General features: G+C 39.8%; 2 protein-coding genes across 2 annotated transcripts; both read left to right on the top strand.

Annotated features, from left to right (window-relative positions):
• Window positions 1-80,829: 80,829 nt before the first annotated feature.
• On the top strand, window positions 80,830-86,465 carry LOC126284725 (60S acidic ribosomal protein P2). The gene is made up of 5 exons (XM_049983860.1): window positions 80,830-80,938; window positions 81,230-81,402; window positions 85,813-85,899; window positions 86,065-86,161; window positions 86,342-86,465. Exons 2-4 carry the CDS (start codon window positions 81,231-81,233, stop codon window positions 86,136-86,138), a joined length of 333 nt encoding a protein of 110 aa, XP_049839817.1. The 5' UTR covers window positions 80,830-80,938; window position 81,230; the 3' UTR covers window positions 86,139-86,161; window positions 86,342-86,465.
• Window positions 86,466-97,168: 10,703 nt separating this feature from the next.
• On the top strand, window positions 97,169-234,704 carry LOC126284984 (clathrin heavy chain). The gene is made up of 32 exons (XM_049984274.1): window positions 97,169-97,581; window positions 172,763-172,988; window positions 182,874-183,023; window positions 183,140-183,258; window positions 183,334-183,495; window positions 183,613-183,726; window positions 183,804-183,977; window positions 184,171-184,347; window positions 184,459-184,584; window positions 184,901-185,089; window positions 185,735-185,917; window positions 186,526-186,663; window positions 186,755-186,866; window positions 194,744-194,901; window positions 202,433-202,579; window positions 209,212-209,430; window positions 209,637-209,902; window positions 211,893-212,042; window positions 213,727-213,811; window positions 213,904-214,049; window positions 214,144-214,327; window positions 214,401-214,593; window positions 214,813-214,970; window positions 221,931-222,076; window positions 222,190-222,316; window positions 222,406-222,573; window positions 222,672-222,821; window positions 223,187-223,318; window positions 224,708-224,989; window positions 228,650-228,871; window positions 229,038-229,113; window positions 233,432-234,704. The coding sequence occupies exons 1-32, from the start codon at window positions 97,540-97,542 to the stop codon at window positions 233,542-233,544; spliced, it is 5,034 nt and encodes a 1,677-aa protein (XP_049840231.1). The 5' UTR covers window positions 97,169-97,539; the 3' UTR covers window positions 233,545-234,704.
• Window positions 234,705-288,358: the final 53,654 nt, after the last annotated feature.

The raw sequence follows: 288,358 nt of genomic DNA, 5'->3' as shown, positions 1-288,358 counted from the left end.
GTTGACTTTACAGCCTTTAGATTTGACTGATTTATCAGAAAACCAAAGTTTAACAGATTCCTTTCAGCACTTATGTGGATGACCTCACACTTTTCGTTATTTAGGGTCACAATTCAGACATCTTTTCTAAATCATTTTGTAGTTTGTTTTGATCTTCTGATGACTTAATTAGTCAATAAATGACAGTGTCATCTGCAAACAACCTAAGACGACTGCTCAGATTGTCTCCAAGTCATTTATATGGATAAGGAACAGCAAAGGGCCTATAACACTACCTTGTGGAATGCCAAAAATCACTTCTGTTTTACTCTATGATTTTCCATCAATTACTATGATCTGCGACCTGTATTAAATCGATGGTACTATCAGCACATGTTGCGACACCTGCAAGACAATGTGAGTAGAAAACAGCCTGAAATGTGGCGAGACAATTCATCACTCTTGCATAACAATAATGCACCTGCACATTCATACCTGTTGGTGCATGACTATTACACAAAAAACAAAATCACTGTGCTGCCTCATCCTCTGTACTCTCCAGATCTGGACACTATGTACTTTTTTTTATTTTCAAAGATGAAAACCCTATTGAAAGAATGAAGATTTGCAATGATAAAAGAAATTTTTTAGTCAATATTTTATGAAACTCAAATTGAGAGTAGTAAATAAGTCTTCAAGAAGGGTAGTTGGTGTGGTCCACAATATTACTGACCAATATCATTGATGTCCATCTACTGTAGAATCATAGACTATATTCTGCACTGAAACATAATGAGGTATCTGAAACAGAGTGACCTCCTTGCTGATCACTAAGGATTCTGAAAAACAGCTTACACAAAATTCAACTCATGCTCTTATCACAAGACATCCTCAAAGCAATAGATAAAGGCAATCAGGTGGATCCAGTATTTCTTGACTTCCAAAAAGTTTTTGACTGATTTCCATACCAATCCTTATCAACAAATATGTGATTATGTCATGTATGATAACAAACAAAATTTGTAACCAGATGGAGAACTTTTTGATAAGGAGGATGCAGGATGTTATCTTGGATGGTGAGTCATTTACAAACATAGAAGTAGCTTCTGATGTGTCTCACGGAAGTTCATGGGACCTTTGCTGTTCCTTTTACATGTTAATGGCCCGCAGACAATATGAATAGTTTGTAAATGAAGCAGTTATCTATATTGAAATACTCTTTGAGGTAAAGCTGCAGTATATATTCAGCCAGATCTTGATAATATGTCAAAGTGGAACAAAAATTTGTACCTTTTTGTTTACAGTGAAGAACAAAATAATGCAAATAGGCCTCCCAATTCTCATTTGCCTTGTCAAAACAAGCAAAGGGAAGAGAGGGAGGTGAGCCCATTGCAGCCACCAACTGATGTTGGTTTTGCTGAAGGTGTAACTGATGTGTGTGCAGCAGGCCAAGTTCTCAATGCCTGTCTCGCTGTTGCCGCAGGTGCTGTTGCCATTTTTGTAGCAGTTGCAACTGCTAGTGCCACAACTTGAGAAACTTGGGATCCATGCCACACCGAAATAGATGCTCGGTGAGAAAGTTCTCACTGCCAATTTTCCATCTTACTCTGCATAGGTACAAACACAATTTATGATTATTCACACTGGAGCTAATGAGGAGGTTGGTGGGACAAAACAAGTGGTTCCAGTGATGATTGACAGTAGAAATAACAAGTTGAATTAACAAGCAATATAAGACCAGAGCATAACTGAGTCATCTAAGTACACTCCTGGAAATGGAAAAAAGAACACATTGACACCGGTGTGTCAGACCCAGCATACTTGCTCCGGACACTGCGAGAGGGCTGTACAAGCAATGATCACACGCACGGCACAGCGGACACACCAGGAACCGTGGTGTTGGCCGTCAAATGGCGCTAGCTGCGCAGCATTTGTGCACCGCCGCCGTCAGTCTCAGCCAGTTTGCCGTGGCATACGGAGCTCCATCGCAGTCTTTAACACTGGTAACATGCCGCGACAGAGTGGACGTGAACCGTATGTGCAGTTGACGGACTTTGAGCGAGGGCGTATAGTGGGCATGCGGGAGGCCGGGTGGACGTACCGCCGAATTGCTCAACACATGGGGTGTGAGGTCTCCACAGTACATCGATGTTGTCGCCAGTGGTGGGCGGAAGGTGCACTTGCCCGTCGACCTGGGACCGGACCGCAGCGACGCACGGATGCACGCCAAGACCGTAGGATCCTACGCAGTGCCGTAGGGGACCGCACCGCCACTTCCCAGCAAATTAGGGACACTGTTGCTCCTGGGGTATCGGCGAGAACAATTCGCAACCATCTCCATGAAGCTGGGCTATGGTCCCGCACACCGTTAGGCCGTCTTCCGCTCACGCCAAAAAATCGTGCAGCCCGCCTCCAGTGGTGTCGCGACAGGCATGAATGGAGGCACGAATGGAGACGTGTCGTCTTCAGCGATGAGAGTCACTTCTGCCTTGGTGCCAATGATGGTCGTATGCGTGTTTGTCACCATGCAGGTGAGCGCCACAATCAGGACTGCATACGACCGAGGCACACAGTGCCAACACCCGGCATCATGGTGTGGGGAGCGATCTCCTACACTGGCCGTACACCTCTGGTGATCGTCGAGGGAACACTGAATAGTGCACGGTACATCCAAACCATCATTGAACCCATCATTCTACCATTCCTAGACCGGCAAGGGAACTAGCTGTTCCAACAGGACAATGCACGTCCGCATGTATCCCGTGCCACCCAACGTGCTCTAGAAGGTGTAAGTCAACTACCCTGGCCAGCAAGATCTCCGGATCTGTCCCCCATTGAGCGTGTTTGGGACTGGATGAAGCGTCGTCTCACGCGGTCTGCACGTCCAGCACGAACGCTGGTCCAACTGAGGCGCCAGGTGGAAATGGCATGGCAAGCCGTTCCACAGGACTACATCCAGCATCTCTACGATCATCTCCATGGGAGAATAGCAGCCTGCATTGCTGCGAAAGGTGGATATACACTGTACTAGTGTCGACATTGTGCATGCTCTGTTGCCTGTGTCTATGTGCCTGTGGTTCTGTCAGTGTGATCATGTGATGTATCTGACCCCAGGAATGTGTCCATAAAGTTTCCCCTTCCTGGGACAATGAATTCACGGTGTTCTTATTTCAATTTCCAGTAGTGTATTTACCACAATCCAGGGAAAAGTCCAAATCACAAAACATTAATCAGGCAAGATCAGTGTAATCTGCTATCCAGTGACTAGCGAGAATCTGGCTGCAATTACTGGGCTGCAGTATATTGGTAAATACTCATCAAAGGGTAGCGCCACCTCACGTGCTCATCACAGTGGCTGCATCCCATGTGGATGTGAGCTGTGGCTGTTGCCTGGAGCCCAAGTATCTCTGACTTTTTCTCTCTATCAACACTCCAGCTAAGTGGTGAATCCGAATCACCATCAGATACTAGATTTTCCACCCATGTGCATATACAAAACAATACTTTCATTAATCAGTGGCAGTACATCACTAGAAAAAAATCCAGATATTCATTTATATGCCACAAGAAATACAGCCAGCTGAGAAGTACACCTCCCAGACTAAAAGCTGCTGCAGAAGGTCCTTGATACTCAGATGTACGATTTCTGAAGGTCTACAGGACAGTATGAGTGAAAGAACACATCAGAAACTCCTAAAGAATTACTTGATAAAAAAAGAATGTTATAGTGTATAGAAGTACAGGATATATATAAAGAATGAGAAATGCTGCTATTACATTTTTGTGCATATAGTAGTATGATGTATGTAAATAATTTGTAGCACAGTATGTTGTTTTATACCGTAATATGTAGACTAAATACTTTAAAGTATTAGGTTAAGTTGGTCTATCCTGTATTACAAGTACATAGTCTGTGCACAGTGTAATCAAATAGGACCAAATAACAATCAATTAACTAATCATTCAATAGGTGGTATGTGAAGGTTCATCTGATTTCTGTTATGCTACATTCAATTTGTACTGTTGAATGGTCACAATAAGGGTCTAGTATCCATGCTCACTAAGGAATAAACTTACTCAATGCCACATAAATCTATGTCAATGCACAATTCAAAACATCAGTAGTACCTTTTAATGAATGGTAATAAAGAATGTTTTACATGAAATCTGCAACATTACCCACTCCCAAACTTCCATTTTACTTATATGATAACAACACAAATTTTGAAGCTGTTTGTCACTGGTAATGAGGACTCTAATCTTTGTCTTCTTTTATGTCTTTTTCATATGTTTCTAATTCTGAAAAGTGACAAGAAAGACAGGAATGATATTCATTTGAGCTGCCACTTACTGATGTACATTTAGAGAGAACTTACAGATCTGAATGAAAATATGTTACAAAGAGTGAATTTCCAAAGTACAGTATTTCCTCCTGAAATCATTATCATTAGTTGAAACTTGGACATTATCCTTTAATATGCTTCATAAATGTTAAAGCAAAATGCAAAAAAAAGATGATGGGTAAGCAACTTGTAAGCTTTTAGCTTATCTCTGTAGATCATTCACTTTGTTGTGTTAAGCACTTTTTTTTGCATGAATGAACAACGATGACACTTTTAGGCATCTAGTGCACTATCTGGTTTTCTTTATCCCTTCAAGGTTTGTGTACATGGGCCTCTCATGTCAAAATGTATAATTTTGATGCATTAATTAACACTTAAAATAGTGCATTGCCTTGAGATTGGAGTCCAAACTTAGTACATAATCATATTTCAGTGGATGCAGATGACAGCAATTAGAATAATTTTTCCTGCCAAATAGGCCTAAAAGAGTTTAATGGTTGAGACATGATGATAAAAATAATGAAATAATAATAATAATAATAATAACAGTAGTAGTAATATTAATATTATTCAACATTGAGTGATACAATGTCTTTTTTTTATCCTTCATTCATAACAAGTGAATATACATAATGGTATTTTTTCTTTAAGGAAAAATCAGTAAACAGTGATATGACAAGACCTGTTTCTAACTAATTTAATTATACAAGGTGTAACAAAATTACAGCACAATTCGCAGAACACATTCCTCACATGGAGATGAAGAAATATTTTACATGAACAAGGGTCAGATTAAGGGATCTGACATTCCACACTCTAATCCATAGAATGCCAGTTTTCTTTCTCCTGATAATGACATCCTCTTGAGTAGTCCCCACCCGAAGATCAGAATGGGGAACTATTTTACCTCCGGAATATTGTACCCAAGAGGATGCCATCATCATTTAGTCATACAGTAAAGCTGCATGCCCTCAGGAAAAATTATGGCTGTAGTTTCCCCTTGCTTTCAGCTGTTCACAGTACCAGCACAGCAAGGCCGTTTTGGTTACTGTTACAAGATTAGATTAGATTAATACTTGTTCCATAGATCATGAATACGACACTTTGTAATGATATGGGATGTGTCAGGCTAATAAAAGATGTCTGTACAAGATATTACATTACACAAAATATTGCATGACACTAATGTTTAAGTTTTTTTTTCTCCCTTAATTTATATTTACAAATTCAGCCAATGAGTAGAAGGAGTTGTCATTTAGAAATTATTTTAATTTATTTTTAAATGTTGGTTGGCTATCTGTCAGGCTTTTGATGCTGTTTGATAGGTGACCAAAGACTTTTGTGGCAGCATAATTTACCCCTTTCTGTGCCAAAGTCAGATTTAACCCTGCATAGTGAAGATAATCCTTTCTCCTGGTGTTATAGCTATGCACACTGCTACTGCTTTTGAACTGGGTTGGATTATTAACTACAAATTTCATAAATGAATATATATACTGTGAGGTTACTGTGAGGATCCCTAGATCCTCAAATAGATGTCTGCAGCATGACCGTGGGTGGGATCCAGCAATTATTCTGATTACACGTTTTTGAGCAATGAATACTTTTCTACTCAACAATGTCCGCCCCGTTAGCTGAGTGGTCAGCGCAACAGACTCTCAATCCAAAGGGCCCGGTTTCGATTCCCGGCTGGGTCAGAGATTTTCTCCACTCAGGGACTGGGTGTTGTGTTGTCCTAATCATCATCATTTCATCCCCATCGACGCGCAAGTCGCCGAAGTGGCGTCAAATGGAAAGACTTGCACCAGGCGAACGGTCTGCCCGACGGGAGGCCCTCGTCACACGACATTTCATTTCATTTACTCAACAATGAATTACCCCAGAATATGATGCCATACGAAAACAGTGAATGAAAGTAAGCATAGTAAGCTAATTTACTGAGATTCGTATCACCAAAATTTGCAATAACCCTAATAGCATACATAGCTAAACTCAGACGTTTCAGCAGACCATCAATGTGTTGCTTCCAGTTTAACCTCTCATCAATGGACACACCTAAAAATTCTGAAAATTCTACCTTAGCTACATCCTTCTGTTCAAAGTCTATATCTATTACTGGAGTTGTGCCATTTACTGTACGGAACTGTATATACTGTGTTTTATCAAAATTTAAAGAGAGTCCGTTTGCTGAGAACCACTTAATAATTTTGTGAAAAACATCATTTACAATTACATCACTTAGTTCTTGGTTTTTGGATGTTATTACTATACTTGTATCATCAGCAAAAAGAACTAACTTTGCATCTTCATCAATGTGGAATGGTAAGTCATTAATGTATATCAAGAACAGTAAAGGACCTAACACCAAACCCTGTGGGACCCCATACTTGATAGCCCCCCCCCCCCCCCCCAGTTTGAAGAATCAGCTGTTGTTTTAACATTACATGAACCACTTATTTCAACTTTCTGCATTCTGCCAGTTAAGTATGAATTAAACCATTTGTGCACTGCCCCCTCAAACCATAATGATGTAGCTTATCTAAAAGAATTCCATGATTTACACAATCAAAGGCCTTTGAGAGATCACAAAAAATACCAATGGGTGATGTCCGGTAATTCAGAGCATTTAATATTTGATCACTGAAAGTGTATATAGCATTTTCTGTTGAAAAGCCTTTCTGAAAACCAAACTGACATTTTGTTAGTACTTTATTCTTACAAATATGGGAGGCTACTCTTCAATACATTACTTTCTCAAAAATTTTTGATAGAGCTGTCAGAAGAGAGAGTGGGTGGTAGTTGTTGACATCCAACATATCCCCCTTTTTATGCCATGGTTTTACAGTGGCATATTTCAGTCTATTGGGGAAAACACCCTGCTCCAAATAGCTCTTACATACATGGCTAAGAATGCTACTTATCTGTGGGGAACAAGCTTTAAGTACCTTGCTGGAAATGCCATCAATTCCGTAAGAGCTTTTACTTTTCAGTGAGTTTATTATTTTACTGATTTCAGAAGGAGAGGTTGGCGGAAATACAGTTGTTTCAAACTGCACAGGTATGGCCTCTTCTATTAGTAGCCTTGCCTCTTCTAGTGAAGATCTAGATCCTATTTTCTCCATAACATTTAAAAAATGATTATTGGAAATATTTTCAATTTCTGATTGTTTGTTAGTACACTTGTCATTCAGTTTTATGGCACTTAAGTCTTCCTGTGCTCTTGGTTGCCCTGTTTCCCTTTCAATAATATTCCAAATTGCTTTAATTTTATTATCAGAGTTACTGATCTCAGACATGATACACATGCTTCTGGACTTTTTAATAACTTTTCTTAGTACCGCACAATAGTTTTTATAATATTGAACAATTTCGGGGTCAGTACTCCCTCTTGCTGTTAGATACAGTTTTCTTTTACGGTTGCAAGATATTCTTATTCCTTTAGTTATCCAAGGTTTTTTATATGTTTTCTTGGAATTAGGTTTAACTTTTTTCTTGGGAAAACAATTTTCAAATAACCTTAAAAATGTATCATGAAATAAGTTATATTTCAAGTTTGGACCGGGTTCCTTATACATTTTACCCCAGTCTAGCTGCTGTAGGCTTTCCCTAAAGTTTGCAATATTTATATTGTTAATTGAATGCACTGCTTTGAAATTCTGATTTGATTACTGCATGGAGCTATGTCATGTACTGTAACTAGCTGTGCACCATGATCTGAAAGACCATTCTCAACGGGATATGCATTTATGTCCTTAAACTTATCTTGGTCTATAAAAAAGTTATCTATCAATGTCCTCCTGTTCTTTGTTATCTGAGTAGGAAAATCAATGACGGAGCTCAAATTGAAAGAACTGAGTAATACTACTAGGTCATTCTTCCTATTACACTCTTTCAGGGAATCGACATTGAAATCCCCACAAATGATAATTTGCTTCCCCCTGTCTGACAGATAGCATAACAAAGCATCCAAGTTTTCTAGAAATAGCTGGAAATTCCCTGAGGGGGACCTATACATTGTTACAATTATGAAAGTGCCATCATTTAGTTTTAGTTCAGTGGCACATGCTTCCATATGTTGCTCCACACACAATTTTTTACTTTCTAAATTTTTTACACTGTGGTAGCTTTAAACATATATGGCAACTCCTCCTCTCATCATATTATCTCTACTTACATGTGCAGCTAATTCGTACCCATAGATCCATTGATGCTAACCTTTTGCATATCAGTGACAATGTGATGCTCAGACAGCCATAGTACATCTATTACATTCTCAGTTTCTATATCTTCTAAACAAAGCAAAAGCTCATCAATTTTATTCTTCAATCCCCCAATATTTTGATGAAATATACTAACATTATTTTTCGCTTTACTTTTGTGAGTATCATGAACTTTTTTAACATCTTTAGTACTTGCCTGGCTGAGTTTCCCACTGACCACTGATTTTACACTAAAAAAGAGTTTCCACCATGAGATGTAGTTCCTACCCCCTTTAAATTTCCTGCTATCAGCCCAGCCATTTTACCCTTCCCTTTCTTGTTGAGGTGTAGGCCAGATCAGTCAATCATCCAGACTGTTGCCCCTGCAACTACTGAAAAGGCTGCTGCCCCTCTTCAGGAACCACACATTTGTCTGGCCTCTCAACAGATACCCCTCTGTTGTGGTGGCACCTACGGTACGGCCATCTGTATCACTGAGGCACGCAAGCCTCCCCAACAACAGCAAGGTCCGTGGTTCAAGGGAGGGGGTAGAGTTTTGTCAGGAGAGCCAGTCCTGACAGAACTCTGCCATCTGGTGAGCAAGATGCATGAGACAGGCGAAATACCCTCAGAACTTGAAGAAGAATATAATGATTCCAATCCCAAAGAAAGCAGGTGTTGACAGGTGTTACAATTACTGAACTATCAGTTTAATAAGTCACAGCTGCAGAATACTAGCACGAAATCTTCACAGGTGAATGGAAAAACTGGTAGAAGCTAATCTCAGAGAAGATCAGTTTGGATTCCATAGAAATGTTGGAACACGTGAGGCAGTTCTGACCTTACAACCTATTTTAGAAGAAAGATTGAGGAAAGGCAAACCTACATTTCTGGCATTTGTAGACTAAGAGAAAGCTTTTGACAATGTTGACTGGAATACTCTCTTTCAAATTCTAAAGGTGGCAGGGGTAAAATACAGGGAGCGAAAGGCTATTTACAATTTGTACAGAAACCAGATGGCAGTTATAAGAGTTGAGGGGCATGAAAGGGAAGCAGTGGTTGGGAAGGGAGTGAGACAAGGTTGTAGCCTCTCCCCGGTATTATTCAACCTGTATATTGAGCAAGCAGTAAAGGAAACAAAAGAAAAATTCGGAGTAGGTATTAAAATCCATGGAGAAGAAATAAAAACTTTGCGGTTCACCGATGACATTGTAATTCTGTCAAAGACAGCAAAGGACTTAGAAGAGCAGTTGAATGGAATGGACAGTGTCTTGAAAGGAGGATATAAGGTGAACATGAACAAAAGCAAAACGAGGATAATGGAATATAGTCAAATTAAGTCAGGTGATGCTGAGGGAATTAGATTCAGAAATCGGACACTTAAAGTAGTAAAGGAGTTTTGCTATTTGGTGAGCAAAATAACTGATGGTGGTGGAAGTAGAGAGGATATAAAATGTAGACTGGCAATGGCAAGGAAAGCGCTTCTGAAGAAGAGAAATTTGTTAACATCGAGTATAGATTTAAGTGTCAGGAAGTCATTTCTGAAAGTATTTGTATGGAGTGTAGCCATGTAAGGAAGTGAAACATGGATGACAAATAGTTTGGACAACAAGAGAATAGAAGCTTTTGAAATGTGGTGCTACAGAAGAATGCTGAAGATTAGATGGGTAGATCACATAACTAATGAGGAGGTATTGAATAGAATTGAGGAGAAGAGGAGTTTGTGGCATAATTGACAAGAAGAAGGGACCGGCTGGTAGGACATGTTCTGAGGCATCAAGGGATCACAAATTTAGCATTGGAGAGCAGCATGGAGGGTAAAAATCATAGAGGGAGACCAACAGGTGAATACACTAAGCAAAATTCAGAAGGATGTAGGTTGCATTAAGAAGAAAGGATTGTCACCTCCTGTTGTGTGTCCTTTTTCTTCTAGGGCTTCCCCAGTTGTGAGTATCAGGTGTAAATGTCCCATGTTCTCTAAGAGATGATCAATTATATCAAATGTTTTCTTCGGGGCACCTTCATCCTGGAAATCTCGCCCGGTACAAACGGGTTCAAGAAATTGTCAATTACCCTATTATTAGTTAAGACATGTAGCTGAAATGTTGACCACATGACTGTCGGATGAGTGTTACACGAGGACCAGTTGTATCCATACTATTTATGGTGTGTGCAGGCACTATTAGCAGCTGATATTCCTGCATAGATGCTCTTCTGCAAATAGTTATTCAGTAAAGTGTCAACCCTAATTTTAGTGCAACAGTGTCATTTCAGAGTGACCAGACTGTAAATTTTCACAATTGGCATGTATGGGCAGATGTCAATCTCACACAACTGTTGAAACGAGTCATCAACAAAGATATTCTGTCAATAGTCCATGTTTGAGCTGCCATTGTGAGTGGTAGGGCATCACTTTCTTCCACAGAGGCTCAGTGGACTAAGTTATCATAATTTCATAAGAATGTTCTACCTGATCTGTTAACAGATGTGCCTTTTTGTGACAAAACATGTACTTCTTGCACAATGAGCACCTCCTCATTTTAGTATTAATGCCTGTTGGCTTCTAAATAACAGATTCGGTGTCAGATTGGCCTCTATGCTTTCCAGACCTAAACCCACTGGTCTTCTGTTTATGAGTCATTTGAAAGTTCTTGTGTATGGAACCCCAGCCCAAGGTTACGCCAAGATACTTGGTGGATCTGCACCAGGAGAGCTGGGACCCATGTAGGTGCAGGTGAAGAGGGAGGGAGGGAGGGGGGAGAGGGGGCGTTGATGGGGTCCGTGTCTCCCGAGTCTCCAGGTGATCAGCATAGCCAGTGTCTTTTCAGGATTGATGGTGATGTGCCAGCAACAGGCCCAAGTTTCTATGTTATCTAAAACTCTTTGTAGCCTACGAATGAACAGGTCCTTCTTCGCATTACGAGTGTAAAACGAGTGTCGTCAGCGTACTGTGCGGTGTGCACCAGGGGGGCCACGGGAGTGTCCACAGTGTTCAGACTGTACAAAATGAGCCCCAGGACTTATCTCTGTGGCACCTCAGCACGAATACACCTTTAGGTGTAGATGGCTGCTTCTACCATGACAAAGAAGGTTCTATTCATGAGACAGCTTTGGATTAACCTGAGTGTTCTCCCTGGGAACCCTTGTGTGTGTAACTTGCACAGTAGCCCTTTATGCCATACTGAGTCGAAGGCTTTGGCTGCATCAAGTAGCACTATGCCTCAGTAGCCTCTGGGATTGAAGCCCTCTGTGGCTGCTTCCACCAGTCTCATGATCTGTTGTGGGGAGGAGTGCTTCTGTCGGAATCCGAATGGGAAATCCAGCAAAAGTCGCCCATTTGTGATGTAGTCTCGTATGGGAATAAGCAGGTGCTCATAGATCTTGCTGAGAGTTGGCAAGAGGCTAATCAGCCTGTAGTGCTGCGGGAATAAAGAACCTTTCCCTGGTTTGTGTGTCGCGACCACTTCCACATGTTTCCAGTATGCTGGGAACTCGGGGGTACGAGTAATCTCGTTGAAGACGTTCACGAGGTGTTCGATAGCCGAGAGTGGAAGGTTTTTAACTAGCTGGTTCGTGAGATTGTCGTGCCCTCGCGCCTTTTTTATAGGGAGGGATTTGGGCTAGTAAATGTTCCGGTAGTTGTACTTGCGGCGGCAGGCCTTCCCTTTGTGGGGGAGTGGCATCTTCCGCTGCCTGCAAGATAGTTCCTGTTAGGCCTTGTAACGCTTGTTCTACTGTTTCGGCAGTAGGCGGCAGAGCGTGAGAGATATCGGAGGCGACAGTTTCTTGGTATTGCTCTCAGTCTGTACGTTTGTAGGACATCCGGTACCGTGGGAGTGCTACCCATTCCCTCACATTGACCTATTATGAGTTTGCCTTCAATTTGCCCTAGAGCAGCTATGTCTCTCTCGTCTATTTCGTCTTGTGGGGGTCGGTACATTGCAACGATGGACCAGTGGCAGTGGCTACTTCCACGGCCACTGCTTTGATTTTATTGGTAGCTGGTGTGAATATTTGGTGGTGCGGGAGCCCTCTTTTTATGTATACGGCCACTCCTCCACCTTGAATTGGCCTATCTTGACGGTAGCTGTCATAGCTGGGAACTATTGCTTTTATTCCCAGTTTTAGATGGGTTTCCCCCATCATGCATATGTCGATAGAGAAATCCTTCATGAGTTCTCTGATCTTTTGATTAACAGTGTCGTCTGCATTAAAGACGCACATTGTCAGGCCTTGGATATTTGGTCGTCTATCCATGGTGGGGTTTTGTAACTGCTGAGGAAGTCGCAGAGGGAAACGACTGCTGGACTGCTGTGTGAAGGGCAACGATGATCTGAGTGTTCTGCTTCTGGGCCTCCCTGAAATCCTTCATCATTTGCATGACGAGATTCATGGTATGGACCATAATGCCTAACAAGTGATCCGAGGGGGTGGAGTGAGTGTGGGGTTCCCTAGAGCTTCCTCTGTCTTGGTGGACCTAGTCGTTATTGTGTTTTTCCCAGTGTTCTTCTTGTGTGTGTGTCTGTTGTTGTGGTGACCGGGCTTGAGTCGATTTCTCGACGTTTCCGTGGCTCTTCGGTGGAAAGATCACTTCCGCATATGTTGCCCTTGGAGTGTCAGGTCTTGGTTAAGTTTTGTCTGTGTGTGTTGTCCTGTTTTGTCTCTCTGTGTGGTTTGATGGGGTGGCAGTGTCTTGCTTGCGCACCCTTTGCCTTCTGTGTGTGTTTTTCGAAGACGTTGCAGGCTTGGTACCATGCCGTGGGGTTTTTCTCACACAGCGCGCACCTTATCTGCGGGTCCATGTGTTTTATTGTGCAAGTCCTAGTGTCGTGGGGTTCGGCGCATTTTCTACAGCGCACAGGCATCTGGCAGTGGGCAGCTACGTGATCCAGTCCCTTACACCTGAAGCATTGCACCACCTTGTTCTTGCGGCGGAGCGGCTCGGTGGTGACTGGGACTTCCAGAACAGCTTTGATCTCGCACCTGTTCTGCGGTATGTCCGGCAGAGTGACTTGAAGTAATGTCCACTTACTCTCTGTCCCATTTTTGCCTATCTGCTCGACGGTTTTGACAACAAATCCCTGGGCAGTCAGATCTGTTTTGTCTGCCTGTGCCGAGAGCCGTCTGGGGAGGTCCCTAATGACGATGTGTTTGTTTCTTGTCTTGGTGGTGCGGAACGTGTAATGCGGTAAATTTTTGTCTGTGAGGGCCTTTTTAATGGTGTTGTAGTCTTCTATGTTGTGAAGAGTGATCTTTATTTTTTCCCCTCCTGATGGTTGCAACCACGAGTATACTTTCTAAGTGGTCGTTCTCCCAGTTCCCTTGGTTTCTGACTGGGCGAAAACTGTTCGACTAGCGGCCAATTGACAGTTGCAACCAGTTTCGACTGATTCGAGGAAATTCTTCTGACTAGTTCCAAAGCCTATCGTAAGCCTGCCCAAAGAGTTCACCACACGCATGTGCAGAGGCGGCTCAAACGGTTATTACGGTTACAGTTATTTTTTTATATCCGCTATTTTAATGGTTATAAATAACTGTCAGTTATTTTTCCCTACTGAATACTCCAGACGGGGTTACAATTCAATAACGAAGTAGGTGGAATCCATCAGTTTAGTTATCATTATAACTGCGAGTAGGTGGCAGGAATGTCGTATGAATCGAACCATAACCTAATCTAATTAACTATCCGGTACATTTCTACTGGTGTTTCGTATTATATGTATGTAGGTTATCGGTCGCTATTAGAAAAAATGCGTTTGGAAAACTGCTCGATTTCTTCAGCTTCTGTGAGGGTCTTAATTTCTTGGTGGGAGAACGAGTAAATTACATTTCTCCAAGCCTTTAGTTTGTTGTATATTTTTTACATTTGGGATTATTGTACGCAGAATTGCAGTGAGTGATTAGTTGTGTCGACCTCGTAACAGATTTAACCCTTTACTGACCTCCCCACTTGTTTGTTTTCGTTGTAAGTTCAGTGGTAACCCGTGTTCCCAATTCTAACTCGTGCTGTTAGAGTATGTTAACTACATGTAGATTGCCAATAGGTGTGCGAAAGCGGTTGTTTTTCTACCTTGTTAGTCAATCAATGCAGAAGCGTAGTTCCCACGTAAAATGAGCCACTCTGTTTCGACCGCTATAGCGTTTTTTGTATAGTGTGCTTTCCTTTTGCGCGTGAAGTGATTTGTGTTGTATCTACTTGTATATTTATGAGGGAGATAGTATTCCTGTATATTTGCTGGATTTGACGGAAAATTACGTAAATATTACAAGGTACGTTGGTGGGAACTATTTTCCCCACTGAACTTGTGTGAAGTGCAATGCACATGGCTGCGCAATCGGCATCGTAGTTATTGTTTGTTTCTTATTGTTTGGAATGCCTGGACTGACGCCAGAAGAGATTTTCAGAATTTTGTACGCTTTGCCAGAAGATGTAGAAGATTCAGATATTGATGCTGACTCTGATGATGTTTTTGAGTCACCAAATACTGCACAGATTTTGAACGAAAATAGTGATAACATTATTGTTTCAAGTGAAGACAACTGTTTCAATTTGACAATAGACACTAGTGAAATTGGAAACATGTCTCCTTGTCAGGCAAGTGTATCTTATTCAACCCCAGAAACAGCTGTTGCAACATTTTCTTCTACTGATAAAATGTGGAATGAGAATATTTCTGATTTTGAAAATTTACCATTAAATTAGAAGAAAGCGCAGAAAATATTGCAAATTTCTCAGTCTGATAAAGAAATAAAATATTTCGAGTGTATATTTGCAGAAGAGCTGTTGCTTCATATTTGCAATCAGGCGAACTTATATAGAGGGCAGGAAAGGTACCTTCCAACTGGCAGGACATTACTGTTCCTGAGGTAAAAGCTTTTTTGGGAATGCTTATTTTGATGAGTGTTCATCAGCTTCCACAACTCGGAAATCATTAGAGCATGATCCTATTCTTGGAGTAACTGCTATCTCATCAGTCATGACAAAGCTTCAATACAAAAAATTGTCGAGAACCTGCATTGCAATGACAACAGCACATGTGTCAAATAAGAAAAACCAGGTTATGACAAGTTACACAAAATTTGACCTGTCATCAGTGCAATATCAAATAAGCTTTGTAAAGTGTACACTTCTGTTTTAGCACTTGACGAATGTATGGTGGCCTTCAAAGGACAGTCAACACTCAAACAACATATGCCAGTGAAAGCAGTGAAGCATGGATATAAAGTTTAGGGTGTATACGACCTGGGAGATCCGGGAAAAACTCGGGAATTTTTTAGAATTCCTGGAATTGTTCATTGTTTTAGTTTTCTGTTAAATTTTTGTAATTTTGGTTGGTAAGAACCTATACTCTAACAATGGATATTACTGTATGCCGCTACTGCAGAATAACACTTCAAAAATAAAATATAAACAGGAGAAAAAAGAGAAAATAACTTAAATTGCAGAGGAAATGCGCCTTATACAACAACGACACACAGTGCTCATGCAAGCTTGTGCCAACAGCAAAATGTGTCAAAGGCTTTAGGAAGACTATGCAATGCTTCATAACAACAAATTACCCCCAATGTGCGTGAAGTCACAACTGTTTGCATTAGATTCGTTTCAGCAGTTACGAGCAGGCTCATGCGCATGTACAGTTGAGTAGTAGATTCTCCTGCTTCTGGCTACAAGAATGTAGCTGTTGGCTGTGCAAGGAGTCATAGCAAGCAGCTAGATGCTAACGGGAAAAGGGGGCGCCAAATTCATATTTTTGAGGGAAAAAAAACTTATTTCACAAATGTCCTAGCATCCAGTGCACATTGGTCTATCAATTATTGATATGATTTTGAAACGGATCCCTGTTGGTTTTTGAACAGTTTTGAACACATTTTAAGTTGATTTCTGAATGAATCATAAGTTGATTTTTGAATGCGTGCATAGTGTATGCGATGTCTCTGTCATGAGAATCCTCATAGCATCTAGAAATAAACATTCCACAGGCAAAAGGGAACAGGGCTATATGAGCTGAGCAGAGTAGACCCGAATGGATGAATGCCAATCGCTGTTTGATTATATGTTTCGTTGGGTTTGCGAATGATCAGCATTGTGATAATTACTAGCGAAATCCATAGATTCAAACCACCAGAATGGAAATAAGCGACTAACAGGTGAGAAAGATTACATATTATCGTCTTGGTGTATCGAAGAAAATGAAATTTTTATAGAAAACTTTTGGCCAGATCGCTACACTAGCAAGGACCAGTTGTCAGCCGCTTAAGTTATATTCTGGAAGTAACGCGGAAAACGTGTTGTACGAACATGTAACAACGCCTAATCGTAGAAAAATCGCGGGATGACTAAACCTGTGATTCTGCCAGGTTTAGTGAAATTAAGTGGCGAACAAATTTTGACAAAGGCAGGAATAGCTACAGAATTGATGATGACAAGATTGTTTGTTAGAATAGGAAGGAGAAGAAACAGGGACATCACACAAATTATGGAAGAATAAGACAATTACAAATTTACATAAAAATTTCGTAATACTACTTTTCGATCTCATGCTGGTGCAAATGAATGAAATGTGAAACTATTTCCTAACATAAGGCTTTTTGTTTGTAGTAGGCCTCATAGGCATTTGATATTGGTACTTTGTGAATTATATTCTGTCGTGTTATAAAACTGACCATTTGTGCCAAAACAGTCTCGTTTATTACATGTGTGTTACAAAATTGCTGCAATATTAGAAAGGCCTATTTTGTTTTATCTAGCAGACTGTTACAAAATAGACGTAATCAGATGGAGAAACCACACCGGTCGGAGGTATTATTCGTATTAACAGTTTTTTTCAGTTTTAGATAACGACATTCCGATTTTTTATGCAGCAAAACGTTTGATGAACTTTGATGAGGTAACAGATTCTTTCACAGAAAGGAAAGCACGCCATGTAAAGCTGTAGCAATATTAGATAGCAAAAAATGCTAGGAGCTAATTGAAGAAACGTGTACTTTATTGCTTGGCTCTTGTCTTTATTGGTTTTTGTATCCTATAATTATTTTTATGTCATACAAAACAGCAAGTTTTTAGCTAATAGGCAATAAAGTGCGCAAATTCTCTGAAGAGTTCTTGTTCTCTCAATTACAAATAATCCCATTCACTATTAATTGTGAGTCTTCTTTTTTTATTTTATTTTATATATATATTTTTTTATATAGAGGGGCAGGCTGTCAAACCAGCTGACTGGAGCATAAGAGACATGACAGGACATTTCAATTCTACTGTCGTGAATATAGTGTGATGGCATCCATTTCAAAATATACACATTTCAATTTCACAGAGCGAAATACTGTGCCCCTTATAAAAGAATGCTGCCTGAAGAGATGTGGCACTGCACTTTGTCACACTTACGACCAAACAACATGTCTTACATTTCCTCGAACACATATGTTTTATGTTTCAGACTTTTCAGAAAGATGTGTGCTACAAGATGGACATATTTTTGAAAATTCGATTTTTTTTTAGTATTGATCTGGTTAGCAAATATCTTAGATCCGGGGCTGATGCGCAGAGCAGTCTGAGATATAGTGGGTAGTCTCCACGTGACCGGTGTTTACATTTAGTGATTTTGCCATTTCTCCTTCGTTTAGTCTCATGTCAAATGAAAACAAAACGGATATCGGTTGCTGGGAGCTATCAAGTGAACTAAAATACATTCACATAATTACGGAAGGCTAAAATATGTTATTAGTTTCAGTTTTTATTTTATTTCCACCTTTCCTGACAGTGGAGTTATTTTTGTCTGTCTGCTAAAAAATTGACTTCTATTAACCTTTTCTGCAGAGGCAGTCAATGTATTTGAAACAAAATATTTAATTCCACAGTACCGGTACTGGCTAGTTTCAACTGTTTGCTGCATTTCAAATGCACATTTTCATCTTCTAGCACATATGGCATTATGCCATAATAAACAATCAAACATGATATAATACAGTACTGGTGCTCCAAGAAAATTTAAATCCCAAAAAACACTGAAAAACTTAATATCAGGTTGAGGTCTACTTCACTGGGAATCTGGACATACGAATGTGCACTTTAAGTATGCACTTTAGAAGTGAACATTTAAGTATGGTTCACGAAATTCTGATGCTCTTGGAGTATCCTCTGATGTCTTGTTTCTTTTATGACATAATTTGTTATCTTTCAATGTTTTATGCATACGTACATACAGGCTTTCTACATCATGGTAACTGTGCAAGCGCGGTGTCGCCTATTATCTGCGTTCTCTGGCAACTGATGAAACAAACCTGTTTCTAACAAGTTGCGGGAAAATATTGTGAATGGTGGTTTGAAAGGCTTTACTTTCAAAGTAAATATCCTTTTACGCAAGTTGAACTATGTGCAAGAATGTAGCATGAATTTCTTAAATCACAGAGCATTTGACTCTCACTTAAAAATCAACTCTTTGATGACGAGCCATTCAGAAGAATTTTGAACCCTGAAGATCAGAGATTTATGTCACTATTAAAAATTGTACTGGCACATTTGTGTGATATATCTTAAAGTGTAACACGCGCAAAAAAGATCAACATTATATGCAAAAGCTTAGCTTCTCTTACAGCTTATTAACCTTAGACACCAATATTATATGTGAACCATTTGTTTTTCTTGTAGCAACACTATGTATAGTAGTTTAAACTATTAACTTTGTGTTCGTACTACGTAACAGTGATGTTGCTGTTGGCTGACTACATCACGTGTCCCATGCTCTGAATATCCGCTGTAATCGGCTGGCAAGACCACATGACATGAGCTATAACGGGCTTACAGAAGCGCATCTCAATCTCGATTTCAATGATTCAGAAAGTAACATGCGGTGTTTGGTGGAATTCCAATGTATACTTTCGTAATACGAAAATACACAGCGTACATGTTGTTGCACATCAAAGATATTCCCAAAACGTGTATTTTTCCCTGAGTTTCGTTTTCTAAAGTGCCGGGATATTCAATGCCCATGTATGAAATCATAATCATTCAAAGGATTGATAAGTTTCGCAGGGAAAATATGTCACTTAACAAGGAAAAATTGTTTTTCCACCCAGGAGAAAGTGTATTCTTAAGCGTGAAATCCGGGAAAAACTCATGTTTTTTTTTCCTTGTCCACGTATACACTCTAATGTGGTGCTTAGCTGATGCTAGTACTGGGTTCATCATAAATTTCGACATCTACACTGGAAAAAGAGATACAAACGATGCATCTGAATTTACTTTGGGTAAAGAAGTTGTGCTTACTCTAACCAAGGCAATGGCTGGCAGCAAAAGGCTGACAGCATTTGACAATTATTTTACAACAGTATGGATAATGGAAGCGTTACAGTCTCATGGACTTTATGGCATCGGAACTGTTTGTTCAAACAGGAGGGATTTTCCTGATACGCTGAAAAAAAAATCTAGGCTTAGCAGGGGAGAATTCGAATTTGCTGTCAGGTCATGGTTGGAGCAGTTAAGTGGCAGGATAGTAAATGTGTTTGTATTCTATCAGATAACCACAATCCCAAACACATTACAACTGTTGTGGGAAGAAACAAAGATGGAAGCAGATGTGAAGTATTCTGCCTATTGGCTGTGGCACAGTATAATAAAGTAATAGGAGAGGAGAGGATAGATTTGATTAGTTGCGTGAATGGTATGCTGTAGGACATCGTTCATGGAAGTGGTGGCACAGACTGTTTTTCTTTCTCATAGATTTGGCAGTTGTCAATTTCTACATTATGTGGAAGCTACAGAAGACAGAAACAGACCATCTAACATTTAGATTGCACTTGGTAAGGCAGCTTATCTCTGGATTCTCGAGTCATAAGCAAAGAAGAAGGCCTGTTCATTTTCAAACACGAAAAAGAGGCGTGGCTGAAGTACCAGATGAAGTTCGTCTAGAGAATGTTTGAACTCATTTGACTAAAACAAATACAACAAACACTATATGCTGCCAATGTAGCACCAAGAACAAAGAAAAGAGAACAAAAATAATGTGTATCAACTGTCATGTACCTATGTGTGTAGCACCATGCTTCCTTGTCTAAGTTCCATAGTACATCACCTTAGTGAACTCAAAGGAGAATATGAACTAATGCAAATATCATTGTAATATTTAACATGCTTTTTGTACCAAAAATAAAGGCTACACATGTTTTTAAATTAGCAACTGAAGTTACTCCAGAGTTCCCACTAATTTTTTTATACTCAGAGGCTAAACTCTCACTTCAAAGATTAAAACTATGATTTTATGAATGGTTTCTTAGCCCAACAAAGTGTTCATAATACGTCTACAACTTCTGGAAATAATTTGGTCACTAAAGGGTTAAACCCCTCAGACAGACGTCATTATCTCTGTTGATCTATTTATTCTTTGGTTATCCAGATTGTGTGAGTCTGAATTAGTAGTATGAATGTTGGGGATACGAATTATTTTCTGTCCTGAAGAATACTTTACCAGTCAATTCCATGTTTTGCTTTTTCCCCCTTCTATCACATACATCAGGCAATAATAAATGCTTCCTTTGTAAATACCACCTGCCTACTTTGACTTTTTTCTTTCACAATTTAATATCATGACAGTTAACTGTCTGAATCTATAACAGACTAATTCATGAACGAAACAGGCAAGCACTCAAAATGAAGGGCTAAGTTTTGCATATAATGGAACCTCAACACGACAATGAGAGAACCTGACAAAATTTTTTAGTTTTGGTTAACATAACAGAAAATGAACTGACCTGAAAAAGCATATATTATTCAGAAACGTTCCTGTAGTATGCATATACTAGGAGACACTAATATAAGTAAACATATACTTTTATTCAAATACCACTGGCAAAGAATCTGATTATTCTTGTAAGCATGTCTGTATACATTTCAGATTTCCAATAAATGGTTAACTTTCCATAGGTGTGTCTGACGTGCAAACATTCCATCATACAATTTTCCTGTATAAAACTACATAGAAAACGTTTCAAAGTCAATGGCCAAAAACTAATTAAAAAACCCATTTGCAATGGATGTGTGCAGATTGAGAAAACCCATTTTTCTCTTAGTAAAGCTCAAACCTATTTTTCACCAACTGCACAATTTTTTGTACTCAAGTTGATATCATACATTTTAATGAGATTGATCTGATACAGCACTGGCACTTTTTCATCATATTCTGCCACTAAGCATTAGGTATGTGGCATACTTAAGGAAGATGCTCAACTATTTTCCATTTTTAGATCACCTACAATACTGAAACATTTCAGTAAGTGTAAAACAGCTTAAAATATTAACTGGCTGCATACGGTACGGATTACAATATTTCATAGCTTTCCATGCATAAGACTGTTGTTAATGCCACTAGCTTAGTGGCAACAACAGAGAGAGAAACAAGTACACGAAACTGAAGTCAGTACCCTCTAACATAATCAAGGCCAGAAAAAGAGTGATACCTGTTCCGGAGCTACAAGAAATGGAGTAGAATCGCATTGAATTTTAAAATTTTTCCGGCGAACTGACTGTTCAAACAAATTTCGGGCTTGCATCCGGTCATCGTTCAATACTTCACAACATACTTCAACTGGGCACCTGCCAGTCATCTTCAGGTGAGCCGTCGTAGACTGGCGGAAACGTCCTCCATTCTGCAATATATAGCGCATGCGTCGAAAACTTGATACATGAAGCACATTGCCTCGCTGGTGGAATAGTAGAACTCAGTCACCCTTAGCGTTGCTGTTTGCCATGGCCGTCGACGCACTCTGTCTCTTCGATTAGAGCAAATCGTGGATATGATGGGAGTCCATGCACTGTCCAGCTTGTAGCCACTGTCATGGTTTAACAGATTTTCCGTATTTCTACGGATTCTTTAATAATGGAGTCTTACAGCAACATCTTTCTGAGACTCCATTATTAAAGAATCCGTAGAAATATGACTGGCGGAAAATCTGTTAAACCATGACAGCGGCTACAAGCTGGACAGTGCATGGAATCCCATCATCTCCACGGTTTGCTCTAATCTAAGAGACAGAGTGCGTCGACGGCCCTGGCAAACAGCAATGCAGAGGGCCACTGAGTTCTACTATTCCAGCAGCGAGGGCGCTGCCGGCGGGTAGTGTCGTTCATCTGTCAAGTTTTAGACGCATGCGCAGAATGGTTGCAGTACGCTATATACTGTGGAACGGAGGGCGACGGCTCACCTGAAGATGACTGGCAGGTGCCCAGTTGAAATATCGTGTAAAGTATTGAACGACGACCGGCTGCAAGCCAGAAATTTGTTTGAATGGAATCGCTCGATTTCCTAATGGTAACTATTTGTACTACCCTCCCAAACTAAATTGACACACAGAGCTGTGACTACAGGGAACGATTGTACTTGTGCAATGTCTTTACGATCGCTCCTATCAGCCACCGCTCTAATATTAACTTTATTTAATTGTTAGTGAGGAAGTACTGACAGCGCACGACATAGTGCAGAGTTCTATCAACAGATGTCACGTTTCAAAGTTATTTCCCTGGCGTGTATAAAACCTTCCAGATGGTCTATCCCTCTCCATCGCAGCCAGATCTCAGATTAGTTGTCGTGAAAGGGTAGTACAATCTTCGGTAAACAGATGGCATGAGGCAATGTTGGCAGCGGATACCACGGTAAATGCCACTTCTCAATAACCAGTTATTTGTATCAGTTATGTTATTTTTTGTGTTCAGTCTCGTAGCATCCTCGTTGAAGATAAAAGTTCTCTGTTCCTGCCAACTTTTAAAGGAACAGCATATCTCAAACTCCTGATATTTTAATACATGATACTGTAATTTTATTCTCTTGAGAGGTTATTCTGTAGAGATGTGTTGTGTATATATAGCCTGGGGTATAAAAAAAAGGATCTCACTGTCCTTTGTCACTTCCAAAACGAATAAATGTTTCCCTTCCATACAAGGATCCAGTCACAAGATCCTTTAATTGAGATCACATACTCTACTCATTGCTACACATGACATGGGCACATTAAATTAGCTCACATTAGAGAGAAGCCGGAATAGGTAGAAATTAACAGGCTATGCTGTTAAACATATATTAGTGAAATTAAGCCTTACACCAGATTCTTAACCAGTGGACACATTGCGGCTGCTCCCTACCAACTTAACCAATTATAACTTTTCTTCAAATTAGATAATTATGAAACATCCCCTATGAAAAATTATGCAAGACTGTGCTTAAACTGACACACAATATTTTTGGTGCAACGCAATCTGACTTTCAAAAATCCCTACGAAAGAATGGCCCTGACTAACATTAACCTATACGTTTCACAAATCACTTACCTCACAAAAATCTTCGTTACTCAAGCTACTGCAATACAGCGAGCACCACTACTGCCAGCTAAATAAAAGATTCAAACTACTGAAGGCACTAACTACTGACAGGCATAGTTAGCAAATGAAAGATTTTAATAGAGAACAAACAATGTATTTACCTCACTAGTCATAATATATATAGCAGTTCATGACACCAGTTCTTACAAATTTCAAAACTCCGCCATCTCTCTCCCCACGTCCACCACTGCTGGCGGCTCACCTCCAACTGCACAACGCTACGCGCTGTTAGCATCCAGCTGCCGCTGCCCAACACTACAATGGCAGACAACAATGCAAACCAGCCACAGACTGCACACAGCACAGCCAGTGATTTTCTTACAGAGCGCTACGTGGCGTTGGCGTTACCAATAAAAAAACCTAAACATCCTACTTACATAGCCCCCATGCTCCCCACAAAAAAATTTATAAATTGTTTTGGGCAGTGGCCAATACAGATTTGAAAAATTTTTTCATAATTACAATGACAAAGAAATGAAATGCACACACTTATCGATACAATGTTGGTCAAAAGCTAAAATTTTCTCACAGTCCATAAAGACAGTCCTGATCATTCATCAAAGTAAAATTGCAGTGTTTTTCTCAAAGTCTGAGTAGTAAAAGAAATTGCACTTGGAAGTAGTGGATTTCTAAGCAGTCTTGAAGAAGTAGTGTTGTCCTTCCAACGAAAGACAGTGCTGACTCTTGACATGCAGACAGGTAAAAGGCCACAGCAGAGTCAGTCGACGTTGAAGACTATTGGTAGGTAGGTCATCACAGAGCAGACCCACTGTAGTCCTGGTAGATATTACTACTGGTGGGCCACCAGAGGTACAGACCCACTGTAGTCCTTGTAGAGATGGCCAGCAGCCATCTGTTTGACTGTGCAGGCGCACTATCATCATTGAAGAGTCTTGCGGATAATATAACAAGTCCATAACAACCACTTGTGCACTCAGAAAAATTGTTTTTGAAATGTCCTTAGAACCAGTAATGCTGTTATCTAGTCCCTTACTGAGTTATTAACACACGTGCAAACACTATCAGTCCCTACTTCTCACATATTGTCCATATACTATGACCAACAGAAACGTGTGCAGTGAAATGTAATTTACAAGTTACTTAATTTGATGAACTGGTATCAATTACAATTTTATAACATAAGAATACAATAACAAAGGTAAAAAATAAATCTTTAAAGAACATAACAATACAGATAACATTTGTAGTAGTACAGGCTTTACAAAAGAATCGAAATAGCAAATACATCAGTGTTACAAAAATTACGACGTAAGTACACACATAAAAGATCCGAATAACTTTTGAAACATTAACTTCACACATGAGCATTAGAACAAAACAGAATAAATAATGTGTAAACATCTTTACAAAGTAAATAACATGTTAATAATGCAAATTATATTTGAGGATAACAGTATTCCTCATCATAGTTCATGTAGCTGAGTATTAGAAAAATTCTGCAACATAAGTCTTATCAGATAAACATATAAAGACAGGACGAACATAAATACACAAGGGTACACAAACACATAGTGGGATAACACAAGGAAAGGATAGGGTTTGTTTTACTGCAGTATTTTGCAAACAAAACTTTCTTTACTTCTCGGAGATCTCCCTTCATTCTTCATTATTTCCAAAAAGTCATATCGAAGCCTGCTTTCTGTATTATGCTCACATCCTCTTTCAAAAATAGTTTTTCTCCACTATACACTACTTTTTAGCCAAACCATTTTCTTATAGCTTCTCAATGCATTTCTTCCAATTCATCATAGTTATTTTCTTATATAGTCTACCCCCTCTTAAGCTAACTTAAAATCTACTGAGCTCAGATGCTAAACTAAGGGACAAGGCAATGCAGCAGCACAAAACAATTTACACAAACACCAATGATAAAAAAATGGAAATTGGCAAAAAAAAGGCAGCAGTATTACAACTAATAGAAAGGCAATGCGCAGCAAACAAGAAAAATAAATCAGTAAAAAATTGACTTAACCTAGTAATACAAAGTGACATTCAGTAGCACTATGCATGGCAAACAGCAGCAGCAAATGCTATAACTTATACCTAAACATGACAAAGCTCAATCAGAAAAAAATGTTACACTAAAGACAACAATGCGGATAAGGACAATGTCTATTCACATCTTAATGTCTATGCAATCAAAGTGGTGGACCACAACTTATTCTATGAAATAAATTACCAAGTACTTGAAAAGAAAATTATGTATGCACTTCCTGTTACTAGTCCCTTCTTATTGTTCTTTCCTTTCCAAGTGCTCCTCTTTTTCTTTTTTTTTTTTTTTTTTGAAGAATGTGGATCATAAAATTATTATTTAATAGATCTGTTGGCAGAAAGTGTTCACATTAGCAAATGCATTTAATTTTATTTTATAAAATCAGTGATGCAACACAGCTGGAAAACAGATATCAAATGAAATAAGCAACTATGGACAAAGCATAAAAATATCATTCAATAGTCATGTGACATTTCATAAGTTAGTAGAATTCTCTCAACTCTCGTAGAAAGACGTTTGTTAATCAGGTGTGCAGTTGTAAGAATGTTTCCAAGTAATGAGCATGTCGTATTTGCGACGCTTTCAACAAAGAAATGTCAATAGCGAGGATAATGGCTTCCCTTTTTTTTTTACCTATGCCTCTGAAAGGCACACACTAATGGCTTGTTTCCTGGTGGCTGTCGCCCAGCTGGGTGTCCACGACGCATTACGCGCAGGTGGTCTCTTAACTGTCTTACCGAAATATTTACGACACCAGTTTCCGCTACAGTGGCAGTCTCATATAAAAAATTTCACAGGTCAAGAACTTGCGTTACAAATCTGTAGAAACAAAATCCTGTAAATATAACAGTGTCCAAAAAATTTTCGGCGGCATTGTGGTACATTCACGCATTTACATACATATCATCTCTTAAAGTACGATTCTTGGTTTCCAACCACCTTTTTCACAAACCAGAGTCCCTAACCGCTACTCATTATTCCTTACCTTATTACACATATACATATTCGTCCACACTTCTTCAATATTTCATCATAACAAATACGTAGCATAATCAAATTCCTCATATAGCATCAGCTTATTGATCATAAACGTGCCACAACAGCATAATACACATCGTCATCGTAATAATAACATCATAACACCACAGTCAAATTCTCAAAATCTCCGTAACTTCCTCCAATAATTTCAAAACCTAAAAAAAGTTCTCTGCTCATGTCAAAAGTGTCATCTGCCTCAAACGTACTTTAAAAATCATGATCCCATACCAAATATGTCATTCAAAGCTCTCATAGTATCACAATGGTTCCGAAAAAATGTGAACAGTTCACAATGTACAGACAAAATACAATTTCTTAAGTGTGAAGTTATCCAACGGTGTAATTACGTAAACATCTGTCACTGATGAAGTAAAATAAATGTTTGTCGCTCTCAGTTAAATAACCAGATAGCTGTGTAATTTATGTGTTAGAGAAATATGGTACCGATGTGTAAAGTTGTATAAGCAAATACCATATTAGCTAGGGCTCCTTGTGCTTGCCTAACACATGGTACACAAAGTAGACATGTACCCCCCTGAGGATTAAAGTAATTATATCCTCAGGTGTTACAGATTACAGCAATGGAATGAAATGCATCACGGAAAACCTTTGTATAATAGTACTTCAAATATCTTTAAAAATAAATGTTTTAAGTACAAAATTAATCACTCAAGTACGTGTACTGTACCGATAAACTGTGCGTCTTGTTCTAAGATAATTATGTGGAAGTGTCGTAGTTATCGTCCTCTGTAAGCAAAGTTCTGCTGAAGTCAATGTACTTACCTCGTAATAAACGAAGTGAATTGCTTTGCGTATAAATATCTTAGTTATTACGTTTATTGCCGTGATGAAGAAAGTACTGTGCTGTAACGTATTGCTGTGCTATGGAAAAGGCTGTCTAATTGTAGCTATACCACAAAAGTTACCACTAAAACATGTTTTACTTTCCAGAATAATTCAGAAAAACTGTGCATATATAAAACAGATACAGCGCAAAAGCAACATTGTAAATTGTCACTCATTAGTAGCGTCGTGATAAGATTGTGTAGCTGTCACATAAACTAACCACTGAGTCATCTGGTATCTCACAGAAAGTACTTTAAATCCAGACTTTATTTTCAAGTAAACCAAAATGTTGCATTAAAATCTCATTAGTAGTACTGGTAACTGTTCTAATATGTAAGCCTTATAGTCGTTACGTAATCGTGCAACTAACAAGCAATAATGTACACGCACAATAACACTGTGACGTCTGTTCACTATAACAATGCATTCGTAATTTCTGTTTAAATAAGTTCTCTTGGTTCTTGACTGGATATTTAACTTCAAACATGGTTGCATGTTAACAGATTCTAAGTCTGACAAATTGTACTAGTAGCGTGAAGTGAAAAATTTTATGGCAAAGACAAAGTTAAAATGCAGATTATCTTTCAATAAACGGTTTTACATGTGAAATGTGGTGTAAACCTTTTACCCTTTATAGTACTCAGAGTTTCAACTGAAAAGCAATTATCATGTGATTACGTCGGTAAGAAACACTGGAATTTTGCTCAAGGTTAGCTTATGTTATTTTTCTCTGAGCCAGCCGGCGCACGCGGCTGCCTGCGGTGCGGATCATTGTCTGTCTCTTTGTTGGCGCGAGCCGTTATTGGGATTAGGAGACCTAACTTGCCGAGAGGGCCCAGCTCTGTTTGGATCCCGCCAGTTCTGATGAAATTCCGGTCTGTCGTTATGATTATATCGTCTGTCGTCATGTCGGTAGTTCCTGTAGTTTCTTTCTTGTCCGTTAAGTGGTGGAGAATTTCTCCCTGAATTATCATTGCGCGGTGGACCCTTGCGTCTGAAATTATTCTGTCTCCCGTGATAATAATTGTTTTGGTTCCCATATTGTCTGTTTCTATGGCAGTCTCTGCGATAGTCATTACCGCGGAGAGGTGATTTTTCCCTGTAATAATTCCTACTCTGCCAACGGTTGTCATACGGGTGGTGTTCGTTTTGTTCACGATTTGCGTTGTACGAATAGCCTTGTCGTGTATTATTTCTTTCATCGCGGAATTGCGACGGATGTGATCTGTAATTGTTGTGTTCCTGTTTTCGCATTCCGCGATTGTCAGTGTCAATTTCTAATTCTTGTAACAGTCCCTGAAAAGCTTCAATGTCGTCTTTGCATCGTCCTGCCAAAATAATATGTCGTAAATGTTCAGGCAATTTCATTAAGCAAATGTGGATGAGTTCTGTGGGGCAGTATGGGTTTGAAAGATACTGATTCTTATGTAACATGTCTTCAAAATATTTCACAAGACTGGAAAATTCAGATTGTTCGAAATGTTTCATCATTATGATGCTGTGTTTTACTCGGTCTTGTGTGGCTTGGGACCAATATGCTGAGAGGAAGGCATGGTAAAATTTTCCTTCACTGTGGCAATCGTGAATGACCGATCGCATTCTTACAGCTGGTTCATTCTCTAAGTAGCCACACATAAATTCTAATCTGTGTTCTAATGACCAGTTGGGAGGAAAACAATGAGAGAATTGATGGAGCCACGCTTGTGGATGAATGTCGTTGCCAGAATTCTTAAATGTTTTGAATTTACGTGCAGTAATGAACAGCTTATAGTCAAAATCATCGTGTCGGCGGGTAGCATATCGTTCATTGTTACGTCGTGTCGGCAGTTCCATCTCAAAATTCGGTGCACCTTGCCAATTTCTTTCACAATTTCCGAAATGCCCTGTGTTATTATTTTGTGGCTTTTCCGTATTTCTAAGTCCCTCTTCCCGTGTTGGAGCGCGAGTGTCCTCTGAAATACGTAATTATTGTATTACCTGTGTCAGCTGATCTTGCACTTCCCGGATTTCTCTTTGGTGTTGTGTATTAATTTGATTCTGATTCTGTTTGAATTTCCTAATTTGTTCGCACTCTTCTGTATCATTCAGATCATCATCTACCTTTGTAGATAAGTTAGTGAACTGATCTGAAAGTTCGGCTACTTTCTCCGATAGTGAACACATTTCCTCAGTGTGTTTTTCTGAACCAAGTTTCAGAGTGTCCATTTGTGTTGAAATCGAATCTACTGTGACCTTTAAGTTTTCCTGAGTTCTTGCAAGTTACGTAACCGAATCGGTGGATGCAACTGAGTCCATTTTAGCTTGCAAGGTGTCGTGATTTTCACGAACAACAGTTTGCAATTCTTTTATGGCTGCTTCGTGATTCTGTAATGCGTTTTCATGCCGCGAAAAAATAGGTTGAAAATGCTCACAAATTTGTTTTTTTACGTCATTACAGATTTTTTGACATTTCGATTCAATGTTATGTAACTCAGTAGTTAAATCTTCACGTGTTTGTTCAAGTGTGGTGTCTAACTTCCGAAGATTTTGTTCCATTGTGTCTAACTTTTGAAGATTATGTTCCATTGTGTCTAACTTTTGAAGCTTTTGCTGCGTTTGTCTCTGATTTTGTTCCATTGTGTCTAACTTTTGAAGATTCTGTCCCATTTGTTTCTGATTTTGTTCAAGCGTTGTGTCTAACTTTTGAAGATTTTGTTCCATTGTGTCTAACTTTTGAAGCTTTTATCCCATTTGTTGCATTAATTGTAATAACAATGCACTGGTGTCTGAAACATGTTCCTCAGTGCTTTTCGGCAGTGCATTTGAACCGGCAATATTCGCATTTTGAAAAGCAGAAAATGTGTCTTGATTTATTTGAGAAAACGGTGAGGACGCAAAATCTGAATCTACAGTATTTGCAAGATTGTGTCCTGTCATTTCGGAATCCTGAGGCGAGCTGTTGCCGACCGATCGATCGATAATGCTTCCCTGTTCACTAATTGTTTCACTGCCTACACCATTATTTGCAACCCGCTCCATTTCCCTATACACAATTACCAAATTACTACTTTGAACATTAGTTAATTCATTACATGGTGGCGCTAACACACTGCTTTCTTCTTCACTGTCATTTCTCAGTTTACTTTGGAGCCTAGTATTACGTTTTTCACACGCCATTATTTTCACAATATTTCACACGACAACACAGAAAAACACAATTTGAAGAACAAAAATAATTGAACACATTAACATAGCACTGAAAATAATATCTAGTTAATTGCAAGCGCAGCTGTGAAATACTTGGTGCAACTCTACATGCATGCCACAACTGTTGTACTGTACAACAATGAAAGACTACAACTACAAAGGAAATTCTCTCTATGATTACGCACTAGCAATAAAAAAATCTACATTAATTACACAAACTACAAGAAAAAAATCAGAAGATTCCAGTGAGGTATCCGTGGCTAAGGGTCGACATATGAAACATCCCCTATGAAAAATTATGCAAGACTGTGCTTAAACTGACACACATTATTTTTGGTGCAACGCAATCTGACTTTCAAAAATCCCTACGAAAGAATGGCCCTGACTAACATTAACCTATACGTTTCACAAATCACTTACCTCACAAAAATCTTCGTTACTCAAGCTACTGCAATACAGCGAGCACCACTACTGCCAGCTAAATAAAAGATTCAAACTACTGAAGGCACTAACTACTGACAGGCATAGTTAGCAAATGAAAGATTTTAATAGAGAACAAACAATGTATTTACCTCACTAGTCATAATATATATAGCAGTTCATGACACCAATTCTTACAAATTTCAAAACTCCGCCAACTCTCTCCCCACGTCCACCACTGCTGGCGGCTCACCTCCAACTACACAACGCTACGCGCTGTTAGCATCCAGCTGCCGCTGCCCAACACTACAATGGCAGACAACAATGCAAACCAGCCACAGACTGCACACAGCACAGCCAGTGATTTTCTTACAGAGCGCTACGTGGCGTTGGCGTTACCAATAAAAAAACCTAAACATCCTACTTACAACCAGATTCTTAACCAGTGGACACATTGCTGCTGCTCCCTACCAACTTAACCAATTATAACTTTTCTTCAAATTAGATAATTCTTGTCATTTGTAATGCTTGGGCATTTACTGCCTTGTTGTTTATTAACATTTGTACTAATCATCTGAAAAAGTATCGTCGATCAGCCACAAAATTTGTGTTGCAAAAATCGATGAGACAAACTGATCCAATTTTTTATCATATGCATATAATCAAAATATGTAAATGAAAACAGGGTGTTGATGAGGGAAGTTGTGTCAGGAATAATTACAAACGTCTTCAGTTAACATTCTGTGTCACTGGTTTTCCAAATTAGCTCCAGCCACAAGTGGGAAGCAGAAATATTTTACTCAGTTCCATCCATAACTAATGCTTTTGGAAAGACTACGAACGCCATTTATTCATAAAATAATGAAACACTGCACCACTTAGGTATTTTTTCATGCTTTGTACGACGCGTTTCCAGAATTTCTCATCGTCACGATCAATTATTTACATTAGTATTTGTATGTTGTGCTGCTTGCCTTGCACTGTAGCCATCTTTTGTGTTTATAAGATACTGTGTCTTCTCTATTATGCAGAAGATAAGACACACACATCATCAATCATACCGTTTGTGAAATTTGTCAGTGTGTGCGCGTGTGTGGATAATGTAGTACTAAACGCGCAAACAGTGTTGACCCTCAGCACTGTGGCTGATGGGAGCGACCGAAAAGGCATTTCCTATTTACAGGCTTATTACAGTAGCTTAACCTAAAAAAGACGACACAAAACGGTTGAAATGCAATGAGCGTGTGGCATTGTTGGCTGGATGGTCACGTCCGTGGAAGTTCGGTCATTGAGCGCAAGTTTTATTTCAGTCGACGCCACATTGGGCGACTCGTGTGTCGGTGATGAGGATGAAATTATGAGGACTGACCCAAGCAGGCGGACTACAATACAGTGAAAGAAAGGCACAACACACGCAGAAACAGCACATAAAGTAATTATGTAAATACAGGATGATTCAAAAAGAATACCACAACTTTAGGAATTTAAAACTCTGCAACGACAAAAGGCATAGCTAAGCACTATCTGTCGGCGAATTAAGGGAGCTATAAAGTTTCATTTAGTTGTACATTTGTTCGCTTGAGGCGCTGTTGACTAGGCGTCAGCGTCAGTTGATGCTAAGATGGCGACCGCTCAACAGAAAGCTTTTTGTGTTATTGAGTACGGCAGAAGTGAATCGACGACAGTTGTTCAGCGTGCATTTCGAACGAAGTATGATGTTAAACCTCCTGATAGGTGGTGTATTGAACGTTGGTATAAACAGTTTACAGAAAATGGGTGTTTGTGCAAAGGGAAAAGTTCTGGACGGCCTAGAACGAGTGATGAAAATGTAGCACGCATCCAGCAAGCATTTGTTCGCAGCCCAGGAAAATCGACTCGCAGAGCTAGCAGAGAGCTGCAAATTCCACAGTCAACTGTATGGAGAGTCCTATGAAAAAGGTTAGTTATGAAACCTTATCGTCTGAAATTGGTTCATGCACTGTCTGCAGCTGATAAGATTAAAAGAATCGATTTCTGTGATTTTATCCTTGCTAAAATGGAAACAGATGAATCTTTCGTTTCAAAGATTGTGTTTAGTGATGAAGCAACTTTCCACACTAATGGGAAAGTCAACCGTCACAATGTCTGTATATGGGGCACTGAGAATCCGCGGGAAACAACTCAGTATGAACGTGACTCGCCTAAGGTGAACTTTTTCTGTGCCATTTCAGCCAATAAAGTTTTTGGTCCCTTTTTCTTCGAAGGTGCTACTGTAACTGGACTACAGTATCCGGAGATGTTAGAGAATTGGCTGTTCCCTCAGCTCGAAACACAACAATTCATATTTCAGCAGGATGCCACCACATTGGCACTTATCTGTCCGTAACTACCTGAACGTCAACTACCCGAGGCGATGGATCGGCCGCCAGGCAGCCCGTGACAGAGCACTTCATCACTGGCCTCCAAGAAGCCCTGATCTTAACCCCTGCGATTTTTTCTTATGGGGGGTATGTTAAGGATATGGTGTTTTGGCCACCTCTCCGAGCCACCATTGATGATTTGAAACGAGAAATAACTGCAGCTATCCAAACTGTCACGCCTGATATGCTACATAGAGTGTGCAACGAGTTGGAGTATCGGGTTGATAGCGCTCGAGTGTCTGGAGGGGGCCATATTGAACATCTCTGAACTTGCTTTGAGTGAAATAAAACCTTTTTAAATACTCTTTGTAATGATGTATAACAGAAGATTATATTATGTTTCTTTCATTAAATACACATTTTTAAAGTTGTGGTATTCTTTTTGAATCACCCTGTATTTTCGCTTGACAATAGAATAAATTCTCGAAACGCTTATTGCAAAGCGTGAAAAAATACGCACCCAGTGCACTTTTTCATTATTTAAACCACAAACATTTCCGCAACGCGAAGAGAGTAGAGGCACAGTTTAACATAATAGTCGCGACACTTACTACTGTAAAAGTTGTTACCGTTTGACAGCTGGAGCGACACTAGCGCTCCAAGCTGCGAGAGAGGAGAACTTCAGATGCGTCGTAAGCGTCTTGTTTGTTTTGCATCCCTTTCCTACGTGATTTACGAAATACTTGAGTTATTTTTTTGCCTCCAAGAGTTTGTGTAATGTCAGAAGATACAGACGTTTCTAAAAATGATTATATAATAAGCGCAAGTAGGGATAAAACTCGTAAATCTAGTGGGAAGTACAATACATTCGTGAAGAAACACTTGTGACGTTGGACAGAACTCCAACTTACCATGTTGACATCAACAGAATATAAACACATAGATTCACACATAAGGAGCACAGACATGTATCTCTACATGGCCGGCTTGGGTGGCCGAGCCGTTCTAGGCGCTACAGTCTGGAACAGCGCGACCGCTACGGTCGCAGGTTCGAATCCTGCCTTGGCATGGATGTGTGTGATGTCGTTAGGTTAGTTAGGTTTAAGTAGTTCTAAGTTCTAGGGGACTGATGACCTCAGCAGTTAAGACCCATAGTGCTAAGAGCCATTTGAACCATTTTTCAACCTCTACATGCGAAAGGGATCGACGCCCCATTTATGGTTCCACAGACCTATAGTGTTTTAGTCATTGTCGCTTGTTGCCACAAGTACGACCTTCACCTTCATATTATTCTAAGTGGGACAAGCACCCGACAAATAGTGGGAGAAATATACTATGAGTGTAATCGCCAAGTCCTAAAAGCCAATAACATTGTCAGAAATGCTGTCATATGATAAATTTGCCGTTAGAGATTTTTTGACCAATGAAATCTGCACTAGTTTATCAGTATCAGAGAAATGCTTACCTTACGCTTTAAAAGGTGGAACAAATTGTCACTTATTCCACATTTTATCTGTATGCCTTCCACATACCTCTGTAATGTACACACTGACGGAAACATAATACATTCTGACAAAACCTATATGCCTGAGTGCTGTAAAATAATAAATTTAGATTAAACAGCTTAGTTTTGTCTTTCGATCTTGCAGATGGCATGCTAACCTGGTTTAACACAAGCCAAGGGCATCTTTTTTAAATATTGGGTTCCTATAGTTCTCCAATTTTGTTTGTCCTTCTTCACTTGATCCTTCTGATACAGTTTCCGTTGCTGTCTGTACTTAAAATGATAGGCACTTTCACTGTCACACAACAGTTTTGCACAAAGCCTAGCGATCTGCACATTCTGATACTCCATACACTTTTTCTAAACACAAATAACCGCACTTAATTTTACCATTTTTTCGTCAAAGCAGGTCTGTTATGACGATTCATATGAATTTGACAATGATACATGAAGAGCTGAACTGGCTGCTTTTGTGCCATAGGTGTGTTTTACAGATTTAGACGGAGGTGGCGTATTTGGAATGTAAAACAACGTGGTTAACTGCATTCCACACGATTTCGCTATTCTCTGCACTCATTCGTACAAAACTTAGCATTATTATAAAGGTAAACAGGGTCTTTTTCCATAAGATCTTCTCGTCTGCTATTCACTAGCCATTTTCTACTCCTAAAATGAAACATGAATCATCAATATGGAAGTAATTTGCAAGCGATGTAGTTTAGTAACATGGTGGTATGTACCCCTCAGCGTCCTTAGGAAATCTAAAAAAAGAGAGATGTGATATCTTCTTCTTTTTATTGCTGCAATTTATTGTGCTACGCTACGCTCCCATTTGTAAAAACCATTCTACATACCAAAACCCACAACTACTATTCGCTTTCACGATCGCGCCGAGCTCAACAGTTTAACTTAATGGTCGCTTGGCGGGTTGCTGGCGCAATAGGCAACAAAATCGAAGCGAAATGTCGCGACTGTTATATTAGACTGTGGTAGAGATATCAACTAGCGCTACTGGTGGTCAGACAACGAAATATGCGATAGAGTAAACCCACAGTCAGGATCAAATAGTTCAAATAGCACTGAGCATTATGGAACTTAACATCTCAGGTCATCAGTCCCCTATACTTAGAACTACTTAAACCTAACTAACCTAAGGACATCACACACGGCCATGTCCGAGGCAGGATACGAACCTTCGATCGTAGCGGTCACACAGTTCCATACTGATGCGCCTAGAACCGCTCGGCCACACAGGCCGGCTCCACTGTGAGGGTCGATGGTACCATGAAGCTGTGCATGTGCAGTAGAGACAGTCTGAAAACGGTTGCATTTGGTTGTGATACGTTCATTCGAATGAACCTGATGTTGGTTTGAGCAGCAGCCAGAGAGCTCCAGAAAACAGGCCGTACTGTGCATGCTCAACTACTATGACGTAGGCAACCCGTCCTTGGTGTTTGTTCTGCTCACTCGCTTTTTGTACGTCGAGGACCTAGAGTGTTGTACCTGGAGCAATTGTTTTATCATATTCTAACCAGCTAAGGAATGCAAACAAGGAAGCACTTACTGGCATTTTATTCATTTCAAAACTGGACTCTACAGCTCAAAGTTCTCTAACATTTGGTTATGACATGACATTACCATGTTTTTTTTCTTTTTTGTACTCTGTAATATTGTTATGCTTCACTTCCAGTCATGTTTACATCTACACAGCACTGCAAAAATCTAGTAAAAAGTAACACAAGTTTCTTGTAAAAATAAAGCAAACAGTTCCTTGTGTAGCTGGTACCAGAATAAAGGACAATAATTTATTTCATGACTGGCTAAAATGTGTAAAAAATTAACAATGTGGTCTGTGTGACAAAGAAATAGTGTAACTGACAGTTTATAATCCACTCTAAGAATAAAATAAAGCCATGTTGGAAGTTAAAAAGATAAAATACGGTATGCTGCCATTCTACAATTTAGCATAGAATGGCATTCCACAATTTTAAGATGTAAACAACACAAATTAAGAAATAACGTCAAGCCTGGAGGAAGTATTAGACAAGAGTTTGTGATCGAAAAACATTGTGTTTCACAGAAGGCAGATTTGTAAACTGCTACAGCTGACAATACATTTGAAACAAAATATTTAATTTAAAACTACTGACCAAATTTGCCTGCTTAGTGAGCTTCAAGTGAATTTCGTAAACCATACTAAAATGCTTAACCAGGCTCAAAGTACACATTTCTAAGTCCAGATTCACACTGGAGTGTATGATATTGAGCTTTTCTGTATGGTTTTTGGGATACCATTTGTCTTGGAGTACCACTATAGTATTATCTCATGTTTGGTTCTTTATTATGGTATAATGCCATTCGCGCCAGAAAATGAAAATGTGCTCTTGAAATTGGACGAAGTTGAAACCAGCAAATGGTATGGAATGAAACGCTTCATTTCAACTAAATGGACAGCTTTGGCAGAAAAGAAATTTCTGTACCAAACCGACAAAAATAAGTTAAGACGATTAATGGTTGATTGTTAATAATGTGGAAATAATATAAAATCATAAAATTGAATCTACCTACTTAATTTAGTCTGCCATGATTATGGAAAGGTCTATTAATTCACTTGATGGATCCTGGCCACAGAAATGTTTTGTTCTCATGTGATGTGGGAGATGTTACCAAAGAGAGAACAGCAATATAACGAAACACATACACTGGTCATATGGAAAATAACCCGCTTCCTCTCCCCCCACCCCCACTATAACTCAGATTGCTCTGCACATGCGCGAATCTGGCAGCTTGGGCGTAGCAGAAACATTTTTCTGGGGAGCATCTGGCTGCTTGCTGCTACTACTCATACAGAATAAACCCACACTTCCAGTAGCAAGATGTAGGAGAAAGCACTGCTCATAAGTGAATTCAGCTCTGCACATGAGCAGGAGCCCACAGCCAACTGCTCAATCGAATCTTTCAGGTCAACAATCAATGACGTACGTCGGATAGCAACAGGTACGGACGCTGCACTGCACTGGCACTGCACAATATAATCAAATGTCACCAAGAGTGGATGTTCCCCATGATACTAACATTATGTTCTTGTGTGTTTCTCGTTAAAAATGAGGTGGAGAAAAAGAGTTGTAACATGGAAACAAAGCATTTCCAGATCCATATTCATATAAGATAATTACTTTGTCTACATGTGAGGAATGTGTCCTGTAATTTATACCATACATTTTTGTTATACTGTATGTATGAGACTTGATTCGAAGGTAGAGTGAGTTACACCTTCACAACTAAGATTTATTTTAGATAAATTACTTAAGAAATGAAAGAACAAATGTGAATGATTAAAAGTGTAAATTGTGAGTTTATTTTTACATTTATGTTACTTAAGCGACGAATAAATGTCATACAGATTTCTCTGCAAATATTTTAACAAATGAAACAGTATTTTTTATGCTGACTTAGTTTTTATTTATTTAAAATACAGCCTCTTGTTTCCTCAGCCTTACAACACTTTCACACCTTAATTTCTATCCAGAATATACTTAAAATTATATTCTGAATTTATATTAGATCTTCAACACTCGCTTTCAGCATTCATATTGTAATTCATGACACTGACTTGGCCCCTTAAAAGTTGACTCACTTTTAATGAAAATGAATGTCATCCATTCTTGACAGAAAGGATCACCAAAATAATCCACATTAACTTTAAAAAGCGGAAATCTGACAGGGTGTGAACGAACCTGAACAGAACGGTTCTTAAAAGTCAAGCATTCTGGGGAAGAAAGTTTTGATGTTGATATTGGCGAGAAGGGTGTCGTCGTCTTCTAATACCGGAAGTTAACCAATTTTCGTCGCGCTGAATCGTGTGATAGTAATGAATATTGTACTTTTGAGTCTTCTTGATATTTATTTTTAATGCTCTGCTTCGCTTTCGTGATACATGGCAAACGTTCCACGACAACCAGGATATTTTTTACACTGAGTGTTCTTCCACAAGAGGGGACAGTTATCAGAAGGTGTAAACTGATGTGAATTTTACAATAACTGAAAAGAGTTGACACCTACGCTGTGCACAAATAACAATATAAACTGATGAAGCAAGTTATATTAAAAAGTAGTTTTTTAAGTGTAAAGTCAGCTCTGTTAAAGGAGAAAGGTACAGTTGTCCTTGAAGTTATTTCTCACGCTAGAAAAATAAACACAGAGAATAAGGTAAGCTGGATCTATGTGTTACCTTAAAAATATTATTTTATTCTCATTATCAAATAAATGTCAATATTTTGAAATGTCATGAGGATTCTTTTCCTGTTGTTTCACGCCTCAGCAGTGTACCACAAAACATAGCAGAACTTTGGTTATGAGGTGTTCACTGGCCATTAATAAATCTTTTCATTGCTGGTTCCTTAATACTGATACGGCATTACAAGCTTTTGATTTTTGTTTACTTACTTATCTTTATTTGTCCAAGGATCGCCTCGTAATGATAAAGGACCTTTGAAGATAATATAGTGTCACTCAGTAGGCCACAATATAACACACAGCATACATAACGTGCTTGAAGAGGGAAGGGCCGGTAGCCTAGAACAGGTGTTAAGAATAATGTCTCACAACTTCGCTTTTACTATTCAGTAAATGCAAAGCTGGAAAAGTGGCTCTGTATTGGCATTCTGTGTCGTGTCAGCACACCTCCATTTGACAGTGAGATTGCCTGTGGTTCCATTCCTAAATTATTTTTCACTGTCAGATATTTGGGTATTCTCGTAGAAGAACACTCATGGAAAAGAATATAAGTCATCACTGAACATTTACAATGTGTCACAAAACAAAGTAAAATAATGAAGTAAATTGTCAGAAGACGCAAATAGCGATATCTACACCTATAACATGAGTAAAAAGTGCGATGAAAATAGGTAAAGTTCAGATGCTGAAAGACGATGTCACCATTCACCAACAAGCATCAATGTCGAAATTTTCGTTCTGAAGAGAAATATTGAAGGTCAGTTCACACTGTCCATCACATCACGACATTTCAATTCGATTCAAGTCATGTCATGTCAAGTCACATGGCTGTACTCAACTGTTTTTTCGTGAGAATTGCTTTTTCCACAAAATGACTTTCAACTGTGTTAACACATAAAGTGTATATACACAGCTCAGTAGCTTATATACATGGATGATGGAGTTCGCATTTGTACGAAAAGGACTTTTTTTGGGCTGAAATGTTTTGCAGTTTTCATGGATACCTTATATATTAGAGATGGAAGAAGAAGTGCAAAACAACACACAAAAAATGAGGCCGAAAAATGTCATTACGTGGTACAGAAGTAGAATCTCACACAGTATAGAACAAGGAAATTGCACTTTATATTTTAGAAAGTAAAAGCATCAGTTTTTCATTTGTTGCATCAAATTGCACCCAGAATTACTAACATGGATACAGTGCTATGAGCTGCCATCACATCCTCTGAAAAATTGTTTTGTTCATGATTAAGTTCAGTTGTCACACCAGTGCAAATTTTTTTGCATTAGTGTATCTTCCTTAATACTTTTCGCTTCAAGATTTATAGATTTTCTTTGCGCCTTGTATTTGGTTTTTAATAGTTAAAGTGTGTTATCTGTACTAGGGTCAGCTAGTGAAAACACGTAAATACTGACCACTATTGCTTTCAAAAATGTTTCACACCCAACCCAGAGAGCCATCTAATAGTAAATAAGCCTGCCACAAACATATACTTGAAGGAACAACTCAAATACAGTAAATGATGTATACCTCACCAAAAAAGTATTTTGCCATTGCTGCAGTTCTAAGGATTTCAGTCAATTTCTTTATGAATCACTAAAATGCCTGACATCATGCAATTAAATTTCCCTTACTAATCAATCTGATTCTACCTGCAGCACGTGTTTCACTTCAAGTTGCTGCCATATTACAATTCATTTCATTGCACAATATCAAATACAGTGTCAGATCAAAAAAATCAACTTTATAAATGTAGTAATGTTTATTTAATTTTAGTACACTCATGTCATACAAGTCATACAATTCAGAATGCTGCTTCACTGCTTCAGTTGATCTTTTGTCATTCATTATAAATTTTGACAAATGAGATAACGAAACGAAAGAATTTGTAACAAGTAATGAACAACAGACAAAAGATATCAACCACAAAAACCACGATGAAACGGAATATGGAGATCTGAGCATTGCTATGTGTCAGGAGGAAATGAGCTTGGGGGTCATATGATAATACACTGGATGTATGACATCAGCTGTCAAAATATTTTTCCTGAGAAACCTTGACGGTGCCATTGACGTTATGTGACGGGGTGGTGAGTGTGGATCCCGCCATTTGAAATGCACTACAGAATGTACTGACAAAACGGGCCAGTGTGAATCGGCTGTGATCTTGATGGCCTGTGTGATTGCCGCTAATTGAAATGCATTGTGAACTTTTTTGACGTTCCTTTCTGTTAAGCTTGGGTCACCTTACAGATGTATATTTTTTATGTTCAGTAATTATAAGGGTCAAGGCCATCATGGAAGAATGGAACTTGACAGAACAGAACAGACTGTTCAAATGGTCCAGTGTGTTTCAAATGATGATGCTCATCCAAGTACACGCAGTGTGACGGAATGTAAATAATTCTTGGAAAAAATGTTTTGACTTGGACGTTGGTAGTGCGACAGTGGCGTAGTCTGCTAACATTAAAGTTACCTATTCTCATACTGCTGACACATGTTGTAGTAGTGAATTTTGTGCTTCTGTTTCTTCTTTGATTTATTTACTGTTTACTTTGTTTTCATAACATATCACAAATTTCCAATGACAATTTTAATATATTATCTGAAAGTGAAAGAAAAAGTAGGTTTTACAATGCTTAGCAAAAGAAAAGCCTTCGCTGCTCATAAATAGAAACATAAAGTGATGAATCAAATTTCATTAAATAACCCTTTTTTGATGGAAAAGTAGTCAGATCTATTGAAGGAGACAAATATAGTTATTCTGAAACGTTCTCTGTATTAATTTCTGAATATTCTTTGATTTCTTTGTCTTATATTTTATTGATCGAAGCAGGTGGAATGTGAACATTGTGTGCCATGAACTGAAGTGAAAACTGAAGAAAAATTCGCTGTTTGTTGCAACGACAAATGTATCGTGTGTTATATCATCGTAAATGTAGCGGATAGAAGGCACAAAAAAGCAGTGAACTCCACTAAGCAAGCTATTCGCTCGACATCCACTATGTTTCATGACGGAAAATGTTCAACTCGGGAACTGAGAGATACTAAACATTGCTGGTGCAAAAACTGTGTTATGAAAGGTGTTTCATGAATTAGATGCAGGAATGTTTATCATTAAAGTTGTTCAAATAACGCTACTGAAAAGCAAAAAATCTGACTGTGTCGAAAATGTTGTAAACAAGGAGTAGGTCAAGCATTTAACATTAAAGGCGAAGTTACCTCGATGTTACTTGATGAAATTCAACTTATAAAACATCAGTACGATGTACTACTGGATAACAGCCAACAAAGTGAACCTGAAATATGTGACACTCGCATTATTCATTCTAATCCAAAACAAATTGCAGTAGTCAGTAGGCCTACTGCATACCATTTGAAACATCGACCGTTGATGTTTGTATTCCAACAAACAACAATTCTACTGCTAAAAAAGGCACAGCATAACACATTGGAAAAAATCTTTAACTGCGCAAAAATTGTTATTGGCAGTTAAATGATTAAGCATAACAACAGAAAATAATGTATTGCTATTATTTGATAGTTGTTGGTCCTCTTTTACAATTAATCATAAAAGCACAGCATTTTAGACTCAAAATTATTTTTTGGAAACTTCCTTTTTGTTACAGATCAATATCACATTTTGGCAACAAAACAATTTAACTCTAGATCTCTTTTTCTGTTCATTTCAAAATGTCACTTGCTTTGAAAAGAAAAATAAACAATAAGAACAGTTACTTACAGAACTGTAGGTTATAAACATATACATAACACTACATTGTCCCTCCCTCAGATTGTGAGTCCATTACTTGAATTTTTTGGGGAATTTCACAACTCGAACAAATAGGGTAACTTTCTTTGGTAACACTGTTGGAGCTATAGGCAACTTATTCACTGGTGAAGTGCTATGTACGTTATGCTGTAGACCACTGGTGTTTTAGTTTACAAGGATGAAGACGGGTTTCCATATGTCGAAGGAGATGTATGCTGGCACACCCTTAATTGTATATGTAATTCTTTTGTGTTGCACACAGTCTTGATGGGACCTTATACCTTAAACTTCCTTCCTTTTTTCGAATGAAACTATATGGTTAAAGAGGTTTTTAAGTCTCAAACATCTGTGATCTGTATAAATGTGGACTGAGGTGACAAATGAAAATTTGTACCAAGGCCGGGATTCAAACTCAAGTCCCATGCTTGCTAGGTACAACTGTCAATTCATTACTTCAGTCTCCATGTGGACATAACTGGTGTTTGAGACTTGAAAAGGTCTCTGGTAACACATAGTTTCAAGCACGTATACGTCCCATGGAGATCATGAATGTAAAATTAGAGAGATTCAAGCATGTATGGAGGGCTTTCCGGCAGCCGTTCTTCCCCGAGAACCGTATGCGGCTGGAACAGGAAAGGGAGGAAACAACAGTGGCACGTAAAGTGCTTGCGAAGTATAAATGTAGATAGGTAGATGTAGAATTATTAGAGTGAAATGTTTTATTTTTCGTTATAGGACTTCCTACGGGCCTTCATAGGGAAACACTAGTTTGGCTTTCGCTTCGTCATTTGTCACAAATACGTAATTTATATTATCCATATCTCTATAATCAAATTTTACCACGTGGAAACATTCGCATGGACGTTGTTGTTATCCAATATGTTGGGGTAACTGAGAAGTGAATGCTGGTAGATATACTTCTAGTTCGTTTTCCGACCTTGTAATGAAATCACCAGGTAATGTTTGAGCTGTGGCATACAGCATCTCCACAACTGTTGAGTTATTTCCTTCTCTCATACAGCAACGAAGTCCTAGGAGAATTGTTGAAATTTTGTCATTCCATTTATTTTTACAATATGCTCAGATGGTATCCTTAAACGTTCAGTGGAATCTCTCGATTTTTCCATTTGATTATGGATGATATGCCATAGTCTGAGTTAATTTAGTGCCACAAATCTGAGCTAATACATGGAACAGCTCTGATTGGAACTGCGCTCCAAGGTCAGTCACTATTTGGTTAGGTGCTCCAAATATAGTGATCCAAAAGTTATAAAATGCTCATGCCACGGTTTCTGGTCGGATATCACATGGTGCAATGACTTCTGTCCCGTTACTAAACCGATTGATGCACGTTAAGCAGTACACGAACCCATGTGACGGAAGCAGGGAGCCAGTTTAGTCGATTTCCACCATCTTCAATGGTCCATCTGTGCTTGGAAACTGTCCAATAGCAAATTCACTATGTCTAGTCACTTTCTTCTTTTGGTATGTTATGTACGATTTCACCCAGTCATGGATACCTCGTTTTATATTTAATAAAATAAATCTGCATGTGAGTAATTTCTGAGAAGACTTAATACCAGGATGTACCATACTGTTGTAATGCTAGAAAACGGAATATCTAAATTATTGAAGATACTTAATGATACATCACACCATGACAATCCTCCTCCAGGGGTTTGATTCTGTTTAAATTTCAAAGATATATGCGGACTTGGGCGAAGTTTCTTGAGTTTTTCATCATCAACTTTAGCATCTGCTATCTTCATGTAATCAATTGCTACTACTTCTGTCAGTCTGGATAGATCGTCAGCCACACTTGTTTCTTTTCCAGGAATATGTGTGACATCTGTCATAAATTGCGATATGAATTACAGGTGACTCAACTCCATAGGGATTGCTTTATCATTTCGTTGTTTAATCGGTAAAAATTCAGCGTACAAAGAACCGACGTAATTCTGACAGTTCTCGGAAATTTGAAATTAGTTATCACTTGTACTATTTTTTGATCTGGTTTGATACCTTCTGCCATAATAACCTGACTTAAAAACATTAATTCTTTAAACTACAAATACGGATATACCAATACTAATCCTCAGACCAAATTTGTTCAATTGTTCAAACAGGATAGTTAAATGTTCTTCTAGAGAGCTAGAAGCTATCAGTATATCATCTAAATGTGCATAACAGAAATCTAAATCTCTCAAAACATCGTTACTAAATCCCTGAAAGGTAGTAGTGCTTTCCTGACGCCAAATGGAATGAAACTGAATTCATGAAATCCAAAAGGTGTGATCATAGCAATCTTTTCCTCATCACTTGCAGCTGGTAGGATTTGTAATATGCTTTTAGGAGATCGACCTCATAAACTATTTTCTTGTAAACGAGAATGGAATTTACATAATTTATATGAGGAATTGGATAGCAGTCAGGAAGGATCTTGTCATTGAGATCTCAGCAGTCTCCACAAACATACCATTGACCAGCTGGATTTTCTACCATATGCGGCGGACTAGCCCACTGGAATTTAGATGGGCAAATTACATTAAGAGTCATTAGGAACTGGACCTTTTGATTAGCGAACTTAAGTTTATGTGAATCTAACTTGCAGGCTACTGAGTATTCTGGCAGGTCACTACTGCTTGCAATATAATGTTTAACATCGTGCTTAATTTATCCTGGCGTAAGAATGAGTTTTGACAGATCAGGAATTTTTTTAAATAGTTCAGAGTATTTACAGTTAGCGTGGAATGCACTATGGAATCAGACAAATCAACTGCACATTTCTGTACAGCGACTTGTAACTAAGGATTGAGCCAACTGATGATTTTCTTTTCAGGTCCATCAACAAGCCAAACTGATTATGAAAGTCTGTGCCAGTTACACATTTCGTTGCATTGGCTAGAATGAAATGCTAATGAAAACTGCAGTTTAGACCTAAATCAAGATGCAATAACTTTAATCAATAAGTTTTAATCTCAGATCCAATTGCAGCTTAAAGTTTGTAGTCAGCTTCTTTAACATTTTCCTTGGGCCACGCCAGTAAACGGAAATATTGCACTGTTGTTAACCAGAAAACGCAATCCTGAAGTTTTACCTCTGGCAGACAATCGATATTGGTGGCCTGGTATAATCGTTGCAGCATAACACTCAGCCATTACCACAGTCTAACATATACAGTCGCGACTCTCACTGAAGTGAAAAATCGTTATCATCTGCCAGTCGGTGTGGCACTAGCTCCCCAAGTGGAGAGAATGCAGCTGTAAGATTAAATTTTGTTTTAAATTGTTTTTGTAGTTAATTAGAGAATTACTTAATACATTTCTGCGTTCAGAGCATTAGTAAATTATCAAGAAACATGAACCACCCTGAAATAAATGTAGAAACAGCTGAATCTCTGTGATTCATTGTCAAAAGCTACAACTTATTGATGAAGAAATACTTTCGAATATGTGGATAATTGCAGCTTACTCCACTGGAAACAAGAAAATATAAACACATATTTCATGTATGAGAAGAATATATTTCTGGTGTTGTCTGTTCTTATTATGACAGGTACTTCCCCTGACAAGTAACAACTTTGCCGGGAGCCTAATGTTTCATATACTCTTACACTTCACTCGACTTTCTAATAAATAAATATTTTTTAAATGTAATAACTTTTGCTTAAAAATCGAATGTGTTGAAGATTCTTGCTGTTTGATTTTTTTTTCTGTGTTGGGAAACAGTTTTATTGCTTTCCTTCTTTTATCATTACGCTATTCTGGGTTTTCCTTCAGCTATAGTTACGATAGTTTATCTGCTCTGTTAAATAATGTAGGTATTGTACTCCACACGAGTTTCCTATGCTCCACATTCACTAATTTGACTGAAGTGTAGTGCAGAAAACTTCACGTTTTTGAGTAGATATACACCACCTTTCTGCCAAACGTCTTTTGCTATTTACTACTAATTTTTCTGTTGTCAAAGAACACAACATTCTCCAGTAAATATCTATAGGTTACAAGAAATCGTCAATAAACTGTTCTGTAACGTAGCAGATCAACCTCGGTGGGTCGTTAGGTAACCTAAAACATAGCAAATGTGGTGTTCTCTTCTTTTGTTGCTGCAATTTATTGCGTTGCAGACCTTCCAGTTTGTAAAAACCATTCTGCAGACCAATATAGACGATGACGATTCGCTTTCACTTTCCCGAGATCCCACCAATCTCAACAGTGTAACTTCCTGGCCGTTTGGTGTGTTGCAATCGCAGTGAGTAACAAGAAAAGAGATGGAGTGTCGTGATTGTTATGTTAGACTGTGGCCGTTACTGCTACGAGTTTATATGGGGCTCCCAAAACTGGATTTCATAAACCGATATCCCAATACCGCTTTTGGATGGTCATGTAAACACTTCAAAACTCGATTCTGGAAATCCGCTTCTGGTTGCCCGTGTTCCAATTCAGCGATGGATTTTCGCTCATATGTAAACGCAACTGGTATAGAAACGTGCTCACGTTTCGTCTTGTTTTTGAAAATTTTCAGCTAATATGGACGGATTGCCTTTTTGTACAGTGAAGGAAAGTAGAAACATTGGACTGAAGTTGTTTACACCTACTTTAATGGAAGGGAATTAGCGATTGTGTTGACTAAATCATAAACTGTAACAGCTGTTTTCAAGGTGCCATATTTACCTAGTCTATCAAATCCGCTTCTGACATTAACATGTCAACACGACAGCGAAATACGGTTTCTAAAAATCTGTTTTCGTCTTTCGTAAGATGTGTCGCATGTAAATGTAGTGCGTATCTGCTGATTGGAGTTTACCTCATTATGCCATTGGCAAGATTGTACACCCTTCTCAGATCTGTATTTTGAGCTGTAACGAAATGGAAATAGCAGTATTTGCCTGAACTATTGTATCTCAGCTGGCTGCGGCCTCTGCTACAATAAAGTCGTCGCGATCGATACTGTCGCTCTCTCGATCTGGATTTTTGGATCTCAGTTTCCAGCTCTTCTATCCTTACCAGAAGATCTTTCGCTTATAAAGAAGAATCACATGTCACAGAGGAACGTAAATTGAGGATGATTGAAGTTCATGAGTGCCTCACATTTCCATCGTCCTATCAGCCATCTGCGCTAGTTTGTCCATATCTTTTTTTTTAGAGATTATTAAAGTAGTCCAGGCGCTACCAAGAAGTTTCTCTACCCAGAGAGTTTAAAATTTTATCTGATACATTCGTACTTTCATGGATTTTCATTTTACAAAGTAATTTATTGGGTTTGATATCAACAGTTTTTAATTCACTAACTAATTTCTTAATTCAACTTTCTTCCCTTCCCTAAACGTAATTAACAGTCTTTCTTTAGGTAAAAATATTTGTTGTATTAATTGCAGTTTGTGAGATCCCATATATTTTCGACAGATCAGGGCTGTAACTGTGCTAACAAATAAATGAAACTGGTTGCTTCAGTCTTTATTCCTGTGATTGTAAACTGTGCTTCAGCATGACAAAATCATATCTCACGCTTTTCAGTTCAGAACACAGGGAGTTTCACACTAACCTTGTCTACTTCAATTTTCGTCTCACTGCCTGGTATAATATTCTTCCCTCTGTCTCCCATCACATTTGTTTCATGTTTAGATCACGTTAGGATCACCAGTTGTTGGTCTTCTTGGAAAATTAATAACAAAAACACAGTATTTTGGATTTAAAATTATTATTTGTAAATTTGCTTTTTGTTACATTACCAATATCTTACTTCAATAACAAAACTATTAGGCTCCAGATCTCTTAATCTGTGCATTTCAAAATTTCATTTGTTTTAAAAAGAAAAATAAAGTTAACACAAAGGACAATTATTTACAGAAGTATAGGTTATGAACATAAACATAGCCCTTCATATTCAAGGGTCTGGACATGTATCATTCTTAAATGATGCATGTTCTAACTACAGCACATCAGCAGTCGAACTCTCTATCAACTCGTCTTTGAGTTAGTTGTACTTACTGCAGGTTTTAATGATTGTGACAGAAGCAAAACAGATTTCATATCCAGTTTACAAAGATTAATTTCAAGAACGAATCATACAAGGATACTACTGTGTACAATTTCATACAGATAGAAAGCAGAAAACAACTGTATGTTATACAATGTGAATTATAATTATTACAATAATTTTAGCATATGCATGTGTCCAATTTCCAGAAAGAGAAGACTGCACAATACTCAAGATGTGTCAAAACACAAGGGAAAAACAAACACGGAAGAGGCAAACGTTGACAAAAGTAGCTACTTCATCAGTAAATGGAATCATGTGGTGAAACCAGCTTTGGGACATGCTGCTCAGATGATAAATACCACATTTCGAAAGAAAATGTTTCCGAGCCAGCAAAAACTTACTAACATTATACCTTTCTACAAGAAGGGAGAGAAAACTTACATAGCAAACTAAAGGTTAATCGCTGTACGATCTGCTTTCTTAAAAAAATATTTGAATACTCTATGCCAATAAGATTAAAAATATTTTTAAATTCTAATAATGTAGTCTCATCTTCTCATTCTGGATTTTGGAAAAATAGGTCACCCTCCCATGCTTTGTGCACATTTTTGTAAAACTGCTCAAGCCCTGTTGATCATAAACAACCTGCTATAGGTATATTGCTTGATCAGTCTGTGATATTTGACAGCACAAGCTGCTCCTGGTGAAACTCCAGATGTATGGGACTAGATGTGTATTCCATTATTCCATTATTGGTTCTGCAGCTGTCTCAGTGAAAGAAAGTAATATGTACAAATAAGAAAATCTAAGACATCCGCTTATTAAAAGCCAAATACGCTACGTACAAAAACGGTGCCCTCTGTTCTTGGTGGTGTCCTTTTCGTATTGTTCATTAATGACCTCCAAAACACATATAAGATGTCAGCTCCTCTCTGTACGCCGATGACACTTATTTTGATAACAAGAATAAATGACTTATTGAAGACAAAGTCAATGAAACTACTTGTCATTTACAGTCTTGATCTGAAACAAATCGTCTACTCTTAAATACACAGATAACTGTAAGTATTAGCTTCCACACAAGACAAAATCATACCCCTTTCCATACAGTTATACCTATGACATTACAAACAGCCAGGACACCAAGTTTCTCAGAGTTATCATCAGCGACACTCTAAATTGAAAACCACACACTAAGCATTGTCACAAAAGCTTAACAAAGTCCATTATTTATTAAGATCAATAAAAGACACAACCAGTGTAGATACTTTCAGCTGGTGCACTATGCCCTGTTTGATTCTGTCTTGAGATATGGCCTGATCTTCTGGGAGAATAGCTCTGAATCTCCTGTGATTCTCAAACTACAAAAAAAGTGGTTAGAATAATAACCTTAAAAAAGAACTGAGCACTGTAGACCACTGTTTAAAAGCTTAAAAATCCTACCTCTGTTTAATGAAATTAGCTTGTTTTACAGTACAGAACTTGGAATCCCTCCACAGAAATGTAGACCGCCAAATACATGACATCAGAAACTAAACCCAATGACAAATTACAGCTCACAGAACGAAATTATATGCTAATGGTGTTAAGTCTATGGGCATTAAAAGATGCAACCACCTCCCATCAAAAATGAAGGCAAGCAAAACTCCTGAAATAATGAGAATTAAATTAAATGAATTATTACTATGTGACTGTTTTACTCTGTACATGAATTTCTTGCAACAAAAATTTAATTACTTGTAATAAGTTAGAATCTGTATTAGCTATAATGTATGGAATGTAGTTTTTATGTGTGTGCACTATGCCAACAAATTTTGATAATACAAGTATAATCTCCAGTAGAGATCCATCTCTATGGAATATTCTTGACAATGCTAAGTATGTAAACATGTGGGTTATATTTTAGTAATGAAAATTTTCCTTTGTTATTCACTATTATGCAATTCTACTTAATAAGATAACTTAAACTATTGCATTTTATAGCTTCATGTTTTTGCCTGTATATTTTATATGCATTGTGCCGTACAGAATATGTACCTCCACCACAACCATCCTACTATAATTTTTAATTTACTTGTCCTGTATCATGATGTGCTTTAGAGTACAAAATGTATGTTCTACAAGACTAATAATAAATAAATGATAAAGGGATGTGAAAGCATTACCCATTCCACTTTTCAGCAAATCAGAAACCCACATACCCATTTTAATGACAATTTGTCATACCCAGCCCAAGTGTATTTCTTAAAATCAGTCAGCATGTAAAAACAGTTGGGATGCAAAAGCTCTGTTAGTAAGTGCTTGGTAAATGTGTAAAAACAATCGAGTTGTAACAGTTAGAAAAGTAGGTCTACACAGTACATATGTGAACACAAACGAGCTACCTTATGTGAGTATTCTAGAACCACAAAAGTTCAAGAGAGTAGCAGCAATTTTTTATGGGTAGCACTGGTGAAATCACTATCTGAGGGACAGAAAACAAACTGTGCAGTTCAACAAAGGTAAGGTCAAATATCTTGAATATTATGCAGGAAGTGCCACTGGGTTCTTTTTCTACCTTTTCTCTTCATTATATGTGTAAATGACTTGCCCAATGTTATGTTGTGGAAATCCACATTCTAATTTTGTTACAGCTGTGAAACACCTGAGACCGTTAAGGCAGGAAAGCAGGGATCAACTCAGAGCAGCAAGGAAGTGTTTCCAAATTAATGTATTGAATATTTATTATGAAAAAACTAGAGATATTATCTTTAGCTCATGTATTAAACATGATGGCAACGACTGTGCTTCAGCTAAATTTTCTGGGATCCATCTTGACTCGAAATTAACATGAAAGAGTCATATCAATTACATCTGTACTAAGTTAGCATGTGTTTCATATTTCTTAGATAAAGTAAGGGCTTTCATTAGTGATAAGCTACAGCTCGATTACTGCTAGGTCTTTATCCTCATTAACTTGACATATGCCATTTTGTTATGGGAGCATTCCTATAAAGCAAAAAAGTTCTCATTTAGAATAAAAGACAATCAGATACATCTGTGGAGTGAGGGATAATGATTCTTATAGACCATATTTCAAATAATAAAAATACTTACACTTGGGTCCCTCTTTATACTAAGTTGTCTAATTTATTCAGAAGAAAACCAGCCATTCACAAACTGTGACAATCTGTCCCTCAAAATAACACATGCCTAAGACAGCAGACTGTCAGTTGTTAGACTGAAGAAAACTGAAAAAATTACAAATGCATTTGGTAAAACTATTTAAAATATTCCCAGTGCAGACACACAATATTTCAATAGTATGTTTAAAAACACCACACAGAAATGTCTTACAGAAAAATCATTTTGTACAACAGTGCAATAGAATAGTTCAAAAAATACACTAAAGATGATGTTAAGTACTAATATAGAGTCACTTTGATTAAAGATGGTCTTAAGCACTAAAGTAGTTTCACTTAAACTGATCTTATATATGCTTTGTGAACATGTTGAATATATCATGTGCAGAATGATGAACAGTTTTGTATCCTGGTAGATATAAATGATCTAAAATGCCTTTTCCATCATGTGTATTATTTATGTAATAGCACAGATCAGTGTGCATTGAGACAAAACACGACAATGATTGCATTTTAATGCTTAAAGATTGACAATAAGTAAACAAATAAAATAATTAAAGATACAGATTAAATAACATCGGGGAAAGGCTACAGTCCGGTCTCAAGCAATGTTTCCTTTTCAGGTCCTTCTATTGTCGTCTGGTTTGTATACGAGTTGTAATAACCTTTCACTTCCTTCACTTTATCCCTGCTGTATTCCACTCATCATTGTCAAAGATTCCCCTCAATTTACAAATGCAGAAAGGAAAGTTTGTCTTTCTCTAACTCAATTTCTAAAGTAATTCATAGTGTTAGTATTGCTTCACCTGTCCCTACATTTCTCTTCAATTTAAATCGGTCGTTCCTCAGTAAGACCATGAATTATTGTAGTGGTAGTTCGTTAATATTTATGGCTGTCAGCAACTGTGTTATTTATAATAGGAAGTATTACATTCTTCATTAAGTTTAAGAGAATATTTCTTCTGTCATATGTATCTTGCATACCAGATGGAATAGTTTTGTCATGGCTTGATCTCCCCAACGTCTCAGCAATTCAGAAGGAATGTTGTCTACTACTGGAGACTTGTTTTGACTAGGACCTTTGAGTGTTCTGCCAAATTGTTCTCACAAATATCATATCTCCCATCTTATCTTCATTTAATTTGTTTTTCTCTCCCTCTTTTGGTTCATTCACTACTTTTGCCAGTTCGTTTTTATAACATTGTTTTCAAGTTAATTTCTCTTCTGTAGTGCTTGTATAAACCCCTTCCAACTTTCATCTTTCCCATCAGTGCTGAGGATGGGGCTGCCATCAGAGCTCCTTTCTCCAAAGGTTTAATTATCCTAGAGACGGCGTTTATCTTTACTCCAGTGAAGCATGCTTCTACAATATTTCACTACTCAACAAGCCATTCCTGCTCTGCCATTTAGCGTTTCTGGTACATTTCATGTTGTAGACGTTTTTATTCCCTTTCAACTAATTTCTGTTACCGCGTTTTTAAATTTTCTTCTTTCACGAATTAAATTAGCTCATGTGTAATCTGAGGATTTCTACAAGGTCTTGCATTTTTCCTATTTTATATGATGCTACATTCTCTATTTCATCTCTTGAAGTTATCCATTTGTCTTCGATTGTATTGTGTCCCTCTCTATCTGTCAACCATTACTTAATTCTCCCTTTGAAGATCTCAACACCTTCTAGTTTTTTCAGTTTATCAGGTCCCATCTCTGTAACTTCCTATCTTTCTGAAATTTCTTCAGTTTTTATCTCCAGTTCGAAGGTAATAAATTATGCTCAGAGTGCACATCTGAAAATGTTTTCCATTTTAATTTATGGATTTGAAACCTGTGTCTTTTTCCTTAAGTCATCAGTCTTCTCAACGATTTGATGCAGCCCGCCATGAATTCCACTCCTATGCCAGTCTCTTCATCTCACAGTAGCACTTGCAACCTACATCCTCATTTATTAGCTGGAGGTATTTCTGTCTCTGTCTTCCTCTTCAGTTTTTACCATCTACAGCTACCTCTAGTACCATGGAAGTTATTTCATGATGTCTTAACACATGTTCCATCATCTTGTCCATTGTTCTTGCCAAGGTTTTCCATATATTCCTTTCCTTTCCGACTCTGTGAAGAATCTCTTCATTCCTTACCTTATCAGTCCACATAATTTACAATATTCGTCTGTAGCAGCACATCTCACATACTTCGACTCTATTTTGTTCTAGTTTTCCCACAGTCTATATTTTACTGTTGTACAATGCTGTGCTCCATTCCCAGAAATTCTCAGATATTTCTTCCTCAAATTAAGGTCTGTGTTTGAAACTAGTAGACTCCTCTTGGCTAGAAATGCCATTTTTCCCAGTGCTAGTCTGATTTTTATGTCCTCCTTGCTTTGTCTGTCAAGGATTATCTTGCTGCCTAGGTAACAGAATTCATCTACTTCGTGACTATCAGTCCTGATGCTAAATTTCTCGCTGTCCTCATTTCTGCTACTCCTCATCACATCAGTCTTTTGTCGATCTACTCTCGATCCATTAGACTGTTCATTTCATTCAGCACTTCCTGTAATTCTTCTTCCTTGTCACTGAGGTTAGCAATGTCATCAGCGACTCTTACCATTGATATCCTTTCACTTGAACCTTGCTTTTTCCCATCGTTGCTTCTTCGATGTATAGATTGATCAGTTCGGGCGAAAGACTATATTGCTGTCTGACATCTTTTTAATCCGAACACTTTGTTCTTGGTCTTCGACTCTTGTTATCCCTTCTTGGCTCTTGTACATGTTGTATATTACTCATTTCTCCCTGTAGCTTACCATATTTTCCTCAGAATTTCGAGCTTCTTGCATCATTTGATGTTTCAAATGCTTTTTCCAGGTCGACAAATGCTGTGAACGTGTCTTGAGTTTTCTTTAGTCCTTTTTCCATTATCAGTCTCCAAATCATAACTGCCTCTTTGGTGCCTTTACCTTAGCTAAATCCAAACTAATTGTCACGTAACACACTGTCAATTTTCTTTTCCATTCTTCTGTGGATTACTCTTGTCAACATCTTGGATGCATGAGCTGTTAAGCTGATTCTGCTATGATTCTCTCACATGTCAGCTCTTGCACATACTGCATGGATGTGTGTGATGTCCTTAGGTTAGTTAGGTTTAAGTTCTTCTAAGTCTAAGGAACTCATGACCTGAGATGTTAAGTCCCATAGTGCTCAGAGCCATTTGAACCATTTTCTGTCCATCTCCTCCTCCCCCTCTCTCTATGTCCATCTCCTACTCCTATCTCTCTATCTGTCCATTTGCACCTCTCCCCCTACTCCGTCCATCTCCCCCTCTCACTTCCCATATTCTCCTCTCCACTCTCTTTGATCAGTCATTCATATCTGTACATATAAGCCTGCAATGTATGCTGATACTACCAACACAATATGCCACATTATGCAACACAGGTTTTCTGTGTTAACTTTAGCAGAGATTTTTTCCAGCTCAACAAATAATAAGTGGGTTTCTCGAACAAATTCTGTACGTTCTATAAAGAGCTGTTTTGTGTTAAACATTGTGTCTGCTGTTGATCTTTCTCTATCGAAACCCATTTGTTCTTTACTTAATACATACCATGATTTTACTTTTAATGTACTGTTCAGGATCCCAATGTGAGCATTACATGCTACATCAATAACTTAATCCTTCTATATTTCTGACAGTTACCTACATCTACTTTTTCAAGGGCAACATAACTGTTGCTTGCTGTTATTCTCTCATTTTGACATTTCTATTACAACAGATATTGAGTAGATTTAGCAGTTTGAAGTATATCTAAATTCTTGTTGATGTTCACTGTGCCTGAAGGTGTTCTGTTTTACAAGGACATCATTATCTCCATAATCTCTTCTGTGCATACTGTAAATCACAAAGACTTTGTAAGTCTATGCATTCTATATCCTGACTTTCTGTTGCCTGTCTGCATACCAAAGAGATTTATAGTGTTTGACCCATTATACTGTAGTGTTTCCCTGCATGCACTGTTTAGCATTTCCACTGGTATAGGATAGTGCTTGTTTTCTCAAGACATAATCTTCAATGTACTTACAACCTGTTCCCAATGGTTTTTTTTCATGGAGTGTGGGGTATATTTTACAGATTTTTTAGCAATGTTCCTCCTCTGTATGTAAATCTAATGATTTTCTTTCGTTGGCTTGTTAACCTAATCAAGATGCACATTTTTCAAATAACTTAAGGGCAACTGGGTGGTGTCGTCGACACCTGCCGATATTTCGACAGGACAACACACTACTGTTTCCAAGGCAGAACTGCAGCAAATAAGAGTCTTACAAAGGAATTTAAAATCTCGGTTTGCAGAGAAACTCCTGAACGATAAAAAAATACACACACACACACACACACACTATAAACACTAGCACCACCACTAACCTAAGATTACTGACAATAGACGTTATCAATAGTGAAATTAATAATGAAGAGGTGAGAAAGAATTAACACCCAGAAATTTTGAGTATTCTGTCTTAGCAACAGACTTTTGTTCATAGTCTATATTTATCAATGGGGTTGTGCTACTTACTGTACAGAATTTTATAAACTGTTTTTCTCAAAATTTAGTTAGGGTCCATTTGCAGAGAACCACTTAACAATTTTCTGAAAGACATTCTTGAAAATTTCCTCAGCTGATTGTTGCTTGTTGGGTGTCATAACTATACTTGTATCATCAGCAAGAAGAACTAGCTTTGCATCTTCATGAATATAAAGTGGCAAGTCGTTAATATATATTAAGAACAATAAGGGACCCAAGACTGAACCCTATGGGACACCGTTCATGATACCTCCCCAGTAAGAGAACTCTGCTGATTTTTTCAGACTGTCTGTACTGTTAATTTCAACCTTCTGCAATCTTCCGGTTAAGTATGTATTAAACTATTTGTGAGCTGCCCCCCCCCCCCCCCATACCACAATACTTAAGCTTATCTAGAAGAAGTTCATGATTCACACAATCAAAAGCCTTTGAGAGATCACAGAATATCCCAATGAGTGATGTTTGGTTATTCAATACATTTAATATTTGGTCAGTGAAAGCATATACAGCATTTTCTGTTGAAAAGCCTTTCTGAAAACTAAACTGACATTTTGTTAGAACTTCATTTTTACAAATATGTGATGCTACTCTTGAATGCATTACTTTTTCCAAAATTTTGTATAAAGCTGTCAGAAGTGAGATTGAGCAGTAGTTGTTAGCGTCAGACCTATCCCCTTTTTTATGCAATGGTTTACCAATAGCATATTTCAATCTATTTGAAAAAATACCCTGTTTCAGTGAGCTACTACATATGTGGCTGAGAATCCTACATATTTGATGGGAACTAGCTTTTAGTACTCCATTGGAAATGCCATCAGTTCCATGTGAGCTTTTACTTTTGAGTGAATTTATTATTTTCCTAATTTCAGTAGGAGAGGTGGGTTGAAATTCAGTTTTATCAAATTGCATAGGTACTGCGTCTTCCATGTACTGCCTTGCATTTTCTATTTTCTCCACAACACTTAGAAAAACCTTATTAAAATGTTTTCTACTTCTGACTTCTTGTTACCAAACTTTTCGTTGTGTTTGATAGAAATACAGTCTTTTCATGTTCTCAGTTGCTCTACTTCCCTTTTAACAATATTCCAAATTGTTTTAATTTTATTATCAGATGTGCCAATCTCAGACATAATACACATACTTCTGGACCTTTTAAAAACTTCTCTTAACACAGTGCAGTAGTTTCCTGTTTTGGGATCATTACTCCTCCTAGATATAAGATACATTTCCTTTTTCTGTTTACAAGGTATTTTTATCCCTTTAGTAAGCCATGGCTTTTTACATAATTTCTTACAATTATATTGCGATGTGTTCTTAGGGAGACTGTTTTGAAATATATTCGCAAAGGTATCATGAAATAGGTTCAATTTTAAATTAGCATCATGTTCACTGTACATCTCATCCCAGTCTAACTGTTGCAAGATTTCCCTAAAATTTTGAATTGTTAAATCGTTAATTGAATGCACTATTTCGGAGGACTGTTTTGCTTCACTGTATATAGCTATAACATATACTGTAACTAGCTGTGCCTCATGCTGAGACAGACCATTCTTAACAGGAAAACTTTTTATTTGATTAAATTTATCTTGGTCTATGAAAACATTATCTTTCAGTGTGCTGCTTTCCTCTACCACCATGTAGGAAAATCAATAACTAATGTCAAATTGAAAGAATCAAGTAATACTTCAAAGTCAAGCTTTCTATTGGACTCTCTCAAAAAATCTGTAGTGAAATCCCAACAAACAATAATTTGCTTTCCTCTGACTGACAGACAGCAAAACGAAGAATCCAAGTTTTTCAAAAATGGTTGAAAATTCCCCAAGGGGACTGATACATGACTACAATTATAAAAGTGCCATTATTTAGTTAAAGCTCACATGCACATGCTTCTGTATGTTGCTCCAAGCAAAATTTCAAATAGTAATATAGCTACAGCAAATCTGGGAAATCTCATCAATAACTTATAATGACATTGTGTTCAATGCATTGCAATTTCTGCTTTGTTTGAGACGTATTTGCTATTTCTTCCTAGATGCTTCTCAATCGTCTAACTTTCCATGTAGCCATTTTCAGTGATGTTAACACCCACTTTTGCTTGTGCTATTTTGCAGCTGTTGTCGTACTATATGGGTCTAGTCGAATTTGAAACTTGTCTGCGGTTAAAACATGTTCCTTGATCGCATCGCGGGTCCTGGTCACAGTGATTCTTTTGGCAGGGCTGCTGGTTTGAGGCCTCAACACCTGCCAATTTTGGTTCCTTTAGCCGAACTGTCTCCATTTTAAGGAGCCATGGTCTCGCATTTCACCACCTCACGTTAGTTACACCTCCTTTGGCATTGCCCCTCATGGACGCAGGAGTGCTGTTTGATAACAGAGGTGGTTTGATGACAGAGGTGCCGAGCACCCATTTGCATGACTCTTTTAGTGGACAAGAGTCTGTTAAGTTGTGCAGAGTGCCTAAATGTATACCTTCCCTGCTGCTGAATGTTGCATAGAGCATGAGGCCAGTATATGTATCTACGGATGTAAGTGCATAAAATAAAGGCTAGCAAGACAAAAAAGCTTAGCAGTATTATAACTTTGAGAGTGTGTGGCATGAATATTTTTACTGTCAATGTTATCAGACTTCACCACCATCTTCTCTCTGTCATCAAAGTCAGTACTTTCTCTCCAAGAAACGTTGACACTGATATCTCATTGTGTCCAATCCCATTCCTTTCCATTGCTGACCCATGCCACCATTTTATACATATTGTGCAATGTTTAGGTTTTCCATTCCATCAAATATGAATCGACATAAATTGAGCAATGAATTTTCTAAAGTGCTGGCGAGTATTAATCTATCGCAATAAACAGAGAGCAAATTGTCCTCTCAAAGACGAGATGCACTACATTGAAGAAACAGCTGTCTCAGACACATTTTGGGCTGATGATTTCTAGTCCACACGCTTTAAGTAATGTGTGCAGATGTTATACAGAGGGTGAGTCAAAAATTCTGTTACACGCCCTTAGCTACTGTAGATGGGAGTTAGTAGATGAAGTTCTAATAAGGAAACCATGTCCAGAAATATAATTTTTGGATGTGAAATCAGTTTGTAGATCGAATGACTTTCAAATCTCCTGATTCCCAGTATGCACACAGCGGAGACAGTGAGCTCTGATCTGTGTCATGTAGAAGTACATGGCATAGGCAGTGTTTCCAGTAATTGTTCTCAGGTTCTCTTCTATGTGATGAAGACAGTTCTTTTCAAAGTAATAGATAACCATCCTAGTTTCGAACGTACCGATTTCTCCAGCCTTTTTTATAGTCCCACTCTGTTATGTGATGTTACAATTACAACAGGGATTGATGACGGTACCCTATTCTCAGTTTCTGTGCGTACTATGAAGCGGGAGATTTGAAAGTGATCTGGTCTGTAGCCTAGTTCTGTATCTGAATGGTACATTTCAGGACATGGGTTCCCCATCAAAGCTTCATCAACTAAGTTCCCACTACAACAGCACCCCCACTGCAAAAGAACCCCCCACTACAACAGAACCTTTTAAGATAAATTTTTAATCACCCTGTATACCCAAAGAGTTTAGAAATTTTACCTGAATCTGCGACTCTGACTTCCAAGTTCACTCACATTTGTACCTATGTGTACTTCCATTTCATGATTTGTCTTAAGCTGAGTACTCACAAATATCGAAAATTTGAGCAAGCCTCCCATCCATCTTACTCATCGGATATTCGTAAGTGTTTCCACTCATATCATCGGATTTTATACTATCACTGTGATCAAGAAGGCATCAACTGAAATAAAATGTGTGAACATCATTGTGCAGATTTTAGTTCAAGGGTCTAAATAAACGTTAGTGAAGAGAATATGAATCCACAAATGGATTTTGCAAAAAAATTATTTGGGAATGTCAAAGACCCTAGTAAGACTGGAGAAGGATAACGAAAAAGTAAATGAATGGTTCAAACCATATTTGGATACCTATTGTTGTTGTTGTTGTGACTTCAGTCAAGAGACTGGTTTGATGCAGCTCTCCATGCCACTCTATCCTGTGCAAGCTTCTTCATCTCCCAGTACCTACTGCAGCCTACATCCTTCTAAATCTTTTTAGTGTACTCATCTCTTGGTCTCCCTCTACGATTTTTACCCTCCATTCTGCCCTCCAATGCTAAATTAGTGATCTCTTGGTGCCTCAGAACATGTCCTACCAACCAATCCCCTCTTCTAGTCAAGTTGTGCCTCTTCTCACCAATTCTGTTTAATATTTCCTCATTAGTTTTGTGATATACCCATCTATTCTCCAGCATTCTTCTGTAGGACCACATTTCGAAAGCTTCTAATCTCTTCTTGTCCAAGCTATTTATTGTCCATGTTTCACTTCCGTACATGGCTTCACTCCATACAAATACTTTCAGAAGCGACTTGTTACACTTAAATCTATACTCGATGTTAACAAATATCTCTTGTTCAGAAACGCTTTCCTTGCCATTGCCAGTCTACATTTTATATCCTCTCTACTTCGACCACTATCTGTTAATTTGCTCCCCAAGTAGCAAAACGTCGACCTATTAAGTCGTATTTCTCTCTTAATATAGAAATCAGATACCCATATACAAAATAACATTGCAGTTTACTTTAACTTACAAGTAACACTGAGATACCTGTCAAGATCAATTCACACTGGCCGCTATGGCAGTCACATCATGGCACCACCACTTTAGCATGTGTTCACAACGTCTGTCACGTCAATTCAATTCATGTCACGTGATCTCAGCTCACTTAGCTGTCCTCGACTGCTTTTTTGCAGGAATTGTTATCTTAGCAAGATGATTCTCAACTGTTTTATGCGAGAAGTGCAAATACGCAATGCGATTGCTTATATACATCGGTGCTGCAGTGCACATTTGTACAAAAACAATATTCATGGCACAGAAATGGTTTGCGGGTTGCAGGGACAGCTTTTATGTTACAGAAGGAAGACAGAAGTGCGTAACAAAAACAAAAAAGAGTGTGGGTCCTAATAATTTTATTACATGGTATAGAAGGGGAATTTCACTCACTACAAGGAGCTCGAAGGAAGGGAATGGCCGCATCTCGTGGTCGTGCGGTAGCGTTCTTGCTTTCCACGCCCGGGTTCCCGGGTTCGATTCCCGGCAGGGTCAGGGATCTTCTCTGCCTCGTGATGGCTGGGTGTTGTGTGTTGTCCTTAGGTTAGTTAGGTTTAAGTAGTTCTAGGGGACTGATGACCATAGATGTTAAGTCCCATAGTGCTCAGAGCCATTTTTTGAAGGGAATCTGCATTTTATATTTATTTTAGAATGTGGAAGCACCAATTATTTTGTACTTCAAACAGCACTCATAATTATTAAAAAGAACACAGTGTTATGAGCTACCATCAAACCCCACAAAAAATTGGATTGTATAAGGTTACTTTTATCTGCTACTCCAATGCAAATTTTTGTGCAACAATCTCCGTCAGTACCTGTCTATTCAAGATTTATAGGTTTTGTTTACATCTTGTATTTGACTTTTATCGTCCAAGTGCCTTATTTTTACTGAGTTTAGCTAGTGAAACAACACAAACACTTACCACTCATGCTCGCAGAATTATTTCACATGCATCCCAGAGAGTTATTTAACAGTAAATAAACCTGCCACAAATGCATATCTAAATAAATAACAATAACACATTGCTTTATGTATAGTTCACAAAAATCATTTTGCCACTGTCGCAGTGTCTGGATGTTTCATTCCATTTCTTCATCAAACATTACAAATTCCTGACGAATCACAAAAAAATTCCACTTGCTAATCAGTCTGATTCTATCCACACTACTTTTTTCACTTCAAGGTGCAACAATCCATCTCCTTAATCCAATTTATAAATGAAATAGAGGGCAAGTAATTTAGTTTGTTCATGTCCTACACCTCAGATTGCTGCCTCTCTGCTTCAGTTAAGCTTTTGTCAATTTATTATACAATTATAAATTATAACAAAACAAATAATGACATGAAACAATTTACAACAAAAAACAAAAATAACGAATAACAGAGACTTAGAAAAGCAACTGATAGGAACCATGAAAAGTATAATGAAATGAAGTATTGAAATAAGAAAGGCTTTGTATTGGAGGGAAATGAGCTTTGGTGTCATGTGATCAACAACTGATTACAATGTCAGCCACCAAAACTTTGTAATTACGCTCTTAAGTACACAGTTTCTAAATTTTAATGTGAAATTCTGGTTTCTATTCGTAATTTTCTGAAGGTACAGAGGAAAGGAGGGTTCTTATCTCAACATTTTTGCTTTGTTTTTACTTTTAGAGTTAGTTTTTATTCTGAGGTGTCCCATATGTCATAAATGTAACTTTTACTTTACTTAATTTTGTAACAAATCTTTCTACTGCTGTGCAGAACCAATCATCATTCGCCAATAAGGACATTATTATATTTATGTGGGTTTTATTTGAAGTTAAAGAGTAGCTTTAAATTGCCAAAGGCATAAATAAACTTTCTGTCTCCATTTTTAGCAATTTTACACTCCATGAGTAAATCAAAAACTAGTTATCATTACACTGAAATGAAAACATGTTAACAGATTGTTCTGCAGTATATTAACCTCAGTAATTCAGTACTCTCTGTAAGGTATTGTAGCAACTAGATTGCTTTAGGAGGACCTTGAGCAGATACTACAAAACACACACAAACATTATTACTAATATATTAAAACTTAGGCAAAATACTGACCTTTGAAAACAAATTGTGTCGAAACAGATGACATGTATTTGATGCTGTCACTGAAACATACAACATTAGCATTTTATTCATTTCAGAATGATTTGCAAGCAGATATGTGCTATTGTGCTAAAATTACAAGTGAGTGCTGATTACAATGACACTGGGCTATTCTATACAGATCAGGCTGAGTGGCTCTGCTCTCATACATAAATAACTATCTGTGGCATCATAAGCAAACACATATGGGCATGTCTATGCCAGTGCGTCAGATTTGTTGATGCATTGGGCAGCAACTACCTTGCGCCATTACGAGGTGTCAACTTCAGCATGAGAATTCATTGTGCAGATGACACCACATTCCTCTACCCCAAACCTCTGCGTTGTCGTCATGTAGTGCTTTGTCACTTGAGAATGGTGGGGAAGAGACCTGAATGCAAACTTAAATGAGGAAACAGGAAGCATAAATAACGCCGATGATAGCTCTGTGACCACACCCCAGTATCCACCTTGGGAGTGATCGGGAACACCCACCTTGGGAGTGATGGGGAACACTATCTGAAGATTAGATTACATTCAGTTTTACTTTTATAGACCAAAAATTGAGACGATTCTCGTTGGTGTGGAACATATCAAAAGATATAACATAAAAACCATAAACCATTTGAATATAATATGTACTACCCTGATCATTTGTAAGGAGATTGTCAAAATAGGTGATTAAATTACAGTAAACTGAAAACTGCTAATATTTACAGAATTAATATGCTGTTAGAATGAAACATTGTTATGTACTTTTAATAAATATCTAATCTCTCTGCTGTGACCAAGTACTCCCAAAACTGAAATCTAACACACATTTTTTACTTAAGCTGGTCTAATAGTCATTGTTAAGGTATTCATCTAAAAAGTTGACTATCAAAAAGTATTTCAAACTCTGTTTAAACCATGCTTGATCTGAAACCAAGTTTTTAATGGGTTGCTGACAATTTATTGAAAATGTGTTTTCCTGAAATTGGACCCCTTTTTGGACCAAGGTAAGTGATTTTAATGGTTTATGTACATTGTTCTTATTCCTAGTATTGATACTGTGTACTGAGCTATTGGTTGGAAGTAGAGATATATTACTTGCAACAAATTTCATTAAGGAATAAATATACTGAGAAGTGGTGGCTAGAATACGAAGTTCCTTGTACAGGTTTCTGCATGGTGTGCTGGTATTTACACCACAGATGAATCTTATAACACGCTTTTGCAAGCTAAAAACATTTCCTCAGTTTGATGAGTTACCCCAAAATATGGATGATGACATAATAGAATGAAAGCAAGCAAAGTTTTCAAATTTTTTGTATTTATATCTCTTACATCTGAAACCATTCTCATTGAAAATACAGACTTGTTTAGGCGCTTAAGGAATTCTGTTGTATGCCCTTCCCAACAGGCCACAGGGTGCACATGCACATCTAGTGATGCAGACTGTGTGGTTGGCTTGGTTGCAAGTGGAACTCATGGGGCGTCATGTTGGCTGTCCAGGGACGACACATCCGTGGACATAGCAGTATTCTAGGTCTGTGGGCAAAAATTCTGCTGATAAATCACTGAGCTAAGATAGCTACAGCTGGTTCTGGCGACGCCATGACAAAATCTTCAAACAAGACGTCATCCTGTGGCTGAAACTCGTCTGGCCAAGTAGAATGAATTATTTCCTTGGTGGTCACACGAGATGCAACAGGGTACAGTGATGACAACTGTGTAACATCTTTGCCAGTGACTTCCCTTCACGTGGCAAGGAACAGTAGGAGGAAAGAAAAATATTTGAGGATGCGCCTTTTGAATGTTTTAAGCAACTTTTCAGCTTCACTGATAGACTGATGGTAAATGTGGCAGGAGTTACATGCTGTGCGGAATTGTCAGCACAGTGTTGTTGAAAAGATTTGAATTGCGGACTGTTGTCCGAGATAAGAACTTCAGGAATACCTTCAAGATACAAAACAGAAGACAAAGCCAGTACCAGCAGTACTGGTGGATGTCATGGGATCAACAAAAGGATATTTACTGTATGTCACTACCGCCAAGAAGCAGCATGTGTTCCAGATGGATGCAATGCCATAGTCTGAACGGAGTGATCACTCAAAAATTTGTTGCAGTTCACACACTTTACAGCGAGAGAGGTCATGAGATGAATTTGGGCGTCCATACTGTGCCAAGTGAAATAATTCCAAGTGCACTGCTTTGTGTGAACTACGCCCAGTGACAATGATGCAAAAAAGACAAAATTTCACACTGGAGGGAGTGAAGAATCAAGATCTGTGCAGCATCATTACCTGTATGCAACAGCAGAACATCTGACTACAAGGGCAGAGTTTGATGATGGAAAAAGTAGCGACCTACCACTGGGCAGGAAATTTCTTCAAACTATGCAGCCACTAATAAAAGTTTTGGATAAGAAGTAATTGCTCCAGCAATATGCCAAAAGTCAAGAGGTAAATTCTGAAGAATTTCAAAAACCTGGGTGTTTGGTATCACAATTCCTCAGATATCAGTAAAGACCTGTAACTGAGGCAACAAGTCAATGTTTGAATGTTTTGGGGTGGGTATGTACAACTTATATTGATAATTAGACTACAGAGCTCAACGTTGCAATTTTTGCATTGTTAATGGTGGGACAAGCTTACAAGGACTGAAAAAAGCCGTTAAAGGCCAACGATGTGCAGTGACCATACAAATATTGTTGCAAGACAGTTAACACCACAGATATCGATGAGAATCCCTTTTTCAAGTTGACTGCAATTGCAATGCTATTTGTTGAGAGTTTTTGAGGCCAAAACAATAAGCCTATCAGATGAATTATGAGAGAACACAGCTCCAATCCTGTAAGACGTTGCAGCCATAGGTAAGACAAGAGGCTCAGCTGGATCAAAATAAATCAGACAACAACGATTTAACAATACATTCTTTAACAGCTGAAATGCGTCCTCCCATTCCTGGGGCCACACAAAAAGAATACCTTTCCACTACAACCAGGTCAATTGAGCAGCAATTTGCACATCGTTTCCAGTAAATATAATGAAATATGTAAGCCTCATCATGTCAGCTTGGAGATCCTGAATGTTATGCAGCGTCAGCAGATCTTTAATCACAGAGAAGTGCGAATTATCAGGATGAATAACCTGCACAATCATAAAATGTCCTAAATATTCAAGTTCTATGTGGAAGAAGAAGCACTATTCCTTGTTACACTTTAAGCCAAACTCAGAAAAAATTTGGAACAAACAATTTGTTAAATAATCAGCAGGCCTACGAGCCATAACAACACTCTCATCCAGATAGTTTATACATGAAGGGACTTCGGCTGTTAATTGTTCCAAGAATTGTTGAAATGTAGCAGTGGCTGAAGCACTCCCATACGGTAGTCTTTGAAACTGCAACAAACCCAGGTAAGTAGCCCAAGCACTTCCAAACATTGGTCTTTGAAACTGGAACAAATCCAGGCGAGTGTTGATCACAAAACATTGCTTGGACTGATCGTCCAGTGGTCAGTGAAACTGTTCCTCACATAAATCAGTTTTGGAAAAGAATCTGGCCTGTTCAATCTGTCCATTAATTCTTCTGCTCGTGTGAAAGGGAATTACTCATGACAGCTTGTGGGTTTACTGACGGTTTGTAATGGACACACAGATGTAAACCTCTTAGTAGCTTTTTGAGAATGACCAAAGGAGATTCCCAGTGATATGCAGAAACAGTCTGTATCGTCTTATTATACTTCCATTGTTGCAGTTCCTGTGCAACCTGCTCATTTACTGCATAGGGACAGGCCTTGCACGAAAATATAAAAGTTGCGCATTACTTTTAACGGCATTGCGAGCCCTTCTGTAGCCCTTCATAAACCTGGTTCAAACAGTTCCTTGAACTTATTACACAAGACAGAAACATTACTGGGTGGCACTGCAACACACTGTCTTGAATGCACAGGTCGAAGAAAAGAAACAAGTATATACCGAAAGCCGGTTGGAGTGGCCATGCGGTTCTAGGTGCTACAGTCTGGCACCGAGCGACCACTATGGTCGCAGGTTCGAATCCTGCCTCGGGCATGGATGTGTGTGATGTCCTTAGGTTAGTTACGTTTAATTAGTTCTAAGTTCTAGGCGACTGATGGCCTCAGAAATTAAGTCGCATAGTGCTCAGAGCCATTTGAACCATGTACCGAAAATGTCATCACTGTTTCTAGAATAGGTGTTTCATAACTCCACAAAAAGTTGCTGGCGAACCACACATGCCAAGTACTGATATTTGAGGAAGTTATGTAGACACAAAACAGGAGTAGGCTTCTGTAGCTGCAGGCTGTCGTTCGTTTCGTATGTGTCTTTATTGACGAGAGAAACAGGTATACCTGTGTCTAATTGAAACTTTATTGTCCTGTGGGTCACTTGCAGCTGGACAGAAAGTTTATTCTTCTGTCTGTGGGCTACAGCAGAAGTCTTCCATGAAGCGGTACAGCCTGTCGTAACAGGCAATGGGAGTATCTGCCAGGACGCAGTAACATGTACTCGCTGAAAACTGTGTAATAGGCTCACATTGTAGACTGGTACAGTGAATTGCAGCGCTGTAAACGTATGGTTTGCATATGACGTCACTTACTACACTAGAAACACTTTTAATGATGACAAGCTTGTCTATCATGTCTAGAAAAACACTAGGGAAAAGATTTCCTCGCGTTATTCTGAAGTACAACATGTACAATACAAGACAGACTTTTGCAATTAATCTAAACTCTGCTTTTGCCCACTTTTACATTTCCTTTAGACTCAGGGCCTTGTGCAATTTGGACAAGAGAAATAGATGTAGACTCACAATCAATTTCAGTTGTGTCTGCAGTACTTTGAGATTCTACAATAGACAAGACTGCTTCCAGATCTGGATCTGGTAATTTCAGAATAGCAGCTCGAATAGTGCGTCTGAACCATTATGCGTGATTGTGATACATAAAATGACATCACTGTAACTTAATACACAAGAACACTTGAACCTGCAATGTTGTTTTAGCCTTTAAGTTCGGCAGTCCACTATTTTAAAGACTGTTCTGGATACCTCTTAAAATGAAAGAATTGAAATGTCGCTGCAGCTATAGAAATCTTTGCATCAAAATGTTCGTCGAACTTACTGACAAGGCCGTAATAACTAGTGGGTCGAGAGTCAGTGGACAACTGAGGACATTCTTTATGTTTATAGGCGACACATCTTCCGAAACACGAAAACCAAATTTCGGAAACTGTTTTTCGCTGTCGTGTTTACGTGTTAATATTTGAAGCGGGTTTACTAGCCCAGTTAAATATGGCGCCTGGAAAATAGCTGATTTAGTCTCTTCAATTAGACGAAGTGTAAACACCTCCGGTCCAATATTTCTACTTCTCTTTCACTGTACAAAAAGCCACTCTGCCCATATTAGCCGAAAGTTTATAAAACCAAGACGAAAGCTTATAGTCCAAGCTCGTTTCAAAACCGGTTGCGTTTACATGAAACCGAAAATCGATTGCAGAATTGGGAAACCGGCAACAAGAAGCGGATTTCCAGAATCGATTTTGAAGTCTTTACGCAACCACTCAGAAGCAGTATTGTGAAAGTAGATTACGAAATGCTTTTTTAGGAGCCCCATGTAAAGGGTACAAGTCAGATGCTGATGTTGACAAGAGAAAGAAATGTATGCCATACCGTGAATGTTGTAAGTTGCAAACTTGGGCTTCCAGTTGTACACAATATTATGGTCAGTCAGCTTCTTTACCGTTAAACTGGCGAAACCTGGGAACACCAACCGGTTGTGGTACTGCTTTCTGCGATATCAGTGTGATTATCTGTTGGACACTAAGCAGCAGTAGTGTAATCTGCTGCACACGAAACTGAACAACTTCGTTTACATTCACTTCTTGTGGGGACTCAGACATGGTTGAACACTATGTTAGACAAAAGAGACAAATGTGCAAATATGATTACCACCTTACCTAGCGGCTCATGATGAGTGTGGAAGTCTTGAAGAAACATGCAGCCTTCGGAGTCCCTTTTGTGTGGCCGACGAAAGACTTTGAAGGGCCGTCATCGTCGCTATTGTGATGTACAGTATTGTAGCAACTAGATTACTTCAGGAGGTCGAGCACACTCTACAACACATACACACAAATTATAAGTAATTTATTAAAACTTGAGCATAGTAAACACTTAACTGTAGAAACAAATAGATTCCACACAGATGTCATGTCTTTGATGCTGTCGATGCCACTTCTAACATTAGCTCTTTGCCCATTTCAGAATGATGGTTTTACATCTGAGCTCAATAGGCTGTAACTGGATATAAGTTGAGACGAACTGTTCTATCCACACGCAGTCAGATCTGTCCTAAGACAATACTGCCATCGTCAGTGATTGTTACAAGTGATCGCTGATTACATGGTGACTGGGCTATTATACAGAGATCAGGATGAGTGGCACTGCACTTGGACATAAGTAACTACGTGGGTGTGACGGCTTACGAAAACACATAGGGACGTATGTACTCCAAAAGTAACTATCTGGCTGTGGTGTCTTAAGGAAACACACAGGAACGTGTCTACGCCGACCTCTCCAGTTTGATGATGCGTTGGGCGACGAGTATCTTTACCTATGGTGCTGTCGTGAGGTACAACCTCTTGCATGAGACCTTGCTCTGCAAATGACACCACAGCCTCAGTTACAATTATTTTGAAATACATTGTGTTAGTGCAACTGATATTGTGTTACTTTAATACAAATATGTGATTACAATAGATTTCTATTACAATAAGATTCCCATCTGAAGGTTTATGAACATTTTATCACCTTATAAAGTGTTAATTTATTCAGTTGAAGACAATGCTCACATACTTGCTATAATGCTAACTGTTTACATACCCAAACAAATGACTTCCTTGTCTAAAAAACGAAAACACGATGGAAGCAGACCCACTTATCAGCAGTCACTGAAATTCTTGGATGGTGGTGGGGAAAGCGCATGCCGTCAGTAAGTTAAAAAAACCTTGAACTTTTCTGCTTTCATGTAATCTGGAATGACTGTGAGCCCGTAATTTGCTCCACAGGCCAGTTGACTGACTGGCGCTGTTGTGGATGTGATGCAAGTGGAAGTTTTTGTTGTCTATTGAATATCGGATTCACATAAGCAAATATTTGTGAAATCTTTCTTATATCGAGCCTACAAGTTGAGTCACGTTTCCATAGGCAGTGAAAAATTAGGTATTCACCCATTATCGCTTTTCCTTTCTACAAACGCGATCGGAATTTTTACTGGCACAAATTTTAAGACTGTGTCACATGAAATAATTTGTATGGGAGCGATATTGTAGCTAGTGCTACACAGCAGAATAGTAATCAAGTGAGGAATAAAGTCTTGTTGAAATCGTCGGGACGACACCAAGTGGGGCACACACATCGAGTACACAAAGATGGCATAACCAATGCCAGCTCTCGAAAGAGCCGAAGTACAAAAAAGAAGCGACCTTACTGTATGAGCGTGTGAGAGAGTGTCAGGAGCAATTCATTCTACACCTTGAGAACAATGCACAGTAAACACAAGGATGTTCTGTCAATAGTGCTATGTGCAGTAACTACACCTAGGAAGACGCAAGAACTTCTTTCAGGCTGCAAACTTTGCATAAAAGGACGCACCGAAACTCTAAAACTAAACTCTACACCACCCAGGAACGCTGACAGGCTCGGAAAATGGGTATAACTTCGGTCTCCAGTACAGGGTCGTTTCGACACTGATTGCTATAGAACCCTCACCTTCATTCCACTCATTCTCAAAGTCTGGCCATTCACTCTGCTTCACTGATATCGATGGAAAGACAACTCTGTTAATTGCAGGAAGACATGATGATTAAGACAAAGTGTTACTAGCTACCAACAGCTTGGGATCTACTACTACGAGCCGGCAGCTGTCCAGCTGTGGAGGAACTTCAACTGCATTCCTGCTGGTCACTTCCGTGGCTACCTGAAGAAGAGGACCACGACAGAGATGCCATTAGAGATACTGCCAATCCCAAACCTAACATTTCTAAATGTTACCTTAAACCAGAATGTCCTTTCCTCGTTAGACCCACTAATATCGATTAGTACCATGAGAAACAGTGTAATCAGGTCATGAATACAAACATTTCAGCTACCAGTACTGCAACAATTCTGGTCGCCATTTGTGTAATTTACGTTCATACAAGCGAAGAACTGTACAACACACAGAATTCCTTTTGGTATCAGTTACCTGTTGCCTGGTTTAGCAGAATGACAGGAAGTATTACAAAATAACCCAGTCGATTTGCACATCTAAGCACTAGTAAGTAGGAATAAAGAAATGACTAAGAGTTTGCATAATAGTTTAAGGGGATTATGACTTATGAAATTTAAAATCAGAGATTTCTCATAAAGGATGAATTAATAGAACATGTACACTCGTTAGTAAATTGCAAAAATTCAGGACGAATTTTGTAGAGGATGGGGGAATTTTCCACGGCAGATCAGTAATTAAGTGAGGAATAAAATTCTGTTGAAATCAACTCAGACGCCACTAAGTGGAGCACTCCAATCAAATACACAATGATGGTGTAACCAGTGTCAAAACTTGCAAGAGCCAAAGTGCAAACAAGCAAGGAGCTCATGGCCTCAGACTGTGAGAGAGAGAGTGTCAGAACACCTGACCCAGCACCTTGACAATGGTGCAGAGTGGACACAATGCGTGAGATTTTTTGGGTACAGATGCACAATTAGTAGCTTTCTTCGATTTTTGATACGATTTATTACACCATTAACTAGTTTTCGATCCACTGCAGGCTCTACATCATATAGAGGTGTTTTAGGAACATCGTATCCTGGACCAATATTCTATCATCAATATGGGGGCATCACATCATCGACTGCTATGCCACCCTCACCTCTCTTGCACTCATTCTCAGAGACTGGTGACCTCTCTGCATCACTGGTATTGGTGGAAGGCCAGCTGTAGCAGTTGCAGGATGATCTGGTGAATACAAAAAAGTGTTACCAGTTACCACCAGTTTGGAGTCTACTGATAAATGTCCACAGCTGTCTGGCTGTGGAGGGAACTTCAACTCTGCAAGGTGCATTCCTGTTGGTCAAACCCATGGCTACCCGAAGATGAGGGCCACGCTGATCTCCCATGAATGAGGAACTATTCTGACCATCTGTGAATTGCTTCACTTGGGAGCAGGGCGCCTATGCCACCAATCCTGAGCAATGCAACTCCTGCCCTACATGCTGTGTACTGGAACTACCTCTTGCATGGTCTTCCATGTCACTGTTGGGTCCTCTGCCTACATGCCATCATGACAAACAACAACACAGGCAAGCACATTTATGGAGCTGAGCCTAAGCACAGCTACACTCAAGACTAACAGATGTCTATGGTCATGTCAGGCTACAGAGATGCACTAGGGGCTGCACCCTCCTGTTCAAAAAATGGTTCAAATTGCTCTGAGCACTATGAGACTTAACATCTGAGGTCATCAGTCCCCTAGAACTTAGAACTACTTAAACCTAACTAACCTAAGGACATCACACATATCCATACCCGAGGCAGGATTCGAACCTGCGACTGAAGAAGACGTTCAGTTCCAGACTGAAGCACCTAGAACCGCTCGGCCACCATGGCCAGCGCACCCTCCTGTGATGGGTCACAGGGCTTACCTCAAGCTATAGCAGCGGCTGTCCCACTAGGTTATTTACCAGAGGCTGATGGGCTATCATGAGATTCCATGCAGCAAGGGACAGCACAGTTGCTGCTAGGCTGCATTGCGAAGAAGACAGAGAGATTGTAAAACTTTCAGAAATTGAAGACTGTTAATTGAATGACGCTTTCTTGGCGCCTTGGTGCACCATAGGTCCACTCCTCCACACCTCTTCTCAACTATCCAACATTAGTAAACTAAAATAACTTGGGAGCTGTATGAAGCTGACTGCAACAGTTGTATATGTAGTGTAGTGTCATGTCTATGTTGGAGATGATGTGGGAAGGAAGAGGGTGAAACTATTATCGGCACATAGCCTACTCCTCTCAATGAACATCAAGGGGGCTGCCGAAAACATCGTCATCCAAAAGACTGATCACCATCAACAGTGATGCATGCCCTCACCTCATGACACACAATGGTGAGGTTTGGTATTGAATCCAGGACATTGGCGCAAATATTGGTGATCAGGGACTCTGTGTCACCACACCCCCCTCTCTCCTCTTTGTAGTTTTTTCTGAACTGTGTTTGTCCCTCCATACAAAATAGACACATGTATGCAAGATTTATTACAAGCTTGCAGCAGATTACAAGTAACATTGCGGTAACTCGCAACTGAGAAGTCACACTTATGAAAAAATCTCTCAGTTACGTACTTGCTGAGTTCCTAAAAGCTCAATTTTTAAGTTTTTATGCAAAGTGATGTCTGTTATTCTCAGTATGTAAGTTACATCGGAAAGTAGGGCTCTTATATAAACAGTTCTACTTTCTTTTTGTTGTTGGCCAGGATACTGAGAGTTCGCTGGTGCTGTAAATAGAAACAAGTGACTGCGCCAATAAGAACATTATTGTGCTTACATGGGATTTTACTGACTTTACTTCAGGTCAAGAATAGATGAAAGCTCAAATAAATTTCCAAATGTCACTTGATTCTAATGTTTACAATCAGTGACTATGATAAAAATTATTTGTTTATGATGAAAAATATTATTTTAAAGGCAAGGAAACATTTTATTAACTTTATAATTACATCCTGGATACGAAAAACACACATTTACTGTGAAAAAACACAGAAGTTACATACAAGCCAAGAATAAAGATATTAACAGCAGAGTCATGGAGCAGCACATAAATATAGATGTCAAGGAATGTTTTCTTTTCTTTTAACACTTTCGCAAAAGAAAAAAAAATCATGAAATTATTGCTTTGTATCTTGGCCAATTTCTGAACATAGAAAATTAAATCGAACTCGTTCAAGGGATTTCGTCAAAATATCTGCCAACTGGTTGTGTCCATCAATGTGTTCCAAGAAAATCTTACCGTTCAGATATCTTTCAACAACATAGAAATGTCGGACCTCTATATGTTTAGAACGTCGATGATATTCTGGATTTTTTGCTAATTTCAATGCACTAGCATTGTCAATGTAAAGAACTGGATGCTGCCCCGACATTTCCATTAATTCTGATAGCAGACGATGTAACCAAACTAACTCTTTTGCTCCTTCACTAGCTGCAATTATTTTCGCCTCGGTTGTGAATGTGGCCACTACTTTCTGCAGCTGACTTGTCCATGAAACTGCGCCACCTGAGTACTTTGCAAGAATTCCAGTTATTGAGCGCCTTGTCCGGTTATCACCTGCGAAATCTGCATCAGCGTAAATCTTTAACTCTTCTTTTTTATTATATACAATTCCAAAATTTTTAGGTCCCTTTCAAATACTGTAAAATGCTCTTTACTCTTTTCCAGTCTTCAGTGGTTGGTTTCTCCATTGCTCGAGCAGCTTTATTGACTGCAAAGTGATGTCTGGACGAGTTACTGTTGAAAGGTACATGAGACAACAAATTCCTTCACACTAGGGTACAGATGACGAAGCTTCTTCGTTTTGATTATTGTCCTTACGTCCAATAGTAGTTGAGATTGTATTGCATACTGCCATTCGAAATCTTTGCAAAATTTCTTCTGTGTATTTCTGTTGACTTATCATTATTGCTCCATCTTCATATTGCTTTATTTTTATGCCAAGAAAATTGTCAAGACTGCCAGTTGTTATTTCGAATTCATGTTGTAAAACATCAATAAAAACAGCAATTTCTTTTTTGTTACTGCCGACAATCAGGCCATCATCAACGTAGATTGCCACATAAAGGCTATTTCCATTTTGTCTACGATAAAATGGGCATGGATCTGCATCACTGTTTGAAAAACCAGCTTTCTTCATGAACTCAACAAAACGTTTGTTCCAGCAATGTGGTGCTTGCTTCAACCTATAAAGACTCTTTTTTAAGAAACACACTCGACCTGTACCATCTTAGAAACCTTGTGGTTGTTCCATATATACTTCATCTTCAAGTATTCCATTCAAAAAAGCTGTCTTTACATCGAATTGTTCTAGCAGCATTTTCTTTGAAGCAGCTACAGCCAACAGAGTTCGTATGGTGTCATAACGTGCCACAGGACTAAAGGCGTCGTCATAATCAATTCCTGCTCTCTGAACACAGCCTTTTGCAACCAATCTGGCTTTAAAGCGAGTTCCTCCATTGACGGCGACCTTTCGCCATAGAACCCAGCGGCTTTGCAATACTTTGGCGTTCTTCGGACAGTCAACCAGCACCCAGGTATTGTTTTTCTTTAGTGATTGAAGTTCTTCACTGATAGCTTGCATCCATTCTTCGTTCTCATTTGAGTGTATTGTTTCTGAAAAACAGTTTGGATCTTTGTATTCAAGTGCATCAACTTTTGTTGCCATACAAAATTCACCACTTTCCATCCAGGTTGGTTTTCTTCGTTGTCTTTTATTCTTCTGTTTCTCTTCATTAGAAGATTCAGCAGCTTCTGCTTTTAGAAATTCTGTTAATTTTCTGTATTTTCATCAGATTCACTCGACTCTTGACTTTCTTTAGAATCGAGAATGCCAATTTTTTCTTGAGTCTGACTTCTTCCAGAAGTGTACAGTCTAGGAGATTTACGTTGGTCATCTTTAGATGAATTCGGATCATTAAATTCTTCCTGACGGACTTCAAATTCAACATGATCACTATGTAAATCACAAACAATTTCTGGCTTAAATTTCACATCGTGACTCAACACCACTTTTCTTTTAGATGGAATCCAAACACTAAACCCATCCTTGTCATTAACATATCCAACAAGTCGTCCAAAAACTGCCTTATCATCAAAATTGGAACGGAATTGTTTGTTAATGTGAACATAGCAGCCTGTGCCAAAAATTCTGAGATGATGGAGTCGTCCTGCTGGTAGATTAAACCATAGTTCATAAGGTGTTTTATTTTCAACTGAAGATTTTCCAGTACGATTTATTAGGTAGACTGCTATGTTACATGGCTCTGCCCACAACCCTTTAGGTAATTTACTCAGATTTAGCATTGACCATGCCGCTTCAACAATGGTCATATTTTCTCGTTCAGCCACACCAGTTTGTTCAGGATTGTAAGGAGGAGGAATCAGTAGCTCTATTCCCCTGTCTGTAAGCAGTTCACTGACATTCTTATTGTTAAATTCTTTGCCACCATCACATCTAAATTGTTTGACAACATGTCCATTAGTTCGTGCTTCATTTAAAAACTGCTTAAGCATAGTACACACTTCACTTTTGTGTCTTAAAAAGAAAATTCGACAAAATTTACTAAAATCGTCTTTGAAACATACATACACTCCTGGAAATTGAAATAAGAACACCGTGAATTCATTGTCCCAGGAAGGGGAAACTTTATTGACACATTCATGGGGTCAGATACATCACATGATCACACTGACAGAACCACAGGCACATAGACACAGGCAACAGAGCATGCACAATGTCGGCACTAGTACACTGTATATCCACCTTTCGCAGCAATGCAGGCTGCTATTCTCCGATGGAGACGATCGTAGAGATGCTGGATGTAGTCTTGTGGGACGGCTTGCCATGCCATTTCCAGCTGGCGCCTCAGTTGGACCAGCGTTCGTGCTGGACGTGCAGACCGCGTGAGACGACGCTTCATCCAGTCCCAAACATGCTCAATGGGGGACAGATCTGGAGATCTTGCTGGCCAGGGTAGTTGACTTAAACCTTCTAGAGCACGTTGGGTGGCACGGGATACATGCGGACGTGCATTGTCCTGTTGGAACAGCAAGTTCCCTTGCCGGTCTAGGAATGGTAGAACGATGGGTTCGATGACAGTTTGGATGTACCGTGAACTATTCAGCGTCCCCTCGACGATCACCAGAGGTGTACGGCCAGTGTAGGAGATCGCTCCCCACACCATGATGCTAGGTGTTGGCCCTGTGTGCCTCGGTCGTATGCAGTCCTGATTGTGCGCTCACCTGCACGGCGCCAAACACGCATACGACCATCATTGGCACCAAGGCGGAAGCGACTCTCATCGCTGAAGACGACACGTCTCCATTCGTCCCTCCATTCACGCCTGTCGCGACACCACTGGAGGCGGGCTGCACGATGTTGGGGCATGAGCGGAAGACGGCCTAACGGTGTGCGGGACCGTAGCCCAGCTTCATGGAGACGGTTGCGAATGGTCCTCGCCGATACCCCAGGAACAACAGTGTCCCTAATTTGCTGGGACGTGGCGGTGCGGTCCCCTACGGCACTGCGTAGGATCCTACGGTCTTGGCGTGCATCCGTGCGTCGCTGCGGTCCGGTCCCAGGTCGATGGGCACATGCACCTTCCGCCGACCACTGGCGACAACATCGATGTACTGTGGAGACCTCACGCCCCACGTGTTGAGCAATTCGGCGGTACGTCCACCTGGCCTCCCGCATGCCCACTATACGCCCTCGCTCAAAGTCCATCAACTGCACATACGGTTCACGTCCACGCTGTCGCGGCATGCTACCAGTGTTAAAGACTGCGATGGAGCTCCATATGCCATAGCAAACTGGCTGACACTGACGTTGGCAGTGCACAAATGCTGTGCAGCCAGCGCCATTCGACAGCCAACACCGCGGTTCCTGGTGTGCCGTGCGTGTTATCATTGCTTGTACAGCCCTCTCGCAGTGTCCGGAGCAAGTATGGTGGGTCTGACACACCGGTGTCAATGTGTTCTTTTTTCCATTTCCAGGAGTGTAATAATGCTTACCTCCAAAAGATTTCGTGCTCATTGGTCCATTGACATCCACGTGGATTAATTCACCAGTACTGGTAGAGTGTATTGTTCATGTTTTGGATGGCAGCCTATGAATTTTTCAAACCACACAGTCGTCACAAAATTCACTCTTGGCATCTTCCACATTAATGTTCATTTCTTTTAAAATATTCTTCACATGTTGTTTACTTTGATGACCTAACCTTTCATGGTACACTTGCAATGTTTTGGATGAAGTCATCAAGTTCACATGATTCATTTTTGCATTTCTAACAACACGCATATCCAACACATAAAGTCCATTTTTCACATAACATGTCATAACAATATTGCCACTGACTTGTTTTCGAACTCAGACATTATTATAACTAAAATTAGTACTGTAGCCTCTGCAGGCAATGGCTCCCACAGAGACAGATTAGCACTTGCATCAGGGACGTACAAAACATTGTCCATTCTAGCACTGTAACCTTTATTGTTTCGTCGAATTTGGATATAAACTGTTCCTTGACCATACGCACACATTGTGACATTTTGTTTTCGCAATGAAATTACTTGAGGAGCATCAAATTCACTATACGAACAAAATACTGTTTGATGGGAGTGATATGATTTGTAACGCCACTGTCGCAATACCATTTATTTGGGTCACTGTGATTACTGGTATACACACCCATAACGTTTGAAGTAAATGCAGCGTGTTCACTTTCTCGCTTCTTCTCTTTTCTTTTATTGCTGTCACGAGTGTTCTGTGGACACTCTGCTGCCCAGTGGCCTAATTGTTTGCATATATTACACGGAAACTTCTGTTTCAATTGTTACTTTGTCATCTTTACTTGCTGATTACTTGTTTGCCGTTTTCTTGTTTTAGAAACGACAAAAGCTGCACTTCCATTAATGACTTGTTCACGCAGTTCAGTAGTACAGAGTTTTTCAATCAATAAATTCAAGCTTTGCTCTTCTGTCGGTATCGTATCCCATAGATCCTTAAAATTGTCGTAGTGTTTTCCCAGTGTAGACAAAATTCGACCATTTAAATTTCTTTCAGACAGCGTATTTTCTTCATGTTTTGCTAATTCATTGTTCAGGTCCACAAATAGCTTTTGCACTTTGGACAAATGTACTCTAATATCTTCCGTTTCATCACGTTTAATGCAGAAAAATGTTTCAATCAACGTATTCAAACGCTGAGTACTGCTACGTTCAAATCGGGCACGTAATTTGTCCCAGATTTTTTTAGCATTCTTTCACGTTAAGACGAGTTCTGCAACAGGTTTACTTAGTGCACTTGCTATAAGACTTGCTGCCTTTGCGTCGTCCTTGTGCCATTCCAAATACGCTTCTTTTTGTTCACTTGTTGCATCTTGCGGCAACCCTACACGTTCGCGTGTACCGTTAATAATATCTTCTAGTCCATATAAACGCAGCACCATAGAAATATGCCATTTCCATTTGGCCCAGTCGTCAGGTCCTTCAAGCTTATCAATGCTAACCTTATAATCGCCGCTAGCAGTCATGTTTCTTTACATACATAGGCTCATTTCAAATATTTTTTTAATTAAACTATGTTGTTTGCCTTCACACGTGTACTGGGCCCATAACCTGATGAAAAATATTATTTTAAAGGCAAGAAAACATTTTATTAACTGTATAATTACACCCTGGATACGAAAAAACACATTTACTGAAAAAAACACAGAAGTTACATACAAGCCAAGATTAAAGATATTGACAGCAGAGTCATGGAGCAGCACATAAATACAGACGTCAAGGATTTTTTTCTTTTCTTTTAACAGATTAGATAAAAATACCTTTAAAATAATGATATTTCTTCAGTACTTGTACTGTGAACACACAGAATTCCATATTGTAACTTACAAACACTTTAAATGTGCAAATGATTCCTGTACTATGTTTCTTTAATCGCATTTGGTGTTTAAAGGGAATTACTGAAGACCAGGCTAAAATTGCTATCTCAAGACTAAAAAACATTTTGCAGTTTTGAAGAGTATTTATTTGCATAGCTCAACGCAAAACTCTGGATTTGACTGTACCCATTTTCATGCACAGACAAACGATTTATGATCTGTGCTGTCGAACGAATGAAAGCATAATAAGGGCATATTCGCCTAGTAACAGTTGCTGATGTTTTTGGCCGATGAAGGGGGGAGGTGCATGAAAGCAGTAAGTTAAACGCTTTATAACTTGCCTGACTGTAATTCCAGCTGATGTGAAAGTGATATGTTTCCATAGATTAGTTGACTTGGCTAGGTTTTTGTCTTTGGAAACACGCCTTTGGTTGTATAAACTTTGGCGAAATCTCTGATATCCTGTTCCTCTGCATGCAACTTACCCTCATACGCATGACGCCATAGTAAGTGCGAGGAAGTGGATACACGTTTCGTGTCGAAAGGACTTAAAAGTGAGTTAATATTTTTGTTATATTTCTGTTCGAGGTATCTTTTACTATAGTAACCATTAGCATGTTGTTGAAGCAATATGCATGTTATAAAAATGTGTTGTACGTATTTAGAAGTAATTACGAACATACACCATTCTGATGTACGTAGATTAGTAGATGTGCTGTGTTTGACTCTCGGTATTACTGTTTTTTCATTTTTACTGAAATTGCAGAGAGTGTCAAGGCTACGTAAGTTAGATTGTAATTTAGTTTTTACTTTATTACTGAAATTTTGCCCACGTGCTCTTTCAGAATGCGTTACGTGGCCGCTTACCTGCTTGCCGCCCTTGGTGGGAAAGAAAATCCAACTTCTGCAGATATTGAAAAGATTCTCAGTTCTGTCGGCATCGAAGCTGATAGTGAGAGACTGAAGAAAGTTATCAGTGAATTGAATGGGAAGAACATTGAAAGTCTGATAGCAGCAGGTAATTTTTAGTTTGTAGTACAGTTTTCTTATGGTTTCATTTCAGCCTTTCGGAGAGAGTTCTATATTACAGATATCAAAACGGGCATTTCCTAGTAATATTGCTAGTATAAAACTTATTTTGCACTGACTGAGTGGTAAATCTCTTTTAAATAGGCTGGTCATTCCATGTCAACTCAAGTTACTAAGTGATGTTTATATTAAAGTTTTGGACAATTAACAGAAGGAAATGTTTCTGTTAAATATTGTTAGTACCTCAAAACATACTTCATACTGAATGCTCTGTAACCTGTATCACAATGATTGTTAAATTGCTACATTCATAGAAACAGATCTTATAATAATTCTCGATAATTCGCTATACATTTGCAAGAAACGGCTTTTTCATATACTTTTTTTGTGAACATTTATTGTAAGTTTTACACACAATTACAAATGATCTTAACTTTTTTAACAAAGTTCCAAACATTTAATACTCAAGAAAAGATATTAAAACATAATGAAAACACAACTCGTGTTAAAACATAAGGTAAGTCAAGTTACTTTTCATAGATTCAACTTGAAAAAACTGAAATTTACAACACTTGGAGGGTTCACTGTTCTGAGAAGCTTCTCTTTAGTGTAGTATGTCTCATCTTCAATTTCTGGCCACTTCCAGTCTTTCATCCTAACTACTTTGAACTCATTTTCAGTTTTAGTAACATTACCAGGAAAATATGAATTGTGATGTTTGGCCACTGCCTACTCATCTACCTTTATATCTAGTGATTTTACTGTTCAGTTAGTTTTCCTTTGTGGCTGATAAAGTGGTGTCATACAACTTCATTATTATAGAGTTCAAAGTGATGAATTTTAAAAATGTTCAAGAAAGGCTTGCAGTTCCTGATTAAAGCAGAGAGATGTATTTGCTTTTTTGGCTTAAGTCTTCACCCATACCATTTCACGCCGTAATCTTGTGCACCAGTACGTAAATCAAGAAGTTTAGCTGCCAATAGATCTTTAAATTTCATACTTTTCCAACCAACAGTCGGCTGTAGGCTATGTACTCAGAAAAAGTTCTGGCCAGTGACTGCTGTACTGTGGTATTTGAGGTACTGTTCTATGAAGAGTTAATAGCACAGGTGAAATTCTCGTGATATCTGCAGACATGCGTGGGAGTTTATTGGCAAGAATGGCATGTTTGGGTCTTAAATCTGCAAATTTACTTTTACCAATCACTTTAGTTTTCTTCATGAAACATTGCTTGGGCTTCTTTCAAAGAAAGCAAGTGTTGTACTTGCTAATTACCCTTACCTTTCTCGTCTTTTACAGTCACGTCGTCTTTGCGCCCAGGGGCCTGTCTGCTAATGTCATCCCTTTTGTAGAATTCGCTCACTGCATTTATTTCATCATTTTTTGGTTAATTTCCAAGAATGATTGCCTATCAGAATTGGAGTTCTCCAAACAATACATATTCAACTTACGGTAGTAAATTGATTATGGAAGTCTCGTGGTGCATGTTACGATAACTTACTTCTGATCGAAATTTGTATCAGTTTTTCGTTTCTTCAGTTTGAGTAAATTATGTTCCTGCCACAGTTGAGTTTCTCTTCATAGCAAGTGTAATGTGTGCTGCTTCTCAAGTTTCTTCTGCTGATTGCCTCACATGGAAAACTTTTAATTCCATGCATATGCAATGTAGACAAATGTTTGACTTTTCCCAGAAATACGGACTTCTGCCAGGAGAGACTTTGACTCTGGTGTTGCAAAGTCTGTGAAACTACGTAAGTGGAGTGTGGACGCTGAGGTTCTGTTGCGATTTCGTTGTGGACTTTGTGAAAAGCAAGCTAGCATCAGGAAAAATACGTGGTTAGTCATCTAAATTATAGATTCAGACAAGACTTAATTCTTGTCGTGCTGGATTCGTGATTATACTCTGAGAGCCACAGCATCAGAAACTGAGCTATTGGGGTATACTGTCTGTTATTATTTCGGGTTTTGCCGAGAACTGTGCTAAGTCATAGTGACAAATGATGTGGCAATTGGTGGACCGAATAGAGTACTAAAGTAGAAGTCTCACATTGCTAGAGAGAGAATGACTTTCTAAAAGTGATCATATTTGGAATTCTTTGTGGGATAGAAAGGGAGTAATGCAAGTGTTTCGTTGTCAGGGTATTGTCGCGAGAAAAGGTGGCTTTAGTGGGTCTTAGAAAGCATTTCGTACTGCCTGGCACAAATGTCATCAGATGGGTTTGTCATAAGTTTCAAAGGTGAAGGGTTAGAGAACGAATTTACCACTCTGTCTAGTTTCTCTTCAGATGACGCCAGTGTCCGTACCCAGAACATAGAATGCCTGTGGAAGTCAACTATTAAGTGGACTTCCAGGACAGGGCGAACTGTATTTGTTTCAGTACCTATACTTTCACGACTTACATTTGCAGGGGAAAGTCTATGCATGCGATACTCCGCTGATATTCCTGCACGATATTGGCGGTGTTTACACTGGGTATGGGAAGAAAGGATTTGTCCCTGCAGCTTATACATCTCGCGGACTGTTAAAAGACGATAACACTGACGACTAAGGTAAGTCGTCTCCTTTCAATTTGCGAGTGCTTCTCTGATGCTTTTTTGTCGTTCTGTAGTGACACCTTCAAAGATACTTGTAACGCGCGCGCCATAAGACTTGGACAATTGATTTACTATCGCAACATCGATATGTATCATTTGGGGTGCTCTAACTTCGATAGGTAATCATTCTTGAAAATATCATTTTTTGTTGAGATTCTGTCTAAAGATTCAACAAATGTATGCTACAAGCTTCTAGTAACATATTGGCTTCTTGGTGATGCTGGAAGTACAAGTTTCTCTTTCGGTAGGCCTTTCCCCAGTGAAGACCATCTTATATGGTGGAGAGGCAAAACTACTTGGTGTACCTGAAGATGCTTCCTTTAACTCCTTCCTGTACTTTGCAACTCTTTCTCTAACATTGTTTCCTGTATGCAGCAATGCTTTCTTGTTCCATTTTACTCACATTTTTGTTCCTGGATTTTCCTGATTTTTCATAGTTTCCTTGTTATATTTTTAATTCTTCATAGCTGCCTTCACTTTTCAATTCCTGCCTTCTTCGTCTTCTCATCTTTTCAGCTGCACTTAAAGGCATTCTGCGAAAGTTGCGAATTATTGAAAGTAGAAATGGCTATTCCCTATTGGATTTTTTGGCATATGGAGATACACATTAAATATCGTGAAATATTGTTAGTTGTGTTGTATGTAATTCAGAACCAATTCGATAAACATAACAAATCGTACAAAAATTACGTTAACTCATGTTACATAAATACAGGTAACTCACATTATGTGAATTAAATATCCTTCACCAGGAGAAGGTTTCCAGGAGGAAATTTGACACCAAATTATCAGGTACACTTAACGTGAAGGACAGCATGGCATACAAGTTTCTACACTTTGTATTTTGTGAATTTTTTAAAAAAAATGGCATTTGGTAGCTGGTTATGCTTTTGGGTTAGGTTATATAAATGTTTTTGTATTTATCATTCTTAAATTGTTTGTATCTAAAAATATACTAAAAAGTTTTACAAAGTTCATGATTTTTCATCCTTACATTGAAATTCATCAAATCTTCTGCATGAACAAACTCAAGTCTCCAAAACAATGGCTCCCACAAGTAAGCAGTAGGTTTTGGAGGGGAAAATCAATCTTGCCAGCAAAATTCAATACCCAACCTACATATGTAACAGGGAAAATAGTTCCAAAGAAAAATTATTTTTTTTATAATCATTCCTCATTTACATGGAATAACACACGCGTTTCCTGTGATGCAACATAAATTTTTTTAGATTCTTGTAGAGTTGGAAGTAGTCAACTTACAAATAAATTTCTTCGTAGCCTTATATGCGGATATCTTAAGGTATTCTCCTGATTTGTCATCTCAAATTGGTATATTTTAATCAGTGTTGATGTAATTGTAGTGGCAGAAATGAACACTATGTGGCAAATATTAGTTGGGGGTGGTTAAGGTTTTCGGCAAGTTTGTTTTGAATGACAAAAGTTAAGATAGCTTGTGCATAATGGGTGGTTTTGAAATGGTAACGTGTTGCCCAGAGTTATGAGTAGGCTAAGTAGCTCTTACATGGGTCAGGAAGTAGGGTGACAAGGAAAGGGCTGTGACTTCATTTACATTACACAGCTCATTTGGTCATGAGTTGCCTGGATCCTTTAGTACTTAAAGGTTGTGGTAATGATAGGTCCACTTCATTTTTTAATGTTTACTAATTTTTTATTACAGGGCAAAGTGTACCAATATTAACTTTGAAGGTCTTCTACTTTGAGGTTGAGCTTTGTGTATTTTGTGGGTGGTTTGTGTAAACTTGTTTATTTTCGCTTGCTCAGGATTTGTATATTTTTGTTTTAGGTCGTGAGAAGTTGGCATCGATGCCAGTTGGTGGTGCTGCTGCGGCTGGAGGTGGCGGAGCTGCTGCAGCTGCTGCTCCAGAGAAGGGTTAGTGAAGTGTCTGTATTTTGTTTTTGTACAGAAAATGATGAATCTCATAAATCACCATCTTTCGTCTGAAACTGAGATGAAAATCTTTGATCTGATATTCTTTGTCAATAGTTGTGAATTGATATGTCTTGTGTGGTTCTGATGCCTTTTTTTTTCTTACAGAGGAGAAGAAACCTGAAAAGAAAGAAGAGTCTGAATCTGATGATGATGACATGGGCTTTGGATTATTTGACTAAGTTCGGAAACTGAACAGGGAAAGGTTAGTTTGAAGCATAATGGCATGGTTTTTGTGTTTGTAGGTCAGTGATGATTCATGAAAAATCACCATCTTTCGCCTGAAAGATTTTGATGTAAATCAGTAATCTGATACTGCATGTTACATTCAGTTTTTAAGGAAGATAAGCTCATCTGTTCTGATGATTCTTTCTCTTTGTTACAGAGAAGAAACAGGAAGAATGTGAATTGGAATGGACTTAAGTCTTTGACTAAGTTTGTAACTTTATGCATACCTGAATGTGTAATTGCTATGTAAAGTTGAATTGATAATAAATATTTTACATAAACCTTCTGTACTTTCATGAACGTGTTCCCTTAAGTAATTGTGTGGTTAACAATGGTAGCTTCTTGGTGGAAAATCTTTTATCTGAGAAGGGTGAAACTTTTACCCTTAAAGGTACTTCTTCAGCATGAAGTACTGTTTTCAGGTCTCAATATGGTATTGAACTTTTATTGGGGGGGGGGGGGGTTGTAGCCATCAACTTTTAGCAAGCTTTTTAAAGCCATAGATTTCCACAGCATTATGTCCAGTTTACTGAATTTTTGTCTATCAATGATTTGCCTGAATTAAATGTTTTAACTGTGTGGTTAATCATTGACATGGTTTCTTAGATTCATAGACCTTTAAACTAGTGTTTGTGTGAGAAGTTATCAGTAGAAAATGTTCAGTCTTAGTTGGAAAAGTTTTGCTTGCTAACATTCTGGTAGGCTGTTTTTCATTAATTTTAAATTTGAAAGGTTTGTCAGTTTTTATTCTTTTGGTTTAGTGGCTAGGTAACCAATAGCTTTGAATCTGTAACCTACATATGCATCTCTCGCACACGTGTGCATTCACGAGGCACATTCAACCCCCCCCCCCCCCCTTTCCCTTACAGTGGTGTTAAATCTTAAAATCACTGATCTGGTAAAACCTGTTTGGGAAGTTTAAAGTGAGGATAGTGTACAACAGTAAATCTGAAGGCAAGTTATGTCTTCAAAAGTACCTATTTGTGGTTTCACCATATGACAGTTCTTTTACTTGTACTGATTGATTTTTGTGTGGTAAGAAATTTAAAAACACTGCACATAGAGCCGACATGGTATGTGCATCCTGAAAACTGAAATAGATATGACACTTAATTCAGTGTGCAGTATTGCCAGTCCTGAAACTTAATCATAAGCTATGATTAAGTATTTGTTTGGGAAGGCTTGTACACAAACTTAAGTGTCAAGTTTAGACAACGTGTGTACACTTGTTGACCTAAGTATTTGGCAGGATGGAGCTGTTTGAATTCACCTGCTTCTACATGGTGTAAGTGTAAATGGGCATGGAGTTTCTACATAGAGGCTGTTGTGTAGGTAGTTGTTGAAAGGAATAACTTTAATATTTACAAAATTAAATCAGCTGTTAAATCTGAGTTGTTACAGCTGTTGCCTCTGCATTTGATATCCAATCCAGTATAAACCTCTAGCTGTCCCCTCCCTGAACACACAATTCAAAAATACAGCAGGGCACTGCCTTGATTGTGATTAGTGCCTTGATTGTGATTGTGATTAGTGTGGCCAAACTTTCAGCCTCCTATTCCACAATGTGCACAATTCCATTGCTTCAGTGCTGACAGTTGCCTATTCATTAAAATTCTCACTGCAATAAATGTAGTGATGTTTTTTGCCAAACCAGACATGTGTTCCAAGCACTTGCTGTTGCATTAGTCATGCAATTCTGCTGATGACAGTCAAAAATTGAAATGGAGGCAACAGCAAATGTGAATTGTGGAATAAATCGTAGGTACAAGTGAGCAAACTGCATTAGCACAAATGGCAAAGCACTGGAAGGTACTGTAGATGTGAGAAAAATTCATTAGATGCTTGGCTTACACAGCAATGTAGTGAAAAATGCTTTAAGAGCAAAAAGCAGTGTGCTTACTGGTAAACAGGTGCAATTATTTCTTATTAAAATGTATTACTTCATATTGCTTATGGTGACAAATTACATGGTTGTCATTTAGGTTTCCTGTCACGAACATAGTATGTGATCATAAGATCCTTTAAAGTGCTTCACTTGTCACTGCAGGCATCAGAAACAAATGAAGAACCATCACTAACAAGTATGATTGCTAATACAGTGTAAGTGCTAGATTTTTCCACAGGTAATGTCATTTATCAGTGTCCTGCTTTCAATTTTTTCTCAATCATAAGATGTCAGCTGACTTGGGCAACATTTTGGGCTAATGCTAATGCAAATGAAAGCTGGAGTGGCACCATCTTCACACTTTTATTCAAAAGCAAACTAATCCCCCCTGGTGTTTAACATCATGGATCTAGTGGGGTATCTTGGGTCCCCCATCTGACCTTGGAATGTATAGCTCTAATATTCCTTCCTGTGTGCCTGTTAACATAAACTAGCATTCTCTTCTGTATATACTTGTTCTCACATACAAATGGCAGGTGAACACCAGTGAATTGTAAAGGATGCTTCATGCACAGTACTTAGTACTGTTATAAAAGCTATTTAGTTTACTATTAAAAACATTAAAATGTTGTATGGGTTGACAAATATTGCTCACTGTGTACTAGCCACTGACTTTTCACACAAGGCAATCAAATGTGAACAGGAATTTTTGGTAGTGTTTTTCTTTTTGGCAGTGTCAAGACTTCTCAGTGGATTTGATGGTATGCAAAATTTAACACAATGCAGTGAATAACAGAAACTGGAAATTAAGTTATGTAAAATTTCTTCAGTTTATCAATGCATTGGTTAACTTTAATTAAATATACAATTTACATACACACATGAGAAGTGAGAAAATACATCTAAAGGCTTGAAACTACACTAGTTACTGCAAATCCTTGAAAGTTTTCTCTTGTTTGATATGACTGACAAACTGTAAAAATTTTCAGTTACTATGTAGTAGTGAGTTTGATTATTTGGGAACACACGGTAAATGAAATTAAAACAATATACCTCAGGCTGGGTGTAAACTATTTTCAGGAAGTAATACAAAATTATTTGCAGGCAGTGAGTGTGTTCAGCATGGGAGATTGAGTTGCTTAGAAACAATTATGAAAACACATTTGGGAAGATTTGCACTGAATGACATTCAGTAATCAATTTTACACATTAATTCAGCTTAATTGTTAGTTGCTTCTTGAAACATGGACCTAAAATCCAAATTTTGTGCTTGCCTATCATCCTTAACAATTTGAGTAATAGGAAACTTCTGTTGTGCAATTTGAACAAACATTAAATCCTCTGCTTTTGACAAATTTGAGATGCGTACTTAAGCAAAAAATGTTACAATAATTTGAACCTAGTTTGTTCTGCTTCCAAAGTAGATCATGTATTCCTTCCCTTGGAACATACTGCTTATTGCAAATTCAGTGGTCATTGTGCACATTCAGGTTGCCTGGATTCCTCAATGATTGTTCTGACACAGCAGTATAAATGTACAATAGCAAACATTCATTTTATGAATATAGGGCAGAATGTGGTTGAGCTGTGGCAGTATGGAAGTTCAGTGAGCTTTCTCTGTATTTCGCAGCACCAAAATCTTGCAGAGGTCCTAAACTTGAAATTTGGACATAATTATTGAAGTACACTACCCAGCTACTTTGAACTTAGTTTTATGTCAATTGTGTTTTTTAAGCCCCATTTTTCACAGTTACAGGCATTGCACGAACAGTTTTTTGAATGGAATGCAGCACTTACCAAGTCTGCCACATAACATGCTATACTGCAGCAGTGTAACTAAAGGAAGTGGCAGTGGTGAATGGTATTTCCAAGGGCTTTAACAACTTAGTTATTAGTCCTTTTATCCTCATAATCAACCATGTAGCAGAATTTTGCATCTAATATAGGCAGGCAAAGAGCTGCGACACTGTCAGAAGAAATGACTTAATGGAGAACAGGGAACTGAGTGACCAATACAAGACAGTGTGTGTGCAGCTGAAAGAGTAGCAGCAGGAGAATGTGTTTGGGTAAAGTTTCACTCAGAACAGAGGCTTGGTGCCATTATGTAAAAGCAAAAAAAGAACATACCAGTTGCAGAACTAAAGGCAGCTTCAAAATGAAGTTGAAAAAATATAGTATTGTAAATAATGTTTTATAAAACGTAGGTGTGTGTGTGTGTGTGTGTGTGTGTGTGTGTGTGGTTCAGTCAACAGCTTCAGGGCTCTGCCACTATTGATAGATTGAGAGCATATAATGCATAGAAATGTGATGGCAAAGGGACTGTTAGTAACGTAATGTGGAACACTCCACTCCAGATCCTGATTCATAGATTTGACATGAATCTGGCAGCAAGTAAATGACTGGTAATGCAATTCCATCAAACTTTTCCAGAGTGGGTATCAGAGACCACCCATCTTCATGCAAGAACATTGGGTGTTGGTTTAAATCACATTTTTGTGTGACTATGGTGATCAGCAAGCAACTTTGTGCAGGAGATTAAGTGGATGAAACCAATTCCCTATTGATATCACCACCATCATTCCATTAGAAAATGCAAAAGATTACAAAATTCTTTTTAATCTTTTGAGTCCTTGTGTGGCATATATGCTACATTAGCTTTTTCTTCCTTGCTTGGGGAATAAAACGATACTATACTTATGTATGTATTTAACTTGGGACCTAGAAACAACAGAGCCTTCGTCCCAGCCCTAGCCCTCGGTGGTGCACAAACCCCACAGCAGTCTATTCACCACACCGCCGCCCCACACTGAGCCCAGGGTTACTGTGGGGTTCGGCCCCAGCAGTAGACCCTCCCTCGCCCGCCCCCCCCCCCCCCCCCCCTCCCGGGACCGCCGCCCCACGTGGGAATGTCTCATTCCAGATGTGTGTATCCCCAATGTTTGCGTGGTAGAGTAAATATGGTGTACGCGTACATGGAGACAGTGTTTGTGCAGCAATCACTGACAGTGTAACTGTAGCGGAATAAGGGGAACCAGCCGGCATTCACCGGGGCAGCTGGAAAACCACCTTAAAAACAATCGATAGGCTGGCCAGCACACCGGACCTCAACACTACTCCACTTGTACATCGCTTGTTTTTGTTTCTCAACATTCCCACTAGTTGGTAGCATCTACTTGAAGTGAGCTCTCTTTTGCAGTGTCAACCCGTGTTAGAGAAGGTTAATTTCTTTGTTTTAGGAATTTTGGACTATGTGTTTAGAATATGCTAATGCACCCTACTCTATAAATGTTTATTTCATCACAAGGAAACAGCAATATATTTTTTAGTGTAGCAATGGGTGTACATTTAGTAATGACATACTTTCACATTCCAATGGCATTGTTTTCAGAATTTTTAAGTGTTTGAGTCAAGTTTTCTACATGCTTACTATTTAAGACACTAAATTTTAGCTTTTTATTTTGTCCCAGAACAATGTATTATCCACAGATATAAAATTTCCATTCATGTTATCAAAGCTGAAGATGTAAGAGGTTCAAGTCTTGTGGATGGTTAGCACACTAGGAAAGTTGTTATCAGGATCAGAATTTTATTGTCTCATAATCTACATGGTAAATCATTTGATTTAGTGTACAGGAGACTCATCAAGCTTGTAACTACAATAGATTGTACATGGAATACAACATTTACCATAACTATAAAATATATACAGGGTCTTTCAAAAATGACCGGTATATTTCAAACGGCAATAAAAACTAAACGAGCAGCAATAGAAATACATCGTTTGTTGCAATATGCTTGGGACAACAGTACATTTTCAGGCGGACAAACTATCGAAATTACAGTAGTTAACAATTTTCAACAACAGATGGTGCTGCAAGTGATGTGAAAGATATAGAAGACAACGCAGTCTTTGAGTGCGCCATTCTGTACGTCGTCTTTCTGCTGTAAGCGTGTGCTGTTCACAACGTGCAAGTGTGCTGTGGACAACATGGTTTATTCCTTAGAACAGAGGATTTTTCTGGTGTTGGAATTCCACCGCCTAGAACACAGTGTTGTTGCAACAAGACGAAGTTTTCAATGGAGGTTTAATGTAACCAAAGGACCGAAAAGCGATACAATACAGGATGTGTTTGAAAAATTTCAACGGACTGGGTACGTGACGGATGAACGTGCTGAAAGGTAGGGCGACCGCGTACGGCAACCACAGAGGGCAACGCGCAGCTAGTGCAGCACGTGATCCAACAGCGGCCTCGGGTTTCCGTTCACCGTGTTGCAGCTGCGGTCCAAATGACGCCAACGTCCACGTATCGTCTCATGCGCCAGAGTTTACACCTCTATCCATACAAAACTCAAACGCGGCAAGCCCTCAGCACCGCTACCATTGCTGCACGAGAGACATTTGCTAACGATATAGTGCACAGGATTGATGACGGCGATTTGCATGTGGGCAGCATTTGGTTTACTGACGAAGCTTATTTTCACCCGGACGGCTTCGTCAATAAACAGAAATGGCGCATATGGGGAACCGAAAAGCAGTCCCGTCGTTCCTGCAGCCTCAAAAAGTACTGGTCTGGGCTGCCATTTCTTCCAAAGGAACCATTGGCGCATTTTTCAGATCTGAAACGATTACTGCATCATGCTATCTGGACATTCTCCGTGAATTTGTGGCGGTACAAACTGCCTTAGACGACACTGCGAACACCTCGTGGCTTATGCAAGATGGTGGCCGGCCACATCGCACGGCCGACGTCTTTAATTTCCTGAATGAATATTTCGATGATCGTGTGATTGCATTGGGCTATCCGAAACACAGAATGCGGCGTGGATTGGCCTCCCTATTCGCCAGACATGAACCCCTGTGACTTCTTTCTGTGGGGACACTTGAAAGACCAGGTGTACCGCCAGAATCCAGAAACAATTGAACAGCTGAAGCAGTACATCTCATCTGCATGTGAAGCCATTCCGCCAGACACGTTGTCAAAGGTTTCAGTTAATTTCATTCAGAGACTACGCCATATTATTGCTACGCATGGTGGATATGTGGAAAATATCGTACTATAGAGTTGCTCAGACCGCAGCGCCATCTGTTGTTGACAATTGTAACTACTGTAATTTCGAGAGTTTGTCTGTCTGAAAATGTACTGTTGTCCCAAGCATATTGCAACAAACGGTGTATTTCTATCGCTGCTCGTTTAGTTTGTATTGCCGTTCCAAATATACCGGTCATTTTTGAAACACCCTGTATATCCTATTATATAGTCAGCTCATCATTAAAAAATACATCAATAATGTAATTGCATTCTTGTATAATAGTGCTATATAATTTTCATTTTTCTGAAGCAATTTCAATCTTTCAAAAATTTGACTTTATTAATTTTGTATATTTTCATCCCCATATACTGTGGGGCCTGCACAAAAAGTTTGAGTTTATATGTAAGAACCACGAAACTTTCTTTTTTCTAGTTTCATATCCGTGCCAGAAGTTACTTCAAGCAAACAAGTATGGATTGTTATTTGTAAAAAGAACTGTCATATAAACACAGTGAGGGAACACTTAGTATGTTTAAGTCTCTTTAATAGTGGCTAATGCTTGGCATTACATGTTCCTAATAATTTTCTCCTCTCAAATTGCTAGAATTTCCTCAAAAGACAATGTCGTATCTCACTATTACTTCAACGTAGCAATAGTTCACCACCTTCTCCGTGTCCTGACACAGCAAATGCCAGGCTGTTCAGCTTATTTTTTATATATTTCTGTCCATCTGCATTCCTAAGAATTTGAACACATTTTGCTTCATATAGTTCCAGACTTCCATGTACGATTTGAATATCATTTATTTTATATTGTTTAGTCTTAAATGGCATAAGCTGTGTTTTCAAAATATTTAGTTTTAGGACATTTAGATGGAACCACAATTCTGGATTTTCTAGACTTTTTATAACATTTCCAGGAATTTCTTCTACATTTTAATTTTCCATCGATATTGTGTGTCATAAGTGAATAAACCTGAATGATGACATTTATGGCTAAGTCATTCATGTAAATGAAGAAATATTAAGCCTTAAATTGATACTTGTGGTACACCCTTGTGTGGTAGTTCTCCATTTCGAGGAGTATTTTCCTCTGTCTGATGTTATGACTATCCTTTGCTGTCTGTCAGAAATGATTTACATCTCTGTGAGGCAGTGCATATAATTCTGTATTTTTGCACTTTATATAATTGTTTACACAATCAAATGCTTTGAATAGGTCACAGAAGATACTGGTCTTTTTGTGATTTATCTAAGGTGGAACTATATTTATGAATTTATTAACTGCATAAATTGTGCTTTTGCCTTTTTGTAAGCCAAATTGATTTTTTGAGATTACGTTAAATATGTGACAAATTTTAAATTTGGTTTGCAACAATCGTTTCAAATATTTTAGAAGATACCCAGAAGAAGGGAAACTGGAATAATGGTTTCATTTGCGCATATTTTAGAACTCCTGAAAAGTTGCCTCCTTCACTATTGATTATTTCAGTGGGTATGAAATTATACCTGAAGCTGCTTTGATGGTTTTTCATCCTATCCCACAGAATTTGTGTTTTTTTAGGCTTAACATAGTTTTTTCTGCGTCTTTTACTGTTCCTTTATCAAATGTTATTCAACTCTCATTCTTGCTACGACTTGACCCAAATAAATGTACATTAACTCGATATGAATCTATATCAACATCAGTTATGCTACTATTAAACTAAACCTCATTCATTTTGTAGTAAATTAAGATTCAAATCGTTTGTGGGATGCGAGTAATTTCTGTCATTACCTAAAACATTTGTGGCAATGACAGCATTTGTAAATTAAAATTTTAGCCAGTCTAAGTGTTATTTGATGTTTCAGTTGTAGATTGTTTTCACCTAAGTGGCAGTTACTTTCAGGTAATGACTGGAAGTACCAATAGTAAGGTGATAATTTAGTGATTCTGAATGAATGAATTATTTTGACATTCATTTGGGTGATTGGCAGCTTCTCATTTTTCCTGTATCAAAGTTTTACATCAGACTATTATAGTCATCCAATCCCAAACCCTTCCTCTGCGTTAATCAAAAATTGAATTTTTTTCACCTTTGTCAGTCATACCCCTTTAAATATCATTCAATAAATAAGCTACACTTTGTTCCTGTAGAATGGCAAGGCTGTTGCTTTTAACCCCATCATGGAACTCTTCCTCAACCCTGAGGTGTGTGTAATATTCTGGAATTATAGCATTTATGTTGGTTCTGTGATCTTAAAATTATCTTTAATGTTAAGAAATAAATCACTACTGAAAAAAATATAGTAGTCACAAAAACCATTTAGTGAATAATGCACTCCTTAACTCAATGACAGGACTGGACTTCTATTTATTTTTTGGACAACAATGAAGTGTAATCTTGTTATGCTTACTTCAGTCTTGGGTTAATGCTTATGAGAAGTAGTCCACTACTGGGAACATCTTTCCTACTGCCAGTATCTCATCATACCATGAATTAATTATTAACATTTTTATCTTTCAGGTTCATAAGCTGTAAATAGTTCCTTAATAAGCCAACATTAACATCATGTATTTAAAGTGATGCAACATTATTTGTATTGCAATGAGACAGGCTGCATTCCTGTGTTGCATAGAAAAACACTAAGCACTAATGAGAGCGAATTTTATCCATATTTGATGCTGTTGAACCCCATTTTTTTCTGTTCCTTCATAGGGTGTGGAAAATATTCCACTACCAGTCTGACAAGGCTGAAACTGACCATGTAATGAATAAATAATCTATTGTGACTGGTAGTGGAAATTTTTCTACACCCTATTAATGAGAGCATTTGAATAGTTTTTACTGCTATTTTTACTACTTGCAAACTTTGAGAATGTTGGGGAGGGGGCTTAGGGACAGAGAAAATTTTGTTCCCCAAAATTTTCTCACTTCCAAGGAAGCAGGAAACGGATGAAGGAGGTACTATCCATTTTGCCATAAAAACAAAAATGGTTTGTGTGTATGCGGCATGACAACTCCACTGTTTCTACAGCATCAAATACAAGTGCAAACCCAGTAACTACTATAAAAGATTTCTTAACAGTTTAAGAGACCTGACCGTCCTGACACTACAACAAGAATGTTGGTGGAGTTGATTGAATGGATCAAAATGTAAATCACTACACAAATATCCATAACAGTAAAATATAATGAGCTCTTTTCAGTTGTTTATTGCATGTCACTGTATACAATGTCTTGATACTCTCACCCAAAAAGAAATACACCTACCGTAAATTTAATTTGACACCACCGAAAGGGACTGAACGAACCCTAGGCTCCTTTTTTTAATTTGACGTATGTTACACCACTGAAGGGGACTAAACGAACCCTAGACTGCATTATTACAGCAGATGAGCTGCAGTGTGATGGAATGAAGCATCTGATTAGGAAAATACAGAAAAAATGTGTTGGAATAATCTGTAAGACGGCCTGTACAGAGTGCAAGAAATTTAATTCTGGGGCTGTGTTGGATGTTTGGCTGCTTATCACACCAAATAATTCATTGGTTTCGCTATTTGTACTCTTGTTTCATTTATATCAGCGAAACGTGTATAACCTTTTCATATGAATGTACTTTTTGTTCTCAACAGCTTAGCAGTGCACGAATGGTGCCGTATATTGTAGAACTAGAAAGATAAAAATTGCTTTTTCCACTTTAAACGCTTCTTTTTCAAGATGAGAAAGACATAAACGCAAAAAAAAACCCTGGCACTACAGTTTTAACGTAATCTTGAGCCGCATGATCAAGTACGTTATGCAATAATACACACAGCAGATTCACTTAACCGTGCCATATATTAATTTGACAAGTATCGCCTGTTGGTTTGGGTGTACATCTTACTTGTTAAAATTAATTCAAGTTTAAGTTATATTTTAATTGCTCGAAGTAGACATAAAAAGTATTAAAGTACGCAAGTGAAGCACCACACATCACAGTGAAAGAATAATCTATTACTGCTAAATGTCTTACTTCCACCGGCAATTCTTACTACCAATTCCCTAACACATGTCACTCCTAACACCTCGCATCAATAAATGCCTGTCGTGCTGCGCAAGGTGTTCATGTGGCATGTTTCTGAGAAGGGTGTGCTTCCGCAATCACTTCTGTGACAGATGTCTTTGATAGAGAAACTATATTTACAGAATAGCGCTTTTTTACAGTTATATTTATTCCTGCAATATTTGGCGCACAGTAACATCACTTACTTTTTAAGAATTTAGATGAATGCTTTGGATTGTGCGCAGTGATACACCGCAGGACTATTTCCAGTGTGGCAGTGGGAAGCCATGTTGGGTGGCAGTGAGTGGCAGTTTCAGTCGTGAGTGCGATTAGTTGTAAGGTGGACATTCGGAAAGGAGCTATTATTACTAACACAATAATATCGTCGTGGACTCTATGCAGCTGTAACCACCATGACGCAGATGTTACCGATACGGTTTCAAGAGCACCTACAGGTGAGACATAGCGTTATTTAAAAGACGCCAAGTAGCAAGGTGCCGTAGATTCATGAAGAACTTGCAGCTCGAAAGTTAAATTGCTAAAGAGAACCACTTATTAGATTAAACAGTGTGTTGGAATATATTGAAATTGACTGTTGGTTTGGGCGAAACTCTCTTTTTAGTGAAGAGAGCAGTTGTGACAAAGTGTAGTAGTGCTGTACAAGCAATAGCTTACACTTGAGTTTTTAACATGATGCTCCAGTAAAATTTTAGAATGCTTTCCTTTACTTTGATACTAAGTAATGGTTAGAAAGTCAGATATGAGAATAGTAATACGTTGTGGAAGAAGTCCGCAAGGAAGGGTTAGTACTATCAAAATAGAATTGCTTTCTGAGGATATGAAATTTCGCAGTATGCGACTTCCAGTTCAGACTGTTGAAGAAATAAAAGCTGTACTGCGCCCAGTCGTGACATTTCGATGTCGAATTGCGTAATGAAGCGAGTGTTACGCAAACCAAACAGTGGCTTGAAAAACCTTTAACTTTCTTGTAGAGTGCCCTTTAGATAATTTCATTTATAATTTGAAAGTATCATACAGTAATCTAGCGCCAGTTGACATCTCAAGTGCAGGAGGCATGCCACTTAGGCTCGTAGAGCTCTCGTATTTGTGACAGTGTATGCCATTTCCAATTGTTATATCGCTATGAGCAAATGAGCTCGTGCTAAACGTAACAGCCCTTTCACAATTTTGTGCGGTATAAAGTACGTGTTCGTTGTCTCTAAACACCCACGGTATATCTTTTAATATTTTCTGTCAGAACGTGTTCCGAAACATGTGTGCAGTGTTAAGCCAGATCGTTCAAATGACACATACTAATCCAGTAGTTATCCAGAGAATGTATGCTGCCGTGCAATGAATTGTCAGTACGGAGGATTGCTTTCTCCGAATAAATGCAGATTAAAAACCTACTCAGTCGTAAGCATCCGCTTTGATTCTCAAACGGAAATCAAAACCAATATTGACAACATACAAAGTGGACGAAGTGTTGAGCCGTATATCAATTTGCAATACGTTCATACTAGGACAAATGATTAAGTTCTGCACTTAATATTAGTAGCTTTGCATTGTCAGTCTTTCCGAAAAAGTTAACTCGTATTTTTAATACGAAGTAGTAGTTGTTTTGAAATGGGAGTTAGGTACCACGGCAAAAGCTTAACTGTTAAGATCAGCGTAAAAACGCTGGCGTAGCTTGTGGCCTACGTATATTTAGTCAAATATTTCAGAACTGATTTAAACAATGGTGGCATCAATTTTTAAATCCATGGTCTACTTGGATATAAAATGACTTTTATCCAATGTCAACAATGTTTAAGCAAGCCCTTTCTCGTTCTTCCACTGTTCTCATAATACTAGAACCTGGTGGATCACTTAGGTCTTAAGGAATAGCACCTTGCACTGGTTGCTACCATCTGTAATGTTCCTGCACCGCTTCCTTTGATCTCTTTGTCTGAAGATTATTTTTGGAAAGCACTGTTCTTTCAAGCTTTTAACGTTTTACCTGATTGTCATTCGGTTCTGTACTAAAGTTTGTTCTATGAACAGAAACTTCTTTCAATAGTTGGAAAACTTCCATCTGAAGTCACTTGCAAGTCAGCAAGCAATGCTTCTACCCACTGTATAAAATCTCCTATACGACAAAACAAACCTTTCTCCACTGTAATATTTGAATATCCATGATACCAGTTCTGTGTATGTCTGTTCTTACACCACCCCGATTTTCAAATATCTTGATGTGGTGTAAGCTGCTTTTCAAAAAGCTCTCAAAAGTAACAATTTTTTCTGCATTTGTTAGTGCAGAATGAGAGGCTTGTTTCTCGCGTAGTCAAATAACAAGTTCATGTCCATACAACAAGAAAATTTTATATCATTGACAAATGCGGATGCCGTAGAGAGCCTAATGATACACAATCCTTGAACTTGAGCACCTGGTGCATTGTAATGGACTAGCTGTTACTGTAACTGAAGGTCCTAAGCTCTGGTTGAACACGTTTTCAGTTTGGCAGTATGATTCCATGTTAATTGTGCAGGCTTCAGCTTGTGAACGTGGAATGTACAGTATTGAAACATACATTTTGTGAATGTTAGTTTGTCGTAGCGTTTTGACAATGTTTTTCCAGTTTTTTCAGAGCTTAGCCCTAGTCGTAGGACGCAGAACTCGGCCTTTCAGCTGTTCTGCTGCTAACTAGAAATAACTTGTTAATGTTTCATTGCAAAATTGTATTCGTATCAAGAACAAAAATAATCAAGAAGTGTACTGTACCACGAAACATCAGTGGCAATGTTGGGCCTAACGTTACCGGTATGAACGTCAGCAGAATTGATCCGGCCTTTGCTGATAAGGTGCTTTAGCAGTAAGTGTTCTAGGGAATGCGTAGTAAAATACATTACGTAAAATATTTGTGGCGAAATAGGCAGCTGAAAAAATCTGAATGTAACAGTTTAAATAAATATAAAATAGACAAGGTCTGAAATTATGCACTGATCAGCGTTCACACAGTGTTGAATATAACACAGCTTTATTGGACAATAGATTCAAATTCAGCTTGCTGAGGGAGATACTCATCGTCCCAAAATACTTGACATTTCAGGAAATGCTATTTAAACTGGGGCGATATTAGCCAGAATGGGTATAAATTGAAACTATTACGTCCTATGAAGACTTGATAATGTAGCTGGTGTTAGACGAAAACTTTCGAACCTCGACTTACTCATCCCGCTATGAGATGTGATAGTCTACTGTGGCGTTAGCCTCAAGCATTCACTCCTCTATTCGGAATTGTTTCTGACAGTCATAGAACTGTTAGAGCGAAGAGATTGTTGAAGTAACTCAACACGATCAAGTCTAATAAAGAACTGTTGGCGAAACCCACGTTGTTTGTCTGTTGCCGCACTTAAAAATTCAGAACAAGCAATTTCACTGAAATTCAGTTCCAGGTTTATTAAAGAGTAAAATGGATTTTTGCGACGATACTTGGATTTGCCGGAAGCAAAGCGTTACAGTGAAATACGTGAAATGACTGCATTAAAATGTCTTTGAATGCCTAGCTGGTTTGAAATAGAGCATGTTTGACCGCGTGGGAACATGTCAGTTAACACAGCAATGTAATTAGTTTCCACACATATTGTACTTCAGCAAGTAAAGCATGCCATTCTCTAGGCTAGGGTGCTGTATCGGAGCCAATGGGAGATTCGCGTGTACGTGAAGGACGGTTAAATATATACGTTGCAACGTGGTTCCCTCGTGGCCTTCTCACTAAACGCTCCCACATTTTCATGAATGAAGCGTAAAGCAGATGTCCGTCTGTTTCTACTGAACTCGTTCCATCCCTCAAAATGTATTCCAGACGAGATTGGACTAATTGCTCGTATTTGTGTGGATAACTTGTCGAAGCATAGAAAGTCTAAAAAAAGTATTGCAATGTTGTTGGATACCACCTACAGTCTGGATAGTGCCTGCGAAATTTTGTCGCTGAAGTAATGGTTTCAAACCGTACACTTAGCAATTAATGTAACGCTATCTGTATGCCTTAGCGTGTAAAACCAAATATACGTCTCTGGCAACTAGACCCTAGAAGTGATTTGGATATGCGGTCGTTGGAGATTATTACTCGGCCAACCAATGAAAAAGCATCAGAATGTTGTGGGGAGAGCTGTCATTGATGTTGGTGTGGCCGGAAATGAAGACTTGGCCGCGAAATTTTGCTGGTCTATTGTGACGTACCGGCGATGCAGGCGAACTGCCAGAACATCAGCTGTGGATCCTATTCTTGGATTACTGCGTCAACTCTTAACGCCCTGCGCTCTAAGAGCCTACCACAACGGCAGGTGCAGGGAGTGGAGAGCTGAAAACAGCAGTCATCGACCTTTGGTGGCCCTTATCTCGTCGGAAACGTTTCCGTCTTAAAATAGCTATGGGCTTACTTATTAAAATATTTTGTGATAATCACATTTCGTAACAACTTCTGTTAGGCGCGTTGTGATAGTTTTTCTAGCTGCAGCATGTTTGACACTGGCAGACCCGGTGACGTTTTGCGCTCCACAATCTTACTCGTAAGCTAACAAGTAAAATTTGAGCGTGGATGTAGTCAGTGGCTTTTTGCTCCTCACAGCCACCTGAGACGTGATTTGCTTTAAGTTTACGTCCAAAGAAACAAAGCGTTTGTGAATATGAAATGTCAACGAAGATATTAGATCACCCATTGAACATAAGCCTGCAGTGTTGACGAGTAAACTCACTGTTGCATCACTTGAAAATGCTAATGTCTATTTGACATGCTGAGACACGCAGCTGTCAAGAGACAAAAGATTACGGTAGCGCCGGCGACACGTCATCTGCAAACGTGCAGGACGCTACGACCAGCTTATCGGCGGTCTGATATTGATCAGAAGCGTAGGGAACGACGCTCGGCAGGCTGTAAGATTTCATTGAAAGGGCGCTGTAATTACATCAGGGCTCCTTAGTTTTAACTTGTAATTCTTTCAAATCACGTGTTCCTCCCAGGATAAAAATGAATCTGTGGTGTATTTAAACTAACTTTGCATTTTCTTATACCAAGATGGTAGGTTGTGTGAAGACTTGAATGCCAAATTTAGTGCTAAGATTGCAAGATAATTTTTTTATATGAATTATTTTAACTTGGTTGATGCTTTACCTCCGGTATTATGAAAGCCGTAGCACTCAAGTGATTGGTGTTTGGTTTGTATATTAACTAGTTAACACAATTTTTAAAAAGCAGGGAAAAGATGTCATTTCACAACCACCATTCATAGAAAAACGTTTGCTCGATTAGTATTTTCACAAGTTGGGGTTAATGTTGAAGGTTGAATAGTTAATAGTGCTTAAATTGCATGTTCTGGTTCTCCAGGTTTGCAGCCACACTCTTATTCCAGTAGTACATCCCTCGGCACTTTAATATCGTGTTAATGAAGCCCGTCTTTCCCATATTTTTGGCCCTATTGCGTACAGCTGTTGCTAATTCTAGTGTTCTTGTAATCAGCTTTGCACATATAGCCCCATTATTCTTTCCTCGTAGAATGATAGTAGTGGCATAAAATGCCATGCTAGTTTCCATGTCAGTGTTCAATTACACTATAAATGTTAGTACATACATAATCATATTCATAATCATCATATTTAGACCATTCGGCCATAGGGTTCCAAACTATGGTCTCTGATGCTCGTGCACATGTATTGATCTTATGAGCGGACGCTTTACATCAGTGATAAAGCCAGAGTTCATCATCTGGTAGTTAAAAACTACATAATTTAGAGATGTAGGAAGTGAAAAACTAATTGGATGTTTCTTCAAGAACAGAAAATCGTGACGCTGCTCGCAGGTACTGTTGTCGAAAATAGACTGGAATTGAGTCTTAAAATGAAATGCTGTGTGCTAGCTGACAGCTACAATAAGCACATAAAGTAAAGCAAAATGTGCACAGCCAATGAACATACTGGTTGGTTAAATGTTAAATTTGGGGTACGATGATATAGATGAATTTCTCTACATCGGAAGTTCTCTTGGAGGATAAGACATGAAAAAAGAATTTCAGAAGGCGAGGTGTGAAAAGATTCTGCTAATATTTGAAAATGATTCTTCATACCAGAAAATGATTTTATAAGCTTCTGCGGTACAGCTTTGTATGAATGGGAAGAGTGGACAATAGAGAAGTGAAATGATTAGAAGCATTTGAAATGTGGTGTTACATGAGGCTATAGTGTGTTACTAAGATGGCAGAATTAGGAATAAAGTTGTGCAACGAGTTCACGAGGAAAAACAATGCTCATAAATGTAATGAGTTAGAGTACTTGAGAGCAAATTAAATCAGTTGTTACTGAAATCTGGAGTTAAAGGAAATACTCGCGTCGTTGTGCGGAAATGAAAACATCAGTTAATAAGCAGTTCACTGCATCAATGAAGACTTTAGCGTTAACGTGCTAAACTAAAATTTTAATCGTTTCGCAGAAAAGTTTTACATGTTTATTTTACGTGGTACGGTTGAGATTGAAATGATTGTACGCACTGTCGACCATTCGACATTCCTAGCTTTTTATAACTTGTCTGTTGGCTTATAGTGAGACAAAATCCTGTATCATAAGTACCAGTGTAGGAATGAAGGAAGCCCTTTTTCCAAAAAAAAATTCAGCTTCGTCCCCTTCTAGGGGTTTCTTCCCAACGTCCCGGCCATTTTATAACCACCAAGAAAAATGTCTGAAAGGCGCCACTGTCTCACTAAAGACTAATATTTTTACTTGAGAGCCACCTATACATTTAACAAGAGAAAGCGTAGTCAATTCGGAAGATTGTGTGGTATAAGTGCTTAACTTATTTTGTGTAGTTTCGCGGTATTATCTACAAATGTATAGTCTGTCATAACCGTGGTGAAAATCGCGGAAATTGACGTAAGTTTTTGTCAAAGCGGTACCGGCTCTGTAGTACTGCCCGGTGATCGGTTTTCGTTTCTCCAAAAACTATGTATGACAATCTTCACATACAGAAAGGCTTAGTTATCGACCTGTTCAGCTGATTCACTTCAAGAAATTGAGCAGATTGTTGCGTTTCGCTTCAGAAATGTGGTGATTGTCTCGGACGTGGCAACTTGAGAAAAGTCCTTCGGCTCTTGCTTCAGTTGCTTCAGATACGCCACCTTCGTGTTTCTCCACTGTCAGCAATAGTGGTGGTATCCATCTTGCTGATAGGTTTGTCTCCAACTTGCGTAAAATATTAAGTGCTGTTGCCATGCACTACTTCGCAATTACGGACAACAGTCCGTCCTGTCGTCATTCTTTCGGTATTCAATTCTAGTGGACGATTCTTATCAAGAGAGTAATGGATCACGCTTACATTCGTTCAAGAAATAATTCTTTGACGGCGAAGGACAACGGTAAGAAGCATCCAATTTCGCTTTTCTTTACAGTCTGCTTTTGGGAGGGGAAACATAATACCGACAGATATTGCTGTTTCCCATCTCCGCAAAAACCATGTATCAGAACTTCCTGAAATGGCTGCCAATCCAGTCTCTGATATCTTTTAGCTTTGTCAAGCAGATGGTGTGATAGTGTTAGACTACAGAACGAAAGGCCCTGGGTTCAATCTCGGTTCAGACTTACGATTTTCACCTATCACTTCGTCCACCTCCGGCAATGTTTAAGTGTCGTTGCACCCTGGTGAGGAGTAAACGTTTAATTGGTTTCCCTATAAATGACCGTGTAAGTCAGCTCAGATGTCGGAGGAAGGCGACGGCATACCACCTCCGGTAGGGTCATCCTAGTGAAACACTAAGATCTTCAGATCTACTTTCGGGCTGCACAGCGTATACTAAATTGATGACACCAATTTGCCGTGTGACTGCTTTGTTCACTGGTACATGGGACAGGGTCGAGAAAACTTTTTCATTTAAGTGACGTACGCTGATTTGACAAGTTATGGAATAGTCATATGCAGGGGCGGTAGCATCGCGTACATAATGTATAAAAGAGCAGTGCATTGGCGGAGCTCACTTGTACTCGGCCGCATGACTGAACTTCAGACTGAATGCTGCAAGATAGTTGGAGCTAGGCGCATGGGACAGTCCATTTAGGAAGTCGTTTGGAAATTAAACATTCTGAGGTCCACACTGTCAAGTGTGGACGCAGAATACCAAATTTCACGCATTACCACTCACTTGACAACGCAGTGGCACACTTCACACTTAACGAGAGAGAGGAGCGGCGTTTGCGTAGTCATTGCTAGTAGACAAGCAAGAATGCGTGAAATATCCGCAGGAATCAATTTGGGACGTACGACGAACGTACCCGTTAGGCCAGTGCCGCGAAATTTGGCGTCAATTAACTGTGGCAGTGATCGACTGACGTGATTGCCTTTCGTAACAGAACATCGCCTGCAACGCCTCTCCTGGGCTCGTGACCATGACGGTTGTACCATTGACGACTGGAAAACCGTGGCATGGTCAGATCAGTTCCGGTTTCAGTCGATAGGAATTAATAGTAGGGTTACTGTGGCGCAGGCCCCACGAAGCCATTGACTCGGGTTGTCAACAAGGCATTGTGCAAGATGGTGGTGGCTGTATAATGTGGGTTGTGCCCAACGTAGAATCCACTGGGTCCCCTGGTCCAACTGAACAGCTCATTGACTGGAAATGGTTGTTAGTCTACTTGGAGACCATTTGCAGCCTAGAGTGGACTTAATGTTGCCAAACAACGTCATGTCACTGGGCCAAAACAATCACGATTGGTTTAAAGAACATCCAGGAGAATGTTTTAGCCATCCAGGTCGCTCGAAATTGTCATAGAACGTTTATGGGACGTGATGGAGGGCTCAGCTAGTGCGCAGCATCCTGCACCGGCAGCACTTCAGCAGTTATGGCAGGCTGTACAGGTGATTCATTATTTCTGCAGGGGACTTCTAACGACTTGAGTCCATTCTACGCAGTAGCTGAACAACGTCGGGCAAAAGGTTAGACGCGATATTAGGAACTATCCCAGGACTTCCGTCACATCAGTGGGCGGCGCTAACGCCCTTCTCAGATTGTCGCCCCCCCCCCCCCCCCCCCCCAAGCGGCGCTTGTCGCCTGCACCTTAAACCGGCCCTGCTGGTATGTAGTGACCCGCCCCGTATATCGAAGCGTAAAAGGAAATGTCGGAAATGGAGAACGCATAGCGACCTCCTTTATCGAGAGTAAGCGGCGGCTTAGAGGCTCGGCTAGTAGCTAGCTGTTAGCTGTTCGGCTGGGCGCGGGAAGCGGTGAATCACGTAATGGGCTGCCTGCCACGTGATGCCTCGCCTACCCGCCCAGACACGCGTGCGCGAGGCAGCTTGCCTACCGTCTCCTCTCTGCGCCGTCTAAGGAGTCTCTTAAACCTGAGGAACAAGGCAGCCGACTCCTCCGCGAGGAAATGGAATGGCAGAGCACTGCTTCATATCAGCGACTGTCTAGATAAGAGCTGATAAGGAATCGAAAAGTGCAACCTTTCTCCGCCCACGTGTAAAGGACGCAAGCTGTAGTCTAGAATGTAAATTAACAAAGATACAAACGGTCTGAATAAGAATCACGTGCGCAACTAGTAAAACTTAAGTTTCCTGACAGACGTGCCTTCCTTAATCTTCGCTAAAGATGTCGCCTTGAAGCCGTCAACAGCCATTCTCTATTTTCCTAAGCGGTAGATTACCCGTTAGTTATTGTGCTGACAGACATGGTTTTTCTAATTTGGTGATAATACTTTTTCTTTCTTCCACTATCGCTGAGGCGAAAGAACGCAATGGCACCGTTTGCAATAGACGCTCGTCCCGCATACGGTGGTAATGGACGAGAAGAGCCTCGCCAGAAGGCGGAAATGACGGAGTCAGCAAGCATACTCCAGGAAAACCACATGGCCAGTTTGACAGTGGAAGGAACGGATACAGACGTGAGTTCAATCCTTGGAAGGCGACTTCCTCCCACCGAATAATTTGCTAGGTACCGATTCACAAGATCAATATAGTTTCACATGTTATCAAAGGAAAAGCAAAATACGTATTAGAAAGTCTTCGTATAAAAAATATGGGGTGATAAGTTTATCATATTTATCCCATAGCAGACAATCTGAAATTTAGTGCAGCATCTATATCTACATGGATCCACAGCTAATTACACTTAAGTGCCTGACAGTTCATTGAACCAAAAATTCTCTATTCCACTCTCGAACAGCGTGTCTGAAAATGAACACCTACGTCATTCCGTGCGAGCTGTGACTTCCCTTATCTTATTACGATGATTGCTTATCCCTATGTTTTTCGGCGTCAGCATTAGCATTAGTAGGAGAAAGTTGGTGATAGAAATTTCGTGAGGAGATCCCGCATTAGCGAAAAACGCAATTGTTCTAGTGTCCACCAATATTGTGCGTCTTCTGAGCGTTGTGCCAATAAAGTGGGCTTCCGTTCGCCTTAAAAACATTTTCTGTGTGGTGTTTTCAATTTAAGTTGTTCGTAATTGTAATTCCTAGGCATTTAGTTCAATTTACTACCTTCGGATTTGGCTGATCTATCTTGTAATATGTTGAACTGAAAGTTGTAGTGTTGTTGTTGTCTTCAGTCCTGAGACTGGTTTGATGCAGCTCTCCATGCTACTCTATCCTGTGCAAGCTGCTTCATCTCCCAGTACCTACTGCAACCTACATCCTTCTGAATCTGCTTGGTGTACTCATCTCTCGGTCTCCCTCTACGATTTTTACCCTCCACGCTGCCCTCCAATGCTAAATTTGTGATCCCTTGATGCCTCAAAACATGTCCTACCAACCGATCCCTTCTTCTAGTCAAGTTGTGCCACAAACTTCTCTTCTCCCCAATCCTATTCAATACCTCCTCATTAGTTACGTGATCTATCCACCTTATCTTCAGTATTCTTCTGTAGCACCACATTTCGAAAGCTTCTATTCTCTTCTTGTCCAAACTAGTTATCGTCCATGTTTCACTTCCATACATGGCTACACTCCAAACAAATACTTTCAGAAAGGACTTCCTGATACATAAATCTATATTCGATGTTAACAAATTTCTCTTCTTCAGAAACGCTTTCCTTGCCATTGCCAGTCTACATTTTATATCCTCTCTACTTCGACCATCATCAGTTATTTTACTTCCTAAATAGCAAAACTCCTTTACTACTTTAAGTGCCTCATTTCATAATCTAATTCCCTCAGCATCACCCGATTTAATTTGACTACATTCCATTATCCTCGTTTTGCTTTTGTTAATGTTCATCTTATATCCTCCTTTCAAGACACTGTCCATTCCGTTCAACTGCTCTTCCAAGTCCTTTGCCGTCTCTGACAGAATTACAATGTCATCGGCGAACCTCAAAGTTTTTACTTCTTCTCCATGAATTTTAATACCTACTCCAAATTTTTCTTTTGTTTCCTTTACTGCTTGCTCAATATACAGATTGAATAACATCGGGGAGAGGCTACAACCCTGTCTCACTCCTTTCCCAACCACTGCTTCCCTTTCATGCCCCTCGACTCTTATTACTGCCATCTGGTTTCTGTACAAATTATAAATAGCCTTTCGCTCCCTGTATTTTACCCCTGCCACCTTTAGAATTTGAAAGAGTATTCCAGTCAACATTGTCAAAAGCTTTCTCTACGTCTACAAATGCTAGAAACGTAGGTTTGCCTTTTCTTAATCTTTCTTCTAAGATAAGTCGTAAGGTCAGTATTGCCTCACGTGTTCCAACATTTCTACGGAATCCAAACTGATCTTCCCCGAGGTCTGCATCTATCAGTTTTTCCATTCGTCTGTAAAGAATTCGCGTTAGTATTTTGCAGCCGTGGCTTATTAAACTGATAGTTCGGTAATTTTCACATCTGTCAGCACCTGCTTTCTTTGGGATTGGAATTATTATATTCTTCTTGAAGTCTGAGGGTATTTCGCCTGTCTCATACATCTTGCTCACCAGCTGGTAGTTTTGTCATTACTGGCTCTCCCAAGGCCGTCAGTAGTTCTAATGGAATGTTGTCTACTCCGGGGGCCTTGTTTCGACTCAGGTCTTTCAGTGCTCTGTCAAACTCTTCACGCAGTATCGTATCTCCCATTTCGTCTTCATCTACATCCTCTTCTATTTCCATAATATTGTCCTCAAGTACATCGCCCTTGTATAAACCTTCTAAATACTCCTTCCACCTTTCTGCCTTCCCTTCTTTGCTTAGAACTGGGCTGCCATCTGAGCTCTTGATATTCATACACGTGGTTCTCTTCTCTCCAAAGGTCTCTTTAATTTTCCTGTAGGCAATATCTATCTTACCCCTAGTGAGATAAGCTTCTACATCCTTACATTTGTCCTCTAGCCATCCCTGTTTAGCCATTTTGCACTTCCTGTCGATCTCATTTTTGAGACGTTTGTATTCCTTTTTGCCTGCTTCATTTACTGCATTTTTATATTTTCTCCTTTCATCAATTAAATTCAATATTTCTTCTGTTACCCAAGGATTTCTAGCAGCCCTCGTCTTTGTACCTACTTTATCCTCTGCTGCCTTCACTACTACATCCCTCAGAGCTACCCATTCTTCTTCTACTGTATTTCTTTCCCCTATTCCTGTCAATTGTTCCCTTATGCTCTCTCTGAAACTCTGTACAACCTCTGGTTCTTTCAGTTTATCCAGGTCCCATCTCCTTAATTTCCCACATTTTTGCAGTTTCTTCAGTTTTAATCTACAGGTCATAACCAATAGATTGTGGTCAGAGTCCACATCTGCCCCTGGAAATGTCTTACAACTTAAAACCTGGTTCCTAAATCTGTCTTACCATTATATAATCTATCTGATACCTTTTAGTATCTCCAGGGTTCTTCCACGTATACAACCTTCTTTCGTAATTCTTAAACCAAGTGTTAGCTATGATTAAGTTGTGCTCTGTGCAAAATTCTACTAGGCGGCTTCCTCTTTCATTTCTTAGCCCCAATCCATATTCACCTACTATGTTTCCTTCTCTCCCTTTTCCTACACTCGAATTCCAGTCACCCATTACTATTAAATTTTCGTCTCCCTTCACTATCTGAATAATTTCTTTTATTTCATCGTACATTTCTTCAATTTCTTCATCATCTGCAGAGCTAGTTGGCATATAAACTTGTACTACTGTAGTAGGTGTGGGCTTCGTATCTATCTTGGCCACAATAATGCGTTCACTATGCTGTTTGTAGTAGCTTACCCGCATTCCTATTTTCCTATTCATTATTAAACCTACTCCTGCATTACCCCTATTTGATTTTGTGTTTATAACCCTGTAGTCACCTGACCAGAAGTCTTGTTCCTCCTGCCACCGAACTTCACTAATTCCCACTATATCTAACTTTAACCTATCCATTTCCCTTTTTAAATTTTCTAACCTACCTGCCTGATTAAGGGATCTGACATTCCACGCTCCGATCCGTAGAACGCCAGTTTTCTTTATCCTGATAACGACATCCTCCTGAGTAGTCCCCGCCCGGAGATCCGAATGGGGGACTATTTTACCTCCGGAATATTTTACCCAAGAGGATGCCATCATCATTTAATCATACAGTAAAGCTGCATGTCCTCGGGAAAAATTACGGCTGTAGTTTCCCCTTGCTTTCAGCCGTTCGCAGTACCAGCACAGCAAAGCCGTTTTGGTTAATGTTGCAAGGCCAGATCAATCATCCAGACTGTTGCCCCTGCAACTACTGAAAAGGCTGCTGCCCCTCCTCAGGAACCACACGTTTGTCTGGCCTCTCAACAGATACCCCTCCGTTGTGGTTGCACCTACGGTACGGCCATCTGTATCGCTGAGGCACGCAAGCCTCCCCACCAACGGCAAGGTCCATGGTTCATGGGGGGAGGAAAGTTGTAGTACTCATGTGGAATGACGTCACATTTTTCCATTTAGGGGCAATTGCCAATTTTCGCCGATAACTTTTCTAAATATTTTTTGCAATTTTTCCTCTTCTGACTTCACTAGACACTAAACGACAGCATTGTCTGCAAACAACCTGAGACGGCTGCTCAGATTGTCTCCTATATCGTTTATGTAAGTAACAAACAGCAGAGTACCTATAAGGCTACCTTGGCGAACGCCAGAAATCACTACAGTTTTACTCGATGATTTTTCCCTCAGTTGCTACGAGCGGTGAGCGCTCTTACAGGAAGTCACGTATCCAGTCTCATAAGAGACGATATTAAGAGTTAATTAAAAGCCGCTTGCGAGTTACCGTGTCAAAAGCCTGCTGGAAATCTAGAAATGAGTGAATTTGAAATCCTTTATCGATAGCACTCGATACTGTGGGAGTAGAGCTGGTTGTTTAACAAAAACTGTTACCTAAATCAGTGTTTGTGTGTCACTAGGTCGTTTTCTTCGCGGTAATTGTCAATGTTCGTACACAATATATGTTCCAGAATCTCGCTGCATGCGGATGTTAATGATATGGGCCTGTAATTGAGTGGATTACTCCTATTGCCTTCCTTGAATATTGGCGCGACCTTTCCAGTCTTTCGTTACGGATCTTTTGTCGAAAGAGCGGTTGTATGTGGTTAAGTATGGAGATATTGGATCAGCATACTCTGAAAGGAACCTAATGGGTCTACAGCCTGGACCAAAAAACTTGCTTTTATTGATCTAAATTGCTTCACTATTTAGAGGATCTGCTTCTAAATTACTCATGTTGGCAGTTGTTCGTGATTCTAATTCTGGAATACTTACTTGGTCTTCTTTGGTGAAGGGATGTCACAAGTCTGTCTTTAATAACTCTGCTTTAGCAGGGCTGTCACACATTTTCTTTGCGTTTCTATCGCGCAGAGAAGGCATTGATTGTACCTTGCCGCTACCATGCTTCACGTACGACCAGAATCTCTTTGAATTTTCTGCTTAATTTCGGAACAGTTTGGTTGTGGAAACTAGAAGCATCTCGCATTGAAGTCAGCGATAAATTTAGATCTTCTTTAAAAGATTGCCAATCTTTGAGATTTTGCGTTAGTTTTTGTCGATACATCTGAGTTCATCGCATCTGGTGCACACTGGCATTGTTAATTTGGAAGGAGTGTAAATTGAGGAAGCGTCAAGCAAATTTGATCTGTTTTTTGAATAGGTATATTTTTCGTTTGTGTGTGGATTTGAGTTTTATGGTATTGTCTCGCTACAAGGTGTGTTCATTAATCCCTGTGTCAGTTTAAATGCTCGTTATTATCTAAGGATTTTGTTGCTGAGAGCTAAAGTGCTTTCCTTCTGCAGCACTGAGTTTCAAGAGCCTTGAACTGAATTTTTTCTGCTAAACATAGTGCACGAATCTCTGGAAACTGTAGTACCAACATCATGGAGTGTTGCAGGTGCTTCGTTGAAGACGGTCCTTCAGATAAAACCATAAGAAATAGTCACACGCGTGAACGGAACTGTAAGGGGGCCATTTCACATGTCTAGTGAATGCTAAGATGTCTAGGGCAACAATGTGGTCTCTGAATGCCTCGTGAAAATCTGACGACCGCAGTATTGTGTAGACATGTGCAATACTGCATGAACGAGCAATTTCGAAGCATTCGGCCGCGTGGCGCAGATGGTGCAAATTCATGTTTCAGTACCTGTCTGCTGTGACAGGTCCCTCCGTAAAAATTGGCCCGATAACGCATTGTGCACTGATAGCACACCAGATAGTGACTTTTTGTTGAAGTGTAGCAGCAGTTGGAAATGAGGTTTCTCTGTAGTCCAGTGGCGCCAGTCTTGTTTGTAGACGTACGCATGGAGATAGAAGTGCACTTCATGGCTAAACCAGATCTGATAAGCATAGACTGCCCATCCAAGTAGGCCCAAATCATCTCATTTCCAAAATAACTTCGCTGTTCCCAGCATTCAAACGTGGCACCGTTGAACTTTGTGAGGGGGAAGATTAATTCAAGACATCCTGAGTTACTGTGCTGAATGCCTTGTTGATGTAGTAGGCTTCTAACTGAATAAGCTTCTCACTCGTTACCTTCTCGTGGGTTACAACTGAGCCTGGTCGTCCTGGCTGGCCATTGCTGGAATTATCTACGATCTGGCCTTTTCCGAACATTTCACCAACCAGTGAAAAACAGGAAAACATTACACATCTGTATTAGAGGATGCTTAAATTGTCACCACAATTACACTTCAGTGCAGTGCTGTACTGTAATCTCAGATGAAGTAATTAAGGATGTATTGGTCATTAGCCCGAATGAACGATACATCCATAATTTGCGTTACATTTATTTACGATCAGAAAACGCTGTTTCAGCGTTACTGCTTACATTCTGAAAAGCGACGACAGTAATTTAAGCCACACTACAGCAGTGTCACAAGAATAACTTAATGCCGCACATTATTAAACCTCAGTAGAAAAATACTAACACGTATTTTGCACCGCCCTCTACCTCTTGCAAGGACCTGTCTGTTCAACACAGGAAATAGTCCACTATCATTCAGTTCGTGTTTAAGAAACATGTTCGTTAGTGGAACAGCTCGCTCAGTTTGTCGTGATAATGTTATCTAGGAATCGCGTCTCAACAGTTTTGCCGTTGTACGTACTTCATTCGCCGAGAACATTTGACTAATGTGGTGACAGTGGAGGTCGTCCGTGGTGGTTCGCGCTGTACGGAACTTCGGAATCATAGTTGGGATTCTACATATTCCAACAGAATTGCAGCGATGTATTATCTTTGAAGTGCTCGTTAGAGAATGAGGCATGTTAAATGGTGTCCGACTACAAATTCAGCGTTCAGCCACCTTCATTTGTGGGTGATTATAGAATTCTCTCGTTTACTGCAACTTTCATTTCAAATCTTTAAATGAACAAAGATCTGAGCCCACATTAAGCCACAGGTTTGCCCATAACGCATTGGGATAGCACCTTTTTAGCTGCTGGAGGCAAGTATGCATCATATTTATTAATTTACATCAATTTTTCGTAAGAGCAGTGTGCTTGTGTTAAGGGGGCACTGACTACAACGAAAATGTTCAGAGACAAGCTGAAAATATTTGCAAGCAGCACTAACACAGTTAAATTGTGTTGCGACTACCAGATGCAGACGGAGTGTACTGCGAATATTCAATTGAAGCTTCGCACGCTCGAGCAGAGGTACGAACACTTCAGAAAACTAGTTAATGAAATTTAAAGCATAAAACCAGACAAGGTAGCTCTAGTTACTGAAGAAGCCAGTTAAGCAGAACTGAAACACGTAGGATAAGCTGTATTATCTGTCCCGAATCTAATGTGAAATAAACGAAGCTACCAAGGTCTTGACTAGTAAAGCAGTGACTGTGCAGAGTAGACCTATGACGAAAATTTTGTAGCGTTTACTGTGGCATATGCCACCTAGTATCTTACTACACACTTCATAAGATACTGTAACCTCGTTTTCTTCAGAAGCCAAGGAAGCCGCTGTGAAATAGTTCGGGTGTTAATACAGTTTTCATGTACCCAACAATCACCAAATTAGAACTTAGCCAGAAAAACAATCGGACAAGACAAGGTAAAGAGCAGTGCTAAGATACTCGGATGAACTCCCCAGTGTGCGACGCTGCAGCCTGCTAGTGAAAGAGCTTATGAAATTTGCCTGCTGAGAGCATCCAGCATGATGTTACTGATGTTGGTTGCAGCACGCTGGATGACTTCCAATCGCTATATATTTTCGACGTTCTTTCCTGTACTTGCTGATTACCTCCACCCATCTGTTGTGTTTTCAATGAAAATGTTACCAATATTAATGATCTGCCATTACTATTAGCTTACTACAATATTAGTGTAACAAAGAATGTCTGCAGTCATGGAAAGTTAACTAAGAAGTATGTGCTTCGGCAGTAACATGCCAATGAATCGTGTGATGTATCTAAACATATCAAAAGCATTTTGTAGAATGAAAAAGTATTTGCTTAATGTAACTTTGCATGGTCGAATAAGTGATACTTTGAAATCTTGAACAGGTTTAGCTTTGTTTTTGTATTAAAAGCGCTTATGCGTCGTTACACTAGAATGCTTCGTACACCTTGCCGTTTTGTATCTGTGGTAAAATGGAACAGATTTAAGCGGAAACGGGTATTGTCAGGGCAGTGAAACTTTAAAAATTACGGCAATTATATCCCCATTCATACAGAGCTACTAGCCATTCCATCAATATCACTATCATAAGGAACTCCGAACGTTCGGAAACGTGTAAAGATATCGCTAGTAAAAAAAATTGGGTCAGGTGTGGGTGAGACTGAAGTCACTGACAGACTGAAATCATCCAGAATGTTTTAATGGTTTCGAAACTGCCGCACCATCTGAAGCATAGGTTGCGAAACTCCGCAGCGGTGTGTGTACTGTAGCGAGCTTTTATGGCGGATTAAAACACTTACCGGGGATATTGCTGCACTTGGCAAAGGGCCAGATCAACAGAGCGCCCAGAATTCGAGACGAATCAAATCATCGTGTACGTCTGACTTCTTTCTATCTTTCTTTTTTTGGGTTATAGCTACGAAATTTTAGCAACTTAGATATTGCGTGGGAAAAAAGCTGGGATTGCTTTGTAACTGATATGTTCGAGAATATAGCAGGTCGGAACTTGGTCCACGAAAGGCAGTTCTTAATTTAAAACCAGTAAACTCTCGTCTACAGTTACTTAGCCACATTAAGTTATTTGGTAGACGGTAATTGAACTAAAGGTGTGATTGGTCCATAGGCTAAGGTTGTCAGCAGTCTGCAAGTCGCGGTGTAGTAGTAGGGGGTTGATACATTTTCTTTCTCTATTCTGTGAACCCACTGCCACACCTGGCTCCCGTGAAGAGGTAAGAGTATGCTACATGCGAGTGCGGTTTCTTCCAGCCTATACACTTTATTGGGCAGAAGAGTTTCCACAGCTTGGATACGTTTTCTCCGTACCAGTAAAACAGGATTCAGTAAACTTGGTTTCCAAGCCACGAATATCTATGTAATGTGCTGTTGCAAGTAAATATTTGATGGATCAGATACGTCCATTCTTTCCTGCAAAGATCTGTCGACCACTTCACTGTACCCTCATCACTGTTTACCGAAGTTCCAGTCGACTTGTACCATACCTTCCTCCACGTAAGTCATGACATGGCAAATGAAGAAAACTTTTGCATATAGATTCTGTGTTCTTGTTAAACGTGGAGTGAGTTCATCTACGAATAAAATTCCTTGTGCACCCACTGCCCAGCTTTGTTTTGTGAAACTTTTTGAAGGGCAGGCAAAACTGTAACCAAATGGGCGGTGGTCACTGGCTAACCAAATATTTTTCTTTTACCGCTCAGGGGCCAGTAGTCTCCCTGCCAACCACCTAATTGTTGCCTAAAATGTCGATAGATGGCAGGTCTTCTGCACGAATTTTTGTCGCTTATTCAGAACAATAGTTGATACTTAATTGTTACCACTGTTCTTGGAAGCGGCGTACAGTATTCTCTGTAGTTCTTCTTTATACGACTATTTTTGGTAAGTAATTGCTTACGTTCATGTGTTGAACATATGTCTACGTGTAATGTAACTTTAAATTGAAATAGAATTTTCCATGTTTTACAAATTTTTGTGGTTAGTGCTAACCACCGCCCTTCTGCTCCACCCAGTATATTTTCTTCGTCTCCATCGAATATGTCTAGCCGAAAAGGAATAAACGAGGACGAATGTCACCTAATTTTATTTGGAAAAAATACCTTCTAGTGACAGCAGTGTTGACCGTGATGGCAGTGATGGAAATGACCCCACATTCACGACTGGCTGTGAAAGTTCTAGCCTTGTGTGCAGTCGTGTGTGGCGAGCAATAGTGATCCTTGGGATGAGTGAAATTGCTCAGTGAAGATGTTTTACCATCTGCTGTTCCATCAACAGACACGGTAAACTGGAGCCAAAAAACAAGTGTTGACGAAGAGCCATTATTTATTGGAGAAGGTGGTGTGATTGCAAAAATAAAGAACAAAGTGAACCTAAATCCAATTGACTTTTTGTGAATTTTTCGATGAAACATTTAAGTGTTCCAGACTAATTTCTATGCTACACAGAAAGGCAAAATTTCCGTACCCACCAACAAAGTTGAAATTTGGAATAAATCTTCATATGGGTATCACTAAAAAGCCTAGCTACAGAGATTACTGGAGCACTGATACAGATCTTGGTGAAAGTTAGATATCAAAGCTGTTGCCAGTAAAAAGGTTTAGATGGCTACTGAGAAACTTGCACTTCAATGATAATTTGGTCACTCCTGACAGTCCGAATTATGATAAACTGTACAAACTACGTCCATTTTTAGATCATTTTAACAGGAAATTCCCGGATTGCTATAAACCACGTCAAAAACTTGCTGCTGATGAAACAATGGTTAAATTCAATCATCTGTGAGGGACAAACCTATAAAGAGGGTACAAAGTGTGGCTGTTATGTGATCAGTCGTCATACCTTAAATTTGATGTTTATACAAGGAAAGCTTCACATTCTCCAGTAGTTGGGCTAGGATCGAAAGTGGTTCTAAATTTAACCAGTGGTCTTCATGGAAAGAATCACTATTTTCATGTACATTTATTTTACATATCTGTTCAAGGACCTAAAATCCAATGGTGTGTACGCTTGTGGAACAATAAATGCCAGAAGGGAAATATGCTAAAAATCGAGGAGGAACTGGAAAGAGGGAATTAGATTACAAAATAAGCAATGATGACATAATAATCCGTAGATGGAAAGATAAAGAGGGCAGTTAACTTGATTTCAACATGTCATTCACTATCAGATGTGTCCACTGTAACTTGAAAAATGGAAGATGGAACAGTAACCAATATCACTTGTCCAATTGTATGGAAAGACTAAAATTAAAGTATGAACTCTGTGGATAATTATGATCGACTGAAGTCAGACTATGCTATTGACAGAAAAAGCAAGAAATGGTGTAAGAGATTTTTCACTTTTCAAACTGCAGTGTGACAAACGCGTACATTATGCACAAAGAAATCGAAATGGAGCAGTTGTCCAATAAAGATTTCCGTTGAGGTGTACAAAATCTTGTTAGCTCCAAAAATAGTTTCAGTGGCAGCTAATTTTGCTTCTGTATTCTGAAGTGGTATAGCAACCCAGATCAAATCACACAAACCATAAGTAGACAAAAGTATTCGCCACGAAAGCAGTAAACATCAACCAATTCACTCATCTAGAAGTAGTGCAGTTTGCAGTTCAAAGAAAAATCCAGTGTGGATGTGTTCAGTGTGCAAAGTACCTATGTGTCTGAGGGCAGACAAGAACTGTTTCAAGAGATGCCACGAAAATTAAAAACTAGTTATTTCAAAGTTCGACCACCAAATATCGAGTTTGTATACTATAATGGAGTGGTGGTTATCTGCAGTGACAACATTAAATTTAACATTTTGTTGTTGTTTAAGTGAATTGTTACAAACTCAATGTATAAAAAATGTCAAAACAATAAAACTGATGTGTTAAAAGTAAAAGAAATTTGAAATTTGCAAATTTTTCTTGCCCTTGCCCCACTAGGGTAAATTTTAGTGTTAACATGCCCCTCAGTTAAGTGGGAGAATTAATCATTTAAGTGGCCTAGTACTGGCTTTAGGCAGCCTGTTAGTTCATGCCACCTTCACACCTTAGCTTAATAAACTTCCATGTTGCGCTCGTGTGTTAAGGTAGTTAAATTTGTTATAGCTCACAGGGAGCTTAACTTCAGTTCTTTAGCTGCCTTTTTCAACTCTGCTTCAGGCGATGAGTATTATTGCCATATGAGCTCGGATTTAAATTTTCACGTGTCGGACACTTCCACTCCTCACATATTCTGTGACTGTTACAGCAGAGACAAACACGTCACCAACCTGACGTCTCGCGCCTTCAGAAGCGCGCTAGTGGGTCGTGGTAGCGGTGGTTCAACCTGTTAAGTATAACGAAGACAGTAGGGCCATTAATAGATTTCAACATTTGCTAATCAACGCTGAAAAGATGCGGACTGCGTTTAGCAGAGCAGCGTTAATGGTCGCACCGCTGGTTGCAGTCGCCGCCTGTTATACAATATCTGCGGGCACGCCCCGTCTGGTGATAGCAGCAGGCCCGCCCGCTGCTCTGATAGCCAGAGCGGAAGAGGGACATCGCTTCGTTTCCACTGGCGCTGTCTGCTGCCTCACTGCGGCAAAGGCCGCGTCGACGGAGATACGTTGCTCCTGGTCACGAACTACATTTTACCTCGTGCGGGTAGCGTCAGCAACAGCCGTATATCAGAGGAACCAAGGGACTAAACACAGTTCAAATTGTTTAGTGTAACATAATTAGGGAGTATTTTCTTAGCTTTAAGTACAGGTACCTCGGTTAAAGCATCCAATGCACCACCCTCTGCGCCTGGCGCAATAAGCATACATGATGGCTCCCCGGAGACATCACGTTGATACCATGACACCGCCTATAACTTTGATAATGGCCTCTATTTGGCGAGGAAGTCTTAAAAGTATTTTCAGATGTTAAGAACCCGTAGAGCCACCAAACTGGAGGGTTCTTGATTGCTGTCTTAAACCTGCTGTCAGGTCAGATTTTCAGAGAGATTAAGATCTGATTAGGGCACTAGAGGCACGATGGGGTGCAAACCAGGACTGTATCATGCAGACCTCTGAACACGGGTGTTACATTGGAGGGAATCATCCACAGTGTAAACGTGTAGTAGTACAAAACGGGCAACACTTAGATATCGAAAGCGTTGAAATACACGTTCTTGTTCCTGATAACGGTAACGAGAATGAGCGGGCCCAAATAACGGCAGGAACACTACCAACACATTAGAGCGCTCCTCTCCCACTGGTGTGAAGAGAACCCTTCACATGCTGCAGGTTACACACTTCATCGCTCGGCGTTGAACTCTACGACTTGCATCTTTGAAAGATATAAAATCGCTCCTCGTCGGGTCATACGGAACGCTTCATTTGCTGCTGTGCAGTGTTCGGGACCTTTAAAGACGTCCAGCTTCGTTTCACTGCTTTGAGCAACTGCATTTTTGCACCAAGTGAGCTATTAGTGGATTTCGAGGAACAAAAAATAAGCATCTGGTTTGTATTGTCACACATCTGAATATTAGGCACTCGCCAACAACTGACGACGTGGAAAAACTCGTTTGGAATAACCTCGAGTGCAGACTTTGCACGTAGACTCAAAACTACTATACAGAAATTTTGATTGGCCTCACTTAACAATCCTGTTACTGTACTCAGTATCACCTATTCTTACACTAGTTCAATTTTTCAACGTTTAGATTATATTGAAGAAGCAAGTGTCGAAAACTTCAGCTCAGATGTTGCTGGAATGACAGATGGCGTCCTGTGAGAGTGACCCCTCAGGGATCTACTGAAATTTTTCATTACGTGCATAGCGGCACAAAGCCCAGACTATTGCAGCAAGTACTTTACTACTTTTGCTGCGGTCTCCCCTACCAGAGTTTTCACGGTGACATCTCTTGTTGACCTGGCTATTTATCTAGGTTCTTTCTTAGATATCTTCATTACATCACTTTCCAGCTGAAATAATTTGTCCCCTTCTGGATTTGACCTCCATTTTCAAAATTAATTCGTTAGCGTTCGACCGACTGGGGGAAAACATCCTAAATAGCGCTTATACCTACACGGTTGCCACCCCCTCCTGCACATAACTGAATAGACTAATACATGGGCTTAGAAGTACACGTGGTAGACAATCAGACGTCGTGTCGTTCTGTACCCTTTAAACAGCGTGATTTCGTTGCAGCTGGATGACGCCTGTCGGGAGTCTCTGATCGGGATAGGTGGCAACAGGGCGGACGAATCGCACGTGAAAATTGCCAAATTGAGCCAACACAATAGCCGATCGCATCCATGTCTCATCAGCCAGGTCTAGATATTTCAAAAATTAGTTAAAATCCTACTGATTTCCCTACCTTGGCTACCCCATGGGAAGAGGGAAAAGTCAGATGACTAAGTGAAACAGCTTGCTCAACACAGCGTCAACGAATACTTTTATGGCGACAAAATCATTTTTGCTGGATGCACAGAACAAACATTTGAAGTAGACCCATATGGAAGATGGCATGGGGGTCGCTATTGAGGCTGCCTCTGCTGCACGTTCTGTTCAGGCATGTGACACCATTGACCCCTGCCTTCACATAAAATTTCGAATATGGTATAGTTCACTTTCAGGGACCTTGTACTTCAAAGTGATGAGCTCAGAGCTAATCTAGAATGATGTGTACATTTTGAGACCCATCAAAAGATCCCAAGGATAGCCAAACGTGTACAGATGCTTCAATCTTAGCATTTGAAGGGAATGTCCTCTCAGAAAAGTAGTTACAGTATACTGGTGTGAAGTTAAAACTTAACGTTTTGCCACCCTTTTGGTCATGTCATTCCCACTGCACAGCAGACCCAAAATGAGAAAGCTTGAGACATTACTCAACAAAGTTAATCCTTTGACTGTACTGAACACAAGCCACCACATTCATCAGTTGGTCCAGCACTTAGAAAAAATATAGGAATGTCAGTTCCCCACTTGGCACGTACTGGGTTAAGAAAATAGGAACCCCTGAATCACGTCTGTATGGCTAAGTAAAAGTCTTTGTTACCCCCACCTGACCTCAATTTTTTCCAAACAAGTCTTCAGGAATCACTTGCAACATCTGGCCTGATTTCAAGCAGTAACTGAAGTAGGTGCTGTTTGTGGATCCTAGGGCTGCCAGCTCTTAATCTCTCGCTAGACTTATGGGGATAAGCCCTCACAAAAATGTTTGCCACCAAAATGTTGTAAAAGGAACTAAAATAGTTGCTAAAAGAACGTATCGGTGGCAGTGAACACTGTACTGGTTATGTCGTCATTACCCTATATCTCTAACCATGTCGGGCTTTTCGAAAACCCAGCTGTTATTATTACGTTAACAAAGTTGACGTATTTCTGAGGCTATCGTCTGTGCTGTTCCCCTTTTATAGGTACCCCTGCCACTGGCTAGTGCCACAGAGCACCAAAGATGTTGCAACATTGGGGAATGGGCCCTGTAATGTCTGACAGCATCATTCAGACCATCCTCTTCAGTTTAAAGTGCCTGTGTGCGAAGACATGCTGTCTAATTATACATAATAAAGATTTCTGGGAGCACTAAGACTTATCCTAGGGAAATGCCTCTTTAGCAAGTGTGGTCAAAGGTCCACTGCCCCATAGGCTGCTAAAGTTCAATGAATGTTCTGGGTCTCATTCTTCAGTGTAGTCTTTGTTCCATTGCCTTGGTTCTTGCAGAACATCTTGCGACCTACATTGCAACAGCATTGGCGTCCTCTTCCTGCATGGACTTCCCCTACATTGGCTACTAAGTGATGTGGCAGTGGTTAACACACTGGATTCACATTCTGGAGGACGACGGTTCAATCCCGCGTCTGGCCATCCTCATTTAGGTTTTCTGTGATGTCAGTAAATAGCTTCACGCAAATGCTGGGATGGTTGCTTTGAAAAGGCATGGCGGACATCCTTCCCTAATCCGACTGGATCAATAACCTCGCTGTTTGGTCCCCCTCCCTCAAATCAACCAACCTATATTGGCTAGGAAACTACTACAGGCTCTCGCCTCATCTCACTACATGGCCCCAAGCTCTAATTCAGTTCATATTCAGTGATAAGAGGCTTATACAAGAGTAGCATGGAGAGCTGCATCAAACCAGTCTCCGGACTGAAAACAAGTGATAAAACATCTGAATGTTGCTCAGAGGCTGTCTATGCTGGGTCTTCTAACATGTTTGGCTCGAATGTGCCTTCACTTCGTGTTGGCAAGATAGTAGCTTAGTCTCAATTCTTAAATCGGACAAAAAGCCAACGTCCTTTGAAACCAACCAACTGATTGCCTCTCCAGTATGTTCTGCAACCTTCTTGAAAGAATGATTGCCTGCTGGGTTCTCGGATCTGTGTAGTTTCTGGGGAACATCCAGTGTTTTAACGGTGGAGCCGATAGCCGTTAACAGAGCCCTGCATTTTATTAAACAAACATTCCTTGACCGTAATGTAGTTTGCAGTGATACAGCGAACAATCTTCAGGTCATTGGTCAGTGTGATCTTGTAAGAATGCCTGCTCTTCATGACAACTTATGGCTGTAGTTTACCTGCTCAGTGATCTGGCCCAGGTAATATAAAAATCACATTTTGCGGATTTGCTGGTGTAAATAAGGTATCTACTCAGATGCATTGCCCCTTTGACAAGCTCCGCACATAGTGGTTGTGGAGCCTTAGTAGCTCAAATGTTGTTGGAATGCCTCCTCCTTTTGGCCCTCCGTGCTAAGTTTGAACTTCCGGGCTCATTGCCTCTAATTAGAGGATGATTCACAGATCAGGTTCTGTTTTCTTCGCAAAATTTATTCCCAGTTATAAGGTTTATCTCTGGACCTGGGGGCAGGGTGTTGGTGGTAGGGTGTCTGCTCTGTGCTAGGTTTGGGCATTGTGTGACCGTACCTTCTTCACAAAGCTACTCTTTCAGCCCTCTTTTTGCTCAGTTTTCCATTCTAGGTGCTGCACCCTGTTTAATAGTATGCGCTCCTGCTTGAATGGACAATTGGTGTTGGGACGTTTCCTGTTGCATGCGGAGTTCCGAGCATACCCACTGCTGTTCTATTTTTCTCGTGGTGTTGTTGTCGTTGGTCCAACAGATGTTTACTCTTCTCACTGTTACTGTTCTGAATCTCCAGACTAGAGGGCATTCAGTGCCTGATTTTATTTCTGGTGGACGCTTAAACTCCAGATAAACTAGCTCGTGGCCAAGGGACAGATGACCTTCCAGTTTAGTGCCTTAATCCCCAACCAACAGATGACTGGTTCTGAAATGTGTAGGCTGGTGACTGGGTAGGAAATGATTGGGACGTGTGCGTGTAACTACTTAGCCGGTCCGTTCTGTAATTTGGGGGGACAAAAAGGTACCGTAAGTTTATTTTCTGAGTAAGAAATTCGTGAAACGAAACACAGTGCGGGTTTGCTACATCATAAAAGAAATTACTGCTGCTTTCTGTGGACCAGTTCCACGATTTCATGCCCAAAATTTCATAAATTACAGCTACTGTTTCAAGCCCTGTGTTGGCTCATTAACTTCCCCAAAGGCCGCTTCTTAACTGTTTGGGAGCTCGCGCAATGTTTCATGTTCATCCAAAGCTATGTCGCAGGTTGGTTTAGAGTGCAGAAAGCACAAATTTAAATTTTAACTTTCCGGAACATTCAGTTACTAGCTTTTGCAGCAGCTTCCATTTAGTGTTCAGGTACTGTAGAAATGGCTCCCTCAATTTTTCTAGAAATTTACTACGAAAATGTGCAGAAAGGAGTCACATGCGTGTCTAACTAGTAGAAAATCAGCAGGCTCTAACTCAATAGAGGCGTAGACCTTAAACGATACTTCGTTACTAGAGTGAAGTAAAATGAACCTAGTTTCTGAATAAACATAAGAATGCAGTGGAACAGTAGTCGCCTCAATGCCTGTGAACAACCTTCCTCCTTCACCCTCCTTCCTCGCATCTATGCCCAGCAAAAATAGAAATCCGGTACATAACTTGATATATTCGTGGAATATTATAAAAGTTTATTTTACCTCCAGCCGAAAACAAATCACAAACTTAATGAGCGAAGTATTGGGCAAATCATGTGACACGTCAGATAGCGCCCAGTTGCAGGCTTATTGGCCGTGTTCAGCACACACAAGACAGGAATAATATTAAGACAATAGTCACAGATTTTAGACAGGATTACTAAGATGGAATCTTGGACAGTATTCCGAACAATTTTGTCGAGACATGTAGCAGCAACTTAGGGCGGTAAAGACTTCCAGTAAATGGAAATAAAGTGGTTCGAATCTCCATACATCGCATTAAATTGTCTGATAAAACAGCGGAACTAATGCGATAGAAATGGAGTCACCTATTGCTGGATGTTCTGCAGGCGGTAGTAGTGATCTGGCACCTGCGTTGGGGGAAGCAGTCGCCAAATGTCTGATACGGCGCTGTGACGATACATATCGCAGATACCACATAAGCCACAAGTGAAAACGCCAAGTGTTGGCGCAGAAGTCACCTGACAGCTAGTTCAGTGTATAGTTTTGAGTATCGTAGGCCAAAATTGTTTGTGCCAGGGAATTACTCATTACATTTATTGGAATGGTGGTGTCGCAGATTAGTGTTTCATTGTTCACTAAGGACGAATTTATACAGACGCTTCCTGACAATGTAATTCAGTGCTGTCAGTGCTGTGACGTTCTAATGACGGGCTTGAAGGTAGACTTGGCGTTATTCGGCAAGATACTTGAAGATGGTCGAGCGTTCGTGAGGTTTTCGTTGAGACACACGTTCATTTCGCAGCTGAGAAAACGTTAGGAGGCATTTCGAAGATTTTTGCACAAATATAAGATTAAGCAATTTGCAGTAAATTAAAACTGTAAACCAGGTGGTCCAACACAACGCCAGAAATCGTGTCCATTCTTTCCGGTTACTGTAACTATCACCTGCGTCATCGGGATTTGCTTTTTAAAGCACATTGGCTAAATAAATTCAGTGCTCTGTTTTATAGTTAGCCTCGGGGTATTGAGTTTAATATTTGTGGCTATTTTGTTTTCTTTAAAGTACTGATAGCTACAGGCTTCATGCTATAGAAAAAGATTTAGTACTTCACAAACATTATAGAATCCACAAACTTAGTAGTGCAAATATTAGTAAGATTCTGGGATTAAATGCCGGATATATTGCTCATATAGCACCATCCCAGTTTGTACGATATAAACTCAAAAACTGTCCCGTGAACAGTCACTAGCGCGTGGGCTTATCCACTTTGAAAGTACCCTGGCACGTCCAATAATGTGACAGGAAATCTATCAATTAAAAAACCTGGCTGCAGATTTTGTTAAACTTTCTTACTTCTCTATAAATAATGCAAACTTTAAATCTTGCCGTCCTCACTGGGTGACATGACAATGCTCTCGTTTTAAACCACGCTTCATTTATGTGATTCGAGAAAAGTAGAGGAAATAGTGTACTAATGGTTGGCGTCGTTTTTCCTAGGCCACTCTACGTAAGAAACTTATCATCGCGGCACACTATATCGTCGCCTAACAGTGCATACCAGAACTGGTGGAAACGAAATGAACGTTGTTGAAATAATGCGAACTTCTGGAAGCACAACATGCGGTCCACCTTGTGACTTAATGAGACTTCACGAAGATGTCTCATGATTTACTGCTAGCGTATTGAAAGAGCATTGTCAACTAAGACCCACTCGGAGTTCCCGAGTTACGTGCAATTTCAGCTTTGGTTGAAACAAACCTTAAAGAAACTAAAGGACAAAATTGTGAAAAACTATAGCAGTCATAGGTACATCCCATGCACAACTTCGTAGCATGTCATGTATCGGCATACGTCCGTGTGTCACGCATGTGTATTCTAAAAGTGCTACAAATATGTAGTCACCGAATGTGAAGTAATGTGAGACAACGAACGCGTGACTTCTGGCGCGAGAAGCTTGTTTTATGAGCTCGGCAATGTTTTTTTCCGTGAGACTTGCATTAGGGGACTTGGTTTCGTATTTGATGGTATGTTTTATTGTCATTATCTTGTTGGCTTCGTTCATGGTTTTTATAGTCACTTCACACATTAAGATTTATTCCTAAAATCAACAGAAGCCTAACTATTCTTGTAACTTAAAGAACAGGTAGACTTCTTTGCAAAAGGTTTAATTTTCTGTTTTCGAATATGTACTTAACGAGGAGTAGTAGTAGTAGTAGTAGTAGTAGAAGAAAACGTTATCAAAATTCTAGGTTTCGTCGTAGTGTGGCGTCAAGGAAAGGGTTAGGAAGTGTACATAGCGTTCAGTGCTAATTACGCTAATTTCGTTGTGGAAATGTTATCAGTAACTATATAAACTATAAAGGTATAGATATTAGAACATTGTTGTATATGAATTCTTTGAAAGTCATCTGCAGAATCATCGAAGCGACGGTGTAGACATGACGTCTGTATAAATTCGTAATGTCGTGTAGGTAGTTGTGCTTTCTGGTTGAACATTGTAGTTAGTTCCATACTTTTCCGAACTGGCATGACACTCGCTAGAGCTGGCTGATAGTTGAGGAGTCACTGACACAGTAACCTCTGAAAGATAGCGCTGTAACAAAGAACAAACATAACAACTGCGCCGTTTAGCTTCGAAGCTGGGCTTCCACAGCGCGGTGCACTCCATAGTGTTTATAAAACAGCAGACACACGTATTCCTATCAGTGTTCGGTAAACATCGCACATGCGTACGAATTACATTAACTGAAACTGTTTTCTACTATGTGCTTGGTGCTGAAGTCCCGTAAAATGCTTACAATGTTTGCTCAGTGACCGGGTGAATATCCATATGAGACATAAATTAGATATTCGTTTGTTAGTTAAAAGACTGTTGCGGATCTATTCAAAACTGATTTTGCAAATAAAACAGAGCTCTTTTGTGACTCTCAGCCGGAACCATTGCGTATATAAAGTACATACGATTATGTACCTTGTTCCTTGTACGAATTGGTTTTGGGTGAAGATTGAAGTTAACGTCTCACCCCTACCCAGAAAGTTTTAACTCGCCGCTAACGATGCCTGAACCAGTCACCTGCGTAAAAGAGAGCAAAAAGATGTCGCGTAAAAGGCACACAGTTGATCCTACAATTGTTACGCCAGTCTCGTAACTGACAATGATTCATGATAGATCTACTGAAGCAACACTACCATTTTCCTCTGCGCACTCTTCATTCTTTTCCATCTCTCTTTACAACCACATCTTTAATTTCCGGTATTCTCAGATGGTGCAGGCTCCTTAAATTTCCCCAGAACTCAAGATGACATCTGCTTTGTAAACTTACAAATTTTTATAGCTGCCGCTAATTGATTGTTGGTGGCAGCAGCAACAGTAGTAGTACTGCCAGTATCACCTTTGTTTGCTCAGTCAGTATAATTTACGCACTCGGCATACACTAAAATCATTTTAATACTATTTGTCATATTGAAATTATTTCTTGGCCAACTGTGATGTGTAAAGTTACTGTAGGCCCTGGTCCGATGCAAGAGATGGCGTGATGGCGCTAATCAGAAAAGGTTACATAATTTAAATATAAATTTGAAAAATAGGAAGGTGTGGAAAGGTTCGCAGTCGGCGTTACTGGGCCATACTAACCAGTTCAAAAACTGACAGTTGCGTATATCAATTATAGTCTGGCTCTGTAAAGCACTGTGGTGGGTAAACAATGGGTTGGTAGTTGTACATAAAGGCAAAAGGCTGAGAATTTAAGAAAAAGCTGGACACCCTATGCTTTAGACACGTGGACATGGTGTAGATTCCCTCAAGATCCGTATTTATATTCACGGTACGTTAGAATACTAGCGGCCGATAAACCTGAAAGTAGAAAAGTTATGGAGACATACTACCAAAAAGTACCTCGCTGCCTTTGAAAACCATATCCTTCATTAGCAAGTTAGTGGCGGCACGCATTACATGAAACAAAGCACAGAATAATGAACATATTATAGTGTCTTAAGTTCAGAGGACATGCCGTTTAGCCCCCAACCCCCAAAGCTTGGCGAATCACGGATTTAACCATGCCATAAGACTATTTTCATTACAAAAATGTTGATAGGTGACTAGTTCCCGCGAAAGAATCTGAATCTCATGGGCTGTACACGATCGACGAGGTCAGTCGAATAAAATACTCAGTGTCCCTTAGACATAAGTTGCCATGGCCTGTTTTTGTGTGTACTTCAGCTTGAAGATACTAAACTTCATTAAGTCACACACGTCAACTTTGGGCGCTGTTGCTGGGTATTTTGGAAACACGTCTTCTGTTTGAAGGACGTAACTTTCCATCTACGGATTGCCTTCGCTAAGGGCTTATGTAATTTCAACGTGTCGTTCCAAAGTAAGATGAAATTGCGCATTACTGTTTCGAACCACGTGTGAGCGCTCATGACCGATCTAATTACCGGTTTTGTTGGTTGTTCTTCAGTGCGCATGAATTTCCAAACTGGAATGATGTATACTGTGGCTATCATTTAGAAATTCAATTTACAACCTGTAGTGACTTGACAAATGCTTTTCAGTGCTCATAGTTCTTTTGCAAACACTTCCTTGAAACAATATGTATAGGCAGAGGGATCGTGTTATATATATGATGACTGGAACAATACAAGAAAACCAAAATGTAAAAGTCGTGGCGTACTCTTCCATTACACATTTTAGTGAACTTCATTCTAGGACACGACAGTTAACGTGTATTGACACAGTTAGTACCTTTACTGTTAAATTGTCTTAACAGAAAATTTACCTAAGTGTTGGCTGGCTGATTTTTTTTTTGCTTTAATAAAACAAAATCCACAACGAAACTAACACTGAAGAAACAAACGGAAGCCCCCTGCATAACAGGTGCGAAAATGGAACACGAACAAACGTAATTTCTCTGCGTAGCGTCACACAGTAGCCATTGAACAGTTTCGGCGTGATCCATTAATTACAGCGTAGTGCAAGCTATTAGCACGAAAAGAAAAGTGCCGTTAGACGGATGTTAGTTGCTGACGCATGGATAATCCGTTCCATTAGAATGTTTTGTCGGCATGACATTACCCGTTGCATGTACCTGTATTGCGTAAAGTTCACATATCTGCGACCCTGTGCGGGCTCAAACTCTGACAATGAAAGCACAAGCTTTACGAAACTATAAAATAACTTCACCCTGAAAGAAATATGGAACAGTAATTAAAGGCTGCTTGTCTACAGACCACATGTACGAAGTTAAAATCGCAATTGGGTAACATTAAATACCGTGTTGCTCAACGCTATGCTTTGTAATTCAGAAAAATTCTTCAGGGGCTGCCCTCAAGGTGAGTAAGACGTTGCTATTGAAGCCTGTCCCACTTTCCGATGGCGGCCCTCCTGAGGTCACCCACTCCGTGGGGAGGGTGTCTGTAACGACGAGCTGCAAATTTCAAATGCTTCCAGTGCTTAATTCGGTTCGTAAACAGATACTGAAAGTCATTCCATTAAGTGCGTCCTTGCATTTTGGAGGTGGCCGCGGCGAGCTCGTGAAATATCGTTTTGAAAAGCAAACCCCTTGAAACTCGCTTTACGTTTGGAGGATGAACTGCAGATATGGTACAGTCCTCAAATTTTGCTCGGTATGTGTCGGTCTTAGTACATGGCCGACCTATCTTCCTGCCGAATCTATGGATCTGCACGTTTGAGACAAGACTTGTCATGGCCACAACTGTACTCTTCTTGGAATGAAACATGACCAACTCGAGCTTTTATTTCAAGAATAAAAACGCGGTGGAACGTGACTTCCTTAATTCGTTTGGCCCCTATGGGGGCATAGGGCATCCAGGAGAACTCGCCATCCGTCTCTTTGGCCATTTGCCTCAATTCTGTCCAGGTCTTTCCAACTCTCTTTGCTTCCACTGTCCTCTTCCATGTGCCCCTTGGTCTTTCTCTCATCCTTGTTCCTTGGGGATTCCATTCCAATGCTTTTTCTCGATGGCTCCATCTGGTTTTCTTAAGGTGTGCCCCCAACCATCCCCTCTCTCTCGTATGTTCTACAGGTATCTGGTTTGTTATTCGCCAGAGCTGCTAATTACATTTTTTCTGGCCACCAGATATTCATGATGCGCCGAAGACATCTATTTACGAAGCTCGGTGGAACATGCAGCACCGTTAATCCATTCCGAGCGAAAATTTTGGCCATTATTGTGGTAGTACGCAGTTACGTCCATCTGAAAGTACTACAGCTCTTAAACGTGCCAATAGCCTGGTTGTCATTAGCTCCGCCCCACTGCGCCCGCTTAATGCCAGAGCGCGAAGTAGTGTACAGCGGAGTGACAACCAATGCCCACCTATAAAAGAGAAACTGCTGCAAATGTACACCTGTCAGTTGTGCAGTCCAAAGAAAAAACACAACAGCGATGTCAATAATTCAATAGCGCGACGCTGCTGCTTTGACATCCATCCATTCCTTTCATTCATTTACACGGCATTTATGAATCCAACATAATGTTCAGAACACAGATCTCTGGCACCAGCTACGTTTTGGAAACCGTTCTCTTAGACACAATGTGCAAAGCACGAAAACAGTTTCACTAGATGCTCGAAGTGATCTGTCCGGTCGTTGGTGTAGGTAGCTGCTTAGATACCGAGCGTATTGGAAAACTCGCCAAAATACTGGTGCACTTAACATAAGGCATTATAAACATGTTCTTAAGATGGCCAAAGTTCACATCTGCGCTCAGAAGACTGGTGGAGTTGGTAAACCTACGGACAAAGCCGTTGAATACGCTGTAAACCAACTACATTAATCAGTTGTTCCACCTGATGCTATCATCAATACAGCAAGGGCAGTGTCTTCTGTAATCTTCGTGGATTGACACGTTTGTGGCCGGAAAATGAATCTAAGATAAAATTTGTTCTGCTATCTTGTACGATTTTAGAAGAGATTGTCACCACATCGGTAAACGTTCCGTGCTCACTTTTCCAGAAAGTGAGAGGACTGCCACATGAAACATTCACTTTGGGCCCAAACGTCCTGATCGGCGGTGACAGCAAGCAAGTGTCCATCTGCAGGCATGATTGTGTAGCTGTACGTCGTTAATGGACTACACGGCTTTGTCAACGTCTTTTGTCCCTTTTTTTGGCAACGCAGACCTGGTCTACCGATGGTTTTCGTAATAGCTGTGGTGTTAGCGACGAACTCTTCTTAGCCAGTAACATGGCTTTATTACAAAGCCTTTTCTTACAAGAACACCACTGAAAGCGTGCAGCCACCCAGCCGATGCTGTAAATCTGTAAATTTTCAGTGTCACCACACCACCATTGCGGCTTGGATGCCCCACTGCTGTATGTTAACATCGTGGATAGTCGTCTTTTTCTTCAACGCGTTATTAAATTTATCTGGATAGATGGGTGGCTTCGTTGCCAGCGTCTAATCCAGATGTAAGGATATCACTTCAGTTTGCATAATTTGAAGTTGCTCTTGATGGTCCGGTAACATTTCATGCCTCTCGCGCAGTTCACTATTTTGCCCAAAATTTAGATCTTCATTCGTGAAGTAGTCTCTGTGCATTGGAAATATAAAGTATAAATACAAAAAAGCCTCATAAGTTTGCGTCTGCATTGTATTAAAATTAGTCGAATAACGACATAGCGTGTATTAGTCACAACCTTTGACGTTTTTAAACGCTGCAGTTGGCTCGTCACGTACCCCTCCTGCCGCTGCTGCACTGTAGCTTATTGTTGCAGACACAAATACAAACCTTTTTAACACTCCACTGTACAGTACTCGTCACTGGCATTCACAATAGTGAAGCGCATGAGTGTTTAAAAGCTGTACTTTCATAAGGTCATAAATGCCTATTATCAGAATAATGGTCAAATTTTTCACGTGGGATGGATTGCTGGGGCTGATTTCTTACACCTGTACTTCTCCTTTCCCTTGTTAGACAACCATCAAGAGTTTCACACGTGCACTGAGTGGTGAAGAGAAACTGACGCTATTATTCCAGGTTCTGTTCCAGGAGCGTTTCTCCGCAGCTTCTTCGTGAACCACAACGCTGGAAGAGTGTGGGGGAGGATTTGTAGATAAAATATCAGGAAGAGAGAGTGGCATTGTTGGAAATACGCAGCCCTTAGTTTCCTCCAAAAATGCAGTTAGGTTGCATCATAGGGATAATTAATTGTAAAGAACATTTACCAAGCCGGTGTTGCCTGCAGGCGACCAGTCATCTCAAAGGTTTTGTGTGTGAATATGGCGGCTGAATGTGCTGTAGTGAATTAAAACTGGGCAACCCCCTGTCCCATTATTGTAGCCTGTCGATAGCACAGTTACATCGAGCTACACTAAGTATCCGGACACCCCCAAAACATGTTTCTCATATTAGATGCGTTGTACTGCCACCTACTTCCAGGTACTCTCGTCTGTTGACTGACAGACCGCCGACAGTTGAAGAGGGTCGTAGTGTGTAATAAGCAGACATCTATCCAGACCATCACACAGGTATTCCAGACTGCATCAGGCTCCACTCAAAGTACTATGGCAGTTAGGCGGAAGCTGAGAAAACTTTGATTTTATGGTCGACTGGCTGCTCCTAAGCCACACATTACGCCGGTAAATGCCAAGACTCTTCGCTTAATGTAAGGAGCGTAAACATTGGAGAATTGAGCAGTGGAAGAACGTTGTGTGGAGTGACTAATCACGGTACATAATGTGGTGGTGCGATGGCAGGGTGTGGGTATGGCGATGCCCGGTGAACGTAATTTGCCAGTGCGTAGTGCCAACAAAAAAATTCAGGTGTTACGGTGTGGTCATGTTTCTCATGGAGGGGGCTTGCATTCTGTTTTGCGTGGCACTATCGCAGCACAGGCCTACATTGTTTTAAGCACCTTCTTGGTTCCCACTGTTGAGCAATTCGGGGATGGCGATTGGATCTTTCTACACGACCGACCCCCTGTTCAAAATGCACGGCCTCTGACGAAGTGATTACAGTAACATCCCTGTAGTGGACTGGCCTGCTCAGTCCTGAACTGAATCCTATATAACACTTGGGATGTTTCGGAATGCCGATTTCATGCCAGGCATCACCGACATCAGTGCAGCACTTATTGAAGAACGGGTTGCCATTCTCCAACAAAAAAAAAACTACCAGCACCTGACTGCATGTATGCATGCATGCGAGAGTGGAAGCTGCTATCAAGGCTAAACGTAGGTCAACATCAAATTGAATTCCAACATTACCAATGGAGGGCGCCACGAACAAGTCATTTTTAGCCACGTGTCCGTATACTTTTGATCACATATCGTGTATAAGCTTTAAATGGCCCTAGGAGACATGCTGACGGAGTGACAGGTACACGAACCGTATCTTCCCGTTTACGACTAGAGTTTGTGCTCTCCACTAAACAGCAATAAGAATGGTATACTTTTATCTTCATTAAACAGGTGGTTCAAGCGATGTGGTTAGTACTGAACTGGAAAAGTTCCCATAAAGACAGCTGTTGATAAAAAGTTTAATTTGGGAGTCTGTACATAAAGTACCTGTAAAAGATGTCAATCTTATTTCTGACGTGAAATGGAAAAATTTGTAGGTCGTGGGTGTAGCACTAAAACTAAATCGAAATTGTCACTGACACTCAGAAGGCATACGCGTCCGCATAGGAGGGAGGGGACAGGGGAGCGGTGACACGAGGGCATAATTACTACTCCTGGAATTGGCGGTACAGAATTCTCTCTTTTGGGGAAATTATGCCTTTCTTTCTGCGCTGTGATGGTTACAGAGTTGTCCTGCATTAAAGATACATGATAAGACGTAAAAACACTGCCAGTCAACTCGCCCAGCCGTTATCGACCTCCCAAAGGCAATTCGAACAAGCTGGCGGGCGAATTCCTGGCGTCTATTCTCGGCGTAAAGTAAACAGGGGTGCATTATACCCGCCCACCTTCAGTTCCTAATTCCCATAATGAAATTATGCCTGTCCCTGTGCAACAATACAAGGTGAGCCAAAAGGACTTCGCGTCTTTGGAATGAAACAAAAATTTGAGAACTTAAATATCCGTAGAAATCATTTGTAACAAACGCCCTCAAGTTTCACGTAAGTGTCAAATGTCGTTTTGGTTGGATGTGAGGACCATGTGCACTGTGATCAAAAGTATCCGGACACCTGGGTAAAAATAACTTAAAAGTTCGTGGCGTCATTCATCGGTAATGCTGGAATTCAATATGGTGTTAGGCATACGTTCAGTGAGGTGCTGGAAGGTTCCGTACGGAATGGCAGCCCATTCTTCACGGAGTGTTGCACTGAGGAAAGGTACTGATGTCGATCGGTGAGGCCTGGTACGAAGTCTGCGTTCCAAAACATCAGAGGTGTGATAAGATTCAGGTCAAGACTCTACGCAAGCCAGTCCATTACAGGGATGATACTGTCGTGTAACCACTCCGCCACAGGTGCTCGATCATGTTGAAAGATGCAATCGCCATCCCCGAATTAATCTTAAACAAGACGGTGCATAAAACGTCCATGTAGGCCTTGCTGCGATAGTGCCACGCAAAACAAGGGATGCAAGCCCCCTCCACGAAAACGCGACCACACGATAACGCCGCCGCCGCCGAATTTTATTGTTGGCACTACACGCGCTGGCAGATAATGTTCACCGGGCATTCGCCATACCCACACCCTCCCATCGGGTCCCCACATTATGTACCGTGATTTGTCACGCCACACAACCGTTTTTCCACTGTTCAATCGTCCAATGTTAACACTCCGTACACCAAGCGAGACATCGTTTGGCATTTACCGGCGTTATTTGTGGCTTATGAGCAGCCATTCGACCTTGAAATCAAAATTTTCTCACCTTCCGCCCAATTGACGTCGTACTTGCAGTGGATCCTGGCAGTTTAAAATTCCTTTGTGGTAGTGTGCATAGGTGTCTGCCTATTACACATTAGACCCTCTGCAACTGTCGGTGGTCTGTCTGACAACAGACGAGGACGGCCTGTAAGCTTTTGTGCTGCACGTCTCTTCACGTTTCCACTTCACTATCAGATCGGAAACTGTGGACGTGGGGATCCTCAGGAATGTGAATCTCGCGTAAAGACGTATGACACAGGTGACATCCAGTCACATGACCACGTTCGTGAGTTCCGCGTAGCGCCCCGTTCTGATCTAACAATGTCCGACTACTCAGGTCGCTGATATGGAGTAGGTGGCAGCACAATGCACACATGAAAAATGTTTTTGAGGGTGTCCGGATATTTTCGATCACATAGTGTGTGATGCGGCCCACATCCCACCAGTGAGCTTCTTCCCATACTCTCTGCAGCGAATTGGACGTAACTTGAGCGACGGCAGTGTAGATTCGATTTTTTCGGGCTGGGTGAATTGTTTAGTAGGGGAGGAAAGTGCACGCGTTCTTTAATGAAACCCAAGAGAGAATCCAGTGATTTCTTGACTGGGGATCGAGGTGGCCATGTGATTGGTCCTTCACCGACCGGGTAAGCGATCATCAATGAGGCCTCGAACTTTCGTGAGGAAGTGGTGTTGCACCGTCTTACTAGTAGTAAACCATTCCATGTTGGTTATCTTCATCGGTGTGTGGAGTTTTACGTTTTCAGGCATATCCAGCTCGTTTAATGAAACCAAAACGTACTACGCTCTCTGCACCAAAGTAACCAATTTTTAATTTTGCACTGAGCTGATGCTGCTGGTGACGGATTGGGGTTCTGTTGAACTAAGTGGCTCTGACGTTTTCTCCTAGACATCTCTACAGATTCCCTAAGTTATGTCCCTATCATTCCATAATTATAAAGTTGTTTCTCAATTCATGTGTAGTGGGCGATTTTGCTATCTACTACAGCTCTCAACGGACCAGCCTTCTCGAACGTCATCAAGGCTGTCTCGATCGCCTCCACTCTTAGAGCATCGAAACCGGCTTCCGCTTTTCTCCCAGTAAGACCGTCTGTGTTAATTTTTGGCGTCATAAGGAGTTTCTTCCACCCTAACTAATCTTGGTTCAACCCTAGGCTGTTAAGAGTAAATTGTCTTGCGCAGTTTGATTTTTCTGGCAAGTTTCCCACATTCATCTAGTATAGTGGCGTCGGCTATACTTAAAACTTAAAAAAGTGGCTTTGAAAACATTTTATTTTTAATTCAATTTAAAAAATGGACATGAAAAGTTATAGGGGTAGTTATGGTGTAGTCATTTGAGGGACGGACCGGTACCCATAAATTATCTTTTTGAGGAACGTAAGGCTTCTTAGATGTGATAGATGCTTGCGTTTTAGGCACGAAGGAATCTACATTTGAGTTCTGGAGAACGACCTGTAGTTTGAGGTTGGTGGCATTCAAATGGGAAAGTAAATGTACATTGCAACAAGGTCTGTCAAGCATCGCATGCATAGCTATCCCACAGGTAATGGGGAAATTATCACTCAAAACACTAAAAGGGAAGACTGTAAATGGAGTACTATGCTCGAATTCCACTAACTAATGGGCTACAAATTGCATGTCCAGTTGTGGCAATTCTATCATTGGAATACCTACATTAAAATCATGACAATTCAGTTCGGATGGGTCTCTGTTTAACCATTAGACTGAATGTCGTGCCGCCCCTAGGACAATCCTGATCTCTGCAGAGCAGGGGATTCCAAAACTTTTCCTCTGTCGGAACACTTAGAGAAAGCGATACTTTGATGGAACACCTTTGAGGTGAAAATTAAATTTTGAAAAACTTTTTTATGCAGTGATTACTTACATTTAAAATCATAATTAACACTGAAACATCCAATTTTTGGAACGTAATAAGTGTCGTAAAAAGGCGGGACAAACCCGCCATGTTAGTAGTGTTAACTTAACACTTAGTTACCTCGCGTGACACACTAGTGTTCCCTGGAACATAGTTTGGAAACTCTACTGTAGAGGAAAGGCTTGGCTATTTTTCAACTATTGTCGGAAGTACAACGTAATTATTGGAGAAGTGAACTGTGGTTGGGTCTCGCGTGGTACCTTCTCTCCCACCAGTATATTTTGTACCAGTTAGTTGTAATGAAACAGGCCGTTTTCAGAATACTGAAATGCGGGATGGAACATGGTCTGTAAGATAATTAATCGGTGTGCTCGAGGAGTGTGGTAAAAAACGTTACTTGCTACCAGGTGAAAAATAACGCTGCAAGCAGTCAGAATGTGAAATGTTTCCTGTTTTGACGTGGAATTAAGAACATTGAAGTTCCCCGTACAAAACGCAATGGCTATTGGGAAGATCGTGCAGTGCTGGTGAAGTTTTTATCAGAACTGCAGCAATAGCAACGCTACGCTGCGGAAACATCGTCGACAGAATCAGCTGCGTAGAAGCCCCGTGTCAATAAATGGGATAAACAATATGATAAAGAACTTCGAAGAAACGTGAATTAGGCGGTGCAGCAGGGAGAGGGAGGCAGCTCATGCCCGTGGCAGTTTAAGTTGCTGCAGCTGTAACCGACCGTGCAGCATTGCCTGAAATTCTTCAGCCAGTGCTAGAGGTGTCGGGAATTCTCTCGCCGCCGCCTGGTTGACAGTTCAAATAATTTTGCGGCGTATTTTACACTGGTATGCCTAAGACACAGTCCACCAGATGTTCTAAGATAGGCTGAAACTCCGCGACTTCGACTTTCATTTTTTACATTCATGGAAATGGTTGACATGTGGCCGGGGAAATATTCTTTGAACGAGCGAGGCACGATGCCGTCAGTGTACGGAACTACCGTATACGGAGTTCTACTCACACGTGTTCTTGAAGATCCAGTACGCATAGCTTACGTAATGGTGTGGCTTTTAAAGCGCCTCGTTCTGGATCCGTTTCACTTCGATATGATACCTCGCAGGCCTGTTAGGTGACATCTGAACGTCATAAGGACCCCCTTGTCCAACACATTCTATCTTTGCAAGAACGCAGCTGTGTCCACACTAATTTCATGCAAGATGGGGCGTCACTACATGTGGCTTGCTACCTGAAGGATTTGTTTCGAGAAATCCTCTACCATGTCCCCCGAGTTAAATCCGCCTGACTTCTGATTGTGGTAGTATCTGAAAGATCGTGTTCCTCAGGATGTATCAAGAAGCGTACCTGATCTTAAGGTTATCATATAACATATCACTGATTACACCAAATATGCTGCGAGGCATTGTCGGCCATACGGTGTTGCACATTGAGCATGTTGCTAAGTCGGGAAGCCATGTTGAACACGTAACTTGCGACTATATCCTAACAGACGTGCCAGAATCACAGTTATCATGTCAGATGGTTCTTTCCATTTCCCTGTATCCACACCACACACGGCTTAAAACAGCGCTGCATTTTCACGTGGTGGCAGAAAGTGAACTATATTTCTCAACATACTACGCGAGCGCACATATTAACGAATGTTTCAGCGTCCTGCGATGTATACAGAGCGCACTACAGCACTCGGCACACAGTTTAAAGTATGACCACCATGTATTACTAAGCGATTATCCCGGAATGCTATGCAGTCGCAGGTTACCTACCTAACTACTTCTAGGGCAACACAAAATTTGATTTTCAGTATTTCCATTAAGTATTGGTTGAGTTTAAAAATTAAAAATGCTGTCATCTACTTACGTTGTCTTCAGTGCTGAGACGGGTTTGATGCAGCTCTTCATGCTACTGTCCGGTGAAAGCTTCATCATCTCCCAGTACTTACTTAAACCTACATCCTTCTGAATCTGCTTGGTGTATTCATCTCTTGGTCTCCCTCTACGATTTTTACCCTGACGCTGCCCTCAAATGCTAAATTTGTGATCATCTGATGCTTCAGAACACGTTCTACCAACCGGTCCCTTGTCAATTTGTGCCACAAACTCCTCCCCGATTCTATTCAATACCTCCTCATTAGTTATGTGATCTACATATCTAATATTCGGCATTCTTTTGTAGCACCACATTTCGAAAGCTTCTATTCTCTTATTGTCCAAACTTTGTCCGTGTTTCACTTCCATACATGGCTACACTCCAAATACTTTCAGAAACGACTTCCTGACATTAAAAGCTATACTCGATGTCATCGGCGAACCTCAGTTTTTACTTCCCCATGGATTTTAATACCTATTCCAAATTTTTCTTTTGTTTCCTTCACTGCTTGTTCAATATACAGACTGAATAACATCGGGGAGAGGCTACAACCCTGTCTCACACCCTTCCCAACCACTGCTTCCCTTTCATGCCCCTCGACTCTTCTGCCATTTGGTTTCTATACAAATTGTAAATAGCCTTCCTCTCCGTGTCTTTTACCCCTGCCACCTTCAGAATTTGAAAGTATTCCAGTCAACATTGTCAAAAGCTTTCTCTTAAGTCTACAAATGCAAGAAACGTAGGTTTGCCTTTCCTTAATCTATTTTCTAAGATTAGTAGGGCCAGTATTGCCTCACGTGTTCCAACATTTCTGCGGAATTCAAACTGATCTTCCCCGAGGTCGGCTTCTACCAGTTTTTCCATTCGTCTGTAAAGAATTCGTGTTAGTATTTTGCAGCCGTGGCTTATTAAACTGATAGTTCGGTAATTTTCACTTCTGTCAACACCTTTCTTTGGGATTGCAATTATTTTGTTCTTGAATATGAGGGTATTTCGCCTGTCTCGTACATCTTGCTCACCAGATGGTAGTTTTGTCAGGACTGGCTCTCCCAAGGCCGTCAGTAGTTGTAATGGGACGTCTACTCCCGGGGCCTTGTTTTGACTTCGGTGTTTGTGCTTTGTCAAACTCTCCGCGCAGTATCATATCTCCCATTTCATCTTATTCCATTTCCATAATATTGTCCTTAAGTACATCGCCCTTGTATAGAGCCTCTATATACTTCTTCCACCGTTCTGCTTTCCCTACTGCTTTCTTTCCTAACCATTAAGAGGTATAATCTTATGTTCAATGTTTAACACAGTAACACTAGTATTAGTGACACTGTGTCTTGAGACAGCGTAACTGACGCCGCACAAATACACGGACTTTATTTACCCAGTATTTGAGATTAAGAGCACCTAGCGACCTCCAACAAACTTCAACCGTAATTTCAAACTATTCTAAACTCCCATGCGCAACGTCTATTATTTAATGAACGCGTTTTTAATCAGAAGTTTAAAGCAGTTTTGTACGTGGGAGTTGGCTTCTTCAAAGAATCGGATTTACTGGTGCATATGCAATTAGTGAGTGCGTGTGATTTACGGTGCCGGCGTACACTGTACTTGGCGATGTTCCGCTGGCCGTGGCGCAGTGCTGATATTGGTAATGTGCCAGTTCGGCGCCGTAAAGAGCGCCCGACGTCTCCGGCTGCTGCCTGTTTATGCTTTGCCAATATAGTCGTGCGGCGTCGGCTTCCCTTGGACCAGCGAGAAGAAAGCTTAAGTCGGCTGTAGGGTTCTGGAATTTACGTAGCAGCTTATCTAAATAGGTTTACTGCGAACATTTTGAGGAAGAAATGCAAGCTCCATATTCTCAGAAATGTCTCCACAAATACGCTCAGTATGCACTAGGGCGTTCAAAAGCCAAAGGCTTCACAGTGCTCTCAATGAACAAATTTTAAGCAGACCGACCCTCCCACCACCTCAAATTAGTTTAATTCCTGGAAAAACCGCAAGATTCATCTGGTCCATAAATTGGATGCGAAGATCTAGACAGCATTTGTACGGTTCCCTTGTGCTGCAGAAGACATGTCGTAATCACAAATCTGATTACTAGCGCAGCTTGTGTACTTGACGGTACTTTTTTCTGCTTAGTGAGAAAATGCAATTAAATTCCGTTCTCCATCCAAACTTTGTTGGAAGCAAGAATAGGATAACTTCCTGTCATAGAATGAGTTGACCTGAAACTGGATCCATGGGACTCCCTTTGTGATTTCTCCCTGTCCTTGGAACGTTTTTAGCATTGTTCCAATTACACATCTATTTACACTTTCATTATGATTCAAGCCAGTTGTATGGAAAGCGGTGAATTCCATAAATGTGCATTAAATTTGTTCTATTCTTGAAACCATTCTGAGTAGGGCATATGCCCATGTTTCTCGCTTCAAATTAGCGTTAGTCATATCCCCGAACATTGGCCTTTCCTCCTGGAATAGACTGTTTCACGTGATTAAAAAAAGCGAATAGCGTGACAGGAATCTAAGCTCCTTAAGTGTTCATTCTTGTGTGTTAACATGGCGTTTGATTCTGAACTAAGATGGACTATGTACCAGTCTTCGAACTTAGATTGACTCAGGATAGCGAACGAGATCTCTCGAGAAGCTGTCTGTTTAGATTGAAATGCATTCGTGGCTTAAGCATCAGTTGTTTGAAGTTACATCGATAATAGGACATGCCCATATGGGCTGAGATAGCAGTATGTGTAGTGGTATAAACTTCAAATTCATCCATCGGTGAGCAGTGTTAGTATATACATTTTTGCTGCTCGGTGAGTTGTATGGTGGCACAGTTTCATAGTTTCCGTACTTAACTACGAAACACGCTTTGTATTGTGTTCTACGGTAAATGTACAGGGAATGGAAAGGAAAAATTTTTAAAAGAATTTACAGGATAGTTAAGATTTCCCTTGTTTGGTGGTACGTGGTTCACTTAAGATGATTGTTGATAATATCAACAAAAGATATACGTTAACATTTCAGATTTGACTTCGTTAATCTGATAGTCTTAGAATTTATTACAAAGGCTTCCGAACAGTGTATGCGTCAGTCGAGCAACTAGCTCGTTTTAAGAGGCTACAAGGAAACAAATCTCTCACGTCACTTGCGCAAATGACATTTTGAGACGATACAATTGGTTAGCGGCGAGGCTGGGTTGGAGCGTGAAGTTTCACACACTGTTAAAAGTTTAACAGCAATGATTCATTAATTTGGCTGTCTTAGCATCTGACAGTATGGGTAAATATTGCTCGTGTTGCCAAGGTTGTTCAATCAGTTTGAGTGTATCATTAGTAGGTAAACCATAACTGCAAAAATTAAATGGGCACACCAGGAGAAGGGGCGTACTCGACTGTCTTGGACTAGGCGTGTGTTGCCTTGGTGCGGGCATACTGCTGTGAGAACTGGGCTTTCGGAGGCTCGTGTGCTGAGATCAGTTTGAATTTAGTTTCATGCATCAGTCGTGTTTAATGGCGCAGGATTTTTATTGCGACAGTGAGACCAATACGCACCAAAGAAAATTACTGTAATTTCTCTTCTGCTGTAATAGGAAATCAGTCTGGAAGAGGACGACGTTGGCTATGGGTAGCAGCAACTTTGTATGTGAATCGTATCCGTAACAATCTGGCGAAACTCCAGTGAACTCTGGACGTATTAAAGATCAGATATTGTTAGGGGAAAACATGGCGTACAATTCGAAGACTTGGTAGCGCGGTTGCAACTTTCAGAAATACTGATAATGGAATGCAGCGGAGTACTTACGTAATAAATGGAATCTAGTTAAACGTTGCGGAAGAACTAGTTTCTTCTTAATGGACTTCAGCCAAGATATTTTGTCGTTAATAAACGTAATTAGTAGGGCGTGTTTTCCTCTTTGATGTCGGCAGTTGAATATTTTCAGTGATCAGACCCGGCTTAACAAACAGGGTTAAGTTTGTCTGGTTTTAGTAACCATAGTATTATTAGCTTCATAAAAATGGAGATAAACCTTACAGTGATTTATAGTTTGTTTACACTTTGTTTAAATACGTGTTGGGACACACTCTGCTAGTCTTGGCTGTCCCAATCTTGTATGGGCAACTACTTAATCATCCATTATTTCATAGTTCAATAAAGTAACATGCTACCAACAACTAGAAAAGTGAACGCCCTGTGGTTCAGCTCTACACACGGAAGGTTTGCGGTGTGTTTCTCTTAGTACCAACCTCTGAAGCTTGTTTGCATCCACAATGTCACGTTCTGGAGACCCACATTTGCTTAGAACAGATTTTCTCGTAACCTGTCGAACAGATTTTTTGGTCTGGGCGTTAATTTTCGGCAAAAGTTAAATTGGAAGTTAAAACACTTGGTTCTCCATGCCCTGAAAGTTTACACAGTCCTTTATAGACGCTAAATGTTAACCCATGAGATAGCAAGTTAAATTTTGTGGCATGCATGACTTCTGTTCATTTTTATGAACAGAAATAGTTTCCGTGTACATTTACAAATACGTATATGCATTTAAAAATGTTAATTACGTAGGCGAGTACTATTACTGGAAAAGATAAAAATAGCCAAAAATTCATTTCGTTCATTGCATATGCACGTACAACGTAAATAAACGTAAGTGCTTCAAATAACCTTAGACACCTTTCGAATGCTTAGATTGAACAAATTCTTTTCTTTAAGTCACTTTCGTACATTGTTCCTGAACACATGGACACGTATGCCTGTGCAGCCGACATATTTAACAATTGCAAATCCCTGTGTGTAGACAGCTATCTTAAGTTTGACAACTGGGATGCCAGTCGGGTTTTGATGTACCACGTTGAACACTGTCGCAATTTTTGTTTTTCTATATGTGTAGCAAGAACTTAAGAATGAAGTGGAATGTAATTGTTGCTGATTTTAATGTTTACAGATTCAAAAAGGTTGTCTCCGAAAATTACTTTCAAATACGAATTTTTACACCCATGAATATTTTTTCCGTAACAGAACGCTGACTATTAAGTGGTTGTAGAAAAAGTTCAAACACACGTTGAACAGACCTAAGTCAGGACGAAAACTAAGAATAAGACACTAGCTTGCCGTTCTGGCTGTACTAATTCTACACACACTCGGCTAAGCAATTCAGTATATCTGAATCTGTAAACAAACCCCTAGTTTCCTTTGTTTCCAGACTAGAAACTGGCGTTAATACGAGCTAGTTATAATGTAGTAATAACTTGCACTAAACGGCCTACAAATTTTCTGACCACCTGAGAGTTAACTATCTACGTGTCGTGGGGTAATTATACAGAAGCAGACTACGCAAATGACTGTCAGGAACGCAATACTGTGAGAGAGGCTTCAATTAAACATAGAGATTCGGCGCACGATTAGGATCGCACCATATAGTAACCTGTCAGACGAAAAGCGCTGAGACCGATGTCTTACGGGAAGTGTCAGCGGTACGAAACTGACGGTCACACGTAGAGGGCGTGGTCGACTACCGGATTTGGATTCTGGTATAAATAGCGGTGCGTTGTCAGCAGTATCAATCACAATCCAAGCACCAAGAATGAATATTGTGGATCTCCACATGTCACTCAAATAATGTGCGACAGAATGGAATCTTAAACGCTTTAATTCCTCAGTTGATTGGTACTTGGGAGAAAAGTCTGACCAAGGAATGGGATATATAATAGAAGCGAATTGAAGTTAATGTGCTGCAAGCTGTGTGGGTGAGAAACAATAACTGAGCACATAACTGTCTTTCACTGATGTTCATACTTTGAAGCTTTTGCCAGATATAATTAGAACTATCTTGTGGCGACTGTGAAAAGGTATTGTCTGCAGTAGCTTGTACAGCGTTTCGCCGCGAAAGCTGCACCCAGTTTCCTACCACGAACGTCTACCCACACCAGTGGCGCCCACGCACACGACTGTTCTCGTATGCTTAGTGGCTACGTTACTCATCGCTTTAGTTAACAGCAAAGGCAAATTCTTAATTTGTTGTAAGAAACACACCGTTTGTCACTAGGATACAGCAAATATAATTTGTCAGCATATTAGGTTGTGTATCAATTTCGTAAAACCATAGCTTTATCTAATTTCGATCTAAAGTTGTGCTACTATCCACTGTAAGATGGGTGCCAGAGAGCACCTAATGTACCAGAAGTACACAACCCATCCTTTCCTCCTTCGCAAAGTCCGCAGATAGCACTGAGGAAAGAGAATTGTCCATAAACATTTTCATAACTAAGTTTCTGGGGGTCATGTTGGAACTGTTTATCGCCTCGTAAGTTTTCCATAATCTCGCAGCGAGAAGGTAAAGATTTCTTACAGAGGGTAGTAGTCCCATGTCAGTCATATTCTGGCTGTGCTACATAATAATATCTAAAGACCTCGATGTCAAACTCAAGCTTAACACACAGTATCTTCGTAATGCTCGGAACGTCTCGTTTGCCGCCAGTGTAAAGAGCGAATGGGTTACCCTAGTTATCCATTGAGCAAGCGTAAAGGAAAAACTGGTCACGGTGAAGTCCAGCTAGTTAACATCGCAAACTATCTTCATTGTAAAGATAATGTTAAAAAGATTTATAGCATCCCAATAGTCAGCCTTGAATTTTGCTATAGGCAAAACTTAATACAGGGAAGTTAATAGGTATAATAACGGCCTAGGTCACGAATAACAGGTTTCACACAGTCGTCTGGCCGTTTTGAGTGTGGCTTTACATCGTTTCTAACGAGATCCGAATGAGATACGGAGTAACCGGTTCTGCTACCCTTACTTGTCAAACTGCTGGTGTTAGGTTCGGCATTTTAAAGCTACAGAAAATAGTTCATATTTTCCGCTGTCTAGTGGGTCTTGAATGGTTGGCAAGTGAAATAGCCGAAGACATGAATCGTAGCTCAATCTTTCTTGCTTGTATAGGGGACGTCAAATTACACATTACAGTATCAAATCTGTCGTTCATAGGAATGATTCGTGTACATTGCTAACGATAGTATGAAGCTACGAACACAAGTAGGGTTCTCTGACGAGGCCATTTGGTTAGAAAATGTCAGAATGGTCGCAAATTACAAATCGGATACACATTTTGCTTCATCATTACTTCGTGTTATCAAAGCTCTTATGTTACTACATACACAGAATTTTCTGTGATTACTGATAACACAGAAGTGGAAACTTCGATAAAACATAGATTTAAGTTAATCGCACCGGAAAAAGCGCTGTACTGCTACAAAAACCCATTATTAAGTTCGAATCTTAAAGGCAAGGGAGTGCGAGACTGCTTTATTTTGCATTGCGGAAATCCTAATCTTTAGGTTTGCAAGTAGCCACTGTTGAATGCCACAATAGTACGGAAAGCATTACTTTCCAGGCTCCACGAACTTCACCGAGTGGTTTCCCATTAAGGTGATAGACTTTCTCGGCTTCAGTGCATTTTCTCTTGCTGCGGCTTGAGCCTGTTACAGCCTTGCTGTGCCTTTCTAAATTAAAAAAAAAAAAACCTAAACACAGACAGTATTAAACATACAACAATCAGTTGAAGATAGACTAATGATACGTGTAGGATATATGCGTGCTACTGTGCGAAGAAATAATTGGTCATAGTTCCTAGTGAGACCTTTTGACACCCTTCGTGTTGTTCATTCGTAGAGTCACAAGCAAATTGGGTGTGACACGTCAGTTGTGTGATTAGCTGGGAATCTGTGTGGATACCTAATTTCGCGGCTATTGGACTAAAATCAGCACGCCACAGGGCTACACAGTAGGACTTGATTTGCAGTTATTTCCTCTTCCGCAGCGGTATTTCCTGATTCACGTGCGATGACGGCTCGCGCAGGTCTAGGCACGGACTGGGATTGGATTGTTGCCGGTTCCAGACGACAGTTGTGATACGGGCATACACGTCCTTTGCGCTTGAAAAAAGTGTCTCCTGCAAATTCTCACCTGCTTATTTAAAATGTGTCGCTTATCACCATAATCAGCAACAAATGGAACAAAAATTCACTAACTCGCTATGATCACGTTAAATGCTCGCACCGACATTTACAGCAGAGTGCTCTGGTGCTTACTGGACGCTTATTAGCTGGCGGAGAATGCGTGCGTAAGAGCGCAGAACGAGCTTAAACTCGACCGCCAGTGTTCGTGTGTCCAACTATAGCATGCCTTATAGTGGTTAGACTAATATCCTTGAGACAGCACTTGACGTTGTAGATAGAAACTTGTGATCTCACTTGAATGTAAGTTGCCCCTTAAGCAGTGCCACATAAAGTACACCGATGGGCAGTTTCTCTGGCGTTTCTCTGACGGAGTTCACACTACCTGTAAAAGGCAACTCACTCTGAAGTCCTGATTACCAACAGTTTCGTACTTTATGTAGATTCTAAATCTTTCTGAAAACTACCACGTCGGAGGCTTGGTTAGGGATGTTTTTAAACTAAAACTTAATCTACGATGGGTCAATGCTCTGCGACGAAGAACTGATGTCATTCGACATAATGCTTTATAAAGGCCGCCCTTAGACTTAACTGCGTATGACCAACTATATGCGTGGGAGGTACTCTCTCCAACGCGCACTCCATTACGATATTGCGGTGCCTGTGTTCTAATTACGATGCAAAGTTTCTTTGGACATTCATGCACTTCCACTACGGCGGCTACATCTATTAGGTAGCCGCCTCCGTCTTCCCAGATTTCGCAGAATCCGACGACGACCCTCCTTGTCTAGCCGATTATCATCCTTTCGCCTGGCTAGATAAGCCGCCCAGATACATTTCATTTTATTAATTGTAGTCATCTAGATTCCGTTCATGGGTACATTTTCTTCTCCAATCTCTGCTAGTAATTTCCAACATGGATATATCCATTGCACACTGAGCAGCTCGCAGTGATACTTTTTCGCAATAATCCTGTGTCATTCAGTTAGAACTACTAATGGATATAAGCGTTTTGCTTTTCCTTACATCGCAGGCTGTTCTGAAAGCAATGATCCACTCGGCTAAAATAGCTTCATTTGTTTACTTCCTTCTTCCTGTCCCTCTTAAGTTGCCCTAAAAATAAAACAGAAGTGGTTCTTTGATTTCGTTAACTTACAGTACTTCTTTGATAGGTGCTACACATTGTCACATTGCAGATAATTTTCAGTTATTTGTCACTGTGTATGAACTACTTCCTTTAGTTGTTGGTTTTTCCACTACGGGCGCATAAAACAGTAAAACGTTACTAGATAAATTTAGACGATTGACGCTTCTTAAGTTTCAAAGTTCATGGATGCTGCTACATGAACTATATCTTCTCATCGTGAATGCACACTGCTCCAGTAAGTTTGCCAAGAACTCAGAGCTTGGGTCGTCAGTTTGACGTGGTTGCCCAGCAGCTGAGGCAAACATAGCTACTTAATACATCACATTAATGGATTGAATGTCACTTCCTAAAACTAAAGATTCATCACGTAGTCAAATTCTGATACAGAATATTATCCGGTGTTGTAGCCACAAAAACTGGGGTGAGACAGGGAGATGAACCATCCTGCTGTCTAATATTGCCTTGGGAAAGATTACATTCGATCATCAGTACAAGGGGTCCTGTCGTGTACAAATTGTTCTGGCATATGCAGATACCGATATTACCCTAAGAACGCAAATTGCAATAAAAGGATCCCTTATAAGTCTAGTGTATACGTCGTACAGAACGCTAAGGGGAGGTGGACCAGAATGGTGCAGCAACTGTCGTGGAAAAGCTGGACAGGAGCAGAAATGTTTAGAGAATAAGTTAACACAACAGAAGATTTATTTAATTTGTATTTCTCAAAGTGTACGAAGACGAGTTACAAAATAAAGCAAAAAATACTCTAGTAATCTGTCAAAGAGCAGATGTCTGAGCCGCGAGTGGGCGGTGCCCGTGTACCGAAGTTCGTAAGACTGCGATTGGGCCCTGGGGCTGCCTCTGGCTGTCCTATACTGCAGCGGCAGAGGGCGCTCGTGGTACAGACCTGCTACAGAAGTGGGTTTGTGCCCCACTGAGTCGGCCAGATCCTGTATGACTGCTGCTGGCGTCTGACGGAAATTGAAAATTCTTTTGCCATCTTTGGTGCTCGTAGGGTGATAACGATACGTGATACAACAATATCATAAGTTTTTAAAGAGGAACTGACAGAAAAAGGGAAAACTAAGTATATGCCTGTAACTAAGAACGTGCAGATGAGCCCCATTCATAGAAACTGGTTTTTATGTGTAGTTTCACGTACCATTGACCAAAACGAACAAAAAGAACAATGTCAACCCTTAAATAAAAAATGAATGCCCTCAAGTGCTGATGTGGCTTCAGAAAACATGTGAAATACAGGCTGCTCTTCAGGAAAACTACACTGTCGTATAAAGCCTGAATAACACCTCACAGTGCAGACAATTGACATGAAAAGTTAGTGAGGGCTGGAAGGTTCAGACAGGAATGTGCTGCCATGTGCACTCACGCTGTGACCAGCTGGGCTACTTTTCTTCTTTGAGGATCCATGGCGTGAACAGCTCAATCGAGGTGGTTATACAATTCTCGATTGAGTTTGAAGCTGAGGAGTTTATTTTCCAGGTGAGTACGAGAAACTCATCCTGGTGCTCTTCGAAGCTTGTAGGTACACTGCGAGCTGGGAGTTGTGCTGATAGACGTCATTGTGAGGAGGAAAGAGGAATTGCATGTAGGAGTGGACGTGGTCTCAAGGGTAGATACATACTTGAGTTGGTCCACTGTGCCATCTCGAATGAAGAGTTCACCAAGGGAATTCTACAGAAACATTCCTCAGACTACAAAGCTTGCTCCTCTGTCCTGGACCTGTCAATTGCTGAGCGATTTTCATACCGTACGTGCCAATGGCCGACTGTCTGACGGTGCAAAAATGTGGTTCATCAGAAAATGCCACCAGTCAAGATATAGTGGACGTCCAGTTGCGAGATTGGCGTGCAAATTCCAGCCTCCTTCGGTGATCATGCAGTCAGCATGAGTGCATGAATCAGGTGCCTGCAGTAGAGGCTGCAGGCACACATGCAGCAACGTTCGCTGAACGGTCGTTGAGGGAGGACTAATATTGCTAACAACTTGATTCATCTGGGTGGTCTGTTGCTCAACATTCCCACGTATATTAGCACCTACACACCTCCGCAGCTGTCATTGTCATTTATGGACTGTGGCACGCCACAGTTGCTTTGGTTCCGGTTTTGGATAGCGCCATTTTGCCATGCATAGTACACTGACCGCACATTCCTACGTTGCGTCTGTGCGGAGGGCACTGTGTGTGGAAGCTTGCGATCGACTTGTAGCCCATTGGCTGCTGAAAAGTGCTCCGCCGCCTCCTCACACAGTACCGATTTTGTAGCTTATAAAAGAAACTAACATGTAATGGATTAATGCGTAGCAGAATTAGCACAAAAATTGGTCAGTTGCTAGAAAGTCCACGTACAAACTTTTCGCTCACTTCTGTAAGTAATAGCTACGCACACCACCGCTCACGGATCAACACTATATTCACAAGTTATTTTGTTACAGGCGCACAATGTTTCGTAGGTTAGGTTGGCTCCGAGCGTAAACAAACCCATCAGAGATGCCACGTGTGAGATCCATACTCGAACCTTGGCAGCACCCGAACCGTATACAAACTTGGCCATTTCGTAAATACTTCCACCCTTGGCCCAAAAGCCAGTGATAATGCTCTTTGGACGTCTGATAAATCGCTTCGTTTCCGCATTGCAACAACGCCCCCCACTGATTCCCGCGCTGGACGAATAGTTCTAGGCACTTCAGTTTGGAACCGCGCGACCGCTACGGTCGCAGGTTCGAATCCTGCATCGGGCATGGATGTGTGATGTCCCTAGGATAGTTAGGTGTAAGTAGTTCTAAGTTCTGGGGACTGATGACCTCAGATTTTAAGTCCCGTAGTGCTCGGAGCAATTTAATCCATTTGTTTTTTTTCCGCGGCCACCTGTCGTCCAAGTGGTTAATGCATATTGAAGTCGAACATAAACGGTGCCCAGATTGACTGAACCCGTGTATGGCTATGAAGTTTGTGATGGCGATGCTACTGAAAACTGACACAAACGAAATTGGACGAAAAGCGACGTGACGTAGTTAGGAAATGGGTCTTAGACAAATTCTTGGGCAATTAGAAGTGTCTGGAAGAGATCAAAGCATGAACTGTACGAGGAGGTACAAAAAAAGGAATAAGAATGCCATTGACGGAGCTTGTGTAGTACACATTTTTGCCGCTAGGCGTGTATAGTGCAACTCATTGCTATTTCAGTGCCGCCTCTGTTGTTGATCAGGCTCGTCTGTTAATCTGCAGTCACTTTTTGTTTCGTTCTGTGGTGGCAAATTTAAGCGAACAAAGTGCAGCTTCGAAATTTTGTCTTGTACTCGATAAAAAAGCTGCTGAAGATATTTTAATGTTGAAATCATCTTGCCAAGATGACGCTGTGGGAAAAGCTCATGAACAGTGGCACAGCCTTTCACAGAAGGCAAAGGCTCTCGGAGATATGGTGTTTACTGCACATGTATACTGACAACGTGAGCTCAACGAGGAGCAATAAATAAAGCAAATGTTGAATGTTACGTGGGTGCCGAAATGGGCTCGGATACGTTCTTCAGTTGCTGGGAGGGGTTGGGTGGTTTTGTAGGTGGAGCCCAACTTCGGTCGGCGGCAGCGGCGGGGAAGTCTTTGTTGGCGTGGCTGGCAGCGCAGCAGACGGCTGGCGGTCGTTGGCGCTGCCGGAAGTGAGCGCACTAGCGTGCGCGGCCCAGCGCGTCGCAGACAATGGCGGCGAGACGCCTCGCCTGCCCTAGCCGGCTGTGCGTGCGCCGGACACAGCGCTGCCAGTACAGGTGCTGAAGCGTCTCTCAACATTCTTTGCTCGTAGTGTGTCCGGGTGAACCATGAGGGCATGTCCCTCTGATCGCACATTGTCCGTTAACCCGATATTACAGTATAAAATTACTTTGACAAAAATTTGATCAAAGATGTTGTGGTCTTCAGTCCTGAGCCTGGTTTGATGCACCTCTCCATGCTACTCTATCTAATAGAAGCTTCATCTTCCAGTACCTACTGCAACCTACATCCTAAATCTGCTTAGTGTAGTCATCTCTTGGTCTCCCTCTACGATTTTTACCCTCCACGCTGCCCTCCAATACTAAATGGGTGATACCTTGATGCCTCAGAACATGTCCTACCAACCGATCCCTTCTTCTGGTCAAGTTGTGCCACAAACTTCTCTTCTCCCCAATCCTATTCAATACTTCCTCATTAGTTACGTGATATACCCATCTAATCTTCAGCATTCTTCTGTAGCACCACATTTCGAAAGCTTATATTCTCTTGTCCAAACCATTTGTCGTCCATGTTTCACTTCCATACATGGCTACACTCCATACAAATACTTTCAGAAATGACTTCCTGACACTTAAATCTATACTCGATGTTAACAAATTTCTCTTCTTCAGAAACTCTTTCCTTGCCATTGCCAGTCTACATTTTATATCCTCTCTACTTCGAACATCAGTTATTTTGCTCCCCAAATAGCAAAACTCCTTTACTACTTTAAGTGTCTCATTTCCTAATCTAATTCCCTCAGCATCACCTGACTTAATTCGACTACATTCCATCATCCTTGTTTTTTGCTTCATGTTCATCTTATATCCTCCTTTCAAGACACTATCCATTTCATTCAACTGCTCTTCCGAGTCCTCTGCTGTCTCTGACAGAATTACAATGTCATCGGCGAACCTCGACAGTTTGATTTCTCCTCCACGGATTTTAATACCCACTCCATTTTTTTTTCCTTCACTGCTTGCTCAATATACAGATGGAATAACATCGGGGAGAGACTACAACCCTGTCTCACTCCTTTCCCAACCACTGCTTCCCTTTCATGCCCCTCGACTCTTATGACTGCCATCTGGTTTCTGTACAAAATGTAAATAGCCTTTCGCTCCCTGTATTTTACCCCTGCCACCTTTAGAATTTGAAAAAGAGTATTGCAGTCAACATTGTCAAAAGCTTTCTTTAAGTCTACAAATGCTAGAAACGTAGGTTTGCTCTTCCTTAATCTAGCTTCTAAGGTAAGTCGTAGGGACAGTATTGCCTCACGTGTTCCAACATTTCTACGGAATCCAAACTGATCTTCCCCGAGGTCAGCTTCTACTAGTTTTTCCATTCGTCTGTAAAGAATTCGTGTTAGTATTTTGCAACTGTGGGTTATTAAACTGATAGTTCGGTACTTTTCACATCTGTCAACACCTGCTTTCTTTGGGATTGGAATTATTATATTCTTCTTAAAGTCTGAGGGTATTTCGCCTGTCTCATACACCAGATGGTAGTTTTGTCATGACTGGCTCCCCCAAGGCTGTCAGTACTTCTAATGGAATGTTGTCTAATCCGGGGGCCTTGTTTGACTCAGGTCTTCCAGTGCTCTGTCAAACTCTTCACGCAGTATCTTATCTCCCATTCCATCTTCATATACATCCTCTTCCATTTCAAAGATACTATGAAATAATTATTTTTTATTGGCTCCTAGCGTACGAACTTCTTAGCATTCACAGATAAATGTACTGGCACACATAACGAGGTAACATATTTTCATCATACTCTTCAGGGCATACTACATTCATGTTTTCAGATCAGAATTATTGTAATGAGATTACAAAACACAATTGACGACTAAAAATTGATTTAATTCTTCAGGATGAAATATTAATCAAACTTGACAAAGATGTTTGTCGTGACGCTAAAAAGGGATATTACACTGTCATATTTTTCGTCAAAGATGGCTGACGACTACTTGCTATTAACTGCAGCCGTTGCATGTACCACAATTGCACTGTGTGTATATGTGGGAGAGAAGCGGGAAAAAAGGAAACGCACCTGGCTGAAGCCGTGGGTTTTTCGGCGAGACGATAAAGGCATTCAACAAAACTTGTTACGTGAGCTTGTAGTTGAGAACGTAAAGTCGTACATAAATTACTTGAGAATGGACGAGCATACCCTTTAATATTGGCTCAGTGAAGTCTATCCTCATATCACAAAGCACAATACTCACTCAACTGCTATATCTGCAGAAGACAGGCTCACTGTAACACTGATTCCTTGCTACAGGAGAGGGTTAGGTTAGGTCTCCTATCTTCTTAATCTATTTTTGTATTTAAGGTGCCTCACGTTGTAAATCGCCTCATCAGCTTCATACATCTCTATTAATTTTGTAGTTGTCTGTACACACAAATTGTATTTACCGGCCATGTTTATAAACACTACAGATCATAGAACGCTGCAGCGATGCTAGCGCTCCACGTGGTAACATGCCACATTGCAGTGAATAGAAGAGTCTTTTATGATTAAATCTATAGCAAGGCCCTACATTTGATCAAATTTGACGACAGACAAGATTTGACAAAGTGCCCTATTACACAGACTACTTTGACAAAAATATTTGACATATCAACTTTAACAAAGAAATTTGATAGTGTAATATCGGCCTTAATCAACTGTTGTAGATTCGGAGAACATGAGTCATGCGAAACATAACGTGTGAGGTCTCTTTACATGACGTGCTAAAATCTAGCCGCGGATCCAGGCGTCGGTTCTGGGAGGGATCAGAACATCAGTACAAAACAGGGTGCTTAGTTTCCCATCGCTGGCTTTCAGGGGTTGTAGAGGTGACAGTTTTGATAAGGAATCCATGCCCGGGAATGTACCGTTCGGATTTAAAAAAAAATAAAAATTCGAAGATTGAATTGTTCTAAATATCCCATTTCACGGTACGCACACGAACTGAGATGAGGTAGCCATTCTAAGTCTCCCGTTGTAATTCTCACATCACGTGACATCTTCAGACTACAACAACGGCTGCGAGAAATTTGTACGTTGGCTGTGGTGCCCCACGTGCCTTTAGACAATGGCGTACATTTCGTCAAGTAGAATAATTCGAAGAAAAGTCCTACAGGACACAGGTCGGAGCTAATTGTCTCCATTGTATGCGGGGAATGGAAAGTAAACAAATCCTCAAACTGATTTTACAGACAAACGGTACATTTCTGGACATTGGTTCCTTATCGAAACTTCCTCTAAGTCCCCTCTACAACACTTGGAAGTCTGTAACAGGAGTTTCGAATCGTCCTGTATTCAGTGTAATGACAACATGTAACGTTCCATGGACGCAAAAGATTTTAATACACTGCAATTACGAACTAAAACTTTCATATTTTACACACACCGAAGTCAAAGTGTGACCTCATATCATCAGTCTAAAAAATGTTGCCATTAGGAACACAGATTTGCTTGCAGTGGCTACACGACCGTGTAAATTAGAATGCTGTTTGTCAATCATTGTATGCATTCGGGAAGTCAGTTCAATTTTTTCGTGTAGTTTACTATGTTTCTCTTTTGCCTTCGCTTACTCAACTTACTATAGTCGTCCGGTTCCACCTATCGACCAGCTGCAGGCGATCAGGTGAGTGAAGTATTCACTCTTTAAAAGCTTAAAACTCCGTTCCACACGGTTCATTAGCAAAAGTACGATAATATGGGGTAATAAACTAAAATTGCAGCTACATTGAAGGTATCTCGGCAGAGTGGGCACAGCACTTACCCTGGTAGGGAGTAAACATGTGTAGATGTCACATTAAGCTTGCTGTAGGAACTATTAAGACATTTCATATTCCTTTTGGGTGTCTCTTTGTATTCTGATGACCTGGTGGATGGAGGATGGTACGTCGTACCGCTAAGTCAGTTTCCCGGCCCACTCGCAAAGGGGGCGAAAGAGAAACGTTGTCCATATGCTTCCGTAAGACACCCGAGGTCTCTTGTCTTCGCGGTCATTACGCGAAATAAGTTAGTGGCAGTGGGCTTTTTCAGAATTCTGTCGCAAATGTCTGTTCCCTAAATTTTCTTAGTAGTTTCGTGGAAAAATTTCTTCACTCCAGGGATGCCCATTTGAGTTCACGCAGCTTTTTCGTAATAACCGCTTGTTGATCGAATCCGTCGGTAACAAATCTAGCAGCCCACCTCTGAATTGCTTCGATGACTTTCCTTTAATACAGCAGGTGAGGATACCAAACATTGCAGCAGTATTAATGGACCACCTTGTTACACACGGTCTCCTTAATAGTAGAAATTTTCCAGTAAACCAGTCACCATTCACAATCCCTACTGTCGTCAAGATGTGCTCCTTCCATTTTATTCCGACTAGATGTTCGCTGGACATGTTGTCGAGCCGCGCACATGTAATACGATCTTCGAACATTGTTGTCGAAGATTGTTGTTCTTAACCATCTGCTTTAACATGGTTTCTGTGTGTAAACCAGACTACCACTATCACACCAAATAGAAAAGTCCCTCAACGACAGTACTTTCCCATGCACTGCAGCGTCATCAGAAAACAGTTGCAGATTGCTTTCCATCCCTATCAGTAACTCGTTTTGAGTGGCCCTGTCCAGCTTCACTTAAGCACTCGTGCCGACAGTCCGCAGCTCGTGGTCTCGCGGTCGCGTTTTTGCTTTCCGATCACGGGGTCCTGGGTTCGGTTCCCGGCGGGGTCAGGGATTTTCACCTGCCTCGAGATGACTGGGTGCGTTTGTCCTCATCACTTCATAATTCATGAAAGTGGCGAGATTGGGCTGAACAGAGGTTGGGAATTTGTACGGGCGCTGATAACCGCGCAGTTGAGCGCCCCACAAACCAAAAATGATCATAATCATAAACTCGCAGTTGAGAACATGGTACTGGGTTCTTAGAGCCATTCACATGTATGAGAACCAATTCAGTTTGTTGGACCTTTAAGCCCTCTGCCATGGTTCTGAGAAAGAGCAAGCTGAATTTTTCACGAGTGATACTTCCAAAATCCGTTCCGATTTGTGACCAGAAACGGTTGTCTGGAGGAAATCGTCCAATATACCAGAAAACCGATGTTTGTACGTTCGCAGATCGCCCTTCTACGCTTCATATAGACAAGATCCATGTGTGCTTTCTTCCGGGCATTTGGGCCTTTGCATTTTCCAACTCCTTCGTTGGCTTAGTTTATGTAGGATCAAAATTTTCTAGGGTTCTCGGTAATATCTCTTCCTAACGTGTAGCGGAGCAAGTTGTCTGCTTAAAGTACCGATGTTCTTATATGCACAAATTTCTACAAACTTTCGTACTGTCGGAACCATTACAAAGGTCTGATTTCTTTTTTGTACTTCCTTGAGTATGGCGTAAAAATTGGCAACTTGGTTTAAATGTACAGAAATATAATACTTAATACTTAACAGAAAGCAGAATAGTATCTTGCGACTGAGTCTCAATGGGAATCCGTGAACTCGTCCAGATATGTGTTCATATTTGTGTGGGTGCGAGATTCATCCAGACAGTGTCGATGACGGATAAAGAAAACAAATATTAGTAAGAAAAATTTGTTGGGATATTTACATAGATTCGCTGGCTAATTCTCAACGTAATCGCCATCACTGTTCAGGTATCAATAGTTCGCTCACGTCATAAGCCCTCCCCAATGTCCGGAGCCACGAAGTCCCTTAAGTCTCATCAGATCTGAGGAAACTTTCATACCAGAAAACGTTTCGTAGAGCAGAAGAGATGATTGACTTCGGGCAAAGTCGAGGCTGTGGGGTGAATGGTGGATTGTCTCCCATCCAAGCAGATTTAACTAATTTCGCTTTGCGTTGGCAGTATTGGGCCCCTTGTCAACACTACACATGGGTTCTGGTTCTGCCAAATTGCTTGCCGCTAACTTTTCATCACTTATTGTGTCAACAGACACAATCGGCTCCTACTGTCTTAGACGTGAATGTTGGTGTTTCCTTCAGCGATTGCCTGCACAATCGTCTGACCGACCATACTGTCGCTCTTAAATTGGTGTCCATACCCGTGGCACAATTTGCAATGGACCTATACTTGAGAGTACTTCTGAGGGCGCAAAAATCAGGTAACCGCTCGAACCGCTGTTTGCGAGAGATAGTATCAGATCAGCCATTTTATCCCAAAACTGCCTTCTGCATGCACGTCGTGTGAAAGAGTGATTACTTAGACCCAATGGTGGATAAAGCAGGTGGTAGGCGTTGCACTTTCCCAGTACCCCACCAATGAATCAGGCTACAAAGTAGAAAACTTAAATAATTGGAGTCTCACTTAGAATATTTTTAGTCTGTGGGATCAATATAAGGGTGTAACAAAAATGTACGGCAGAATTTGATGGACATATTCCTCACTCAAGTGGAAAAAATAGTTACGTGAACAAGGGTCTGGAAACGTGTTTCCATGTTAATTTTCTCCAACTCATTAATTACGGGAAATATACACGAACTGAACGCGCAGCATACCACATGCAACTTTTTCTGACATCTTCAATATGCCCTACATATGCATCAATACATGAATCAACCCGCTGTCGTAGTGACTCTAGAATGTGCTGATGTCCTCCTGGAGCGTTGCGTATGGTTTCGTAGCCTTCCATAATTCGGTCAAGGAGAGACTGAGCATCTTACATTGAGATTCCATACAAAAGATGTTTCAGATGCCGCCTCCCCCAAATGAGTTGGTTTAGGTACGGAGGGCGTGGACGCCACCCAATTGGTCCGTCGGTACCTATCCGCCAGCGAGTCTGTTGGTCAGCGCTAGCGCCACTGCCGTCAACTAATAAATACATGAAGTGGGCATCTGCCATACTTGCACTTGCGCACACTGCCATTGCACGAACCAAGTGTGTGAGTAAAACTAAAAGGTAAACCGTGTGCTTGAAACGGTCGTACTGATGTCTGGAACAGATATACAGGGTGTCCATAAAGTCCCTTTACAAATTCAAAATTTTATTAAAACGGCAGTTGTTGAAACATTTTAAGTTCTGTTATTGTAATCAGTGTTTACAAAAGATTTTTGACAGTGTTTAATAGACCTCTATATGGGCGCCTTTAGTTGCACGAAGAACATATACGGTATTAGATTTCGTGCCATGTTCGCTGTAGCATAGCGTCATCAATGGTGGCAATAGCTTTGTCAGCAACGTCCCGTATCTGTTTGATACACTATTTTTACATATCCCCATAAAGTCCAAGGGAGTGATACCTTGCGAACGCAGTGGCCAAGGAATCGGCCCATCCCTCCCAATCCATCTGCTTGTAAATGTTTCATTGAGGAACCGATGAACATGCAGTCCCCAGTCTGGTGGTGCACCATGTTGCTGGAAAACAATAGTTGGTTGTAAGTCAATTGTGGTGCTACATATATTCGGTCAGAAGGTAGAGGTAAAAATCTGCAGTAATTGTTGACTCGAAGAAAAATGGACTAATTATTCGGTTGCACATTATTCCACACAAGACACTTACTTTTGGACTATACCGGTGAAGCTCCCTAGTCACGTGGGTTTGTTCCCATCCACAGATTCTCACAATGTGTCTGTTTACTGTCCCAGAAACAAACTCGCTTGAGGAATGTTTCATCCTCCGAAATGCTTTCCGGCATGTTGAGTGCACTCTGTTTTGGCTTGTCATTTGGCTCAAGTGTCTGTAACAATTGCACTTTTCAAGCGTACAACCGTAAGTTCTTGTGGAGGACCTTACGCACACTTGAACGTGGTAGTTGAAACAGTCTGACAGCAGTCCCGATGGACCTCGTAGGTGAGAGTGAAGACATTTGAAACGCAGTCGGTGTTTTTCGCGGATGTTCTTCGTCGCCCGCTCCTCCCTTTATTCAACACTGTCCTTGTCCCCATAAATTTTGTGCTACGCACGGATTGAAGAGCGGGATGGTGGATCTCTTCCATACTTCGTTCTGAAGTTCCGTTGAGTCTGAATATCCAATTTTCTCACTAAACCAGAACACACATTGTGTCTTGTCTTGAGGAGATGCCATTTTATAGAGGTTAAGTCTCTTCCATCAACAGAGTATCTGAAACACAATTTTAGTGCATATAAAACCTTTAGTAAACAGTGTTTACAATAAAAGAAATTTTGTTAAAATATTTCAGCAACTGCTTTTGAAGTTGTAAAGGGACTTCATGGACATCCTTTATTATCTTTAAACAATGATGTGCGTCGCATGGCAACAGGTAGGGACATCTAAAACACTGGCCTTGCGCAACGTAACCAGACGTCCCAGAGAATGCATGTTCCCCACGATTCTAACATTCTGATCTAGTATGTTTCTCTATGATTGAGCTAGAGAAAGACTTGTAACGACGAAATAAAACGTTTCCAGGTCCATGTTTATAATTTCTTCGTCTACGTGTGAGGAATGTCCTGCAACTTTGGGCCATACATACATGCCATACATCCTGTAGAATAAGTCTAACGGATATTGATCGTCCACAGCGCGCAGCACAAATAGTAACCAGTTATTTGACAGCTGGAGAGCGTAATGCAAATGCTGAAAATGGTTTGACAGTATTTAAAGCCCAACGAAAGCCTAAGTAGACATCTGCGAAACAACGAGGAATCCAGGAATGACCAAAACTGGTTGTCCAGGATAAAATTGTCATCAGTCGCAAATTATTATGCTGTACAAGTTTCGACAAATTAGTAGTCTTCAGAAGACTAATCTTGGTTTAGCAGAGGTATCTTCTCATAGGGGCATAATAGCAGAGTGACAGTTTCTAGTAACTGAATAACATCTGTTATAGCACAAGACGTAGATGCGATTCGGTTGCTGTAAATAGTCACTGTTCAAAATAATTACATACAATATGTCTGGACAGATGACATTACACTTCTTTGAAGATATTGAAATCTGCTAAACCAATACTATTTATGGTGTCGAAACCGGTAAAGCATGATAAAAATTCATTTGCAACTGACGACTGAAATTTATCCTAAAAACACATACTAAAGTTGATGAAAATTAGACATGAATAAAATAAAATTACCTGTCGATCGGTCCCGTAGGTGCTGTGAAGACAAGATTGTAGCCTCACTAAGGTATTTAAGTAAACATTCTTCTCCCACTCAGTACGAGAACGGAACTGGAAGAATTCACAATGCTATCCAGTAGGAAGTACCCTCTACCATGCATTTGAGTGTAGTTTTGAGTGTTGATGTAGACTAAAAATTACGTTGTTGGGATTTGACGTTTGTATCTTAACACGGTCATGTTAGAAGTGGTTTCAGGAGCTTCGTACCTTCCACGGCGCCGCAATCTACAGCAGACTACTCGGCACCTCATACGTTGTAGGCCTATTATCTTATTTCCCAGAAGCTAGGCAGATAAACTTCCGCTGTGGTGCTTTGGCCATAGCACATTGCATTACGTTTCGCAGTTAAATTACATTTGCAGCATTCTTCTTACTTACGATAACTGATACAGACACCGGCTGACTGCTCACTATATCATTCGAACTTCGTTAACGATTTTTCAAAGTTCATTAAAATATTTATGGGATTTACGTCATGCCAATCACTGTTTCGAAAATAGACCGCGATAGTAACGAAACCAAGTAATAAAGTTAGCTTGGAATGCTGTATAGACTGTAGGAAATTTCTACACTCGGTTCTATTCACATGTGAAGCAAAAGCGGTCCGAAAACCAATACTCACACCGTGAAACTTTGATGTTACGTGGCCTAAACGGCAGGTGGATAACTTCAATGACCCTTTGTTTCGTCGGGCACTTGTAGTCAAATTAGTGTTGATACATTAAAAGGATGGATGTGGGGCCAAATAGAATTTAATTCTTAACATTCGTGGTTTGGAAATGTTTGCCATATAGTCAGGAGCTGACTAGTTGTCAGGATCGAGGCTTCTGTTACGTAGCTGTGCAGCAGCATTCTAGGAGAAGTGGCATCGGAAAACAGCCGTAAGAAAAGAGGAGTCGCCTTTAAAGATCAGATAATCTTATTCGTGTTCTTAACGGTGACATGAATAAAATAAACTGAAATTTCGGTTGTCCGCAAGTAAATTTGGCAGTGCCTGGGGCAGACGCCACAAAGGGAGCGTTCACAAAGAACTGAAATTAAACTTCATTTCAAAGGAAAGTGCTAGTGGGCGGTGGTTTCCGTTCTCCTTCCGCCCCCTAATTCTGACCTGGGAGGAGAGATGGCTGCACTCTCCACCAAGATAGGACAAATATTAAGGCTCGTAATCCATTTCACTATTAACTTTTCAAAATATTCAGAAGTCGTAATTAGTCCAGTCAAATTAGAAAAAAGGGAAATTTCGTGCAAGCGAAAATTCTTGTACAGTGGTTGGGTCGAAAACGTTCTATTCACTTTCTCTGTAGGACTAAATTTCCTCGTTGCACTCTATGGAAAATAGCAGGTTATTGATAGTGTTTTAACGGTATAAAAATTAATGTATGGTCTTAAATAACAAATAACGAATACTAAATATTTTTACCACAGAAGTGCAGTAGAATCATATTTGAGGATACATTGTATTCTGGGGTGTAACAGGGTGGAAAGGTGGTGGATAGAGTACGAGAAGGTAGGTCGCCAGATTGTGGGCACGCACGTACTTTCTTCATGTAAAATAGATAGCAGGCAGCTCTCCATTATCTCTACGGCACTGTCACAAGAAGCAGCTACAAGGGTATTCCACAAACTTAAACCTACAGATCGGAATTACTTTGTTTAGTGAGCGTATTTACAGTTATCTATAATCTAAAAACGTTTATCTGGAGCTATCAAGTAACACACACACACACACACACACACACACACACACACACGCACTCAGTATGTGTTAAACAGTGTCTTAGTATTCTCCACTATCCGTGCCTGGAATACGTTTTGCGCAGCTTGATAGTATCAAATACCACCCCATCTTCAGCTCTCCCAACGTCTGAAGAGGCTCGGAGGCTGACTTTGACGTCTTCCTTAAAGGAAAAAGATCATTTAACATATTTCAACACAAGTCAATCAATGCAGTACAGCAGATTACCGTACTGTTCTAGATAAAACGCAATTCCTGTTCCATCTCTCACATTCACACGCACCTTCGGAAATACAGTGGATGTTTGGGAAATGACTCTCAGTACAGCCCATCTAAAAGTGCCAGCTATTTCGGAATGGTCATAAATTCACCAAGTGTGTAAAACAAGGTTACATGACTTAACAAAACGGTGCCAACGATAGACAGCATCAAGACGTCACGACTGCAAATTCAACCCCTTTCCCACAGACACGAAATAGGTCACTGACAGTATCACACAAATCAGCCCCTCTCAGCCATTCTTCGTAGATAAGCTTTTTATAAAAAAGCTAAGCTTCAGAAATGTACTAAATATCCTGACAGGCGGTGCTATCTTGGTTCTTTAGATGCAAGACTGTTAAAGTCATTTGTACACACGACTCTAAAACCGTGGGTAGATCGGGATATTTTGTGTGTCTCGGCGATCAGAAACAGCACTCGTTCTCGAAAATGTTCAGTTTTCACAGTGGAGCTGAAAGCCATTGGGGCCTGTTTTCTACTAAACACACATCCCTTGACTGCAGTTACCAGGTTCCTGATTGGTGTTACTCGTGATACTATGAAATCTACTGTTCACGATCTTTTATCTGACCTTGATCATGCTACCTGCTTCATTGTCTTCGTCAGGGGCCAAGTCATTTGGGTCTCAGGGGAATGAACTGCCGGCCATCTGGCTGGATGAGATTACTCGCCCAAAATTCGCTTTGAAGATCCCAGACGCGAATTTGGGATTGCAGCTGACAACTCTCCTCACTCACGGAACATCTGGAGAACTACTGCCCACTTTCATGAACTCCGCTCTGCCAAAGAGACCGCGGCTGCATTGATTTTTCTCCTACGTTTTTCCCGGAAGTAGTCTAACGTTGCGTCCTCATCGGTCAAGCAAGATGGATTCATTGTTTTATCCTATCCCAAGCTGTTGCGGAGCATTAGCAGCTCACACCCCGGTGGAATGACTGTGGCTTCTGGCTCTCCACGCAAAGTATGGTGGTCGTGATTCTTTGCATATGTTAGCGGACGTCATAAGGACAGTGTAAACTGGTCCATCGTTTCCAGCATGATAGTGGTTTTTGTTCTTAGTTAGGTTTTAAACTGCTTCTGGCGCCGGGAATGGATGGATGGGTGGTTGGGAGCCCAAATCCCACCTCCATTTCCAGGTGCCCTAGTTATCCGTGTATTGGTGTCTTTCTTTTATATTGGGTCAGTACTCGTTCTTGCATCACCTGGTTTTATTTTATTAGAAACAGCACTCCTATGAAAGCAACACTTTCATAACAATTGATGAAGAAACAGTTGAACATATTTCCTCAGAGGATTCTGTTCCCATTTGTAACGCTTTGACTGTAACGGAATGAGTGGGACGATTGAGGGGACGCCTTCGGCTGCATGCTGAGGCCCGGAGGACTCTTCACTGTGCGCGTCCATAGGGACCAACCTGTTCTCACCTGACCTTTACTATTATCGGCCTTACTAGTCTTGATTACGGTTGTAGCCGTTTCGCTCTAACAATTACGGGTCTCCTTTCCACCCGTCTAGAAGGAATTATTTATTCTGTTACCGTACAGCCTTGTACAGGGATTGGCGCCGATCAGCCGTGAAATGCTGTTGCTGCAGTTGACTCGTGGGTGCCCTTGTCTGCTCTGTCTTACAAACCAGCCACTCTCATAAGCGTTGTTTCTTTCCTAAATGACTAACGGGCTAGTTTCTCAAACCTACGGCAGATTGCCGCTCCTTCCTTCCCACTTAGTTTTTCCCCCAAAGCTGTAATAATGCTAGTCTGCAGTTCAAAGAATGACCAAAAACGCAAATGTCGGACTACTATGCCGTATTTACAAAGTACCATTCTCCACATGGAATCTTAATTGCTGTATCACTATTTAGGTGCCCGCGATAAATGGGCTCCAGGGCAACATTGCTGATTGATTGCAGCTGTATCACGGTTATTTAAACAAGTAAAGCAGCATTTTCAAAATGATTTCTTTAAAACCATTACAAATATTAGCTACTTTAAAGAACTGCCTTATTTGGTGTGGAAGGTATGTTTTTGACAGAACTGCGTCATACATCTGCACGCTAGATTAACCTACTAGACCGACTTGCTATGCGAATAGTTTAACGCTGCGCGGGATTCCTGTCCGGGCGGAAGCCGTACTCGAGGAAGACCTTGCATGCCGACGAGCCTCGTGTAGAGGACTGCTTGCAGCCATCCAGCTAGTGGCGGACAGTAACATATCGATTCCGAAGAGACCCCAGTTGCACTAGTGTCGTTTCAATGAAGTTCTGGCGATTAAACTTAAGCATTTAGACGGTGATCATCAAACTGGGCCACCGATTAACCCACGGGTCGTTAATTAGTATACTGCTTCTAACACCTCGCCTGCCTGCGTCGTTTATTTCACACCCTTAGCTGCGAGATTTGGAAACTGGAGGCATTCAATCTCTGTTCGCTCTACGTTGAGAATCAGGAAGGAAGGTAGTTAATCGAAGAGCGACCCATACCAAAGTCCCATGTCTTTGATTTTTCGCCAATAAACGATGATGGAATTAGACTGCTAATACTGTAGTAATAAGTATATTCACGGTTTATTATAGAGCAGAAAGATGTTTTGTTAAACGCATTGACGGAAGCTAACGTCGTTACCGGCTTAAGCAAGAGTTGGTTAACGGAACATACAACACCATATCATTTTGTCATTAGTACAATGTGTCACAACGTTCGAAGTGATGAAATAAAATCAACGTCAAATATAGTAGAGAATGTGAATTCCATCAAAGGGCCCTTTAAGCACTCACGGAAAGCGGATAAAAGATAATTATTTCTCTTGCCTATCTGAGTCCTGGTGAAAAACTCGGATAACAACGCAGCATGTATGTATTGCTGGACTAAGGTCCCTGTTGCACGCAAAGTATAGCAGAAGTACTCAAAACGTTTGGGGTAATATTTGGATTGAGTGCGTCATTATTTCGAAACCTGTTTAAATTTAGAGAACCTGTAAGGGAGATACAATGTTCATTGTACCTCCACACTATATCTCCCATTGGAGTAATAGGAATGAGATTCTGGCCCCTACCTAGGCAGTCGCTTCTCTAGGCACAAAGACAACGGCCGGGCCTAATACTGTCAAAAATTACCTTCTGCAATGTTGTGCAGTGGCTTGAGTATGTATGTAAATGTAAAGTTTCATATGTTTTTAGGTAAAATCAAACCGAAATAAAGTGTTGCCGAGCGAGGTGGTGCAGTGGTTAACACACTGGACTCTTCATTCGGGAAGACGACGGTTCAAACCCGCGTCCGGCCATCCTCGTGTAGGTTGTCCGTGATTTCCCTGAGTTGCTTCAGGCAAATGCCGGGATGGTTCCTTTGAAAGGGTACGGCTGACAGCCTTCCCATCCTTCCCTAATTCTAGGAGACTGACTTCGTTGTTTGGTCCGTTCACCGCAACCAACCAGATCCAGTGTTAGTGTATTAACAGCTATCGGTAAGCTCCGACGCAGCATACCTGCCAGGATGCATGGGACGAGGCAGAGGAGAATTAAAAGGATGTATGGGAAAGGTCTGATGTTTTTGTTCCTAACAGCTCTCAGGGAAATAGACGACTACTGTCACATAACTTGGTTTCGACCTGGAGCTTCCAAATGGAATTGGCTGCAGCTCGTGGTCTCGCGTTCGCGTTCTGGCTTCCAGAATACGGGGTCCCGGGTTGATTCCTAGCGGGGTCGGGGGTTTTTCACCTGCCTCGAGATGACTGGGTGTTTGTGTCGTCCTCATAATTTCATCATTCATGGAAGAGGCGAGATTGGACTGAGCAAAGGTTGGGAATTTGTACTGGCGCTGATAAACGCGCAGTTGAACTAAACAAAGTACTGGCAGCAAAGGATTGTGGCCACGGCTTTTGCCGAACTAAACCACTTCATTCACTGTCTAAAGGGAAAACAGTGCGTAAATAACTGAAGAGCGTTTGAAGACATGGAAAAAAAATCGTAATAAAATTGTTAGAATTTATACGTCAGAGTTGCAAAAATGTATATTGCCATAAGTCTCGGGCAAAAGTGCATATGAAGGAAAGTTATTTTCAGCTCTAATGTAAGACAATATCAATTCAGTAAATATAGAAATTTGCATTAGGTTATTATCCAATTATTACATGCTGATTTGCTGCATGTGCTCGTGGTAGACAAAAATTAGTGCGCAATTGGAGAGCAGTCTGTACTCGGACCCGGTTCTTCGTGCATCACCCTGTACCTTTAGAAAGGCATAACCACACCATGTCTCGCGAGGTGGGCCCTCAAACGCCGATAAAAAGTGGACACAGACGCTATATTGAAGATAAGGTAATTTCACGGATGTAGGGTATCTGAAAACTTCTTTACTCTTTGCTTTGCAAAAAGTGGAGGAAATATTTCAAACCCCACAGCCTACAGGATGTTGCAAATTACTGTAGTACATAAATATCTCACTTTGGAAATGAAATTCGTAGATACTCAATGTGAAATCTCGGTGGAAATAAAACGCTAAAAAGAATCAAATGGTACGAACAATAGATTGTCATGCTGTGAAAATACTGAAGTCAAATTTTCAGGTTTCTTATGAATTCAACGACTAGATTGGTAAGAGGACAAGTGAATAGTAAAATTATTGTACCGAATTGTGAAATACGTTAATTTCCTCTGATGAGATGAAATTGTATCCAGCTGGGAGGTTTGGTAGACCAGTAGAGATTGTGGTACTGATTTGGAAATGGGAAAGCGTAGACGAATGTTACATGTAGAAGATTTTCAATTCTTTCTCATTTCTGGTACAGGTATCCAGGTATTAATTTTATTATTGCAAGCAATTGAATATTGTAAGACTAAGAATGAACTTCGATTGTCCACAGCTCCTGGTCGTGCAGTAGCGTTCTCGCTCCCACGCCGGGGTTCCCGGGTTCGATTCCCGGCGAGGTCAGGGATTTTCTCTGCCTCGTGATGACTGGGTGTTGTGTGCTGTCCTTAAGTTAGTTAGGTTTAAGTAGTTCTAAGTTCTAGGGGACTGATGACCATAGATATTAAGTCCCATAGTGCTCAAGGCCATTTTTAACTTCGATTACTCTTTTCAGTGAAGATTCTTTTACTCAATTTTTTATATTTGGTCAGTTTCTTCCAGAAATGATCAGTCATAAAACTAATCGTTAAGAGATCTATACAGAAATAAAGGCGAAGTAAAATTCTGGAGAAAAGCATATATTCTTGTTAGTGTGGCTTCAATACTGACTTCACACCAAACATTCGCTCGTCGTGAATTGGTTTTGCACTCCATATGCCCTCTGTTTTAACATTTTACCTTAAAATGAACAAAGAGGTTGTATGGAAATAAGTGGTTGGTATAGCTGGGTAGTTAGTAATAAAGATAATGATGCCCACTTACCTAAATTTCCGAAATAGAAAAATCTAAATTATGCTCTAGAAGAGGAAAATTTAGTTATTGCAGTAAGTGGTATACAGTGAAAAATCATCCATATAATAAATAAATGGATTAGTCACCGACAAGTGTATTCGTAAAGTTAAATTTGTTCAGTAAACGTGTGTAAATTAGTCGTGGGCTACCAGCCCGCCCAAGATTTCCTGTCAGTAAAAGTACTGTGCTGGTCTTTCGGCCTAAGCTGCAAGAGCTCAAAAGCCTAGTGGCAGTACTGCCCTTTCTAAGATTGCGTAGGGCGTAAAATGCCGCTGATGTTGAGGTATGCTCGCACCATAGTGCGGGGTCAGGCTGGCGTACTCGCCTCTTCGCGGGGGCGGGCGTCCCGCTGACGCTGCTATCGATTGTGACCTCGTTCCAGGCTTGCCAACCAGCCGCCGCTCTGGGCTAGCCGGTTCTGCCACTCCTGAGCACCGGTCCCACGCGCGCACCGTAAATATCCCACATGCATTTTTACTGTTCAAACGTAGACAGGACTATCTAACGGTAAATTAACGAATAACTTCTTGGACATACAGACTAAACATCCCATGGAACACTTGTCAAATTCTGTTACGTTGTTGTACACTTCGTATCGCTAATAGTATGACCATCAGATGTTCAACGTATAAATAGAAAATCGGAAATACAGGAAGCAGCCCATTGTGTGCTCTGGTTAAATTTATAATTTAATAACTATTTTCACTTTAAACAGAATATCGGATTCACAAAAAAGTCTAAACAGGTCGTCCTACCCTGTGAGCAGAGTATGAAAAACAAAGTAGTTATGAACCTTCCTGATCAGCGTTGCCGCCATGATGAATTACGTAGGTTCAAACATAATGTTCCTGGTTTTTGTTTTATTTTGTCGGGAAACTAAATTCTTATGAAGTACAGGAAAAACTTGCTGTGCAGAACTCGCAAAAAAGTTGCTAAATTTGTCTTCGGTCAGGGCGCTGAGAAACGCGAACAGTGCCGTAATGGAGTGCGTAAAAGTAGATAGGTCTCCCTTCGGTTGCTCAGCTTTCACTTGGACTCGTTAGCTCGTTGTTGAAAGTGCTTCAGATACGTCACATCTATACCACAAAATTCACTATCCTCATCATTGTAGATGACGAAGTGCACTGTCAACACACTAATTTTTACCAGAACGCACGGGTTTGCATAGTGCGCTATAAAGGTGCTACTTTTATCGAAATTAACCGTTCATGCAGTGTTAAACTTGGCAGTATAAGTCTATGTATAACATATCGCGTTTCCTGACTTCAGTTTGCGTTCATGTGGCATAAAACCTTATTTCTCAGGATTAAATCTCGTAATTTTAACGGCGAAGCTATCGTATAAAATTTGTGTACTGATTAAGAGAACCTTGAAGAGGAAAACTTCTGCATCAGTGTATCAGCTGCACCGGCGAGATGTCGAGGGGGGCGGGCGGGGAATGAGGTCAAACATTAGCTCAATGGAGAATGGAGGACATCTGTGTGAGAAGACAAAGGATCTGGAAAACACCTTCGTACCATTCACCAATAAACTTAGTGGCAGGTACGAAAAGTTGACGCGACATGCTAATCAAATTTGGCTTACTGATAAGTAAACTCTTCTTTACAACATGCCGTTCAACCTTATCGGTCGAAAGTGGCGCTGAGTTGACGTCGCGAAACTGGTTCGCTATGTAACGCACATTAAATGCATACGAAACCGAAAGAATTTAGGGCCACTTTACAAAACAGTGGCTATTTGTGATTAATTTTAGAGTAATAGTCTGCTAGGCCTCGAGCGACACAACAGTACCCATAACCAGCCAAGTAAGGGCGGGTGCTTCTGGGTAGTCCCGCCGCACCTCGGTGACAAGAGTTCTTCGCACGTGGTGAATCACCTGGTGGGAGCGGACTGCTGCCACGCGCCTTGTGACGTCACGGAGGCATCGACTGCCACCTACGAGGCTGGCGCGCTGACGTCAGCGGGCAGTGCGACCATTCGCGCTAAACAAGCTCTCTCCAATTACTGTTCTGCGATTTAATATTTAAACGCGTCAGCCGTTACACTGAATGAGCTAGCGAGTATATGAAAACGGACTACCGCATTACGAAAGATCACCAGACGACACTCACTGGCGTTATGTCCACCATTTCTCGATTATCTTCACACATACGTAAAAGTTCGTTATTGTATTAACAAAATGTAACATTGGTACAGCCAGCAGGGGTAAAGGGATCAGATGCTGCGATCTCCTCTAGAAAAAAATAACTTGGTAAACCGAACACGTCCTGCACCAGCACAAGACATTACAATTCCACTTAAGTTAGAGTGGATACTGAGAAGTAAAACTGCACCCAAAGCCATTTGTCATGAAACTTCAGAATTATTTTGCGATTTACTTGCCCTGATGCTAGCCACTACTCTTACCCTCAGATCCAAGTTATGGCAGTGCCAAAGACTGTTACTAAATTTGACAGAGCTTTCTTGTATGGACATACTAGGTTGGGCAATTTAACCACAGCCTCACAGTAAATACGGATCAAAAGAACTTTTTGCACATAATTGCAGTACAAAATAATTAAAATAGGCTCGCTGATTTTCTTCTGCCTTTTCCAAAGTGTCTTAACTCCACAATCTAATAACAGGTGAGAGGAAACTTACACTCCAAATTTGAAATAAGTGGTAATAATGTTAAACAACGAAGTTACTGTCAGATTTACTTCATATGTCTACAGGATTCTCTGAATAACACATACTGACGGAGGATGTATGTACTTTTTAACCATAATGTTCAGGCCTTTGTTATGATGAGAAAGAAAATGCTGTGCTGTGAAAACATGTTTTATTTTTTTCTCACCGACATTGTTAATGTAAGACATTTTAAGCCTTGCATATATATATCTTCAACCAAAAACTGTAAAAACAAATTTCATTTTACATTGGTATTCACAGAAGACAAAGTTTTATTTATGGCTTATCAGCTTAAGACTGGAATACTACTAAGTAAACAAGGCTCAAGGTCAGAGAAAGTGAGCATGAAATTAGAGAATTAAGCAATATAAAGTGTTCATGCCACATGGTTAGCCAGCCACTCATAAAATATACAAACTAGAAGACAGTAATTTCTCAGGATTGGACTTCAGCTAGTGCTATGCCATTAGAAAGAAAAATCAGTATGGAGCTGGAGAATATGCTCCCCTGCCAGTCAACATTGTATCTTCCACAATATTTATGGAAAGATAAATTTACAGCTGTTAGCTTAACTGTACACATAATAGAATAATATTAAAAAGAAAGCAGTAATGCATAAAACTTCATACTGATCAGCACAAATTCTGCAAAGCTAAGATTCAGATGCATGTGAAACATTCATAGTAAACAATTTAAGGTGCTGTGGTTTTTGTCTGATAATTGCTGTTGCCCAAGTAAAGTGCTGCCCACTATTACACTGCCCTAAAATTTCAGCTAAGTGTTTCTGTAGTTCTGCTGAACACTTGTCAGTAATTTCAGTGTTGTGCATCGTGAGATTCCACTGTTAACAGCACCCAGTAGGATCCATTCTTTATACACCCACTAAATACAACCACACCTAAATTTTAAGTGTCTGATTTCATTGAATGTATTCCATTCATCATGAAATGTCACACCTGTGAAACTTGTCAATTTATGTGTACTAAAATCAGGGGGGTGTAATTAATCAAGAGCAAGTGTTGAGAGCTGGAGGATCACATTACTTAACATGTGGTTGTGTAAGGTAAGATGCAAGCAAGTGGTTCATTTACTGTACTTCTGTTCTTGTATATGGACTTAACATTTGATTTCCCTTGAAATCAATTGTAGAAATGTTCATGTAGGTGAAAATGAATTGGATTGAATAACCTTAATTAAAATTTTGCATGGTACTTGTAAAATGTGGAAAATTGTCAGTTTTAACAGAAGATACAAAATTACTTCAAACACTTTATATTCTTAAATGGCTTTAATATGAATGTGGTTACAGGACAATGTTACATGTTCATTAGTGGTGAAATATGATTCATAGTATAACAATTTAAATACATTTATTAAAACAGTAAAGTTAATTCTGTTAAATGTAAATTCACTTCAAAGATACTAACAGTTAATGGAAAGCACTTAAAAAGATATTTATTAAAATGTCATGCTTAATTTCATGTAATGTGATAAGAAATTTCTTTCACAGCTCACCAGTGTGGGCATCAACCAAGCAAGTGTGAGCTTCAACACGCTCACGATGGAATCAGACAAATTCATATGTGTGAGGGAGAAGGTTGGTGACACAGCACAGGTAGTTATAATAGACATGGCAGATCCATCGAACCCTATTAGACGACCCATATCTGCTGACTCAGCTATAATGAATCCAGCAAGCAAAGTTATAGCTCTCAAAGGAAAGGCCGGTGTTGAAGGTAAGATTCTTTTAAATTTATTTAGACTTTTGTATATTTCGGAACAGTTGTATAGAATAATTGATATCTTAGTGCATGAAAAATCATTGCTTGATCCTTCTATGTACTACAAAAACTTAATCCTCCTGGTTAAGCTGATTACTGACTGTCATTGTTAATCGTTATGTTATGCTTCATAACATTTGAGTATGAGCTTGAAATTATTGAATAAAACCTTAAATAAGGGATGGCACTGAATTTAGTCATTGGTAAAATTTTCAAAGTTTGGAAGGGGATAAGTAATGCCTAAAGTCCCCGCCAATATTTTCGCATTTAATTATTTGAAGGACTGTTTCATGTCAGAATAAGTTTGTTTACTTTACAGAATTTTTGTTTTACTAAACACACCTTATTTTGTTAGAATAGTGTGAAGTTGTGGAAATATTAAAAAAATTTTAATGATCACAGTTGACACTTCAGCTGACTCACCTTACTAATTGACTATACTTCATATTTTGAGAAAATATTTGTGCATGTATACCAAAATTGCAAACACCTCGCATAGTAGGAAGTGCGAAATAATGTTGCAGCAAATTGTAAGCGCTAAATACACAAGTCAGGTACCTGTTTAGTGGTAGCCTCTTCACCATGCAGGAATCGTGTTGTTTGTACCTGAGCTGGAAACTCCCCATGCATACCAAAGTGTGTGCCTGTAATGAGTAGGGCATGGTGACACTGGGCAATGGCTTACTGGCCAGGTAACCTTTGCTGTGGTGCCTGTTGGTAGAGCCCACATTTGAGATGAGTGGTACTGTGGCAGAAGATTTGCACATGGAGTGAATGAAACTTTCTTCCTCTGGTGGCAACCAGACCCCAAGCAGTGTTTCCAGATGGGAAAGATTATTATAATGCAGAGATACACGACCCCACAGTTTCTTTCCCTGTCATTGCTGTGGGATGACGGAGCAGCCATATGCCTGGTAGCAAAATACTTCCCCAGTACTTGATATGTGCTTGGACTAATTGTAATACTTTCTGTGCAGCAAAACAATTTTTTGTTAAATAAATGGAAGGCAAATTTGGCAAAGTAAAGACCCAGGGTAAAACATGAAATGGTTCATTCTTAATTAGGTTCATTTTTCGTTAACACATTCACTGCAGTTGACGCTTCAGTGTTTCGGCGATAAACGCGCCAATGTGGGTAACACTTATAAGCAGCGCGTTCACAAGCTGAGTACTCAGTTAAGTTAGTTTGGCTGTGCACTCGTCAGTACAACCAACCAACAAAAATCACAAAACATTTTCTTGTCTGCAATTGTGTGTTTTCGTCTCCCGTCATGTGTTGTGCATTGTTTGCAATGGCGATGAATCAAGATGCTGGTGCCTTCTAGCCTGAAAGAGTTCGAAAAGTGAATAATATACTCACCATGAGTTACTGAATGTGTTGGAAGATAGTGATGTGGAGTTCAGAGGAGATGAACCAGAGGAGCTAAAATTTGGAGAATGCAGAAACATACCATAGTGGTGATAGTGTGAAAGCAGATTTGTTGAATGTTTTGCAGTAATTTCGAATTAGATGATGCGGATGCTGACAATGAGGTAATCAGATAAGAACCTGCACTCGCTGAAGTAAGCAAACCAGGTGCGACTTGACATGAAGAACCATATGGATGCAGTATCATCTGTTTACAAAAGCAGAATGTTTGCAGATAAATCCTGCTGGCAATATGCCAATGGGTTTCTTCAGGCTACTGGTTACAGATGACTTACTGCACCTCGTAGTTTGTGAAACCAACGGTAATGTACATAATGTGTTTGTGAGCAAAAATTTAGGAGGGCTCTAGGATTATTAATTGTAAATCTGTAATTTAGGAGAAATACTTGTCTTCTTGGGTATTTCATCACATATGGGTAATATCAAATATGCCAGATTGCAAGACTACTGGAACAGACACACTGTTCCAAAATGGAGAAATAAAAGATAATACATTATACAAGGTCGGCCCTGAATTATTTTAATGGCATAATGTGGCAGGTAGGGATCTATCTTTAGATCAATCAGTGATTATTTGGAGGGGACAATTGTCATTTAGACAATATATGAAGAACAAAAGGAATAAAAATGGCATTAAATTGTACATGCAAAAGAATAGACAGTTTCGTAAATGCGCATTGTACACAGGGATATGTTGATATGGGAGAAAGGGCATGCTGAAAAGATAGTATTAAATTCGTTGGAAGAGAAGCTACATGTTGGCCATAAAGTTTACATGGAAAATTTTTAAAACAGCTTTGCTTTAGCTAAAACCAAGTTGAATGCAAAACACATCATACCAGGACACTAAGGGTAAATAGGAGACATACTCCTAAAGATGTGTTATGCCCCAAATGGGGCAAAGAACACACTGCTGCACAATAGTTGGACAGTGTAATGATAGGAAAACTGGAAGGATAGGTGATTAAGCTTACATTTCCACAAAATATCCTAATACAATGGAAAGGGTGTGGAATGCACACCAGAAAGTACTCCCGAAACCACTGCCAATTATCAAATATAATAGTTGTATGTCTGGGACCGATAGGCAGGACCAGATGTAAACATATTATTTGTGTGATCAAGACTATCTGCTGACGAAACTAACTATTCTTCCATGTAGTTTACATACTAATGTTAAATTCACATTACCTAGATAATAAATACTCAGGGCATAAAATGTTCTATGATTATACAACACACATAATGAGTACTTCCATAAAAGACACACAAATTGTGCTAAAGTGTGATGCAACTGAAGGGAAGAAGCAGGTTTGCTATAGAAACATCCCCTCTGCACCTTGCAAACTTACTTATGAGATTGGGTTTCCATAGCACCACATTGCAGGTGAATCCTGTTTCTTTTTATCCGTTTGATAAGTCTTCAGGTGTCTTCAGACGCTCAAATCTTTCTCAGTGGGGCGGATTTATTGCTTGTTTGAATTGCATTTTCTGTTTGCAATAAAATCAATAAAGCAGGCATTGTTAGAATTGTTTGCAATAAATGCATATGATGTGTCACAGCTTGCAGAATTTGCCAAAATTGGCATGCAGCTAAAGTGTACTTCCGTTTCTACATCTGGTACCACCTCTTGTGCAGACGTTATATGTGCTGTCAATATTATATACGTGCACAACATGGGCTTACAGGTTTCGCAGGATTGTGGTTCGTTTTCAGCTCTCAGCTCACGTGCTCTTAAGTGTTTGCCCTGCCCAGAGCAGGGCTGGCCAAACACTGCACAGTGTGCAAACGTGCGGAAGTGCTGCACATGTGCGACAAGTGACAGCGACATCTGTTATTAAACATAGGTCCTAAATGAACGGCGGTGGCTCCACTTCTGTTCATGTGGTACAAGCAAGAACAGTCTCGTTTACCCCTGGTGACCGTAACCTTCTCAGAGAAGTACTGCGAAATGGCAAAGGACGGGAGATCTATGTTCTCAGTCGTTTAAAAAATGACTGGGAACTGCAGTTCTTTTTTGTAGCCATTGGCAAATACTCAGTGTTTGCTGTGCTGCCGAATAATAGGCGGCCAGCAAAAGTTTTCAATTGAAATACACTCAGTACGTATCACAAAGATGAGTGTAGTGTACTCAACAGTGAAGAATGGAAAGCAAGATGAATGTCCTTAAGAAAACGGATGTCCTTAAGAAAATGGATGAGACATCTCTATTTTACTGTACGTCGAAGTAACTGATACTTCTTGAACTCTTAGACATAAATGTAACACAAACTATTTTTCTGTACAGTGTACTGTTGTCAATTTTCCAGAATGACAACACTAAATCTTCACTGCGAGCAAGTTTTAAAATTGTGTTAGGAATTGCACAATCTGGGAAACCTGCTTCTGAAAGGTAGTTGGTGAAAGGGTGCCTGATTGATGCTGCAGAACTTGTCTCCCACGAACGTTAGCAGGTTTCAGAAATCTGTCTATCCAAACAAACAGTGACAAGACGTATCAGTGCTGTGGCCGGTGATGTGCACAGGCAGCTAATAAGGCTAAAGACTTCGTTGCTCTGTCTGTTGCGCTCGAAGCAACAGATACTGCAGATAGCTCAGGTTGTGATATACATACGAGGTGTCGATATTGCACTTTGTGTAACAGAGGAAGTTTTGGACTCATTACCTTTGAAAGGGACTACTACAGGTGCGGTCCTACTCAAAGCTGTCGAGCAAACAATTGATGGTGTAACTATGGACTGGAATCGGTTAGTTTTGATAACACATGAAGCACCATCAATGCAGGGCTATCAGAGGACTCATAAGCATGGATGCACAAAAACCTAGGGCGCACGGATGAGATGTTGTATGGAATTCACTGCATTTTGCATCGTTGTGCATACTGTAAATTACCTGAAAACACATAAGCTTACGAATCGCCAGTTCTTGGAGGAATTAGAAGTGGAGTATGGCGACATACCTTACTATACCAAAGTACACTGGCTCAGTCGAGGTAAAATGATAAAAATATTTTTGATTTACGTTTGGTCATAGTCAGTCTTGCATGAGAAGGGAAAAAGTGAACCTATGTTGGAAGACCCTTGTTTGATATCAGACCTTGCATTTCTCATGGACATAGTCTCACATGAACAGCATGAATGTCAGTTTGCAAGGTGAAAATAATTTCTGACGTCTTGGAAAAACGTAGATGCCTATGAAAGGAAGCTTGCACTTTGGGAGACCCAGCTAGTGACAAAAAACACTGCACATTTCCCAACTCTTCGACTGGTCCCTGAAAGTGCTAGATTTCAAAAATACGTGTCCTTAATTGTAAAAATTAAGGAACAATTCCGATCACGATTTGCAGATGTTAAGTTCTCCTGTCATTTGCTTCTTTGCTCAACTGTTCTCGTCCTCAGTTGACGATGCTCTGAATGATTCACAGATGGAACTGATCGACCTACAGTGCAATACAATACTGAAGGAAAAGCTCTTTGCAGTGTGAAGTACAAAAGAATTCTACGAAAATTTTCCGCAACAAGAATTTCCTCGCCTGCACCGAGAAGCCGTGAGAGTTATGTCCATGCTCGGGTAAACATATGTTTGTGAAAGATTTTTCTCAGTGATGAAAATGAATAAATCAAGGTTTCGATCAAGCATAAGTGATGTAAATCTTTGCAACTGCGTGCATTTGTCAATGAGCTGTGCTTTTGTGCCCGATATTATGTTGTTTCTCATGACCAGTGATAAATGTGTGTGGATTTATTCCTTACATAATTCAAAATTGTTTACTAACTGTGCATTATTGCCTCATTCTGCTCCATGTTACATTATAAGGAAAATAGGTCATTAAACCGATAGTTCCAATGTCTACTTACATTTAGGGTTCTTTAATGTGTGAAGTGCTACACTCAGATGAATTTGATGTTTTATTGACTTCAGCTGTCAGTTATTATGCAGATTTCAGATAGAACTGATAAGATACAGCAATAATGGTATTGAAATAACAGGTGATTGAGAGGTCTGCAGTTATCATTCTGTTCAGAGGTCAGTGAGACAGTAATTATTTGGGTGTAATTGAGGGCACCGAGAATTAGTTACAGGAAACCTTGCATTAGTTTAATGTTACTTGAAATCATGAATAAGGTTCGTTGGAAGTCACTAAGTGCTCTATTTCCTAAATACTAGATCAGTACGTGCAGTAAGTCAAGCTGCCTTAATAAAAACCCACGGTTGTTAACTGTATTACTTGTCTTACTGGGTTCTACTTTTAACATAAAAGTAGACATCTCAATGAGTAGACTGCGGCAGTATTTTAAATGTTTAATATGCGAAATGCCTTCCCATGGTTGGCTTCCAAGCTGTGGAAAGAGCACTAGAATGCTCTGGTACAGAGTATCCCAGGAAGTGGATTAAGCGACATCTGTGCGTAGAAACTTGCACTACATAAATGCTGATGGCTGTGGTGTGCAAGCTGTGACCCAGAAGTTGCACATGTGCAGGAGCACCCCACGCATGCAGAATTTCTGGCCGGCCCTGGCCTAGTGTGTTAGTGGCCCGCACCGGTGACTGCAGCGAATGTCTTAAAACTCGCTTTGGTGCTCGAGTTACAGGAGTTGTCCTCTGCAGTGAACTTAGTTGAAACACACAAGCTCCAGACAAGTCTTCACAGAGACTTACCTATATTATCTAATGCATACAAAGTGGGACCCAAAGGTAATTCTGTGGATACTGGTGCCTTTCTCAATCTTTAAATGAAATGTCGTGACGAGTGTGCGCTTGTGCTGGCTAATCTCTCTACGCTCAATGTGGGTAGCCCCTTCAACAAACCTTGCCCTCAAGTTTCTGAAGGACAAAGAGTAAAATGAGACAATGCTTCTCTGGTGGCCCTGAAGGTGTGATGTGCCTACATAGTTGGATTCAGAGCTGGTGTCTGGATGTGGTTCTGTTCCCACACATGACAGGTAATGATACTGCATTGTGACTGGTCCTCCTGGCATCATGCATAACCTGGCCATCATTCCTGTTATCAGACAAGTTCTAATGGGTGCTCCTGTGTCCTGCTTTAACTACACATTGGTTTGTCTTCTGCAGTTTCTCCCAAAGAAATGCATTTCACTGGCGACAATTATTCTCCAGTGCTCCGTTATCAGGCATTCTCAAAACTGCGCTGCTCCTGAGAGGTCATCTAGAGGATCTGTGCTTTGGTTTGTACAAATATCAGTGAAGAGATTCCTCTTCATACCTCAGTAGAGGCAATAGTGGTGCAGGTGCAAACCACCTCATAAATTACCATTTGAAAGGTTCACCTACCTCCAGACCACTTAATTACGTTGAATTGACTGCATTATTGCAATCACCTCACACAGCTTCCACTTGGTAGCTTCTGCTGAATCCCAGCTCAAAGGTGTTATCTGGCAGGCCTCTGCACCTGGCACACTCCCCCTGGGATGTTGCCCAGGCCCCAAATTATAAACCTTCTCTTAAAAGGTCCTAAAGTCTTGTTTGTCCCCATGACCTTTTAGGGTCTGTTACGTCCATTTCATTGTTCAAGAGTGCTAGTCTTCTTCATTGGCAGCTCTAAAACTGGATGATGGGATATATTTTCTCATCTCATGCTGGTAATGAACGCCATTTGCTGCCAGGAACGTTTTAAGCATTTAATGCAGAGCTGGTGGTCATTAGCAGAGGCCTCCATTTTATTGAACTGCTGTCCCCTGACTGTTTCAACATGAACTGACTCAATGAGCCAGAATATTAACCAATGCTATTTTTGCTGTGCTTCAGTCTCTATTTGTGACCTCCTTGCCAACCTTTGTTGTCCTGCCTGCTCAGTTGTCTTCATCTGCATCCAAAGTCACTTGGGTGTCCCAGGGAATGAACTGGCTGACAATTTAGCTAGAGGGGCACTTATTTGCTCTGTGTTGGCTTGTTGTCAGGTGCCAGTTTGTGAGTGCACATGAGGCCTGCTCAATTCGAAATGGATCATCTGGTTGGTTACAGCCTCTTCTAATATAACACACAATCAAGGACATTACTGCAGCACAGCATTCTTCCGTCTGCTTCTCCTGGAAGGAATCAGCAGTCCTATGTTGTCTCTGCATTGCTCATACGGGATGAACCCATTGTTTTCTTCTGTTTAACAAGCCACCCCCAAATTGTCATAGTGGAGCCCTGTAGACAGCTCATTTCTCGGTGGAATGCCTCCTCCTTTTGGCCCTCAGTGCTGAGTCTGCCAGTATTAGACGCAATGAGTCTGCAAATCAAGCAATTCAGGGGTGGGTTACCTGGTTCTGTTTTCTCCATGAATGTGATTTTTGAGTGTTAAAAGGTCTTGATTTAAGTCCAGAGAAGGGGAAGTGTGGTTGGGGATAGTGTATCTAGTGCTTTGTGCTAGGTCTGGGGGCTTCCAAATTCTACTTCCTTGACCAGGCTACTCTTTCATCCCTCTTTTGCTATGTTCTTATCTTTGACATGTGATTTGCCTCACCCAGTTTCCTATTCGTGATGTTGCACTCTGTTGAATGCTGGGTGCTCTTGACTGCAATGATTAGTGGTTGGACTGACATTCCCTATTGCATACCAAGCCGTGTGGCTGCACATCTCCTGACTTCCTGATTTGCTTCATCTCTGCTTTTAATGTTAGAAATCTCCCGACGAGATCAGAAAACATTCTCAGATGCATCTACTTGTGCATGTGCCACACTTTGGTTGAGGAACTGCGGACCTTGTTTGGTCCCTTGACCCCATCCCCCTGTCTCTCCACTCCACTTCACCCCCACCAATCATTATTGAATGTTTGCTCATTGGCTTCTTTGAGAACCTTCAAATAGTGTGTGTGTGTGTGTGTGTGTGTGTGTGTGTGTGTGTGTGTGTGTGTGTGTGTGTGTGTGTGTGTGTGTGTGTGTGTGTGTGTGTGTGTGTGTGTGTGTGCGCGCGCGCGCGCGCGCGCGCCAAAACACACAGCTATCACACTCGTGTCCATTGAAGTCAGCCATCTTTAATGCAACTGCCACTACTGCTCCTTACAGTGTGATTAAGCACTAGAAAACTGTGTGAGACTACAAATTGACATAAAATCACCTCTGTAGGTGCTATGGATTAATTTATATAAATTTTCAAAGTTTTAATGTCATTTTTAAAGCACCCTGTATGTTTCATTCTTTTCCATTTTCTGTGCAGTGAGGTTCCTTTTTATAATATCAAATTGTGATAATTTTTTCATATGTTTCAATTTGTTTGTAAATTTCTGTATGTTGCAAAAATATACAGTGCATGTCAAAATTTAAGAGCAGAGAAGAGGATGGGAGACAGTGAAACTTCAGAGGTTAAGGATATGTGATGTTTGTTATTGCAAAGTGTTTGGACTGTAAGTACAGGGCAGTGAGAACTTTTTGCTAGTATAACCCCCCTCCCATGCCCTGAATTCAGTTGTGAAGGATGTCGTAAAGCTGTTGTAGCCTCTTCTAAGGCAGGCTGCCCTAAATCTGTACCAGTGCCAGCATATCAATGACCAGTTAAACAGAGTTGGTGTTAGAGCTGGTCCCACACCTTCTATCAGGGGGGAAGGTCTGAGGATATTCCTGACAATGGTAGTACATCATGCACAGGTTTCATAGAGAAAGTCATGTTGTCTTATAGGAAAAATGATACTATGATGTTGCATGAAAGGAACAGATGACACAGGATGTCAGACACATGCTGCTGTCAGTTTCTTGTCACTACCAGCTGTAACAGGAAGTTGTCTTGGATGGCTTCCCACACCACAATGCCATGGGTAATAAAACTGTGGGTCTCCAATAGATGGGAAGAATGGGGCCTCTACCCAGGTCACCCTGATATTTGCTGATTGTCATTCAGGGGACAAATAACAGCAATTCATTGCTTAAACTGTAACACCATTCATCAGTGGTCCAGGATTGAGGAGATTCGATCACTGTACAGTGTTCCTCTCTCGTTGTCGACTGTAAACTTGGAAGTTAAAACTGCTCTTGTTCTCCCATGCAGTCTGACCTGGAGCACTGTCAGATGAGGCTGCCCCATAAATCTATGGATTCCACAATTTGACCAGTTGGCCTGGTGGAGACATACTATAATGCCCCATTCAAAGTGTTGAGTGCTGATAATGCTATCCACCCGCTTCAGTGATCACTCATCTGATGATTAATCTGCTTATATAACCCCATGAAACCTTTTAACACTAACATAGTGTTCTGGCCATTCTATCTGCTAGAAAATTTCAACCCCCCCCCCCCCCCCCCCCCCCACACACACACACACACACAAAATTTTCAAGTGGTGTACATCTACAGAGTTAAATTGACATCATTCCATGTCTTCCAGGTTGCATTTGGTCAGGCAGTGTAAATTAATTTTGGTGAATTTGGATGGTAGTTAAAGGATATGTTGTTAATACAATTATTTTGTTACAGCTCAGAAAACACTTCAGATTTTCAACATTGAAATGAAGAGCAAAATGAAAGCACATACAATGACAGAAGACGTTATATTTTGGAAATGGATTTCACTTAATACGCTAGCTCTTGTCACTGAGACATCTGTGTACCACTGGAGCATGGAGGGTAATACAAATTTAAATATATGGAAAGATACTGTAACTTAATAAGTCAGCAACAAACTTCTTAATGTTCTCTTTTGTATATAGTGATCATAATAAAATTGTCTGCAATGTTTTCAGGCGACTCTGTTCCTCAGAAGATGTTCGATAGACACTCAAGCTTAAATGGGTGCCAAATTATTAATTATCGAACTGACCCAAAGCAGTCGTGGTTGCTACTTATTGGAATATCTGCACAGGTAAGTAATCCAAACAAGCGTTTCTAGTGTCACAAAGGTATTCGTCAACTAAGTAATCTTTTTTGTATATTATAGCAAAGCAGAGTAGTTGGTGCAATGCAACTGTATTCAGTGGAACGTAAATGTTCACAACCTATTGAAGGTCATGCTGCATCCTTTGCCCAGTTCAAGATGGAAGGTAATGCAGAACCATCAACTCTTTTCTGTTTTGCAGTAAGGACACTGCAAGGTGGTAAGGTTAGTGGAGTATTCCCAATTACCTAAACTTAACAAAATGAGTACGTTGTCCAGTGAGTGCACAATTTACAAATGAGATAAAACGGCTCATACTCAAAAACAAATTTCTCTTTTCAGCTGCATATAATTGAAGTTGGCCACCCACCAGCAGGAAATCAGCCATTCCCAAAAAAAGCTGTGGATGTTTTCTTTCCACCAGAAGCACAGAATGATTTTCCTGTAGCTATGCAGGTTAGTTTTCTCCTTCCTTGTACCTGCAACCATACATCTATAAACCTGTACTGAAGTTTGATCATATTTCTTTCTAGGTCAGTGCGAAGTACGATGTTATCTACCTAATTACAAAATATGGGTACATTCACTTGTACGACATTGAAACAGCAGTATGCATATACATGAACAGAATAAGTGGTGATACAATATTTGTAACTGCACCACATGAATCATCAGGGGGAATCATTGGAGTCAACCGTAAAGGACAGGTTTGTGCATAATAAATTTTTATGAAAATCTGTAACAGATAAATTTGGTAATTTCATATAAGGCAAGATGTGCTAAAGTTCATGAACTGGATCAGATCTGCCAGTTGATTGTCTCCTTGTTGTAGACAAAGAAAAGATGTGTTATTACACACAATAACACAGTTCACAAAAGATACAGTAAAAATTGTTACAGGTGCTGTCTGTAAGTGTTGAAGAAGACAATATAATACCTTACATAAATAGTGTACTGCAGAATCCAGATTTGGCTTTGCGTATGGCTGTACGTAATAATCTTGCTGGTGCAGAGGACTTGTTTGTTAGAAAATTCAATCTACTGTTCCAAAATGGACAGTATGCAGAGGCTGCCAAGGTATATTTCATTAGTAAGGACCTAGTTCGTTGCTGAATTTTAAAATAGGATGATCTATAGTTGTACCCCAATCTATAAATTAATACTGATATATGAATCCAAATTTTTAAGGTCGCTGCAAATGCACCGAAAGGAATTTTGCGAACACCGCAGACTATTCAGCGTTTCCAGCAAGTACCTACACCGCAGGGTCAGACTTCTCCTCTGTTGCAGTATTTTGGTATTTTATTGGACCAGGTGAGATTGATAGAAACAGTTTTAAATTAAAAGGAGAAAAGACTTCTAAGAAGATGTATTAAAGTTGAAAAGAGTGCAGTAAATAATCTGCTACAAACTGAACGGAGATTTGTTGGTATTCTGGGTGTCCTTCGTGTGTGTGTGTGTGTGTGTGTGTGTGTGTGTGTGTGTGTGTGTGTGTGTGTGTGTGTCATTAGTTGCAGAAGACAGAAGTCATTCAGTGAGACTTCGTTTATGCAATTGGTTTTGAGTAATGAAATAGATTTTATGTAGAATTGTGTGACATGGTGGCTGTAACAAAAGGTATGTTTTTCAGGGGCAATTAAACAAATACGAAAGTCTGGAACTGTGTAGGCCTGTCCTACAGCAAGGCCGTAAACAATTATTGGAAAAATGGCTGAAAGAAGACAAACTAGAGTGCTCAGAAGAGCTTGGAGATCTGGTAAAGCAGGCGGATCCCACGTTAGCGTTGTCAGTATATCTGAGAGCTAACGTTCCCAATAAGGTATGTAGCCAGTAAAGTTACTTAAATAAGTAAACATTGTACTTAAACATCAACAGTTGTTCCTAATATAAATTTCCCAGTAACTTTAATATAAAGAGTGGTTAAATTTGTATTGAATTAAAACAAACTACCTTGTAAGATTAATACATAATGTGGTTTGAGCTTTTGCTGTGTGAAAAGTATTTTAATAGTAAAACATAATCATTAAACAGAAAATTCTGCTCCCTACCCCTTTCCTCCCCCCCTCCCCCCCATGCCCCACCCTGTGTTCTAATTCATAGTTGCAATTTACACTTAGAGGATGCTGAAAAAGCCATTTCAAGAGATTTTCTTGATTTGTACACATTACCACCATTCTAATGGGATCTCTTGCCTGGCACTTCCTGTATTACTTCATTCAAATTATCAAACTATTTAATATTGTCACCCTTATCCAAGTAAAATTAGTTGTATTTGCCAGGGTTCACTGCATATTTGATAGCTATAAAGATTACGTGTGTGTGTAAATAGAAAATTACTTGTTTAATAACTTTCTACATTTCCCCAGTCAGTCTCGTATTTGTCGAAGATATTGCATAAATTTCAGTCAACCAAAAATTCGGAGATTAGCTTGCAAATAATAATTTATTTTTAAATGTTTTGCAGGTCATCCAATGTTTTGCTGAGACTGGACAGTTCCAGAAGATAGTGTTGTATGCCAAAAAAGTAGGTTACACCCCAGACTACATATTCCTACTGAGAAATGTCATGCGCATAAATCCTGACCAGGGAGTTACTTTTGCACAGATGTTAGTTCAAGATGATGAACCTCTTGCAGATATAAATCAGGTAAACCTCCTGTTGTGTACTGTGGCATGTATCTTGAAGTAACAAGTGTGTTTGCAATGATTATACTAATAATTTGGCTGTTCACACACTGATTGTTGTGATGAATTAAACAGTATGAGTATAAACCACTTGTGCTTCAGCTTAAACTAGATCTTAAAGTAGTTTGCATAGTTGAACCAATCTTACTATAAATACTAAGATTGGAAGAAAAAGATCATTGGTTACTGTTCATTTTCCTACTAAAATTTTTTTTCAGAAACTAAATATCTCTAACATTTAGTGGAGGGGGGGTGGTAATTTGTGAGCTCCCTTATAAGAGGATAAAAGATATGCATGGCTATGCATTGTGTTCGTTTTGCTTTTCAAATTGGAGAAAATAAAGTCTTCTGTCACAGACATTATTTAGCATGAGATTGGATTTTCTTGTTCTAACTACTTGACACAAAACTAAACAAGCATTTCATCCTTATTCCACCAGTTAATATGTACTTAATATTCACAGTGTTTACTATTTTGTGGTTGGGTTTCAGTTGAGCACTCATTCAGCATGAAGTGTGAAACACTAATCTGAATAAGAGGCAAGATAGTATAGTATGTGAATTTTACAGATTGTGGACATCTTCATGGAGCAAAACATGGTACCACAGTGCACAGCCTTCTTATTGGACGCTCTGAAAAATAATAGACCTGCTGAAGGACCATTACAGACAAGATTGTTGGAAATGAATTTGATGTCGGCACCACAGGTAAAAAAAACATGGTGTATATAATAGATGCTATTATATGTTGCATAAAAATTTACAATATTGTTATTGTATGCATTGGAATCTTCCCCAGGTTGCTGATGCAATACTTAGCAATCAAATGTTCACGCATTATGACAGAGCCCATATAGCACAGCTCTGTGAGAAAGCTGGCCTTTTGCAAAGAGCACTAGAGCATTATACAGGTATGTAACATTCAGTTTTTTACTAAAACTTGTGCAAGTAAAAGGCAGACGAATTCTTTCCTGTAAATTATGTTCAGTGCATTGATAACACTGAAAAATTATGCCAGATTAAGCAAAAAAATGTTGTGGTGTCTAATTGTGTGTGTGTGTGTGTGTGTGTGTGTGTGTGTGTGTGTGTGTGTGTGTGTGTGTACCTATCCTTTTTTTTCCCCTAAGGTGTTTCTGCTCCCGGGATTGGAATGACCCTCTCCCTTAAAACCCACATCCTTTCATCTTTCCTTTTCCTCCCCTCTTTCCTGACAAAGCAGCTGCCGGTTGCGAAAGCTCGAAATTCTGTGTGTTTGTGCGATTTTATTTATTGTGCCTATCTACCGGCGCTTTCCCTCTTGGTAAGTCTTGGAATCTTTGTTTTTAATATATTAGTAATTACAGGTTTTTTTACAAGAAATAACTCCTCACAGTAGGAAGATCCATACATTGCTAGTGCAAGTTTTTCCTTGCGTTTAAATGTAAAAATGTTTTCTGTGGTAAAGTTTCTCCACTGTCAAGATAGCCTGATATGCAGTTTTGACCTGTCACTGGCATTTCATGTAATCTGAAGATGCTATTCATACTAAATTGCAATAGAAAATATATGTCCATTGTTACATAAGTGCTGTTGGCTGCAGTGCTTCTATGTGACAATTTCTATATTTTCCAAACTGTCAACTTTTTGCATTACTTAATGTTACAGAAGTAAAAAATTTCAAAATTCCTGTCAATAAAAGTGTTAAATACAGTGCAGGCTTTCAAGCTTCATGTTTTCCCTAGAGATAAATCCTGTTTTAATGTTAAATAAACAGGTTCCATGGAGAAAGTTGGTTAAAATGACAGTGCTTAAAAAATGAATGTAGTGCACTTTTCTGGTATAGCTGAAACAGGTAAACCATTTAATCATGGCTATGCAAACACTGTTCCATGTTAACTGAGATAGCATAAAAGTGGAAGTTCATTCAGAAGAAAAGTGAATGGTAATACCTTCCACATTACTGTCAACGACTTCTATTAAATGTCTTTGTGGATTTCTTTGAACTCTAAATTGCGCCCAAATGTGAAAGTCACATCAAAATTCAGTGTAGAGTGAAAGGCTTCTTGTTACAGTAACAGACCACAGTATTTGACATCAGGTAATTAATTTTGGTCTCTGATGAATGTCTCAGCTACATACACCAAAGACGACGACACATGCATCTTGCTGTAAAAACTGCATCAGACTTAAAAAGTAGACAACCAGGTATAAAATTTAGACAAAAATAAACCATGTGCACAGTGGTGGTACCTCTTCAGCCTCGAAACTACTAAACAATGTGTGTCTGTCCATTGCTGTCTTTCAAACTAGTCCTGTAGAATCTCCTTGCCCAAATTGATCTTCCCCTCTTCAGATTCCACATTACCAGCTCTTGGTTTCCTATGCAGTTGCCATTATTGTCCAGTCAAGCCACGTGTCACATTCTCTTTACACATGAGGCGTGTCACTCGGGATTCTAGCCCTCGGCTGGGATTAGCAATTGGAATGCGCCTTTGTTCCTTCTGGCAAGATCTCTCTATCTCTCTATCTCTCTATATCTCTCTCTCTCTCTCTCTCTCTCTCTCTCTCTCTCTCTCTCTCTCTCTCTCTCTCCTCCCCCCCCCCCCCCCCCCCTCTCCCTGGATTGTATTCCCTCTGTTTTCTTCTGCACTTGACCATGGATAGTACCTAGGCCACTGGTTAGGAACATTTTCTTCAATGGTTTGAAAGTCTTGGCTGCATTTGTGACGTCCTGGCATCTGTTAGTCAGTTAAAAATTTTCAGGGTGTTGCCGTCTTTCACACAAATGGCTTCAAAACTGTGGATGACTGGATATGTTTTTACATTGCGTGCCAGTAAGGAGTGCCATTTGCTGCCAGGAATGTGTAGTGTATTTACTGCAGAGCTGACAGCCTTTAGCAGAGCCCTCCATTTGATTAAACTGCTGTCCATTGACACTGTAGTACAAACTGGCTCGGTGAGCTGTTTCCAGAATATTGACTGATACTCTCTTTGCAACATTTTAGTCTTGGCAATTCATAATCTTCTCGCAGACCTTTGTTGTCCTGACTGCTCAGTTACGTGAAGTCATGTGGGTATCATGGGAATGAACTGGCTGGATGTCTAGAGGAGCACTTACCAACTACATGTTCACCTTGCTGATACCAGTAGCCAATTTGTTGGTGCATGTGAGAGCTCTGATTACTCAAAAGTGGGATGACATCTGATAAGTTACTGCCCCTTCTGACAACAGATAATCAAGGACATTAGTGCAGCATGGCACTCCTCCTTCCACTTCTGGAAGGAATCAGCGGTCCTATGCTGTCTCCACTTTTGTCATACTAGGTTATTCCATAGTTTTCTGTTGTGTAATGAGCCATCCTCACATTTTTAATGTGGAGCCTTGTAAGACAGTAGCTCATACCTTGATGGAATGCCCCTATCCTGTTAGTCCTCCATGATGAGTACAGACTTCCATACTCACTGCTTCTGATGTTGGTGGTCAATTCATGGATTGTCTACCTGGTTCTTCTTTGTGAAGGTGGTTTTTGTTTTCAGTCATAAGGTTTTGACTTACTTCCAGAGCAGTGGTAAGGTGACTGGGGATCACACACTACCTGCATGACCAGGCTATTCTTTCATCCTTATTTTGCTCTGTTTCATCAGTTTGCCTCCTTTCTGCTGCACCCAGTTCTCTATTCTGCATGTTGCACTCTTCAGGATAGTAATAGATCAGGGGTGGTAAATTTCCCATTGCGTGCAGAGCAGCCTGCTGACTTCGTTAAAAGCCTCATCTTGTTTTTATTATTGGCCATACAAAAAAGTCCATTTTGTTGATGGCCTTCTCACTTTTGTTATGAATCTCTCATCTAGGTCAGAAATAGGTCTCAGTGGAGATCTGTACTTTGGCATGCACCATTCTTAGATTGAGGGACTGAAGACCTTCTCTGGACACTTTTGGGCTCACCAGAAAATTAGCATTTAGTAATATAAATCTACAATGAATTAGTTTCTGTAACAGAAGTAAACCTATTACAAAACACACTATGGAAGCATAGCATTACATTATCTGAAAGTTACTAAAGTAAAAAAAGCTGGAACAACAATTTTACTGAAATGCAAAAACTTAAGATGTGTTTAGTGCCACTTCAAATAGAATTCACTTTCCAGATTTACTGTTTGCAGCTAATGTACATATGCATAAAATTAGTATCTGGTCATTATAAGCTCGGCCATTAATACTTTTCCTTTTTAAGGAAAATTTAATTTCCTATCACAGTGAATAGGTGTCAATACAAAATAAAATGTAGTGGCTAATCATGAGTTAGTTTCATGTAGAGCAAGTACAGCATCATAGACTACAATTTGACAAATTATTGCCAGTTACTTAAATACTGCTGTTAAACAGAACTTACTTATTGTATTTGCATTACATATGGTTTTTTTATAAAAACTATAGATAAAGAATACCATATGTAGATGAAACTCCAACAAAAATAAATACATCAAGAATGAGTGAGCTGTGCCTATGCAAAATTAAACTGAAGTGTCAATATGTTTGGAGTTGGCTCATCCTTGATGTGCCAAAAAAGCCAGAATAATAATGTGTGAAATACATTATAAATGGTTCTCATCATCACTGTGGTAAAAAGATTTTCTGCATGGCACCATAAACGAAGTATTGGTTCAAAAGACTACCATCAACTGTGCCAAATGTTGTCTATATTAGTTTACATCCATATGTATACAAAGTCCCCCAGCTGTGGCATCTGTTCATACGTTTGTGCTAATCTCAAAAACTTCTGTAGAGATTTTGATATAGGTTTCACTAACACACTTTCATGAGGAAAGTTTCTGGGCATGGAGATAATGCAGAAGGCTGCTGTGAGGCAGCTGGTTTGAGATGAAGCAGACTTCATAAATAACTTGCAATGCAGAATGCATCACACATTAAGCTAATAGACATTTTTATTATAGTTACTGCATAAGGGGATGAAATGTGGGAAAATATCATACAGAAAATGTACCTCATGCCTTATTGGTGCTGCAGTAAAGTGGGTGGCAAGTGTCATAGCTCATGCTGCCGTTCCACACATTGGGTGGTGTGGTAGCTAGCAGGTACCACTGGTAAGAGATGTCTCTCCATGTGCCAGTTAAATACAACACAAGAAACATTAGTGCCTCTTGAGCACTTAACTAGTGTGTCCTTTGTTTGAGAGTAATGGTATTCATTTACCTAATGATCTGATGCAAACCGAAAGCAGTGAGATTCTTTGGGGGAAAAAATTCAGCCTATTTCGAAGGAATGGCTAATGGGAAATTTATGGTGCATTTGTCACAGAAAAAATCCACTACAATAGAAACCGGAACTGTGTGAGAAATTGTTTGGGGAAGATGCACTATAAAAGATGAGCATAAAGCTGAAATTGGGTCCTTCTGTCAACAGTTATACCCGTCCCATGTTATAACCAAAAGTTTCAGAGATCCCAAGTTCAGTAGTGCAGAAGTTCCCCCAATTGTGGAAGTCAGTTATTTCTGTCACCAACAAACAGACCTGATTCTTTGAGGATTTCCACATTGAAACTGGTGTCAGTAACCATTAGACAGTTGCAGCAACGTTGGTTATCAAAGGGCACTTAAAATAGATGGAAAGTTTCATATGCTCAGTGAACTGAGAGGATGGTTTGAGACGTCTGGTAAAAAAAACAGGAAAAATGTTTCGTAAAACTTGTCTAACTTCTCGTCGGTCTCCTTCAAAGATGTTCTGCTGGAAAAATAGGACCTGTCAAAAACTGTGCAAAATACACATTAACTGCACGATTAAAATTTGTTCTCAGTGAACCAAAGTTTAAAGTTAGGGAACAGGAGGAATTCACTTGGGACCAAGTGTGGTGAATAGGGTGGATGAGGAACCAATTCAAATCCCAATCCATGCAGTGTTGCCATTGTTACCACTGCTGTATGGGATGGAGCATTATTCTGGTGAAAAAATTTTTAATGTGCCAGCAGCAGTCTGTTCAGCCAATGAAAGTTCCAAATGATCCAGTAATGAAGCATAGTAGTTGCTTTCTGGTTTTGCCTTTTCCAATAATGTGAAGATTATTCCATGGAATTTTTAAGTGGCCATCACTTTAACAGGTGATGAAATGATCTTTGCCATCTTCAGCACACGATCAGCATTCTTTGTTGTTTTGACTCTGGTATATAGTGATGGACCAGGTTTCATTAAGTCGCACATCAGTGCAACAGTCACTCATAGGTGAGTAAATATCACCAGGCATTGTGTTGAAATGCTGGACTGGATGCACTTCTGGTGGATGGTGAGTGATCATGGCACCCACATGTCGCACAGCTTCTTCATAGCAAATTTTCTGTGCATGGTGTTATGCACTTGCTAAATTGAGGTGCCTAGTCTTGGCAGTCGGACAAATTATTCGGTGGTCATGCATTACTTTGACATAGGATTTTGTCAATAGTTTTCTTTGTGGTGACCTCAGTTGGTCTGCTGAAGTGTGCTTCATTGTTGTCAGACCACATTTAAAATAATTGTGTGGTAGTCACTGATTTTGCATTATCCACATGTTCATCCTTGTCTGTCTTGATTTGGGTTGCAGTCCAGCCCTTCATTTTCAATAAGTCAACACACTGACCAATTCAGAGCTGCCAACAATGAATTGTATGCTGTACATTTTATTCCTAGCATCACAAAGAATTTTAACGAAGCTCACCAACTAAAAGCTGCAACAAAAATGATACTTTCTTTCATGAAAATTTACCAGACACGTCGCAAACTATCCTTGTTTATAAAAAAGTTTTGCCATCTTGGTGAGGAAATAAAAATATTTAGCTCCAGAGGAACCATGTAGGTGGATGGTAGCTAAAGTTTAAAAGAAAAGTTGACCTTGTACTGCATAAATACATACCAAATAAAACCGTTGATGATCAGAGCCCTCCATGATACATAAATGCTGTAAAGAAATGGGCTACTGTGTATGATAGGTATGAAACAAAGTACTGGGCTTCAGAGGTGGCGAATGCAACACACTTCGCTGTAGAGAGCAATGCATGATTCATTAAACGACTGCTGTAGCAAAATTTTGTGAGGATATCTTCTACAAAACCCAGAGAAATTCTATTAGTGGGTCACAAGTAAGTGTCCAGTCACTAACGTGAAGAGGATGCACAAAATTACCTTGGATGTCATGTCATTGACTTTTGTGTCCTAGGGAAGTGTGATAGACAACAGTTCGTCATGTACCAATAACCTTGCAGTCAGACTTTCAACAGATGATGCAGTTATCGACTCTGGTAACCTGTAGCTGGGTGTAAAATTTTGTAAGAATGGGAAAGTAATCACATAGGTTCAGTTGTAGGTAAAGCAGGTGACAGGCCTAAATTTAGTTGTAGAACACTAAGTATACAGTCGGCCTACAAAGGATTGTCCACAAAGCACTTGTGTGTCCCATCCGAGTATTGCTAGTGTGTGGAAAAAGTTCCAAATCAGGCTAACAAGGATTATTGATCAGATACAGAGGAAGCACCCCAGTCCCAGGGTGGTTTGATTAGTGGGTGAGTCAGATGCAGAAGAAACTAAACTGGCAGACACTTATACACAAATTAGTATAAGACACAAACTATACTGAGAAAGCATACATTATGTTAAAAGAAGGGATTTTAAGTGATGATTTGAGGAATATACAACTACCTCCATAATGCACACCCTAAAGATGTTGTTTAATCAGTGTAGACCGTGGCATTTTAAACAGTAGATCTTCTCATGTTCCATATGTGAATAAAACAGGAAGCAACCCTAATGTGTGGTGCAGTGGGTTGTAGCCAGACATCCACTTCAAGGTGGTTTGTAGAATGTAGATGTACATTTTATCTGAATTTTAATCATAACACTATGCAGTAGCCCATAGACAAAACTGCTATGCTTGACATGTTATCTCAGTATGCGATTAACATGAAAATATTCACTTTCTGAAATGGTGAACATTGTGGACATAACCATAGCCTGTGCTTCTGACAGTATCTTCTCCTACAATAAACATCATCTCAGACAGAAAAATAATTCCTGACTATGCTGTCACAAAAATGAAATGTTAGGAATGGTCTGTTTCCTCACTTCCTCTTTGTTGCCTTAATAGTGTCTTATAATTGCACTCTTTCTGGATTTATTAAACTATGCACTGCTTATTTTAGTGGCACTAGATGTCTTTGTTTAATGTGTAACTAAATTGTTCCTTAATTTACTCACTTTTGCATCAGTGTCTCCACTAAATGGCCAAGAAAGTGTGAGGGTTGATACTACTAGCATATTGTCAAAATGCATTTAAATCTGAGCTAGTTAAACATTAATAGCCTCAAAGTGACTTCTTGCTGTTAGTGAAGTTTTGATATTTTGTAAGGTACAATTTGCTGTAATGGGATGTCATACAATCCTAGGTTTAACAATTTTCACTTCTAAAAATTCCATGACCATTCTAATAAATCTTTACAGATTTATTTTAAAATGATTTGGTTTATAGTTGAGTTGGTGTAAGTAGATCCTTGGCGGTTAAAGTGGGCTGGGCATGGCAGCTCCGGATGCCTACCTTGACCAGTAATATTACACAATTTTGTAAATATCTCAAGGGCCAGACTTCAGTGCTGTGAAGAAAGTTGAAAACTGGCAACAATGCTGTGAGCTGTCTCAAGACTTGACTAGTATATTTCATATGCCCTTTTGAAGGTGTATTTTGCACACTGATTTTTCTACATTTTTCTTTAACTTTGTCAATATGTGCTCATGTGAAAAAAAATTGTACCTGTAATATTCTTTTTTCAGATCTGTATGACATAAAACGAGCTGTTGTCCACACACACTTGCTGAACCCAGAGTGGCTTGTTGGATATTTTGGTACCCTTTCTGTGGAGGATTCACTTGAATGCTTAAAAGCTATGCTGACTGCAAACATTAGGCAGAATTTGCAGATATGTGTCCAGGTTAGTAGCTACACAACAGTATTAGAAATGAGATTTCTGATTCACAAGCAAGCATCAAATGTAAGACGACATTCTGTGTGTGTGACTAAGAGGTAAGGGGGAGGGGATACCACCAACTTGTACACAGAATGGGTGGCAATGTTAGGAGTAGTCTACTCCATGTTTTCCTGCTACTTTTTCCTAGACTGCCCCCCTTTCTTCCCTAGCACTTTTCCTTCAGGAATATGAGTGACAATGTTGTCTGAAAAGTACGGTAAATTTATTTCAGTTTCTTTAATCTGTCATATCATATCTTATTGCTTCTCAGTCCTCCCCCATGAATTTTAGCCACACTCTCAGATTTTCCCCATGGTGCTGCTGGTCAATCACTGCAGCATGTTACTGGAACCTTTAGAATGAGGTTACTTGCCACAGCGAATAACCAAGTCGACAAATAAGTTTGTCTCCATCATGACAATCTGTGCCCCCATGTTGCAGCTCCCTTGCCAGAAACTGGAAGAAAGGAGATACCTCTCGCCCAGCCTCTTTACAGTGCAGACCTATTTTTCTGAGTTCAGTCTTGTTGAATCATCCAGGGAGATACTAAGAGGCTAATGATTTTAGGATGACAAAGGCGACTTAGTTATATTGTAACAGCAAATAAAGAAATAAAAAATGTCTTGTTCACATTTGATTCACTTTCGTAGACAATCGCGAAATTTTTTACAAATTTTCAGTTTGTAATTCACTTAAATGAATCAATATGAACGTTTGTGTTTAATACACACATTTCTGCTAAATGCAGGCAGCACAATAGTTCACTTGTTAATGGATAGATAACTATTAGCCCATGTGAATTTATTTCGTGAAAAAGCCAAAAATTTGTGGGAGGTGCACTAAAGATAAAAAAATTAAAGTAGCCAAATGTGCAATATACTTTCCTGGGCACGTCCAAAATTGTGTGTTTGGTTTCTACCTTCCAATGACTTGTGAACCGACTCACCCTACAAATTATGTAGGCCTATAGAACGACTTCGTATAAAGAATTCTAGTGATGTCTGACATCTTACTTTTCTGTCTGGTAATTCAAGTGATACAGACAGCTGGCATCAGTGATGCAGTGTTTGAACCACAGTGCTGAAAGTTGCCACTACATTGACAGGAGGCTATGTTAGCCTAAAACTGTGGTGACATTATCACATTGCCGTGATTAAGACCAACAATTCTGACAATTATTTCCTGTTTTTTTTTTTAAATTGGTAACACATAGCAAAGAAATGGCTGTGTACTAGTCATGATTAAAAAGTTCTTAAATATTTTAAAATAGCCTCAACAAACTATGTCCTGTGGGAGCACTAACTCTGGAAAATCCCAAAGTTCTCAACTCATCTTGGGAGGTAACCTGTACCTTGTTGGACAGATGAATGCCATTCAGCAAGCCAGGCCAGGTGTCAGTTTAAATCCTGTCTGATAGCAATCACATAGCCTGTAGTCTCAAGACCTAAGGCTCAATGTGAAGTTACAAACAAGGAAAGGTCATGGCAAGTGTTCCTGGTCTGTAAATCGATCCAGTTATACAAAAATATGGGAAGCCATGCAGACGTTCCGGATACATCACTCGGACACTGACATAGCATTTTGTGAAAGCTAATGCCAATGCTAGTCAAGAGCTGGCATTTTGCCACTATTGTGTGACTGCAGATAGGGGCAAGTTGGATTACAGATCCCAAGATTGTCTTAAAATTCTTTTCTCCATGTGGAAGATAGAATTAGCACTGTCAGAGGCTTGTGATACTGCAACCGGCTACGATGAAATCCAGTACTGCATGCTTTTACATTTATCAGCAGTGTCAAAGTAAATCCCTCTCATCAAAGATGTGGAGGCGGCCTTGCCTGCGGCTATCAAGCATATGGGGTGCAGTCATCTGCAAGTAGTTGCTCACGTCGGCACCAATGATGCCTGTCGCTTGGGTTCTGAGGCGAGCCTCAGTTCTTAAATGCAGCTGGCGGATTTGGTGCAGATTGCTGGCCTTGCGTGCTGGGTGCAAGCAGAACTCTCTATTTGCAGCATCGTTTCCAGAGTGGATCGGGGCCTTTGATTTGGAGCCGTTTCATCCAGAGGCTTTGTCGACTTCGTGATGGTCTTGGCTACAGATTTCTAGACTTGAGCTATTGGGTGGGGAATTGTAGGATACACCCAGATAGGTCAGGGGTGCACTACACAAAGGAAGCGGCTACTCGGGTAGCAGAATACTTGTGCTGTGCACATCGGGGTTTTTAGGCTAGGCAGTAGTGAGAGGTGTCCTGATAAAATCACCAGTCGATGTGCAGGCAAGAATCGGGACGCACTCAGTGTAAAGACACTTCAGCTATCAAGATATTAGCAGTAAATTTTCAGTGTGTTCGAAATAAAGTTCCTGAATTTACTGCCCTCCAGGAAGCGTGTGGCGCACAAGTTATTCTCAGGACTGAGACCTGGCTAAAACCTGAGATAGGAAGTTACGAAATACTTAGTGAGGTTTGGAACGTGTATCTGAGACAGATTAGACACTGCAGGAGGTGGTGTCTTCATTGAAGTTGAAAAAAATGTCTACTGAGATTTGTGATTGTGAAGTTATCTGGACACGTTTTGACAGGGCTAGGGGAAATAGTTAATTGTTGGCTGTTATTACTGGCCACCAGCCTCCACTGTAACAGTTCTAGAATCATTCAAAGGGAGCTACTTTCTGGAGTACAGAAGTACCCGGATCATGCTATAGTAGTCTGAGGCAACTTCAACCTATTTAGTAAAGACTGGGATGTCTATGGATTCATTACAGGTGGTACAGAGAAGCTGTTGCGTGAATTACTTTTGAACACACTATCCGAAGACTGTCTTCAGCAGCATAATGGAAATATTTTAGATCTGATAGCCACGAACAGACCAGACCTCATAGACGGTGTCAGTGTTGAGACAGGGATTAGTGATCATGATGTTGTCATTAAGACTGTGGTTACGAAAGCTAAAAAGTTAGTCAAGAAGGCTACGAGAGTATTCTTACTAGAAAGAGCAGATAAGCAGTTGTTAGCATCCCACTTAGTAAATGAATTAACTTCATTTACTTCTGGTACGATGGAAGTGGAAGAATTACGGGAAATTTTAAACACATTGTAAATCACGCATTGGACAAATATGTGCCGAAAAAGTTGGTTACAGATCGAAAAGACCAGTTTAACAGCACAACTCTGAGAATGCTCAGGAAGCAAAGGCAGTTGCACTCATGGTACAAGAAAGATAGTGAGAATGAGGACAGGCAAAAGTTAAATTTGTGCTGCTGTAAAAAGAGTAATGCACGAAGCATTCAACCACTACCACTGTCATACCTTAGCAAAAGATCCTGCTGGAAACCCAAGGAAATTCTGATCTTACGTAAAATCGGTAAGTGGGTCGAAGGCTTCATTCCAGTCACTCACTGATCAGTTTGGCCTGGCAACAGGAGGCAGCAAAATGAGAGCTGAAATTTTAAATTAAGCATTTGAGAAATCTTTCACACAGGAGGATCGTACAAACATACTGCCGTTTACGTCTTGTACAGATTGCCGTATGGAGGACATAGTGATAGACATCCCTGGGGTTGTGAAGCAGCTGAATGGGTTGAAAATAAATAAATCGCCAGGTCCTGATGGGATTCCAATTCGGTTTTACAGAGAGTACTCTACTGCATTGGCTCCTTACTTAGCTTGCATTTATCGCGAATCTCTTGCCCAACATAAAGTCCCGAGGGACTGGAAAAAAAGTGCAGGTGACGCCTGTATATATGAAGGGTAGAAGGACTGCTCCTTAAAACTACAGACCAATATCCTTAAGATCGGTTTGTTGCAGGATTCTCGAACATATTCTCAGTTCGAATATAATGAATTTCCTTGAGACAGAAGTTGCTGTCCATGCATCAGCACGGCTTTAGAAAGCATCGCTCCTGTGAAATGCAACTCACCCTTTTTTTCACATATCTTGCGAACCATGGATGAAGGGTATCGGACAGATGCCATATTCCTTGACTTCAGGAAAACGTTTGACTCTGTGCCCCACTGCAGACTCCTAACTAAGGTACAAACATATGGGATTGGTTCCCAAATATGAGAGTGACTCTAAGACTTCTTAAGTAATAGAACCCAGCATGTTGACCTTGATGGTGAGTGTTCATCAGATGTGAGGGTATCACCTGGAGTGGCCCAGGGAAGTGTGGTAGGTCCGCTGTTGTTTTCTATCTACATAAATGATCTTTTGGACAGGGTGCATAGCAATTTGCAGCTGTTTGCTGATGATGCTGTGGTGTATGGGAAGGTGTTGTCGTTGAGTGACTGTAAGAGGATACAAAATGACTTGGACAGGATTTACGATTGGTGTAAAGAATGGCAGCTAACTCTAAATATAGATAAAAGTAAATTATTATAGATGAATAGGAAAAAGAATCCCGTAATGTTTGAATACTCCATCAGTAGTGTAGCGCTTGACACAGTCACGTCGATTAAATATTTGGGCGTAACATTGCAGAGCGTTACGAAGTGGGACAAGCATGTAATGGCAGTTGTGGTGAAGGTGGATAGTCTTCTTCGGGTCATTGGTAGAATTTTGTGAAGATATGATTCATCTGTAAAACAGACTGTTTACAAAACACTAATACGACCTATTCTTGAGTACTGCTCAAGTGTTTGGGATCCCTATCATGTCGGATTGAGAGAGGACATAGAAGCAATTCAGAGGCTGGCTGTTAGACTTGTTACTGGTAGGTTTGATAATCACGCGAGTGTTACGGAAATGCTTCAGGAACTCTGGTGGGAGTCCCTAGAGGAAAGGAGGCGTTCTTTTCGTGAATAGCTACTGAGGAAATTTAGAAAACCAGCCACACAGTCAGGTGGCTTACGGAGTATGGATGTGGATGTAGACATTTCATGAGTACCTCAATTTTATAGCTTTCTTTACAGATAGATCAAAGCAGAGGGACTCTTGGCTGTTCTACAGTTTCCCAGATCATGTCCTCAAGGTCAGACTGCCTCAAGAATTTACTGTCTTCAGTGCAGAATTGTGCAATCCTGTGGGCACTGGACCTGACGAGACAGCCTTCCAGTGCTTAATGTCTTGTCTGTTCAGATTGAGTGTGCTGTCCACTCTCCATTGGGACCCAGCAGATAAAGAAATCCCTGAAAATCAAGGATGCTCCCCTCAGACAACAACTGGGGAGGGAGGTGTCTTTCTGTTAGGCCCATGGGTTTTGGGGGGAACTAAAAGGTAGATCTAGCAGCCTAGGTGGTGTATTCTGATCCTTGGCTACTTCAGTGTGCCATCCTCCTCCATGCAATTACCTCGCTGTTGAGGTACAAAGTCGTGTGTTGATGGGAAGAAGAGTGGCGGGAAGTGACACGGTAAGCTCTGCATCATAAAGCTGACAAATATGCTGTGGTGTACCTTCTTCCAGCCACATAAAGAGGAGGTCCTTCGTATTGAGTTTCTGTGTAGGCCACAGTCATATGGTTCATGGCTTCTGACTCTGGTATGAGGACCTTCCAGTGTGTGGTGCTTATGGTGTACAGCTCACTTTAATTTTCCAACCAGTGGGCTGTGGTGGATTTTCTGACTTAGTCATCTATTTTTAGTAATGTTCAAATGAATGTGTTCAGAGTTTTAAAGTTTCATGAATTGTCAAACATCTTTCACAAGCTTTTAGGGAGATATCTTAATGTGTTAACAGGATGACAGGCTCACACACATTTTTGTAAGTAGACAGTCAGGGACATTCACTGTGCATTTCTTTGTTCTTTTCTTGTTTTACTTGCATTTTAATCTCACATACAGTTACCATTACTTTTCCTCCATTTTAGTTTGTGAGGTACTGATTTTGTGGTTGATCAGAGTGAGTGTGAAACAATTAGGTTTGTCACATTGGTTTGCTCTAATGAGTATAAGGTTGGTGATAACTTTGCCAATGCCCATAAGCTGCTTCGCTCTCTCGCTCCTCTGTAACTGGATGTTGGATGAAAAAACTCCTATTGCGGGGTTCTTTAAATCTAAAGCTTTTTTATTTTTAGTTGCTGGCAAGAGTTGTTGGTCCACTCATTTTGTAGTGGTACAAACATGAGACAGTGAAACTACACTGATTAGCTAGAATATGACTACTTACCTAATAGCCAGTAGTCCACCTCTGGCTTGGATAACAGCAGCAGTGCATTGTGGCATAAACAGTGAGGCCTAGGTAGGTTTCTGGAGTTTGTGCACCAAATCTGCATGCACATGCACAAAATCCCATAAATTCTGGGGAGGGGGAGTAGTTCTGATAGGCTTAATCACATACCAGATGTGTTCGGTCAGGTTCAGAGATTCAGATCTGGTGAGATTGGAGACCAGCACATTAGTCAAAACTTCGCACTGTGTTCCTTGAACCACTCCAATCACTCTCCCACTCGTGTGGTGTGGCACATTGTCTTGTTGAAAAATGCTACTCCCATCAGGAAATGTGATTTTTCTTGAAGTGGTGTACATGGATTGCAACCAGTGTAAGATACTTCTTAGGTGTCGTGCATCATGGTGCCTTGCACTAGCTAAACAGGAGCCATGGAAGCCCAAGTGAATGTTCCACACAGCATAAGGGAATTGTGGAAGAATATACATAACGTGTCATGTTTATATTTGTATTATTCTTATGCCTAATAGTGATAGTCAGAAATGAAGAATGGCAACTGACTAGATTTTTAAATCTAAGATGACTAATTTCTGTGCAGAATTTGATGTACTAAAGAAGCGGTCGCAAAGATTTTCAAACGGAGAATAATTTTCGCCTAACTCTCGTTCAGAACATGTTCTATCATACAGTCTATTATTTGGTTCTTGTTAATCATTACCAAAGAAAGCAGCAGTGTAAGTAACAAAAAATAGCAGTCTCTTGCCATTGCTTCGCTAATAAGACGATTCCTCTTTTTTTACATTGTAAGCGGCGGTAGCGCGCGCACAAGCAAGCCATGCCGCGAGTGGCGACAGGCTGCAAACACGCACTATCAGAATGCGACAAACAATGCATGACACAGTACAGTAATGCATTTTCAGCTTAGTGATGTAAACACCTATAACAAAGAAAACAGAACTTACCAGATAAAAGCAAAATAAGCAATTGATTCAAGCCAGACGAAGCACCTGAGAAAGGACGGAGCACCTGATGCATAGCAACGGCTACCTGGTAAAGCTTAACTGCTAAGCTTAAGACTCAAACCAAACTACTGTAGCTGTTTAGTCATTCATTTGACCTAAATTGTCTCTTATTACAATGGACCAACTTTGTTTCGATTTGGAGGTGTGGCCTAAAACTTTTCTCCCCCCTTGAATGTAGAGTCTCAAACTTCACATGCGGCTTAGATTAGGGAAAGTTTTTTTCTTTATTTCGAGTCTCATTTTTCAGGTGCGGCTTTTTAGAGTGTGGCTTAGGTTCGAGTAAATATGGTACATAGTTTTAAATATAACCTTTATCTCATAGAACAAAAGTTGATTATTGAATGCACATTACATGTTCATTGCTTTTTTCAGATTGCCACAAAATATCACGAACAACTAACAACAAAAGCTCTTATTGATTTGTTTGAGTCATTCAAGAGCTATGAAGGTCTTTTTTACTTCCTGGGCTCAATAGTAAACTTCAGCCAGGACCAAGAAGTGCACTTCAAATACATTCAGGTAATTGTTTTACAGTTCTCTTACTTATTGTTCACTGACTAATGATTAAATGGCATATTTGACTAACAGTCTGTGATGCAATTAACCAGAGATGAAGTCTACCTTTGCTTTAATAACAAACCTGCTGTTTTTTGACATTAATTGCTTATTCTGTTTAAATTTCTTTAGATCATGGTCTTCAACTTTTATTGCTTCCTTTGCTGACATGGCTATTTCCTACTAATTTTGAATTAGTAGCTCATTGATAATTTTATTAACAGCATGGCATGGGATTGCCTGTATGTGCATGTATTGGACATCAACATAAAAGCATTTGATTTTGCAAACTTAAAATGCTGCAGTGTACACATGATAAATGGATATTGAGCACCAGTAGGAATTGTAGGACTCTCCCTTCGATCAGGTGTGTTTTACACAGTAAGCAACGACAGCTGTAGCAGTGCCAGTTTTTTGGTAAGAGAAATCCCTCCACAGGCCTGATAAGATGTAATCAAAATTTGGCCATGGAATATTATCACTCATTAGAATAGCATTCCTCATAATCGGAGATAGATGATACATTAGGTAACTGAAGTAGTGTCTATGGAAAAGTCCCAGATAGTCTTGCTTACAAACAATAACAATGCCCACTTATATTATGTTCATCATAAGAATAAACCTCATGTAAACTTTACACCTTGTATTCTTGCACATTCGCTTGAATCTCACTGGATTTCGTTTCATGTGGAGCGGAAGCAAAGTTGTGAGTGTTACAGTCAAGGATGATCATAAGGATATGTTTTATGCATTTCACACACATAGGCTGAGCAATAATGTGCAGGACAACAGCTTTACTGGCACTTTAAGCTTGGACAACACAGGCCAACTAGTGGTCCAATTAGCCTGCAATGATGTGAGCAGTTGCAGTTTGTACATAAGAGATGGCCAAAGAAACAATGTCGCTTCCAGCAATACAACACGCTTCTTAAGCGACCAGATTGAAAGCATAAAAAGATCATGTTCTCGCCTAACATCCTGATTACAGACAAGAATGATGAAAAGATCTTAAGTTACGTGGTAACTATTCTGAGCGAGAAATATCTGACGGAAAGGCATACTGCAGGGATTTCACCGTATTGTTGAATACTGAAGCCACTGAAGGTATTAATTGCAGTCAATCTGGTACTCTCAGCTACTTCCATATCTGAATCCGAGAAATAAATTTCAGTACTGGAACAGTCATCTGCTGCATTGATAACCAGTTGATCAACAACAGAATCCATGAATGTACCATGGCACCGCATTTCATCCTCTTTCTTACGCAGCGTCATTATATATCCCACCAATATGCGGCAGTGACATGAAAAGAGCTGCGTGTGTTAGTTCCAGTACATGTGGCAGCTTAGGTCTCATTTCACAGTCCATATCCCTTAACTTGGCTCCAGATCGGTTCTGTTAGGTTGATACTGTAATAGCACAGTGGCAGATGTAAAAATGCAGCATTAGTATGGTGTGCTCAAATTAGACGCCTAACTATCACTTCAAACAAGATTATAAAAGGAAGATATTTCTGCTTAGTAGGAGAGGCAAGAAACACTTCAAAAGTTTTGGATCACCTCAGTTCAGTGTGTTCCAGAACCTGTACAGAAAATTGGAATAGCACCATGTACCTGTTGGTTATAGCCTCCTGACCACACAGGGACTGCTCTGCTGATACCTGTGTTGTTAACTTCACACATATGCCAAGGAGTAGATGCCCATCCCCATGGGGCAACGGGACTCCCCGTAATGCCCATCCTGCAGATGGCCTTAGCTGTGGCTGGGGAAGGGGCCCTGGTTGGAGTGGGTGGCATCAGGGTGAATGACATGCGATGCAGTCCCTCTCTTGCTGGTGGTGAACCATCAGCAGTCTTTAAGCATTAAGGAGCTCAATTCAACACACATAAGACCCCAAATCGTTCTCCATGGCCACACCATGGGAGGAACATCAGCCTAAGAATGTCAGCGGCTCTTGCTTGCCTCAGTACCTTGTTACAGTGCTGAAGAAGCCTCAGTTTTTAGTTGAACATTTAGAGGACAAATTTGGGTCTGCCTTGTCACGGACGTTACTCACTTCAGACAAGCTGGGTGATGTTTCTATAACCATCATGCCCCCGAGAGCTTAAATATGGTGCAGGGTATTATATTTTGCAGCAACCTCCTTTTGCAGTCTGACAATGAGCTGTGCGCCAACTCAGTGTCGAGGTGTAAATTTTGTCGAGCTTGTCCACTGGGGTCAGATGGATAATCAGGTAGCACTGGTGCCTTTGTCTTGGTCTTAAAGGGTGATACATTGCCCGAGAAGGTAAAGCTGATAGTGTAAGGCTGTGATGTAAAGCCCTATATCCCTAATCCGCTTAGTTGCTTTGTGTTGGAAGTTCGGCCATATGTCTTACCCGTTTTACTGCATTTTGTACTGCTGCTCCAGTACGGGTGTTGCTGAGCGGCCCCTACATGAGGTCATCTACGAAGCACAATCATGGGCTCTCACCCACAGTTTCCAGTTTTCAGCTGCAGTTGTGTGTTATGCTGTTCTGTCAGTGTCATACTGTTCATCTGGACTCAGAACTTTACCTTCATTACACTCCACTGACTGTAGTGGAGACATATTGATTATTAGGACTGGTTTCTGATGCTCGATTGACTTAGCTTCCTCATCTCCGTCAGCTTAAGCAAAAGTACTAGCATCATCTCAATGTCTTTCATTGGCCCAGCAGCACCAATTGGGGTGCAGATTGCTCTATGCTGCTGTGACTCGACAGAGCCCTTGTCCAATCCTGAATTGACTATGGAAGTGTGGTTTATGGTTCGGCAGCACCCTCAGCATCGAATTTTCTCAGGCCCGTGCAACACTATGGGGTTAGACTTGCGACAGGAGCTTTAGGAAGAGTCTGGTGACCAGTGTATTGTTGGAGACTTGGGTCCCTCCATTGCAGATCAGATGTGCACAACTGCTCGACAGTTACGCTGCACACATTCGTACTTCTCCTGAGCATCCAAATTAGTCTTTCTTTCCCTGCCTGTGGCTATTCACATATTAGTAGCACACTAATGGCGTGTGTTGGTTCCACATAACACGTGACTGGGTTGCTTCCAAACATGTCTCCGATGATTGTCTGGTTAAAGATACACGTGATACTCATCGGTGAAGAGAACGTGGTGCCAGTCCTCGGTGATCCATTCGACATGTTGGGTACCCCCTGTACAATGCTGCATGGTATCGTGGTTGCAAAGATGGACGTCAGGAGTGAAGTTGGATATCATGCAGCCTATTGTGCACTGTTAGTCGTAACATGATGTCTTGTGGCTGCGTGAAAATCATTATTCAGCATGGTGTTGTTGCTGTCAATGTTCATCAGTCACAATCCGTAGATAGTGGTCATCCACTGCAGTCGTAACCCTTGGGCGGCCTGAGCGAAGTAAGTCATCAATTCCTGTCTCTCTGTATCTCCTCCATGTCCGAACATCATTTTGATTTACTCTGAGACGCTTGGACACTTCCCTTGTTGAGAGCCCTTCCTGGCACAAAATAAACAATGAGGCCGCAATCGAATCGTAGTATTTACCATCCAGGCCTGGTTGAACTACAGACAACACAAGCAGTGTACCTCCTTCCTAATGAAATGACTGGAACTGATCGGCTGTTGGATCCCCCACCCCCATTTATTACATGCTGCTCATACATGCTGCTCATACATGGTTGTTTACATCTTTAGGTGAGTTTAGTGACATCTTAGAACAGTCAAAGGGACTGCCAGCGAGAAAATCACGAGTCAATGTTTATCTTCAGGAGTTCAGGCTACGTGGGTGATGACAAACTCTTTTTGATGTGCATATAATACAGATTACTCGAGAGGTCAACATGAAAATTTAGTCTCCACTACTGCCAAGGTTGAGAATCAATGGACAAAGCTTAAAAGTATTGTACAATATGCCTTAGACAGATATGTGCCAAGCAGAGTTGGAAGGAATGGAATACAGCTGCCATCGTTAGTCAGCCATTTTAGAAAGCTAGTACATAATAGGAGCTTCCTTTCCAATGTAAATGTAATAAAATATTAACATACATGAACAAAACCAAAAAGAAATGTAAACAAATATAGCCAGCCATGCATTGAAGCTTTCAAGTAATTTGAAAGTAAATTCTACGTACTGACTCCACAGAAAACCCCGAGAAGTTTTGTTCTAAAGCAAAATCAATAAATGGATCAAAGCTATCTGTACACACACTGCGATCATAATGGTATCAAAGCATAGGATGAACAGAGAGAAGGCTGTAGTACTACTAACAGTTTTCCTAACCTGTTACACAGAGGAAGATCGTAGTGCGGTTCCTCCTCGAAATTGCCATATGCTCATCATTGGCAAACACAAATATAAGCAACCACAGAATCAAAAGAAACTATGATCTCGTAAGAGGTAAGGCCATTACTGTCCACGCAAACTTTTAACACTGTGTGGTGGCTGATTTGAGTGACCGTAAATGGGAAATGTCTTTAGTCACTCTAGTGAGCTGTTGCACAGTATGTCAACTTTGTGTGGACAGTAGACCAGATGGGATACCAAGATTGTCCATAAACATGGGTCAGATTCTTTCACATGCTCTAATAGCAGTGCACTGTAGCAAAATTATTTGTTGTGATTTGAAAAGGCATGAGTCGTAACTATATTAGAGGACTGTGAGAACAGATGCCCAAAACTATTCGCACTCACTTAAGACATTTATGGACTCTGAAAATTTCATTTTTTGGCTTCAACATGGGTAGCATAATTGATCATAAGAATCCCAGCTGTTGAATCATGGGACACACAAAGCAGTAGATAGCAGCATCCAGGTATATGCTGCAGTGCTTTGTGACTTAAGGCCTTGGATACAGCTCCACACTGCTGCCTAAAGAACAAAATATGAGCATATGGAATACGACAAGTTGTGAGATTCGTCTGAAGAGTTTCTAGCAAACACAAGTGTTGGGACAAATTGAGGTTTTCCATCCCTGCTCTTCAGAAACAGTGGTACCCCACATGAAGAAAATTAACACACCATGATGTTCTTAATGCTGAGAAATCTTAAGATTCTTTGAATGTACCACAAGGAATGTTTAAAGGGCAATTAGTTCCTGGAATACATAAAAATAACTAGTTATTAACAGAAGTAGTTCTGTGATACTTTTCAAGGATTGCATCTAGAACTGTTAGTGCCAGAATTTGCAGTTGACATCTCTACATAAATAGATATAAAGTAGTGCACATAAACAAGCTGTAAGATCCATTGTTCTATAATAAAAAGATTGCCGAAGCCACGGAAAGTAGTTGTGTTCATTAAATATTGAGTATGTGTACAGAGCAATTTAAAGTGCAATGACCAATAAAACTAGTAACAGGAAAGGCATATGCCACACAGATTAATTGGAAGAATGCTCAGGAAGTGTAGTCAAACTAAAACATACAAAATTCTCATTCACCCAGTACTTAAATATTTGCTTGTCTGTCCATGATCTGTGCTAGGTAAGACTGATAAAGAGAAATGCCTTTATATAAAAATTCATATAGTAAATGCAAAAGTGTTGTGCAGGTGCTGCAAGAGGCATTCTCTGTAATGGTGCGGTTTACTGTTAAAATTCAGTGTGTGTGTTCCTAGAAGAGACAATTCATAATATTCTTTCCTCCATGTAGATCTTGGGAACATAAAATTAGAGATTAAAGTTCACATGAAAGCATACCAACATTCATTCTTCCCATGAACTGTTTTGTGACATGGACAGGAAATGTGGGATGGGAGTGAGGGTGGTACACAAATAACCTTCCACATTGTTAGGTGACCTTCAGAGAAGTAAATAAATCATTAGATTTTACGACATGACTTAGATTCTGACAAATGCCAGAGTGTAATATCCGTAAAGAATTCTTCAGTATAATTATCTAAAATTAGAATACATCATAGAGAGAACCGAAGCATGTCTTCTTGCACATAGAATGAGGCCAAATGTTTAAGGCATTTACATATAATATACAGCTGAGGAACTTCAAAGGAACAAAATTAAAATAACTGCTGGCATAAAGGACCAAGATATAAAAGCAGATCCTGAAAAGGTTACCATCTACAAGTACTTTGATATCACAGATTTACATCCTTGACCACTTTGTAAAACAGCTGTGCCATTACTATAACATGCAAGCTTATTTGGTCACTCACAAAGTACTGAATTACAGTATGTGCAGAAATATGTTTGTAAGAGAATCTTATCAGCTGTTAATGCAGTTGTAGTTAGTAAATATAGGATTGATAAAGAAATCAGCCAGGAGGAAATTAAAAAGTAATACAAATTCCATAGAGGGGCAAAACACTTCTATGTCCATAATTAAGACACAGCCAAGTTTAAAATAATTACATAAAAATTCCAAGTTTTAATACTGATCTAATAAAAGTAAAATTATAGAACATCGTGTAAATCATCAAGCAAGAAGGAAAAGCTCAGTGTAGTTTTACAGGCTGGAATACCTTAATGTATGGTGTTCTGTAAAATATAGTTACGTTAATATTAAGATGTCAAGACTATAATTATCAAGAAATGTAAAGATTATGTAAGTACTTTATTTGTTGTTTGGTTTTGCAGGCTGCGTGCAAGACTGGTCAAATAAAAGAAGTGGAACGTATCTGCAGAGAGTCTAATTGTTATAATGCAGAACGTGTTAAAAACTTCTTAAAAGAAGCAAAGCTTACTGACCAGTTGCCATTGATCATTGTTTGTGATAGATTTGATTTCGTCCACGATTTGGTGCTATATCTTTATCGCAACAACTTACAGAAGTACATCGAAATATATGTGCAAAAGGTAAACTAAGACATCTGTTTTCTAATAGTGGTGTAAAGTGTACAAAAGTGTTTCAGTGTACTTATTATAATTAATTATTTTATGTGGTCAGTTGTAAAGTCTCTTACATAACCTATATTTAAAGATGGAAAGTGGCAGTATTTAACTTATAATACACTAATGACAAAATTAAATTTTGCTTTTTATGGCAATGTTTAAACTTCCAGGTGAATCCATCAAGGTTGCCAGTTGTTGTTGGAGGGCTTTTAGATGTGGACTGTTCAGAAGATATTATAAAGAACTTGATATTGGTTGTCCGTGGGCAGTTTTCCACAGATGAATTGGTAGAAGAAGTTGAAAAACGGAACAGACTGAAATTGCTTCTGCCATGGCTTGAATCTCGTGTTCATGAGGGCTGTGTAGAACCAGCTACACACAATGCCCTGGCGAAGATCTACATAGATAGCAACAATAATCCTGAAAGATTCTTAAAGTAAGATATATTTGATGTCGGACTACTAATACAGCTTGTCAGAGCTTAATGGTTTGCATTTTAACAGGCCCAGTCAAAGCACCGTCTTGCCATATTAGCTTTTTCATTTTGGAAGCATTTGCTTAGTATTTTCAATTCCATGTAGATTGTCACATTTCAGTTTAATTACGTGAAATTTGGTCAGATTATTTTGCAGATACATCAGATTAGAAAAATAAGTTGATTTATTTTGAGAATGTTTGAGGTGTTGTCATTTTGAATTGTTCTGCATTGTGCACACTGTCACAACATGTTTCCATTTTCATCATATATTTACACTTAATAACATGTGATGAATTATAATGATAAAAAGCTCGTTCAAAGCTATAGTGTGTGTGACTTTAATGTTTATAGGTACTGTATTGCTGTGGCATGCCAAGCCAACAAAATATACCTCAAAACATATCTTTTGAGAAGACTGGTTCTATGTGTACCCAAAAGTTCTTTATGCCAGGTGTGGGCTGCCATTTGCCCACCTGTGCCTTAAAATATTGTGTATGGCAGTAGACCAAAAGAAAGAACATGTGTAAGTTCCTGTAGTGTCAGAAGTACCTATAAATAGTACTTCACACTAGTGAAACATTAGGAAAGAACATACTGTGAGATCAAAGCGGGCAACCAACTTTGACAGTTATGTTAACCCCACAAGATGATATTGTAATAGAAAACGGTCTGGTTCTTTGTTTGGTCCTTCTCTATATTCTGACCTAGGATAGGAATGCTAAGTTTAAAATAAACACTAAGCAGTTTGAATTTCACGCAGTTTGCTTACACTAACGAACTTCAATAAATTTAAGAGTAGTGAACTTTTGCAGATCCATAGAGCCAAACCCCTCTTCTGAAATTCAAGTTACTTACAATGTTGCAAATTGTGAGAGGTTAATGTTACACTCTTCACAAAATGTCAAAAAGCAGTTTTGTCAATTGTATTAACTTCTAATTTCAATTCCTCAGTCTTCTGTAATTTCTCGAAATTACGTATGTGGTAGTGTAATGAAATAAAACTGCATAGGGCATGGTAGAGGGCGTATGGAATTTAATTTTAGGTGTACTGTCGGATGCCAATCTATCCTCCATATTGGAACTGGAGACATTAGGAAAGAACTGCCCAGTGAAAATACGTTTATTGAAAATAACATTGCTACCAGATTCATGTGCATTTGTTTAAGCTTTACTAACTTTCAACCTAACAATCATCTTGGAAATGGCTATAAACTTTTTTAAAAAAAGAGCATACTGTGTATTACTCGCTCTCTCCTGGCAAATTAAAGGCAATGCATTTTTTGTTATATAACAATCTGACAAATCCTGTGTGGTTCATAAATATTCTGCCGCTGGAGTGTGTAGTATCTGAAATGGAAGATACCATAGCTCTTTAGGTACTGATGCAAACTTTTCTTCTGTTTGGGCTAATACTGAAGTTGAGCCCATCAGAATATTTCATTCACTATTGAATGGTTAAGAACAATGCAGCACACAATAAAATTGTTTGGTTGACAGATACTGCACTAGTGGCATATATTTTTAAATTTGTAACAAATAAAGAAGTATAATCTGGATTAGCCCTACACAGCTGCAACATTTCTGCTGCTACTGAAAATAAATTGCCACTCTACATTCCTTCAATGGGGTATGGCAGTATTTTCGTTTGGCATTTCTGGAAGCAAGCTGAAATACTATGGTGCAGAGATTTGTGTGTACTGTCAGCAGTATACGTGAAAATAAATGAAAAATTGTGTACCTTTTTAGTTTTAAAGATTGTTAGAAGTTTGGCTGTCCTTTGTACTAAACATTTGTCTGTTGCACATGAGTGATTGTTACATTTTTTGGTAGATGTTTGTAAATGCCCAATATGAAAGTGAATGAAACTTTCTTCACTAAAACTGCCAAAAATACTGTCTATGCTAACTTAATGGATTTAGTACATACTTTATAATTTTTTCTTTCCTAGGGAGAATCAGTTCTATGATAGCCGTGTTGTAGGAAAATACTGTGAGAAGAGAGATCCTCATCTAGCTTGTGTTGCATATGAACGGGGCCAGTGTGACAGAGAGCTAATTAATGTTTGTAATGAGAACTCTCTTTTCAAGTCAGAAGCCAGGTAAGAACCAAATAAAGAGGTAATTAGTTTGAAAACTTCATAGAATTTTCTTGATTTAATATTGTGTACATGTTGCTTTGTTCACGATGCTTGGGAATGTCAAGATTTTTGCTGTGTAGTGTATTGTTGCAGTTTTTAGTGTATTATGTATGAAACTTTATTTTGCTTTGTTCAGATTGGCTGCTTATTTATTCCCTTTTTGTAAATTTCTTTGGCATCATCCTGAGAATGAACTGCTTTGTGAAGCTGAACATTTGGAATAAACGCATCTATTGTCTTTAATATTATTAAACACACACTCTTCAAACTCTGCATAATGTGGTTTGGAACTTAATGTTACTTATTATTGTTAATGTGGTTGAGCTCTGTTCCTTCATAATTTTTTCATGTAAAGTGCCTATGAAACTCGTATATTAGTGTTGGGCAGCCCATAAATTTGTGTGTGTGTGTGTGTGTGTGTGTGTGTGTGTGTGTGTGTGTGTGTGTGTGTGTGTGTGTGTGTGTGTGGGGATACTGAAATTTGATTAGTGCTCATTTATTTCGTCTTTAATCTAGTATTGCGTACATGGACTTGAAATTTAGAGGGGCAGGGACATTACATGAAATACACAATTACTTTTCAAAGCAAGGTTTTCAGATCAGGATTATTCTATTCTACAAAGGAAAATGCAGGATGGGCTGTCACAATCTTATGAAAAGGATTCTTACTACTCGCCATATAGTGGAGATGCTGAGTTGCAGATAAGCTCATTTTCTGACAGAATTTTTGTTGTGCAATCTGATGCAGCATCTCTGCTGTATGGTGAGTAGCAACTATCCGTTACATAACAAAATTACTGTATTCTGTGCCTTAATGGAAGTTAAAAGCTCATGAATTTGGCAACATACACCTGGTCATGAGCTTAAAATTAGTGCTTGTGTTTAATTACAAGAAGTATTGCATTGTGTAGGTAACTTCATGCAAATTAAAATGCTTGAAAGGTACTTCGCAAAGTAAATGGCTTTTTACTACGTGAACAACTTCAAACGCAGTTCGGAAAATTTTAAGAACTCTGTGGTGGTTTCCTCCTCCCAACAAAGAAAGATTTTGATATTAAATGCTGCAGTCCCTTCAAATTGCGTAAATTCTTACAAGAATTTGAGGATATTAAAGGGAAGAATTGCTGGACTTACTGTTGATTGTTTCCTGTACTGTACCAGTTACATATTTACTTCATAATAGTTAAGAATTGTAAAAACCAATATATTACTTACCAGATTTGCATACAAAGAAGTTAATCAAACCTTAATTGCATGGTTATAAATTTGTTCGGCCACTGTCTAAGATGTGTTTCAGAAAGCAATTGTCATGTTAATAGTGCATACTGTCTGAGAAGGTATTTCACTGTGGCATGTTTCTATTGGTCATAAAATTTGATAGCTTTGTTAATGTGTGAAACAAGTAATGTAGTACAGAAGTACTTTGCTAGAATCAGTGGAGTATTAATACAAACATAACAATTTTATTTCAATTACTTTCTTTTTAGTATTGCTATGGGGATTTAGTTACCTTAAAACTAATGATCATTACTACATTTTTAATTAAGGTGTGTGTGTGTGTGTGTGTGTGTGTGTGTGTGTGTGTGTGTGTGTGTGTGGGCCATGGAAACAGCATAGTTCCATAATGCAATGAATTTATTTTCAGGTATCTGGTTCGAAGAAGGGATCCTGAACTCTGGGCTGAAGTACTGAATGAAAACAACCCATACAAAAGGCCTCTCATAGACCAAGTGTGTATTAAACCAATTACTTTAATTGGCCATTTCTTAAGAATTCTTTAAGTAAGACTGACTTATTTTTTGTCTGATTTATGTTTGTTTAGGTGGTGCAGACTGCATTGTCAGAGACCCAGGATCCAGAGGATATATCAGTGACTGTAAAGGCCTTCATGACGGCTGATCTCCCGAATGAACTTATAGAGCTACTAGAAAAAATTGTCCTAGACAATTCTGTGTTCAGTGACCATAGGTTTGTATTAGTGTTGCCAGTGTGACATTCAAAATAATCAACACTCTGATTAGAGAATATACTGTTAGTGCTGTGAATCTATCTATCTTTACAGAAACCTTCAAAATTTATTGATCCTGACAGCCATAAAAGCTGATCGTAGCCGTGTAATGGAATACATTAACCGGTTAGATAACTATGATGCACCAGATATTGCAAATATTGCAATTAATAATCAGTTGTATGAAGAAGCGTTTGCAATTTTCAAAAAATTTGATGTGAACACTTCAGCAATCCAGGTAGAGTGCACATCTGAGCATCCAGTATAATGTCAGTAATGTGAAAGTTGTATACATTCAAATTTCTTTGTAGGTATTGATTGACAATGTACAAAATCTTGATCGGGCATACGAATTTGCTGAAAGATGCAATGAACCAGCTGTTTGGAGTCAGCTTGCAAAAGCTCAATTGCAGCAGGGAATGGTTAAAGAAGCAATAGACTCATTCATAAAAGCTGATGATCCATCGGCATATATGGATGTTGTGGAAACTGCTCACAAAACAGGTAAGACTATGAAGGTGTGTGTGTGTGTGTGTGTGTGTGTGTGTGTGTGTGTGTGTCTGTAAGATACTCAGTAGGTGAGTGGTTAATAGAAGAAATTTCAAAACTGTCTTGCTCAGTAGATTTTTTGATTCAGTGCAGATAACTGTATAAAAATGTTGGCATAGCTGACCTGTGTTCAGCTTCATACAGATCAGTAAACAAAATGAAACTTTGCTGCAGGAAGCTGGGAAGATCTTGTAAGATACCTACAGATGGCTCGTAAGAAGGCAAGAGAATCATACATAGAATCTGAACTAATTTATGCATATGCACGCACAAATAGACTGGCTGACTTGGAGGAGTTTATTTCTGGACCAAACCATGCTGACATTCAAAAGGTAAAATACCACAAATTGATACTCCACTGTTATTTATGATAAAGGGTGGCTAGCAATCCTTGAAAACTGGAAAAATGTGAGAAATTAAAATGAAGTTGCGGAATTTAAAACACTCTCTTCTATTACTTTCACACAAGTCAATATTTCTTCTTAAACACACTTAGCATGCGGCTGGTGCACTGTTACAGTGCTGGCAAGAGAAGGGAATGTGCATGTGGACATTGTTACATCCAGCCAGGTACTACAATTTTCTGTGGTGTTAAACATTTATTTACAGCTCCCACAAACTTCAGTGAGGTCTGCACACGTCATAGTTTGCCCTGTTATTGCTTGATGGTAATAGCGATATCAAAACAACTCTTCAGTTCTGAAACCTTTCTTATAGTCTTTTGTTTTGTGGGTGTTAGCTGATGTTAAAGTTCTGTTTTGTGTGTTTTTTAGTTGATTCTGTTTCAAAATGTGCAGTTAAGAGGAGAAAAGTGGACAGCAAATGATTTACAAAGTCCTTGACTAGTCTGCGGATGATAGAAATGAACTGTTTGACATGCCATTTGAAAATAGTAGTTAGACTTCTTCAAGATGAGTTAGTGCATACATTGTTAAATTATTTTTACATATTGTGTTGTTCTGGTAGATTCTCAGCAGGTAAATTGTGAAATGACTTTGCGAAAGATTCCAGTGAATGTGAAGTTGGACTGTCTGTGTTTTAATTTCTGTAACCCTCTACTCCTCTACAAATGCTAAATTTTGTTTGATCTGGTGTGTTGTGTGATTATATAGATGAAAATGTGCACTTTCAACTACTTTTGCGATAATTACTGTTAAATTGAAGTTCTGTCTGTGTAGTCAGGTTTAACACTAGTGATAACAAAACATTCATAAAGTAGAAAGTTCAGTATACCTAAAAATGTGATATTCCAACAACACGTATGTATACACAAGTTGTAAATTTGTAAAAATCGCATATTATTGCAAGTTCACAGGTAACTGCAGCTACCTAAGAAACCAGCAGCATATGGATTAGGGAGTGTTATTGTGAACTCGAGATGGAAAAAAAATATTGTAAAAAAATGTACTAGATGCACTCTCTTTAGAGTGGCAGGCTAATAAGTGGAAACTGTTATACAACAGGTCATAGATTTCGACAGCATCCAAAGAAATTTTTTCCATACTTTTGAATGAGTGTTGAAAGCTTTGATGAATTAAGGAACATGTTAACCTTGTTGACACACATTTCATTCACTCACAGGCAAACTCAATGTACAGTCATGGAATTGGCATCCATGTGACCTGGAAGAGTTAAACTGTGTTTAGTTTTTAGTTTTGTGTGCAGCAATGAATTAAGATGATACAGTTTACGAAATTGCACTTCCTGATGATACATAATTTCTGACATGCAGGAAAAGTTATTGATATTGAAGTTAGGTGAACCAGTGTGAATGAAATCTTGAAAATGCATCACATTTTCATCTGCTCTGAACGGAAACAGTTTCCCAACTCTTAGTTTCCAATTAAGAGATTTCAGTTAAAGTTGACATGCCATAGTCAACTCACAAAGTTGTCGCGTATGTCATTTTCTTAGGAGAAACAGGTCTCAAGGTTTGTAATTAAGCAGTTACTAACATTGCTAATGTTCTTTTGCTCTGTAAAAATAAAAATGCATTCTTCACTTCATTCAGATGACCTACTGTGCTGACGCAACCAAATAGGAAGTGGAGACTGCACGGAAAGTGGCGATATGATCATTCACGTGTGGCTATCAAATCCTAACAATACAATGACATTCTTGTTATGGGCTTATTTGTGGGTTGCCAGAAAAGTGTCACAGGATTGTGATGTCTAACATGTGCATATCTTGAATGGAAAGTCAGTGAGAAAAATTGACGTTGTGTGCAGGAAAAAGTTTTCCTTCATGTTTTTGGTCCCTCTCTCCAACACGGCTTCGGAAGTTGACAAAATATGGCTGGCCCTGATGGTCAGAGCATACGGCAAGGCTGGCACATGTAAATAATTTGACTGCCCATGCGTCTTCACACTACCAATACATGCTGTTGATTTGTATATACACAAATATTATAGACACACTTTGTCATAATGTCAGCTAATGAAATGAGTATAAAAGCTATTCCATTCTGTGCTGTTTCATCAGGGTTTGTCTCGTTGCTACCACTTAATGTTACTGTAAAGTTAAATTGTTGGTATACAAGGTGGTGGTGGTGGTGGTGGTGGTGGTGGTGGTGGTGGTGGTGGCGGTGGTGTTTATATTTGATAAAATGTGAATAATTTTTGTGATTCCACCATGGGAAAAATAAGACATAAGAGCCTATTGGGCTGCTTATGTAGTAGTTTCTGTGAGTCAAGAGAGGAAATGTTGACACAGATGCTATGTGTACGTTTTGCAGCAGTACAGCAATAAACATTTATTTTATGGAGCAAGCAGCTCTTACCAGTCTCATACATTCAAAGAAACCCAAGGAGATAAGAGGGGAAAGGGAAAAAGTCATTGCCCAAAAAGGTAGGTTCCTAAAACAATATAATTCGTTGAATATATAAATCATTTGTTATTTCAGTCTTAAATTGTAGAAACATTTTACTAATTCATTTATTTATACAAACACAAATGCTAGAATTAACTGGGGCTGAAGTCTACAAACCACAGTGAAGGGGTACTTCCCATTGTACCAGTTATTAGGGTTTCTTCCCATTCCATTCACCTATAGAGCATGAGAAGAATAATTAGATGCCTCTGTACATGCTGTAACCTAATGTTGCCCTTAAAATTTCTGTGGGAGCAATACATAGGTTAATATATTCCTTAAGTTGTCACTTGAAGCTGGTTCTTGAAACTAAGTAAATAGGCTTTCTCAGGATAGTTTTGTCTTAGTCTGCTAGTTGAGTTTCTTAAGCATCTCTGCGACACCCTCCCACAGATCAAACAAGTCTGTGATATCTCATTTGCCCTTCTGTGCACATTCGGCATCCTCTTATCCCTGTTGACATTATTCTCACAGGATATAAAGTTTTTCTTATTGTGAAGTGCACAGTTTTACATTTATGAACATTTAAATCAAGTTTCCAATCTCCGCATCACTTTAAAATCTTAAGATCTGACTAGTTACGCAGCTTCTTTCAGACAGTACTTCATGTTAGGTAGCAGTATCACCTGCTACGTCTGATGCTGAATTAATGTTCTTCACAATGTCATTAACATAAAATGTGAACAGCAAGGCCCCCAATGCACTTCCCTGGGGCACAGCCACACTAAAAGCTACTTCTACATCTGAGAATAATTCTCCTTTCAAGATAAGATGTGCCCTCTCCAACAAAACATCCTCAGTCTAATCACAAATTTCACTTGATATCCCATATGATAGTACTTCTGACAATAATTGTAAATGTGGTACTAGGTCAATTGCTATTTAGAAATAAAAATATTGCATATACCTGACTGCCTTGATCCAAAGCTTCCAGTGTGTCATCTGAGAAAGAGTGTAGAGTTTTGTGTGATTGATGTTTTTGGAATACATGCTGGTTGGCATGCAGGTCATTCTGTTAGAGATGCACCACCTCATTATGTTTGAACTTAGAATATGTTCTAAGATTCTGCAACCAGTTGTCAAGGATAGTAGAAGCTAGTCTTTTGGATCACTTCTACTGCTGTTCTTGTAAGTGGGTGTGACCTTGTTTTCTTCCAACCACTGGGCATCATATTTGGTTGAGGGGTAGTATGGTTAGAAGAGAGGTAACTCTGTCACAAATTCAGTATAGAATCTGACAAGAATTCCATCGGGCCCTTCAGCTTTTATTCTGTTTTAAAGATTTCAGCAGACTCTAAGCACTAATATACTCATATCGCTCACTTTTTCCATGGTATGAGGATTAAATTTGGGCAATTTTCCTGTTTTTTCCTTCGTGAAGGAACAATTGAAAATGGAGTTAGGCATTTCAGCTTTTGCTTTGTTACCCTCAGTTTGTTAATGTCTCATTTGCAAATGACTGGTAACCAGCATTGGTGCCACTACCAGCATTGGTGCCACTACCAGCATTTACATACCACCAGAATTTCTGAGGTTTTTGGAAGATCATTTTACTATATTCTGCTGCAGTGGTCATGGAAGGCTTCGCGCATTTGTCTCCTGACAGTGTTTCTCTATCTAATGTAGGGATGCGATCTTTAAAATTCACGAAAATTTACTGAAAAAATGAGGTACTATGCAAACAATTTCATAATAGGTTCAGCAAATTCAATGTTGCCAATACAGGTAACGAAAGAGACAACATATTTTGTGCAAGATATGAAAATAGCCTTGATAGGCTATTAAGACCATGTCACAATTGTTTAAGAAAGTGAAAAAAATTTTTATTGCAAAAATCTAAAATTTTCTTTCTGTTTGCATAATTTCAGCTATGGAATCTCTTCAGCATATGCAACATACTCCTTGACCACTCACTGCTACTATCTTTATAATTGTTAAAATGCAAAGCTTCTTTCATGAAGTAAGTTAATGTAGAGATTTTATTTCAGAAAGCACTGTCATTGCATGTGACCCTGAAAATACTTCAATGTCTGAAAGATCGACAATCTACAAAGTCGTTGAAAGCTGAAACATAATCACTGAAGTCAATCACGTGATCAGATGTCAATTCTGAAATACTCTGGTGTCTTCGTACTGTACCGAACCATAACTCATTCCGTAGTTTTTTGGAATGTGCGTCCATATTTCCACTGATGTTTCCCGATTCAAAGATAGCAAGAAAAATGCAGCTACACAGTAAAACTGGTATATAGTAGTCAGTGGCACTACTCCCCATTTTACCAAAGAATAGCTATCATTACTCAAGTGTTTTGAAGGTATATTTGTAAATTTGATGACAGTTTAAACACTGTTCCACAAAAAGCACAGATGGATTATCAATTTAAGGTTTTGGAATCTAGAAAAATACTTCGTTTCTTTTGCATTGCATTTCTGCTGCTGATTTGTTGGTGGGCCTGAAAATCTTCTGTTGGCATGCATAACAGGAATAAAAATTTGAAAAGTATCACTGGATGGCTGTAATGTAAAGTTTAAGGTACTCTAAGATTTTAAGTGCAGAGATTAAGAAAGCTTTTAGTGGGATGTCACTTCTAGACACAGTTAGTTGTGGGCTTTGTGCAGCACGTGGAGCATTTAAGATGGGTATAACAAAAACTAATTGGAACATTATTGCCTTTCCAGAAAGCATTAAAAAAAAGTGAATAGCCCATCAGAGTTACACTCTGCATCTAGAGCAAGAAATGCAAATACACATTTTAGGAATATTGGCCAAAATAAGACAGCATTCGCCTTTGAAGTATAAGCTTACACAGGGGATTTAATGTTCAGACCCATAAATTGCTGTCTATACTCCTTGGCATGAAGGCTAACTGTGTAAAACAAGAATGTATCAATTTTGTAGTTGGTTGCATGTAAAGAATGTCCTTCAAACTTACAATAGGTTTGAAACTCGTTTTGATAAAATGGATTTAACACGCAATTCATGAAAACCTTGCAGAAAATTTTAAGAATTTTGTTAAAAAGATTCTTATCCCATGGCAATGTGTGAACTCAAGTGTTTATTTGAAAAATCACCATGAAGAAACCCTGGTTGAAATATAGTGAATTTATGATTCAGTCCAAGATGCAGGAAGTGCTGAATGTTTAGCAATCAAAAGTTTTGTACATTCTGTGCTGGTCTATGCCTTTGTCAGCACACTGGTCATAATAGGAAACATTGTATAGCAGGCTACACTCAAATAACACCCCCTGTGCAGTGTGCATATAGACTGCACAGCCACTGTCAGAGTTCGTTCTCTCTCTCTCTCTCTCTCTCTCTCTCTCTCTCTCTCTCTCTCTCTCTCTCCCCCCCCCTCCTCCTCTCCCCTCTCTTCTACTCCAGTATGTCACATTGTGGTCTAATCTTCCATAGTGATAGTCATTACCTCGCACCTTAGCTAGCTGTGAAGTAACGTAAGTTGTATATAATTGTGCCAAGGACACTGACAAGATTAAGGAATTAGTACCTATTATTTGATTGATGTTAACCACAAAACTTCAGTTTCAACGTCATTGAAGTTACACCATGTGTGCATTTTTTGTTGAGAGGAAACTGGCCACCTATCATACCACCCTCTCCTCATTCAGCCAGGAACCACAAAACATTACAATAAAGCACATCCACAACGCATAATGCACAGTCTTAGTATTAGGAATATTTATTTAAACTGTGGAACAATAAAGAAACAAAAATGGAGAAATCTCATGGAAAAATGCAAGAGAAGTCAAATTGAAGAACTGGAAATACAGAAAAGGTTTTCAGCAGATGTGGCTGAAGCAGAAAAATGAATCTGTTAAGGGGGAAACAAAAACAACAAATGTGGTATGTTTCATGATAGAAATGTTTTTCTTTCTTTTACTATTTTGTCTTACTGGATGAACTTGTTTGAGTGATCTTAGTGTTTTGGGTGCCATGAAAGGATTTGGCAAACTGTTTTGTAACTATACTTCTATATATAGACACTCGGCTTAGCAAAATCAAACAAGTATTAAGAACCTCATATGAAAATTTTGTGTGTACAGTATATTAAAAAATGCTGAGCATTAAGCTACAGATACTTGGTGAGAACAGTGCATTATTGCTCTCTTCGTTATTTTCAGTTCAGATATAAAACATTGATGCAGGCACCTTTTACTGTAGAAAAGTTGGATGTTTATCAACACATTTAGATAATAAGACTGGAAGGTGGTATTGTTTACATACTATAACAAAAGTAAGAAACTTCAAAAGCATAAAATTGAGCCTTGAAAACCTGTAAAAACCTCTAATTTTAATTTGTGCCTCAGCTGACTGTGCTAGCCACCCTGTTACTGGGAAACCAACTTTTGTGATTAAGCAACTCTAAATAGTAGTCACTGTAAAATACAAAAATATGTATTTTCACAGATTGGTGATCGTTGTTTTGATGATGGGATGTATGAAGCTGCAAAATTGTTGTACAACAATGTTTCAAATTTTGCCAGGCTGGCCATTACTTTAGTACATCTGAAAGAATTCCAAGGAGCTGTCGATGGGGCAAGAAAGGCAAACAGGTATCTTTGTTCTTTTTTTTAAGGATTTTTTTTTCTGTATGTACTCTATTTATTGAGTAATGTGTGTCCATAAAAGTACATCCCTTACACAATTTGGTGGTAATTTTCAATAGCACGAGAACGTGGAAAGAAGTGTGTTTTGCCTGTGTGGACAGTGAAGAATTCAGATTAGCACAGATGTGTGGCCTTCACATTGTTGTTCATGCAGATGAATTGGAAGATCTCATAAACTATTACCAGGCAAGCTACATAAATTATGCTTAAATTTGTTAAAAATTTTCAGTAGCAGGAATGCCAATATTTGTTTTGTTTTCCTGTTTTCATTTCAGGACAGAGGCTATTTTGAGGAACTGATAAATTTGCTAGAAGCTGCTCTTGGCTTGGAAAGAGCACACATGGGAATGTTTACAGAACTAGCAATTTTGTATTCAAAGTACAAACCTGCCAAAATGCGTGAGCACTTGGAACTGTTCTGGTCTCGTGTAAACATACCAAAGGTTAGAAATTTGGGAAAGACTGTAAAACTTCTGGTTTTGGATGGATAAATGTGTAACTAAGCAGACCAGTATACCCCAATTGTACACTTTCTTTTCAGGTTTTGCGGGCAGCAGAGCAAGCTCACCTTTGGGCGGAACTAGTATTCCTGTATGATAAGTACGAGGAATATGATAATGCTGTAATAGCAATGATGAACCATCCAACAGAGGCCTGGCGTGAGGGACACTTCAAAGACATAATTACAAAGGTAATAATAGTAGACACTGATTCTTTGTTTGCTGAATTTGTAAAAAACAGACATTGTAAATTTAATGCAAAATGATTGCATTGTCACATACCTTATAGAAATTAATGTAAAATATAGTCCATGTATTAATTATGTAACGTGTGCTGTTTCTGTAATTATTCCATTAGGGTCTGTTGATCGCAAGAAACTTGAAAGGTTGTGCGCAGTTTATCAGGACTACAAAGACGGATAAAAAAAATCATTGCTGTATGCACCAAATGTAGTAGTTGCACAAAGAAAGACCTATGCTAGAAATGTTTTTTCATAAACTGTGTTGCTACTGTCCAGATCTGTTCAAATAGTTTAGATTCCATTTTATGTTGCAGGTTGCAAACATAGAGCTGTACTACAAGGCCATTCAGTTTTATCTAGATTACAAACCCCTTCTGCTGAATGATGTGTTGTTGGTGCTGGCGCCGCGTATGGATCACACACGTTCAGTCAACTTCTTCACAAAGGTATACACATTTCTTCATAATATCAATTTCATTTAAAGTTGAAACTTAAATCTGTTATTTCATGTATAGTAGATTGAAAATAGATTGGTCCTCTCATCTTGGGTTAAATGACAGGCCCTTTCTTTTTAACTTTTTCCAACTTACCGCCCCCCCCATAAAAAAGTGAAGAATGACAAATGTTGACAGCTAGAATGTGGTGTACTTCAGTGTCTGTCAAATGTACTAAATTTCTTGCACAATGAAGGGAAGTACCGGCTAGAAACTATTGTAATTTTAGAGATCGCTAAATAACTTGACCAGACATGTGGATTAAATAGTAAAAATGGCCTCTACTGCACTAGTATATTAGAAATAATGTAAATCAAGGAACAGTGTGGTTGAACTGCACTGCATGTGATATAAAACAAAGTACTTTACTATGGCACAAAATCTGCTTCAGGTGATGATGGTGCTAAATTTGGTTCTGACTCTGTTTAAATAAAAAAATACTCGCCAAATTTTGTCAAGAATACCATAATTCATGTGAACTTACATTATGTTGGATTGAGATCACATACATGAAAGTTTAAATGCAAGACAATTTTTACAGCTTCCAGTACAACCTACAAATTTTTGCTGTAGGACTGGCAACTGATAATCAACATGAATGATATGATTATTGAGTTTCTTCCGGCGTATTTGATGATCCAAAAATCCACGGGTGTACTGCTGGTCTAGTGTCCAGGTTGTTGGACACTGTAGACCGGCAGTACACCGGTGGATATTTTAATAATGAATATTATACATTGCTAATAAATAAGCAAAATGACTACTGTTTGTGCAAGTCATTGGTAGTCAGATCACTGGGAAAAGCTAAATCTCCTACATTTAGCAGTAGGCATATGGAAGAGCCACATAAAATTATTAGCTAAAGCAAGTGGCAAACTGAACAGTCGAAAGAATTGTAACAGTTATTCACTCACTAAGGAATATTCTTTGGGGTCCTTACCAACCGGTATCACTTAGGGAGAGGTAAAAAATTTGATTAGATAGCATTTCAATGTTATATCATGTGACCATTGTGTGAGCATCACTGAAATGTCCAACCAGCTACTGTGAAAAACTTAAAAACGGAAGTGTAGTTACTCATGCAGTATACTACTAGTAAAATTCAGTGTGTGCATTTTAAAAAAGTTAAAATTTTCTCCTCCCTCCTCCTCCCCTACCTCCTTCTCCCCAAATAGAATTGTTTATAATTTTGCACTGCCCATGACTAGGCAAAAAGTAAGATTGTGGTAAGTCTTTCAGCTTATGCTCTACAGTGTTTTACAATTGTGAATGTCAGAAACAGACTTCCACTGTAATGCTTACTATCCCTCTTATTTCCAAAATGTAAAAATGTTGTTGCAGGTAAATCACCTTCAATTAGTGAAGCCATATCTTCGTTCTGTTCAGAGTCTGAACAACAAAGCTATCAATGAAGCCCTAAATAATCTTTTAATAGAAGAAGAAGATTATCAGGGTTTGCGGACATCGATAGATGCATTTGATAACTTTGATAATATTGCACTTGCACAGAAGTTGGAAAAACATGAACTAATAGAATTCAGACGCATAGCAGCATACTTGTACAAGGGCAACAACCGTTGGAAGCAGTCTGTGGAACTATGTAAAAAGGATAGACTATTCAAGGTAGTAAGATGCAATGAATATTTGTAGCTTATTAAGAATTATAAATCTCTACACTCACTGTTCAGTAATATGAATTTTGATCACATGGCTGTAGTTAGTGTTGGTAGCAATAATTAGCCAGTAATATTACTGTCGTAATAGCTGTTCCATAAATATAATATATATAACTAGTCTTTGGTAAAAAAACATAAAGCATCAAAATTATTTTCACAGGTTTGTGTAGCAATTTTTCAGTTACGTAATAAATTTCTGCCATTTGCAACTAGCAGAAAGTCTTGTAGTATTATAAAATGTGGTAAAAGTAATTTTTACAGTTACATCTAAATATTGTTTTTCACAATTTGTACAAAATTAGCTCAACTCCCTGACTGCAGTAGACATCAGGCACTCAGTTCAGTGGGCCTGCAGTGCAGTTGAATGCTACAGTAGTGGAGTTCAGTGGGCCTGCAGTGCAGTTGAATGCTACAGTAGTTGAGTTCAGTGGGCCTGCAGTGCAGTTGAATGCTACAGTAGTTGAGAGCTGGTGTGTGTACGGTGCAGTAGGCTGTTTAAAAATTTTGTAATACATTGAGTGCAAAACTTTGGTATATGTGTGAACAAGCTAGTAAGATCATAGGCTAAATCTTTAGGTGATATTGGGAACATTAATTGCATTAAAAATTCTGATGGCGTAAGCACATCTGTAAGCATATAGTTTTATCCCCACAGTATGTCTCATTACTGTTGGTTAGCAAATGACTGGAGACTTCTTGTGCTGTTTCTTCTATCAGCTCAAAGAAACATTGCAGTGACTTAATAATACTCAATACAAGACAAGCTAAAAATTACCCAAAATAGACGGACTGGCAGTGTGATGGACAGCATTCTGTGGCAAAACTGGACATTTTCTTAAGTTGTTTGGGGATGAATGTAACTAAAGATGCAAAAAACCAGATTTGAAACTAATGTTGTATTAATGGTTACTTTTCACTTAGTCCAGATGTTAAATGTTGTACTGTCACCTCACTGAGCTTTGGGCATTACTTTAAAGTTGAATCTGTGATAATTGTTGGTGATCCTTTAGTCTGATAACCATAAAAGGTATAATTTTCCTGAAGTCTAGTCTTCTGTGACAGTGAAATAGGAGAACTATAGCTTCATGTACATCTAAACAAACATTCAATAGTTACATGTTGGGCACGAGTCATTTATCCACTTACTGTTCCTCTTCTGTCCCACTCTTGAATAGCACATGGAAAAGTTAATTGCTAAATGTTTCTGTGCTAGCTGTTATATCCTATTTTATGAGGCCATTTCTCCTTACATAGGGGAGTCGTCAAAACATTTTCATATTTAGAGGGGAAAAGTTAGTGATTCAAATGCTGTGAAAAGATCTTGTCACAGTGGAAAATGCCTTTGTTAAAAGGGGGAGGGGGTGAACTAAACTTTATTACCACATAAACAGTAATACAAAGCATCCTGCCATTCTTTGAACAGTTGAGTTTCTCCAGCAGTTGTATGTGGTAACGATCCCATACCGTGGAGGAATGTTACTGAAGAGGAGAGAGAAGTGCAGTGCAAGCAGCCTCTTTGTTTTAAAAGCAGAACACACAACCACCCTACCAGTCTTTAGTTTGCCTTCCCCACAGCATTTTTTAAATTTTATTTTTTGTGTGATTGTTCCTATTTGTAGTTCATAATTGTAATCCTGCAGTATTTATTTAAAATTAGTACATCTAAATTCATGTGATTTGGCATGTAACTGAAATTTAACTTATTCAGTTTGTCATTATCAGACAACAGTTTGAGGGGCTCAGATGCTCCTATATTGTTTATAGAGTAACCCTCAAGTGAGTGTGCCATTTTTCATAGCACAAGCAGGTATGCTGCAACTTTTTATCTAAGTGTAGCATAGCGGTCTTTGTTACCAGGATAAACATGCCTGAGCAAAATCAGTTTAACTTTGTTTCATTAAACAATGACTGACTAACCAGACAGACAACTCTATTGCCGTGTAAAAGTTACTCCACACTAATGACTTAGTTGAAGCATCAAACAGCACAGTTCCATCAGTTCCTGTCCGCTGCTTATTTGATTACTAATTATCTCATAGGTTACAGGTGCTGCTAGTTTGAAATGTGGGTCATTTTCTTGCAAGGATCATAAAGTTCTCACCTAGCTCACTGTTCATTTTATAATACTGCTGCTCACTTAGTTACAGCAACACAACTTACTGTGTTAGCTGAAACAGTAATGGTGTAATAAATATGAGGTTGCAGTTCAAAAACAGTGGAATAGTAAAAGACAATGTTATTTGTGGTTGTTACATTTTAAACATAAGTCCACACACTTGTAGGTTGAGAACAGTAGAAGGCTATAGTAATTCCTTGGGAAACCCTGATACCACTTCTGTTGTTTGATCACTTTCTGTGGGTTAACATGAGCTGTGGCTTTTCAAGCAACTGAGATATTTCAAGGAAAGGCATTTGATTAGAAGCTATTTGCGAGGAACAGTGTCAAAAGGCTTCCGAAAATCTAGAAACAAAGAATAAATTTCAGATAGCCTGTTGATAGCACCCATTAGTTCGTGTGAATAAAGTGCCAGTTGTTCCACAAGAACAGTATTTTCTGAATCTGTGTAGTCTGTGTAAATAGGTAGCTTTTCTATTTAGAGGTATTTCCTCTGTTAAGACTCGATGTGCTCTTAAATCATACTGCAAATCATTGATGTGGGTCTGTAATTCAGTAGACTTCTATTTACTTCGTTTTGTACTGGTGACACGTGACCTTCCAGTCCTTAAGTACAGATTTTTTGTTGAGTGAGTGATTGGATATAATAGCTAAAAAGGGAGCTACTTCAAACACATACAGTAAAAGCAATCTAATTGGTACACAGTGTGGACTGGAATGCTTGCTTTTAAGTTATGTAAACTGCTCACTTGCATCAAGGATTTTTACTTGTAAGTTAGTGTTGACAGCTGTTTTTACTTCAAATTTGGGAGTATTTACCTTGCCCCCTTTCAAAGAATTACAGAAAACTGTTTAATAATGTTGGTTTAATGGCACTGCTGATGGTAGGATTACCTTGCTATGTTGCAGTTGATGTATTGTCAGATCTCAAAATTGCTGAACGGTTAGTATATTGCAATGAAGGCAGTAAACTACAAAGTTGATTACATACTTTTGTCCTGTAATTCATACTTCATTATAAAGTTGCCAGTGACCCCCCCTCCCCCCCCCCCCCCTGTCTGTGTCTCTCTCTGTGTGTGTGTGTGTGTGTGTGTGTGTGTGTGTGTGTGTGTGGGGGGGGGAAGAGAGAGAGAGAGAGAGAGAGAGAGAGAGAGAGAGAGAGAGAGAGAGAGCTAGCTTTTAGTAGACACTCTACAGTGCAAATCAGTAGCTTATTCCGATTAGAATTAGTGTGAAGTTAAATTCTGCATAAATAGTTTGTCTATTTTTTGATAATTCTTCTGTCTTTTCTTAATTTTTCAATAAAAATGTGTGCAATAATTGACATAAAAAATACTGCGTGTGTAGGTAATATCAAATCTTAACAAGACACGTAATATTATAAAGTTCGTGACAGGGTTACTGGGTGTGTTACTATGGAGAAAAAATAGTTTTTATGAAAAACTAGTGTCGAACAAATACAGTATTTATATAAAATTTGTGTTTTTACAGGATGCAATGGAGTATGCAGCAGAATCGAAGAATGCAGAAGTAGCGGAAGAGTTACTTGCGTGGTTTTTGGAAAAGGGAAATCATGATTGCTTTGCAGCTTGCTTATTCCAGTGCTATGACTTGCTTCATCCAGATGTCATCCTGGAATTAGCTTGGAGGCACAACATTTTAGATTTTGCTATGCCTTACCTGATTCAAGTTGTGAGAGAATATATAACAAAGGTGAATTCATGTTACAGTGACTACCACTTTTGCTTCTGTTTTGTCCTTCCACATCAGTTTGTCTGGTTGCCATGTGATTTTGTAAATAAAGTTGGGATTAAAAAAATTAAAATTACTTTCCAAATACATGTGCTGAACTATAACACAATTCTTAATTTTTCTGCAGGTCGATAAATTGGAAGAGGCAGAGTCGCAGCGGTTGGAAGAGACTGCGCAGCAAGATCATAAACCTATGATCATGCGTGAGTTTTCATAATGTCACTTAATAAGAAAGACAGTACATCTTAAACGACTTCGAAATGTTCTCCCTCTCGTTCGCTTAAAAACAAAAACAGTTTGCCCACACCTATTTGCTAGCTTATATGTAATACAGTAAACTGTAATACACAGTGGAAAAAGCAGTTGTAATTGTGGTTGCTTACCAGGCAAGACCTTCCTCTGGTGCTTAACAAGTCACATTTTGTCTCATGGCTACCAAATTCCTCATTCATTTTTCTCCTGATTCATATCAGACAACGATTAAGCCTGTATCATTATGTCAAAGCATTGCAATTTAAGAGGAGGAATATAACAGTGCGTTCACTTTGGCTTTTAAGAGTGGTTCTTAAATAGATAAATTGGTCTTCCTTTATGCATGAACATTCAGATATCTGCAAAGTAGTTTTTGTCCTGCTGAGGAGAGATATTCCAAATGGGACAGAAGTAATTGCATAAAAAATAAAATAAAAATTGGGCTTAATGTTACAAACTTGTTTGTAGTCAGTGCAAATGATAGTTCACATGATTCTCCATTTGTAGCTCGAAGTGGCTCACGTATGAGAAATTTTATTCAGACATGAAAGAAATCGGAATTGGCAATGAAATTAAAATTTAGGGCAAGAGCAGATGGTGTTCAAGAAATTTTAAAATCAATAAAATTCTTCAGAGTTTGAGGCCGCATTGTCATCTGTAAAATTCAGACGTTTTGGCAACTGCTGCAAGATGCCTTCCTCAGGGTGTATAGCTAACTGCTCAGTGAGCACCAGTTTGGATACTTACATACTATGGCAGAGTGCTGTCATTAGATGTGAGGATGAGGAGGAAGGGTATTGATTCATTTTATTGGTATTAGTAAGGTGTGTTGTCATTGGCAGAAATGGGCATTTTCCTTTACTGCTTGTCATGGGTGGAAATCGGCGAATGGGAGACTGAGTGGAGACTAAAGCGTAGCGTTGTTTACTAACTGCCTAGTATCGACTAGACCGCATCAGCGCTCTGTGTACTCTCCACCACTGTGATCTACCGCACGCCTGTTGCTCTGCGAGAGCTGTCCTTTAGCAAAGTTGTCACAGCTGGCAGTCAAGACACTGGATGTCAGTACCCATCTTCTCTATTCGTATTGTCAGGTTACTTGGCTAACTATAACCTCTCAAATCTTCCTTCTCAAACTAAACAGCTGTTTCGCCAGTATGCAAGCCTCTCAAAATTAGATCTTCATCGTGCACCTTTCCTGATGTTCAGCCACCACTGATATGTTGTATTGATTGAGGCGGATATATCTCTCGTTAAGTTAACCTCGCACTTATTGGACACAGTCCCACCTACATACACCAGTCCACATTTGCACCAGATTTCATAAATTCCAGTGGCATGAAACTTGTCAATTGTAACTTTGCTGGCTGCAGCAAACATTTTTATGAAAGCATTTGAAGAAACAGGACTCCAGTCTGCACCATTACAGCCAGAACGCTGGCTACAATATGTTGACACCTTTATCTGGCCACACGGAGAAGAGATTCAGAACTTTCACAAACATCTCAACCAGCAGCACAGTAAAATTCACTCTACCATGGAGAGAGAAAAGAACGGGGTATTGAATTTTCTCAGTATGGAAGTTTACCGTAAGTCAGAGGATGCTTGGACACAGTGTTCATAGGAAGCCCTCCAACATGGACAGGTACCTGCATGCATCCTTCCACCCCCCATCCTACACAGATTAATTCAGCCGTGCCAGCTTTAACTAAGAGAGCCTACAGGATCAGTGACATACACAACCTGCAAGCTGAGCTAAAAAACCTCGGGTCCAATTTTGGAGCCTATGGTTATAACATGAGGATTATACACACAACCATGGCGCCGAAGGAGGAGGCCACAGGGAAATATAGAACGAAGCACAGAACACCGCCATGCTATCATATGTGCAAGGGGTTACTGAACATCAGGGTAAAATTGTTGGGCAGGCATTAAGCTGATTTTTTGTAGCATCAACAAAATAAGACATTCTGGCCTTGATGAAAGATAAAATTGACAAGTTTCATGCTGCCGGAGTTTGTGAAATCGGGTCAGAATGTGGACCGGTGTGCGCAGGTGAGACTGGGCATTTAATAAGCACAAGGTTAACTGAACACGAGATACATATATCCGCTTCAAACAATACAACAAATCAGCAGTGGCTGAACATCAGGAACAGTGCAGGATGAAGATTGAATTTCGAGAGGCCCGCATACTGGCGAAATAGCCATTTAGTTTGAGGAGGAAGGTCAGAGAGGCTACAGAAATAGCAAAGTGACCTGACAATATGAACAGAGAAGACTGGTACCGACTTCCAGCATCTTAGCTGCTGGCTGTGACAGCTTTGCGGGACAACTCTCGCAGAGCAACAGGCTCGCAGTAGGCCCCAGCGGTGGAGGGTACACAGTGCTGAGGGGGCCTAGTCGACACTAGGCAGTTAGTAAACATTGCTACATTGTAGTCACCACTCAGTCTCCTACTCACGGATATCCACCCATGGCAAGCAGTAAAGTAAACTCCAATGGAAAATGCCCATTTTTGCCAATAACACGCAATACAAAGACCAATAAAATGAACTTTTAATACCCCCCTCCTCACCCTCACATCCAATGAGAGCACTCTTCCATGATATAGAAGTATCCAAACTAGTGCTCATTCAGCAGTTAGCAATACACGCTGAGGAAGGCATCTTGCTACATTCACCAAAACGTTGGAATTTTACAGATGACAATGTGACCTCAAACCCAGAAAAACTTTGACTGTGACAATGGCCACAGAATCCTACGTTAACAAATTTTAAAATGTTCTCAATTCTTTAAATTGGTTTCGGAGGGGGTATAGTCTCAAAGCAAACAACAAAATTCTCTGCCGCACAGAATGCCTCCACTACAGTACGAATGTAAGATCTTTGTGGCACATGAATCGTGATCTGCTTAGCTGCTTACCTTGATATACATAGTAAATTTATGCTAACAAGGGAACCTCCCATCGCACCCCCCTCAGATTTAGTTATAAGTTGGCACAGTGGATAGGCCTTTAAAAACTGAACACAGATCAATCGAGAAAACAGGAAGAAGTTGTGTGGAACTGTGAAAAAAATAAGCAAAATACACAAACTGAGTAGTCCATGCACGAGATGGGCAACATCTAGGATAGTGTGAGCTCAGGAGTGCCGTGGTCCCGTGGTTAGCGAGACCAGCTGCGGAACAAGAGGTCCTTGGTTAGTCTTCCCTCAAGTGAAAAGTTTACTTTCTTTATTTTCGCAAAGTTATGATGTGTCTGTTCATTGACGTCACGGTTCACTGTAATAAGTTTAGTGTCTGTATTGCAATCGCACTGCACAACCGTGTGATTAGTAGACGAAAGGACGTCTCTCTCCAATGGGAACCGAAAACATTTGATCGCAAGGTCATAGGTCAACCAATTCCTCCACAGGAAAACATGTCTGATATAGTCTATACGACACTGGTGACGGCATGTGTGTCACATGACAGGAATATGTTGTAGACCCACCTAACTTGTACACTTGACGAATGGGTAAAAAGATTCTTCTACCTTGTCCGATTTAGGTTTTCTTGTGGATGTGACAATCACTCCCAAAAGTGTTAAAAACATGATTTTGTCACATAAACTGCAACAAATGAATGCAACAGTTTCACAGGTGCAAAGTTTTCCTTGTGCTCTGTCAAAACATATGTTTTTAATGTTTTCAAATTTTTCCGTATGTAGACTGTCAAATCCTGCATATTTCCAAGCAAATCTGAACATGTCCTGGAATTTTGGAGAGTGAAGTAGCTCATGTGTGAGTGCCTGAACTTTAATAATTGTCTGAAAATAAAAAATTAAACTCGAGTGAAGACTCGAACCAAGGACATACCATTCCACAGCTGCTCATGCTAACCACGGGACGAAGGTGCTCCTGAGCTCGCACTATCCTTGATGTTGCCTAACTTGTACATGTACTACAGTTTGTATATTTTGCTTTTTTCATGGTTCCACACAACTTCTTCCTGTTTTCTCGATTGATCTGTGTTCAGTTTTTCAAGCCTATCCACTGTACAAACTTGAAACTAAATCTGAGGGGAGTGTGATGGGGAGGTTCCCTTGTAAGTTAAAACCTTAGTTATTTGTAACTGACTTAAATTTTTGGTAAATGCACAAAGATTAAACAGAAGTGCTGAGTAATGTTTCCTCCTCATATGTTCAGGCTGTCATAGAAAAATTAATTTTAGCTCTTTATCACTATATTATTAATTGCATATTATATTCTAATATATGTTTACTTAACAGCGGAACCCCAGTTAATGCTGACGGCTGGTCCTGGAATGGTTGGCCCTGGATATGTTCCTGGATATACCAATGCCTATGCGCCTGGAGTGCCCTATCAAGGGTATGGAATGTAAATGGCTGCTGTGTTGCCATGAAAAAGATCAGAAAAAATGAATTTTAAAAAGTGGTGTCCATAACATCCATGTCCGATTAGTTACTGTTAAATGTTGAAGCATTTAGAGAGGATTATGGTAAAGAGATTAATCAGTTGTTATTTCAGTGAGGAGTCCCATTTAGAATAGGGACTGAAAGTTCAGATGTGGGTGCAATATGAGCTGTGTTGAATCATCTGTTAAAACATTTTAGAAGTATCACAGAGATGGAAGCAAATTATTGTAGATAGCTTACATGGAGTGATCAGCTGAAATGTGTAAGATGTGGATATAGCTGAGATTTTTCTGTGGACTATATCTGCCTGTGCTTATTAATGTGCAAATGTATAAAAATCATAGATAAATTTTGAATTTTTGGTATTGCTGAGAGGCGTTAGAAATAGACAGAGGGTTATTGAAGTGAATGCTAGAGATAACATTGAGTTGACACACGTAATTGTGTTAAACTGTTCTCTAATCTCTTCCTTGTTCATTGACTGTACGGTATACTGTATTATATATTTGTGAATGTACTGCAATAATGTAGACCAGTGACAATAGTGTTCCCATCTCATTTAATTTCAAATTGTGAGAAACATTAGTTAAAGTATAAAGTTCATTCCGTGGCTGTCTGTGAAGTTGTTGTGTGCAAGAAAGTGAAACTAAACTGGTGAGTGTGCGTGTTAAATGTGATGCTGCTTGGTGTGCCTTTCCATCTTCATTCCATTCTTCGGTGTGGTGGTCCATTCCATATACAGTGTTCATACATTACTTTCGCATTCAGCAGTGTGAATAAAGGGGTGAATATTGCATTACTCTGCGTGAATAGTTAAGAGGGTGTATTTTGTGTTGAAACTCTGTTTAAATGTTTCGTTACAGTATGCTTTGCACCCTCATGACTATTGTTGCATGAAAAAATTATTTATTGTTGATGATGTGAAAAATTATTGAGCAATCAATATAGAAAAATGTTGACTCACTTAACTCTTTTGTATACTGTATTTATTTTTCTGATTACTGGTATTTGTTGATCATCTATTTACATTTATTGTCGTTATAATATGGAACAGCAAAAGAACTTATTTACTGCAGCGACTCCTGACTGTTCATTGTAAAGATAATAAATAAATAATTTAACTGTGGCATTTGTTTTTCTTTTCTTTTTCATACATAAGAATAAAATTTTACCTTTTAATAACAAGTAAATAAAATCTTAATATACTTAACAATAAGAATTAATACTTGCACTACTCTCATTCCCTATGTTGAAGGCCACTTGCTAATATCCATGGGAGTGCCTGGCACTGTAACTGCTACTTCAAACCACATGCATCTGGGAGAAGCTTTGTCACTGATGGTCATATGCAGCTTGCGGGGAGGAGAAGTCGTATCACATTTGTGAGGCAGGGACCTAGTTTAAACCCAGTCCTTCACACTGCTATTAATCTACAGCTGTCTTCACTGATTTTTCCCAAGCTTTACAATGCTTCTTGTGTGGCTGTTTGAAGAATATTAGAAGTTCCTAATACCACACACACAATAGAGATACGAGCAAAAGTGAAGCTGTGTTTGTGGGTTGAGAGTTGTTGTTTAGGTCATAGCCTTCAAAAAACAGGATTTTCGGTTAAAGCACTATATGGCACAGTTTGTTTGTGTCAAAAGTATCAAAACAGTGCACAAGCCATTGCAAAGTGAGATTGATACTGGTAAGGCAATATTATAAAAAGATGTGTTGTTGGAGACAGGTGCAATGAAAGGACTGTTAAATACTGAGCTCACTGCTAAATCATTCTTCACATGCACACATGGCTGTGGGAACCCCACCTCTTGCACAAATGATCTCCAGCCCAAATCTGGTGCAAGTTTTTTTTCTGCAACTCAACTCACTCGTCAGTGAGTAGTAATGTCCTTTCCATAACTGTTTGCATTTCAGCTTAGACTTCTAATTGTTCATACAGTTGCTTAATGGCAGTACTTTCCAATACATTAAACCTCAATCAGCAAATAGTGGCAGATTGCTCCTCACCCTGGCAGACTGAAGACAGGCAGTCCAGTCACACTCTGCAGGGGCACTTTAGACAGCACTGTTGCCTGTGAACATTTGCTCTCCAGGACAATGTACTGGGTTCTATTATGTGCTCTTCAAGGAACTTCCATATCAGGGAACCTATTCTGTACGCTTGAACCTTAAGTCCTTAGTGGGGCATTGGAATGGATGCACAACTAATGTTGTGACTGATATATTGTTTCTAAAATGTTGAAAGAAATCTGTGCTAGATAACTCATCACAGTTTTGAAGAGTTTCTTACATTCATGAATGCAACATAGTTGCTAAATGTTACTGACTCCCCATTCAGTCTGAAGTTATCACCACTTTGGTTTCAGAAACTTTGTGCATGGTTGATACCTGAGTTCCTTAATAATATAGTAGTGTGCTGAAGCAGAACAGTAAAAATTTGTTAAACCTACACCTCTGTAATAACCTGAATAAACTTGGCACAAGAGCCTCATGTGGCACACAGTTACCCTGGATCACCTTAATCACATCTACTGTTTGCTTTATTTTCCAAAATTTCCCTACACTACTCACACCACACCCTTGCTTATAAACATGAATGATTTGCCCTGTTGTGAAGTACTGTTGCGTTATGCCCTCAATAAAATGGCAGTGTTCATAGTATGTGGAATGTTTACATGATCAGAATGAAGTTCCAATTGGAAACTTTTGTGCCACATTACTAACCAAATGACGGCCCCATGAGGTTACAGTAGCCCTTGCGCATACCTTTTAGAATAACTGAATAGTGTAAAAAAAGCTATTTTGCAAATGTATTGCCTCTGCAGTTCTACCTTTTTTGTTTTCATGATTGTAATAGATTTGATGTTTGATCTAACCTGAAAGAACTTTCTCTCAGTAAAATTTTTAGATCTAAAAGTAATATCCAATCAAATTGTGTATAGTTTCATTGTCACAGTCCTAATTTGTACTTAGGTGGTACAAACATGTAAATCTTACCTTTGTTGCATCCACTAGTAATATATAGCTAACTACATAGTGGGTGCTGCCTCCATTCTCTTCCAAAATGTGAAACAAAAATACATGTCACTTCTTAGTTGTATAAAATGTCTGCTGGGCTAAATAGAAGAAACTACGGGATTGTCTCTGTATTTTCTGCATGGTGCTTAATCTATAGTTTTTTGCCTTAACTTTGGATACTACAGGAAAATAGGTATCATATTCCTTATTTAACAGTAGCTGCCATTTTTCCCCTTCACCAGGTTTGCTCATAGATGTTACTGGTGACAAATCAGTTTGTTTTCCAAAAAACTCTTTTAATGAGACTTGCAGTAAAATGGGACAAGGAGCAGTGTTGTAGATAATTTTCCCTGTGGGGCATGTTCACATGTTAAATTCAATGTACTCTTTGATGCGAGTGAAGACACTTATTTCACTGCACTGCTCTAAAGTGTTTGTTTCTAGGTTTGTAATTCTTAAACATGTGTGGGACTGGAACTTTCAGAGCAAGATTATTGTAAATCACTTTACAACATATCCATAAGAGATTCATATTTGTGTATGGTATACAGTGATGATTAGTTGCCTAAACTTTAATAAACTAAACTCCATTAAAAATCACTTTCACTACAACTTTCATAGCTTCTATGCAAATAAGGGACATTAGAAACAGAGCAGCAAGTGATAGAATTTCAGACGAGGCACTAAAATATGGAGAAGCACTGCATTGTGTTACCCTGATACAGGTAATTGGCCAAAACTGAGATCAGACCCACAGAATGGAAGGTATCATTAAGTCTGGAAACATAGAGACCAAGGACTTCAGAAACTAGAGGGCAATATTGCCAGTAGACACAGCCACAGAGATTTTGTTTGCTCAACTCCATGAAACAGTACACCGAAAATGTAATCAGTATTACCAAAATGGCATTTTGCGTAAATGGCCCCTGCTGACATACTTGTAATCAGTGCAGTAAATGACAGGGTGGGAATGTAAAACAAAAATACACTAAAAATTTTTGAAAAGCTAAATCCAAAAACATCAACTAAAGATCTTCTTAAGAGCATAGTTTGCAGACACAGTTCAGTTGGCTGCTTAGTTGGATAAGTAGCACAGCTCCTGTGAGGAGAGGTGGTGTGAGGGGGAATGTTTTGTTTCTCTTCCAGTATTGACACTGCACAAGCATGTGCAAACATATCAGCCAACTGATGTGATATAAACTTCAACATGGGTATGTAAATGTGCATTAGATGGTCATCTTCAAATGCAGTATATATTTTTAGTGAATTTGAAATTAGACTTGTTAAACAGTTCATGGAGTAAAAGAAAAGTGCATTCCAAAGTTGAGTAATCACCTGCAGTCTCATGTTGGATAAGGCTTTTAAATATAGTAACTGTTACTAAACAATTGTTTTATCATACATGACAGCACAAGAGTTCACCTTTGTTACAACTTTGGGGTCACTGAGGGTGGCAGCAATATGCAATGTAGAACAATTGACATGAAGTGTTTAGAGTGGTGCTAACTCAAAAGTCGGCACTAAGGGAATGATAGCCATCTTTCTGCACATTTACTGTAGCTAGTCTATTGAATGCTGTAAAGATACATCTTTAAGTAGGTTACTGATAATAACAAGCGCGGTACAATCACTCTATTAGGCCTTTATTTGAGAGCTCATAGAAGCGGCATCCAAAATTAGCATAAAAGGATCAGAAAATAAAATACATGATTCAAAGATCTAGAGATCAACAAAGGCAAGTCATAGTTCACTGGTAAATGTAAATATGAATTTGCTAAACAGTTCAAATATCTGAGTGCAATGATAAATGAACAAAATTGGAGACGAATAGGAGCAAAAATGAGATGGCAAAAGTCTAATGGAGCCTAATGTTATGTACAAAAGCTTCTGACAAGGAAAAGTATGAAAGCATATTACAAATCAGACCAGTCCTAACATCTAAGTGAGAAACTTGGGGTATAACTAAAGACAAGAATACAAATGAAAAAGCATTTCAAAACAAAATTTACAGGGAAATCTTGGGCTTGCACTATGAATTATCCATTAAGTAGCAGCCGATAGTGTATTCAGTATTTTACTTTACAGCATGTAACAAAACAATACTGACAAAGTGTGTTGTTGTGGATGGTGTTTTTGAGAATGGGCACTAATGTCTAGAAGAAAAAAAATCAGGTGTGTGTGTGTGTGTGTGTGTGTGTGTGTGTGTGTGTGTGTGTGTGTGTGTGTGTGTGTAAAAGTTGGCATCTTTATTGCGTGTCAGTGGGCCACCTCTTCAGCAAAAAAGGTGAGTTTGCATGCTGTCGGCATGTAGTTTAGTGTTGTGACAGGTGTGGATGTGTTTTATGCCATGTTCACACCTGTCATAACACTAATCTTTACACTATGAATGTTGTCACCTTCAGTGCTAGATGTTTTGCTTGTAGCTGTCAGCTAATAAAGTTCAAACAATGGAAAATCCAGGATGAAATGTAACAATATGAAAAGGAAGGATGGGGAGCGGGAGGGATAGTAGGGTGAGGTGGCAGACAGTGCATTGCTGCTGCGGAGCACACAGGAATGAAGGGGTAGGGCAGCTATGTGCAGTTGGCTGGTTAGGGTGGGCAGGGGCAGGGGGCGGGGGGGGGGGGGGGGGGGGGGCAGACTGCCTGGAAAGGATAGAAGTAAAAAGACTGGGTGTGATGGTGGAATGAGGAGTGCTGGAATAGAAACAACAGGAAAGGGGCTGGATGGGTGAGGACAATGACCAAAGAAGGTTGATGCCAGGAGGGTTACGGGAATGTAGGACATATTGCAGGGAAAGTTCCCACCTGCAGAATTCATAAAAGCTAGAGTTGGTAAGAAGGATCCATATGGCACAGGCTGTGTAGCTGTCTTCAAAATGAAGGATGTTGTGTTGAGGAGCATGCCAGTAACAGGGTGGTCCACTTGTTTCTTGGCCACAGTTTGTCGGTGGCCATTCATGCAGACAGCCAGCTTGTTGGTTGTCAAGCCCACATAGAATGCATCACAGTGGTTGCAGCTTAGCTTGTAGATCACATGACTGGTTTCACAGATAGCCCTGCCTTTGATGGGATAGGTGATGTTTGTGACAGGGTTGGAGTGGCTGGTGGTGGTGGTGGTGGTGGTGGTGGTGGTGGTGGTGGAGGGGGGGGGGAATGGGAGTATGTATGTATGGGACAGGTCTTCCATCTAGGTCTATTACAGGGATATGAGCCATGAGGTAAGGAGATGGAAGCAGGGGTTGTGTAGGGATGGACGAGTATATTGTGTAGGTTCAATGGACGATGGAATAACACTATGGGAGGGGTGGGAAGGATAGTGGACAAGACATTTCTCATTTCAGGGTACGACAAGAGGTAGTCGAAACCCTGGCACCGAAAATAATTCAATTGCTCCAGTGCTGGATGGTAGTGAGTTAGGAGAAGAATGCTCCTCTGTAGCCAGGTAGTGGGACTTTGGGAGAGGGTGGAGACTGGAAAGATAAGGCACAGGAGGTGCATTTTTGTAGAAGGTTGGGAGAATAAGGTCTATTTTGATAGGGACTGCTCACTACTGCAGATGCAATGACCACGTATGGCTAGGCTGTATGGAAGGGATTTACTGATATGGAACAGGTGGCAACTGTTGAAGTGGAGGTGTTTAGTAGGTTCAATATGACTGGAGGTCTGGTGTAGCCATGTTTAAGGTGGAGGTCAACATCTACGAAGGTGACTTGTTGGGTTGAGTAGGACCAGGTGAAGCAAAGTTGTTCAGGTTTTGGAGGAATGTGGATAGGGTGTCCTCACCCTCGATGCAGATCGCAAAGACGTCATCAGTGAATCCCAAACAGGTGAGGGATTCAGAGTTCAGGGTGTTTAGGAAGGATTCCTCTAGACGGTCTATGAATAGGTTGGCATAGGATGGTACCATGCAGGTGCTTATTTCCATACCTCAAATTTGTGGGTAATGCCTTCAAAGGAGGAGTAATTGTGGGTGAGGATATAATTGGTCATGGGAACTAGGAAGTTCTTGGTTTGGAATCCATTGGGTGTTGGGAAAGGTAGTGTTCAATAGCACTAAGGCCATGGGCATTAGAGACATTAGTGTATAGGGAGCTGACTTCAATAGTGTCTGCTTCACAGCCTGTGTCATATGGATCCTTCCCACCAACAACTGCGCAGGTAGGAGCTTCCCCTGCAATATATCCTACATTCCTGTAACAGTCCTGGCCTCACCCATCCAGCCTCTTTCCTGTTTGTATTCCAGCACTACACATCCCTCATTCCACCGTCGCACCCAGTCTTTTTACTTCTCTTCTTTTCCACTACCCAACCCCCTCCCCCTCCTCGAAGTGCGGCTTCAGTCGCCTGAGACTGCAGTGGTGTGTGTGTGTGTGTGTGTGTGTGTGTGTGTGTGTGTGTGTGTGTGTGTGTGTGTGTGAGAGAGAGAGAGAGAGAGAGAGAGAGAGAGAGAGAGAATCTCAAATACCTTACTGGCCAGAAGCTTTATTTGTGACAGTCTTTTTGTTGTGCTTATCTGCGACTCAGCATCTCTGCTATATGGTGAGTTAATCAAGTTTGCTGTGTAATGTTGGATGAAGTTTCTGGATAGTGTTCCTATACTCAGTTTGGTTTTGAAGGCATTTTCTGCAACCCCTCAAAGTTCTTGGATATTGTTTTGGATACACACAGTGTATTTTCTTCAGGGTGAACAGCCAACAAGTCTGTTGGTAGTTTATCACTTTACATAGTTGTTGATAGTTTTCACTGACAGAAAATTTTCAAAACATGTTTGAACTGTGCAACGAGAATTTCATACATTCAATCTCAACAAAGAATTTAATAAAAACGCATTCATTTCAACAATGTATAATTTCTATAAATGAAGTCATTACTCATTGCACGTGAGTTTTGAAATATACTAAATTGTTAATCAATAATAAAAGGTGTGATAAAAACTAACAGGAAATTTTAATTTTGCAAGATTTATACATCTAATTTAATTTTTTTTATCTTGTTGGTACACATGTTGCTAATGTATGTTTGCATTTTCAGGTGTTTTCAGTAGTTAGTTTATTGTTGACAGTCAAAAAGGGTATACATAGTTTTCAGTGCTAGGTGCATTTTTGCTTTTGGAAAAGATGGATCAAAGAATTTGCATTAAATTTTGCTGGAAAAATGGGTTAAAGAGCAGCAATGCATTGAAAATGTTGACTGTGGCTTTTGGTGAAGCTACTAGGAGTGAAACAGTGTTCAAGAATGTTATTGCTATTTCATAGAGGGTTGGGCAGTGATTAAGGATTGTGACAACAACCACTTTGGACGCCGTAGCACACAGTTACTGAAGTCAATGTGGAAGAAGTAAAGACAATGGTTCCGGAAAATCGCCGAATCCTCATAACAGAGGTTGCTGATGACGTCGGCTTATACATTGGCCATGACAAGACACTCTCTCTCTCTCCCCCCCCCCCCCCCCCTCTCTCTCTCTCTCTCTCTCTCTCTCTCTCTCTCTCTCTCTCTCTCTCTCTCTCTCTCTCTCCCCTCTCCCCCCCTCCCCCCCCTCCCTCCTTCACTCCCTCTTTCCCTCCCTCCCTCCCTCCCTCTCTCCTTCTCTCCCCCTCCCCTCTGTTTTTGAAGAGGGGTTGTTTGCTGACATGGAATGGGTGACAGAGCAAGGTTCGTTCCAAAGTTGTTGAGTGTCGCGCAAAAATTACAGCACATAGACATAACTCTGGAATTGCTAAATGAGGTCTGCAATGATCCAGAACCTCTAAAGGAGGTTATAACAGGTGTCAAAATGTGGATATACAGGTATGAAGTTGAAACCACAGCCCCGTGATCCCAATGGAAACTGCCTGAAGAACCCAGACCAAAATAAACGTTACAAGTTCGATCACATGTGAAGGATCTTCTTGCTTTCTTCTTCAATTACAATGGGATAATGCATCACGAGTTCCTGCTTTATTGTTGTATGGTCAGTACGGAATAGTGTTCCTGGAAATTGTGCACCATTTGCATCAAGCAATCCTAAAGAAACACCCTGAATTGTGGCAAAACGACTTGTGGGAACTGCATAATGATAATGTTCACAGCCACACATCAATGTTCGTTCATGATTTCTTGGCAAAAAAAGCAACCTTATGAGGCCTCGGCCACCATATTTTCCGGACATGACCCCCTCCAACTTCATTCCTGAGGCTGAAGAGAACCACGAAAGGATGTCGTTTGGCTATCACTGATCAGATAAAAACAGAATTGCTGAAGCAGCTGAAAATCATAACAAAGAGTTCCAGTAGTGCTTCCAAGGTTGGAAAAAAAAGCACTGGCACGAGTGTGCTATATGCAAGGGAGGATTATATTGACAGTGCAAAGTTGATGTTGATGAATAAACAAAGACTCTTTAAGAAAAAAATTCCCGTTACTTTCTGATCACACCTCATATGGCTAATGACTGTGACCGTTGTGAGATCATGGAGTTAGCTGTTATTTATGGACATCTGGAAGCTGCATTGGCAACTGTCAGCCATCTTAAAATGAACAGAAATTACACCGGTGATGGAGCAGCAGAGCAGTCACCCATTTCAATGGCGTTGCACAATTTTATGCTACTGTTTTTGCTGACATGGTCTGGACAATCTCGCATCAAGGGGTCACCTGAGTGTGGCTGGGGGCAATGCATCCAGAACTGTAGCTGTTCCGCAATGGGTCTTTCAGTACGTAATGTCCATAAAATCTCCTTAAGAGAAAATAATAGTCCCAAATTATGCAGCCATCATTAATACAATAACCAGTTGAACCAGAAAAAGACATAACTCTGAAAGAACTGCAGTTGAATATGAACTAGTATCATAAAATTTGGGAAAGAACATCCCAACATTGCTAAAAGAGCTTACTAGATGTGTGGCACCTCTTCTCAGGCAAAGTGCCTAGCATCAAGCAGAGGAACTTAGAATAAATAAGCAGACCATACAGCAGTGCACGCACAAAACTAAGAAAAATGACACAGTGGGCCAGAAGCCACAAAGAAATGCGAGAAACAATGGCAACAGAGCAGGGGGAAGGCATGATTAATAATAATAATAATAATACCTACCCATTTGGAGTAGTGAAATGGAGTAACACAGACCTAGAAGCATTCAATACACTTACACAATCACAATGCCACTAATATAGAATACATCACATACATTCAGCAACAGAAAGATTCACATTAAGCAGGGAGGAAGGGGATTTATTGACATAAAAAAACCTACATTATGGACAGGTAGACAATGTAAGAAAATTCTTCATAGAACGAGCAGAAACTGGCAAAATACACAAAGCAATCACTCATATAAATACATCGGCTACACCACTGCAATTTCATAACCGCCTCTACAACCCTTTAGATCACATAAAATCAACAGATACAAAGAAAGTAAACTGGAAAAAGAAGACACTACACGGCAAGCACTCGCGAAGAAAGTAAATTGGAAAAAGAAGACACTACATGGCAAGCACTCGTATCATCTAACACAGCCTCACATCGATCAAGATGCATCCAACACATGGCTAACAAAAGGCAGTATATACAGTGAGACGGAAGGATTAATGATTGCAATACAGGATCAAACAATAAACACCACATATTACAGCAAGCATATTATTAAAGATCCAAATACAACAACAGATAAATGCAGACTTTGCAAGCAACAAATAGAAACAGTAGATCATATAACAAGTGGATGTACAATACTAGCAAATACAGAATACCCCAGAAAACATGACAATGTAGCAAAAATAATACAACAACAACTTGCCATACAACATAAACTAATAAAACAACATGTTCCCACATACAAGTATGCACCACAAAATGTACTGGAGAATGATGAATACAAATTATACTGGAACAGAACCATTACAGCAGATAAAACAACACCACATAACAAACCTGACATCATACTCACCAATAAAATGAAGAAATCAACACAACTAATTGAAATATCCATACCCAATACAACAAATATACAGAAGAAAACAGGAGAAAAAATTGAAAAATACATCCAACTGGCTGAGGAAGTCAAGGACATGTGGCATCAGGATAAAGTTGACATTATACCAATTATACTATCAACTACAGGAGTCATACCACACAATATCCACCAGTACATCAACGCAATACAGCTATATCCAAACGTATATATACAACTACAGAAACCTGTAATTACTGATACATGTTCAATTACCTGAAAGTTCCTAAATTCAATGTAACATATACCGTACAGTTAAAAGGAAGTCACGCTTGATCAAGGTCCGCGCCACTTTCCATTTTTAACCAGACCTAAGGTCTGAGAAAGGAAAGAAGATAATAATAATAATTTATTATTATTGTTGTTATTATCTCGCTTTCACCTTATGCCATTTGAGGCATTGTTTCAATCCTCCTGTGGCGTAACTTTTTATATACAAAAGCCCGGCCGAGGGGGAGGTGGAAGTCGAGGTACCTGCAGTTTGTGCGGCATGACCACAGACTGCCGCCGCCGCGCCTAGCTATGACATCGATCTGCTGGTAGTCAGCTGCACATGTGGTTTCCCTGACTTAAGCATAAAAAAAGTTGCCATCTGATTCACTTAAGCTTATGTTTATTTGCAGCAGGTGCTCAAAATGGTGGCTCTCTGTAGTAAGAGTAGCCTGTTATCTCGTAAACACATTAGCAAACACTTGATGAATTTTGGCTACCAAAATCTGGGAAATAACTAGCTTGAACCCTATCGTCCAACTCTTCGAGCGTGTGGGGATTGGTTGGATACAACGTGTCTTTTTACATTCCCCAAAGATAAAAATCATGCAGATTTAGATTTGGAGAATGAAGAGGCCAGTCAACTATCCCATCATCAAAACACTTCATATTGTTGTCATAAAAGCATTGGCAATGTGTGGTCTTGCCTGACTTGAATGAAATATCCATACATCTATTTGTTAGGCATTAGTTCTCAAATAAGAAAAAAAAAAGGATCTGTATGTTGTTGCATCATGGGGAAATTTTCATATGAATTCAATCCAGTATTCCACATTAAATTCTGTTTTTGAATAGTTCAGCATAAGAAACACTGCTTCATGTGTACCATACCGAAAGGAAACTTGACAGGAAATTCAAAACAAAACTCCCAAACACTCAGTCACACATTACAGAAGACACGTGCATGGTGTTTCCATCTGAGGACTGGGCGCAGTCACAATAATGACGTGTAGCAACAAAATTTGAAGCAATTAAACTCAACAAAAAAATCTCAAAAGATAACACCAGTACACGCAGTCTCACGATGTAGGGGGCAAGCACAAAATATAGGTGTCCATGAACTACACAGAGCGACAATTGGCAGACGCAGCAGCAACAACCGGCAAACCCATTGCATGACGCACTGACCCCTCCCAGGCATCTTTCATTAGACACCCTGTATTATTGTGGTACTGTATTACTGTACTTTAACTGTAACTCCTGGCTGTTGGGTTATCTGAAAGATGTGTACAGTGCTCCAGTTATGAACATATCTGAACTGAAGGTGTGTATTGCGCAATACATCCTAAACATGAGCCTCAAGACACTCCGATCTTGTTGTGGAACGTGCTGTTTCTCGATTTCAACTTGTGGCAGAAAACAGTTATATTGTGCGCCAGTCTCGTGACAGTTAGGAACTGATTTCCTTTTGCTTTTTTATGCGGTTTTCAGTCACAGGACAATTAAAAACAAATTTTTCCCCATCCAAAGCAGTATGACTTTGCCATAGTGGCTGGGATTACCCAACTAACAGTACCACATCTGTTCACTGAATGTATTTCTACAGTGTTTTGAAACTGAAACTTTAGTTGTGGACCTCTGTAGGTTGATAGAATCTTCAAGTAATGGAGTGGTTACAACAGCAACAGTAGATTACATGAGGTCCAAGGGATGATCCTGGTTGTGGATATGTGTGTTTGGATGTCTTTGTGGTTGTGTGTTTGAATGTGTGTATTTCCATTAGAAAAACATCAAAAGGTTGAAAGTTAGTATGAATAGTTTTCTGTTGCATGTTCTATGTGCCACACATCATTCAGGTGAGTAGTTGCCTTTCCTTTATTTCACATATTATTCCTTCGATTTTTGTTACATAACTGTAAAGTAATGTGGACAAGGGCGTGTGGAATCGATTTTTGTTACATATCTGTAAAGTAATGTGGACAAGGGCGTGTGGAATCGGTAGACTTACATTAATAATCATATGTTTCTAATGAACAGCTGATTCATACACATCAATCATAGACTCATTTACAGATAACCAAAAGTCAATAGCACAGAAATACACCAAGTGTATGGTGGCAGTAGACGGGGACCTTAACTTCACAAATTCAACTTAGAAACCTGTGCATATGATATAGTTGGTAAGGGTCATCAGTCATGTGAATTCATACTGAATATATTGTCTGACAACTGCGTGAAACATCTAGTCTGACCATCTACATGGGAAAGAAATATTGTAGACCATATTGTTATGAAGAGATCTATCTTTTCAAGACTGTCACCATTAATGGATTATTAGCAATTATGATGCTCTTAAGAGTAATGGTCATCATGGAAACTAGGAGTTTATTTGTGTTTGCTTGATCTGATAAGACAGTTGCTGTCAACTTGAAGGATTAACTGAGAACACGGAAGTCAGATCTGGCAAACACACAAGTGTGGTTGAAGCTGAAAGACCTTTTAGATTAGTTTAGATAGAGACATACCAAGAAAGTAATAAAAGACCCACCTAGGCTTAAGGACACCATCCAGTGAATGTTGCAAAACTAAGACCACTACACTCTTGTTTCAAAAGAGAACTATACAGAAAACTTAACAGAAACATGTGCATTGACAAAAAGGGCTGTGCACGAGTCCTACAGTAATTTTCACAATTCTGTCCTGATAAAAGATGTATCAGAAATCCTAGGAATTTGTAGTCACACATAAAGTCAACTAACAGACTTAAATGTTCCATTCAATCCATTGTGGATCCATATGATTGTTTGTTGGAAATGAAGACAGAAAGCAGAAACATTAAGCACTGCATTTAAAAGAGTATTTTTGTAAGGGTCTACTACAATACCAATGTTTTACTGCCACAGATTGTAAATAAGAGATATGTATTTATTTTAGTTTAGTTTATTTATTACACATCTCATTCTATAAGATAAAATGTTTGTGGAACGAACCAATACTTGAAATTATATCGGACAAGTTAAGATACACAAAATAAACATACTTCCAGCATGCTAGATGTTGTGGGACAGTAACTCTTATTGGATTATGATGCAACAGGACAACTAGAGTTGCAAATAAAATTAATGTCCATTCAGTAAGTAACAGATTTTGGGTGAATATCCATTTTGGAACCAACAAAGATTTGCAAAGTTAAGTGCACATCCGAAATAACATTAAATAATGCTGATACATGTATGTCTGGTCACAAGTGAACATTGCAGAAGTTTATTAATGGACTTGGGACTGAACATAATGTATCAGCACCACTTACTGTTATTTTTGATGCACATTGAACTTTCCAAACTGTGGTTGGTTTGAAGATAGGTATTAACCCAAAATCAATCACTTACTGAATAAACATTTATTTTATTTGCAACTCTGGCTATCCTTTTGCATCATACACACATGAAAAACAGTTCTGCATCACCTCAGTTCCAAGTGTTCCAGAACCTGTACAGAAAATTGGAATAGTGATCAACATAAACATCATTTCCGCCTTTTTTTTATTGCTCATGAAAATCACACATTGCATGTTGTACCACCATACAGCGGGACCGTCAAAGGTGGTGGTCCAGATTGCTTTACACACCGGTACCTCTAATACCCAGTAGCATGTCCTCTTGCATTGATACATGTCTGTATTTGTTGTGGCATACTATCTACAAGTTCATCAAGGCACTGTTGGTCCAGATTGTCCCACTCCTCAATGGTGATTCAAAGTAGATTCGTCAGAGTGGTTTGTGGGTCATGTCATCCATAAACAGCCCTTTTCAATCTATCCCAGGTATGTTTGATGGGGTTCATGTCTGGAGGACATGCTTGCCACCCTAGTCGAGCAAAGTCGTCATCTGAAGGAAGTCATTCACAAGCTGTGCTGGTGGGGCCGTGAATTGTTGCCCATGAAAACGAATACCTCGCCAATATGTTGCCAATTGGTTGCTCTATCAGTCGGAGGATGGCATTCACCTATGGTACAGCCATTATGGCATCTTCGATGACGACCAGCAGTGTACATCAGCCCCACACAATGCCGCCCCAAAACTGCAGGGAACCTCCACCTTGCTGCACTCGCTGGACATTGTATCTAAGGCATTCATCGGAGGATGATTGACTGGTTGAAGGCATATGCAACACTCATCGATGAAAAGAACATGATGCCAATCCTGAGCAGTCCATTCAACATGTTATTAGGCCCCTTCTGTCTGATAGATGCTGCATATGTATGGTTGTTTACATCTTTGGGTGGGTTTAGTGACATCTCTAAACAGTCAGTGTCTATATTCTGGAGCTCTGGGAACTGGGGTGATGCAAAACTTTTTGTTGTTGTTTGTAGAATAAAATAAAAGTTACAGGGATCCTATGTAGAACAAACTGCCAAGTATGCTTGGTGGATCACCTAAAACATGCACCAGAAATATTGTTGAAATGGAAAGTGCTATTGACTTGTGGTTTTCACAGAATTGATTGGTAATCAGGAGCTTGTATTGTTAGCCAATCAACAGATTGTAATAATACTTAGAAAGTATATGTTTTGTGCAAACATACACTTTTTTAAATGGATAAATGCCTATTGACATAACAAACTAAAAGTAGTGTAAATTGTAATGTCACTGGTATTTGTTGCAGAATTCTAGTCCGAGTCATTTCTGAAATATTGTATTTTGAAAAGGTCCCACACTGACCCTTGTACAATACCTGTGGCAGGACACACTAAAGAACAACACTAAGTACATACAATAGTTACATGGATACTGACCAGTAACGAGACAACTGGCCATCATAAGTTGTGTTCAAAATGACCACCAGAAGCAGTAATACATACTCCCAGTCTGGTATGGAATGACTGCTGCACATGCACTAGCATTTCAGCAGAAGTGTCTGAGCAGACTGCAGTAATACACCGTTGCATCTCACTGAGTGTAGTTGGTATGCCCTTGTAGACAGCATCTTCCTGAATTCTCAACAGAAAAAGTTTACAGGCATAAAATCTGAGTAACAGGCCAACTAAGGTACAGGTCCTCTAGTGTCCATTACAATGATTTGGTAACAACATGCTGCAGTACTTCATGCACTATGGGCTGGACAGCTGTAGTATTGGTACCACAGGTTCCTCCTAATCTGCAGACGAATGTCTGGTAACATCCGTGGAAGATGGCCTCTGTAGGAAGCTGCAATACTTGTGTGCAATAAGTGTTCTGTCTATGAAAATTGGGCCTAAGAGATGAGGATTTACTATAACACACCACATGTTTACACTCCATGGATGCTTATGTTCCACTTGATGAAACCAACAGGGATTTTCAACAGACCAATAGTGCATGTTTTGGCCATTTACCTGCCCATGAGTGGCTTCATCACTAAACTAGGTACATAATACACTTGGAGTAACCTGTCTTAATGGCGCTGTACAGAAGTTAACACGATTCTCACGTTTGTTTCCATGCAGCTCTTGATGGAGAGAGAGATGATACAGATGGAAACTTCATTGATGGAGAATGCATAGGACAGTTGCCTGACATGCCACTTACTTATATGATTGCATGAGAACTGTTGTGCAGATCAACTGCACCACCAGCAAGAATATTAATTTACACCTCTTCTGTCGTAACTTGTTTCCTTCTATTGTGTCATCTATGTGTTAAGCTACAACTCTCACCTAACTGCCAATATGGTTGATGTCTTTTAGGCTATCTTGTTGCATACAATGTACATGAATGAACTGCATTATTCCTACATTTTCTATACACCATGAGCGTGGAAGCTTTCTCTGCATTGGTAAACCTCATTGTCGACTCACAACCTGCTGCTTTGGCTGTCATACACTAACTGACTAGCAACTCACAATGCACACAAGCACAATGTAAGCAAACATAACAACATTGTACCTAGCAACCATGCTGTCTGAATGGCACAAACCAGTGTTAGTGTGGAAACTTTGCAAAATATGAGATCTTATAAATGACTAACACTAGAGCCCTGCAACAAACACCATTGACACTCTAATTTACCCTACGTAATTATCTCGGCCTCAACCTACGGTAACATACTGCCCCACACCCTCCACCCAGCAGTTTCCACCCCTTGTGCCTTATCACCTCCTCCTCATTCTCATCTCCCACCCTGTTTATTTGCTGCCTTCTACCACACAGAGATGGTGTGACAAAAAACTCCCTTGCTCAGTAAGCTCAAGGTCTCACCAAAGCCTTCACAGATAGGCACTATCCCGCAGATTTAATCTACCATTTCCTCTCACACCCTCAATCCTCCCACCACCTCCAAGAACCGGCCACAAATGAGTGTCCTCTTCATCACCAAGTACTGCCCAAGATTAGGACAAATGAACCACATCCTTTGCCAGGGCTTTGATTACCTGTCATTGTGCCCTGAACTGAAGGACAACCTATCCAAGATGCTTCCCGTCCCTCCCAAAATTGTGTTCTGTCACCCACCCAACCTCCACAACATCCTAGTCCATCCCTAAGCCACTATAAATCCCAACCCATTGCCACAAGAATCATAGCCCTGTGGAAGACCCAGGTGCAAAACCTGCCCCATACGCCCACCCAGCACTTCCTATTCCAGTCCTGTCACAGGTTTATCTTACTCCATCAGGGACTGGGCCAACTGTGAAAATAGCCATGTCATTTACAAGCTCTTCTGCAATTATTGGACAGCTTTTTACATCAGTATGACTACCAACCAGCTGCCCACCAGGATGAACAGCAAGTCTCAAACTGCGCCCAAGAGTAAAGTAGACCATCCTGTGGCACAACACGCAGCTGAACCTAACACACTTGATTTCAATGGATGCTTCACTACCCAAACCATCTGGATCCTTCCCTCCACCACCATCTTTTCTGAGTTGTGCAGAAGGGAGTTATCCGTACAACACATTCTCCACTCCCGTAATTATCCCAGCCTCAACCTATGATAACATAATGTCCCCACACAAGCACTCAACAGTTTCCAACCTCTTTCCTCCCCATTTTCATATCACACCCTGTTTATTTGCAGCCCTCTATCAATGCATCAATCCATCTTCCCCTGCTCTGCTCCTTTTTTCCCCCACCTTCTTGCCCCACAACCTCCTGACGCTACATGTGTTGGCAGTCTAGTTCCTGCATACTACATTATACAGCATTCGTCTCTCTCTACACCCATACACTACCAACCCTTCCCCTTTCCCACCCACCTTCAGATTGCTGCCTGCATCCAATGTGATAGTTGCATTATGGCCAGAGATGCGGCAGTTCTTTGTGTGTGTCTTTGTGTGTGTGTGTGTGTGTGTGTGGGGGGGGGGGGGGGGGGGGGGGGTTAATGATGAAGGCTGTGGCCAAAAACTTTATGTAAGTGTCTTTTTAGTTGTGTCTGCAAGTTATACTTCCCCTACTGTTGGTTCATTAATGTCAATCGGCAGTTTTCCGTTTTAAAAATGTGTTTGCACAAAAATACCCTTTACAAGTACTATTACAATCTGTTTATTGGCTGAAATACGAGCCCCTGATTACCAATCCATTCTGCGAAAATTGCATGTGAATAGCACCATCCATTTCCACTATATTTGTGGTGCAAGTTTTAGGTGATTCATCGTGTATATGAGCATAATCAACAGTATAACACAGGAATTTGCTTAAATTATTTCCAGTAACTCCCCAGACCAGTAGAAGGTGGAAATTCAATTTAGACTTGAAAGTGTGCAATTACTGCTAAATTTTTTTTTTTTAATTCCTTTGGTAGCTTGTCGAAAGCGGATGCAGCAGAAAATGTATCCCTCTCAACACATGAGTCAATTAGGTGTGATCCAAATGTAGATTGGATTTCTGCCTAGTATTAGCTGACTGAAAACTTATAATTTTTGTGGATAATTTAATACTGTTAATAACAAATGACATGAAATAAAAAATATATTGAAAGGCCATTGACAGAATTCGCAGACAGGAGGTTCATGAGCATACACCAAATATTTCTCAAGCTGCCCATTTCAGAGCCAAAAAAATCATCTGTGAACCAGAAGAGTTACACTAGGACATAATGCTGTATGTCATAAGAGAATGAAAATAAGCAAAGAAACCTAACATATGTGTTGGACTATCATTTCTTGCAAATAGTGTTCTGATGGTAACTATAGAAGCATTCAGTTTCTGAAAGAGACCCTTATCATGAGCTTCCTGTGACAGCTTACAATTATTCAGACTCACTAATCTTATGCCCATTTTGCAAAATCAAAATCTCAGTTTTAGCTGAAAAATAATTAAAGCTTACTTAAAGCAAACAAAGTACCAGGCACTGACAATTCCAGTTACATTTTACATTAAATATGCTATGAAATAGCTTCTTCCTAATACATATTTATCAATTGGAAAATAATACAGGTCATTCATATTTACAGAGAGGGTAAGAGCTTGGATGGGCAGAATTACAGACCAGTATCACTGATGTCTATCTGTTTCAAGATTGTAGATAGACCATTTTGTGAGCTATAACATTATGACGTTTGTAGAGGAAATGAGCTTTTATCGGAGAATCAGCTTGGATTCAGAATAAACCACTTGTGTGAAAACACCTAGCTTTCTTCATACACAAGGCCTTGCAAAAAATAGATGCAAGTGAACAGGTAGATTTCAAAAAGGAATTTGACACTACCGTGTTATTGACTAATGAACATGCTATGTTAATAGACAATAGTTTGTGAAGTGACCAGAGTACAGGTGGTGTAAATACATAACAATTGTATGTTGAGAACAGAGGCATACTACAGTCTGCAGTACAGGATCTCTTCCACAGACTAGTGAATGAAATCCATAGCTAAGCTGTGTGATGCCAGATGGTAGCACTTGACTTGGTAACTGAAACAGCTGTATATTATTTCAGAATGCAAGTGAAGTATGTACATACATACATTCATACATTAATTAATCCTTGTTCCATAGGTCATGAATACGATATTTCATAATGATATGGAATGTGTCACTTTAACATAAGTTTTCTTTACACATTTTTTTTTTTTTTTTTTTTTTTTTTTTCAGTTACTACTTCATATCTGAGAATTCATCTATTGAGTAGTAGGAGTTTCCATTCAGAAATTCTTTTAATTTGCTTTTAACTGTTGATTGGCTATCTGTCAGACTTTTAATATTATTTGGCAAATGACCAAAGATTTTTGTGGCAGCATAATTCACCACTTTCTGTCCCAAAGTGAGATTTTATCCACAATAGTGAAGATCACCTTTCTTCTAGTGCTGTAGATATGCACTTCGCTGTTAGTTTTGAATTGGGATGGGTTATTAATGACAAATTTCATAAGTGAATATATGTCTTGCGCCGTCACTATGAATGCCCTGAGTTTCTTAAATAAATGTCTGCAAGATTATCTTGGGTGGGCTTCAGCTATTATTCTGATTACGTGCTTTTGTTCAATGAATAATTTCTCTGTTAATGAAGAATTGGACCAAAATATGATGCCATATGAGAGCAGTGAATGAAAATACTGATATATTTATCAGCAAAATTTGCATTAATCCTAACAGCATAAGTAGCTGAATCTAACCGTTTCAGCAGATCATCAATATGTTTCTTCCAACTCAATTTCTCATCAGTCCACACACCCATAAATTTTGAGTATTCTGCCTTAGCAACAGACTTCTTTTTGTAGTCTATATTTATCAATGGTGTTTTGCCATTTACCATACAGAATTGTATAAACTGTGTTTTCTCAAAATTCAGTAAGAGTCTATTTGCCGAGAACCACTTACTAATTTTTTGAAAGAGATTATTTGCAACAGATGATTCTTGCTTATTGTGTGTGATTACTATACTTGTATCATCAGCAAAAAGAACTAGCTGTGAATCTTCATGAATGTAGAGTGGCAAGTTTTTAATGTACACTCCTGGAAATGGAAAAAAGAACACATTGACACCGGTGTGTCAGACCTACCATACTTGCTCCGGACACTGCAAGAGGGCTGTACAAGCAATGATCACACGCATGGCACAGCGGACACACCAGGAACCGTGGTGTTGGCCGTCGAATGGCGCTAGCTGCGCAGCATTTGTGCACCGCCGCCGTCAGTGTCAGCCAGTTTGCCGTGGCATACGGAGCTCCATCGCAGTCTTTAACACTGGTAGCATGCCGCGACAGCGTGAACGTGAACCGTATGTGCAGTTGACGGACTTTGAGCGAGGGCGTAAAGTGGGCATGCGGGAGGCCGGGTGGACGTACCGCCGAATTGCTCAATACGTGAGGCGTGAGGTCTCCACAGTACATCGATGTTGTCACCAGTGGTCGGTGGAAGGTGCACGTGCCCGTCGACCTGGGACCGGACCGCAGCGATGCACGGATGCACGCCAAGACCGTAGGATCCTAGCAGTGCCGTAGGGGACCGCACCGCCACTTCCCAGCAAATTAGGGACACTGTTGCTCCTGGGGTATTGGCGAGGACCATTCGCAACCGTCTCCATGAAGCTGGGCTACGGTCCCGCACACCGTTAGGCTGTCTTCCGCTCACGCCCCAACATCGTGCAGCCCGCCTCCAGTGGTGTCGCGACAGGCGTGAATGGAGGGACGAATGGAGATGTGTCGTCTTCAGCGATGAGAGTCGCTTCTGCCTTGGTGCCAATGACGGTCGTACGCGTGTTTGGCGCCGTACAGGTGAGCGCCACAATCAGGACTGCATATGACCAAGGCACACAGGGCCAACACCCGGCATCATGGTGTGGGGAGCGATCTCCTACACTGGCCGTACACTTCTGGTGATCGTCGAGGGGACACTGAATAGTGCATGGTACATCCAAACCATCATCGAACCCATTGTTCTATCATTCCTAGACCGGCAAGGGAACTTGCTGTTCCAACAGGACAATTCACGTCCGCATGTATCCTGTGCCACCCAACGTGCTCTAGAAGGTGTAAGTCAACTACCCTGGCCAGCAAGATCTCCGGATCTGTCCCCCATTGAGCATGTTTGGGACTGGATGAAGCGTCGTCTCATGCGGTCTGCACGTCCAGCACGAACGCTGGTCCAACTGAGGCGCCAGGTGTAAATGGCATGACAAGCCGTTCCACAGGACTACATCCAGCATCTCTATGATCGTCTCCATGGGAGAATAGCAGCCTGCATTGCTGCGAAAGGTGGATATACACTGTACTAGTGCCGACATTGTGCATGCTCTGTTGCCTGTGTCTATGTGCCTGTGGTTCTGTCAGTGTGATCATGTGATGTATCTGACCCCAGGAATGTGTCAATAAAGTTTCCCCTTCCTGGGACAATGAATTCACGGTGTTCTTATTTCAATTTCCAGGAGTGTATATTTCTGCTAGAAAAAGCTTTTTACAGTCTAGATGAATTTTTAACTAAATAAATTTTAATATTTTAGTATTATATAATACAAGTTGACATATTGCCACTAAGAATGTTATTTAACCTGAGCTCTGTATCCGTGTGTGCTCTGTACCTGTTTTCTGTAGTGTTTTAATGATTCTAAGAAAATATGTATTTTCTTTTTCTGTACTGCTGCCCAAAGAATTTACTGTATAAATTTTTATATAATTATGTACCCAAATTTCTGTATACACTATAAGATTATCAGATTGTATTTGTAAAAAACTGACTTGCTGCACATCCTTGTGTATCCATCACAGCTGGACCTATGGAACATAAAAGAAATCAAATCAAATCAAATCTCCTACTGAAAATAGGAAAATAATAAATTCACTCAAAAGTAAAAGCTCACATGGAATTGATGGCATTTCCAACAGAATACTACAAGCTTGTTCCAAACAAATAAGTACGCTTCTCAGCCACATATGTAGAAGCTCACTGAAAATTGAATGAAATACGCTATTGTTAAACCATTGCATAAAAATGATGTCTGATTACAATGTAATTGATGAATTCCTTGAGCAAATCATATCAAGTATGTAGGGATAATATTAAGAAACAATGTGAAATAGAACAGTCATATAAAATCAGTATTAGAGTAGATGAATGGAATGTCTAAGATCTGCTAGAAATGATCTCAGAAATTGCAGTGCATCTGCAAAAGAAATCCCACACAAGATGCTAGTTCAACAAATTGTAGAGTATTGTTACAGGTTTTGGAATCCTTATCAGATAAGTATGTCATCAAACAAATCCAGACAAGCTGTTAAGAGCATAAAAGCTGGGCTTAGGCTATTTTCTTAAATATTTCGTTTATTCCTATGGTTCACATACAGTGTAAACATGCAGATATAAAAATAAGTGTATCTATACAATAAAAACACAGAGCGACAAAACTACATATAAAACTAATTAAATGTCAATATCTAAGTTTCTAATCCACATAAGAGCTGTATCATCAGATTTCATGAGGTCGCTCCATCCCCCTGATAGGAACACAAGGGGTGTAGTGATACATCCAATTCCTTAAATGAGAGCTATCATGTCCTTAAATACATACAGCAAAGAAAAAATGTTCAACTGAGAGTAGTCAATAAGTGGTGAGCATGCCACTGTTCTTAGGCGTTTTAAATCGTAGGTGTTGATACCAGAGCTAACAATCCAGTTCCTGAATAGAAGCGGGTAGATGCTGAGGTGGAGATAGAAGATTCATGGAGCTCATGGTGCAGAAGAAAGAGCTACATGAAAACTAAGAATGCAAAATGTCAAAGATAATAAATATATTGTAATTGTTAATTATCAAGTTGAATACCGGATCTGTTGTGTACATAGTAGAGAGAGACAGTAAGCGAGTTGGTAGCTGTCCTCATTTATCGTGTACTGAGTTGTAATTTTAAAGATAATATAAGAAAGTGTATTGAATCTCACTTGATATTTATCTAGTGGAGTGAATGGGAACAAGAAGTTAATTTTCAGCAGCTTTATCTGCAGTCTGTAAGGAGGCAAATACTGAGCCAAGTTGGAGGAAGAAGGCACATGGATTCAGGGCACGGACTAGCTAGACCCTGATTAATAATACTTAACTGTGGCCAAATATTCAGTAAGCGACATTCATCGTACATAAAAGGAGTGTTCATGTGGCAACTTTTTAAAGTTATCTGGTGCATGAGGTGAAATATAACAAACCATCACACTGCCCAAGCCCACCTGGAAAGAGTTCACGTGGCAACCTTAGTAGCTAAAAGAAAGATAAAGTGGAATAAAAAAGCCAAATCTCAAAAAAAATTTGTAAGAAAGCACCTAGGACAAAACACATTGCCAAGCGCAATGGGAATAAAACAACAAGATGTTCTACACAGTAAAGATGTCAAACTTAATCAGAAATAAAATTGAGTTTAAAAGGGGAAAGAGCTATGTGGGGGGAGAAACGAACCAGTATTCATCCAGTGACAGTACGCAATCTACAAGCAGTTGAAAGATTGCAGTGAACATGCAGTCATTGGCACATTGCAGTGTACACTCAGTTTGCCGGCAGCATGCAGCCAGCCGTCTGCAGATTGCAGACGACATGCAGCACACAGTAGTCGATGCGCAGTCCATCAGCAGCTCGAAGCGTAAAGTTAACAGTTGTATGTGTTGTGAGTGATACAAAGAGACAAGTGTAGAATACAATTAATTTTAAAATTATGAACATCAATATAGATAATAAAGGTGTCGAGATGAGAAATAAAATACTTGTTTCTGCCTGTCATCACAGGAAAGATGACCACGTCAGCAGAAATTCATTTAGAAATAATTTTGGGAAAATTCAATGAGTTTACTAAGCAGATACAAAATCAGTTTAAAGAGATTAATGATGATAGATTGACTTTATTTGATGAGAAACTTGAGCATTTGGAGGAGTGTTCAGAGACTACACTAGATCATAAATTAAATGCTTTTAAAATCAAAATTGACACTGAAATGCTTAAATTACGCAACCTTTTATGTAACAAAATTGAAGAACATAGGGAAACTCATATTGAGGTAGATAATTTGAGGGTAAAGGAGCAAGAACAGAGATTCCATTTCTTTGTATGATATAACATTTGGAGGAAAAAGAACAGGCCTTAGTAGATCAAAAATTTCAAGAGAGTGCATGAACTTTAAATAATGTACAGCTTTCTAGGAATGAAGTAAATCATCCAAATAATGAATTTAAATGATGTGGAGCGAGTTAGCTAAAATAAGACAAGAAATCACAGAAAGTCAGTATAGAGGAAATCTTTAGATACAAATACATTATTAGAACTACAATTAGGCAGTAGGCCAAACCTATACAAGAATTTCCCAAAGTTTAAACCTGACCAAGATGTACACCCAACATATTTCTCTTGACTTTTTTTAAGGCCTTTATCTCAAAAGTGGGAAGATTCTAAAAAATAGATTTTGTAGTAAGTTATCTACTAGAGGGTGCTGCTGAGTGGGAGAATGCTCACTTGGAGGCCATGGAAGGATTTTGAAGACAAATTTAGACATAAATACGAGTCACAAACAATACAAGAAGAATTAACTTTAGAATTACTTGATCTGTAGCTCTACAATAGTTCGTGGGGAAAAGTTTTCAAAAGTATACTGAGTGACATTTAACATGATCTAAATATTTAGACAACCAACTGGACGAAATTCATTTAGGTAAAGTATTAGTAAGATGGCTACCCTATTATGTAAGCAAAAAAAATGTACGATGGTTGGGCTATTGTAAATGAGTTGTTATCACTTGTGGAAAATCTAGATACCATGAACAATGAAAAGAATAGTCAAAATCAGGAATATATAGGTCATGAAAATAGTAAGTTTTAAAAAAATGAGAAGTACATTTTTGCTAAGTGACCAAATATCTGGGAGGAAGGTTGAAGCAACAACAACATGACTTTAAAATGTAGACAGACAAACTTTTAATAATAATGACAAAAAAGAAGGGGCTGTAATTGTACAATGATTTACGTCAACCCAAACAATTTTAGGGATGGAAAGTGATCGATGTCCTGGTCAAAGGATTGTGATCCAGGATGCATCAAATTGAATATAGGCCCATGTAGAAAAAAACTTATACCTTTTTGTGAAATCACACTCTTAAAAAATTGTGACAGATGAGCAAGATAGAGATGTACCATAATTACAAAACCAATAGTGAATTGTAAAGTAAATGTATATGTAGGCTTGGGAAGTGAAATTTTCATTATATCAGACTCATCATCTGATTTTTTAAGACAGAAAAAAGTTTATCTGATACTTCCTTATATGTAATAGGCATTACAGAAGTTAAAGCTAAACAGATCGAACGATAAGTATGATTACCAATAACACAGAATAATTTTACATTTATGTAGACCTGTTTTGTAGTATCTAATGTGAATCTGGAATTTCTATTTGGGATGGATTGGCAGATGACATACAGAATAATTCTTGATTTCTCTGAAGTACTTTTAAGATGTAATTGTAGAGACAAAATATACATATTACCATTTAAAGGAAACACTAATGGTAATACAGACAGAGATAACATCTGCTTAATAGCAACTAGTATGGCTATAAACTTAAGAGAGTACAATTGGAATACAAGGTGAACAAATTAAAGCTAAAGCTTATGAGTCTGAATTATTGAACAATTTACAAAAAGATGATATGTACAAAATATTACTAAAATACACTTCAGTATTTTCAGATAAGCCTGGTTTACTGGGTTTATTTATGCAGTTTTAACAAGGATGAAACTCTTTTCTTTTGCAAACAATATTCTGTACCCTTGAGTCAACAGCCAGCAATATGAGAAGAAATCAATAATATTTTGGATGAAGGAATAATAGAATGTAGGTTGAGTGTATGTAATGACTCGTTACTGGTCGTGCATAAAGCCATAGTGGAAGTACATCTGGTATTGGATGCATGGACTCTGATTCTATGTGTTCACTTTCATACTTCTCAACTTTGAGGACCAAATTTGAATTTCATCTTTCCATATTTGTATGTCTCTATCATTGAGACCCTTCCCTGTTTTTCATGTCAATAGCAACATTCATCGTGGAATGGTAACAAAGTTTACTTCAGTGGACTGGCCAAGGAATGCTATGTACACATGAACACACACACACATGCAAACTGTGTATAATCATGTACATGGTCTCAAGAGAGCAGTAAATGGGCCAAGTGTCAGAATAACAGAAGGATAAGAGTAACAAACTAATGTGTAGAAGGAAAAAGGTTTTGGAGAAGAGTAGTGATGGAAAGAACAATCAGGTAGGAGAACTGTCCGGTGAAGATCAGGAGTCTGTAGGAGTGTGGTGAGAGATGTAGAGATAGGAAAAAGAAAAACAGAAGGGAGATGTACTGGAGAACTCAAGATAAAAGTAAAAAACACATGTGATGCACTTTATGGGAGTTTGTGGGTGAGTTATCCCAGAGAAGGGAACTTATGCCAGGTTCAGAATGGAGGACCCCAACCACTTCATATGAGTTTAGAGGTATGTTGCCACAGAGAAGGAGACTTATACCAGTTTTGGAGGGAACCAAGAAAGGGAGGACGTCAACAACTTTATGGAAAGAGAAGTACATCACACTAACAAGGGGAAAGAGTACTTAATTCCTGGAAGGTATAATCTGCCCCTCCCTCACATCATTTGTTGATTGTCTCTGTCTCTATGGTTCACTCTTTTAATAAGCTTTGGCAGGATTAAGATTTACAATAAAATTTTTACTTATCTTCTTGTCTCATAGTTGGCTCCAGTTCTTCATGTCTAGGGGCTGATTCTTGAAGCTGAAATTTTTGACATTATAGGTTCTCATGGTTCCCGTTGACATAATAATTTCCAAAGTAAGCCTGTTCTGCAATTCCTCTTTTCAAGATAATTTTATTTCCTCACATTTTTCTGTATCACACTGCCTTTACAATTTTCACTTCAACAAAGCCAAAAATTACATTGTTCATCCAAAAAATAAAAACACATCTGATCACATCTGAGGCACGCCCACTACTATTTCGCTCTGCGGTAGTAACAATATTCCAAAGGGTTTACATATTCTCTTGACAAATGAAATTCTATTAATTCACAAATGAATCCAGAAATAAACATAATAAATAGCATTAGATTGCATCATTAATAATAGAAATTTTAGGTGTGCCAAATATTTCATAATTTTAAATGTTTTTGAAAGAAAATAATTTCAGCTATACATACAGAGCTAGTACACATCGATTGAAACAATGAAAATAAAGTAATTTCTTTTTATGGATTTTAGTCTGAAATATAACGCATCGTGTACAAAATTATATGAAATTCTTTTAGAAAAATGGCTGAGATAATATTAACCTATTCAAAATTCGAAAAAAAAATATTTTTGCTGCGGACTACTTCTGTTGAGGAAAAGCAATGCTAGAGGAAAGTGTCCCTTTACAAAGGGCAGTTTTGAAAAATGTTTATGAGTATTATTATGTGTACAAGGGTGGACGCCCTGGAGAAGGGGGCATTTCCTCCAGACTGATTAAATAAAATTGTTAAAGTTAAGTAATTTACCCATTTCTGAGGGGACAATGAAATCTCACAGTGCTCTGACATTTGATCCTAGAGTTCTAGTTAATGTTTGTCTTCACCAAGAAAGAAAGAGATTTTTGTGATAAGATGTAATGAAACATATGTTAATGGTAAAATGAAGCACAAAGAAATACTTACTGTAATGATAAACTTAAAGAAAAACTGAAAGCGATAGTGAAGCTATTGTGCCTGTTTATGTAAAACTTGTGTAATAATTAAAGTTGGATGTGTGGTCACAACAGGTTTTCTCTTAGTAGAGGGATATATAGTGATATATCTCATTCCTTGAATGAGAGCTATCATGTCCTTCAATATATATGTAAAAAAAAAAAAAAAAAAGATGTTTGTGACTGAGAGTAGTCGATAAATGGCAAGCACCCCACTGTTGGGAGGTATTTCAAATCGTAGGTGCTGATACCAGAGCTAACAATGCAGTGAAAGCAGTCAGATGACCATATCTGCTGAGATGGAGATAGGACTTTCATTGAGCCGGTGGTGCAAAAAGAGGAGCTACATGAAATATAAGAACGTGAAATGGTAAAGATAATAAATGTATTGAATTGTTAAGTTGAAGTCAAGTTGAATATCAGATCTGTTATGTACATAGTACAGAGAAGCAGTATATGAGTTGGTAGCTGTACTCATTTATAATGTATTGAGTTGTAATTTTGAAGATAATATTAGAAGGTGAACTGAACCTCGCTTCTTATTTATGTGGTGGTGTGAACGATAATGAGAAGTTAATTTTCAGCAGCTTTATCTCCAGCCTGTAAGAAAGTGAAGTCTGAGCCAAGATGGAGGAAAACGGCACACAGATTCAGGTCACAGACTAGCTGGACCCTTATCAACACTTAACACTGACCGAATATTCAGTAAGCAACATTAGTTGTACACAAAAGGATTGTTCAAGTGGCAACTTATTTAAGTGTTTGGTGCATGAGGTGAAGTATAACAAACCACCATGCAGCCCAGGTCCACCTGAAACACTTCAGGGGTATTCACCTCAATGTTTTTCCCATACCAAAGTGTGACAGAAATTCTCATGGAACATAATTGGGAATGTTGTAAGAAAGATGTAGTTCTCGCAAGACCTCATTCACTAAATTTAAAGAATCTGCGTTCTAAAAATCTGTCAGAACATTATTTTGCCACCAACATACATCCTGGGTGGGGATCAAGCTAATAATATAAAATCAAATGATGGAAAATGCAGGATGGAACAATGACAATTATGAAAAGGATAGATTGTTACTCACCATGCAGTGGAGATATTGAGTTGCAGACAGGCACAATAAAAAGACTACTAAAACATGTAAGCTTTTGGCCAAAAGGTCTTAATCTGAAATAGACAACATACACACACATTCACACAAATCTAGCTCACATACACATTACCACTGTCTATGGTTGCTGCGGCCAGACTGCAAGCAATTGTGCATGATGGGAGAAGCAATCTGGGTGGCGGGGTTAAGGAGGAGGCTGGGCCATGGAGGAGGAGGGAGAGGGAGAGCAGGGTATGGGTAAGGGATGGTAAAATGCTGTTTGTGGGAGCATATAGGGATGAGGTGGAGAGAGGTCAGTCAGGAGGTTAGACCTACAACAGGGAAGCAGGGGGGGGGGGGGGGGGGGGGTAAAGGAGAGAAGTTTAAACACCATTGGTGCACTTGTGGAATAGAAGGCTGTATAGTGTTGGAGTGCCAATGAGAGGGTATTGGTGAGTAAAGGACAATGACTAACCAAGGCTGAGGTCAGGAGGATTACATGTATCAGGCATGTCAGATATATTGCATGTAGGGTTCCCACCTGCACAATTCAGAAAAGCTGCTGTTGGTACTAAGAATTCAAATGGTTTAGTCTGTGAAGCAGTGATTAAAATGAAGAATGTCGTGTTGGGCAGTGTGCTCAGCAGCTGGGTGGTCCATGTGTTTCTTGGCCACAGTTTTTCAGTGGCCTTTCATGTGGACAGTGAAATATGCTCACTATTTTTATATACTTGAATTTAGCATATTTCATGACAGTACTCACTTTTCCGTGGATGTTTATAAGATGATATTTGACTTTTTTCTGTTGGATTCAGTCGTCTAGTGAAAGTATGATTCCATAATGCTCTTTTGTCGGCTGTGGAAATGTCCTGGTTCAAGGCGTTTGCCTCATTTTTGGTGCTTCAAATACTATTTTTCTGAATGTGTTTCCCTCTTGATGTTTATATAAAAAAGTAGTAGAATAAGTCATTTTTGCTGGTTACTTGCAAATTATTATAACGAGGACCTGTACATTGTTCCACCATCACACACTGAGTGTTCACTGCCTACTGACTATGGTCAAAGATGACTCCAGCGTCAAAGACATTTCACACAACACACAAGCTTCCACTTGTAACCAGTCTCTTTGATATTATTTGTCACATCTGCTAATATTGATCAATATGCTGTCGCTCTTGAACATATAAACAAATTAGCATAAAATAAGGCAAATTACAATTCACAAAAAATATTCTGACAAAAATATAAGAAAACATTTACAATTTGGTATTGACAAATCTGGTAGAAAATAACACATCTCCCAGATCCATTACAACAGGCAGCTTGTCATGTCCATGTAGAATGAAGCACAGTGGTTGCAGCTTAGCTTGTAGAACACGACTGGTTTTACAGTTAGTCCTGCATTTGATGGAATAGGTGATGCTTGTGACTGGTCTGGAATGTGGGTAGTGAGAGGATGTATCTGACAGGTCTATTACAGGGATATGAGCCATGAGGCAAGGGTATGGGAGCAAGGGTTGTGTAGAGATGGACAAGGGTATTGTATAGGTTCAGCGAGTGGCACTGTGGGAGTGGCAGACAGGATAGTGGGAAGGACATTACTCATTTCAGGGCATGATGAGAGATAGTCTAAACCCTGGCAGAGAATGTGGTTCAGTTGCCTCATTCCTGGGTGGTACTGAGTCATGAGGGAAATGCTCCTCTGTTGCCAGTCAATGGTATTTTACAAGCCGGTGGGTGACTGGAGAGATAAGGCAAGGGTTGGGGGATGATTATGGTCTGCGAGGACCTCAGTGAGACCTTTGGTACATTTTGAGAGGAATTGTTCATCACTACAGATGTGATGGTCATGGGTGGCTAGGCTGTATGGGAGTGATTTCTTGCTATGGAATCAGTGACAGCTGTCAAATTGAAGGTGTTGCTAGTGGTTGGTGAATTTGGTATGGACAGACCTACCGATCTAGCCATCTTTGAAGTGGAAATCAATATTGAAGAAGGTGGCTTCTTGGGTTGAGGAGGACCAGGTGAAGTGAATGGGGAATAAGGCATTGAGGTTCTGTAGGAATGTGGATAGGGTGTCCTCACCCTTAATCCAGACCACAAAGATGTCATCAGTGAATCTGAACCAGGTTGGGGTTTGGAATTCTAGGTGATTAGGAAGGATTCCTCTAGATGGCCAAAGAATAGGATGGCATAGGATGGTGCCATGCTGGTGTCGATTGCCATATCTCAGATTTGTATGTAGGTGATGCCTTCATAGGAGAAATAATTGTGGTCATTAACGACATTAGTGTAAAGAGAGGTAGATTAGATTAGATTAGATTAGATTAATACTTGTTCCATAGATCATGAATACGACACTTTGTAATGATGTGGAACGTGTCAGGTTAATGAAAGATGTTTGTACAAGATATTACATTACACAAAATATTGCATGACACTAATGCTTAAGTTTGTTTTTATCCCTCCCTTAATTTATATCTAAAACTTCAGCCAATGAGTAGAAGGAGTTGTCATCTAGAAATTCTTTTAATTTATTTTTAAATGTTGGTTGACTATCTATCAGACTTTTGATGCTGTTTGTTAGGTGACCAAAGACTTTTGCGGCAGCATAATTTACCCCCTTCTGTGCCAAAGTCAGATTTAACCCTGCATAGTGAAGATCATCCTATCTCCTGGTGTTATAGCTATGCACACTGCTATTACTTTTGAACTGGGCTGGATTATTAACAACAAATTTCGTAAGTGAATATATATACTGTGAGGTTACTGTGAGGATCCCTAGATCCTTAAATAGATGTCTGCAAGATGACCGTGGGTGGGCTCCAGCAATTATTCTGATTACGTGTTTTTGAGCAATGAATACTTTTCTACTCAGTGATGAATTGCCCCAGAATATGATACCATACGAAAGCAGTGAATGAAAGTAGGCAAAGTAAGCTAATTTAATTAGATTCTTATCACCAAAATTTGCAATAACCCTAATACCACAGCTAGTCGAACTCAGATGTTTCAGCAGACCATCAATGTGTTGCTTCCAGTTTAACCTCTCATCAATGGACACACCTAAAAATTTTGAAAATTCTACCTTAGCTACAGAGTTCTGTTCAAAGACTATATTTATTACTGGAGTTGTGCCTTTTACTGTACAGAACTGTTTATACTGTGTATTATCAAAATTTAAAGAGAGCCCGTTTGCTGAGAACCACTTAATAATTTTGTGAAAAACATCATTTACAATTACATCACTTAGTTCTGGGTTTTTGGATGTTATTACTATACTTGTATCATCAGCAAAAAGAACTAACTTTGTATCTTCATCAATATGGAATGGTAAGTCATTAATGTATATCAAGAACAGTAAAGGACCTAAGACCGAACCCTGTGGGACCCCGTGCTTGATAGCCCCCCAGTTTGCATCAGTAGTGACAAGCAGGGCATTGTGTGATAAAGAAACAGGCATTATGGAGAGTTGGTGGAGAAAATGATTGGTATCTTTTATATAGTAGGGCTGGTTGTGGCTAATAGGCTGAAAGTGGTGGTCTATGAGAACAGAGTCTCTCAGAGAGAGCACAGTAACTGGCCACAATGGAGTGTACTGGATGATTGGATTTATAGACTTTAGAATGCATGTAAAAGATAGGAGTGTGCGAAGAGTGGTAAGAGTGAGAGGGGGGGATGGGGGGGGGGGGGGTAGAGAGAGAGAGAGAGAGAGAGAGAGAGAGAGAAACAGAGAGATAGAGAGAGAGGGAGAGAGAGAGAGAGAGAGAGAGAGAGAGAGAGAGAGAGATTCTGGGAAGAGGTTCTGCGATGGACCTCAGGATTTGAGGAGAGACTCGAGATCCTGCTATATTTCTTGAATAGAGTCACTGTGGCAGGGTTTGTAGGTGGACAAATCTGACTGATGGTGGAGTTGTTCTGCCAGGTAATTCTTACTATTCAAAACAACAGTGGCAGAAACTTTGTCAACAGGTAGGATAATAAAGCTGGTATCAGATTTTAGGTGGTGGATTGCAGTTCTTTTTGCAGGTATAAGGTTAGCTTGCATCTTCAGGGATTTGGAGAATGATGGTGAGACATGGTTCAAGTTTAAGAAATTCTAGAAAGTTAAAAGGGGGTGATTTGGGGGTAGTGGGGGTGAATCACTGTTGGAAGGAGGGGTGGACTAAGTCAGGCATGGTTCAGTATTGGTCTTGGGCTGATTCTGATTGGCTGCCTGTGGAACCAGTCATGTGATCTACAGGTAAGCTGTAACCACTGTGCTTCATTCCACAAGGGCATGACAACCAAAAAGGTGTCTGTCTGTATGAATGGCCACCAACAAACTGTGACCAAGAAACAGCTAGACCACCCAGTTGCCAAGCACTGTGCTCAACACTAAGTTCTTCAGTTTAATGACTGCTTCAGAGCATATGCCATCTGGATCCTTTCTACCATCACCAGCTTTTCTGAATTGCACAAGTGGGAAGTCTTCCTGCAGTATATCTTGTGTTCCCATAACCCTCTTAGCCTCATTCTTTGTTTGTCATTGTCCTTCAGCCCCTTCCCTCTTCCAACTCCAGCACTAAAAGGCTTTCTAGTCCACAAGCGCTTTTACTTCTCTCCTTTCTTGCCCTGCCTCCCCTTCCTCCACCTTACCCTGCCCACCATCTAACCTCCGAGTGCACCTAGCTGCCCTATCCTCTCTCCACTTCATCCCTGTATGATCGCACAAAAAGCATTTTATCATCCCCCACCTGTAGTCTGCTCTCCCTCCCCCTATCCTTTCTCCCACCATAAGATTGCTAATGTCTCTGCTATGTGATAATATGATAAGAGAGATAAGAGCATATTACAGAGGCATAAAGATAGTTCTTTTTCCTGTACTCAAAGTATGAATGGAAAAGGAAAAAAAACTGATAATATTGGTACAATGTACTTTACACCATGTGCAGGCCTATGGACTGTGTGTGCAAATGTAGATTATTTTATGGCAGTCTATCTGAACATGAGAGGAAAGTGCTTTATGTCTCTTATTAGTATGGGAGTGCCCATAATGATCAACATTCGTGAAAGAGGGAAGGAGAGGGAAAGACGAAAGGATGTGGGTTTTAAGGGAGAGGGTAAGGAGTCATTCCAATCCCGGGAGCAGAAAGACTTCCCTTAGGGGGAAAAAAGGACAGGTGTACACTCGGACACACACATATCCATCCGCATATACACAGACACAAGCAGACATTGTAAAGGCAAAAATTTCGGGCAGAGATGTCAGTCGAGGCAAAAGTACAGAGGCAAAGAAGTTGTTGAAAGAGAGGTGAGGTATGAGCGATGGCAACTTTAAATTAGCGGAGGTTGGGGCCTGGCGGATATCGAGAAGAGAGGATATACTGAAGGGCAAGTTCCCATCTCCGGAGTTCGGATAGGTTGGTGTTGGTGGGAAGTATCCAGATAACCCGGACGGTGTAACACTGTGCCAAGATGTGCTGGCCGTGCACCAAGGCATGTTTAGCCACAGGTTGATCCTCATTACCAACAAACACTGTCTGCCTGTGTCCAGTCATGCAAATGGACAGTTTGTTGCTGGTCATTCCCACATAGAAAGCATCACAGTGTAGGCAGGTCAGTTGGTAAATCACGTGGGTGCTTTCACAGGTGGCTCTTCCTTTGATCGTGTACACTTTCTGGGTTACAGAACTGGAGTAGGTGGTGGTGGGAGGGTGCATAGGACAGGTTTTACACCGGGGGACGGTTACAAGGATAGGAGCCAGAGGGTAGGGAAGGTGGTTTGGGGATTTCATAGGGATGAACCAAGAGGTTACAAAGGTTAGGTGGACGGCGGAAAGACACTCTTGGTGGAGTGGGAGGGATTTCATGAAGGATGGGTCTCATTACAGAGCAGGATTTTAGGAAGATGTATTCCTGCTGGAGAGTCACATTCAGAGTCTGATCCAGTCCCGGGAAGTATCCTGTCACAAGTGGGGCACTTTTAGGGTTCTTCTGTGAGAGGTTCTGGGTTTGAGGGATGAGGAAGTGGCTCTGGTTATTTGCTTCTGTACCAGGTTGGGAGGGTAGTTGCGGGATGCGAAAGCTGTTTTCAGGTTGTTGGTGTAATGGTTCAGGGATTCAGGACTGGAGCAGATTTGATTGCCACGAAGGCCTAGGCTGTAGGGAAGGGACCGTTTGATATGGAATGGGTGGCAACTGTCATAATGGAGGTACTGTTGCTTGTTGGTGGGTTTGATGTGGACGGATGTGTGAAGCTGGCCATTGGTCAGATGGAGGTCAACGTCAAGGAAAGTGGCATGGGATTTGGAGTAGGACCAGGTGAATCTGATGGAACCAAAGGAGTTGAGGTTGGAGAGGAAATTCAGGAGTTGTTCTCCACTGTGAGTCCAGATCATGAAGATGTCATCAATAAATCTGTACCAAACTTTGGGTTGGCAGACTTGGGTAACCAAGAAGGCTTCCTCTAAGTGACCCATAAATAGGTTGGCATACGAGGGGGCCATCCTGGTACACATGGCTGTTCCCTTTAATTGTTGTATGTCTGGCCTTCAAAAGTGAAGAAGTTGTGGGTCAGGATGAAGCTGGCTAAGGTGACGAGGAAAGAGGTTTTAGGTAGGCTGGCAGGTGATCGGCGTGAGAGGAAGTGCTCCATTGCATCGAGGCCCTGGATGTGCGGGATATTTGTGTATAGGGAAGTGGCATCAATGGTTACAAGGATGGTTTCCAGGGGTAACAGACTGGGTAAGGATTCCAGGCGTTCAAGAAAGTGGTTGGTGTCTTTGATGAAGGATGGGAGACTGCATGTAATGGGTTGAAGGTGTTGATCTACGTAGGCAGAGATACGTTCTGTGGGGGCTTGGTAACCAGCTACAATGGGGCGGCCGGGATGTTTGGGTTTGTGAATTTTAGGAAGTAGGTAGAAGGTAGGAGTGTGAGGTGTCAGTGAGGTCAGGAGTTTGATGGAGTCAGGTGAAAGGTTTTGTAGGGGGCCTAAGGTTCTGAGGATTCCTTGAAGCTCCGCCTGGACATCAGGAATGGGATTACCTTGGCAAACTTTGTATGTAGAGTTGTCTGAACGCTGACGCAGTCCCTCAACCACATACTCCTGATGATCAAGTACCACGGTTGTGGAACCCTTGTCAGCCGGAAGAATGATGATGGATCGGTCAGCTTTCAGATCACGGATAGCCTGGGCTTTGGCTGTGGTGATGTTGGGAGTAGGATTAAGGTTTTTCAAGAAAGATTGAGAGGCAAGGCTGGAAGTGAGAAATTCCTGGAAGGTTTGGAGAGGATGATTTTGAGGAAGAGGAGGTGGGTCCCGCTGTGATGGAGGACGGAACTGTTCCAGGCAGGGTTCAATTTGGATAGTGTCTTGGGGAGTTGGATCAGGATTATTTTTCTTCGTGGCAAAGTGATATTTCCAGCAGAGACTACGAGTGTAGGACAGTAAATCTTTGACAAGGGCAGTTTGTCAAAATATGCAATCCTTCTTTTCTTCATTGTATCAACAATGGATTCACTTTCTTGGTAAACCACTGCATTGGGGAAGAGTCTCCTATGACTACTAACTTGGTGTTTTTTTATTGATATTTGTTTGAAGTATTCTTCTATCAACTTTCTGCAGTTTATCTGTTGTTGCTTGAGTGTTTAGTTTAAATACTGTTTCACTTGTATATGTTGCCTCCAGTTTAACAATGGAGGAACACTGCTGAAGTTAAGCATTTATTGAAAGAGATTGTTTTTTGTAAGCTGGCCATGCAGTTTTCTGTGCTCGTTGTAATTTTAATATTCTACTATCTATTGATGCTCTTTCTTCAGCTCCAATGGCTGGCTCTGAGCACTATGGGACTTAACATTCTTTCTTCAGCATTCCAAGTAATAATCTCACAAAGACATTTAAATCTTTTTACCACCTTAATTTTTTGAGCATTGTGGTGCATAGTGTTATTATAGAAGTTCAGATAATTCATAAAAAGTGTGTCTAGTAATGTACTTTTCAGTTTTCTTTTGAACTGATAGGTATTTCTAATTTCTTGTTTTATATGAGAAGGGACCTTGTTGAATATCTTACCACCTGAGTACATGACTCCTTTATGAAACATAGAAAAGAGGCACAGCTGACCTGAAAATTGATCTTGTGTCTTGTAATGTGACTGTTTGTATCACATATCAGATAAAATTGAATTATGTTATCAGTATAAAAAAACATTAAGAAGTAAAAATATTAAGAAGTAAGAATGAGACTTCCAAAACCCTTAAAAAGATTTCTGCAGAATGCACAGTTATCTATTTTACAGAGTATTTTTACTTCTCACTTCTACTGAACAAACATTATTTATTTTAGGTGCACTGTCCTGGAACATAATTCCAGACAACAACTGGGAGTGAAGGTATGCAAAATAAGCTAACACTGTTGTCTTGAGGTCAACACACTGAGTAAAACTTCTGAAGACTTGATGAGTTTATCCATGTGTTGACTCCTTTTTAATTAGTTATCCAGATTGGCCCTGAGGAATTTTAAACTCTGTTCTTCTTTCACTGTGTCACCATTAGTGTCTGCTTCTGGTGTAGAAAAAGGTATTGTATATTGTGTATTGAACTGGAGACCTAGAAACGACAGAGGGGAACCAGCCTGCATTTGCCAAGGCAACCAAAAACCATCCACAGGCTGGCTGGCACACCAAACCTCGACACCAATCTGCCGGGCAGATTCGTGGTGGGGACCATCACATCTTCCTGCTCAGGACGCAGCATGTTAGACCACACAGCTAGCTGGGTGGGCTAGTAAAAGTTAAGTTAATGTGAATATGTAAGGAAAACAAACCCATAACATTCAGATACAGTATTAACAGTGTCCTGCTTGACACATTCACAGCGTTTAACTATCTGTGCATAATGCTGCAAAGCAATATGAGATGGATAAGCATGTGAGAACTGTGATAGGGAAGGTGATTGGTTGACTTTGGTTTATTGGGAAAATTTTAGGAAAGTGTGGTTCATCTATAAAAGGTACTTCATGTAGGACACTAGTGCAACCTATTCTTGATTACTGCTTGTTCCACACCAGATTGAATTAAAGGAAAACATCAAAGAAATTCAAAGGTGGACTGATAAATTTGTTACAAGTTGCTTTGAACAACATGCAAACGGTTTGGGGACTGAAATGGGAATCCCTGGAGCGAAGGCAATGTTCTTTTTAAGGAATATTATCGACAAAAATTTAGAGAACTGACATTTGAAACTGACTGTGGGACAATTCTACTGCCACCAATGTACATTTTGCGCAGGGATCACATAGATAAGATATGGCAAATTAGGACTCATGTGGAGGCATACAGACAGTCATTTTTTCCTCATTCTAATTGTGAGTGAAAAGGTAATGGAAATAACTAGTAGCGGTACAGGGTACCTCCACCATGCACCGTATGCTGTCTTGTGGAGCATGTATGTTGATGTAAGTGAGTCAGTATTCTACCACAGTCCAGTTTCTCACAAGCTTTTGATAAGAATGGAAGGAGTGTCAAAAGATTGTAGCTAGAGAAGTTGGTTTACCTCCAGTTTTGTAGATGAGAGTTACTATAGCAAGTTTAAGTTCATCAGCAAATACGTCTTGAGTTATTTTTAATTACAAAGATAGTGTAGGATAATCTTTTAAAGAAAGCACAAGATTTTAGCCAGCAGAATTACTCCTTTTTAGAGACTTGATGTATTCTGTAATCTCCTGAGGGGTTGTAATTCTGAAAGTACCATCTGTTGGTGGTGCATACAGTGTCTGGATAAGTAACTGTAATCCATCTGTATTTGGTTGTTTATTACTGGATGCAGTGTTTGAAGCCACTGGGAGAAAGCCGCTATTGAATTTCTATAAAACCTATTTTCTGCGGGACTTTTAACCCCCTTCACTTTCTCACTATTGAATAATTTTCAATAATTAAAATGTTTTTCCCAACCTCACATCTGCAATGATTGTGTTGGAATACATTTTCTTGAACTTCAATAAGTCAGAAGAGGAGAGGAGAGGGGTTACCACATAACCGCTCTAGTAATGGTGAAAATAATTATTTAACTTATCTTTCTTATCAATGCCCATCATAGTTTCTTCTATCACTGGCACAGAAGTATTGAGACATATTCTTCTGCTATGTGGAAGAAAAAGGTTTTTAGGTGTTTGCATCTGATTCATTGAAGTCAGTAACAAGACGATGTTGTCATTTGTATCCACTTTTAAGCATTTTTATTCCACATTTGGAAATAATTTCAGTCAAACATAACTGTTGCACTAATGACACATCATTTGGTGCTTCTAGCAACAACCATGTTCAGCTTGCAATTCGCAACTCACAAGTTACTTGCTAAGAAGAACAAATATATTACATAACAAAGGGGTCTTAAACCTGACAAATTACTTGCATGTTAACAATTCTTACCAATGCTGTGTTGATACTTAATACTTAACAATTCTAATGTCAATAACTTTGAATGTAATTACAATTTTTAAATGAATCAGAAGTATAAAAAATAATTATATCACATTAATAACATTTATGTTAAACCCATCATTTGAACATAATTCTTTCTTATATCTGAAAATTAATAAAATAATGTTTCACTATCTGTTTGATCAAAAGCTAAAGTTTATTTGAGTTCAGAAAAATGTATGTGTATTTTGTGGTCTGATTGTCTTGTGTATCAGATGCTCTATGTAGTTGTATGTATAAAATACTTCAATTGTATACTTCTATCAACAAGTACAAAATGTAATAACAATGTGATCATTAATCAGTTCCATTACATGCTCTATTCCATTTGGATAACCAATTTTGTTTGTCAAGTTTCTAGATCCCACAGTTTACATTCCACAAGCAAGTGTCATAAAGCTGTGAGAGATAGTTTTTATCAGATTATGCCGGCTTAACTGCAGAAACATTATTTGCAGAGATTTAAATGTTGATTTTCTGTGACATAGTACTAATCGAGGACACCAGCAGTTTTTTGACATTGGATTAATGTTGTAAGATAGAAGAATATACTGAAACAGACACTGGCAACTTGTATTTAATGATTTAAATGTAAAAAATCAAAAGCTAATGACTTATCTGACGCCAGTGGTTTAATTTTGTCAATAAAATATTTCCTCATTGATTTAAGTATGCTGTTGAAACAACCCTCTACAAAACTTAAGATAAGCAAATAACCACTAACTAGAGGCACACTCCTATAGGTCTTTTCGAAATTACTGTTGTTATTATTATTATTTAAATTGGTCAATGATAGAATACTACCCCATAGCTCATTTTCCTCAGTCAATCTTACTGCCTCATGACTTGGCTTTTGTGTAGGTTTCTCTGCAGAAAGTCTTACAAGACCACTCAAATAAAGTCTTAGCCAGTGGTATAGCGATGAGGGGCCCCTGTCATGGTGGTCTATCATGCCCCAGATGCCACTTGCAGAAGGGCATCAAATGGTCTCCAAGACAAACAATATTTTCCGGAAAATACATTATTATTAGAGTAAATTCTGTATCTTTTGTTACTATATGTGTTTCTGGAGGGCCAGTAAAACAGCGTCATACCCCTGGGTACCAAGTGAGGGGGGAGGGGGGGGGGGGCACTAATAAAGTATTGTGCCCGGGCACTGATGGTGGAGGGGAGGGTGGGGTGCAATAAAGTGTTGAGCTCCAGGTGCCATTTATGCTCGCTATGCCATAGGTCTTAGCAGAGGTAAATAAGAAAAATTATACTGTTGTTTTATATTGTGACCTCATCAAAGCCTTTGATTGTGTGGAACACAAACTTTTTCTTGGTGAATGTAAGTCTTATGGCATTAATGGTATTCCTATTTTCATGGACAGAGAAGTTCTCATTGATGGACTGACTCCCAGGCATCGAACTAACCTCAAACTGGAGAGAATAACATGGGACTACCATAAGGATCAATAGTGAGTCCACTCTTGTTCTTAGTTTATATATATGATCTTCCACTGACATTAAATAAGGTTCAGGAACTGTAATATTTGCTAATGACAAACATGTACTAATCAAGGCTCCAAACTCAACCTTACTAGGTATAGCTCAGATGGGCAGCTGAGAAGACCTACAACTGGCACACAGCATATGATTTAAGTCTTAATTTCATAAAGACCTGTGCTATGTAATTTCAATAGAGCAAAAATTATCTGTTGACTTCAATGAACATATATTAAATTAATCACTCTAACAAAAATACTTTGGGTCCATCTAGATGTGTTGTTGTTGTTGTTGGTGGCCTTCAATCTGAAGAGTGGTTTGATGCAGTTCTCCACACTAGCCTACCCTCTGTAAGGCTCTTCATTTCTGAATAACTGCTACATCCATTTGAACCTTGTGATGTTACATATCACTCTGGAAGAGTGATGGATATCATAATGTTGGTAGAGCACTTGCCTCCAAAAGGCAAAGGTCCTGAGTTCAAGTCTCAGTCCAGCGCACAGTTTTAATCTGCTAGGAAATTTCATATCAGCGCACACTCCCCTGAAGAGTGAAAATCTCATTCTGGAAATATCCCCCAGGCTGTGGCTATGCCATGTCTCTGCAATATCCTTTCTTTCAGGAGTGCTAGTTCTGCAAGGTTCACAGGAGAGCTTCTGTAAAGTTTGGAAGGTAGGATGCGAGGTACTGGAAGAAGTAAAGCTGTGATGACGGGGCGCACAGTCCGCTGCAGAGTGAAAATCTCATAATGTATTCCTTATTCACAAATGATACAAATGAAAGAATGATAAAACAAAATATTATTCTAGAGATAACAAGTACTTCATGGATTTTTTGTTTTATGTGCATGTGGAGAAACAGGTGGAGGGAAGACGTGTATCTTCAGGATCAGAGGATGAATGCAGTAACTTTGCAAGAGGAAGTCTCTGCAAGGACACAATGTACAAGCTTTGTGCATTGGTGGTCTAAGTTGGTGAAGCATGTCATCCCAAGAGAAAACCTTGGGCTAATATAACAATGAAAACAATCAATTATTGATGAAATTATTTAATTGGACAGATAAAAAATCTACTCACGCAAAACTAGATCCAATGAGTAGGAAGGGTGGGGGACTGTCGCCATGTGTTTTTGACCAGGAATTCCTTCAAGAGTGAGATGTGTGTGGGTGCATCATCATGGTGCACTAACCACTCTTTCTTTTTCCACAATTCTGGTTGTTTGTGCTGAACATTTTCCCTTAGTCACCTCAAAACTTCCTATTAAAACTGCCCATTGACAGTCCGACCAGGTGGACCAAGCTTATTATGCAATGGAATGATCATATAAAGTTGATCGTCGGTAAAGCAGATGCCAGACTGAGATTCGTTGGAAGAATCCTAAGGAAATGCAATCCGACAACAAAGGAAGTAGGTTACAGTACGCTTGTTCGCCACTGCTTGAATACTGCTCAGCAGTGTGGGATCCGCACCAGATAGAGTTGATAGAAGAGATAGAGAAGATCCAACGGAGAGCAGTGTGCTTTGTTACAGGGTCATTTAGTAATCACGAAAGCGTTACGCAGATGATAGATAAACTCCAGTGGAAGACTCTGCAGGAGAGACGCTCAGTAGCTTGGTACGGGCTTTTGTTAAAGTTTCGAGAACGTACCTTCACCGAAGAGTCAAGCAGTATATTGCTCCCTCCTACGTATATCTCGTGAAGAGACCATGAGGATAAAATCAGAGAGATTAGAGCCCACACAGAAGCATACCGACAATCCTTCTTTCCACGTACAATACGAGACTGGAATAGAAGGGAGAACCGATAGAGGTACTCAGGGTACCCTCCGCCACATACCGTCAGGTGGCTTGCGGAGTATGGATGTAGATGTAGATGTACACGCAAAAAGTCGAAAAAAAATTATTAGCATTTATTTCATATTTCTGTGAACTTGTCAAGCTTTTTCAGCCTTGGAGAAGATGATGTTTTCCAGTATGATAATTTCTATTTCATTTCAAGTCATAGTCGTAGACCCAAGATTGATCATCTATTATGACTCTGGATAAGAACACTCACTGAACACTCTAAAAATCTTTGTTGCAGCTCCATGCATGTCTGAATCCTGGAGTTTCATTGATCGATGTTGAAAAGGTGAGGCACAAACTTCACTGCAATTCATGTCATGTTCAGTTCATTGGCTTGAATTCATTGACATGTACCATATGACAACCCAAGTCTGCTAAAAACATTACGAATTGTCTGCCTTCATTCTTCATGGATCATATCATGCACTTTCATCATCATTTCCAGTGTTGTGTATGTTGACATCCAATCAGATCGGACAGATTCTCAGCCTTTCTTGAAGCACTTGAACCACTCAGATTTTCTTACTTGACTTGGTGCACTATCACCAAATACCTCTGTCAGCATGCAATGGGTTTGAGCTGCAGTTTTCTTCAACTTGAAACAGAATTTGATGCAAATCTGTTATCCATTTCACAATTCACAGCAGCACTGACGCACATCACTGCAACTCACAACTGCATGCACCAAAGTTGACGAAACTTCATGCCGCAGCAGCTAAGATATGTACCTCAAGACATCTAGTGGTGGAATGTTGTACTGAGATTGGTTTGACCAGTACAATGAAATTCTTGAATATTTTGAATAGCACCTCAAACAGGGAAGATCAGTTCATGTGCGTACAGCATAAATGTTGAAGCACTTGTACTACACATCAGATTTGTTTGAAGCAGTAGTTGGAAGCCATTGTCGAATGTTTGCTCCTTGACTTCATGGTGAACATATGAAGTGTCATTGTGTGATGGCAATAGCAAAGTGTCAGTCTCAGTGTGGGGATGTTTTGTGGGTGATAAAGTTGGTGATCTAGTGAGAATGAATGGAACATTAAAGAAGGAATGATATCTTGGTATACTGATCGACAATGCAGTTCCATGTGGCAAGAGAGTTATTAGTCATGGGTTTTTTCTGCAGGAGATCACAGATCTCAAACACATTTATGAATTTTGCAGAGGATATGTCAACAGAAAGGAGAAATGTGAACTGAGGAATATGATCTCGCCAAGTCAGTCAACTGACTAAAATCTCATTAAACTCTTAGGGGAGGAACTTGACAGGGAGGTCAAAAAACTGAAGTCATCTAATGTTGAATATCTGTGGAATAATTTACAGACATGTTGGACTGAAATATCTGAAAAAAACCCAAATATTGTCTCCAGAATGCCAAGCTGTTCTGAGGGTAAAGGGTGGATACTTTGAAGAGGCTGAAGTCTAAACCATAATGCATTGCACGTAGAGACAACATTTATTTTGTTGCTCCATTTAGTTATTATGGTGTGTTTGTTCATTGAAATAATGTATCTTCTTTTCATAGGTCTCTAAAACTTTTGATCAGTGTTGTACGTGTTAACAAATTCCTTTTATTTTATCCCTCCCATGGAACAAATGCGTACTGTGGGCTGCTTTTCTCCAGGTTGCTGGTGATATGACTGCAGGAGATGCAGAATAAACAATACGACCACATCATAAGCATACCATATTTGTTGTGAACCACATTTCCTGCAGCCACCACAGTAACATGTGACACTAGCTTTGCTGCTAGCTGCACAGTAGTTGCTTCAATTAGTGCTTCCACTGCAGGTGCCAATTCTTCTAACACAGATCATATGCCCACCAATTCATGGCAGTATTCATCTGCCAGGTGGCTATAAAGAAAACCACACAGCCAACCAGAGCTATTTTGCATCAGTAGTCACTCCATACCAAGCAATTACCAGTCAGTCCCTCAATCAGAGCTGCCTTCACCCCAGCAGCCCTTCACATGGAGTCGATTTTGAGCCTTTACTCCCTGTCTCATCCAAGTTCTTGACACTGCCTACCATCGTCTTCACTCAGAGCTGCATGTCCGAGTCTTTACTCCACACCTCATTTGAGTTCTCCATACTATCACTGACACCTTCTCTGTGAGCCGCACCCAGAGTCTTCAACCTGCGTCTCGTCTGAGTTCTGCACACTGGGCCCAGTATTATCCAGCCTGTCACTGCACAACTCCCTGCCACTATCAGGCCATTTGAGCAGTCACTGTATCCCATCTGACAGAGCCCATTTGTCTACATCATCCACAGCAGCCATGCTACCTCCATCTGGCTACAAGCTTTGCTTTACCAGCACCCGTCTCCTAGACTGTTGTCAAGCCCTACTGCTCTCCAATGATATGGCAGCACTGATGTTGCCCTTGTGGGGACTCTGTCTCTGCTACATCAGCGACTATTAGTATATTGGAAGTGAGTAGTGCTGAGTCAAATAAGAATGACTGTTTTGTTGTATTCCATTATTGAGAGTAAATAAGGTTTGTTTATTCTTGTTAGCTGGGGTGTGTTAATTGGTGTGACTCTGTCAGCCATAACACAAAATTTATGATGAGGGCAGGATTTCACACTGCTAGTGACTGTTACACTTTTTCATACTTGCATGCCTGCCCAGTGTAGCCCCCCACTTCAGTACACTACTTAGGAGGGTCACAAGACTTTTTCTTTTCTCTCACCACGTATGTAACTCTCGTTTCAGTATGGCCCCACTGCCTTCAACTTTATTAATATAGCTGCTGCTGCTACAGTACATGCCACAAAACAATGTACTTCTACAGAAGTTAACCTACATGCTGCTCATCACCATGAGCAAAGCAATTGTCATTGTTCCCACCCAAGCTTGTCAGCACCCACAAGATGTCCCGTCACTGCATCAACTGGCAAAATTCTACATGTCCATCACTTCCAGCTGAGCCCATCACTTCCCCATCCCACTGGGCTGTCAATTGCATTTGTAGCCACCCCTCTGGATGCTCAGGTGTCATGTTGAGCTTCTACAGAAGCACCTTCTCCTCTGATGCCACTGGCGAGTTCGAAGTCACCAGTTGCCATTGCCACCACCTCCACACTCCACATCCCTGTATCCTCACCATTTTTCCTGCATTGCTTACTCCTGCCATATGCCTTGATCAAGCTGTCATTCCCATTTCCTGTTCTTTCCACTTTCATTTTCCTCCAGCATACATTAGTACACTCATGCAAGTATCATCATAAAAGTGTGGCCTCCCCTTGATCTCATCACTGTTACTGCCTTCTAATGGCTGGCTTACATTCCTTCATGATGATCTTGCCCAGGTCCCTGATCATGGAATTCCTTTCCTCTTGGTTGCATCAGTGCCAACCGTAATGCTACACAGATGATACCACTGCAGGAGATATAGGATAAACAATATGACCACAATATAAGCACACCACATCTCCTGCACCACCATGGTAATATGTGGCACTAGCTTTGCCATTATAGGTGCAAGACTTGCTGGAATTAGTGTTGTTGCCCTTCTTCCACAGATCAAATGCCAGCTTACCACCATGGCAGTATTCTGAGGCCAGGCTATAAAGGACGCTGCCTTTTTTTTTTTTTTGGCCGTCAGTCTACTGACTGCTTTGATGTGGCCCGCCACAAATTCCTTTCCTGTGCTAACCTCTTCATCTCAGAGTAGCACTTGCAACCTATGTCCTCAATTATTTGGTTGATGTATTCCAATCTCTGTCTTCCTCTACAGTTTTTGGCCTCTACAGCTCCCTCTAGTACCATGGAAGCCATTCCCTCACGTCTTAGCAGATGTCCTATCATCCTGTCCCTTCTCCTCATCAGTGTTTTCCACATATTCCTTTCCTCTCCGATTCTGCGTAGAACCTTCTCATTCCTTACCTTATCAGTCCACCTAATTTTCAACATTTGTCTATAGCACCACATCTCAAATGCTTCGATTCTCTTCTGTTCTGGTTTTCCCACAGTCCATGTTTCGCTACCATACAATGCTGTACTCCAGACGTACATCCTCAGAAATTTCTTCCTAAAATTAAGGTCGATATTTGATGTTAGTAGACTTCTCTTGGCCAGAAATGCCTTTTTTGCCATAGCGAGTCTGTTTTTGATGTCCTCCTTGCTCCGTCCGTCATTGGTTATTTTACTGCCTAGGTAGCAGAATTCCTTAACTTCATTGACTTTGTGGCCATCAATCTTAATGTTTTGTTGCTCGCTGTTCTCATTTCTACTACTTCTCATTACCTTCGTCTTTCTCCGATTTACTCTCAAACCATACTGTGTACTCATTAGACTGTTCATTCCGTTCAGCAGATCATTTAATTCTTCTTCACTTTCACTCAGGATAGCAATGTCATCAGCGAATCATATCATTGATATCCTTTCACCTTGTATTTTAATTCCACTCCTGAACCTTCCTTTTATTTCCATCATTGCTTCCTCGATGTACAGATTGAAGAGTAGTGGCGAAAGGCTACAGCCTTGTCTTGCACCCTTCTTAATACGAGCACTTCATTCTTGATCGTCCACTCTTATTATTCCCTCTTGGTTGTTGTACATATTGTATATGACCTGTCTCTCCCTATAGCTTATCCCTACTTCTTTCAGAATCTCGAACAGCTTGCACCATTTTATATTGTCAAACGCTTTTTCCAGGTCGACAAATCCTATGAACGTGTCTTGATTTTTCTTTAGCCTTGCTTCCATTATTAGCTGAACATCAGAATTGCCTCTCTCGTGCCTTTACTTTTCCTAAAGCCAAACTGATCGTCAACTAGAGCTTTCTCAATTTTCTTTTCCATTCTTCTGTATATTATTCTTGTAAGCAGCTTCGATGCGTGAGCTGTTAAGCTGATTGTGCGATAATTCTCGCACTTGTCAGCTCTTACCGTCTTCGGAATTGTGTGGATGATACTTTTCCGAAAGTCAGATGGTATGTTGCCAGACTCATATATTCTACACACCAATGTGAATAGTCATTTTGTTGCCACTTCCCCTAATGATTTTAGAAATTCTGATGGAATGTTATCTATCCCTTCTGCCTTATTTGACTGTAAGTCCACCAAAGCTCTTTTAAATTCTGATTCTAATACTGGATCCCCTATCTCTTCTAAATCGATTCCTGTTTCTTCTTCTATCACATCAGACAAATCTTCACCCTCATAGAGGCTTTCAATGTATTCTTTCCACCTATCCGCTCTCTCCTCTGCATTTATCAGCGGAATTCCCATTGCACTCTTAATGTTACCACCGTTGCTTTTAATGTCACTAAAACTTGTTTTGACTTTCCTGTATGCTGAGTCAGTCCTTCCAACAATCATATCTTTTTCGATGTCTTCACATTTTTCCTGCAGCCATTTCGTCTTAGCTTCCCTGCACTTCCTATTTATTTCATTCCTTATTGACTTGTATTTCTGTATTCCTGATTTTCCCGGAACATGTTTGTACTTCCTCCTTTCATCAGTCAACTGAAGTATTTCTTCTGTTACCCATGGTTTCTTCGCAGCTACCTTCTTTGTACCTATGTTTTCCTTCCTGACTTCTGTGATGGCCCTTTTTAGAGATGTCCATTCCTCTTCAACTGTGCTGCCTACTGCGCTATTCCTTATTGCTGTATCTATAGCATTAGAGAACTTCAAACGTATCTCGTCGTTCCTTAGAACTTCCGTATCCCACTTCTTTGCGTATTGATTCTTCCTGACTAATGTCTTGAACTTCAGCCTACTCTTCATCACTACTATATTGTGATCTGAGTCTATATCTGCTCCTGGGTACACCTTACAATCCAGTATCTGATTTCGGAATCTCTGTCTGACCATGATGTAATCTAATTGAAATCTTCCCGTATCTCCCAGCCTTTTCCAAATATACCTCCTCCTCTTGTGATTCTTGAACAGGGTATTTGCTATTACTAGCTGAAACTTGTTACAGAACTCAATTAGTCTTTCTCCTCTTTCATTCCTTGTCCCAAGCCCATATTCTCCTGTAACCTTTTCTTCTGCTCCTTCCCATACAACTGCATTCCAGTCGCCCATGACTATTAGATTTTCGCCCCCCTTTACATACTGCATTACCCTTTCAATATCCTCATACACTTTCTCTATCTGTTCATCTTCAGCTTGCGACGTCGGCATGTATACCTGAACTATCGTTGTCGGTGTTGGTCTGCTGTCGATTCTGATTAGAACAACCCGGTCACTGAACTGTTCACAGTAACACACCCTCCGCCCTACCTTCCTATTCATAACAAATCCTACACCTGTTATACCATTTTCTGCTGCTTTTGATATTACCTGCTACTCATCTGACCAGAAATCCTTGTCTTCCTTCCACTTCACTTCACTGACCCCTACTATATCTAGATTGAGCCTTTGCATTTCCCTTTTCAGATTTTCTAGTTTCCCTACCATGTTCAAGCTTTTGACATTCCATGCCCCAACTCATAGAACATTATCCTTTAATTGATTATTCAATCTTTTTCTCATGTTAACCTCCCCCTTGGCAGTCACCTCCCGGAGATCTGAAAGGGGGACTATTCCGGAATCTTTTGCCAATGGAGAGATCATCATGACACTTCTTCAGCTACAGGCCACGTGTCCTGTGGATACACGTTACGTGTCTTTAATGCAGTGGTTTCCATTGCCTTCTGCATCCTCATGTCGTTGATCATTGCTGATTCTTCCGCCTTTAGGGGCAATTTCCCACCCCAGGACAAGAGAGTGCCCTGAAACTCTATCCACTCCTCCGCCCTCTTTGACAAGGCCGTTGGCAGAATGAGGCTGACTTCTTATGCCGTAAGTCTTCGGCCGCCAATGCTGATTATTTATCAAAATTTAGGCAGTGACGGGGATCGAACCCGGGACCGAAGACCTTTTGATTATGAATCAAAGACGCTACCCCTTTGTTTTTTAAATCTCATTTTTTTGATTGTTTTCGTCGTTGTATTTGCTCGGTGCGGAAGTCGCGAGACATCCGTTTATGTTCGTTGTTGCTCGATTAACTCAGTTTTTTTTATTACAGAGGGCAGCTAACCCTCTGACCGAACACGCTGAGCTACCGTGCCGGCACCCCTGGACCACGGGTATGGATGCTGCATAGATGACCATAGCCATTTCACATTGGGAGTCACTCCAGACCAAGCACTGTTTGGAATCACCAGTCCCACAACTGGAGCTCTCTTCACCTCAGTGCAGTCCTTCACTTGAAGTCATGCCCAAGTTTTCACTTCACATTTTGTACACGTTCTCCACACTGATTGCTGACTTCTGTACTCTGAGCCATGTCCCAGTCTTCACTCCATGCCTCTTTTGAGTTTTCCGTACAGGCTGCTGACATTTTTGCTTTGAGCCATGTCTGCCGTCTTCAGTCAGTGTCTCATCAGAGTTCTCCATACTGGACATAATGTCAGTCATACCTACAGCCCATCAGTAATGTGACTTACATTCACTTCCAGATCACACCAGCCACATTCACGGCATGTCTGAAGGAGCCTATTGTTCCACATATCTGCCTCACCAGGATCGCTCTCCTGAAGTGTCCTTGAGTCCTACCATTCTACCCCCCCCCCCCCCCCCCCAATATGGCCTCACTGATGTCACCTTTGTCAGAATTCTTCCAGTCACTATGGGTGGATTGTAGCCAAGTAGTGATAATTCAAGTCTGAATGACTGTTTTGTTGTATTCCATTACTGAGAGTAAATAAAGTTCATTTACTCTTGCTTCCTGGTGCATCTTAATTGGCATGGATCTCTTGGCATCAGTACAAAATCTTTTTTACAAATGCTTTCTATGCCAGTCTACACATTATAATCACTCTACTTCAGCCATCATCAGTTACTTTGTTGGCGAACTAGCAAAACTTACCGACTACTCTTAGTGTCTCATTTCATAATCTAATTCCCTTGGTATCATCAGATTTAATTCTGCTACATTCCATTACCTAGATTTTATTTTTGTTGGTTTTCATCTTATAACATCTATTCAAGACACTATGTATATATAATAAAAATATAAAATGTAGACTAGCAATGGCAAGAAAACTATTTCTGAAGAAGGGAAATTTTTTTACATCATGTGTTACGATTTATGAGTTAGGAAGTCTTTTCTGGAGACATTTATGTGGACTGTAGCCTTAAGTGAAAATGTAACATGGTCGATAAACTGTCCAGACAAGAACAAAATAAAAGCTTTTGAAATGTGATGCTACAGAAGAATTTTGAGGATTAGATGGGTAAGTAATGTGACTAATGAAAAGGTACTGAAAAAAATTGGGGAGAAAAGAAATTTGTGGCATAACTTAACTAAAAGAAGTGATCATTTGACAGGCTACATTCTGAGATATCAAGGGATCATGCATTTAGTATTGGAGTGGCAGAGTGGGGGAGGGGGGGATTGTAGGGGAGACCAAAAGATGAATACAGAAGCAGGTTCAAAGAATGAAGGTTGCAGTAGTTATACAGAAATGAACAATATAGTAGCATGTAGAGCTGCATCAAACCAGTCTTCAGACTGAAGGCCACAACAATAATATCCATTCCACTCAGCTGCTCTTCCCTTACTTGCAGCCTTCCCCACTGGTGGTGCAGAAACTACTGGAACCAATAACAGTAGGAACAACAACAGCTTGATTGGCAACTACTGGAACAACAGCAACAGCAATTGGTCATACTATAACAGCAAATAACATTGTTGTCTATCAGGAAAGAGATGGCTCCAACAGTTCTGCTATTTCTTTCATTCCTAGACAGTGTTGATGGGTTAGAAATGTACTTACAGCACCTCAACCAGCATAAGCAGTGATCGGGTCAAAAGCAATTGTTACATATTTGTGTTATACCAGAACAGTAATATTGATAAAGTGACATATCCAAATAGCGTACAACATTAATTATTTACGACCAAGGAATAACTAACTACTAGAAACTTAAAGAGTAAGCATATAACACTGAATGTATAATCAAACACAAATGCTTCAAACACTGTGTGCTGTCACTGCAATCATCCCTGCAATGCCCGATCACTACATCACTTCCCTCCTAGTGTCAACAATACTTGATATTGAGTCAAATGTGGTGTCATGCTCGTGTGATCACTTGCTTCATGGAGCCTGCTTCAGTACTGTGTGAACTGCCATTCCTTGAGCATTGTTGTGGAGTAACATCTGCTGCTAAATCTGTGTGTTTATCATTGGTTGATGGTTGTGGCTGGTTTTTAATGAGCTGGTTGCTGGTAGCTGATGCTGCAGTATTCCAAATGGGTGTAGTATCTGCTTTAACTGTGGCAGTGGGTGAGTTTGCAAAATGTGGGCTACAAGCTACAGGTGAACTATGGAGACTGTTGTGGGAATACCCACAATGTCAACCTTGAGTGCTTTTTATCTCTGTTGAGGACTGTGCCCAGTCCATCATACTGAGGTTGGAATGGTTTGTGTAATGTTTCCTGCTGAATAAAGACTTGCTCATAAATTGTTAGGTCTTTGATAATGAAAAGACAACAAATGAATTGACCCCATGATGCAACAGGGCAGAGTTGCTGGATTTGTGTCCACAGCTGGGAGACAAATTTCAACACACCAACATAGTCATTAGGTGTATTCTTGAGGAATTTGCATGTTAGTCATAGTGTTTGGCCATATACAGTGCAAGCCATATGAACCTTAACTATTTTAATGTGTCATAACATTGGAGAAATAATGGATTACATATGAAATTTTAGAAGATGATAATGCACAATTGGTAAAATACATATACACATACAAAGTACTCACAGCAGATGTTGAAAGTGCCCTCTACCAGCATCAATGCACAACTGTACTTGTTTCACCATATTCCACAACATTCTGTGAAGTGTATCCTCGCTAATGTCACTTATCTCATGTGTAACAGCCTCACAGAGTTCTGCAGTTGTCTGTGCTTTGTTAGTGCACATTTGGCTTTTAAGTTGCCCTCACAAGAACAAATCTGGGGGGTTAGTCAGGTGATCAGGCATAACAAATTTTTTTGAGATTATTCAGTCATCAAAGAAACTGGTTACAAGTTGCACAATGGAAGCATTGGATGTGTGATACATTGCTCCATCTTGTAAGAAAAAAACCTTCTGTAAGTTCAGTATCATCCAGCTGCTCCAAAAATGTACTGAAGATTCCCATATAAACTGTAGTGTCTATGGTTATATCACAGAAAATGAGGCCAACAATCCTCAAAGCTGGCAACATGCACCACACTTCAACTCTTTCATCAAGCAGTGGTGTTCTGTGAATGACATGAGGGTTTACACAAGCTCAGCTTTGCGTGTTGCTGTAACCTGATAGATGGAACCGTGCCTCATCTGTAAACTAAGTTATGGGGAGAATGTCTATACATTGAATAAGAAAGCCCTGAAACCATCAACAGTAATTCATTCTTTTGTCATGATTCGTTTGTAGCAATGTTTGCATCTCGTGCACTCTCTATAGTCACAGTGCCGATTTCTTCACAGTTCTCTGACATATGCCATGTGAAACGCCTGTCTCCTGGCTCAATCAATGCACCTTATTTTTCCTTGGCGAGTTCTCCAAGCTCTTCAAACATTGTCAATAACTTCTGCGTACAGTGATGGTCTATGCTAACAACTGTCATTGTTTAGTACACTAGCTGTCTCCAGTTTCCTTACAATCAATAAAATTATAACCTTTGTTACAACAACATGCACATTGAATTTTGTCCAGGGTGCCTGTTGTGTTGCAACCATTGAATTTGTTTTCCAATACATTTTCTAAAACCCGCTATTAAAGCATGTACTGCATGTTTCTACCAGCTAAGGACTCCAAATGAATCATTAATTTGCTTGTTATTGTCATGCATCCTCACAGACTTCACAAACCACAACTGACATGGATATGAATGAATAAAAGCAGGCTAAAGAATCACAGTATTATACTGGACAAAGGCCTAATGTGCAGAAACAACCACCACCATGACAACAACACACAGTACTTCTGATTCTACCAGAGCTACTGCAATCATT

The sequence above is a fragment of the Schistocerca gregaria genome, chromosome 8 (assembly GCF_023897955.1).
Source record: "Schistocerca gregaria isolate iqSchGreg1 chromosome 8, iqSchGreg1.2, whole genome shotgun sequence".
Taxonomy (NCBI): Eukaryota; Metazoa; Arthropoda; class Insecta; order Orthoptera; family Acrididae; genus Schistocerca; species Schistocerca gregaria.
Note: the sequence above shows the minus strand (reverse complement) of the source record. Positions and strands in the feature narration are given on the sequence as shown.

Bases quoted from the DNA above. Each gene is read 5' to 3' on its own strand.
- LOC126284725 (XM_049983860.1), top strand. From the start codon at position 81,231: ATGCGTTACGTGGCCGCTTACCTGCTTGCCGCCCTTGGTGGGAAAGAA. The intron at 81,403-85,812 runs GTAATTTTTAGT...TTTTTGTTTTAG, and splicing joins TGAAAGTCTGATAGCAGCAG to GTCGTGAGAAGTTGGCATCG. The intron at 85,900-86,064 runs GTTAGTGAAGTG...TTTTTCTTACAG, and splicing joins AGCTGCTGCTCCAGAGAAGG to AGGAGAAGAAACCTGAAAAG.
- LOC126284984 (XM_049984274.1), top strand. From the start codon at position 97,540: ATGACGCAGATGTTACCGATACGGTTTCAAGAGCACCTACAG. The intron at 184,348-184,458 runs GTATATTTCATT...CAAATTTTTAAG, and splicing joins AGTATGCAGAGGCTGCCAAG to GTCGCTGCAAATGCACCGAA. The intron at 229,114-233,431 runs GTGAGTTTTCAT...TTTACTTAACAG, and splicing joins TCATAAACCTATGATCATGC to CGGAACCCCAGTTAATGCTG.